Source organism: Larimichthys crocea, chromosome I (genome assembly GCF_000972845.2).
Source record: "Larimichthys crocea isolate SSNF chromosome I, L_crocea_2.0, whole genome shotgun sequence".
In the NCBI taxonomy this organism is placed as follows: Eukaryota; Metazoa; Chordata; class Actinopteri; family Sciaenidae; genus Larimichthys; species Larimichthys crocea.
This window is the reverse complement of record NC_040011.1, coordinates 40,869,709-41,158,066: the sequence shown is the minus strand read 5'-3', so window position 1 is coordinate 41,158,066 and position 288,358 is coordinate 40,869,709. Positions and strand designations below refer to the sequence as shown.

The 288,358-nt window shown below is 42.0% G+C and overlaps 5 protein-coding genes across 9 annotated transcripts in view; 4 read left to right on the top strand and 1 right to left on the bottom strand.

The window, feature by feature from the left end:
• si:ch211-26b3.4 (connector enhancer of kinase suppressor of ras 2) overlaps positions 1-19,075 on the top strand; it is a 62,054-nt gene extending 42,979 nt beyond the window's left edge. Inside the window, exons 11-25 of one of the 2 annotated variants that reach the window (XM_027281640.1) lie at positions 2,649-2,776; positions 2,903-3,114; positions 4,612-4,698; positions 5,554-5,762; positions 8,733-8,770; positions 8,883-8,925; positions 10,181-10,232; positions 10,776-10,948; positions 11,752-11,825; positions 11,939-12,010; positions 13,701-13,771; positions 13,864-13,964; positions 14,678-15,275; positions 16,175-16,476; positions 16,569-19,075. In XM_027281640.1, the coding sequence (XP_027137441.1) occupies positions 2,649-2,776; positions 2,903-3,114; positions 4,612-4,698; positions 5,554-5,762; positions 8,733-8,770; positions 8,883-8,925; positions 10,181-10,232; positions 10,776-10,948; positions 11,752-11,825; positions 11,939-12,010; positions 13,701-13,771; positions 13,864-13,964; positions 14,678-15,275; positions 16,175-16,476; positions 16,569-16,778 (2,370 nt within the window). In that variant the 3' untranslated portion in view covers positions 16,779-19,075. The remainder of the gene's footprint in view (positions 1-2,648; positions 2,777-2,902; positions 3,115-4,611; positions 4,699-5,553; positions 5,763-8,732; positions 8,771-8,882; positions 8,926-10,180; positions 10,233-10,775; positions 10,949-11,751; positions 11,826-11,938; positions 12,011-13,700; positions 13,772-13,863; positions 13,965-14,677; positions 15,276-16,174; positions 16,477-16,568) is intronic. The other variant, XM_027281645.1, reaches the window with a different exon arrangement.
• Positions 19,076-23,370: 4,295 nt separating this feature from the next.
• Positions 23,371-32,293, top strand: apool (apolipoprotein O-like). Of its 2 annotated transcripts, none has more exons than XM_019273972.2 (11): positions 23,371-23,499; positions 24,604-24,702; positions 24,782-24,907; positions 25,443-25,497; positions 25,992-26,090; positions 27,759-27,850; positions 27,955-28,083; positions 28,600-28,810; positions 28,907-29,233; positions 29,607-29,735; positions 31,589-32,293. In XM_019273972.2, the coding sequence occupies exons 1-11, from the start codon at positions 23,488-23,490 to the stop codon at positions 31,675-31,677; spliced, it is 1,368 nt and encodes a 455-aa protein (XP_019129517.2). In that variant the 5' UTR covers positions 23,371-23,487; the 3' UTR covers positions 31,678-32,293. The 2 variants fall into 2 exon arrangements, with proteins under 2 accessions (XP_019129517.2, XP_019129516.2); XM_019273971.2 differs by having other exon boundaries at positions 29,604-29,735.
• Positions 32,294-37,360: 5,067 nt separating this feature from the next.
• LOC104925175 (type-2 angiotensin II receptor) lies at positions 37,361-40,640 on the top strand. 2 transcript variants are annotated; one of them, XM_010738738.3, is made up of 2 exons: positions 37,361-37,650; positions 38,187-40,640. In XM_010738738.3, exon 2 carries the CDS (start codon positions 38,254-38,256, stop codon positions 39,511-39,513), a length of 1,260 nt encoding a protein of 419 aa, XP_010737040.3. In that variant the 5' UTR covers positions 37,361-37,650; positions 38,187-38,253; the 3' UTR covers positions 39,514-40,640. The 2 variants fall into 2 exon arrangements, with proteins under 2 accessions (XP_010737040.3, XP_010737039.3); XM_010738737.3 differs by having other exon boundaries at positions 37,361-37,654.
• Positions 40,641-42,963: 2,323 nt separating this feature from the next.
• On the top strand, positions 42,964-46,096 carry sh2d1aa (SH2 domain containing 1A duplicate a). Its single transcript, XM_010738735.3, has 3 exons — positions 42,964-43,417; positions 43,697-43,760; positions 45,428-46,096. Exons 1-3 carry the CDS (start codon positions 43,281-43,283, stop codon positions 45,695-45,697), a joined length of 471 nt encoding a protein of 156 aa, XP_010737037.1. The 5' UTR covers positions 42,964-43,280; the 3' UTR covers positions 45,698-46,096.
• A 1,158-nt stretch (positions 46,097-47,254) lies between these two features.
• On the bottom strand, positions 47,255-213,134 carry tenm1 (teneurin transmembrane protein 1). 2 transcript variants are annotated; one of them, XM_019273992.2, is made up of 38 exons: positions 212,664-213,134; positions 198,968-199,239; positions 195,015-195,344; positions 160,813-161,056; positions 154,462-154,700; positions 134,076-134,249; positions 123,458-123,660; positions 120,955-121,162; positions 116,155-116,256; positions 113,969-114,163; positions 111,613-111,813; positions 109,636-109,821; positions 109,451-109,480; positions 109,179-109,325; positions 105,262-105,496; positions 103,877-103,996; positions 103,517-103,778; positions 101,982-102,267; positions 94,900-95,043; positions 94,262-94,514; positions 93,459-93,479; positions 88,279-88,511; positions 70,189-70,343; positions 67,952-68,035; positions 67,200-67,394; positions 63,454-63,541; positions 61,674-61,870; positions 60,269-60,582; positions 59,433-59,605; positions 57,782-58,026; positions 56,863-57,156; positions 55,486-55,730; positions 54,595-54,737; positions 52,753-52,964; positions 51,683-51,984; positions 50,697-51,403; positions 49,816-49,958; positions 47,255-48,860 (listed from the first exon to the last, which is right to left on the bottom strand). In XM_019273992.2, the coding sequence occupies exons 2-38, from the start codon at positions 199,182-199,184 to the stop codon at positions 48,105-48,107; spliced, it is 8,283 nt and encodes a 2,760-aa protein (XP_019129537.1). In that variant the 5' UTR covers positions 199,185-199,239; positions 212,664-213,134; the 3' UTR covers positions 47,255-48,104. The 2 variants fall into 2 exon arrangements, with proteins under 2 accessions (XP_019129537.1, XP_019129538.1); XM_019273993.2 differs by lacking the exons at positions 195,015-195,344; positions 198,968-199,239; positions 212,664-213,134 and adding an exon at positions 187,913-188,000.
• Positions 213,135-288,358: the final 75,224 nt, after the last annotated feature.

The window sequence follows — 288,358 nt, the reverse complement described above, 5'->3', positions numbered from 1 at the left end:
GCACACGTATGGAGTCACTTCATGTGTGTCCACATCAGCGTCCACATCAGCGGTCACACGTGTGCCCCACATTGTCCTGCGACCACGCTTTCATAAATCTGTTATATGTTTTAGATACATAAATAATCGCTCTTTGAGAATGCGTGCTATTTTAGGCAACATGTATTGGCTGGTTTCTGTATTATTGATGAGTCAGCTGGATGGGGGGAGGTTATAGCTTCTTTCTATGTTCGTTTGGTCTATTTTTGTAACAGCTAATGCAGATTCGAATCTCTGCCAGCCTTTTTCAAAGTCACATGTGTGATCTATCTTTACTTTAATTTAATCTTTAATAATGTAAATTGGCTGGGCCGGTATTAACAGCTTGTGATTTTGTATTCATTAATCGAGCTTGTCTAAGATATTGGAGTACTGGATTGCATGTCGGTCGATAAGTAGCAAGAAATTTCAGTTTATTGCGGAAATCACAAGTTTATTTGTCAACTGTAAAATGTCCCACTTTGCATGTATCTCAATTATTATTCTGAGATATGTACTCTGTGTTTTTCTGTGAAAATCTAAGGCAGGGGTCTTCAACCTTTTTCAGCCCAAGTCACATTTTAAGCCTGGACTATAATAACTTTTATATTCTTTATTCACCTATTTATATATATATGTGTGTGTTTATATTTGATAAAATGCATGTTTATACATAATTATTACTGTTTACTAAATGCCAAGAGCTGTGCACAACATCTCTGCTGTTCACCCTCACACTCACCATTATTTGGGTGAAAATTGTCAATTATTAGGTAAAAAATTTTTGGCGGACCTCCTGCAGTACCTCTGCGCACCCCCTAGGTGTTGTCAACCCCTGGTTGAAGACCCCTGATCTAAGGTTTCTTTATCAAAAATGTTTGTTTATATATCAGATGTGTCATTATAAGTCCAGTACTGGGCAGGGTCAAATTCAGACTAAACAAAAAATGTAATCACAGAAGATATTTTGACATGTCACTGTAAGAAAAGCACTGGTTTAATTAATAAAATTAACGAAGGATGAATTCCATTAACTGCATCACTTTCAGGGTTCTGGATTGTACACTGCCACATTGTCATGACTTACTAGGAGACTTGAATAATAATATTATCGTTAGTACGAGCTGTGCTTTTCCTACAATGACAAGTCAAAATGTCTTAAACTTTTTTTATTCATACTGTTTTTAAAGTCAAAATATTGTTATTAGGCATGTTAAGCATGTTTGAGTGTGTTCGTGAGGTGCTGGGAGTGGAAATATTAGTCTGTGGAGGGTATGAGCTGTAGACTTTTAGGTATTTTGGAGTGGACGCAGCAGGGGTCAAATGGTTTAAGAGACTGGAATTTCTCCCACTGTGGCGGTCCCGTCTCTCTCTACTTCTAACCCTATTCTCCCCCTCCACCTCCCCTCCTTTCCATGCAGGCAGCAGTGGGCTGTAATCACTAAATTACTGTTTTCACTCTCGGCTCCAGTCACCACACTGCACAGCTCCCCCGCCTCGCTCTCCTTCTCCTTCTCCTGCACTCTTTCTCTCCGTCTCTCTCTCTCTCTCTCTCTCTCTCTTTGTCCTATTTCCTCCTTTGCTCTCCTCTCTCTCTCTCTCTTGCGTCCCTCTCCTTCCACCCCGTCTCCATTATTTATTATGAAGCCGTCTTACTGTAAGCTGCCTTCATGAGAGAGAAAGAGATGAAGATAGAGACAGGGCCTGGGGATGGAGGTAGTGAGTGTGGCGGGGAGAAGCGGGGGGTGGTGGTGGTGGTTGAAAGTTGGAATATGAAATGAATTTGCCTAATGCACTGCTGATGAAACGATGAAACACTGGGCTTCCTTAATAAGAACGCTGCCCGCCTCGCCATTGCTCGTGCTCTGTGTCTGCTTATCCATTCTGTCCACACACGCTCGCATCTCCTATCTAAAATGGAGCGTCCTCCTCAGACCTACAGTGAGACACCTCATTTTTCAAAATCTGGAAACCTCCTCCTCGAGGGAGAAATTGTCGGCACCGGCTACGTATTTGTCACCCCCAGATGTTCTGGCTGCGAACAAACATAATTCACTTGAAATTTTGGACGGAGTTTTCATGACATCAGAAGCGAGGCATCCTGTCCTCGCGGAGGACCCGATGACAAACGAATCTGCGCGTCCTTGAGAGTCAAAGCCGAGGCAGGAGGCCACGCTAGCTTTCCTCTTGTCCTCTCGTTCTCCTGTAGCACGGGCGAAGAAGGGAGAAGGGTGAGGAGGGAGGAAGAACGATGAGAGAGAGAGAGAGAGAGAGGAGAGGTTGTCATGGGAACAGACATGGAGAGCCATGTGTGAGTGAAGAAGCTTGAGACAAAATGACAGAATAGTGAAGCGAATGAACGTGGGAGAGGCTGCACAGTCAGACAGATATAATAATAATAATAAAAAGAAAGACAACACACACAACATGGCAGCTCTGTGGAAATAACTGTGATTTGGTGTTAAAATCACTGTCGGCTGCGGCACAAGGAAGAAATCACAGATGAAAGGTTCCCCGTCCCTTTTTTGTTTTCAGTTTTTGCTGATCTGATTCTCACTTTCTGCAGGTTGTGCCTCATCATCTTCCCAAGGTGCTCAAATAGACTCACTCTGTCCTTCTTTCTCCTCCAGCCGGTCCCCACCAGCCCCACCAGCACCTCCCCGACACCCGGTGGAACTTTGGGCATGTCCAAAATGGACGCTCCGAGCATGCAGGACGTCTATATCCTCTCTCCCGTCTCTGGACTCTACAGCACCAGGTCAGATGTTTGCACACACACAGATGTTTGATGATGGTGATTAGGTTGATTATTATGATCCCGTTGATGACACTGATGATGGCGCTGATGACAGCGACGATGACAACTCTGCTCTCCCCCCCTAAGGGAGGAGATGGGTCTGATGTCATGCGACGACATCAGCCGCTACAGCGTGAGCTCCCAGTCCGGCTCTAAAGGTTCAGAGGCAGTCAGCTACTACCTGGATCAGGACAGCGGTCAGTTCTTCTCCCTTTTGGAGGGAGATGGACCCCCAGGGCCCGACTACGACAGGGGTCGCAACACGGGGGTTCGCCGGCGGGATAAGACCCCCACCCATGGTGAGACGTAGAGCGCAATTCATCGCGTGTGAATGAGGGGCGTTTGTTTTGTAAAAACAGCATGATCTCTCCCACCAGTTTTCTCACCTTTTTTTCTCAGAACTCCTCCTTGTGTGTGTCATCACTCGCTTCATGCCTCTGCTTCTCTGTGTCTTTACCTCACGTGCACACGTCCCAGAAACACTGATCACATGCACAGAGGGTCAGTCCACAAACACCGTCTCCAGCTCCCTGTCTGCCCCACCACCTTGTGTCACCTTTGTCCGAGACAGCTTCTCCGACATCCTGTACCTACGTGGAAGACTCTCGAGGGGCCTATGATGTGCAAGGCGAGGGTCATGTGACAGGCAGAAGCACTGGAAGAGTACTTGGCGAGGGTCATGTGACAGGCAGAAGCACTGGAAGAGTACTTTATGATGCTGTAAATCTACTGTACATGGAGTAGCACCGGACAAAGCTGTGCTTGAAAGTTGGAAAAGAAAACATTTAATCAGATTTTAAAAACACATTTAAAGCCACGCAAATCAATATTTTTTAACAATATGTGAGCCCGATCCTGGTCCTGTGCAGATCTACTGAGCTTTTTAGCCTCTTTTAGCTCATTGTTTTGGATTTCAGCCACATCAGGCAGCTGTCTTCAACCAAAAAGCCACCGATAAACTGACTGTACACCCACTGTATGCTACCTGCCTCGCAATAAACAGCAAAGAGACAAAATTACTAAGGTTAGCTGGTAAACATAGTGAGAATTTAGCCACCAAAGAACCAGATATTTCTGTCAGGACCTGGTTGAGACTGAACCAGAACAAAGTGGAGTGAATATTAGATTTACATTGGCTGGGTCGTGACAAACATGACTTATAATGAATGGCAATCTTGCGCTGTGTGTGCTGGATGTCCAAATTGATGATTGTTTGCTAACTCGTTAACCATAACAACTTTAAAAGTGAACAAAAATAATGTGTTTTTAATTTAATCAGCCTCTGCACTGGCTAAAAAAATCATCCAAGGCATCTTCAAGAAAACTTTTATTAGAGGATACTCTCGAATTTCTCCATCATAGTTCAACTACCACAGAGTTTTTCTTTTCGACATGTTGATGGGAGGCCCGGCAGAATATTTAAAATATCTGACTAGAGAAATGTGATCATGAAGAAGGCACAGCTCGAACACACAGCAGTAATTTCAATCAATAGCATCAGAGCTCCTCAGGATGCGTTCAGGTGCAGTATTGAGTGTCGGTCACCTGTAGGAGTTTACAGTGAGTAGAAAACGACCTAAACAAGGCCCATGTGACCTTCGCCTTCATGTCATCGCTGTCCCTCAGGAGTCTCCTGTCCTTTTTTCCTCCCCTCACATGCACACACTTTGTCTCGCCTGTCCACCTCCCTCAGCTGTCTCCCACGCTGTCTCTCAGTCACCTCCTTTCCCAGCGACACCCCCCGCTCCTCCCTCACCCCCTTAGACGACTCTCTGACTGCTGATTGGTCGTTCCAGGTGACCTCAGGCCTGTTTCCATGCCTCCCGAATATAACTGGATGGCCGAGGCCAAGGAACCCAGCATGGGAAAGAGAGGGAGCCGAGGTACACACACACACACACACACACACACACAAACACACATACGCAAAAAAAACAACAACAACACAGGCCCTCACACGCTTAACATGAACCGGTTGGACTGGTGCCGTGCTTTTGCTCCATACATTTCAGCTCATCCTCTGGTTATCCATGGTGGTGTGGTTTGTGTGAGGATACATATCTGCCAGGTATGTATCTGGCAGAGCGACAAGTAAACATAAATGCAAGGAAATTGCATTTATACAGCCGCTCGTGAAATGATGGTATTTCTGTGTGACCAATTCAAAACAGTTTCACCGAGACTTGATCTGTATTCGAGCGAGGTTCCTCCACTCTACCGTCAGAAAGTCCATGAATAACATTAAAGCACAATACTACTGTCGGGGTCTGCCTTTCTCCTTCTCTTTCTCTCACTCACCTTTTTTTTTTTTTTTTTTTTTTTTCCACATTTAAGTATATGGATAATAAACAAATTAGGTGAGAAGCTTTTTCCTGTCCGGAGCTAAAGCAGACTAAAACTTTCTGTGACTGACAAGATTTAGCAGTGGATCCCTCCAAATCAGCATAATCATTGCAAACAGATTAGCTGTGTGTCCTCAGCTGTGGATCCATATCAGACACTACAGCTCTGAGGCACGTTTATCCTTTTCTCTGTTGGCTTTTTATCTGTAAGGGTCTATTCACCTTCATCTGTTTCCACTCTGGGGTTCTCCCTCGACTCTACGACGCTATCTCCCCTCCCTCCCTCTGTGGTTCTTTTTTTCCCCTCTGCCTGTCATCTTTACTGTCGAGCCTGTCCATCCTCCTCTAACTGCTCCATCCCTCTACACCCTCTTCCCTTTCCCCCGATACCCACAGATTCAGACAACTCCCTGCTGCGTTACCTTAGCGACGACAAGATCCTGGTGATCGAGGAGGAGCCCGAGGGTCTGGGTAGGGAGAGTCGGCGGGATTCCACCAGACGCTCCCGGCGCAAGAGCCGCAATCCCAGCAGCCCTAGCTTTCCCATCAGCCCCTCCATGCTGTCCTCCACCCTGCGCCTAGACCAGCCACCTGATGCTTTGCCTGTATGTACACAGACTCTTAAATAGGAGGTTTTAACCTTTCTACACATCAATAAATCATATTATTTTAATGTGTTCTCCTATCTATCTATCACCATATGTGTGTCACTCTTAAACTAATATTAGTCTCCAGGTGTAATGCTGTGCCTGCACCTGTTTGGGTGATATTTACTACAAACTGCAGATGTTTTAGGAAATCATTAAGCCTGATTATCAATAAGAAAAATATAGAATAATGCCAACCTTTTTCTTTAACTTGTTTCAACAGATCAAATTGAGCTAGTTTGAACTACTTTATATACAGTTAGGTAGTTTAGTCCATTTTTTTCCAACCTAGGCTTCTCTAGTGTATCACATGACACATCTCAGGGGTTATGAGATGATTAATGCAGCAGGAAAGAAGAATAAATATGTTTTGAGTCTGTCAGACCAAAGAAGACAGTGTTATTAACCACCCAGCTCAAATTTGAATGATTAAAAATATCGACAAGTTTTTGAAATTATGTGTCAAAATGATCAGTATCCAGGACTATCACCTGTTTTCAGCAACTGTTTTCCAACATATTCAATGTATTTTGAAAGAAATCTCACACAGACTTTACCAGCGTGAGTATGTAAAATCTTTGATCTGTAACTGTGTTTAAATCTTTCTTATTCTCGTCACTGGAGGAAGAGTTTATGTAGTTAATCATTCAGTATTTCTTTGCTTTTAATAGGCCTTTTTTTTTTACAGCAGACATTTTAACATGTGTAACTAATAACATTAACAATGACTCCGTTCTTATTCAAGTGTCCCGATCAGCTGTGACAGTGGGACAATACCTGGACTGAAACTGAGGCAGCTAAATGGAACGCAGCAGTCATTCATTTTAATATTCACACCTGTGCTTTTCCCACTGTGACATGTCAAAATGTCTTCTGTGGAAAAGACCCATTAGTGGCACTAAAATCATCTTCAAGGCTTTAATCCTGATTGTGCCACTTAGCTAACTGGAATAGAGTTACCTCGTTACCTCATGCACGCACACACACATCTTCTTTCGTCTTACAGTTTATGTGTGTGTCCTCTCAGAGGGGAGCTGTCTGTGGATGGAGGGTAGGTCATGATGTCCACAGGTTCACACACATTGTTTCTGTGTGTGTGTGTGTCAGGTGTAGGAGACAAAGAGAGAGAGTGAGGATGATCATTGTCATTGCAAGGTTGCCAGCTTCACAGATTATCAGACACACCGCTCTGTAACTTTGCCTCTTCTATCATGTACAAGCGTGCGCACACACACACACACACACACACACACACACACGCACACACACACACACACGCACACACATACACACGCATAGGCATACACAAACATCACACACACCGTCAAACAGGAGTGCATTTGTATGCATGGTAGCCATCTCACGACTCGTCCTAACTCATCCTAATATCCTCCATCTCCTCAGATACGCCTGAGTCTAAATAGGAGTTTATTCTGGACAAACACACACACACACACACACACACGCACGCGTACATGCACGCGCACAAACACGTATCCCTGTGATCAGGTGTATGACTCAGCATCAGCTAGACCAATTACAAACGCGAGTGACAGACTGTGCTTAAAACACGACACAGGCAAACACACACACACACACACACACACACACACACACACACACACACACACACACACACAGAGCACGTTAACAGCTTAGCTAACACCAGCCCTCTCTAACCCTCTCAGCGGCGTGTCTCTCATGGTGGTGACTCATAGCACATGAAGTATACTAACAAGCATACGCCGGCCTTAGCGGCCTGCTTTCCCCCATCTATCGCTCTCTTTAAATCTTTTCTATCAACACAATACACCAACATTTTTTTGGTGAAGTTTCATGTCTTTGTCCAGCACAGTACACAGTAAAGGTATCCTCTAATTATTCATAGCAGAACAAGTACATCCAGCTACTTGTGTTGCATAATGGTAATGTGCCTAATGGCTATGGATTGGGGCCTCCTGACCTTCCCCTGACTCCCTGAGCGTGTGGTGCTTGGTAGACCCTTTCATTTATCTGAAACAAGCTTTTTTGGGGGTTTTGTGTCCACACGTGGGGCAGAGTTTAGCAAAAAAGTTCAGTAAAATACATTTTGTTGGGACCATTGTAGTGGTGGTCAAGTTCATGGTAGTCCAAACAATTCAAATATTTCCATTTCTGTTCATTTGTGTGATTTGCACTCGTCAATTTTTGGTTCTTTTTGTACAGTTTTGTGTTTTAAACTCTCTACAATTGTATTTCAAGTGTAATTCTTTCCAAAAAATGGTTTAAACATAATAATATTTAGAGATAAATTCAACTAAGAGGATTATTTTTATATCTTTTTTGTTTTCTTTTAACATTTCCCATAGATATGGTGATAATATCACCATTCGGTGTGAAAATCTGATATTGTGAAAGCCCTACAAAACTATTAAACTTTACTGATTTTTTAATTTTTAGCTTTCTAGTTTGTTTTTTTTATTTTCATTTACCAAATTTGTCACTACTTTGCTACTTTGAGTATCTAAAAAAACTAAATGTATCATCATTTTTATTATCATTGCTAGTAGCTGTCACAGTCAGAGATGTACTGTGTGGCAAAAGAGTCATTTGGAGACATTACTCCTTGTGTAAAATTGTCTAAAGGGCTAATATCCAGGCCAGATTTATGTTGTATGTTACTGTAAAGAGGGTAACCAGCACTTTACTCAGTGTTACAACAATATGTCTACCAACCTACCAACCTCTTGTAAAGTGCACGTCAGCTATATAGGTTTTCAGTACATGTGGGTAACAGCAATACAGAAGAAACCACAGAACATATGATGTCTACAGCCCAGGCAAAAGCCACAGAACATGATCTGCTACACACAAAGGCGCATAGAGGAAGTGTGTATGTGTTCAGCCATGTAGGTCTTTAAAGTCTTTTTTTTCTTCTTCTGTCCTCAGCGAGGTGCGGACACACTGCGGGCAGACACAACAGACAGGTGAGTTTGTGTTTGTGTGGTCGTCTGTGGTTTGACCACATGCTTGCGATTGATGGAAGGAGTTGTAAGAGTCGTTTGTGGTTACATTCAATCCTGTCTCGTCGTCCTGCAGGTACTCTGGTTCAGGAAGCTCAGGAGCGGCCTCCATGAGGAAGGTAGGACAGGAGACAGTGCTGTGTGTCTCTCAGATGTTTCATAGAATATAATGAAATGTCTTTATTGTCATTGCACCTTAATACAACAAAATTTGCTGTGCATCTCTTAAAACAATAAATAACACTAATTCTTTATTTGCCTAATTATAAAGTAAACTCAAACCTCATTTTAACGAAGCAACAGAGCCTTTCAATTATGCCTACGTCAACAATCTCCTACCAGCCACATCCGTTGTTACATGAAGATCGATTGTGTCCAGATAACAGCTAAACATCTAGGCAGACAAGAATAGACGAGTTACCTGAGATTAAATCCATTCGGGACTGTAATAATTAAATAAAAGATAACAGTCGGATGAGGTAAGTTGCTTTCCATATTTAGGTTACTGTGACACAGGATGCTGTCTTAGTCACTAGCCCCAGACTCTCCTCCAAAGCACTATCAGTTGTAGCATAGAGTGAGTCATCTCAGCTGTCTATGAAGAAATATTTATTCAGCTTTATTGTCATGTTCAGCTGTGTTGATACCTATAGCCGACTCACATTAGCTTCTTTGAGATGAGGTAGTATTTGCTGACATAATCCAAACATGAAATCAGATCATGAAGTGAGATTATTCATGTCAATTTTGTTGCAAATGAGAAGTTATATTCATATTTAGATTCATAAATAAAAGTACCCTTGTAACAGATATTACTGAGTTACTAACTTCATGACTTGAAGTTAGTCGTGGCCACAATACTAACTAATTTTAGGCAAAAGTCATACTAATGGCTTAAAAACAGCAGAAATTACAACCGACATCAGTGGGCTGATTTCATTCCAAAGCCTTTTAATACAATATGAGTGAAAATGTAGCTATAGTAAGTCCTATAATAAGTTCCTATAGTAAGCCAAAAGCATTGAACCCTTTTGATGCAGGTCAGTGTTTTTAAATTACCAAAAGCAGTCGCCAAGGTGATGCAGTTCACGACATCCTGCCATCGCTGTGGTTTTAGTCTCAGTGGCAGACAGCTTTCGGCTCTCCATCACAGGTTTTAGGTCACTTCCTGGCTGAAGCAGTTTTAGTACAGTGATCCCTCTGCGCCCGTAATCCTCTCCACTGTGTGCCTGATAAAATAAAAAAATAAGCTAAACATGAAGAGTGAACTGCCTGCAACCCTTTCTACGTGCATCAACAACACCAACCTATAAAATTTGCCTTTTTCAGAGGTTTTTTTTTTGCTAACATGTTTTTTCTCTGTCTCCCCTCTAGTCTTTACACCATTACACCTCTCTAAGAACGAAAACCAAAAAGCGAAGTAAAGGTGCATTTTCCTCTATGTATCTGTACAGTTCTACCGGTGGATGTGTGTTAGCGCAGCTCCTCAGAAAGAGCGAACCTTTAAATGTCATAATATTTAAACGTCTGAAGTTCAGCCTGACAGACTTTCAGGTGCGCACCGTGGTGTGTGACAGTGAGAGGATGACAGGGTTGAGACAAGCTTGATAATAATTGCTTATGTATGTGAAAAGTCCAGATGCAGAGTGCTTGATGGAAACATTAGTATTGCAGACACAGGTGCAATTACACTGCAAAATAAAGAAATTTAAAAAAATTGCATTCACAGATGTCAACACCTGTCATAACTAACTGATTTACCTTAATTCATCACTGTCGCTGATGCAAAACTTCTTGTTTGAAGGAATTTTTCTTGCTAATTGCTTCCTCCAGACTTAAACAGTGTCCAGACATTTCGATTTAGCTTATTATTGCCAGACTGGAACCACTAAATACATGTCTGCTTTACTCATTAGTGTCTTTTTTTGTTTTGTTTGTGTTTTAACATCATACTTTCCACTCTCTGCAGGTTCCCTCACTAGTGCCAGTCGAAGGAGAATTTCCTGTAAGGACCTGGGCCACGGTGACTGTGAGGGCTGGCTGTGGAAGAAGAAAGATGCTAAAGGCTACTTCACCCAGAAATGGAGGAAGTACTGGTTTATCCTCAAAGAGTCCTGCCTCTACTGGTACACCAACCAAAACGTAAGGAATCACATTAAACCATCATCGTATTGTGAATGTGAGTGTTTCTTTGGGTGACAACTTTTCTCCCTGCATCATTTCATATAAATAGGGGAATTACAGAGGAACTCTGCTGATTTAGCACACTACAGTTTGTCTACTTGTCATGGAGAGTACTACTCAAGTGTAAAATCTGCTGTATAATGACGTTTGTGGCTCTGAAAGGAGCTTCAGAGTCTGAGAAATATAAACCGGAAGATGTCATCAGAGAAAATTGAACATCTCTCACAAAAGATGCAACTGAGTTGCATCATGGGAATTGTAGGATCCAGTGTTTTTGTGGGTTTGACCCATACAAAGATCAGATCAGCCCGCCCCAACTTTTATAAAACTTTTATAAATCCACTAGCTGATTAATCGACTTATGTGTCATATGCATTCTGAGCATTTTGACCTCATCCATACACAAAACTTACTGTAAAACCTCAAGATGTAAACATTCTGATTAATGAATTGACGATTAATGAAACATTTTTGCAATATTATGAAGAAAAAAACCTGTAAATAATGTTGTAAATATAAACTGTAAACTGTAAATGTGTTTATATAACTCAGTTTGTTGGCCACGATAATCATTTCTCGTCTTATCTTTTTTATGTGAAGTGGTGAGAGTTTATCCCAGCCTGCGTAAACAACATATGTTGTTTTCATACGCTTGACTACGAGTACTACTATCCCAAATAAAATTGGTATATCAGTATGTATGACATTATGTTCTCTGTTTTGATGATGTACCACCACCCTCCATCTGTCTGTGCCTGCAGGATGAGAAGGCTGAGGGCTTCATCAGCCTCCCAGAGTTCAGAATAGACCGAGCCATAGAGTGCAGACGGAAATTGTGAGTGTCCCTCACATGTCGCCCGAAATTACTAATCAAGCACATTTGCTCTCACCCACACAACGTGAGCCACAAAAACACTAATCGCTCTTCTTCTCCCTGACTGACTGCAGCGCCTTCAAAGCCTGCCATCCCAAAATCAAGAGCTTCTTCTTCGCCACAGATTGTCTTGAGGAAATGAACAGGTGAGAGAGTGGGTGCCTCCGTGAGTCTCCGAGCGCATGTTTTGTCTTAATGTGGACAATAGTCAGATGCTGCGGGGACGTCACGTGTTCTTTCATGAATATTTTAACTGAGTAAACCAAGTTTACACAAGGCAACAGCCCACACAACACCGTGCATGAATAAGGCATGAACCTGCCCTTGTGTTGTTAAATGTAGAACTGTTTGTGTGTTTGTGTGTGTGTGTATGTGTCACGTGTGTTCTTGTGTGAGTGGGAGGTAGTAGGAATATTTGCAGGAGTGCTATCTGATGAGCTCTAATTATCCACACCTCTCCTCAATAACATAGAGAGATAATTGGGGGAGTAATTAACCAGCTATATTTGACTTCCATACCGCATTAGTAGGTTCATGTGTGAAAGCGCTGCCGCACACATTTTCATGTGCATTTTGTGTAAATGTGTGTGAATAGGTGGTATCAGGAAATGCCGTTATATGTGTAAAAAATGCATCCTGGCTTCGTCGCATTTAAATCTGGAGTTTCCCAGCTTCTGAAGACAGTCATATAGTAGGTGTGTTAGACTAATGATGGAGTTAATGTTCTGGAAAACGCAAATATACTTGACCGAATCAGTGCTGCATGTCGCACCCCGATAGTTCCTGTGCCATTTGAAAATACTATCCAGGAGCAGAGAGGTTTTTTTTTGAGGGGTAAGATAGCCTCAGAACTAAATTTAGATGCAGGTTGCTCTGGTTGAAACATGGGTGAAGTTCCTAAAAAGGTTCTTGCAGTGAAAAGAGCACGAAACAGTCAGGAAGACTAATCAGAAGCCACACCAAAGACTGAATTCAAGGGAAGACAAAACAGCTGCTCAAAACTGGCGTTATTCTGATTTTAGACTAAAACTGGCAATGTCTTCACTCCACGCATCTCTCACTACTTTCTGACTCTCTCTGGCTCTCAGCCATTTGTTCCTAATGAAGATGTAAATCTTGGGAAACGTCTCTCAAATATGTAGTTTTATTTTTTTAAAGGCTTATTCGTTTCCTACAACGGTTGGGTACTGTGATTATTATTATTTTTTTTAGCAAACATGACTCAAACAGGAGGAAACAGTGCGTTTGTCGGGGACTATTTTCAGGCTCAGATTAATACACATTTGCCCTGGGGTCGACTCAGAATACACAACATGTTCATCTTCATGAGTGAACACGTCAGCTAGTTCAACAGCGCGGCTCACTGATGTGTTTTTAATAGATTTTGGACAACAGAGGAATAAGCCACAACAGCCTTTGGTTACACTTGTTAATGGATCGAGTTGCTTCCCATAGCGTGCTCTTCCGAGTATGATGAGTTTCCTGTTCGTCACGCACAGACTGGGCCTCTATTCTTAGTAGTGACCTTATTATTAGGTGTCTGCAGAGAGTCACAGGACAAGCCGGGATCTGCAATGAGACAGACAGACAGACAGAGAGAGATGGGATAAGGACAGGAAAGCGTGCATGCGGAGAAAGATTTCATTTGAGGCCCGAGGATTGTCTCTTTCTACATCCATCTCTCTAATTATCTTTTCTCTGCTCGTAAGAGGAGATTATTTAAAAGTTATTTATTCATCACCTACCATTTAATAAAGCATAACCTGTCCTTTCTTCTCCTCCATTCCTCTGATGCATTACGCCACCTCTCACCTGTCCTTTGCTTCCTTCCTGAAGGTGGATGAACCGTCTGGGGCTTGCTGCCATTGGCTACACACCAGATGACAAGGTGCCACGCCCGGATGAAGGTGAGACGGATTCACTTTGGCGAGATATGACCCGACTTGTCCATGAGTTTCTAACGTGTAACCGTTGCGTGTCTGTCTTGTCTGTTCATCAGACTACTGGAGCGAGAGTGATCAGGACGAGGTCGACGGCTCAATGACGCTCAAACAGGAGGGACCTTCATCTCTGTGTGATACTTATCACCGCACACCATCAGTAAGTACACACACACAACACTTTCTTTGCAGTGTTTCATTCTGATAGAATATTTTATTCTTAAAAGCGCCACAGTTTTCAGAGCTGCATAGACCAGAGCTCTCGGCATTAATAAAACATCAGAGTGTGAGAGAGTATCTGGTTCGGTAAGCAGCCAAGACCATCACTTCTCTGTGTTCTGCTGCCAGAACTTGTTTACAGTCAGACCTCTAGATGGCGACACTGCTCATTACATCTCTTAAAGATGATCTAACACTGAAAAACACTTTTACTCCAAGATGTTCAGACATGCACATTAAGGTCCAGAGGCCTTCGTACCATGTTTTCTGCCATCATCTGCCATCTCATTGCTTCTTTGCGCTCATCTTTTGCTCTCATTTTGCTTTCCTCTCCTTCTTTCTTCTCCTTTTGTCTCTCCGTCCTCACACGCCTTCCACACTTCTCCTTGTTTTTTGCGGCACACATTTTCCTTGTGTCTGTGCTCACATTTATCTGTCCCTCCTCACACTTCCCGTACTAACCAACCCCTCCCCCCGTTCACCTCTCAGACCCTTCAGGCTAACCTCCTTCACAGTTATGATCAGTTGCCACGCTCAGTCAGCTCCATGAGCCTCATGCGCTCCACTCCGTCCCCACGCCCGCCGTCAATGAGTGCCTCCACCTCCCCCATCCCTCCACAGATGGTCTCTTCCTCCTCCCCTCTCCCACTGCAGGTCAACTCCTCAAGCCCCTTCCCAGAGCCTAAGCACGGGCGACATTTCTCCAGTGAGTCCACGCACTCCCACTCCTCGGCCGAGGACCAGCGTGGAGACAGCATGGGCATGGGCACAGGCACAGGCAGCACCAGTACCCACTCATCAGGCTGCCGCTCCTCTCATCGTGAGCGCCGCTCCTGGCAGGACCTCATTGAGACCCCTCTGACCAGCGCAGGGCTGCACTTCTTGCAGACAGCGCCAGGGGAGAGTGATTACGGAGGCCTAATGGGGAGCATGGCTGGAGAGATGGGTCTGTACGGAGGTCTGGGCAGACAGGGCATGTCCCCAGAGAGACGCAGGCAGGCTACGCTGCCTGTACGGAGACACCACGCCGCGGAGAGGGACAGGGAGCGGGACGGGCCCTTTCCCCTGGAGCGAGGTCCATACTCGCACAGCCACACACACCGACGCTCTCATAAGCAGCGCAGCCAGAGTCTGCCCAGGAACAGGGACCCGATGCCAGGAAAGCTGTTACACACCTCAGCTCATATGGAGGAGAGGAGTGAGGATGAGGAGGATGAGGGGCAGGCTGCAGATATGCTCCAGGGTGAGGAGGGTAAGGAAATTACACACATTGTGTTTTTATACAAGGAGAGTATACACAGAACAAAATTTTTTATGAGGCGTGAGTGCAAAAAGTCTCTCTGGTCTTCAGAGGAATAGACCATAGGGACCAGAGAGACTTTTTGCAACAACTCAGTCAGAAATATTGTGCCACACATTAAAGCTCCCTTAATTAAAGACTGTATTATCTCATAAATCACAGGACTGATTATTAACATTGTTGTAATATTTAAAAGTCAGAGGTAAACATGGTGTCAGTGGGAAAAGTTGACCTGTATTCGGATCCTTTACTTTATTTAAGACTAATGCACTAAAATTAGATTGTACCAGTTAGATTTAGGAAACTTTGGGGACTTTGCTGTAATCTTTTTGTGCTTTAACCTCTTGAGGTCTCTAGAAATTGTTCAAATGAAACAATATGAGGAGGAAAAATTGATTTTCAGTCATCCGTTAAAGAGGCACAAACCAAAAAGTTTAGAAACCATTGATTGTTTGGCCAATAGGCCTCATGAGGGAACATTTCTTTGTTCTTATCCTAAACACTCGTATTGTCCATTGTGTGGTTTGATAGCTGAAATGGTTCAGAAGACACAATGCTGTTTGGAAGCATTGCTGTCATTATTAAACCAAATGATCTGCATGAATTAATCTGCTGATTTGATTATCGATTAATTGATAAACCTTTGGGTCTATAAAAAGTCGAAAATGGGGAGCCAAATTGCTTGTTTTGTTTTATACCAACAGTCCTTTTTAAGAACAATAAATCCATCATTGAGATGTTTGCAGATTATTTTTCCGTCAGTCATGCTTGATTGATTAATCAATTCTTTCACCTCTATATTAAGCACGCCACTATATATCCAAATCAAGTTCATTGTGTCATTCTAACAGTGGATCTGACTCTTACCGGTCCTCTCCTGGGTGTCTCAGACCTGCGGGAGTTGAGAGTTGACAGCAGAGAGAGGAGGGTGTCAGAGGGAAGGGAGCGGCGGGTGTCGGAGGGCCGCGAGCCGGAGCCTTTGGATGGGCTAGAGCAGCTGTACCGGGCCCTGGAGCAGGCCAACGTGACGGCCCTAGGAGACCCAAAACCCTGTAGCAGGCAGGAGCTTCGACGTTGTTTCACCCAGAGAGCCAGGGACCCTCTGCTCAACGACAGGCTGCACCGGGTCCGAGCCCTTCGCAGCACCTTGAAGGTAGCACAAACAGAAGATTCGAAGAAGAATTAGATGTGTGTGAGGATTCTGTGTGGTAACTCCCTGGTGCCTCTTTGCTCCCCTCCCCTCAGGCCAAAGAGTCCGAGCTGGCAGTAATCTGTGCTCTCCTGGAGGACCCTGGCCTGTGCTCCCAGACCTTCAGAGAGTGGAAGCAGTGGCACAGCGAGCTCTACTCAGACATCTGCCAGCTCAGTCCGGGCACCAACGGTCAGGACGACCTCTCCCCGCTGGGCGCACCTCTCATGACCCACACACACTCCTTCATTGAGACACACGTGTGAGAAAGAGAAGAGAAGCAAAGACTGAACTGATACACACACACACACACACGGAGCTTTACATTAGCTGAATCCTGACTCTGAGCACGCACACACACACACACACACACACACACACACACACACACACACACACACACACAGGAACACACATTGTAAGATGTGTAAATATCATAGAGGGAACAGTCTGAGACCTGCGTGTATGAACTTTTGATAATCCTGAGGACCCCACAGGGTGCCTATTGCATGCTTGAACAGAAAGCATTAATCTTCCTTTGTCTATGGAACTCAGCATAAACTCCACACGCTTGTCAAGCAAAATGGAAGAAAAAAAAGGAGACTTTTTAACATGTTCGTTTCTTTGTATTCTATTTTTTTGCTATTTTTTTCCTGTTGATTTTAAGGGGGCAGGGGGAGCTATGTAGCAGCAATACAGAGGAGAATCCTTTTCACCACAGCACTGTACTACTTTTGTACTGATGAACTTTGCACCCAGAGCCACCAGTTCTCCCCCTTTCTCTCTCTGTCTTGTTTTTTCTTTTTTTTTTTCTTTTCTCTCACTGCATATCTCGTTGATTTACAGGGACCTCACTTGTTTATTCCAAGCTGATCTCACGGGACAGTGTGGTGAAAGTTAAAGGGCAGTGACCTTTAATGTAAGACTGTGAAAAGGTAGCCATCAATGCTGATGTTTATCTGTTTTAAATGACGAAAAAAACAAGCGAGCACGAGCATTGAAGGGAACCATTGTGCTGGCTAGATGCACACTATTTCAAACTGTGAACTGTTAAGAACAAAACAAAAAAAACAAAAAAAATATACAATTTTATCTTCAGAAGGAGGCTCCTCTGATGCTCCACTATTCAGTTTGCATTCTCTCTCTCTTTCTCTCTCCCTCTCTTTCTTTTCCTCTCTCTCTCTCTCTGTCTCTCTGTGTTTCTGTCCATCTCCTCCTTCTCTTTTCTTAATTGTTCCTTTGTTTCCTCTCTCTCTCTCGTCCTCAAAGACTTGTGTATATGTGTATACTGCTGTGTATACTGATGTAAATGTTTGCGTTCCACTACCACTGTGATATGCTTCTAGAGGTAGCGGAGGGAAGACAGAGAGTATGTATTTGCGTGGGTGCAAAACTATTTCTTTCTTTCTTTTCTTTCTTTTTATTTTTTTTTCTTAAACAGTGAATGCAAGAGCTCGAGAGTTCTTTTCAAAGGAGTCACTCACTACAAAGAATGCACTTTCTATATCTCTATATCTCATTGGCTGCATCACAGGGTCTATGTCTCATCGGCCTCTTTACCATTGCTGTTCAAAATATCAGGTAAAAGCATTTGCCGTCTCATTTTCTAAAGATTTGTGTACAGTCTACAAATATATTTAAACATAGAAGAATATATAAATCTATTTACGTTTTGTGTCATAGATATAATGTAAAGTATGATGTATTCTATGCCAAGGTTTTGCAGTGTCCCCCTCTTCACTCTGTAGATGCAGGGTGTTTAGCAGTTAAACAACTAGGAGGCAGACAACAACAACAACAACAACAACAACAACCACCACCATCATTGACAGCTGATTGACAGTTTTTAATGGTTCACATCACGGCTGATCCTTCTCCTGGTGATGTGTTGCATGAGAAAAGGCCTGGGACTGATTTGATTGGACAGGGTAAAACTATTGTGGATCATTTGTGTTCTTTTTTTTATTTTTTTATTTTCCCTCTTATGATTGCAAGGGTAGATTAGACTTGTAGCACATGCAAACTACTGTTGTTGTACCGTTGAAGAAGAATGACTTTTTATTCATATGTTCATAAATTTGATGTATTCTTCTTCTTCTTTTTTTTTCATTAGATAGTGTTTAAAGACACACACTGTACAATAACCGAGGGAGGCATTTTTCTTTTTTCTTTTTTTTGCTGCACAGTTACTTGATCTAATGCAGATCCTCCTTTAGGAGGTTTCAATTCGATGTTTTGGTTTACACAGAAAGTCTTGACGCGTGTCCAAAGGCTTCAGCTGAGAGACGACAGTGAAGTTAAAAGCTAAAACGAAAGCTATTTTGACATTCCCTCCGAGAATATAGTTGACACTGGGCAGTCAAAGACCTCTACACTAAATGGTTTGTATAGTCTGTGAAACTCAGATGAATCATTTCATCTGCAATATCAGGCCAAGGACTCAACGGTGCCCCCCAGTGTCGAACACTCTACGAGACATGCGTAGCACCTGCTGCATCCAGCACTATCTGTACTTATTCTTCATATTTTACTGTAATTCTTTGACTGTAGGTTCAGGGTTTTATTAATTTTTTTAATCATGTCACACTGTCGTGAAAATATCAAACACACCCCAGAGATATAGCTCATGTTTTTTTGTTTTTTTTGTTTTTCAATGGTTAATTTAAGAGCACCACAAAGAAACTAAATGATGCAAGCACTTTCCCTGTGCCTCCCAACCCTCTCTTTGGCAACGATGGACTGACTTATACTGGTGATCCTACACACACACAGCTGTAGAAGAGTTACAATACAGTTTTAGTCTGCAGACCTCTCTACGTTTCTCATCTGTAATGTTGGTCTTCGTTTTTTCCAACCGCCGCTCCGCTGAGCAGGCGACATACTGTAGATTAAAGAGTGCGAGTTATGATTTGTAGGCACAGACTGTGTTATCCCTCCCAGATCTTTGTGTGTGTAGACCTGCAGAAACAGGCCGAAAAGGGAGATTCCACTGTGTGTTCTTTCAGGGGTGTACACCTCATGGTACATTGCACAGGTGTGTAAGATGTAAGTTGCACTGCGACATTAAAAAAGGAACATATTGCTCTTTTTCAAGGATAATATTAGCTTACTGTTATTCTGTACATTAAACTGACTAAAGATGATATTAAAAAAGAAAGAAAATGACATTTATTCTTCCTAAAGTAGCCTTTTTTGGTTTCATATATATGAATATATATTACAAAAAATACAGATTGTAAACTTAAGTTGTTAAACTTTGACTTCAATAAACTGAATCCTCTGCACTACGAGCTATGTTCTGTTTATGTGTACCTTTTCTTGGATTTACACAAACAGCATTTTGTTCTGCGCTTATGTTTCACATTACACAGATGACCAGATTTCAAATGAAGGGCAGGATCACTTCATAAACTAGGAGGCCATATAATATGTTATGTTCTTGCAGGAGCTAATGTCTCTGAGCAAACTGAACCCTTACCTGCCATCTTCATGAGCAAATAAGAGTGACTAATATGCATGCACTGCTATGCATCCACCCATGGCATCCATCCATTATCTATGCCCACTTATGCTGTGCAGATTTACGCAAGGAAAGAGGCTAATCGTTGCTAGAGACAGTTTTTAGGATGACTCTTAATCTCTTAGGGGTCCACAGTGCTGTTGTGACCTTTTTCTAACCCCCTACCTATACTGCACTCTGTTCAGTGTGTCTGTGTCCATCAAATCTACTGCAACTAGTGCATTGCACTATGTTGCAACAATACTTCCTTGTGGTGGTTTGTGGTAATTTGAATATATGGCCTTTCTGTTTTTGCATGTCTCCCCAGCATCTTTCCCACAGTCCAAAGACAATGCAGTTAAGAGATGTCCTGTGATGAACTACAAACTTGTCCAGGGTGTACCCTACCTCTTGCCCACTGTCCGCTGGATTAGGGCCCAGTTCCAGCAAACACAGATAAGGATACGTAGTAACAGAAAATGGATGGATGTTCTTAAAACTTTGACACATGGCCACAATAATACCAGTTCAGATTACCAAAACAAGCTTTAATCTGGAGCTTTTGGAGGCTCTTTGCATGTGTTGCCTTGCTCCTAATAAATCACTATATGTCATAAACAATTGTCTGTGGAGGTTCTCAGACATCCGGGTCATCTTTCTTCAAGAAGGGTTGAATCTGAAAGGAAGCTATGGACTAGGCTAAATACCTACCATCAGTCAGAGCTGAAGAAGCCTCTTGGATGAGAGGCATAACATCTTCATGAATCTACAACCAAGTCCAGTTGCCCCAGATTTAACCCTTCTAGAAGAAAATCACAAACAATTGCTTTACATGGGAAAGTGCAGTCATAGTTTCAGAACTTATTCAACGTTTATTTTTAATATAGATAAAAAAGCATGGTGGTTAGCAGCTTAATTGGTGACTCTAAATTGCCTGTTTGCCACTATGTGCCCTGTTATGACTTGTCCAGGGTGTACCCCACCTCTCGTCCTAAGTCAGTTGGGATAGGCTCCAGCCCCACCCTGTATTTCTGGACTATTATCATTGAAACACTGACATGTAAGCTGAATTTAAATGTTGCAGGAGGTTCAGTTGGAGCTCTTTTCAATGTCTTTGTGTACTTTATAACAACATGAGTCCTGTTTTATACATTTATCCTCTGATTGGTATGTAAACTGTTAAGTATAAAGCTAAGCAGTCGTGGTCAGAGTACAATGCTCCCACAAGACCTCTTTTTCATCGCTTTGGTCTTCTCCGGCTGACTGATTTAAATCTATATCATAACGCCTGTGTGATGCATCAAATCATTCATAAAACTAGATTACGTGTGCTGGTTCTGGTTTGCGGTCCTCGGGATGCATATGATACCAAAAATAAACATCTAATCACTTGGGGGGGGGGAAAGAAGACTAAAAAGTACCAGCTTGTCTCTTGCATGCAGGGGACCGCATATCTGGAACGAGCTCGATGAGAGTTTTAAAAATGGTGAAATCCATCTCCACCTTCAAGAAAAAGCTAAAAATTAAACTGATTAATTCTTATATAGAGAGCTGCAACCTCTGATAAAGCTACTGTTAGTATGTTTGGGGACCATGTTGTCTGTCATCTAATGTCTGTTAACGTTCTATGTAGTGTATTGTTTTGTTCTGCATGTACACAGGCTCCCTCACTAAGCTTTACCTCCAATACTTCATTGGAGGTTGCTACCTGATTCACACACAGGTATATAATGTTAAAAGATTGGTCACCAAGATTTAAGGGACAAGGTGACCATGTAAAATACAGCGATTGTAAGGAACAGATACAAGGTTTGCTTGGGACACAAGCAGTTAACAGAGGCCAGGACGGTTGATATTGGCTTGGGTGCATCAGCTGGGGAAGTTAAACGGCAGATCAGTGTTTTAGAAGAGGGAGCGAAGAACTGGAGATTGAACCACGACGTTCCACAAGGGCAAACTTGGGACAACCCTCAATAGGACTGGTGACTGATAATGTAGAAGGGACTGCTAACATTAAGGTGGTCAGTAAGACTTTTGTTACCTTTTCTTTATCAATTGATGACAATTCCAAGGACACACGACTGACAGGGGCCCCCCAAAAAATAGGTAAACACCAATATAAAATTATTAAACCAAATTTTGTCATGGGGCCCAAAATTCCTGGCGGTGCCCCTGCCAGGCCCCTGTGACCCTGATGAGGATAAGCGGTTGGATGGATAGGAGGATAAATGTGAAAAGATAACGTAAAACAACAGCTGAGATCTGGAGAACACTGTGTGAACATGCCTCTTATATGAGATCACCATAAGGACTAGTGATGTGTCGGTCACGAACGATCCGGTTCTAAGAGCCGGCTCTTTGAAGTGAACGACGGGAGCCGGCTCCTCGTTGGGAGCCGATTTAGGGAGCCGTTTTTTTTTCACTTCTGTGTCTCACTGTCTCCTCCTGACACTCTCCCTCATGCCATGCCTGTTCTCACACATCTTGACCAATCACGTTCGGCTTTCAATTAAAAAAGTGGAGGAAAAAAAACTAGCGGGGAAAAAAACTTTTTTTTCCACTTTTTTGTGTGAAAGCTGCTCGTAATTGGTCAAGATGTATAGCAGCATATACGGCAGGGGTGACAGACACACACACACACACAGTGGTCGCGGAGAACAAACACAACAGGAGGGAGACGAGAGACATTATTTATTACATTATTGCATTATTTATTGCATTATTTTGGGTGATAAATTAATTAAATAGTTAGTACGTTTTATTTATACAGTGGTCCCTCGTTTATCGCGGGGGATACGTTCTAAAAATAACCCGCAATAAACGTAATCTGCGAAGTAAGTTTTACAATTATTATACATGTTTTAAGGCTGTAAAACCCCTAACCACACACTTTAATACGCATTTTTACACGTATTTTGTACAGTACTCCCTTAGTTAATCAGGACGCAGAACACATGTGCGGTTCTCCCTTAGCCAATTTAGGATGCAGAACACAATGCGCGTTCATACTGTACAGTACGCTGTAAAATAAAGCATGCAAAATTACACTAAAAAAATCCGCATTATAGCGAGGGACGACTGTATAGCACATTTGTACACCGCATGCACTGACCAAAGTGCTTTACAATGTCAAAAATAAAATAAAATATAATAACATTTAAAAATATAAAATAATAATAACAGCAATAATCATAAAATAATAATTAATTAATAAAAACAATTAATAAAATGTGAGGAGCCGTTTGGGAGCCGAAAGAGCCGGCTCCTTATAGTATGCAGAAACAAAAGAACCGGTTCTCCAAAAAGAACCGAAATTCCCATCACTAATAAGGACCAGGCGGGCGGGCATGCTGCAGGATCCGGCTCAGTCCGGTAGGTGTCGGTAGCGCACCGCGGTTTGGACCGTTAACTTGGCAGCGACGACTGGGAGAGCCCAAAGAAGAAGAAGGAGGAGAAGAAGGAGGAGCGGTGCTGTCATGGCGGCCAAGGTGAATGCATGACATTTCTTTCTGGACACTTTTTCTGTGTGTTCGTGTGATTTTTATGAATGAACGGAGGCGGCGTAACGGCCAACGGTCAACGGCCAACGGTCAGGGAGCCGTTAATTCAAACTGTCACTGTCAGCTGTGCTAACGGGGTTAGCCTCGCCGAGCGGGTCAATGCTAACCAAACAAACAGCAGTTTGAGGCTCTGCTCTCACCTTTACCTGTCTCCTGAACACGAATAACAACACCTGTCTGTCAACCCTGCCTTCACTAACCAGTGTGCAACCATATAAACAGAATTAAAGGTTAATGTAGAGGTTAAAGAGGTTGTAACTCACCTAAAACAGTCAGTAAATGTAGTTAACATGCCTGTTTTGTAGGTTATACATGTTATTTAGGTACAAATATGTCTCTATTTGTTCGATTCTTAGCTTTATGCTGCATATTTTACATACCAAACAGAGGATAAACAAATAAAACATGACAAGACATTCAAAATAGCTCCAACTAAACCTCCCACAACATTAAAATTCATCTTACGTGTCAGTGTTTCAATGATAACAGGCTGTAAATATAATATAGGGATGCCATACAGTGGCACCGCTGCGCTTCCCATGACCATCATGGCAAACACAACTAGTAGGCTACCTATTTAAAGGTGCTGGAAAAATGGAAAAACTGGTGCTTGGAGGTGCTTGAAAAGTGCTTGAATTTGTTCATGAAAAAGATGTGGGAACCCTGAACATGACAAGACATTCAAAAGAGCGCCAACTGAACCTCCCACAACATTAAAATTAATCTTACGTGTCAGTGTTTCAATGATAACAGGCCGTAAATATAATATAGGTGCAAAATCATATAACGGTAACACTGGGTAAGCAGCAATTGTGCATAATAAGTGCTAATTCTTTGGTATTATTGTCATATTTATGCCCTTTTATGTACCGGTATATGGAAACCCAGTAGGACTTTTTACCACAATGTGGTTTTACTACATTTGCATGTGTTGTTAAGTATCTCTTTCTTCCACCACAGGTCCACATGAGTCATCTGTCTGTCACTGTTGTGCCATGACACTAAAGTTTGCCTTTTTATCGCGTGCTCTAGGTGGTGATAGTGGCCGTCCCGACGGTGCTGGGCATAGCCTCCATTCGTGTGTGTACAGAGAGCGAAGCACCCGCCGACGGGCTGGTTAAACGAGAGAAGGTACGGCGTGACAGAACTCGGGCGCCATTCACCGACCTGTCTGTTACATGTCATGATCACACTCTGCCTCTGTCCACAGCTGAACGTCTACACCCCCCTGCCCGGGCCTGCCCAGCCTCAGTTTGTTCCAGAGGAGCCCGGTGTTATTCAGAGTGGGTTAACAACAGCGAGAGAGACCATACAACCATTGTTCCAGGCTGTAAAGGTATTTAGATGATGTGTGTGTGTGTGTGAGTATAAGAACATCACACCTCTTTGGGCACATGACAAAAGTTTGAAGTGCACAGACAGACGCCACCTTCCTTCAGAATTACCTCACACTTTCATGTACTCTTTCACGCTGCAAACCCCCACACGCCAGCTAAGCGTCACATAAATGGAACATGACATAAAATACATCAACGAGGTCTTATCTTGCACCTGCAGTGTTTTCCAGCCCTGATTTCTTTGGGGTTTTTTTAGTTCTGTTCCCCTCGTTTTGCGCCTATAGTGCACAATCCCATGTGTTGCAAGCGCTCTGTGCACGTATGATGTTGCAAAGTTCCAGGAGTCAGACAGGAAATGGTGTTCATGCAGTTCAGGCCGCAGCTTTTAGGTTTGCTGCAAGGAGATATGACAGTTTGATACTGTGGAAGATGGGGAAACAAACACTTGAATCAGATGTAACTATTTCAGTGTTGTGACATAGTTGTGTTCTTCCTGTTGTTGTTGATTTCAGCTTTGTCTTGTGTTCCTGACAGGGCGCCTGTTTCTCTGTAAAAAGTGGAAGTGTTAATCTATACCATGCAGGAGAGGGTGAGTCAACAGTAGGTACCATAAGGTGTCACATACAACTAATATTCCTCCCTGAAACTCAAAACTGAAACCCCTTCTTTCCTTACAAAGCACTGAGATGGAATCATGTGGCACATCTCTGATGTTTTTGTACATAATAAACTCAGCACTGACATCCTAAAAACAAAACATCTAAGCCGTCATGGCCTTATTAAATTACTTCTCTGTGTATTGATGCTGCAATATGTAAGTTACATTATTAAAAGGCACACTCTGTGGCATCTGTAGTGGATATGTACCTCCGGAAAATATGAGAAAAGCGTCTTATGCAGCTTACTGTTCATTAGTCATACTTCTGCGCATGATAGTTCCGTTATTATTATTGCTATTTATGTCACTTTTTACTCTTAATACTGCTAGTGCAAAAAATAATGCAACAATATGAGCAGCGTGTCAGTTCAAAATTGAGAAAATAAAAGGAATATTTGTCGACTCCTTTGCTGTTTTTTTTCCAGATGTGTTTTATTACTTAAAGGACCCTCCTCCGGAGTTTCTACCCAGATTTGGTACCATCACCATGGCTGGCCTGCTTGGCATGTTCTTGGCACGGAAAGGTAAACTGATCCCCAGTGACCATGTCGCAAAAAATGTAGGCCCGCTGGCGACGATCTGTCTATTTATTAGTACATGCGGCACTATCAAAGGATACAAAAACAGATCACCATCAGTGCTGTAGTCAAGATCACGTAAACAGAGACCGAATCATGACCAAGACCAGAGTGTACAGAGGCCAGAGGACAAGGGGTGAGGCTATTTCTGTAGAGCAGCATCTTCTTCTCCAGCATTCACTTTGTTGTAGTGTGCGTGAGCGGTGGTGGGAGAGGTGACAGAAAACTAAATTCAAATTAGAAACAATTAAAGTTATTAGTCACTTTAGTTATTTTAATTAGTTAAGTTGATTTTTCTTCTTTTTTTTTACAACAAAAGATAGTGATGGTGTTAAAAAAACAAGTGACATCCCAGCAGTTGCAGTCTTGATCGATCCTGAAATAAAATCCAGATTCCTTTTTGTCCGAGACATTTTAGTCTGAGACCAACCTTCAAAATAACCAACATCGAGCACTGATCAACAGAAATGGTCGATACACAATATGTAAGCATAAAATCATCATATATTGCCACCAAAGTACTTCAGCATCTCTAAGTCGCTGAGTATGAACAGTTGTTCCAACAATTCTTTTCATTTCATAAAATAAATCCAGTTTAGCAAATGCTTCGTGTTTAACTCCATCTGAAACTTAATCTTACACAGTCAGAACCTGAACAAAGTAAAAGTAAACACGATCAAATCTTTGATACTGCGTGCTAAATAACTAATTAGATACCGAGTGTTATGGGAATTTGGAAAGAGTGACCCTTCAATAAGAGAGACTGGATTCGAAGCATCAAAGTTTCTTGTACAAGGAGGGGTATTTAACAGTGCAACACACAAAAGGGGTTACAGAGAAAAAGCCTGGACCCCAGTATATTCCTAATTTTTACAACACCGAGGTATATCCGTAATGATCAGAGAACTTGTTTTCATTCTTTGGCAACCATCTAATATTTCCCTGTGCACCATCATAGACTTGGAGATAATAGATTGTTTTGTAAATTGTCAATATGTAATATTCGAAAGAGGCTATTTCGCATTAATAAAAAAGGAATTACCGTGATTCTGCTGGAATAAAAACGGTAGCGTGCAAGCTAGCTCGGCGCCTCTATTTATTATGTATAACTGTGTGGTAATACAACGGCTACGCCTAATAAATAAACCATCACATATTTTTGTTTATGTTTGCAGCGTTCTCATATTTTGGACTTTTTCAATTCATGATGAAATTGTATAGATAATACATTCCTTGTTTATTTAGCCGAGTCTTGGAATTAAAGTCCATCACGTTGTATAACATCACAAACCTTTTCGTACAGCAGGTGCGCGTGTCATAGAGTTTCCCTCGAAGCCCGTTCATCCTAATTTTCACCGAGTCATATGAGACAGATGTCTCACCTAAGTTGTAATCACCTTTCTGCTAAACCACAAAGAAAGAAACCAAAGGAACATCGAAGTAAAGTTTCAGTTCAAGTTTCCTCGGCACTCTTTGTTTTTGTCCTCATCTCCCTGTGGGGGAGTCATTTAAATGACATTTAAACATTATTAAATAAATTAATTCCTAATACAGACACCTGTTTGCTAAGCCCAGAAAATGATTGCAAATCTTCGTTGTGAACTTTATTTTTAGGCTCTCGTTTCAAGAGGGTAGCCGTTCCTCTGGGTCTGATGAGTGCAGGAGCGTCGGTGTGCTACCCGGCCCAGGCGGTGGCTGTGTTAAAGGTTACACTACTCTTTCAAATGCTGATCTTTCTCTATACAAACCTTGTTATTTTCAGAGTTTAACACTGTTAAAAAATGTGTTTTTTTTCTTCTTTTCTCTAAAGGTGACGGGTAAGAAGGTTTATGCTGCAGGGAATTGGAGCAAGGCTGCAGTGTCTTCACTGTTCACCCCCAAGCCCCAGGAACTCGTACCGAAAGAGACTGCTGCTCCACAGTTTAACAGTCATGAAGCGGTAACTGCAGAGATTTGTTAGAATCAGTAAAAAAGTCTGTTAGCAGCTATGTGTGAATAGAAAGTTAAGCTGTTATTACTGTGTGTGTGTGACTAAAACCAAAAGAGTGGTTCACCCCAGATAGTGGCAACTGTCTTCATTTACATATTTTACTTTCTCAAAAAATCCCATTCCATTTCCTGTCCTCGCCCTTTCATGATTATTGTGTTTCTGTTACTGCGCTCTTTGCACTTCGTACACTGTCGCTTGGGGATTTTTGTGATCTAGAAATCAAAGCATATACTACTTTTAAACTCGCTGTAAGTTCATGTAAGCCTTTACATGTTTTTTTTTCCTCACCAGTCAGTGTAAAAAAAACAAAATTTAACCTATTAGTGCCAAAATGTTAAAGAAAATTGTAAAACTAGTGCTCTATTATTCATTTAAAGTTAAATGGTGCAATTCATAATAATAATTTTAAATACGAGGAAAGTCTGAACACATTTAAATCTTTATTCTTTGTCTAAATGTTGTCAGGCAGCCGCAGTGCCAAATCCAGAGCTGACAGCAGTTGAAGAGGTAATCTCCAGCCCAGTCCAGAGCTCTACAATCCCAGAGATAGAGGTAGAATCAGCAGAGTCTGTTCCTGTCTCCGATGAGCCCGCTGTCACTGTGGTACCAGAGGAGGCGTCATCAGTAACACTCGCAGACATATCCCCCGACCAGACCCCTACAGAGACCAACACAGGTATTAGATATTGATCTTTGTCTGCTGCTTTCTGTCTTTGTCTCTTTTTTTTTTTTGTTTCTACTGATGATTTTCTGTATTTCTTCTCCTGTTCAGATCCAGTGGCACATTCAGTGCCAGCAGAGGCAACGACCACCACTGAGGAAATACCTGCGCCTGTTGAAAGTGAGGAGCCCTCAGACAAAAAACAAGCAGCAGAGGATGAATCCACTGACGTCAGCACAGCTGAGTCCACGCCGAGCGTAGAACCAGAGACGGGAGAGTCAGCTCCATTGGAGGCTGCTGCATTGGAGGCTGCTCCATTGGAGGTTGCTCCATTGGAGGCTGCTCCATTGGAGGTTGCTCCAGTGGAGGCTGCTGAAGTCGAGTCTGTTCCTTCCTCTGAAGAACCACCTGCTCCAAAGGCCTCAGAGGAGCCAGCAGGTACCAGAAATATTCTGCCCTGTGATGTCAGAGAACAGAAAGTGCACAAGCATTTAATCTGCTTCCTTGGAAAACAACAGCTGGGTACAGAAGCAGATTTATTTCAATTAAAGCTGCAGCTGAAGTGTGAAAAAATGTGAAAAATGTCCCACAGTCCCACTGAAAGCTCCTAAAACTAAACTTTCTTTGTTTTTATTGATTGCATTGCTTCTTGTTAGGACTGACTGTACAGTACACCAATTTATTATAGGCTGACAGAATAAATCTTCCCAAATATTATTACTATTAATAATAGTATATTATAGTAGCTTTCAGAACACATCGATTCATACTGCTCGGCCAGTATTTAAGTGTGTTTTGACTTCCACAGCAGCATTTGAATCAGCTGATCCTGAACCTGCTCCTCAACCCGAGGTAGCTGCCCCACCACAAGTCGAAGAGACGCCAGCTCCAACGCTCACACCACCACCTCCTCAACAACCTGAAGTAAACAGCAGCAAAGGTAGAGTGAACTCCTGCTGCACTCACTGCACTGATGAGTTGGCTGTCACACGTACACTCACTGCAATTTTTCTGAATTGTCTGAATTCCACCAAAATGTGTTGATATTTGTTCTTGTGGTTTTATGGTTTTAATTATCCAGACTTCAGAGGAGCTGTGGTTTGGGTCACTTTAAGACAGTCTGAAATCCATGAAGAAATAATCAAGGACAGCAGCAGGGATAAACAAACAGCTGCAGCTTCTCTAAAAGCAACATTTCAATGAAAACTGGTGTCTTTGAGATTTAGTTTTATGAATATGGACAGCTGTACACGTGTATTAGTTATCATCAAAAACTAGCAAGTCAACAACAACAACACAAGACATACTCACTCGTCCAACAGCAAGAAGCCCAGCTCGTCTCTCTTTCAGCCTTTTATTTCATGAAGCTCTCACCGACACTTAAAAGTCAGTCCCACATTTATTCATGTGTCCGGCAGCCTCTTGCTTTTTGTCTTTATGTTCATAGAGGCTGGGCTACATAGCCCTGCTTGCCCAGCTCCAGTTCTGGCATGACACCAGCTCTGCTCCCCGTCAGCATTCCCCCATGTCCCGAGTTTGAAACCATCTTCTTCCCTCTGGTCCAAAATGCCTGTGGTACAAACACTAACACCACCCGGGTGCTCACGGTGCAGGAAACCAAGTCGTTTAAAATCTGTTATTTTCTGGTAGAAAAGTTACAGTACTGCTTTAACATTCATTGTCATTCACTGTTAGAACACTGCAACGCTCGTCTCATTTTTAACCGAACACATACCATCCTTGGCCTTTTGCAGAACTCGTCAATATATTCACAAGTCTTACAGACTGAGGAGTTTTCCCCTGTGCCGTATCCTCCTGTTAGATGGCAAAGAATAATATCCTCCAAATAAAACACGAAAGGAATCTGATGTAATGCTACCACAGTCAACATTTGGATATATGCAGTTTGAAAACGTTACAGTCCAGACAGGCTGGCTTTGACCTGACCAGGAAGATAATGTTATGATGCAATGATCCCATAATGCATAGCAGTGTTTTCTACATCGGAAAAATAATAATAGGATCTGTCTGTTTGCTCCAAATAACCTCACCTAGAAAAATACATTTCCTGTTGTACCTTACTGCAGATGTCATCAACATGTAGACTCCTGAGACCAGGAAGCAACCGAATACAGTTTTAATATTAATGCTTATAACCACATATTTATATAAATGTTTATTCTCTGTATTGTGTGTGAACTCGGTATGCTCTTCATATATAAAATACGCATTAATAATCATATAAAGTGAGAGTGAGCCATTCACATCAAGTGTAGCTTTAATGCACATGACATTGATGATTAATACATGCTTTTATTTAGTGGATATTAGATTGAGTGGTTTTATTTTGAAGGTCAGAGATCCTTCTATTCACTGCGGCTGCATGAATTCTGTCTGCACAAATGAATAAACCGAGCACAAGGTTTTATCAATGTGCTCGCGTGTATTTCCACATCTTATTCCTGTGGTGCAACTTCCTGCAAATTCAATGAAGGGTAATTAAAATTAATTGTAGTCTCAGCTGAACTAGGAACGGCCGCACCTAGAGACACACACACACACAAACACACACACACAACAAGCACAACCAGATGATTCACAGCTGAGGTAATTCTTGGAGGAGACGTGGTGCGTCTGTGTCAGACACTGTGGCTATGACCCTGGTGCTCTTTTATTTTCGGTTGGTTATTCAATACTTTTAGTGAACTCGACCGATGCATGTGTTACCAGTTTGAGTAAATGGACCAGCTAAATTCAACTAGATTTTGTTGCATTTCTCTTGCTGCCCTCCAGATGGCTCTGGTTTCAAGGCAGACCCTGCTATCATGGACTTTGGCCAGTCCAGCCCCGAGGATGAAGACCTGTACAGCACACGGAGCTGAGATCCCACAGTACCACGGCGTCGGGAGAAACCTCATTCCAACACTGCCATCTCACATCTCATCCAGATTATCAAACACTATCATGTATCATTAGGCTGTGTAAATAGGCCGTTTTGCAAGCGAGCAGAGTTAGAAAGTCTTTCATCAGTATTTCCATTCTCGCGTTTTTTGTTTTTTTTTTTCAACCCACATCATTAATTTTTCCACAGTAAAGGTCCAAAAACATTTGCATTGTATCAGCGATGCAGTGAATTCCGGTACACAGAACTGTCTGTTTGTTTAAACGGGCGGAAACCTGGTGAGAAATACACCCACAACCTTTTACAAGTGTTTTTAATTCTCAGATTGTGATTCACAGATGGCATGTGGATTGTGAAATGTTCTCTCTGTATGTGTCACTTAACAATTAACTGGCTTTCGTGCTACAGCTTTCACTCTCATGAATGCATGGTGCTTTTATTTATTTGTAATTTAGCCCATTGCGTTGATCAAAGTTCAAAATACCGCCCATGCGCTGGTACTGGTTACACGATGGACGCGTGCTGTTCATTTTGTCACATCAGAAATGATTTTGGTGTTTAAAACCAAAAATAAATCTATATTTTTCTCAAATTCATGTTGCGTCTTCAGTTGTTATTTATTGTCACAATGGGTGCTGAGCACACACAGACACATTTTGGGTCGTGAATCACATTTCAAACAAATAACTCTGCAAATAAATTCTTACACAACAAAGATTCTTTCCTAAAACTTTACTACAAGTGAAGAACGTTTTACTAAAAAGAGTAGCTCTTAAATCATCATATAATGAGAAATTTAATCTCCAATCACACCTCATTAACATAAACAAAGCCTTCTGTCCTTAGGCACACAAGACCTTTTTCTGTAACTAATGGTAACAAGAACGGTGCACACAGATCTTCAACATGTGTGTGTATAATCTTACTTCACATTAGGATCACTGTCTTTTTTTTCATTCATATGTTTGTAATTTAGGTTTGGACCAAACATCAACAGACCATCTTTGCTTATAAACAGGGAACAATGTGTGCTCTGCATCGTGAATATTACACTAAAAAGTATTTTCAGAACATCTTAGAGATTTCCTTCTGGGTTTCCTTGTCCCACACCGACCACATTTTGCCAAAACTAAACCTAAAAACTTGCAGAAATATCTCTAATGATGAGCTGTGGTACAATTTACAGAATTACACGGTGTTGCAAAGTATGTTGCAACATCTGTCTGAGGGAAGTCCAAACAGAATTGTTTTATTATTATTTTATCAGATGGATTGCCAGAAACTAGCAAGGTATCATGCTCCCCCAGAGAATGAGTCCTTCTGACTTTGGTAAAACCTTGAATTTTATTTTTAGGAAATATCTCAACAACTACCAGGCAGATGATTGCCAAAAAAGACAGAGAAGACTGCCAGAAAAACTTGTTTACAGACATTCATGGGTTGGCATTTGTTATGGAGTCAAATACCTTGACGGTTATTAGATGGATTGCCATGACATTCATGTCCCTGTCAGCATGAGTTGGTGATCTTTGACTTTTCATCTGAACACCATCAGGTTAAATTTCATCTACTTTGATTTAAACCCAAATTACCTGCAAGACTAAAGACATTCCTGTTAACCTCAGTTGTACCTTTTGTTTGATTTGTGCTAATAAGTAAATGTTGGCATGCCAAAGCACTGAATTAAGATGTTGAACCGATATTCATACCTGCTAAACATCAGCATGTCAGCATTTTGAGCGTGCATTTAGCGCAGAGAGCCAGTGTTGCCAGCTGTCCAGCTGTAGACTCCCAAATTTTTTGTTACTCATTTAACTGAAACAAGTTGATGACAATATGTTGACTCATGAAAAATTAAATGAGACTTCCTTGGTCAGTATAGTACAAGTTGTAAGACTGCTAGTAAATCTGATCCCAAGTGATACAGTGACCGTAGTTTTCCTGAAAGTACAGTACGAACGGACACATAACAAGCGTGTGTATGTATCCTGGGACTGTCATGTTTACTTTGAAGCATTTTTGGTGCCACATGTTTTTGCTTATCTCTGTGAACGCACAGTTTGTACTGAGGTACCATGCTATCTGTTAACATCTTTATAGCTTCTTTATTGCTCCTCGGAGGAACCGGAGCTGCCTGGACCTAATAAACTCTGCATGAGGTTGACCAGAGTCATGACCCTTGGGACTTGTGTGTGTGTGCGCACAGGCTTGGTCACATATGTGTATAGGAGAGATGTCAGATCAATTGTATGTCAATACTTTCTCATCCTCCTTCCTGTTATACATGGAGAAAAACACATATGGGAACCAGGCTTCCTGTGGCATCGGAGATACAATTTATGCTTCTGGTTTGTGTCGAGGGGTTAAGGGACTCGTGGGCTGTGTGTGACTGTGCTGCTTTCGAGACAAGTACTGCCAAATGTTCTGATACACACAAACACACACACACACAAAAAAATCCTGCAGAAACAACTCCGTGTCCTACAGTAATTATCCACCAGCAGAATTAATAAAAGCACATGGAACATATTGACTGAAAATAGAACAAAGCAGAGACGGCAGGAATGCTGCAATCCTTTATTCTCACATGGACATCTTGTCCCTATAAACTGAAGGCCAGTGTTGGAGGATTCAGAACCCCCCCGTCCATGCAAGATGTGGTGCTAAGTATAGCCCTGTGTCACCTCTCTCAAGGGTTCCCTACACATGTGGGGCCCCCTTTCTTTACAGTATCCCACACAAGCTGCAGCTATGATTATATTCTCTGAGAAGTAATGTTTGACTGGAGTCTGTCATGTAATCCAGATTTTCTCCTGACCAGCAGAAGGGAAGCAGAGCTAGCAGCCCTGACCTCTCACCTTTCACCCCCATGAGCCAGATTTTCCACAGGGAAACTCGCAAGGGTTATGGTTTTTGGTGCTTATCTTCCCAGGGTCCAAGCAAGTGAGGGAGACCCCCGCCCGTCAAATAAACACATTGCACATTTATCAGCAAAAAAATATAAACATTGTTATGTGAACCATTTAAGAGGGTTTGTGGATACAGTTATATGTTTACCCTCGGCACATCTCGTTCTATTTGTGTGGGTTTGGCGTGTATACATACATGATCTCGTCCACACAGTTCCCCAACTTGTGAGTGAAGATAAAATGAGATGTTTATTCTGTTCAGCAGAAAGATAATGCACACATACATTTGTGCAGACAGCAGCATTCACGGACATATAATAATTATATAAATATCTTGTTAATGAGTGCAGAGGAAAAGAAAAATAGAAGAAACTTTTGACAGTTGCGAATAAAATGAAATGTATTTTAATACAGGGAAGAAAAAAAACAGAAAAAATAATTGGCTGGGAGATTTATGTCCAGTTCGGGTTGTGATGTAAGTTGAGGTTTGATGCTCTCTGCTTCATCGCTCTCCTTATCTGCTGCCAGTACAGACACTGCCTGTAACTAAATCCCTGTGTTTGGATCATCAGAGAAACACACACACACGATCCCACACATTTTTTTAACATGTTAATCACTCAGCTACTCAATTTGTGCATCTGACAACCCCCCCCAAAAAAAGAGAGGGCAGATTTCCAGTTAACAGAATTAACACTAACTTGCTTTTACATGCCACGAAAGTGAAACATATCAACATTTGTGCACTACAAGCCGATTTAATTGATTGTCTGAAGATATGACAAAGTGAGATCGCCCCCTCTTAAATGTTGACAAAGGTCAAATAATGGCAAACAGTAGTCAGCGTGAGATTAAAAGAAGAAAAAGTATGATCGACTCAAAAGTAATCAGCTCTTTTAGTTAAGTAAAAGTGGAAATAGCTCAATGTAAGAAGGCAAAAGTCCTAAATTAAGAAGATTTAGAGTCTAAAGTCATACCAGCAGCTCTGTGAGGCTGTACTGTATCTTATCTTAGCATGTTAGTGTGCTAAATGTGCTAAATAGCAATGTCACAAAGTACAACTGAGGCTAGGAATGCTTCCAAGTATTTTGTCATAAACTGATAAAGTACTGGACAAATTAAACTTTTGACCTGATGATGGTGCTAAAATGGTGGAATAACAGATTGACACTCTAAATTGTTACTGTAAAGTTACTGCAAAGTAATCAAAAAGCACTTTTTATGAAAAGACTCATGCACTCGTCATGCAGAATTACCCTCTATGAAAACACTGTTATATTTAATGATTGAATAAGTATTCCCGATGTACACGTAGGATTTTAATCTTGTAGCTGGAGGAGGTTGCTATTGTTGGGTAATTTAATCTGCAAGGGTGCGCCATGGTTTGCGATATTTGCTTTGGAAATTTGGTGGAGTGGACTCATTATGTAGCAGAACATGGTACAGATACCTCAAAAAATGTGATTAAATACACAATACCTGGAGTAAATGTACTCACTTTCTTCTACTGGATTACAGGGGAACTAAAAGGAGGCAGAGACAGCTCTGTTTTTTTTCTGTAGTCTCCTATTTGTGTTGGCCAGCATGACACCATAAATTTCTGTTTTTAGTTGTTGCGTGTCATGACTAAGGGCCCTTGGCTCCTCTCCCCTCTCCCTGTGTGTGTGTATGTGTGTGTCTGAACAACTGTGCATACCCAGCATGCCAGTGGAAGAACATGACATTATGAAGTTTCCGTTTTAGAAAGCACAACTATCTCCCATTTTAACAGTTCTGCAACATACAGCACATTCCCCAATTTCTCCCATCCCGCAGGAAGGGAGCGGACGGAGCTCTCTTCGTTTTGCGGCCTTCAAAATCTGCTGCGTTCTTCTTGTCTCGCCTTCATCCATCATCCTCCGCGTCAGCTTTCCCACGGCTATTAGAACATGTCACATGCTGATAGATACTCAATGGAGCAGAGTGCGCGCGCACACGTCTCAACACACATGTAAACAGAGGCGAGCGCATTGCGTCGATGCGCGCATGTCAGGCCCGTGATTAAGTACATCCAGTTGCACAAGTATTGAAGCATGGATGCACACATGAGCGCGTGCACACACGGGGAGAGAGGGATGCTCACACCGTTGATCAAAGGAGCTGTGATGTAATCAGTCAGAGCTTTGTACGCATCCCTCATTAACTTTCACCAGAGGCTTTAATGAAAAACCACTGGAGGGAATCTCCGCTTTTCTCTCCTACTTTCCCTCCTCTTTTTCTCCATCTCTCCCTCTCATCTCCTCGTTCACTCCCTGCAGTATCTGCTCGTCCTCCTCCTCATTCGTCTTCAACGCTGTGACTCCCATCTTCCCCCTCTGCTCCAGTGGCAGGCTTGACTTCCGCTGAGACAGAGTAAATATTTCCCATGGCTTATCTGACCGCTGGCAGGACGAATATGACACAAAGTGCGAGGCTCTGCTAATTAACAAACAGCCTACGTTTTGTGGGTCAGAGGCCCCCGATGGGGACAGTTAGGGGCCTTGTGTCTTATTCATTATGGTCAGGTATGACACTCGGGTGTGAGTCTGCAGTCAGCGGAGACTAAGCTTTTACTTTGACACACATCTTGACTTGATTTTCTTAGTTTTGGCCTTTTCTGGTAGAGACTCTGGGAGGGAGGGAAAAAAGGAGGGATAGAATGAAAAACAAAGAGTGCAACTTTCTCTCTCTCTCTCTCTCTGCAGGCTGGCTGGTGTCCAGGTACAGTCCAGCCCCCTTGGTAATGATGAAGGTGTGACGTGTAAGCAACTTTGCTTGTTGTGCAATCGTAAAGAGGCTCTTGGGGGCTATAAGACCCCCAGCCTCATCTGGTTTCTCAGAGCCTTCAGCCTGCTTTCAACACACACACACACACACACACACACTCTCTCACACAGAGGCATGATATGGTCCGGGGTACTCAGCTGTGCAGATTTCTCTTAGAGGGGTCGAGGAGCAATTGTCAAGACATGGACTTTAGCCAAAAGAAGCTTTGAAAACCGCTTGGATTGGACGCTCAACCGGCTGTAGGTAAAACAAATTCTTTAAATAGAAATCATATTTTAAGTCCGGTTTGATGTGATCACGTCTCTGTTTTAATGTGATCTACTTTCACTAATTCAATTACAATGTAATTTTCTGTATATTACAGATCTGTCTCTTTCTGTTTGTTGTTATTAATAATGCATTCCCTCGGTGCATTAGACCATAATGGGAGCAGTTTCAGTTACTTTTAAGACTCCTGTGAAACTATTCAAATCAAGTTGACACTTTATTTTCTCATCTAAATCATGAATGTTTAAAAAACTTTATTTCAGTCATTAATACAAAATAGATGTTTCTGAGGAATCCATTAAGCAGCCGGATTATTACAACCCCTTCATATGTATTTCATTACTGCCCAACCTCACGAATGGTGTAATGTATTTTTGCTGTGATTAGTTATCAAGCACGACAGCTAATAAACAACGTTGCCAAGGAAAGATTGCCGTGTGAGAAAAATGTTTCTGTCCGTAAAAGGCAGCTGAATTGTAAATGCTCTCCTCTATTGTTTTATTTCCAGCCGACCTTGGAAAACTGAAAGGAGGGAAGTCAAAACGTGTGGCGCAAAAAATACATCCAGTACCATAATGGCGATCCCAAATGACCTCTCCTTTTTCAACTCCACCTCCTCCTCCCTCTATTCAACAACAGAAGTCTATCAGAACACCTCTCAGGCCCCCTCTGCTCCCCTCTGCACAGACTGGCCTAAGGTACCCGTGACCACAGTCATCCCCGCCATCTACAGCGTTATCTGTGTGCTGGGAACCATCGCCAACGCCCTGGCAGTGTGCGTGTTGGCTCATGCCAGTGCCTCGAGGAGAACTGTAGCAAACACTTTCATGCTGAACCTCTGTGTGTCTGACCTGCTTTTCCTGCTGTCTCTCCCACTGTGGGCCGTCTATTACTCCCGGGGCTACAACTGGCCTTTTGGCTGGGTTGCCTGCAAAATCTGCGGTTTGCTTCTCAACCTCAATCTCTACGCGTCTATCTTTTTCATCACGAGCATGAGCATGGACCGCTACCTGGCCATCGTGCGTCCGCTTCGTTCCCAGAGTGCCCGAGACCCCAAACGTGCCCGGCTTATGTGCATCCTGATATGGCTACTGGCATTTACTTGTTCGGGTCCAACCTTGTATCTGAGAGGCACTCACTACCATGAGGGGCTTGGTGTGGAAGTCTGTGGGATTTCGTATCCCAGTCATAGGTGGTATATGATCCTGACCTGGATGAAGATGGTCCTGGCCTTCCTGTTGCCTCTGCTCGTCATCTCTTGTTGCTACTGTGCTATTGGTAAACATTTGATGGCTGATACAGGGCTTGGAAGGAGGAATTTATCACGCCACCCCAGCATGCCTTCTTTTAAATCCCAGGAGAGCTGCAGTAAAACAGAGAGACCTCCGACCCCCTGTGTGAGCCCCAGCTCCAGTGCCAGCAGACCTCTGGAGGGCAGGGGGCTGGAGAGAGTGTTGTGGACGGTAGCTGCTGTGGTCATGGCCTTCTTTCTCTGCTGGTTCCCCTTCCACTGTGTGACCTTCTTGGGCGTGCTGGAGAGCGAGGGCTGGTCGGACAGCTGTTGGATAAACTGGACCATCCAAAACCTCACTCCTCTCACTCTCTGCTTGGGCTTCTCTAACTCGGCCATCAACCCCGTGCTGTACTGCTTCATCGGAAACCATTTCCGTGGCCGTCTCGGGGGCCTCTGCAAAAGCCTGTGCGCTTGTTTGAAGCCCCGTGGGGAAGATCACAGCCAGAAGAGGGGCTCCTTTAGCACCAGGCTGAGCTCTTTCTCTCGGAAACTCAGTGACCTGAAAGACCTGGCGATTGTGGAACCCTCTTGTCCTGCTTAGCCGGCTTCCAGAAAAGGGAGGCTTTTACTTTCCCTCCACTGGCTTCACACCACAGAGGGTGATACCAACATCAAGTGACTGCTGAACTCCAATAAGCATGGAGGTGTGAGAGGGAGTTGTTACTATAACTGACAGCAGAGCTCAATGCTGCACTATAAAGAGAGACAGAGAGAGAGAGAAAAAACTAAATGAAGAAAGAACGAAACTGTGGAAAAAAAGGGTTTAAAGTTTTTAAGGCTTGTTAGCCGAACTATGCAACAAAGAGATACATTATAAGTGCCATGCCTATAATGCAGCAGTCAGCTGTGCAGCAAAAAAAGCTATACAAACCCACTGTATATACCGTCTCAGTACCAGACAGTAGCTGGTGAACATAGTGGAGCATTTAGCAGCTAAAGAGCTCAGATATTTCCCCGAGGTGTTAGTGGAAACCCAAAAATAAAGCTGAAAAGAGATTTAATACTGGACGTACATTCACAGGCGTGACACAAAAATGACGATGTTACATAAATATGCAACTGTTTGCCAACTAATAAACATGTCTGGGTCAGGGGGGCTGAGATGGGAGTTACTTTGTATTTTAGTAGGACTAGTTAAGCTGCTGCTGTTTTTTTGTTTTTGTTTCTTCATCATCGTTGGGTTTAGCTGCCGCCTCGTTTATACGAGACGTTACATTTAATTGCGGAGATGTTAAATGACAAGGAAACGAGGGAGAAGCGAAGGCTAGCTGTGGCTATCTCAGCAGCTTAGCTTTAATTTAATGTGCAGTTTTCTATGAAATTCCACATTTCTACATGGCATGATTATATTTTATATGTTAAAACAAATGTCAGAAGGTCGGAGTCTGCTCTTAACTCCTCTTTTTGGTTGAATGTGTCTACTGGATTTTGTCTTTGTGGGGGGCCGAACAGGCCAAAACATGAACAAGATGCAGATATAAAGGGATAATTATTAACCAGTCATAACAATGCTACTTTTACTGTTCTCTTCTGGACCAGATATTAAATGTGTAATCATATAACTTCTACAATGTATTGTATTATTCTGAAAGTAACAGTTTAGTGGATGGAAAATTGCTGCATTTCTTTGACATAATAAGAAATAAAGTGAACAATATTTCACTAAAACTGCCAATTTCTTTGACTGATATAATCCAAAATACATTCTTTAATGAGAGATTGTTGAGTTTCACGCATGCACTGATGTCGTGAAACTGGTTTTTACAGTTTTTACTTTCCTTTTCCAAATCTTACCCTCCAACAGCTGTGACGGAGAGCTTCCCCCACCTGGGAATGAGAGTGCTGGGAGCCTGGCAGATGGACATTCAGTCTCCTCGCTTTTTTTTTTTTTTCCCACCCGTCCCAGAATGCCTCTCATGGATTCCGTACATATCAAGGCCAAATATCTTAATCTCATACTAATGTCCTTATGATGCATTCCAGTCCAGCCAGTTATGTTGGTCCAGGGAGCCTCCAGCTAATCAATGATGTATCTCTGTCTGCTATTTGTGTCCAGTATAGATCCACTGCATTCTGCATTGACCCTGGCCTGTCTGTCTGTGGGCTGAGAGCCAATGGAGTGTGGTGTAATTTAGTTTTGCGCTTGTGAAGGCTGTGGGATTATCATACACAAAAAGGTTAAGTGGACACTTTTGTGTGTTTTTACTTTTAGCTATTTTAGACTTCTAAACAAAATATGGCACCATGACGAAGAAAAAACCTTAAAAGACTTCCGGTCCTCTGCTTTTAGGCTTCTCGCAGTGGTTCAGTCGTCATCAATCTTTAATATTTTGCCACTGGATGGCGCTAAAGTGTTGCAGAAGCAGTGAATGAGATGCCACTGGCTGCCTATCCAGACACAGCCCCAAAGTCCCACCGCTCATGATCTTTCTGAGCCTAGGGGAAAGATGGCTCTGACACAGACTGATGACTCATGTAGGCTATAGTTCTGAATGTATGAAAACCAAAAAAAAAAAAAAAAAAAAACCCTCAACAGATTCTGAAAGAGAGAGAGAGAGAGCTTGCCGCTCAAAGACCACACTGAATGCTACAATCATACAGCCTTTCTGAAGGGTCTTTTTCAGGAGCGCCTGGCAGTCTGAAGGACTCTATGTGACCATGGTTTGTGAATGAAGAGCATCCAAACCAAAAGAATAATACACCCTCCAACATTGCTGATGAGTTTCAAACACCAGACGCTTTGCTATCAGCTTGGTAAAATAGAAACGGCACATCACTGCTGCAAACATTCAATATTTTAATCACCAGATTCTTCCGTTTGACATGGCAGAACCTGCCGACTGACAGGACAGATTGTAGGATGTGTTTGTTGCAGCTCCACAGTATGTTCATGCACGCGGCTTCATTAGCCGATTCCTCGCTGTTGTGCAAAGCAGGTGTGAGTGTCCCTGACACACGGTAAATGAGACAGATCAGTGAAATGTGGCTGAGAACATGTGCTACAAAGAGCAGAGGTGTGATAAGAAAATGTGAGCGGAGAAGTATGAGAAACACTTTTAAACTGCAGGTGACAAACGTTTTTTTTCCTTTGGTGTCATAACATGTGGCAGGTAGTATTGTTATAATATATAATCACTGCGTATTAGTTTCTTTATTTTTGTGTTTTATTGCAAGTTTAAGGGGGAGAGATATGAAACAAGCTAAGGCAGGTTGCAGGAAACATATTTACTCAAGTGCTGTACTGAGGTACTTTATACTTCTGCTTCACAATGTCTGTAGTTACTACTTTTCAGATTAAGATTGAACATGAAAACACATTATAAACTTAAGTTATTAAAAAGAAAACAGTAGTTTTCATCCTTTTTGGCTTATGACCCTAGTTGCTGTGTTAAACTAGAAAATAATACATTTTAGAAAAACCACCTCCAGTAAAATGCTGCTTATACAATGATGCATCAATATTAACAATATAATGTAATCACACTTTAAGATACATTTTGCTGATAATACTTCTGTGCTTTTGATCAAGTAAACAAGTTATTTTTTATTGCAGCACCGTCACTCGTAATGGAACATTTCTTATTCGTGTATTGGTGCTTTTACTTACTGTAAATAAAAGGTTTGAATACTTTTTCCACCATTGATTTTTGCACTATAACCCGCGCATCACAATTCACGGTGACTGCAGTGGAAACAGACAGTGTGAGCAAAGCTTGCCTTAATAAGAAAACAAAGCAAGGCCTCTAGATAATTGAGCTGGAAAGAGTATAAGTCATTGCATAAGCACAGTGTACGTTTTCCTGTGAAAAGTGTGATATTGCCTCTTTTTTTTTTTTACCCCTCTCATGCGCTTTCTATTGTTGTGGAAATGTTCAGTTAGAATCTTTGAAGTTATTTCCTGTCGATTTCCTGAGAGATACACAAAGCCACACTTTTGTGTGTTTGCACAATCGTGTGTGTGTGTGTGTGTGCACACATGTGTGCGCCTTATAGTGAAAGAGGAAGGCTGAGCACCAAGCCATAAAGGTGAGAGGTTAGAGAGAGCTGCTATCAGTCTTGGTGAGAAAGTGGAATATCATAAAGCTGGCTTGCTGAAGCTCAGCCTTCCTAACAAACATTTGAAAACAGCAAGAACCGAATATCAAATAAGAGGCTGGACAGCTGCCTTAACTGTGTTCCCAGTCTAGAATATACACAGTGAAGACCAAAAGGCTTGCCTACAGGAAAAAAAAAAAGTTGAAGGCGAGAAAGACAGCTAGAGCTGGCACTTGAGAACAGAACAAAAAGCAGGTCTGGAGAGGAGCAGTGATGGAAAACCTGCCAGTCTACCACGGACCCATCGGCAAAGAAGAAGGGGAGAGACGGCTTGGGCAGGACGGCCGGGATGGGTGCTACCTAGTCCGTAACAGTGACTCTGTGCCGGGTGTCTACTGCCTGTGTGTACTGTGAGTTGTTTTGTTTTTTTAAACTTCCTTTCCTTTTTCAGAGCTCGGCAATAACATCAACATATAATCCTGTCTTCTACTATGAAAGAGCTTATTGATCTCCTCATGTTTAAGGGTGAAAAAAAAGAGCAAAGGCATTAACAAACAAACTGATTAACCAAAAAAAAAAGTGGTGGCCTTGGGGTGGAAGAGTTTCACAGGAGCCATAATGGTTGCAAATACTTATTTCATTAAACTGAACATGAACCCAGGGTCAAAGTTATTTCTGTATGTTTGCAGGAGCCAGGGATTCGTCTACACTTACAGACTACACAGAGACGACGCGGGCTCATGGGCTGCAGAAGTGAGACATTTTATCTGATTTCTTTTTGCTCTTATCCTGTGCCGACTCTTGTGTGCTGCAACTCCACAGAACCAGCTGCACATCCGCCTTGCTTTGGTTGCTGTTTATTAGTTCTGGAGGTTGTTTTGATGCCAGTCTAATTCAGCAAGTTGCGAATTTAAGGCAAAACACGTTGTTGTTTTTATTTCCAGGAGTGACAGTGCTGAGAAATGGGCGCATTTCTTTTTCCTTGAGCAATAACACCCTGTAAGATAGTCCCCCCCACCACAACCCCAACCCCATCCCAAACTCAAATTTAAGACGCCACAGCATCAGCATATACTCCAGAGATGGGAAACGTAGAATTGCATTTGACAGCATTTCTGATGGGATATGTAATTGAGCACTGAGGGTTGGCAAACACCCAGAGATGTGAATGTATAGAGACATCTGAAGGCTCTGTCTCTCGCTGACAACTAAGCTAGATGCTGTTGTAACTACATTTTACCCTTGCTCATTTTTACTGACAGCATCAAGCGAACAGATAGGGGGGAGAAGACTTGAATTACACGAATTTCACTACAAGCTCAATAGCAGTTTACATTATTCATGTGCAATATCAATCACTTTAATGAAATATTCTGGGGAACAGAGGTAACACTTGTGGCCGGAGACAGAAACATCCAAAGTGCTTCGCTGTGGGAAAGTGCTTCTCTGCGTTTGATTAAATGATTTCAAAATGCATCCAAAGAACAAGATTTTCACCGTTTCTCACGTCAGTGATTGATTGCGCCGAATGAAAACAAATAATCTTTTTTTTTTCTTTTTTTTTTTAAAGGCCTTACTTGACAAAATTAAAATACTTTGAAAGGTTTATTGCGCCATAGTTTAGTGATATTGAATGTTAAACTGACAGCTGTGCGCAAAGTGGGGGAAAAAAAAAGATTAAAAATGAAAAATAATGCAAAAACTCCCCCGAGTGATTCTTGATTAAGTACGTATGGGTTTTTGCTTAAGCCAAATGAAAAGTGTCAGATAAGTAAACATAAAACCTTCGTTGTGACAGAAGAGGAATTTTAAAGCACTTATTTTATTTTGATTGAAGCTACAGATCATTTCTAAAAAATGATCTTTGTGTTATTTCAGTTTCATTCAGTCGTGAATAAAGCTGTTGAGATAATGGGACTTTTTAAGCATCTTAGATGTCGTGCATAAATCCTAAAATAAATGCCTTTTTTTTTGTTGACTAACAAAATATAAAAAAAAACCTCAGGGGAATGAATACTTCCAGAGGCAACTGCAACCAGAATTTTCCTGATTTAGCTTTCAAAGCCCTCGAGTATATTCTCCATCCTTCTCCTGCAGGTTTTTATAGCAATTATAGATTGGATTTCTTTTGCATGGTCTTATTTACTGTTGTGTCTTTTTATGTTCCTAAACACAACCTCAGTGTGGATCAGTGGACCAGATATATAAGAAATATTATTGACATGATTCCCAGCTCATCCTTTTGCTCAATGCAGTTGTATATCCGCCTCTACTTTAAGCATATCTGATGTCTTTATAAGGTGAATCTGTGGGAGCTTATTTCCAGCCGCTGCTGTCCATGTCCTCTTCATTTCCCCATGGGGTTTGATGTGGAGATGGAGAAGCTGAATTCTTCCCCTCCTTTCTTTCTTGTGTTTCAGACCACTCCTGGTGTGCAGAAACGATATTTCCGGCAAATCAAGAACTTGATAGCAGCTTTCCAGAAGCCAGAACAAGGAATTGCCATGCCTCTGCTCTACCCTGTCACCGCTCAGAGTCGGGCACAAACACACACAGAGGCTCAGAAGTCCAGTAATAGCCTGTCACCGACAAACACCAGCCCAAACCCTTACCTGCACCAGCGGCCGCCGCGCGCTGCACAGGGACAGAAAAACAGGAACAAGAAGGAGGTGCGGCAAGCTCTTGGTTAGGGGCAAACCCTAACCTCAACAGTGACCTAATTATAAACAAAAAGACTCTTTGCGTTTTCTGTCTACTGTTGCATTTTGTGTGATGTGTGACAAGTAAATGTCATTTCTTTCCCATTAACCAGCTACCTGTTTGTTTAATCCCACTCATTTAGGTTCTAGCACTGACTCAGATCTAAGCATCATTCCAGTATCTCTCTTTTCTTTTCTCTTTCTGTTCTGCACATGCGGCACAGAAAGTGCCTCATAACTTTCAGGGATGTGATGTAAAATATTCAACTGCTGAAACATTAATATCCATTACCGCATACATAAGTTGACAACAAATATTGTGCTCTGTTTTCTTAATGCAATTCGCTTGTGTGAATGGCAAAGAAAATAAATGATATTGGTTGAAATAAACTCTTTTTAAATGAGGTCACGCATACGCAGCCGCACACACCCGAGCCTCCGTCTTGACATATAATGTGGAACAAAAATTCAATTTGACATATTGAAGTACTGATTTCCATGGAGAGAATGCTGACTGCTAGAGAGGGGCGAAAAATCTGTCATTCATCTGATTGACATTACTGGCTCCTCATGAAAAAAATGAGCGAGGGAAGGAGAAAGAGAGAGAGAGAGCGAGAGAGAGAGAGCGAGCATCCATTCAACCCAGACAATTCTTCAGTGCAGCGGTCTCCTAGCAACCGGACCCTCCATCTTTTCACCGGTGAGATGAGGTTGGACAGTATCTCGCGGAGCATATGGTTTAGAAAGGAAGGTGCATCGCAGCCGATCAGCAGAGTGCTAGTCAGGAACGTATATCACCTGCTCGCAGTCAGAACATATGCATTGTGGGGCTCTGTCATCCGAAGCCCAGGAGAGAAACACAAACAATTAATGGTGGGCAGATGGCGGAGTGACGGTGGGAGGGAGGCGAGTGGGGGGATAGGCAGGCAGACGGACGGGGAGGTGGATTAGTGGTAGTTAGATTAAAAAAAAAAAAAAAAAAAAAAAAGGGGAAAAAAAAAAAAAAAAATTTTTTTTTTTTTTTTTTTTTTTTTTTTTTTTTTTTTACTTTTTTTTTTTTTTTTTTGGTGGGGAGAGCGGCTTGGAAGTGGTTCACATGTAGTCTGATTGGCATTTCCTAATGAGAGGAGACAAGCTGTAGAGAACAGCACAGCCAACTCCAGGTCCTGCCCCTTCTGCACTCACCACCCACTCACTGAGCCTCAGCTGTCACATTTCTTTTTCCCTTCCTCTGTGCTTTTTTTTTTCTTCTTCTTCTCCTCTCTCTCTCTTTCTCCTCCTCCTCCTCCTCCTCCTCCTTCTTCCTTCTTCCTTCTTACTCTTCTTCTGACAGACGCAGGTTTCTCATGCATATCTCAGTTTGGGCCATAATGATGGGTGATAATGACAGCACAGATTTGAAAGTTACAAACTCCCAGAAACAAGAACAAAGAGCTCACAACAAAATTTGTGGAGGGAAGGCGCAGACACACAGAGAGGACACGCACACAAGAGAGAGAGAGAGAAAAATAATAAGCGACGATGCCTACGAAATCCCAGGGAGCAATCTGGTAATTCACACATAATAACTTTAATCAGCATTGTAACCCAATAAAGTCAGATTTTTCAGCGAGAATATTTACTATAGCCATGTATAATTCTTTGCAAAAATGTAACTGTTTTTCTATTGATTAACAATACCGACACTTACTTATGAACAACAGAATTTTCCAGTTGAGCACTTTTTTCAGTGTGAAAGCACTGGCTATGTACATTCTTGATTTTTAGTATACACACTCATACAAACTACTGTTGGAGCACACCAGAGGTGGAAAACCAGGAGAGGCTTCCTTCTCTAAAGGGGAGTGTCAGAGTCGACAAGGCCTCTCTTACACAATATGTAAACGATAGTATATCCGAGGTAAACCATGTAGGAACTCAAATGGCAACCGGAGAGCTCTTGATTTGAGTCATGAAGAGGATTATTCACTGGCAATCCTAAAGTCTTCAATCTCTACAGTTCAGTGAGTCCAAAATGATGAACAGTGTTGAAACAGCAAATGACAGACAGTCAGTCCATCGGTCGGTCGGTTGGTCGGTCAGTCTGTAGGTCGGTCGCTCGGTCCCAGGTCAGTCAGGATACAAAAAGCAAAGCCACAGCCAAACCACACTGCTTGTGCCACTGTTAGAAATTGGAGAAACTGGACGATAATAATAAAATACCATCATTTTGTCACAATTAAAGGCATTTGGAAATCATTTTTTCCCCCAAATCTCTCTTCTTGTTCTTCTTCTGTCGTCGTCTTCTTCTTTTTTCTTTTTTTTCTCTTTTGATACAGTATAGAAACAGTAGAACAAATCAGAGCAGAGTAGAAACAGGCAGTCTTTGGTGGGGTGGGGGGCTGCTCATGTGTCTCTGTTACCTGCCCCCCACCTCGCTCAGTGTCATAAAGTGGATGTTGGAGGGGCAGTCGGACAGCTCCGGCTGCTGCTCTATAGGCAGGGAGTAGTAGCCGTCGTAACCCTGAACAAGTCCTCCGGACAGCAGCTGCTGCTTCTCCGCTTCGCTCCATGCCCGGCTCCCTGCATCCCCTAATTCCACCCGCTTCTTCTCCTTCTCCCACGCCCCCTCCACCGCCCTCTTCCTCGCCTCCTCCTTCACCCGCGCCCTCTCCTCCTCCTCGTTGCCTCCGTAGCGCACGCACAGGCACAGCGCCCCCTGCTGAAGAGTGATATCAGCGAATCGTCGAGTCCTGCCGTTCACCATGGCGCTCATCTGAGACACGCTCACGTTCACGCCGCTCTCCAGGACCCGCCCTCCGACTCCCAAGCCCAGGGCGAGGTCTTCCTCTATTGGCCGGGACTGGAGGAAGTGGTGGGTGTCGCATCCGTGCACGGTGAAGCTCAGCCCGCTCAGGTGGACGGCGCCATTTAAAATGGCAGCCACGCGGCGGCTATCCTCGCTGGCCACGCCGATGACTTCAGCACTGACACGGCCGTGGGAGATGGCAAAACGGATGCTGGGGCCGAGAAGAGACGGTCGGGAGGCGAAGGGAGGAGGTCGTGACGGTCTGTGACAAGTTGAGCCAACAGGCTCTGAGACTAGAGGTAACCTCTCCAGGGAGATGAAACTCCTCAGCTGTCTCCGCAGCTCACACTGGATCCCCAAAACCACCTGGAAGAAAAGTACAACCGGTTAAAAAAAAATATTACAAATATTACGGAACGCACTTAAAAAAATATCATCTGTGACAGCTGATTCCTTTACAGCACACATTTTGTCATAACAGGGAAAGCGCAGGTGTATCTGATAAAACATTAACGATGGATTTCTCACTGGAGACATTGTAATGTGTCACGGTAGGAAAAACACAGACGTAAATAATAAACTTCATGATGGCTGGATTTCAGCTAGCTGCTTCAGTTTCAGGCTCGTATTGTTCATGCTGGCTCGCTGTCAGTCTGTCACGGCGTACTGGGACGCTTAGCGACATTGTTAATGTTATTACTAACACCTGTGCTTTGACTACTATGAAGTCCAAATGTCTGGCGTAAGGGGGCCTACAATAGGCCGTGTTATTTTTTAATTTTCTTTGCAAAAATTCTGCCCGAATTAAGAACTGTAGGCAAATTAGTCACATTTAAGAAGCTGGAAACAATTAACTTTTATTTGATTTTTTTATTTGATAGTGACAGATGACGAGTGACAGGAAGGTAGCAGCAAGAACTGGGCTTTTGTACATGGGTTGCATGCTCTACTGGGCGAGCTGTTAATATATATATATATATATATATATATTTCAGACAAACACGATGTCATGCCCGCTGCAGTCATGACATTACTTCCAAATTTAGCTAATGCCGCCCCATACGCTCAACCGCCAAGTGTGGTTTTATATATTTGGCACATACGCAGTGTTTATTGTATATGAGTCATCATAATACGACTTGCATCTAAACACGCTACTTAGAGAGGAAAGAGAGAAATAAAAATTATATATATATAATATAATATAATAAATACTATATATTTTTGACATATTTGGCATATACAAAGTGATAATCTAACAGTTAACACAGGAACACATTATTAGAACCTGGTGAAAGCTTCATAGTGTCGGTAAGGTCACCTTGCTCGTGTCCCAGTTCTGTGTCTTGGTCTGAGTCTTCATCAGTTCGTATGTTTGTTCCAGTCTGCCTACATCGGGCTTCGGGAAGCCTGGGACAACATTATGAAGCTGGAAGCCAAATAGCTGCAGCCAGCTACCAATGTCTGCACACACACACACACACATACACACACACACACACACACACACACACACACAGACAGAAGGAGAAAGAAATTGCACAGAGGGAGAAAGTTAGAATATAACGCGTATACTGTGAAGCAAACAAAAAGTCATAAGGTCAGGAAAACAACACCTTGTACAGGAAATCACACAATATATGAGCGTAATATGTGACAGAGGTGCTTGAGCTGACACACAGATTCATTCTGAAATAAACAAATCCTGCTGCAGAAAAACGTGACGGGCCAAATGAATGTTCTATTAACCAGAAGGACATACGCCCCCCCACCGACATCCTATATTCATTCTCCTACTCTCCTATTCCATCTCTCTCCCTCGCTTGAGTTTCTATTTTGTCTCTCGGGGAAACAGTATGTTCTTGACAGACAGAGGGAACAAAACATAACAGCCTGTGTTAAAAAAAACAAGCTGATCAGAGGCATGGCTGTCCTTTCTGTTGCCGGTACATTCTGTCTGTCACATCTTTTGTCTCTGCCACGCAGCTCACCTGTGGTTAGCTGCAAGCCCTGTTCACTCACTCTTTATGGCAGATGTTTTTCGTGCGTGGGAGTGCGCGGGTGTAGGTGCTGCTGAGTGAAATATCTCTCTGTATCTGTGTGCGAGCCGTGTCTTGGCAGCTCATGTGAGTCACTCAGTCACTGATGCACTGTTGGGAGTGTTGGAGTGAATGACTGTATGTGTGAACGTATGAATCTCACCTGTAGTAAACTGCGTCACCTCCTCTACTCTCCCGACAGGGCAGTTATTCTTGAAGGCGTACAAGTTAAACGGCTTCGGCTCCTTGCTCAGCTCACCCCACAGTTCATGGTTGGGCGAAGTCCATCGACCGGCTAGTGTGTCATAATCACGCCTCCCCAGATGGACCAGCCGTGTGAGAGGATCGTACAGGCCCCCGTGGAAGCCGATGACCAGCTGGAAGTCAGGGTTGGTGTCCTGGTAGACCTCTCCATAAGGGGTGTAGAGGATCTCCTTGACCAGTCGCCCCTTGCTAGAGAAAACAGCCCTTGGGCTCCCAACGCTGTCACAGGCTACATAATACTCCTCCCCGCTACTCAGCTCCATGGCGATGAGATGGCCCTGCAGGTCGTAGTACAGCGACGTGATCAGATTGCTGCTGTGGTTGTACAAGTGGCTGACCCTGGTGGGGTTCGACAGATCAGCATAAAAGAACTGCAGCTGCTCGCCCTGGCTGCTCTTGGTGGCCACGCGGCGACCAAGCCCATCGTAACGGTACCAAACAGTGTGCTGGGTCACTCTGTTGAGGACGCGGGTCAGCAGGCCGTTGGAGTTGTAGTCAAACAAATCATTCGCTCGCTGTCGGAGGAAGCCGTCGTCATCCACGCTGTACTGTAACTCGCCGAGGTGCGTGATGCGGTCTCTCTGGTCGTAACGCAGCGGTGTCAGCCTGCAATTCAATGAGAATTTAACCACAAATGTTAACCACATGGTAGCACTAGAAGAAAAATCAGGGGTCACTAAAGTTGATAGACTGGATTTTCTGAGAATCACGGCAATTCATTGAATAGTTGTTGAGGTAATTCAGCCTAGACAAAAGTTGACCAACTGACATTGGCATCCCAATGCAGGTCAATGCTGCTTGCAAGATCCAACACATGCAACACACTTGTTTTGACAGTAATGACACATCCCCTGCTGTAAAATGTACTGCTGGTGACTGACTTACCTGGCACTGGTCCCGTGGCTGAGCAGGTTAATGTTCCCGTTGAGGTCGTAGCTATAGCGCCACTGAGGCCGCTCATTAACCGAGGCACTTTGCAGCTGGCTGTCCGCGTCGTACTCGTAAGTGTATCGCGTCACGTTGCTGTCCACGCCCACCCTGATGTCACAGGTGGTCGTGCGCCCCGCAGAGTCATACTGGATGGTCATCCAGTAGGCGATGGATTTAAGGATCTCATACTGGACCTCTACCACCTGGCCGTAAGAGTTAAATACCTTGGTGTGCTTCATCAGATGGGTGGTGATCACCTAGATGAGACGGATGAGATGGGTTAGACACGCAGCTGAACCAGTCAAGACCAAGACCAGACTTTGAGGAGTCAAGACTGAGACCAGACAACATGTAAGCTTTTCTCTGTGGGTGAAAAAACAGTTGGTCTTAACAGACAGAAATGTGATACCTCTTTTCTCCGAAGACTGAAACAAGATCGAGTGTAAATATAGTTGAATCTGAAACATGTAAATTTAAGCCGAAGATACTTTGGTCTGTTGGTGTTTTGCATTTTCTATTTTTCTATTTTAATTCTCTATTGTACACTGCTGTAACAAGATAATTTCCCCGTCGTAGGATAAATAAAGTATAATCTAATCTATTTTAAAGCAGTATTAAAATTTACACAATATCGATATCACCTCAGATGTTAGCATTGCTAATATCCAGCTAATGAGTCATGTTTTTGGACACTTTACAAATCCAAGTCAAATAATCACTCTGCTTTTAGCTTTGTTTTGGTCTCCACCAACTCCTCTGGGACATATCTGGTTCTTTAGCTGCTAAATGATTAACTCTTACCAGCTAGATAACTTTATCTGTCTGTATTTTAGTGATGTGTTGCTGTGAGAGTGAACCAAAACAGTCAAGTTATGGGCCGTAAAATCAAAACAACGAGCTTAAAAACGCTAAATCGCTTCTGGAGATGTCATAATTCTCTGTGGTTTCATCCCTATGAAGGGTTATAACTACAAAAAAACATCCTAATTCATGTGCTGTATTTTAGTCAACAGTTGTCTGCCTACCTGGTTGAGGTCATAAAAGATGACGCTGAACTTGCCAAACTGCTCGACCCGTCCTGATACATCGACGTAGCGATACAGATCGATGGGGAGAGGGGTCTCATTGATGACTGCCTGCATGCTTGTCACTCTGAAGTTGTTGTAGCTGTAGTCAAACCTGGCGTTGACCAAGCCTTCTTCGCTAAAGCGGAAGATCTGCCGACTTGTCAGTGGACCTACACAGAAAGAATCAGAAACTGATGTTTAAATTTCAGAAACAAATGAGCACGTTCATGAACTAAACAAAATGCCACACATGCATTCGCACACACAGCTCTCACAGTTGGCCACCACCCTACCCATAGGAGCCTGCCTAATTAATTCAAATCAAGGACTAATTCAACATCATTAACACAGGCACACGCGGTGCAATCAATTCAATCTTAACTATCCCCACACCTCTATGGTATTTCCAGTGGTGACCTTTAATATGGAGAGATAATGAAATCTAAAGACAATAGCCATGATGGGCCAATGTGCTTCTTAATGTCAGAACATCAACTTTAACAACACCATTCATCACCTCTGCTGCTCGCTACTACGGCTCATCCTCCATTTAGAAAAAAAGGTCTGCTAATGAAACACCATTATGGTGCTATTTGAGATGACTCTGATTGCAGTTAAAATGACTAAGTGCCTAGCTTTGGAGACTGTAGAGAGCTGGATCAGCGTTACATCTTCTATTTTTATTTTCTGTGGAATGTTGATTCTAAACCTGCGTTAATGGGAAAATGGCAGAAGCACTGAGAGTGATGTGAAGGCTTTTCTGCCGCCCTAGGGAACTCGCAGTCTGTTCGTCTCGCTTCTCTAGCTGTCACTTCCCCAAGCTGTCATCTTTCCCTCTCCTTTTCTGTTCCTGTTCTCTCACACATACCTTTCTATATCCCTGTCTCTCCTTTTTTTTTTTTTTTTTTTGGTCCCTACCCTTCCTTGTCTCCTCTCAAGGGACAATTACCACTATCTCTCCTCTCTCCAAGACTCCGTTTGTTCTGTTGAAATGAGATCAGTTAAAGGAAGGTGAGAGTCTATTCACAGTGAGGGCAAAGTGATAAACACACACACACACACACACGCATACGCGGCTGCACCTCGCAGATTAGTGACACCTGATCTTGGCGAGCCAATCACAACGCTACGTGAAGTGAACCAGCAGCAGAGATGAGAGTGCTGTCAATGACCCTGGAAAGACTGTAACTTGAGGGGATTGGTGAACTGTATTAACAATGACAGTATCCGTATGTATTTGCTGCCACAGCTAAAGGGGGCCCATTGATGGTCATTACAGAAGAATCAGAAGTGAAACAGCTTTCACATATTTTCACATGCAAGCATGCAAACCAAAGGGTGGTATATCAACATGTAGCCCACCACATTAAATTTACATACACCCAATTGTTATCTTTGATCAGTCACTCACGCAAAGGTGTCAAACAGACAGCACAGCTCAGCTCAGCTCAGAGCTCCGAGGATGGTCTTGTATTTTAGCTGTGGTAGACCACAGTCTTTTCCACTCGAGCGTGCTTAGCCTTATTCACACTTCTAGCTGTGACCGCCCCAGAGTCAGATGAAACAACACCACGGCTGACTCAAAGACAGACTACAAAGTTTAATTCCACTCAAAAAATCTGGCTGAGGACGTATGATTGTGCAGTGTCGTCACAGTACAGATGCTTTGAGTTTGCGCCCATAGGACCATTTTCTGCTCTGACAGGTCCTTTTAAATTACTTAATCATTGCATACGTAAATATTTTAAGTTTGCGGCTGTCGGCCTGTTTAGAGCCGAGCGAGTCCCCGTGTATATGTACCTGTCTGTCTGTATCGTATGGAGCTTATAAAGCCATTATGGGTGAGATGAATGGTCTTGACAGTGCCAGAGGCGTCGTCGTAAGTGAAGGTCACCAAGGTGGAGTCATAAACCACCTCCGAGAGCCGCGCTGCTGGGGTATACCTTGGAGAAAAAAAAAGAGTAAAATGAAGAAAAGAATAATTCATAGGACAGGTGACAAATAAGTTGTGTCAGAAGTGTGAACTAAAATGCATATTTCAAAAATAAATAAGTAAAAATAGTAAAACATTTGAACTAATATAAGTAAACATGCTGTACCTCATGAATAATACAAAGAGCCCTTTGGCCATAAAAGAACAAGTTGCATCATCCTTCAACATTTCATCAAAATCAGAGCGGCAGCTGTGGCAGTTATGGCCTTTCAAACCTTGAAAATGGGACAGTTTATTATACTGTAGTGTCCCCATCCAGCCAATGAGTATTAAAAATGTTAAATGCCAGAACACTGCCCGAATCAGTCCTCCAACTTTCATCAAAATCAGATCAGTGGTGTCTGACATGGTATGATGATAAAAAATTTGACCTTTAATCAGTCTCCCCCATTAGTCCAATCAGTGTAATTTGTAAGGACAGCTGTGTGTGTGGCACGTTTTGTGTCAGATAGACTTAGAGCTCTAATAGGGCTTTTAAATTTCTAGTGATAAGCCTTTAATTATAGAATCTTCATCAAGCCAATCAGTATTATGTTTTTATACGGCCGACTATAGTGCCAAGATGCATAAACGCCTCCAAGTTTCATAAAAATCAAACCCGTGGTGTCGCCAATGTCACCTCTTCCACACTGCATTGCTTCCCCTAAATTAACTGATAAAACCAACAGGCAGTAATGTTCCTGTGAACTGTGTCGTACCTGTAGATGACACCGCGTCCTGTTCCCAAGTACTGAGTCCTCAGCAGCCGCCCGTCCAGGGTGTAGTCCTGCATGAAGGAGGACTGGCTGTCAGGCGGGGTGTATATGTTCCTGTAGTAACCAATGGACAGGAGCGACTGCAGGGTGTGCTTCACCATGCTGGGCATCGTCACAGCGACCAGGCGGTCGGTTTGGTCGTATTCAAAGACGTAGCGTCGCTGGCTGTGCAGGAGGAGCATAATGGACTGCAGGGACACAGACAGGTGCACAGCAGAGTTATTATACGGTAGCTCTCTGGTTTGACGAGTTTTTTTTCTTCGTCTGTCTGGTGTATTTTTTCCTGTTTCAATGTCATTCGGCAAAAGCTGTTTACTTGCACTTCATAAACAACCTTGGTTTTAGACAGGACCGATGATTTTCCAGTTGAAGGTTGGTTAATTCTTAAAATTCAGGGGAAAAAAAACGAAAACAAAACAAACAAGAAAAGGAAACTGCTCTGCATTTGAACATGGCGGCAACAATTTGGTTTACTGTTTAATTAAGATTTTACTGTTCAGGCACTCACGTTACTCCCTAAGCTGGATCTGCAGAGTGTTTGAACTGCAGTAAGACAATGTTGTGTAAAAATACCTTTCTATTGAACTGTAAGGTACTGTATATTATGAATATATTAATAATACATGCAGGTGCATAATTAATTCCCAGGTGGTTCTTCTGTAATATAAGCTCGTTTAATTTTGTCTTAGACAAAAAGCTGACACTAAATATATTTCAGGCTGAATATCATTCTATTAAATATTACAATTAATTTCAAGGACGGAAATTATAGCTTCTGGTAGATTTCACGCTTGTCACACACTTAAAGGAACATGCTTCTTTGAATGTTTTATTCCCTTTTGCAAAAAATTACATGAACTGTAAATTATTTCTAACCATTCACGGAACCGAGAGTGTTTACTGTAAAACCCACTTACAGGAAACCACTGTTTTCTGTGAAGAGCCGATTAATTTAAAAAGTCTGCACGATAAGTGAACTTTGAAATAAAATGCAAAGCAGTCTTCGCTCTGCAAAGTGATTTTTTTTTTAAATAGTTTTAAAAAATGAATGAAAACCTATGGCTGCCTCAAAGGGATGAAAAACACATTCAAACATTGTTAGCAGTATAGTACAGTAAATGCTTGTACTGTTGCTTTCATGTCACGTAACTGAGATATGTTTCATACTTTAGTTGTTAGTTTTGGTTTCAGGTAACTGCAAGAACAGCAAAGACAAAAACAGGCAGACCTGAACCCATCAAATAAATCTCAGCACGATACAAAGAGAAACTGTCTATCACATCCCACCTGAGCAGGTTTTTATATAACCATAGCTCTTACTCTGTCTGCGTATGTGTAGCTCCAGATCTTGCCATTGACCCAGGCTCTGGACACCACCCTGTCGTTCTCGTACTCCAGGCGCTCGGACCAATCCCCACGGTAGATGGCAGACAGCAGTCCTCCACCAGAGTAGCTGATGTTTACTTCAGTGTATTTGCTACTGGGGGACCAGACCACAGGCCGGCCCAGTGAGTCATACTGAATGTGGAGGGTGAACTTCCTGTGGTCATCGTAGATCTTCCCTACTCTGGTGCTCTGATCAAAGTCTATAGACAGCAGGTTCCTGTTATGTGCCTGAAAACAGAATCAGCAAAAATATCAGCTAGAGGTAGAAAAAAAAATTAAAAATAAAACTTTTTCATTTTATTGCTTCATAATTATCATAAATCCCACACACATGCAAATATAAATGAAATGCCTTGTCTGAGACAAGCAGGGATAAATTAATTGTGACATTTAGAGAAAACTGGACCTGCGCAATAACAATAAATTGCCTCGTGAAAAAGTGAAGAAGCGACTCCTGGGGATTGCTAATTAATTAGCGCCCATCAGACAAAATGTCCTTTTCCATTTCATGAAATATTCTGTTTGCGTGGTGTACTTTATGTGCCGAAGAAAGAAAGAAAGAAAGAATAGGTTGCAGGTGACGTGTGATTTGTGGAAAGTACTAGAGCTCAGAGTCATTTTGACCTGTCAGCCCCCCTTCAGTGACGTTGTTCATTAGTCAAAACGTCACTCCACACTGTTAGGGCGTGTATCAAAGTCAGATTTCATAACATTTGTTTATCTCAGTGTACGTGGAGGATGTGGCAGAAATGATGTAATCTGACCTACTCACGTAGGCTTGGTGTGATAGTGGAGTTCGTTATCTATATTGTCTTATATAGCTTGAGTATGAGTTGATGATTTAGTATTTTACCCTGAGCCTGCGTTCATAAGTGCTGTAGTTGGTCTTGCTCTGTTCCTTCCTCTGCCTCCACTCTATCAGGCTGGGTGCGTGATCTCCAGGCAGGCTGATGTTGCAGCGGCTGGCAGTGGGACTGACGCCTCCACCGACGCCTCCGGGTAGGAGGGGCTCCGTGCTGAGGGACAGCTCCATCCCACTCGCCAGTGATACAAGGAACGAGCCATCGGCGCTAACTCTGTATGAACTCTGAGCGTGGTCTGGGGCGGTTAGGGGGTCAGATGGGAGCAGAGATGCACACAGAAGCAACGTGAAGCAGGAAGAGGTGAAAAAAGTGTGAAAAAACACTACTCACAGTCTCTGAAAAGACAATCCGTCTCTTTCTATTTGTGTTTTGTTTGAATTCATTTCTAAACTTTCCGGCGCTCTGTGTTCTGTAAATGCTCTCTGCAAAAAAATCTCTCTACTGTATGTTTATCACTGCTTTTAAATCTTGGACAGATAGTAAGAGAGGGCAATAAAGAGGAAGAGGGGCAGAGGCAGAGGGAGCTGGGGGTGTTTGCCACATCTTTTCACACATTGCAAAGGTTCTCAGAAACTGTTCTTTCACTTCTACCGTCTGAGTAAGACGTTAAACAGTTTTACACGTTTACACAACACGTTTCTGTCTCATGCCTTTACCATTTCTTTAACACAATTAAGAATTAAAATAAAAAAGCAAAAACTGTATTTTAATCATAAAATTTAATGTGGCTAATAAACTAGATAGTCTCTTCAATTCCCTCCACTACTATAAAACCTCTTTCTGTACATACGGTTATTGTCGCCTCAGAGGCAGGAAAAGACACAGTGAATTTGTGGATGGTAGAAGTAAAAAGGTGGTGGTGGTGGTGGTGGTGGTGGCGGCACTCTAAAATAGAGGGTCATTTCAACTGTTTCCTGGCAGCTATGTCATACAGTAGCATCACAAGCCTGCCTGCATGTGTGTGTGTGTGTGTGTGTGTGGAAATGTATTTATGTGTGTGTTGGAGCAGCTTTTCTCTCCCTGCAGTCCTGTCATTGTGACAACTGCTAGAAAGCAATTAAAGGGATGACATGAGAAGAAACTGCTCCCATGAGCGGCTTCTCCACTCCACACTCATTTTCTCCTCGTCTCATCTCTGCCCTCTTTTTCCATTTTTTCCTCTCTTTTCCGTGGTCGTTAAGACGTTTCACGTGTCAGTCGGATCTGCCTCTTTTTTTTTTTTTGTAAATAATTTTTTCTTCTCCTTATAGTGCCCATTAGTCTGGCTATGTAAAGAGGTCATATCAGATTCTACTTGTGAATTATTTACAGTAGGGTATGAATCTTTTTCTTAAAGCTGTAATTCTCTCGCTCACACATCGAATGCGGCCGATCAAGGAGGAGAAACACAGGTCAGTGTGTCTGACCTGACCAGAAAAACAGCCACGTTATTGCAGTTTGCCTGTCATAAATGTTTAAATATCACTATAACCTTAAGGTCTGCAGTCTCCGTGTACATTTGTGTACGTGCTCTATGCTTTCATCTCCCTCCCCACAAGATGAGTCATAAGCAGCGTTGTTTGTGGGTTTAGATTTATTGTGATGAGTTGACCTACAGTATGAGAAGGGAAAAGAACACACAACGTGCCCCCGATGCCTTACCCTGTCTGAACGTGTAGATGGTGTCGCTGGCAGACAGGTTGGTGCTCGTTACAAAGTTCTCACGGTTGGACGCCTCAACCTCCACCCGGGACCAGCGCTCCAGGTTGCCATGGAAACCGCTCACCTCACCAGTGGGGAGGGTGATGTTGGTCACACGACCCTCGTTGTTGTACCTTTAGAGAATAAACATCAAGACCACAAGCACAAACACAAGCAGATAAGTGACGCTGTTGGAAAAAAAAAAATGAACACAGCCATACACACACAAACGCACACACACGCACACACACACAAAAGCACATAGTACGCATCCACACTATCGCTCCGTTTTCACTGCTCGTACACAAACACTGGCCTAGAGTTAAGTGTCAGCTATGATTTATATGTGTAATTATCCAGCTGTGGAATTTGAGACTCAGCGGCAGTGGTGAATAATTCAGACAGATGTGTTTTTGTGTGTGTACTACTGTATACGTCTGATACTGAACATGTGTGTGATCAAAGTGTTGCAGAGACGTCCTTCAGCTAATCAGTCACTTAAGCACAGAGTAAATTGAAAAAAAGTCTCTCCGGCTCTCTCCAGTGATGCACTAGTTACCACCAGATGGCACTCACATTTCACACTGTAAAACGCTCGTCTCACATTAATACATATGCACATACTGTACATATACAGTCCCCTGTCCATACCAGCAACCAACCATGACTGAAAGAAAAAAGAGACAAGGAAAGAGAAAACAGAAAGAAAGACAAAAACAGAAAAGAGAAAAAAGACAGAAGGAAAGAAAAAAAGAAGAGAACAATAAGCAATACGAGAAAAAGAACTGTAGACTTACTCATAAACAGTGGTCCAACTGTTCTCATCACTTTTGGTTGCTAGGAGACCCGTGTTGCCATGGTAAGTGATGTGGGCGATGTCATGGCCTTGGGCTGACACCTTTCTCAGTGTTCCGCTGTTGCTAAGAGACAACCAGTATACCTGTCCACCAGGTAGTGCCAGCCAGAGAGGCACTCCGTGAGCGTCTCTCCTCACCTGGAGCCCGTGGCCGTCGCGACACGTCAGTCCGGACAGCTGGCCGTCTGTGCCGTATGAGAAGTTGTACAGGTAGTGGCCCGTGATCAGGTGTTTGGTGAACATGTGCGAGCCGTTCTGTCATGAAAAAGAAGAGAGACACAACCGTCAGGATGAGGTTGCACCGTCTAACCGAAAATCTATTAATGAGTGTAAATCTTTCTTAGTTGCACCATGACACTTTGTTTTATTTTTACTGTGTACATAGAGAATTCTGTGTTTTAGTATTACCGATAACCTGATTGATGCTACTCGCTCATTCAGTCTTATGAGCAATGAGTCGTATTGTGTTATTGTTATGATTTGTGTGGGTGATCATCATTAAAATGATCAGAGGTGTCGACCATTTTACCTCTTTCACTCTTCAGGTCATATTAGCAAGCTAGCATCAGCTGCCGCATCAAATGTGAGAACTAGGCTGTGTGGTTCAACCTCTTTTAATTTATTTAACAAATAATCCCTGTAAATTTAAATTGCACCAACTGTGTTTGTACAAACTTTGCCTAGTCATAATTTATCACCGAGTTGCGATTCATGCATTACTTAAATAGTTACACATGACTCTGGAGTAGGTGTAAATCATAAAGTGTCACAGGATCAGACATAAAACACATCTGCCGCACAGCATCATTTTTTCATTAATTGCAGCCACAGACACCTAATTTATTGATATTGATGTTCCAATATTAATCTAACTTACTTCAGTGTTCTACGATGCAGAGCGGCTCATAGAAGTCGACGATGACAATGGAACTCGTTGATTAGTCACTTGCATTAGTTATGACTTTATGTTCAAGCTTGTTAGGTTAGTTGCTGATTTAGTAGTACAGTAGTTATGAAGCCTCTAGTGTCAACTTTACACCTGAACTCATTGGAGAACATAAAGCAGGTCTATGTGCTATATAAATATTGTGGAAGTGTCAAAATAATATCAAAATGCACATATCTTTTATTCGGTTGTGTACAGTCACCACCCTCTGCCGTGCTCACAGCACAGCCCATATTAAAACCTCAAATAAAACACTGCAACAGTGTAAAATATGGGACCTTTATGTGCTGTATACGGGGACACTCATGTCTGTACAAAGATCTTATCCTTGTTCTGACCTGAACTGAAATATAGTACTCAAGTATCTTGATATTTGTTCTCTAGATAGACGTAGCTGTACCTGGCTGAAGAGATAGAGCTCCTGGTCCAGTGGGGAGCTAATCTCCACCAGTCCGGCTGGGCTGGGCTGAGGCTGGTTGGGACTGACTGCTCTTATCCGGATGTTGCCCAGATCAGCAATATACAGGGTGCCATTGGGGGCCACGGCCAGAGAGGAGGGGGCTTTGAGTCGTGCGTCGCGGGCGTAGCCTCCGTCTCCTGTTTGGAGAAAGAAGAACACATTACTTCAGTGGGAACTCTTTATCGACAAAATGGCGTTAAGTGAAGGCGCCCTCGGTTACGAACACTCTGAGAATTACAAATGACTCTTTAGAAAAAGACAAAAGTACACAAGCTTTGCAAAAATGACGATACCATGGTGCCGCTTAAGAGTTTATCAGTTTGGCACAGGACTTGGACTTGTTAGGATAACTTAGATTTCCAAAGGTGTTGGTATGACCACCTTGATAGTGACGGTTGCTATAGTAGGTGACTGAATGCGTTCAGATGTCTTTGGTATCCCAGCGGGGTAATAGTCGGGTGAAGCCCTTTAGATGCTGTCAGCAGTGGGCTCAGGGCCTCTGATGGGTCCGTGCAGACAGCAGGGTGGCGGTTTATCTCTTGACAGCATGCACTTTATGTTTGCGCGCGCGCGCGTGTGTGTGTGTGTAGGTTTTCGCGCACTCGTGTTCCCGTGTCTGTTTGTATTTGCGAGCGTGTTCCCACGTATGAGCGCATGTTCAAAGACACCGCGTGAGTGTCTACGGAGAAGGGATGGAAACGGAAAGCCTCTGAAGAGAGTAATCATCTGTTAACAGCAAGACATGATTGAAAATATGCAAAGTACAACCCAAGAAATAGGGATGGTTACAGCCCATTGGCTTGTGGCATGGGAGAGACACTTCCTTCCATTTTGAATAGAAAAGCGACTGATTTTTATGAGCAGAATTAAATGATAAAATCACATCCTCTGACACTTACAATGAAAGCATGGCCTAACTGTCAAAAGAACAGCTGCTTATTTGTTTGGTCTTCTCCCTCTTCCCTTTAATAAATTTCAGGTGCCCTTCCATGATACACCAAAAAAACCTCTCTTCTTTTGTCTGTAATTTGAATGGATTTGAAAGGTTTCCCTCAATCTGCTGCTTACTGAAATTTAGCTGGAGATTGATGAAAAAAAAAGAAGGCTCTCTTTGAATACCAATACAAAAACATCACACACATGCTGTGTATACCCATATACACACATTCAAACAATCATATCACGCTCACTTACCCTTCCACTGTGACAGCGTAGTCATTTCTTTCCTGTATATTGTCACTGTTTACATAAAGGTCATTATCATAATTTTAGATTGTTTTTCAAGGAGAGTCAAAACAGCCCGTCTTAAAGACAGTCTTAGATGTTGAAATCCCGTCTGAAATATAAATAATTTAGACGCATTCAGTCGGAGAAGAAAACAGTGGAGGAGACGGACAAGAGAGAAAATGCTCTCGTCAAGTTCTGCTAATAAAATCATTGGCCAGCAGGGACACACAGGCAGCAAGATTTAATCAATATCAAGACACACGGACTATTTCAGGAGATTAAAGTTATGTCAAAGCTTTTAAAAGTGTTTTGTTTCCTTCCTTACTTCTGAGCAAGGCCAAGTATGATTGGGTTTTTAAGTGCAGTTTCATGCTGTTTTCAGTACTGCAATCCTGTTATACATAATCCAATACACTCACACTACTTAATCCTACATTTACATACTGTGTGTGTGTGTGTGTGTGTGTGTGTGTGTGTGTGTGTGCTGACCCACCAGAGAAGCAGTCACAGTTGGGGTCTATCTTACAGTCACAGTCCGTGGGGGCTCCGGAGATAACAGATATCTCCCCGTTGGTCGACACCTGTGAATTGTTCAGAAACGTCACACACACGGCTACGAAATGTTGTGAGAGGTCGTCGTTTCGAGAAGAAGATAATGTTCAACAACAGCCTTTGTTACGCTCCTGATCTCTACCACAAAACACGACAATGATGGTGAAATGAAACAAGAGGAAAATGACAACAACGTATTTTGGATGTGTTCGCCTACTCGTACTTCCATCAAACAATCTCAGATGAAGTTTCAGATGCCTTTTTAAAATATATATATATATATTTCAGGAAAAACAAAAAGAATCATGAATCTTCGGTGTTTGGCTTATATCAATCTTTATTGCAAATTAAACTGATTGTCCTGATGTAGAGTGCAATAAACGAAGACAAAAACTGCAACACCAACAGGTTGATTTTAATGCATTACGGTGAGGTAATGGCTTCTTAACTGGTCCGAGGGGAGCATGCTATGTTGGAGAGATGATTGGGAAAGATATGCTTCATTTGAATTCTTTTTTTCTTTTTGATCAACTTTATTTTCCCTTTGGGAAAGTTGATTTGCAGCGCGTCTTAAAAAGCTCCTCGGGATTCTGACTACTGAATTATCTGGCTTATTGTCTTTCTTGTCGAGATTTAAGATCACTCTGGTGTATCACCTGTGAAGTTAATTCATTAACGTGTTGTAACGTCTTTGTTTCATCCGTATAAAAATAGCAAAGTGTGAAAACTTGACACAACTTTTTAATTAGAAAGCTTAAAAATAGTCAGATTTTGTTATAGTTAGCAGGTTATCTGTTGCTCAGTTTGTGCTAAGCTATCAGTAACTGACAGCAGCCTCATATTCAACGTACAGACATGACAGTGGTATCGCTTTTCTGATCGAACACTTCGTCAAGAAAATCAAAATATTAACCTATTCATTTAAAATGTCTTTGCTCTGGATTCATCGAGCATCTCAGAGTAGAAAATCAATCCAAATCGTCTGGAAAAAGTCACAGGCCTCGGCACACTTAGTCCTAATTACAAGTTTTTCCAACTCGTGCTCGGGAAAAATGCTCATACAGTGTGTCCTCCAGCAGACCTGCAGACTTAGTCTTAATCAGTTTGAAGGCCCCAGCAGGAGGACAGAGGCAGGACAAACATGCACTTATATTCCAAAAGTGGTGGAATATAAAAAGCTTTTGATTTAAAATAATGACCAACTCCTTCAGAGGCATTGATTTGATTTGAAAGTCTTGTGACTTCCAAAATATGCCTACTTCACAGAAAACAAGTTCTTGCAATTTGCGCTTAATTGAAAACAAACACCAGCCACAGCAGAGCTGATTTAGGGTGTAATTATTGTGATTTTAATGCACCTCAAAGCTCCAGTGTCATGCATATTCAGTAACTACCCTTCCCTCTATGCAAGATTAAAAACAAAATTCAATGCACGTTGGTTATGTGTGTAGTAGTGCTTGATGTTAGGGCCAAATGTTTTGTGTGACATACAGACGTGCTTGGACCATGAGAGGAGACCAACAGCAGTGCCAAAGCTTCGCCTAAATACTTACTGTGGCCAAGGCACGTTCACATTTATTAGGGGCTTATTATACAGAGAAAAAAAAAAAAATTAGACTCGCTGGCTAAACAGTACAAGATGCAGCTGGTGTCAGTCATTTAAGATGAAACGTAGCAGCTTTGTGTGTCATTTTTAAAATAGATTGTCAGTCTGTACCTGTGCAGAGCTAGTTTGTCTTACCACTTGATTTTCTGTATTTAATTTAGTTCTTTCTGCATCATATTGTAGCCTGCCAGATTCTTGTATGTGTTGATTGCACATCAGAACTGTTGAGGAAATCTGCAACACGTCATCATTAATTTTATTTTACAGCTTAGCAGCCGTCAAACGGTTTCATTCGTCCTCTAAAGGAGAGCTTCCACTTGTTGCCCGAGAGAGTGTGTTTAGGATCCTTCACGAATAACTCTCATCCTACTCTGATGAAGGAGGTTTGTTTTGTTCTCGTTTTGACTTTCCGTGTGAGCGATTCCAGATTCAAGGTGCCCAGAAATACCAAACATAAAACAGGGCAATAAAAATGCTGTCCTTTTTTCTGTATTTGTCACACCTATCAAACATGGCTGCCCGGTCTCCATCAAAAAGGCATTTTATGTTCCTGCCTGCCTCCACATGGACTCAGCTTGGTGCACCTGACCACAAAGGGACTATTGATCGAGTCCAGCCAGCAATATCTTTGTGGTGTTGCTGCCCAAATGCTGTGGCCCTGTGATAGCATGCTGCTAACTAATGGAGCTAGTGGACAAAAAAAAATAAGTTTTTTTTTTCTGTCTCTTTTGATTTTGAGTTTTGTATGTCCATGTGCGAGAGGCAGATTCTGAAAACCTTTCGTGCTGTGCAAGCAATCTGTGACCACAGCAACCCCAACCTGACTACAGTGGAGCGAGCGTGAGGTTAAATATGTGTCACATGACCAGATGGATTTCTCGTGTTAGTTTCAGCTACAATGTTTTTTCCTGTTTGTCAGAGCTGTTAAAAAACAAACATTATTGCAGGGGTGCCGCTTGCTGTGTGATCATTACAAAAAAAAAAAAGGCATGCAGCAGTTGGACACCTGTCCAGCTGTAGATATGGAGATTTTGAAGGCTGTAGTGAAAAATAATAAGCTGTTATGAATCAATTGCAACAACAAAACAGTCAATTACATTTGACCATAGAAACTAGGAGTATAGAGGAATATATATTCATATTTTGGATAGGTCAATCTTCTGTAACATGAATGGGGTTTTATAAACCAGGTTTGGGAATAAGGGCCACGCCTCGTACTCGTTCAATTTCCGTTCTCCACGTACTTAAGCACTCCCTCTTCCTTCCACTCCTTCTTTGATGCTGCTGTCACATCCCACCCCCCCATACCCTCTTTCTTGCTTTGTCTCCCCTTTTCTCATCTCCATTCCCACACAGGAACCAGGGGCTCTAATCCTAGAGTCGCAGAGAGACGGTTCCCCCACTCAAAGTCTTCATCCCCCCAGGTTCCTTCCAGGATTCCTCCGGTCAACCTCAGGACCACTCTGCCGATGGTCCCGCCTCATCCCTCATCCCCCTCGCCTTTCCTCCCCTCACCCCTTCCTCCCTCCCTTCATCCCTCGTCCTAACATCCCTCATCCTCCGACCCCCATCCCTTCATCCCTCGAACCCTCTAACCCTCTCTTTCCCTAAACCCTTCCACAGCATACCACCCACGCTTCCCGAACGTCACTCGTAATAAACATGTTCAAACTCCATCTGTACGGGCGTGGTCCTTGTTAGTGAATTGTAAATAAAACACAAATGAACACTTGTGAGGAAGATAAGGGGCTATTGGGCTAAATGGGATGCATATCCCACTAACAGAGTCTGACAACTGAAGCTACAGTAAATCCAGTTGGGAAACAGTTTTTTATGTGCTGTATATCATTCATTGTCAGAGTGACCTCATGTTTGTGTATAAAAATCAAAGTAGAGGCTTTGAGGTTCTCTTGTTCCAGTAAAAAAAAAAAAGTCTAAAAATGGCAACCTGGCTGGAATCATCTCGGTTGATTATAATGACATTAAATCCATCATTGGTGGCTGCCCTACAAAACCCAATCCGAGCATCTCTAGCTAAAAATAGGCTGAAAGTAACTTGGTATTTGAAGTGACAGAGTGACCTGTTGGATGCGGTTGATGCGCCTTTCATCAGTCTCGGCGATGAATAGCGTGCCCAGGTGGGACAGGGCGATGGCCTTGGCAGCCTCCAGGGTGGCGCGCACAGCTGCCCACCTCACCAGGTGGTGGTCAATACCTGGAACCTGGCAGTGGATGGGACGCCCTGCCACAATACGCACCTGTAGATTTTCTGATACCTGATAAGAAAGAAGAAGAAAATCCACCATTATGTTTAAACTATGTAAAAGAGACAGAGAGTAAACAACTGTGCTTCCAGTAATTATATGGTCAATGGCATCAGCCACTGACAGTGTATCTTTGTTTATCCAGCACATGGAACATCACCAAGCCTAACCCTGCCTCATCCAATGACTCATTAAATTTTTACAGGATACACACTCCAACAGGCAATTCATTAAATGTAGGAGAACAAGTATTTGGGTAATAAGTAAAACCTGAGTGACATTTTTTTTTAGAAAAAAAAAAAACACAAAAAAAAAAACAACTTCTGCAGAGTGGTGATAGCGTGTTATTTTTCTTAACAAGGTGCTCTTTTCCTGTCTTTTATGCTACCAGCCACACTTACTCTAAATGCACCCTAAGTGACAGCACTGGAATTTGTGAGAAATATTTTATTACTCCTTCTTCATCTGCGTACGTACGTATAGCGCCGACGCCTCTCAAGGAAACGGGTTTAGAATTCATTCACTTGCAAACGTGTGTTTTGTGTGTGTGTGTGTGTGTGTTTCTCTACCTGGAGGACAATGTTGTTGTCCAGGATGTAGAGGGAGTTGTCCAGCGGGTTGATGGCCAGGTCTGTCGGCCACTCAAGGCGTACCTGTGAAATGGCACGTGTATGTAAACACACAGTATATCTGTCTGTATTTCAAAAGAAATCAGAACATAAGAACAAGAAAGCCTTGGAGGGTATCACCCTCAGTGGAGTCAGTTACAGGTGATACAAATAATATCTCCTTAATAACATAGCTTTAGGCCTCCTGACCCTCCCTGCTCATGCAAAGGTCAGCAGCGCGGGCAGGGAGCCTTCCCTGTGTTTATTCAAGACTCACACCGGCTCGCCTCGGCACTGTTCCAAATGTCAGCCAATAACCATGATCGCCGCCTGCTCAAATAGCACACCCTGCCCGCTAGCACTGTGGGGGTCAAAGACAGACAAACCTACGCCAGCACACAACCCACCCACATCACTGTCTAGCTCACACAAACACTCAAACTGTGAACCACGGAGACGAGGCGGTGCATCTGAGGGATCAGCGAGGTGATTGATGACTCTGACGATGGATTGGTAAATAAATGGATCATGTTAAATTGCCACTGACATGTCCAATTATAGGCTCTGTCAAATGGGAGAGGAGAGGGTTCAGTGTGAAATCCCATTTTAAGAGGTAGAGAGATTCATCAAGCAGGTCTCACTCTGTCCTTAGCCAAAGAGGACACGCATCAAATCTCTCCTGCTCATGATATTGAACTTTGCAGTGATGGAAAGCGCTGGCTTTTACGAGCTAAGTTGGTCCGTACACAAAGTTGAGTCTCCCTTAAAGTAACAGGGCAACACAAATAACATTTTGTGTGCGGTTGCAGTCACCTTGCCTCACCGTCCCTTTTCAGGCGCGCAGGAGAAACAATGGTGACCGTGTAACGCGAGAAAAACACACCTGTCTAGAGGCGGTGTTTAGTTTGACCGTTCTGGGCTAATATAGAATGAGTAATGTCTAATGTAAATGTAAAAGGCTTATTCTTATTTTAGGCCTGTCATAAATCTATTAGGCCTAAATAAATCATAAGGTGCATTATATTAAATAAATCCCTCTAAATCTTAAACACTCCACCTTTTATTTGGTGTTCTCCAGGAGGAGGACATTTTGACATGACATGAGAGAAAGTGTATCTTGTGGGAATTAGTGCTAAAGTTGGCAAGCAAACCAGCTTCCACTTTTCCGGTGAAAGCTAGTTTCCATGTGGATTACAAGTGTAACAGCGCAGTGGATCCTCCCAAATATGTAATATAGTAAAGTGATAGGGTATACAGCATGTGGACCACCATAAAAACAGAAGCTTACATGCTGTTTCCACGAATATGTTCAAAATCAATTTTATCCTCTTTTGAAAAAAATGGGGAAAAAAAATATTCACAGCAGCTTCAGTATCTTTCTAATTTGTATTTCCTTATTCACAAAATGAGACTTCAAAATTGCAATTTCACTTTGAAGTGAAAATTAAAGCACTTTTGCAACAAAACACTTTGCTGTTCATTTTTGCATAAATTACTGCAGAGAGAGAGAGCTTTGGAGCTACAAAAGTTTCCAACAATACTGGTGACACATTGAGGTCACAGCGGTTTAAAAGAACAAACAAAGACGGAGGAATGAATGAGACTGGACCCGATAAGACGTGCTGCAGAGGCTGATAACTAACTAACATGGATTGTGAGGTAACATGGGCCCCTATAAGAGCGCCTCAGGGAATTCACCTGGGTTGAACATGCATATTCACACACACACATACTGTACACAGGCGCTTGCATCCCTATGTGTGGGCAGAGATCCCTCTATAGTGCCAGCAAGTCATCTATAATTCATCTTCTGCTCTAATAGGGCTGATATAAGTCAGCAGTGTGATCTGAAGGCTGGCTGATCGAATCTGTGGAGGAGCTGTCTTTGGTCTACACTACACCGTCTCCTTCACAGAGACACACTTGGACACCTTCAAGAAGACAGAATGAGTTTCTATGGAAGAAGCCAGGTAGTTTGGATTGACAGGACTATCACTGACTGTAAGAGAACAACTAACAGCCGGTGATTGACTTTCGAGTGTGACTTTTTGTTTTAATTAATCTAATTAGTCAACACAAAACACACTCAGGAGTCTTAAACAACGCTCAAATGATGAGGATGAAGCCTATTTCAGAGCAAAACGTGCCTCTAGCGTTCTCCCAGTTATTTAAACAACTCGATTGCATTATTCGCTTACCTGGCTGATGTCCATGCGTGCGTCACAGCTTAGCGGCTGCGTCGACATCAATCCGTTTGAGCCAATCACAGTGGAGAGCAAACCCCTCTCATTAATCTTCTGAATGGTGGTGCCATCGACGAAGTAGACAACACCTCTTTTATCCACTGCAATACCTGGAAGGGTGAGAAAGAGAGAGAGAGAGAGGCAGAATGAGCTTTTTGGAGATGACAGAGAAAGCGAGTGGGGGTGAGAGAACAAAAAGGGGAAGAGGAAAAAAAGACGGGAAAGAGAGTACGATACAGACCGAGAGAGAGAGAGAGAGAGAGAGGAGAGGAGATGGAGAGAAGTAAAGTGGAGAGAGGAGTGGGCTTCGGAGAGGCATCCAACTCAGTTAGACATTCAGCTCAGCAAGCGGCTGTCTTATCAAAGGCACTGCACCACAGAAATGTAATTATATTTCCATTCCAGAGCCCACTAAAGGGATTAGAACAATGCAACTGGAGGAAGAAGTTATTTGTCACATTAGATGTGAGCAGGGTGTCGCAGTGAACTTTTGACATTTGGAGATCGCAGATGGAACGTGCATCCATGAATCAAACATGTCTGCATACGCGTGCATGTGTGTGTTTTTTTTTTTTTTTTTTTTGCTGAATGAACAGCATATACTTGAACTCTCCTTGCAGTGCAGCTCTGCAGTAGACGGCGAGAGAAGGAGAGAGGTAAGTCCAGGTATTAAAAAGTCCGGGGTGAACTATGAATCATCTGTTATAGATGAGGTGCGACCTTCGTCGTCTCATCTCCATACAGAGAATGGCCCTTTGACTCAACTCCTCAGCAATAATACCGCGCAACTCAACCCTCACCTCTCATACCGTCTGCCGCCAATTCCCCTTGATTGCTTGCATTTAGCATCTGCGACAATAAGCCATATTTCAGTATTTCTACCTGCCACCTCCGATGCATGTGGCTCACTGTTTGTGCCATTTAAAAAAACATTTTGTTTATGGTTCGTCATTAAGCCATGTCAAGTTTATGTATCTATCTCTTTATCTCAAGCACGGCTCAAAGGATTTCACGGAGACAAAGCATGCTTATATTTAACTAAGCCATGATCAATCACAAAACCAAATGGTGCAATACGATATGCCACAAAGGAAACCATTAAAAGCACATTGAACACAGTGGCATGTTAAAAACGATATAAATAGTGCTCCAAATAACTATTATTTTTTAGGACCGATTTGTCTTATTTTTAGGATCAATAGATTTTTTTTTTGTTTAGTCTTAAAAGCTGCAGTGTTTTCTTTTTCAAAAGCACAAAAATTGACATATTTTCTCACCATACAAACCTAATGTGCCAGCAAAAACTTTATTAGGCTATTTAGGCATGCTTATATTGCAGACATGAAGCATCAAGAGGAGTCATGCTTATGGCCACTTCATGAATGTAAGTCCAATTTACACTCTCATTACAGCTCTCTATTTTGTCTCCGCCAACTCCTAAGGGAAATATGTGGGCCTCAGTTGCTAAATGCTCCACTCTGTTCACCAGTTAGTCGCTAACTTTGTTAGTTTGTCATTTGGTGCTGTGCAGGAAGCATAGAGCGGGTTCATCAGAGTCTGTTCACTGAAAGCAGCTGCCTGCTGCATGCGGGAACCAGGATGTGAACTCAAGAGTGAACTCAGCCTGTTAAAGCTGCAGGTCATAAAAACACTAGTCATTTAATCAGTTGTTTATGTAACCGTGTTGACTAGTGCAGCTTTAAAATAAATAAAGAAATGGGCATAAAATTAGCTCAAAGCACAAAGTTGAAACACTTTAATAAGGCAATTTCTTTCAAAACACTTTAAATATGTTGGAAAATAGTTGCTGAAAACATGTGAAAAGAGTTTGAACGATATATTGAGATGTGGAGTTAGAGGTTCCAACAGTTTTTCACCAGTTTTCAGTCCTGGACTTTGTGGGCGGGCCTTAAAGGGTGGCTCGATGACACGCTGAGGCCACCTTGAACATACCCCTGCACCCCTAACAGAGAGACAGAGATAAAGTAATCTCGCTCTGAGTGTTTCAAAGTTAGTCATGTCATTTTCTGAACTCATCCCCCCACAGTCCTGGAGCTGAGAATTAATTTTTACCTGATTTTTACACCTATTTTCATAAACTTGCCGTTATTTTTAATCATTCAAATTTCTTCTTTGGTCTGACAAACTCAGAACACATATTTATTCTTACTTTATATTTAATTGATTATCAAAATTTCTATTGATTACATTTCTGACTAACTCATTTTGGTTTTATATATATATATAAATGGCTCACTGACCCATTTAGCTGCCTTCCCACAACCCCACATACTCTCAAAAAGATCTAAAAAGTGATGCCGGCACATCATAATAAAAATGGACACCATTAGTATGCAGCACGGCTCCAACTACTCCTCCCTCATTCAGTCATCTTGTCCAATTCCCCTTGATTTTTGTTCTGGTTCTGTCAGTCTTCTTTCAAACTCTGTCATAGTGGATTACATGGAGATGCGCCTGTGCTCACTTTCTGAGCCAAGGATAGAAAACACTACTGCCCTTTTCCCCAGGCAGCACTAAGGTCTCATCCTCCTTGACGTACAAGCTTTCTTTTCGTGTGATTTCATTCAACATGTGCACACATACAACACGTGTACACACACACACACACACACACATGCAAACGCAGCACACCGCCACCGCCACGGCCACCACAACTAGATTCACAAATGTCCTCAAACCGAGCAACCCTGGGCCGACCCTGTGAGTCATAAATCGTGCAGGTGGAGTGGAGGTGGAGAGGAGGAGTGCCAGGGTCAGTGTGTTTCCTCCAGAGGCCAGAAGGTGAACTGCAGAGCTCTCCCTCCTGGCCCCTTCATCATCCCTCTGACACAGACAGATTACACCACCCACGCAGCCCCACCACCACACCAACACCTTTCCTCTCCTCCTCGAGCTTTCCCTTGCTCGCCATCCTCCGTAACTTGATCTTCTCGCGCTCTCTTTCCTTCCCCTTGTTTTTTTTCCTTGCTGCCCTTTGCTTTGTTCCTTCTGTTGCACTCCCTCTACCTTTTCCTGCGTCTTATAAGCGGTAATCAAATCATTGCCCTTTGACCCTTCAGTAATGTCTGGGCTCTGTTTTCCTCTGTTCATTTTTTTATTTATTTCTTTTGTACCTCTGCCTTTGCCTTTTCTTCCCCTTGTCACCTGGAATTATGCAGGAGGGACGTCTCAACTCACAGCGCAGTCTGAGCATACTTAGGTCTGAAACTCTGTACATAGGTGCACTCTCCCATCTTCTTCCTACTTTCCTTTCACTTTTGCATCAATTCCTCCTTCTAGCACCCTAAACCTGTCCCTGATCTTAGAGCTCATAAATCCTGCACAAGGACATGACGAGGCAGCCAGGACTCTCTCTCAATACTGATTTCTGTTCTCTCCCTCTCTGTCCCTGGATATTACGCTTCTCTTCTCCGTTGGTTCAATCGACTTCCATCCTAAATTCTCTTTATCATTTATTTATTTCTCTCTTGCCATTGTTTGTGCTTTTCTGTCAGTATGCATGCTCATGATCTGCATGTCTTATAGCCACACAATCAGCTTCTGAATAGCTGCCAATCTATCATCGACAATAAATAAAAGGGCACGGCTGACTTATTCATCCTCACATAGGCACAACAATGAAGAGCGATTGCTATTATCGCTTGGCATTGGCGAAAGGATTTACGCCAGTTTATGTGTTGTTTAAGAGTATTTCGCCGTGTTTATTGAGAAGGCGGCAGATTAGTCCACATTCGTCTTGTCGGGGGGCTGGATTTCCTGCTGTTGTGCGTAAAGCTGTATGCTGCGTTAAGGGAATTTACAGCCGCTCCGTATAGCCGATGGATACTCACAAGACATCAGAAGATTTACCGTCTCTCCCTAGGTGGACGTGGCACTCGTGATACTCCTGTTTAGAAGTTGGCATACGCGCCGGCGGAGTAATAATTGAGATAAATCTTAACTCCAGAGGGAGACGGACATTTGGCTAAAGTTGGGACTGGATTTTATCATCAAAGAGAAATGAATTAGACTGAGTTGTGTTGACCTTGGGAAGGAAGAAAAAAAAAACAGAGGAAAGGGAGAGAAGAGGATCATAAAGGGTTATGAAGCTTCTCACATTCAGCTCAGACGACAGGGACAAAATGTAGCCAAAAGAGAAAAACTCCAAAAGAGGTGTGAAAGAGGAGAGAGGTGGCGATGAGACAAAGGGACATGATGAGGAATTGCTCCAGTTAAACATTAGAGGCCAATCACTCTCAATCAAATAATCTCTTCGTTCTCCGTCCTTGTCAAAAGAATATCAGTTATAAAGGCCCCCCGTGGCATTGCAATACAATCCAATCTGATTAATGCCTTGGAGAGGGGTCTTAGAGAGCATCAGCGTTGATTACAGCTATTTGAAGAGAAGGAGCCACGAGGGATTTTTCTGAGCAGAGAGCGAAGGAGAGGTGAGGAAATTTGTAAAGTGAGAAACGAGATGAGGTGAGAGTGACTAATTATAACAAAAGTTGTGGATTATGTATCTTATTTAGCAGTAATAGTAGAAATCCCAATTGGCTTACAATAACATCAGGATGTGGTGTGTGTAAGCATGTGCGTGTGGTGCACGCTGACTGCTAACACCCCGAGCCCTCGAGAGTGCAGGAAGTCAGCCTGGTGTTGTTCAAGTTTCCCATCTACAGTACTTTCACCCTTCAAATGCTGACAGCGAAGCTGCCAAAAGAGCTGCCTCTATGGATGAAAGCTGGAGGAATTGTACGACTGTATAGAAAACAAACACATCATTGTCTGTCAGCTGGTGTAACAACCACCTATGTGCAAAATAAGCACAGATTCTGCCAAGGAAACTTATTTAAAGGATGTATTTATGGAGAAAAGCATAATGTGTGCATGTATGGAAGTTCCATTTATACTCAAAAAACTTTCATACACCCACACAACCACAGCTTATGTGTTCACAGGGGTGCGGCGCACACACTGGCACACACATACAAATTGCCAGCAGCCTGAGGAGTAAGTCATTCAGTCCGCCCTCCCATATCCCCAGGCTCAGAGGGTGTTAATGATATGGACTGACATATTATTACAGCATCTAAATGACACTAGCCGTAGCTGATTATGACCCATGGTGGTTCCGCACAAAGGAACTGTGTGTGACTGATAAGTGAATATAGACAGATGGGCAGTTTCACCTGCACAACTGGCCCCAGCGAGGGATTCTGGACGTAAATAAAGTCAACCAAATTATCTGGGGGAAACCCTGGAGGGTCCGTTAACTGCTACAGTCCAACTGTAAATGAAGCTGAAGAACATACTGCTTCAAGTCTTTAGCTGGCTGTGTGGTTTACCGTTACCTTTCATCATCCCTCCCTCGACAAACGCCACGGTGCTGTTTGTACGTGAACGTGGGAATATATGTGAATGCGTGCGTGTGCTGTAGCGTGCGTGGGCGTGTGTGCAGGCATGCGTGCGGTGAAGTAGCTAGGCCGAAAAGATAAGGCACGGCAGTTAATCACATTGTGCACATATGCAAATATAGAGCGGATAAATCAGAGCATGTGCAGATGAGGAACTCACACTCCCACACACACACACACACACACACGCACACACACACACACACAGTTGCAACTTTCGTGAAGACACTGTGGTTACCCATGTGCATGAAAAGGGGGGAATATAAACCTGTCCGCTCAATCTCAGCACTGCAAAACAGCGCAGTGATGATGTGTGTGAGAGCCTGTGTTTGAGATCAGGGGTGTGTTCTCAAACTACTCAACGAGTGTATGGTTCCACACCTGTGTGTGAAGAGATGACATTCACGAGTATGAATTGATTAAGCTCTCTCGCCCTGTATCTATTCATATCACTGGACTGCAGTACTGTAGTGCTCTGCTGTTACATTCCCCCGATCAAACACTTATCATCAATCAATACAAGATAGCACCATAAACGAGGACGGGCGTGTATTTCTGGTAGGTCTTTGGTAAGCAGAAATAATTCATGCTTCTTGTAATTAATTATTCATTAAAGCCCCACAGAACAGACAGTGGCTTAGTAATTAAGTCTGAATCAGATACTATGGCTCATCTAATTATCAACCACTATAAGTTTGTTAACATATTAACCCGCATTAATTAATTATTCATAGTTGCATTTTAATTTTTTTATTTTTTTTTTATTCAGCTGTTAGCGCCCGACTACACATGTATGGCGAGGCGAGTCATTTCCAGCGTGCAAGAAAAAAACGGGGGAGATTTTGAAATAGTTGCATGCTAATTTTTGCGAATAAACATTTTTTTGGAGAAAATATGCGACTTGGCAGTAATTGCCTTGTTTGATAGCAAAAAAAAAAAAAAAAAGGAGATCCAAAGCAATCACAGAGGCAGCAGACAAACTCAATTATAAAAGCAATTGAAATGCTTTGGACTAGAAAACCCCATGAAAGGCTGAGTCGTTTGGATCACTGTGGAGCGTCTGCAGATTATGTCGCACTGTTTAGAACATCAAACAAACACAAGGAGGTCTATCAATAGCGGCTCTTTTACCAAACATACAATCACAACAGTGAGGCGGCTCTGCGACGGCAGAAAGTAGCAATAGGATCAGTTCGGAGAAGACGAATGTTTTCACGACTGAAAAAGTGAAATCGCGCTAAAACTACTTTAGATTGCAGATCTGCATGTGCAGCTTCCGCACAAACAAAGTTTCCTACATACAAAGACATCACAGTGACTGAGCCGGAGACAACTCCAGCGCAGTTTTTATCAAAGAGAGAGAGTTGGCTCTGCAGCCATTTCAGATTTCTTCTTCCACATTTTCAAAAGAAGAAATGTGTGAGTGCTTCTTGGGAGAGGAGTCTGGCCACAGGTCTCTTGAAGAGCTGCAGGTGATAATGGTACCCAGGTGCAAACATTTACTGGCTCTGTTTTACCATCCCAATAACAGCGTCTGACCCTCTCCCCCACCACTCGCACACGGGCAGGTTCAATTGGACTGCCAAGCCGTACTGTGCCTGCCACCATCGCTCAACTTATTCATCTTTTTGTCAGCGTGTTTAAAGAATCACGGTAGAAACAACCTGCATGGACACAAGTTCACTATCTGTCCCCTCATCAGTGCCCCCTGCATCCTCCAACTGAGACAAATGTTTCCATTTGAATGTGTGTGTGTGTGTGTGTGCTGGGCATTCATCCCGAGTAAATGCAATTTATTCCTCCACAGTGGCAAAGCTCCACTCCTCCTGTCAGCTTGCCAGGCTCCCAGTGGAAGTTGACAGGCCAGCTGCCAGCAGCGGCCATCTCGACCAGTTAAAGGGACACGCGTGTCACATTTCCCATGATCACGCTGACGTTGTCAACTTGACATACCTTTAACAAGACACCCGTAACTAAGTCTATGTCCCTTCACCGAGAGAAGTGGAGTGGGCCCAGGGACCCAGAGGCTGTCAATCAAAAAACAAGCATGCACACTGACTCGCACAAACGTTGCACCTTTGATGCACAGGCTCAGCCTTTGGCCTTAAGCCTGCATCTCTTATTGACTCAGGGCTTCATTACACACACAGTGGGCTTCAGTAATCTCTCTGAAGCTACCCTACACACTCCGACTACAAACAAGGTAGCTGTCAGTCTGTATAGTGTTCTACCTAATACATTACTTGAGTAGCAGGCATTTTACAGGTAGAGGCTCGTTTTAAGTCAGCATAAATTTGCCTTTACTAAACCCAGTGAGTATATTTTCTTTGGCCCATAGCAAATCCTGGCAGTTGGCTAATCTCAGAATATCTATGAGTCCTGCTCTGACCCATGTTGATTAGCACGCACACTAGATGCTCTCTGAAGATGAATCTCTTATCTGGTCAACAATAAAGTTCCGGCCGCATTAAATCGAATGGCAAGACGCAGCGATCGCTCCCAACTTTTTGGGTTCGAAATGCCTTTTTCAGTGTAAACATATGAGCCGGTGCATTTGTCTCCTGTTTTGAGGAAAAGCTGCACTGTGTGTGTGTGTCTTGCTTATTTGATCTTATCTTAACTATATGCCACAGAACTTTGGCACTTGCTGAAACAGTAAAGCTGTTTCTCCAAATTGCTTTCTCCAGTCATGATCAAAATCTAGGAGTAGTTTCAGAGTACCTGTTACCGCTGGTACGCTTCAACCAGTTCTCCAAGTGCCATCATCAGGAAGCCAATTTGATCAATTTCGGCTGAAAACAATAAGCCGCTTTTTTGAGTTTTGTTGAAAATATCTTTGGTGTTTCACAGCCGAGACACCCTCACTTTGGAAGGAACTGTCTTATCATATTTGAACTCATCTTTACTATCCATCAATCCATCGTCATCAGGGTCACGGTGAGGCTGGAGCCTATCACAGCTGACTTAGGGCGAGAATCGTGGTACATCCCGGACGTCGCCAGGTCATCACAAGGCGCACAGAGACCGACAACCGCTCACATTCACATCCACAGCCAATTGGGAGTGTTTGGGCTGCGGGAGGAAGACGGAGTACCCAAGAGAGAACCCACAAAGAAAAAGGGAGAACATGCAAACTCCACACAGAAAGGCCCCAGCCGAGGTTCGGACCAGTAACCTTCTTGCTTGTGAGGTCACAGTGCTAACCACTGCTCCACTGTGCCACCCTAGAAAAACATCAGTGGTTAAATTACCGGTGTTATATTTCCTCTTGTGGTAGTGTGACCTTATTATAGTGCAGGAAACTTTGACATACACACATGTTCCAAAAGTTTAATTTAAATAACGTTTGACCACAAATGGCATGCCATGACATATTGTGCTCATACTTATACACTAACACCTTCACACCCACAGTCACACTCACACACACTGCTGCCTCACCCTCGGCCTGCTCTGATTCTCCTTTACCACTGTGTTATGCCAGTTACTATAACTGTTCATCATTATATTGTGCTGTATGTAATGATGATTACGACAATGTTATCAAATATTCATCACCACTATAACAAAGACTATTTCCTTTTTTTGGGATGCACATGCACACATATATCACCGCCTCTCCTTTAAATATGAGGAAGTTATGACCGCAACTCACAAAGACAACATGGCAGAAGTTCTCTGTTCTCTGCCATACTAATGATACTAATGTAAAAAACAAACAAAAAAACTCGAGCATGGCAGAAAATTACCAAACTGGAAAATTCATGATGTGATTGTAGTCTGTAGCATCCCAGTTCCAAGCCGCTTTGCAGGATTAGGTGGTTGCTCCTCACTCCGCTCACCCCCAATTACGTTGTTTAGATATGAGGACTTGTTGGGCGTGTCATCCTGGTGATAGTGTCGCCAGATCAGAAAATAATTAAAGTGTATGGGTGATTTTTGGAGACTGAACATCAGAACATTCAAAAACCTGCATATGGTAGACTTATTATACATGCCTGTATTTAAAGCATGCAACCCTGAACATCATGTTAGAGACCATGGATCAACTAGGACAGTGAAAAATATGTAATATGTAAATATGAGTGTGCAGCATGCAATATTTGCCCTAACAGACTTTCTCATGTGGAACAATGCAATCCAGTTGAATAAGCTATAGGCAATATGAAATACAAACAGGGCATCAGAATTATGTCTGCAATTGTTTCTCCAATCACGTAAGAACTACTCCTCCATGTACCTGCATGCAGTGTGCTGTGCTTGATGCTCTTTTGCTTGGCCCTCCGGATTTGCCGCTGGCAGCTATATTTCCAGCAGTTGTTTTGGGAGAAACAAATCTCCGGCAGAACTTCTTATTGTGGCTGCTCGGTGATGCATGTCTGTTGCACAAACCATTGCCGATCTCCTAATTATCATGAATGTTGCAGCGAGAAAAACGAGGCGCGGTAGAAATAGCATGACCCAATGGCGTCTCTCTCTCTCTCTCTCTCTGTCTCTCTCATGTCTCTCTCTCTAATTTGCATTATCATAGAGTATGCTGCTGTTTGCCTTGCTGTGTGATTAATTCATGTGTGTATCATTAATGCAGGAATGTCCAGGGGCAAAGACAAAAGCTCGGTCAATGTGAAATGAAACACGGGAGCAGGCTGTTAAAAATTGCGCACACATATGCGCTCGCTCACACACGGACCCAATCTTGGAGCTTAAAAACACAGTGTGACTTATCGGATGCCCTTGTTTTGAGAAGTAGTGCTCTGTTTAAACCAACAGAAACAATGATAGTTGACCCTCTGAGAGGGAAGGCAGCCACAGGGCCAGTTTAATATGCAGATGAGGTGTGGGAATGCTAGACGCTGCAGGATTTAGATGCAAAATTTCTCTCTCTGTGTCTGTCTGTCTCTCTGTCTATCCATTTCATTCACTCTCTTGTTCTCTCTCTCTCCATTTTCTATTTTGCTTTATTCATTCCATATTATTTTTTATTCTCTGCCGCGCTCACTTGCTGCTTTCGCTCTCTTCCCCCACTCTCAGCTCGGAGCTCCATCATTTTCTCTATCAATTTAATCCGCTCCCCCTCTCCCTCTCCCTCTCTCTATTTTGTGAGGCGCAACAATCACTCTGCGCTAAATGCTATGGGAGCCAGAGGTAGAATAACAATGGCATATTCATTCCGAAAGTTATAACACAGAGCAGCTGGCATAGAGGCTACACAGCCCTAGGAGATCTTCTAACTTCACTGCTGCAGCCGGAGAATACAGTTTGGGAAGTGGCAGATTCTGGAAAAAGTGTGAACGCAGGCTGCAGTGATTAGAGCTGTGCATTTAAGGGACACCACCACTCATATGACTGCTGCTGGAAGAGAAGCAGGGGATCTGTGTTTGCTGAGTTAATGGTTTGAGTGTGGGCTTGCTGACAGCATCGAATGCTTGATTCACAGTGATGAAACAAACTGGGAAACGCTCCGATGCACACTGCTACGTTTTCATCCATTTCTGTAAATGAGACCGGCGCCCAATGTGTGAAGATATTCATTTGCTTAAGCTGCTTATATGTCAACCCCCAGCCAAGACAGATACTGTACAGCATGAGGCCTGGCTGGTCCTGGTCTGAGGTTGGTGGCCAAGCAGCAATGTGCCATGTGAGGCATATTTACCCCTGGCTGTGGCTCTTTTTTTTTTTTTTTTTTAAACTCCATGGCTGTTCAACATGCTAATAACCATGACCAGTTTAAACCCTGCTGCTTCATTCGGCTCCAGCTATCTCAACTCCGATGGCGTGCCTCGCAGCTGTGGGGCTGAGTGAGCTGGGGACAAATGTGTTTGTCTGTGTGAGGAATAGAGAGACGTAGAAAAAGGAGACAGGCAGAAAGCAGAGGAGGAGAGAAAAGAAGAGAGGGGAGAGAGAGAGAGAGAGAGAGAGAGAGGGAGAGAAAGAGGGAGAGAGCGAGGCCGAAGGGGCAAGAAGGAGAAATGTGGTGGCAGCATGTCAGCTTCTGATAAGGGCATTAGTCTGCCCCCTGTGGGTCGGAGTGAGAGACTGACACACACACACACTCACACATGCATGCACACACACTTCTCTCTGTGGATATCAGCTCTGCTGTCTGGGACTAGTCAACAAATAATAGATAAGACATGCGCATGGCAAACATCAACTGCTGCACTCTCAATCACTGGAGCCGCTCTTGAAGCTGCTCTGTCCAAAGCTACGCATGAAACACAAGACAATTATTTTTAACATACACACAACTATTATTCACCGAAAGTGTAAGAAAAACAACAACAACAACAACAAAAAAAAAACCCTTCATGTTGTGAAGGAGTCCAGAGATGTGAGCCAAGGCTTTGGGGTCTTGTGGGACTGATGCCTCTTTCATGTCAGACATGGGATCCATCCTAAATAGAGCAAGGCCTTTTATTTACAGAGCTAATTGACTGCAGAGGCGCATGTGGAGCCAACTCTAAACAATGCCCCAGATCTTGTATTCATAAGTGAGTGTTTGAAGGACACGAGATAATCCCTGCAGCTTACGCTATTGAGAGACTATGAACTTGGGCAACAGCAGCCAGCTCAATGGTGCCGCAACATTGTTGGCTAAATTAAAAAAAATTATGGATTACTATTTAACAACTGTTTGCCATGTTGTAACAATATTATGTGTCACAGCAGGCCTACAAGGCAGCTGTGTCAACACCAGGGCACGAGGATGATTCATCGATGAGAGGGTGAGGAGGAGACAATATGAGAGGAGTGAGGGAGCGGAGAAAAAAAGAAGGAAGGCTCTAATTTGGAACACACCAGAGGACACAAGGCGAGATCAATGCCGGAAGAATCACAGAGCTACAGATTTTTAAAAAATAAATGGACAGATATTTCTCTCTGAAGTCTACCACTCATTACCATTGGTAAGAGGGTGCAGGGAGGAGGGATGAGTGTGGGCTGTGGCAGATGGATGACAGGGAACCATTGGGCTCCAGGCAGAAATCTCCAGAGCCTTCATAAGAGCCGGTTAGTCTGAGCACAATGACCACAGAAGAGTCTGTGAAGTGCAGCGAGTCAAAGAGTATAAAATACCTGGCCGTGCGTGAACAGGAGGAGTCTTGGGACAGAATATTCTATTACTGTATAAAGGCAGAGATACAGCATGTTCTTAGGTATAAGGAGCACGTACACCGAGGATAACAGTCTTTAGATCATCTGTCAAATTATAGCAGGAATCAGATCCAATCTTGTTTTTCTCTTATCATCTTCTTTCCCTTTTCATCATCTTTTCCCCTCTTCTATCTGTATGAACTTAGGAAGTTGGAGGTAATGATAAAAAAAAAGAAAAAAGAAAATCAAAGTTCTGCTATCAAATTTGGAGCTACTTTGTATTTTAGAGCCAGTATGAAGTATGGAGACACTTCTACGCTACATTTACTTATTGTGCTACATATTGACTGGCTGTCTGACACCGGACCGAGTTGCGCGCACAAGCCGAGTATGACTGACAGGAGACCGCGTGTAGGATTGTGGGTGCAGTCTGAATGACAGGCCTATGGCTAAATCTCCTGTGCGACCTGGGGACTAAGAGTTGGCCAGGTGTGTGGGTGTGATTGGTGTGGGCAGTAAACAGATTATTTCTTCTTTTTTGGCAGCACTTAGTTTTTGTGCAAATGCTGCCTCCTCAAGCCCAGTCTGGTCCTATTACGGTCTTCCCTGACTACAGTATATATGATAACTCATATACCAGCTACAGTATATAATGGCCTGATTCCACAGATGCTGGTTGGTGGAATAAATCAACATAACAATCTGCCATTTTGGCCTCAGCAGCATAACGATGCAACAAGCAATTAGGGACGTTTTCGGCAGTAAAATCCTTATTAATAATTATGGTTATTAGAATAATAATAATTCTATAAAAATAATAGAAAGTGTCCATACTGCTGTCTTCCTCTCACTTATAAACACATTCAAGCTCATGTTTTGCTGCTTATTAAGGACACCATGATGAAGTTGATGAATGGCAGAACATGTCGTTTCCTCCTCCTTGCTGTTTTCAATTCTACCTCTTGTTCTTTTGTCTCATTCATATTCATGGTCAGCATTGGCAGGTATGCATAAATACTGTATATTAGAATACAAAACAAAGGAAGTACTGTATATCTAGGATGAAGTTTATGCATAAAACTCCATACATATCACAAATATGTAAATAAAGAGTTCCAAGACTATCCTTTGTCAAATGTATTCATATTCATAATGTGAAAAAATATGAACATTGTGGTATGTATAGTGGCGACTTTATCAAAAACTTGAAAGTGAGTTGTATAAGTGCAAAGTTGCGTCAGTACTTTACTTAATTTAACTGGCATGAAGTTCAAATTTCAGGTTAATTAGTCATTTCCACCATGAAACCTACAGCTGGAAAATTATAAAATAATTTAAAACACTTGGTTTAAGTGTTTTTAGACTGTTGCCCATTCTCCAGACTGCTGCACTTGTATAAAGACACACTTGGGTGTCTAAATTTAAGTATTACAGACTACTGCGATAGGCAAAAAAACCTCACTAACCCCCGCTTTCCTGTGGGTGACCATGCCTTATTGATGACAGAAGTCAGAAGAGACCAGTGAGGCTTGTTTCAGCTAACAGGCAGGGCAGAGGAAAGGAAATAAAAATGTAGTACAACGACAGAGAAGACACATTGCTGGAACAACCCCTGCCGGCAAATAACTAAGGGTATAATGATTAACCAATTCAAATCGACACTCCGGGCTTACTGTCTGAAATAAATGTGCATTAATTCAAATAGCTTGAACTGGGATAATAGTCAAGAGGGAATCAGAGGCGAATCTGCAGACTTCTCTGTATTAAAAAAAAAACAGACTTTGGCTTTAGTTTAGCGCCTAAAAGTTCCATTTTCTGCTGTAAGCCATGGAAAGCCATGCTTACCCTTATTAGTCAGGCCATTATTGTCATTTTAAGATCACATCAATTCTCATCATAGGACAATTTCTGTATTTTCTTCGTGACCAGCTATTACCTGTTTTTTTTTTTTTACAACCAATTTCTGCAAAATACAGATCCTCCTGATTGAACACTGTGCCATTGTTGGTCAGTGTATGTGGTGAAGAAATATATTGGGCTGCTGCCAAACTGAAATTTTCTGCCTGTTAAAGGGAAGCTGGGTAAAGTTGGCAGGGCTGTGTGGGTGTGTACAGGCTGTGCTTGAGTGACATCTCCCTGACTCTCCCGTTAGCTTTTTTGCATCTGCTAGCTTTGGACAAATGACACCCTCATCATTCTTCATGGTTATAAAGTTTGGAGAGCTCAAGTAAATTCTCGGCTCAACTCCATCCGCCTTCAACCAGATGCCACGCTCACATCATACGGCATGGATGGCTGAAATGGGAAATATTCACATGTTTTCATGTCACCTGACAACGCAAGACGTATGATTGCAGTGTCGGTTGTGTGAGAGTGAACTGACAACATAGCATTATATTCATCAAAGTTTAATGACTTTGAGCGGCGGGCGCAATATGAGGCGTACGTGTTTGTTCCGTTTTCAGTCACTTCTGTGTTGTTATTAAGCACCAAGTCGGATATATCAAAGCTTTCAAAAGAAATTCCAGACGTAATTTGCGGCCTGGATGTTGACATCAAAGGTATTTACCAGTCGAAAAGTGGTAATTACAGTAACTCTGATATGACATGAACGCGGCATGAGCAGAGGTCTAATCAGCCTGAATAATGTGTGTGTGTGTTTGTATGTGTGTTGAAGCAAACATAGTGAGGATGGGCTATGAAAGGCCACCTTGTGCATGTATCTTCAGCAGGGAACTTTATTTTGTCCAGAAAGTGACAGGGTCACACAGCAGAGACAGTTTTTTCTTTTTTTTGGAGCTCAAGCAACTCTATTTGCAGAGAAGCTGTATTGACCCGGGGACAGATTCTGTGTGTTTCCATCGAGAATTCTGTGACATTTCTGACAAGAAATGGCTTTACTGTACAGCAGAGCTTTGTTTTCCCATGCTGAGGTCCTAAAAGCGGATTTGTGAATTTTCAATCAGCTTTTCCAGGGACCACAGCATGGTTCTTGGTGGTAATTTTTCATCCAAAGTTTTAGAAAGTGCAACATGTCCTCCTGTATGTCAAGTTTAAACACTCCCCCGGCTCCCTCTGAAAAGCACACACTTTGCAGACAGGAGGTCACTGGCTGTGCTGTTTCTGCCCTGAAGCTTGACATTAAGGTCACTGAGGTGGGACGTTATATCTGTCAAAAGTGCAACAGTTCATTTTCTCTTCTTTTTTTCGCAGGAAGTCTCATGCATTGCTGCGGTGCGGATCAAATAGTCTCATCACAGTTTGTCATTACTTTTGAGTGCATTTTTTCCCAGACCGGCACACAGAACTTTTTGGTGGATTATGCAGTGATATATCAAATCAAGGGTGGCAAGTTTTTTAAGCTTTGCACCATCCCCTCTCTCTCTCCCTGTCACGGATGGTCATCCATGTTGATTCATCCATGGCAAGTGAGATGAATTGTGCCTTTTTCATACCATCACAGAGTTCCTGGAGCAAATCTTCGGCAAGAATCTTAGTTCGTCTTGCTGCTGCAGAGAAATTTAAGAGTGGTATCTGATTTATTTTTTCTTTCCTTCTACCATCAGTCATATACGTTTTTTATTCATTCAGTGTCCGGAAAGGCCTTCTTGTGTCTGCCTAGGACGTGCTACTGTTGGTGGAGCCTCCATTGTCCGCTCTTGCTGTGTCATTGATTTTACAATTATTCTGCTGGAGGCTTGATATGACAGCTTCAGCTGGCTTCGTTTTTGTCCTTCTCACCTCTGTTGTTCGGGGATAGTTGCATGTTTGGTGTTGCAGTTATGACTCTTCACTACTGCCCCCGCTATTTCTCTGCAAATCGGGTACCTTGGTCTTCCCTCGGGCCAAAATGAACGTGAATTTCTTAGCCCACTCATCTTTAAGTGCACAGTTTTTCCCTCTCAAAAAGGGGGTCTAGGTCTGTTTGTGTTAAAGTTGTACATCCCTGGACCAGAATAAATTGCACTGCATTTTGCCTGTGTGTATGTAATAGACCTTTTATACAGTAAAACATACAATTTTGATTGTTATAGTAAGAATAGCACAGGCGCAACTAATAACATTAATGATGCCCTCATTCCATTGAAGTGTCCCAGTAAGCCATGACAGTGAGCCAGCAGGCACAATAGCAGAGTCCTGAAACTGGAACACCTGAATGTCCTGCTGCCATGATTATTAGTTTTATTGGTCACACCTGTGTTTTTCCTACTGTCACATGGCAAAATGTCTGCTGTGGAAAACAGTCTAGCAATATTTTGGTACACAAGGGTGACAATTTCCTATTTCTATTTCTCTCTCTCTATATATATAGTTTAAAGGAAAATGACATGAAATAAAGTAATTATCTTTAAAAGTGACCAACAAAGAAAAGGAGAAATCACTGCTGCCTGTTTAAATCGATTCATATTTAAAAATGCTGATGGCAGGGTTAAAGAAATAGGCACAACCATCAACACTCCATCAATCCATCGCAGGTGGTGTCAACAATACAGACTGCTGCTGCTGCTGCTGCTGGTGAGCGAGGAAGTGTGTGTGGGGGGTTTGTGGTAGAACACAGTAGGTTCCTTGAACCAATTAAGCATTATTTTAATGCTTAATTAAATATTTGAAGGCTTACAGTGCTATTTTATAAGATGTATAAGGAACAAAGCTCCCAGTGATCGTCTCTTTTGTCAAAACATAACTTCAGGAAATCAGTCATAACATTAATACTTGTCTTGGGATTACGCGTCAGAAAAATGATATCCCTTATAAACATGTTTGCATTTTAAAGAGAGAGATAGTCAGCGCTATAATTTAGTGAATAAATCTAATCACAGTGGGGTTGAACTGTAATTATCTTTTGTCTGATGAAATAGAACATTGGCTCGCTCACAGTTCACGGTTATATATCTTTTAAAATGTGGCTAGTCAGTCCATTAAACAGTATATCTCCGAACAAGGCAGGAATCGAGTCTGACTTTATTAAAAAGTAACCGCCTGTGGCAAGGTCATGACACAGGAGGAATCTGTACATACTCTGGAATCTATAGATGTATGACACACATGGACTGATGGACGTGGCAACGAGTTCTCGTAATATGAAAAAAACATCATACCATCCTCCAAAACGGATTAAATATCAAACACTAGACTTGCAGGAGAATGATGTTCAGAGCACACAAAGCACTCAAAGATAGTTTCAGGGTTATCAAAGTGACTTTTCATGAGATTATGATTGTAGTTTTTATGTCCTATGATAATCTCAGCGCTGATTCTGAACATACCACACTCTGCATGCATGTGGTGAAATACAAAATCAGGAAAAATATTAAATTATTCAAAATGCCAGTGACGTTCAGAAAACTAGTTAAGAGAACATAGCCCTCCAGCTAGGTACAGTATACCAAACATTGCCAAACACTGATCTGTGAGTACTGACCACAAATCTCTATGAATTAGCCTGGAGGACCACCGGTCCAGAGGGATAAATGTAATCCATGCTCATGGCATCAATATATAGCAAAAGAACATCTTTTAATGTATATTTTCCTACCTCGAGGGTTATTGAGCGCAGCTTCAGTGGCCTTCCTGCCCTCTCCACAGTGGCTCTGGTCAAAGGGCAGACACTGCTCTCCTGTGCCGGCCACTACCTCCAAGTTGCGAGACGGATCTTTTGGCTGCGCGAGGTTCCTCACCCGGTACACTCTGCGACTGCTGGTGTCGGACACGTAAAGAACCTCTCCCATTGGATCCATAGCCAGGTAGTACTTATGAGCAGGGCTGGTGCTAGTGAGAGAAAGTGTACAGAAAGTTTTTGGTGTGCATTTTAGAAAAAGTAAGACCAGTTGAGGCAATGATAAGATTCCTCAGTATTCATGATTAGACAACACTATTAAATTGAAGTAAATGTATTTAGAGGCAATCAGGGCATCCCAATGAATAGCATTAGTATTAGAGACTCCAGGAGTAAACTTGTAGCTGTTGCTGCTACAGCAAGATTAATGTCTTCTAATTTAAATAGTACAGATGCTCACAGCCGAAGTGGCTAAATAGTAGTAAGTGATAATCTCATTCTTGGGATTCTGTATCAGCAAGTGTGTTAGGAAAGAAATGTTAATAGGGTTGTGGATTCAAAGTGTTAAACCGGTGATTAATATGCTCTTTGTGTGTCACTGGTAACTAATAATCCAGTGCAACGAAGCTGACCCGAGCATCTCAGCGTGCCTTTTATATACCATATCCGCTCAGTGCCAGGAGGAAAAGCAGCACAATTCACCACAAAACCAACACCATCCTTCAAACAAGGAGAAGTAAACACGTTCAAGATGTATAGAATAGACTGTAGAGGTGTCAAACATATGGCTTAAGGGTCCAGTCTGGCCCACTGGATGACTTTGTGAAGTTTGCAGAATCATAATTTATTCAGATTTCTCAATAAAATGCACAATTATTTCTGATTTGTCTACTGGGTGAAGATAAAAGTAAAATATTATGTTGCTGTTTCCACAGCGACCTGTAAATTGTAATTCAATTAAAAAGCTGTTAACTGTTCTTATAGAGCAGGTGTAGACAGTACATCTTATATAATGTGCAATGTACATGTAATGACAGTAGACTGGGTGAAAGTGGAAAAACTGAGACATATTGTTGAAACTGCACTCATTGTTCTTAAGACACGTCAGACTGTTTATCGTCTTCTTTGTAAATGAACATTCTCAGAATGTAATTCCTGTAACTCTTAAAAGAAAAGCTTTGGATATGTTGTTATTTATGGATTATTATGTAATGGTGTTTACTGGTCTGGCTCACTTGTGATTAAATCTGGCTGGCTGGCCCTTGGACTTAAATGGTTGACAACTCTGCTGTATATTGTGGTAAATCTATCCACAGTAATTATGCGAACCTTTTTCCCGTCTAAAATTGAATTCCAATTACTCTAACATCGTAATTAAACACCTCATTTTTTTTTTTTTTTTTAGCTTTGCAGTGAAGCATACTAATGTCATAACGGCGGCGAAGGAATACAAACTTCCTTTAACATAATTCTCACTCAGTTTTGCTTCATTTGGTAAAGAAAGAATGAGAGCCGATGTCAGTGCCTCTTGGTTCTGGGTTTAGTGTTTACATATAACAAAATGCTCACCTTTATTATAATACAAAAACAATAGTATGGAGAGACCCACGATCGCTTACAACAGCGCCAGGAAGACATTTCCGTGTAAGCCGAGTGCTAGTCATATGTTCATCAGCATAAATGAACCCACATATCAGGCAGGGATAAGGGACCTTATGTATAAATGCATGTGCAGAGTGCATAAGGTGGTGCAGCATAATTCATGCATTCATAAATCCTACTGACAGCTGTATCCCACAATATTTTCTGTGATAGGATACTCTTGTGGCAAGAGTGTACTGGTGCATTTTGAGAATGTCGTATGCTTCTGTGTGTACGGCTGAGTCTGATTTCGTGTCTTCTTTATTATATATGCTTGCTGTTAAATATCTTTAATGCTTTAAAATCGTATGTTTCACTGCAACAGGAAAACAGGAGGGACAATGACAGGGAGTGGGGATGACGTGCAACAAAGGTCTCAGACCCATACATACAATACAACATATAATTGTTCATTGTTCTCAGTGTTATTGTCAGTTTATGAAGTAACACTGCAGAGACCACTGTGTGTTTAAGGGTAAAGCTGAAAACACACAGTGTGGAGCCGCAGTAAGAAATGATGTACTTTTCATACCGTTTTAATGAAACTATCTTTTGTCCTCAGTCTAAGCCTCAGGCTTAAGATAGTGCAGCACACTGTGAACACTGACTTCATTTACCCTTATATTGACTGTGAGCTGTATACTGTACTTTGTGTAGGAGGAGAGCTAACAGTGTGGGCATGTCGCTGCACAGAGAAGACTTGACTTGTCTTCTGTACATAGAGTCATTTCAGAAAACCTTTGCCATTGTCAGATTAATGTTTTGTGTTACTGAAACTTGAACTCGGAGATTGCAAGAAAAGAAACATTTTTTTATAATAATAATATAATATAATAATAAATTTTGAACTTTGAACATTGTAACAAACTGATTTTCCAAGCAATTACTTTATAGCGTAAAATCCAATGTCAGCCGGGGTCTGGTCAAAGGCTTCCTGCCAATTACACTTCCTGTAAATGCTTTTTTTTTTTTTTTCCTATGGAGAAAAATTCTTGCAAGGGAAATTACAGTGTCAAGAAAACATTTATAATGTCAGGCTTCTGCAAATTCTTTCTCAATAAAAGTGCATTTCCACTTTTTATAGACCTAAGACCAGGCTACTGATAGGTTGTTATGATTTTCTTGTTTGCTTTGGACACTAGTTGTAAGCTGTGAGACTGTTCAACCACCACAAGCCTTTACTCTCTAAAGGGAAACTTCTTTTTGATATTAGCCTGGACCTTCTCGCAACCCAGAAAAAAAAAAAAAAAAAAGAAACACTGCAACACAGGCAAGGTTGCTGTCAGTCATCTAGTCCATTAAGTGCATAACTGTTTACAGAGCTCTGCACTGAACTGCACATACATAATTTAAGCTTGATCCTCAGAGAATCATTCACTGAGTTTCAAAGTGTGCCACTGCTACACGCAGCATATCATAATTGTTGGCCCTCTTCAAGCTAAAACAAGCTTTGCACGCTGCATATAACTGATTACAGATTACTACACCTGTCTTCTTCTCAATTAGATGCTCACAGCTCCGAATACATCTATCCATTTATCCAGTGGAAAGGAAATGAACAACAATAACAAGCACAGCACAAACAATCTCTAGCATCCCTAGTTCCCTACACAGATAATAACAAAACAATGATCAGAGTTGATAGACACAGTGATCTAGCTGTTCCTGACTGTCTCTGTGCATCGACCGTCTGGGCCCTCTGATAATACTGTAGAGGACTTCCTCTCCTATTTGCTTTACTCCCATCTAAACTCTTGAAAGGAAAGAATAGACAATGGTTTTTACAGTGAGTACATCCCATATTGTCTCTCTTTGGAGACTACCTTGTTTTGAAGCCCTGTTGGCTGATAGGCACTTTGCTGGGAAGAATGTGGAGTGAAGAAGCTTTGAAAGCTGAATATGGATGAATAATTAATGCATTTGACTTGGGAATACAATAGTATAGAATAAAAGAGAAACACTAACATGCCGCCAACAGTAAAAAGCTGCTCTGGAGGGGAAAAAAAAGAAAAGAAGAGGAAGCAGGAACTAAAGACAAACCTCCAGGGTGAGGACAGGGTATTCTAAGTGCCTTTAGAAAAATCCAGCCTATAGGTGGTGGTTCCCACCCTTTTTATTTTCTGACGTACCCTGAAGCTCTGTGAGATTAACTAAAGTAACCCGTCACAGTCACCAGCTGTCAAGTACACATGAATAGATTTTTTTAGTACGACAGCTGAAATACTATCATACGATTAGCTGTCATTTACTCTATCTCAGCCATCTATCGTCTGCTTTTATCCTTTACTGTTTATCCAGTACTTATAGATATCAGTTTAAATCATGTACATAGATATGAAGCTAATCGTTGGTACTTCGTCTTGCGTGCCAACTGGCAAAATGCAAAATTAGATTTTCTTGTCACCAATCAAATGACTGATAACGGCCAAATGGCCAGCCACTCAATGCTTACCGTAGTTTTTTTTGGCGAGTGAAGCAAATCTAATGGCCACTTGCATCTTTTAGCAGCATTTAGCTGCTGGCTGGCCGTAATTAAGCTCCATGCCAACTAGTTTTCATGCATACTTGTTAGGAACATGCAGTGGTCAGGTGTTATGCCCTATTTTTCCAAGCTTGATTTCTATTCGATCCACATTTTTTTACTCCTGGAGCTCCTGGAGCTGCAGTCGTAGCCCCCTGGGGTACAAGTATCTCTAGTTGTGCTTAGGCTATACAGAATAAATTTATCACGGTTTGCGCATCACAGGCACATTTACATTTTAACACTTGTTCACACATATGTACACAACCATCCTTACAGTACAACCATAAACAGCCAGGTTATCCTTTTTCCACGGTTGGAAACTTTGTCATGCTAGAGATATAGAATCTTGAAAAAAATCCTGTCTCTTTCAAATTGGATAAACCCTCGCTCACAAACATCCACAAGCACACACACACACACACACACACATACACACACAGAGAGTTGGCGCGATATAACCTCTGATAGTGGTGCACACACAGACAGACACACACACATCCACACACAAACACTACAACATCTGTCTAATCTTCTGTCAAACATGGTGTATAGAGCTCACACCGCCATCAAGGCTCTGGGCCAGGGACGATGTCGAGGCCATACAGGGCCTCTGGCTTTTAGTCCTTCTCGGAAAAGTCAGTTGAGCCATCCTCCAAACAGACTTCCAGTAATCCTCTAAAACATCAAATCCTTGACATTTTGGACGGTTTCCAATTTGCAAATTTAATATCGACAAGTGAAATTTAAATGAGGATTTGATAGATCAGACTGCAACCTGAGTATACGCAGGATTTTGTGTGTGGTGCGTTTGTGGCACGAGGGAAAAAGTCAGGTCAATGCAATTATGCAATTTGCGGCGAAACAAACCGAGATAAAGTGCTGTGAGGCAGTTTGCAACATGTCTCGTCTTTCCTCTTGACACATGTTCTTTGTGTGTGTGTACGTGTGAGTTTTGTGTAGGTATATAAAGGAGGTGTTAATCACCAGTTCTCACCTGTGTCTGGTGTCCCGGTTCCTGATAAAAAAGACATAAGAGAGAGTGTTGAAAAAAAAAAAGCACAGAAGAGGAGATAAAAACAATCACTTCTGATGCTAACGAGAATCGCTCTGAATTTCACAGGCTAAAATGAGTCAATTTTCCCTCATAAAGTGAGATTAGGGTTGATTTAGACGGCTGTATTGTTTCACATTAATTATTAACCTAAACAGGAAGCTTTTTGGCATTTCCTCCCAGAGGACAGGGAAGTATCAAATACAGACACTATGAAACCTCCGTCTGAACCAGAAATATTAGTCAGAGATACAATAATAACAGAGAATGAGAGAGTAAAGTTACATAAGGAGAACACTTTACAGGACAAATGACTGTGCAATCCCATCGAGATTCCACGCTTGAGAAAATACAGAAATAGAGAATGTAGTGCCTGCAGCACGGCAGCAGATATCATTGTCATAATCCACTGAAAAAAATATCTTTGTTTCACAGCAAAGACTTTGAGCTTCTCTCACATCCTAAAGAGGTAGATTAGAGTCTGTGATGTCTGAACCTCATACGCTCCGTGCTCGCACGAAGACGGGTTTTCAGAACGTGTTCTGCTGAGATCAAACAGATCACAACCGCAGATGCCAACCCGGAGCTAATGCCATACTAACCCGCAGCAGCCGAGCTAATTTTGTTTTAATTGTGCTCAAGTCAATCCAATGCTCAAAGTCCCACTGCTTCCCACTGTGGGGGACCCCCACAAAGATCGTTCTGCTCTTATCAACATGCACACCCAATGAGGTTTTGAGTCTCACTTTAATTCCAGTATGGTTCTGGTGTATCCATCAGGATGGACCCTGCGGATGAAATTGAAATCCCCCACGAAGAGTGAGCCATCAGGGCCGCTGGCTAGTGCCACAGGGGCGAACAGCATCATGTCTCGAGCGGCGCCACTGCAGCTTGGACCGCAGGGGACGCTCCGGTAAAAACCATTTCCCATCACAGTGCTGATGACAGGAGGCTGCTGGGAGAGGAAGACGTTTTCCCCGTTTCCCTTGTGAAGGATTCCTGGGGAGGGGAGGGGATGAAATAAATACCTTAAAGGCCTTGAAAATACTTTTTCTCAACTAGCTTTTTACTGTGGATGATGGGATCCTACATGAACACCACATATTCAGCCATAGTTTATGCATTTTATGTTTTATCTGAGCTCTTACTCACAAGAAACACAGAATATTTTATGTTATCATGATAATTACTGAAGATTTTAAACTATTTTTTATGGGCTTTATGGTGATACCAGTATTTATTATGTTGGTTTGTTGGATGTAGCCACCTGGACATTTTTACTTCAAGGACCACAATAGAAATATATCTTAATTTATTGATCTATCTATTAAACTAAATACAATTACAAACACAAGCACTACACAAGCATATTGTCTGTTCTCACCGCTGCGTATGTTGAGGGCGTGGTGTTTATCCAGAGACCACCCTCCCAAGTTTGAGGGGACCAGTTCGAATCCCTGCATCAGAGCGGTCCTCCTCTCCCATTGGATAACACCAGGACACGACTCATACTCATAGCCGACAGAAACTGAAACACACAAACACATTTCGCATTGACGCTCATGAGTATGCAACAGTGTGTACAGCGTGGCACGGAGCTTGACAAGAACGCTCATTCATATTCTCTCTTCAAACTATACTGTATCGAGTGGTGAGACACATGAAAGGCCTTGTAGCGAGACCTCATCAGCGTGTGTGGTTGAGAGAGATCAGTGAGAAGTGGAGGCGTAATCAGGAGGAGATCATGAAGGAGCCCTAGAATTAGCTGCTTGGCCTCTTAGTTGTAATGATACACTCCGCAGCTTCCCGCTACAACTAACAACTATCAACAGCTTTTTTTGGCTTGGCAGGATTAAATATGTTTTGACCATAATTTACCACTTGAGACTTGGAATAGGTTTCAAGGCAGCAGGTGACAAAGCCATGGGAGTTCTCGAGAAAACATGCAAACACACAAAAATACTACGTGTGTCTCTGAAACACACATGAAAGAAACACAAGTCAATACTCGAGTACTTTATTTAAATACAATTCGAGTCCATCTGAATAATTTCAATTCATGCTATTTTCTATTTTTACTCCACTTCATCTGATGGCTAATGCACAAACATATGATTAGTACATAAGACACTCTATCATGTCGTGTTATAGATGAGACTACAGGAAAAAGGCATTAAACTTCTGCTATAATTATACAGAAATATAAAAAATACTCTACGAATAACTCTGAAATGAGCAGTTGCGTATAATGAATTCGTAAAGAAAATCTTAAGAGCTGGAACTTGTGATTTGAAGGAATTCCAAGGAGACAGTGACGACTTACACAGAAGTATTTATTGTTGCTTTGTCGAGGAGAAAGCATTACAGGTGGATGAATCACAGTTCATAGCTACCAAAGTCTGAAGGTCTCATTCAGCTGGGGAGAATTTATCCTTCCTACGCCCACTTCAGATTCACTACATGTCCAAATGAGGTTGCTCTTCACCCATCAGATTCTTTTGGGTATTGGATTAAAACAAGACTATGCTTACCTAAGCTAGCCTAAGTTACTTTCTGTGCCACTTTAGGTCACACACAGCACTTTCTAGAGAGAGACTCTGTGACCTACTAATACTTCTGTACTTTAACTTTGGTAAATCGAAGGCAGAACTTTTTTTTTTTTTAATACTGTGATATTTTTTATGTTTTTTGGCATCTTGTGAGCACCTACTGACACAGAGCAACATTAGCATTTATTTGGAGTCACATTGCTGCGTGCTTCAACTCACAACTGCTGCCAAATATGTTTCTCTTTAGCAAAAGTTCAAAAGCTGGTTGCTGACATTGTCCGACTGCCGTTTGGTGCTAGGATGTAGTGTGTGTGTGTGTGTGTGGGGGGGTGATGCATGTATTCGTATCACATCAACAGTTGCAGATCGCTCTGGTCGATTTAAAAGTTGCTTTTAAATTTAAAACCGCGAGTTAACCTACAAGTAAAAGTGAGAAGTCATTACATCTTTACCACTCTTTAAGGTACTGTAATTAAAGCCGTAAGAGTACAACACAGTTAACCTACTCACACTGTAAAATGACACACGGTTTCTGAAATAAGATAATGATATACTGTACAGTGAGGACAGCTTGACATGTCTGACACAAATGTGGGAGACGGATAGTTGTCGCTGTCAATCACTGTTGGCACTGATCTCTCTTTAACTTGCTTCATTGTTAACCAACATGGCACAGGATGGATGAAAACTCAAGGGGAGCCGGGGAGCAAAGTCAGCACAAAGACCTGTAGAGACGCCGCAGTGGGTAAGTAGTAAGTGCTCGCATTATGTACAAACTCAGAAGAGTCCCTTTTAGCACGAAGAGAGACTCTCAGCAGGCACACAGGGCCAACATAAATCTCCAATTCACTGGGTACAATCGATAAAGTGATTGGGGCGGGAAAATAATGGGTAATTTGGGACACTGGGGATTGTGAAAGAGAAAAAAAGCACCCGTATAGTGTTGGGCAAAACTTCTTAGTCTGGGAACTATCTCTAAAATTCATTCAAAAGGTTAATTCGTTTCAATCTTGTGTGTCTTAAGCGCTGATAGGCTTGTGATCTTGTGTTTTTGAAGGACAGAAAGAGGAGTGAGAGGCACTGAGTTTGAATTCATACTAAAGTAAAACAAAAACACTCGGTATTGTGTCATTTTTTGACCCTTAAAGTCACTTTGCTCCCCCCTTGAAGAACCCGTTTCATGACCTGAAAACCAATCCATCCTCATGAAAATGCATCGAAAGTTGCCATAAATACATTACCGTAGGACAGTGTCCCGTTTTAAAAAAATATTATACAATATAAAACTGACTTTATTAGAGGAACAAGGCTTTTCCAGGACAAAAGGGGCAAAGCAATCTCAAAGGGAAAGTGTCAGTGTTTTGAGAACTGCTTCACAACCGAATATTGCTACAGCTATATTACAAGAAACGACACACACACACACACGCACACACACTCTCTCAAAAACAATAGGCATGCACGCTGTAGTACCTAAATGCACACTCAATATCTCACAGGTGAAAGCTTTCATTCTCCTCTGCTGACGCCTCAGGCGATGTGTTCACCCCGGCAAACAGAGCATGATCTCCCGTTCTTGCTTTCTGTGTGTGAGCACATAGAGTGTGTGCGCGCGTGCACACATGTTGGCGCATGTATATGTGTGTGTGTGACCGTGTCATGCCAACAAAGCATTGGAAACTATTTGCAGGTGAAAGGGAGGAGGCTGTGGAGCTGAACCCCCCCAGAGTGAAACACAAGGGAAACATAATTTGACCTTTTTTAAATTCGTCTCTAATGAAAAATGATTTGAACATTTTCCGTTGCAGCGTTTGTGGATGGAATATTCCCGTTGTAGATTAAAAATATGGCAAAGCACACACATAACCGGTTTTATAATATCCTCGCATGTCTGCGAGCCTTTACCTCAGCTCCAAGTTTAGAGGAGATACTAAACATTTACAGCCATAGTAAATTAGCGGTGCGAAAAAATAATATTTCTTCACTTTAAATGTTCCAAATGTAAAATGTCAACGTGAAAGAGGGGCACAGTGTGCAGTGAGTGAGGCTGCATGTTATCTGTATATCCACAGACACATTTACACAGGTTTTCACGCTGCCTGGTGGAGTTTATTCTGTAACTCCTGTGTTTTCTTGTTTTGTTGGAACAGGATTTCGGGGGCTCTGTTTTGGTGTCGACCGAGGTCATTTCCTCGGCTTCGCCGGCTTGGCATCACGGTGACTCACTGTGCACCGCAGTGGGAGGAGAGGCGCGGTGTCGGGTGTGGCGATGCCAATCTGGTGGAACACTGCAATCTCGGTGCCAGGAATGAACGCGTCTCAGGCGCTCCGACGCCCACCTGCTCAGCGCAGGTACACAGCACTCCATCATATTTGGTCACTTTATTTGGTGGAACACACAACCGACTTCTTTGAAATGACACAAACATCTTTATTTATTTAGATGTTTTTTTAAAACTTTTTTCCCCACTTTCTCAACTCGGCTGATGTGATCACACAGAAAAGTTTCTGTTATTGCAGCTAGCGAGACAGAATAAAGACATATAATGTATACCAAAGGCCTTTTCTTTACTCTGGTGACTCTGAAAGCAGCAGGTTTCTCTTCCATCTGTAGTCTCTATAACTGGAGTGAGACACTGGTTAAATTTAGAGCAGCACCAGGCTGTTGGAAAGTAAACCTCTGTGCTGATGAGCACACCAAACTTGTCCTTTTGATTAATTATTCTATAAAGTTCCTACAGCAAATCAACAGGCGTGTTGGAGACACAGTTCCATAAAAAAAAACTTCTCTCTGCTAAAAGCTCCCTCAGGACCGTCTATTCCTGCCAGTCTTCACCCGGTGTCTCCATCCAAAACGGAAAGTAACCACGGCAACGGCTGTGCCCGTAATTTATTTTTTTTATTTTTTTATGAGTGTGGCCAAAGTGACACGTTTTTAATTATAATAGGAGTGGACGTGTGGCTGTGATGAGCAACGTGATGTGATAGAGATTGTTGGGGTTTAATTTTCTAGAGGTGCTCCCAGAAACAAAAGACTGTCACTTTTAAAATTCTAATTTAATTGTGGTTCATTATGGGGATTACATTTATGTGGCAGTATGAATATTAAATATTATTCTGTTCCAAGATTGTAAGCAATTATTTTAATTTTTTTTTTTTGCAAGTAGGACAGTGACATATAAATGAATTAAACTTAAACCACATAGTTCATTTTACTTTTATTCTATTTGGAACTATGGTTGCATTTAAATACATAATGTATGGAAATGTATTCTTTCTGATCCCAGACCAGCGTCCAAGTGCACAACAGGTGTGCCAGGTGGACCTGGCTACAAAATCTCACACAAAAGTGTGATTGGCAGCCTCCTGACACAGTGGGCAGAGCGTACTTGGCTGAGATCTGGCTGTGGTGTTGAATTCACAAAAATAGCTCCTCATGTCAACAACCAACCGAGTATGGACTTGTGGCGGTAAAAACAAGAAGCACTGACAAGCTGCTGATTCTGATTCTGACATGGACAATATCTGAAACATAACCAGCGATTGTCAATCATAAACATCATATTGTTTAACCTGCAAATTTCAGACACAACTACACAGAATGTTCTACATCTGTCATCAGTTGTTTACTCTAAACAATAATATGCATGTGCATGTAAGCGATCGCATGGATGCACACCCGCCCCCTTTGCTAAAAAATACAATCCTGCACATGCCAGGAACCAAAGCAGGGGAAGGATCAGGGGAAAACATGGATAGAGAGAAAAGAACAAGGGAGGGCAGGGGAAGACAGGAGAGAAGCAACAGGGGAGATCAGAGAGAACGGAGGAAATAACAAGCAGTGAATAGAAGAAAAGAGAGTTCAAGAGAGGACGGAAACGCAGGAAACACGGCGAGTGTGGAGTATGTTAGCTGGCGAGGGAAGAGGGTAAGAAGGACGCGGGGAGGGAGACAGCTCTGTGAAGCAGGGCAAATAAAAGGGAGGATCGTTGGAGTCGAGAAAAGGTGAAAGATCAGGAGGGAGCCGGAGTAGATGAAATGCAGCTCTAACAGATAAGGAGAGAAGACGATGGATCAGGAGGAAAGAGAAAGCCAGGGGGATGGAGAGATCCAATCTTTGCATGAGACCATACACTCGAGTGGACAAAGCTCCTGGTACGCATGCTGATATCGCAGTGCTTACGGAAAGCCTCTTCTCCGTCGCAAGCCCCACTGTTTGTCTACAACCTTCCACCAAGAGAAGTGAACACAGATAGCGGAAACATCATCTCTCAAATGACCGATAGAAAGTTCAAGGGTTTATTAAAGCCTTGACAGCATCTTTCCAAACGGCTGTCTTTCTCATAATGAGCCAAAAGTGCAATAACAGTAACAGTTATGCATCCAGTATATCATTTTTCGCACAGGTGAGAGAGGACACTGGGGAAAACGGGCCACATTCATGAAAACCGTCCGCTGACTGATTCTGTATTTTGCGCATGCACACATTTTTCTCCATAGAGCCAGTTCTGTCCAGAAGTGCTATCTTCCTGCCACTACCGATGATATCTTTACTGCCAGTTACTCCACAGTATATTTGTAGAGCCATCCATCTTTCCATTCCTTCCCCTCAATGCAAGTCTTCTCTATTGTCAGTGGTTAAGGTCTTGGAAAGGTGGAGTCTGTTCGCTGTCCACCCCTTTCACAGGATCCACTTCTCTCTGCATTTATTACATGTTTTGAATGATTAATGATATTTGAACTAAACCGAGCCCTTGAGTTGTGATAAAACTGCAGTTTTCCAACCACTAGTAGAGAACCTGAGCCTATGTATACGTACACCGGGCATTCTTCAGTCTCTCATTTCAGACTGTTCATTAACAACTGCCTGATTACCTTCTGAATGATCAATAACTGACTTCCAATCAGGCTTTGTAAGCCACGGTACTGAAACAGCCCCTCAAAGCGCTCAGATTTAATAGGGATGATGGTAAAACTTGTGTTCCAGTATTGTTGGATTTGAGCACAGCGTTTGACACATCAAAACATCCTTCTTCAAAGGGCTGAGAACTGGTAGCCCTTCTTCTTTTTATTTACTTCTGTCTGTCTGTCTGGAGGAAAGACATTTCTCTACATCTCTCAGGATTTTTATGTCTGGAAATACTACGCCAGCGAGACTAAGCTGTACAAATCAATTTTCCCATGGAAACCTGAACCCTGTCTTAAGGAACAGTGAAATATATATTTGGGGAAGTATGTTTATTCATCGTCATTGTCCAGACTTAGATGAGAAGATTAATACCACTCTCACATCTGTACATAAACGTATGCAGCTTAGCTTAGACAATGGAAAAGTCACTGGGTTACTCAACGTCAGTCAATATAGCATTGATGCAATACTGGGTTTACCTATTCAGCTACTAGTCTAAGTAGTAAACCTCTAGTCTAGTAGCTGTGAGATACATAAATGACTCCATCATATTTGCAGCAGAGCTACGACCGCCTTTAATCTCTCATGCATACCCAGACGTAGAAAAATACACACGGCTGCTTCCAGTGGTAATTATTATTATAATTGTTAAATGACAACATTACAATGAAATCGCTGCATTATTAAACTCGCAAAACTTAGAGAATTATCATTAATATTTTTATTAATCATCCCCTTTGTTCTTATTTTTCCACACGCTTGAAATGTATGAAGGATTATCGGGATGTTTACTAATGGGATTGACCGATTTACTCTTTCTGGATCTGCCTTAATTCAGGAGGGAAAGTAAAAGGAACGAGATGAGAGAACAGACGACATGGGAACTGGGGACGTTGCAATTACTGTACATCCCTCCCTGGCCACCAGCACGCCTCAGATGTTTTCTTCTTTTTTCCTCATTAAAGGTAGAAATAAGAGAATGAATGAAATATTTCATATTCTACGTACCAGTTGCATACGTGAGGCCCCAGACTTCCTGGCCATAAACATCAGTCTTGTTCCAGACAAGCCTGTGGACCAGGCCAGGCCCAGCGGGATACCAACGCTGGTACAGCCTTCCCTGGACCGATGCACGGACATGCACCTTGGACAAGCCGCCCAGTGGGGAGACGGGGGACAATGGGGAGGGAGGTGTGAGGAGGATTCGTAGCAGAGAGAGGTAGCCTGCAGCACGAGTGCTCAAATAGTTCAGCTTCACAAAAGCTCCCGGGATTGAAACTCCTTCCTGCACCGCCTAGGGAGAACACGATGGAGAAGAGAGTGAGAAATACAGGTGATGGAAAAGAGGGTGAATGTGAAATGAGACCGAGAGAATAACGTAAAAAAAGAGAGAGGTGTTTTATTATTACTTTGTACTTGTATAATGAGCTCACTTAATATGTGCTAGTGGCAGGTACAGGAAGAAATAGCCCACACAGTGAAGTGCGGTCCACCAAATATGTGTTAGCCATGTTAAAACAATTAAAAGCGTATTTATCTTTCAGTTGAATGAATGAAATGAACTCTTTCTGTGCAATGAGCCCTTTCTTTGTAAAGAATATATAGAATATATCCTTATGTTTCGCAGAGTAGCAAATAAAACGCCACGCTCGCTCGTCCTGCTGGTAGAAAGTACAGCATTTATTCATAAGCTCCATTATTTCTTTTGCCTAAAATAAAGACGCTGTTTGACTCAGTGATTACCTTAAATCAAATTATCTCCGAGATGACTATCTCTGACACATTTTCATCAAAGGTCTAAAGGCTTTGATTCCATTTATTAACACAGATGAACGCAGCTGTGTGTTAAGCCCACTCGGAGAACTATCTGTGCTCCTTCCATTTATTTGCCTGCTGCTGTTTGTCCTCAGGTGTTATTTGTCATGAGGATAAAATGTTCCTTCATTTTCTTCCCTTCTGTTCGTCCCGGTCTCATCTTATTCTGCAAGATGAGCTTGAACTTTGATGTGCAGATGATTTCTTATAGATATGAATAATGATAATATATAATAATAATAAGATATATTTACCAGTAAGGATAGCACTTTCCTTCGTAGCACATATTGGATATGAAAATTTCCAGCTAACAAGAAAAGAACTTTCTGTGTGCCGAGAATTTTATTGGAAGTGAAATGAGGTCAGGGTGAGGTTTTGGTCACAGCAAAAAAAACAAAAAAAACAAACCTAAAAATCGTTGGAGTCACATTGGAGGGTAAATATATAATCACCAGTCTGACCTACACACCTGACTTTCAGCCACCTAATTTGCTTTCGTGAGTCGGAAGTATATGGATGGAGCATAAATTTGCATTTCGCTCATTTCTTATTTGCATGATGCAAATATGAATTGAGCTAAATTTGCAAAACCCTGACAGACCGGGTTGGGTTTGTTGCTGAGCTGTTACAAATTGAGTCTAAGCTTCATTCCTACTGCCTGTCATCTGTAGACACAAGGCATCGTTACATTATTATTTTATTTTTTTAGATTTTTAGTAGTTATGCACCTGTAATTCAGGCACTGCTGGCCCCTTTTCTGCACACGCTCCTGTATATCTGGGAAGCGGGTAGGGCAGCACCAGCGGATAGGGACTCAAAACACTCCTGATGTCACATTTAGGAGGTTGAGCTTCTTCCCTGGACATGGTCACTTGATCCAGAACCAGAAAGTTGTTGTTGGGCGTCCAGATGGTGCGTGTCTGCGGCAGGAAGGGTGGGCGCTGGAACATCAGGGTCATAGACATCGCGCCCAGCGTCACCAGGTCAAAACTAGAGAGTTAAATGAGAGTAAGATGGATAAGACTGGTGCAAGAGGGGAATAGGGGAGGCGTAAATATTTTGTGGAGTTTGGTTGTGGATGTCTCTACCTTCCATCCTGCCTACTGATAGTGTAACCATACTCTGGATGCTGTGGGAAGCTGATGTTCACTCCGACCAGAGGAGAGCCATCCTGCAACGCGACGCTACCTCGGATCACGGCCGCCCGACTGGAAAAAAACAAACAAAGTGGGGAAGCAGGGGAGAGAGTGAGAAGAGAGGAACAGACGCATGAAGAAAGGGAGAGATGACAGGTTTACAGTGATGGAAAACATAATCATTGTTTGAGGAGAGAGGCATATTGTGACGCAGTAGCCAAACGACCTTGTGCATGAAGAAAAAAGCAACTGCATTTATTCTTCTCAGTACAATTCCCTTCTTTAGCACAGAGAAATCTGCCAGAGATTGCCAGGATACAAGGACCATAAATATAGCTTCACCCACAGTAAAACCTTTCAACACCCTGTCATATAAAAAACAAAACCTCCATATCATGTTTATATTATGGTGACAGTGGTACCTGCAGCAAAAAAAAAAAAAATAGAAAAGAAAAGTCTGCGTTGTTCTTTAAATAGCCCTTAAGCTATCAGTCACATCTCGACTTATTTTAAAATATTGATCTTGATCTTTGCAGGCGTGAAATACACAGCTTAAATCTGGAATAATCGCTGAACTGGTCAAATGAAGATAGATTTAGACGCACACACACAAATGCTCATTGATGGAGTCTATCTGTTACTCCAGAAGAGGGATAAATGAAAGATGGTGAGGTTTCCCCGGGTGGCTGCGTTGCCCCGTTTGTTACTCCTGTCCTGAAAGCTGCCATCGATTTCCCCTCTGAAAAAAAAAAACAGCCACGTAATTAATTTATTTGTTTATTCTACAAATGAACCGAAGGGGAGGTGAGGGGAGAAAAAAAAAGCACGTTGCCATTTTTCAGAGAGGCATCACTTCTTGTTTTTCAAAGCAAACCTTCTAGGTCATCATCACGTCGGTGAGATACATTTCCTCTACTAGATGGAAGTGAGAGGCCGCTGAAAAATTAATGGTAACACCTTCATGACTGCTGTAACTGGATGATACATTAAGCATTAATACGTAACAAACAAATACTCTGCAGGTTGAGCCTGACACGGGAGGATAATACACCGTCGTGTGGCTGTTAATCTCCAGGGACAACATAGATCACTAAGATGTGTGCACAGGCATGTATGCCTCATTCACATGCAAACACTCACGCTCTCATTAAACAAATGGGTAATGGACGATTGAATGCATTAATACCGACGTATTCACTTCACTATCTACTACGTGTGTCTTTCAACATACCACACAGTAGGACGACTCAAGGACACAGACATACACAAAGGAAATACATAAAGGCATTCGCATGCACGCTCCAACCCGGGGACGCAAAGAGTAAACAAGCAGATACCTGGTATCAAAGGGCACGTCTCCGGGGAGAGTGTGTGTAGCCGCTTTGCCGAGGAGGAAGCGTATGCGGTGGTAGAAGCTGTGAGTGTGTGTGCTGGCGGGCGAGGGGGGAGCGGTGGAGGGCAGCGGGCTCTGCTGCAACAGGGCCAAGGGGTCGGCTGAGCCGTGACACAGAGGATCTGAGCCACAACTCAGCTGCTCGCAACAGTCGGGGTCTACGCAGTCCGTCAGGCCATCTGAAAGGGGAAGGGGAGTTCAAAATGTGGAAAATAAAAAAACAGTAAAAAGCAGTAAAATAAAAAATGCGTGTTCACAGAGAGCAGTGCTTCTAAAACTTTCTCAAATCAACGACCCCTAAACTGACCCAAATTAGATGACAGATTTTGTCTCAGGTAGTCCCATCTGATGTCGTTTTTCTGTTTATTACAGGAAGTTTATGAAACCCATGACTGAAATAGTCATATATTCTGTTAATGGGTTACTTATAGACAGAATTAAAGTGAAAATTAACGATTCCCCCTTGTGCAGAAGACCCACTGGAACCAACTCAAGGACCCCTGGGCCCGCAGACCTTTGAGAACCACTGGTTTATTTAAATTTACACAGTTAATATCGGTGAGGCATTAACATCTTTATTATATTTTGTGAAGAAAGGCTTTGTGAGTAAGGTGCAGAGGAAAAAAGGTGAAGGTACTGTATGTAATGTGCTAAGAAAACACACACACACACACACACACTAAAACCTTAAAACGGCTCCGGAATAATTTCTTTCACCTTGTTGATTGGTGAGTAATTTAATCTACAACAATGAACTGCACATCATCATTATCACGGGTATCAATCAAATGAGATTCATTAGGGGACATTAGCATTCAATTATAGCATCTATTGCTATAAATTAGACCTGAATCACCGGCATTATGTGTTTGTGATCCATAGAAAGTCTGGTGCAAACAATGTGATACAAAGCCAGGCAACAGGTAATAGAGGTCCGGCTGGCATTTGTGTTTCCTATTTCAAGCCTGTTTCTGAAAAGGCACGACACAGCGCTGACATTTAAATGCATCTGACCAGAGAGCAGAGAGCTAAAGGCCAACGATATTGTATTATAACCCCCTCCTACAAAGGTAGCACAGTACAATGGTTGATTTCCATACGATTCACTACTTCAACTTGAAAGCGCATTCATTAATTGAATTTCTAATATGACATTAAAAGGACGGCTAATAATACCAGCATGGTTGTTAACAATTACTGTAGGCACAAAGAGGCATAGTATAAACGCAGATTTTTAAATATGTATAAATATGAATGTGGACTTGATTTTACTGCCTCTCATATGGAGGGGGGGGGGGGGATGATGTTTTTTGAAGAGGAAGAACAATACATGCCCTCCTCTCTCCCATCTGGACGGAATAATTGAAACTCTCTCTTCAAAGTTCCTCTTTATTCTCTGATTACTTGTGATAGCATCTTTCCATCTCTGTCTATCTTCAGAGACAAAAAGATTGCCGCGAGAGAAGGCTATGAGTGCCTACGGTATATCTGCCAATTAAGGGAGATGGCTGAATTGTGTGGTAGAAAATTATGGTATTTCAAAAGGCGTGCGGAGAGGTGGAAGGATGGAAAGATAAGAGAAGCATAAATGGTCTCCATGAGGCTTTGTTAGTGAGTCTTTTCTCCACAATAATCATCCCTAAGATGAACAGTTTGATACATACCTGCATTACAGACACTTGAGAAAGTTCATCAAAATTCATATGACAGTACAATAGCACATATTGCCATATAGTATCCATATGGTCTTTTTTTTTTTTTTTTGCATATAGAGTATATATTTTAATGCATATTTTGTTCCACTGTAATTTAGAGTGGAATATGTCGCTTCCTCCACCCACTCACCACCTCACCTCAACCTCTACTACTTATACCTACCCACAGAGAGAAAGAAAATCCGATATTGAATTAAATCAACACATATGTATTCAAGTGATGAAAAATAATGAATAGTTATATTTAAAGTCGCCCGGGCTAATATGTCCTGATTTTTTTTTAAATCCTGATTCTCCGAAATGAGGATCAAGCTACAGGATCCTACAAATCCCATAATGCAATCAATAGTACTGTCCTGTCAGACCCTTCTGAGAGTCTTTTAAAGGAGTAGTAGTGAGATATTTTTGGAAATACACTTTCTTGCAGAGAATTAGACGAATAGATTGATAGTGCTCTCATAGCTGTCTGTTCAATTTAAGTTCACAGCCAGCTGCTGGTTAGCTCAGCTTATCATCAAGACCGGAATCAGGAGGGGAAATGGCTAACCACGCTCTGTCCGAAGGTAACAAAATCCACCTCTGAAGCTCGTTGATTAAAAATCTCATTTGTTTAATCCATAAAGAAACCACAATAACAACTTGTGGTTTTTATGAGGAGGGGGTTGTATGACTAATTCTTGGCCGAGTGCAGTGAGTTCCTGGAATCTCTGTGAAGATAAGACTCCAGGAACTTCCTCCTTGCTGCTTACCGCATCGATCTTCTCATCTAATTCTCTGCAAGAAAGTATATATATATGTCGGATTATTCCATTTAACTGTACAGTCTGAGTTTGTTACATTTCAAATTTGTAGTCTCCGAGCAGAGTTATTTCCTGATGACATCACTTGACAAAGCTACAGGAGACTGTTTGTCCTGTAATCTTCACGACTAGCACGCTGGTCTTATAGGTGAATCATTTGGTATGACTCTTAAGGTAAGAAAGGGTTCAGTTTGTTAACGGTGTGACTGAATTAGCAGCTAATATACAATGTGTGAATGCACGACACGACAGGCAAAAACATAAAAACATAATAAGGACAATGAGATAATCCAATAATACAAGACAAAAGCCATCAGTGCCTACATACGCTCGTTTGCTTTATTCAGGCTCTGTTTTAAAGTCCTCAAGACATTTTTATTGCATGTCTCTGAGGTTATAATCCAGGCGAAGGGGCTTTAATTCATGTTCAAAACAGCCATCTACATGGACTTTCTGAAGTGTTGGCTCAGTCAGTCGTACAGCTTTGGTACACAATGTGCAGGGAAAAAAAAAAAAGGTTACATTGCAGCTATCAGCACCCCGCACTACCTGAAAAAAAGGACTACAAAAAAAACGATGTATGTGTTTGAGGTTTCCCGCTGCTGTGTGCCGTGATTCAAATGCCACTCATCACAAAACTTGGAACCACATAAAAAAACAAACCCCATCCCAAAAAAAACAAGAAAGCTTTTACTCCACACAAACACTACCTTGTTCGCCATGATGGATTACAACACGCTTGTCCATAATGGATATTTGATGGAGTTTCAAAGTGAACGGGCACAGTTGAGGGCGATGTAATCCTGCACTATATTCTTAAAATATGTCACGGATTGGAAAGCAGCCTTAGATGGGACTGAAATGACGAGGAAAGACTGTAATGAGCAGAAATCTTCCTTTCTTGACTCTTCACCCGAGTCTGAGCAACGCGTACCTCTCACCTGTCGCCAAGGACCTCATAAGCAAAGAAGCAGAACTCTATTCTGCATGGTTTGCTGTATTTAGACGGGGGAAATTTGCCTGAAGAGTGCCTTTTATCTTAGCAGGTGGTATGCATATTAGACATTTAGCTGTGATAAGAAAAAAAACAAAAAAAGCGCCCGCACACACACACACAGAAATACATATTCAATATAATAATGACCAGCAGGACTCTACAGGAGTCTCAGCAGGACAGGGACAGCACAGAGGGATGAAGGGGAGGAACAATGAGGCAGATTTTTTCAGCGGGAGAAACAGGAGGAGAAGCGATGGAATGGAATGGACAATCTGGCAGAAAGACAGAAATGAAAGAGGTAAGAAAAAGAAGAAGAGATAGAAAATGATAGATGATGTTAGAATGTCACCTCCGTCGTTGTCTGTTCCATCACTGCAGTCAGTTTCCATGACAACGCTGCATCCAGGCCCACTCCATCCAGTCTGGCAGACGCAGCGCCAGCCACTCTGCTCCAGGGTACAGCGCCCATGCCCACTGCACAACCCCGGGCAGCCGTCTGAAAGGTGTGCCCCCACGTGCACACGGACAAAACACACGTTTTAGTTTTTTTTGTTGTTGCTGTTTGTGAGCTTGTTGGAGGAGCACAGTATGAAATTTAAATCATAAATAAAGACAAATTACCTTTCACAACGACGTCCAAATCGTGAGTAACTGTGAGGGAGAAAGTGAGAACTGTGAGCGATCCTAAATGGAAATTATCCCGATGACAGCAACACCTTTTTTTTTGGGTTTTGTTTTGTAATCCTATTAATCATACTAATCAAAATATCACAAAGAATAATTAAACAATCCCACACACAGCTCACCAATGTTACAGTGCTCTCCCTCCCAGCCGGGCTGACAGATGCAGGTCCCGTCGTGGCACTGGCCGTGCTCTTCACAGCGGGGATGGCATGCTCTCTGGTCGCACGCGGCGCCAATCCAACCATCCTCGCACTGGCACAGGCCCTCCGAGCAAACACCGTGGCTGCCACATGGCACCGGGCACAGCTCTGCCGAAACAGGTGGGTGGGGAAGCACGTGAGAATAAAAAATAAAAAAAAGCGTTTAAGTGTGAGAGAAGAGAAAGAGAATGAGGGGGCGGTGAGTCATTGGATACAGGTGAGAGAAAAAAGCACATGTGATGGAAGAGGATAGAAGACTACAAAGTCTACTTTCTCACAATACACAATCTTACCACCTCTAATAGATGAGCTCCCTAAAGGAGGGTGAGAGTGAATGGGCTCATAATAACAGCCAAATGATTCGTATTTGCGCCGCATATTTAAACTACAGAGACTCCAATTCAGCTCGATTATTCTTTTCTGACATTTTGATCAGATTTGGTGGGTTTGTTAATACCCTCTCCTTTTCTTCATCTCTCCATCTTTGTCTCTGTCAGACTTCTCTTTTCAGTATCCCCTTTCCCTACCCCTCTCTCTCTCTCTCGCAACACCCCTTTAAAATTCTTCCCCTCCTCTTCCTTTGTCTATTTCCTCTTCTGTGCGCGCTCTCCTCGCCATCGTACCCCCCCCCCCTCTCTCTCTCCGCAGAAGCAAAGCCTCATCCATCAGTAAAGAGAGCAAAGTGCTGGAGGCACACAAAGACTACTTATCCAGCTGCGGTAAAAAAGTTATTTCAATTTAAATATACATAGCATTGGAGAGGGAGGAAAAAGTGGATTAAAGTTGGAGAGTTTTTCAGCTCTCTATTAGAATTACATTAGCTAAGCTATGCTTCAACAAGGCCAGGATGTAGAATTGCTGGGTCCTTTTGATTAAAAGCCCGGCAGGTAGAGAGAGGCCACTCATATCTCAGATATTCAGCTACGGTCTATCATTATCATGGGCTATATCACCATAATAAGGCATGCATGCACCTGAGAGCAGGAGCTAATGCCTATTGCCTGCAAATCATTGGCATGCATGGTAAAGCGGATCCTTCCCAACACTGGCGTTAGTGTGGTGGAAACAGGAGAGGAGACTCAGTACTGTAATAGCTATTTTCCTCTCTGTCAATTTGCACTGCAAGGACAAGGACAGTGTTCTCACTGCTTAGCACAGAGGACCGCGTTGTATATTTTAGACACTCCAGTACACAGTCTTTTAGATTTCTTGTTACAATGGCTAACTCACTGCCTTTTCTTCACATGCGGCTGTCTATTTCAGCTCAGTGCGAAGGTAGTTGTTGACGTAGGAAATCTTATATAACCAGATTTTAAAAAACACACTGACTAATAGGTAGTGGTGCAGGTAAAGAGGTATACAATTAACAACAGCAAGCTTTTAAATGCCGAGCTGGAATATTCCTCAGAGTAGAAGCCTCTGAAAGGCCTTGCGGCAAAGCGAGAATAGAGGTCTTTTCTTTTTCTCGCCTGCCTGTTTTCCCCCTCATTTAGCTGAAGGGAATGTGCGCGTGTGTCAGTGTGTGTGTGCATGAGGATATTTGCGTGTCTGCATGAGTATATGTGTAAAAAGTATAAAGTAAGTGCTGGTGCAAGGTGCGCTGTGGGGGCGGGGTGTTGCGATCCAGAGTGCTGCCGTCAGAGAGTCATGGGGGGAAATCTCATTTACGACCAGCATGAAGAGAAAGCAAAAAATCACACATGCAAAAATGCACACTCACACACAGACCCATTACACACAGTGGCTCCAATCCATATTTCTCTCTCATGTCTATCAAATCCCCAGAAAATAGTATCTGGCAGGACCACGCGTGCTACAAGAACACTGGCGAAGCGGCGATGTGCAGTTGCAATTTTCTGTGTTTTTTCTGCGGGTGAACAATAATCCTCAGGTTTTTACCAGTGTAGCAGTCTGGTCCTGTCCAGTTGGGCTGGCAGGCGCAGGTGTCTGACTCAGGGAGATAGGTGCCATGTCCTGAACACTGCTCCTGACAGGCTGGCAGCGGGTCATCACAGCTCACTCCTGCCCAGCCTGCCGAGCACACGCACTCTCCACGCACGCACACACCGTGGCCGCCACACTGAGGGTCTACGCAGTCCACTGTTGAGAGAGAGAGATGGAGAGAGTGAGAGGACAAATTGGAAAAAAAGCAAGAATGAGTCAGAGGTGAATGGGGGAGTGAAAGGGTGGCGGGAGAAAGGGGGAGGTGGAGAGGAGGGAGGCCGCCTGCCTCATTATAATCATCAGTTCACCGAGTATGAAAGCAGTGTTCTTTGCATCCCATCCAGGAGTTAACCACCCTAGCTACAATCCCTGTATCTGTTCCACAACATTACACTTCATAGGACACTTAGAACTGAGGCTTTGATAAGGGGTGAAATGGGTTAGTTTGTGTGTGTGTGTGTGTGTGTGCATGCGCGTGCGTGGTGTGTGTGTGTGTGTGTGTGTGCGCGGGTCATGGTGGTCTGCGCTACGCTGTGTTAGTGTGTGTAATTACAGCTCTGAGCGCCAAGCCAAAGCTCAGCACAGTTCGACTCAGCTCAGCTCCACCGCTCAAGGTCAAACACCTGATTCAGTCTCCACAGGCCTCAGATACTGTAGGTGACAGCGGGGGCGGGCTTTGGGACAGCTGTGCACATCAGGTTATGATCAAGTGTAACATCATAATTGTTTTAAATATCACAGCTTTGTTTGTTTTTCGCTAATTTACTGGGTGGTTTTACAATAGACGGCTGACGAGTGGAGGATATAAAAAAAGGCCCGCAGCTGGTTTCATCGACAGCTGGAAGTGCCTCGGTTACCTGAGCGAGCTGAATCATTGATATTTTTGTCATTTGAACCTCAGGCCATTTTTTAAACGCGGTGTAAAAATACACTTTGTAAAAATAAGTCTGAACTTTATTTTTCAGTAAAAAGTACATGAAAACATATTTGAAGTACCAAAAGTACTCAGAATGGCTCATTTTATAATAATCTATATTAATTTACTGTATTATAAACATTGCATGCATACTGTGGTCATCACTGAAGCTGCAGCTGCTAAACGTGGAGCTGATTTTAATGACTTTATATGCTGCTGGATAGCTTGTGAATTCCCCCCTCAGGATCAATTAAGTTTTATCTTTATCTATAATAATACGTCGTTATTTATTTGTGGACGTATATTTTGCGTTAATTATCCATAACTGCATAGTCATTTTTATCCATCAGCACTGACAGAAAAAGTCGTAGATGTTGTTGTTTCTCTTTTTTCCATTCGGGATTAGCATGTTTACAGTTCTTGCCACCAGGGGAAGAAGTATTATGATGTTGTTATGGAATGTTAGTGAATTAACTCCGCGCTACCTCTGTTTGCAGCCTACATTTGTTAACGTTTTGTTAAATCTGTATCTAATGAAAATTCATGCCGAATTAGCCTCTAGCCTCAGTTCCTGTTTGCGCCGAAACCCGTCGATGCACAGACAACAATCATCCCGACTGCTTTTGATACTGAAGAAAAAAAGTTTAAATTTGATGTGAAATTATTTTGAGACAAGATCTGATGTTATACATAATGTGTGTGGGTGTTTTTTATATATATATATATATATAATTTATTTTGATTTGGTGGATAAATGGGTTTTTCTGCTTTGATGAACATCTAGTGCTATCACTGAAAAAAGGTGAGTTGAGGCCAGGTAAAAAATCATTATTAATGATGCTTTCATTAATTACTGGCCGCTTGGAGGTAATTGGACAAGCAGAAAACAACTGACACTGATACTTCACTGACTTAACTTCACTAACCCCTGGGCTAAATATGTGTTTTTTTCCCCCCACTGTTTTCACTAGCGAGTCGCTGACATTGTCTGCCTGCCATTTGGTGCTGGACAGGTTGTAAACAGCTGCCTGCTGCAGCTGGAAAGTGCAGCAGCTGGGGTTGATGTGGGCAGAGTTGCTGATGTTAAAGTTTTGAGAGAGTTGGTTTTAACTCCTATTATCTAAGGTTATGGGGCGTCATATGCTGTACAGATTGTAAAGCCATTTGGGCTGTATGAACTGACATGACTGATTTTTACCTGACTTGATTAAAACACCTCGTAAAGCTGACTTCTGCGAAGGAGCCCTGTCATATTACACTTTTGATATATTGTCGATTAAAACTATTGATTAATGCAGTTTTAAATTCAATGCTTACTTTGAGCAGAGCATTTATGTGTACACATGGGGCCATTTTTGTTTTGTTCATGACTGCTGAGAGCGTGAAACATCTTACCTTGTTCACAGTTAACCCCCTTGTAGGCGGGACTGCATATGCAGATTCCCTGGATGCAGGAGCCGTGGTTGGAGCAGGTGGGGTCGATACACTGACCTTCCTCCACATTACACTCTGCCCCCTTCCAACCTGCCAGGCACACGCACCTTCCTTTCTCATACACGCCGTTACCGCTGCATAACACGGGGCATGAATCTGCAACAGGACAAACACCGATTACATCCACAGACTCAGTAGTACACACATGCAAACACACACACACACACGCAGTGCTGCAGTATATTAGCTGGGAGACCGCAGTAACCTGCCGTGAGTGGGGCTACGCTCTCTTATCTCAGCTAGTGCGCGGATTCAGCAAATCCTCAAGCAGCTCCTGTCTCTCTCTCTCTCTCACACACACACACACATATGCACGTATACACACCCATACTCAAGCTTATCCCTCACACTGTTTCAATTTACTCAAGCACCACCTGAGCCCGGCTACCACGGCAACCCAGGAATTGTAGAAAATCCCCCCCAACGTCACCTCACTCGCTCTGAACAGGCCGTGAAAACAATCGTGAAAACGGAAGATTAGGAAAGAGAGCATTAGGGGTTTATAGAATGAGGGTGGAAAGCAGAGCTATCTCCATGCAGAGATGGAGAGCTGTGTGGCTAATGTAATGACAGCCAGGTAGAATGAAGTCAGTGAGTGTCTGATGATGCACTGACAGTTACACCCTCCTCATTGCAGCCAGAGGAGGTATGGCAGCTGCAGACTTCAAATGGATTAGAGAGATGAACCAGAGGCAAATGCTTTTTCTTTTCTTTTTCTTTTTTTTTCCTCTGCGATAATTTGCCCTGTGCGTTCATGCGTGCGGGCATGTGTTATGTGTTTGTTTGATCCTTTGTTAAATCTAAGACTCTGTACCCCACAGTTATAAATTCACACTTCACTTTTTCACAAGTCTTGCCAAAACTTGCTGTCTAACTTTTCAAACGGAGGAATATTATAACGGCGGCAAATGAGCAAAGATGAGAGGGAATAAGTGATGAGCGTAAATAAATCATGGGATGTGATATCACATCAGCTGTTTCTACACAATGAGACGGATACAACTACAATAATTTTTTACGGAGGAGGAGAGAGTGAGGGAGACAAGGGAGAGAGGAAGAGGGAGAGGATACGGAGGCGGAACAAATGCCAAGTAGAAGAGCAGGAGAGACAGGTAGAGCTGCTGCAGTTAAAAGATGACGATGCTATAGATGAAATATGTTTCTTGTTGTGAACAAATCTCATGAAAAGTCTGATTTAGTTTATTCCTCTGTGTTTTGTTTTGTCTAAAAAACTTTTGAAAACATCAGTGAGACACACTGTTGCGCCAGGTGGCACGATCCGCTTCGTCATCCCAAACACGGACGCAGTTTATTTTTAAGTCAATCACCTCAACACTGTGAGCTCTCTGATAAAAAGCTGTCGTTAAAATAATATGCCCTTTGAGTCGCGTTGAAGGCTTTTAATGTGAAAACCAATGCGTAGGTAAGTTTTATTGACAGCGCCTGAAAAACAGCGGGAGCGGAAGCGACGGGAAATAGTCGGCGAATCGATGTCTGTTGAGGAAAAGAGAACGTATCAGAGTGGCTCTGATGGCGCGCTAATGGAATCGGCGCTGTGGAAATGTACATTACACTGGATTTATCAAGAGCACGGGTCAACATGGAGGAAATGATGAGTTTTCATTAACAGAAAACAGCAGCAGCAGCAAATTAAAACGAGAGCACGTTAGAAAACAGGAAAGTGGTCTTACTAAAATATGAACAAATGAAAACAGGGCAAACAAGGAATCAAAATATTTGATATTGTTTTAGTTTTAAATGCAGGTCCCACCATTATTTGACCAGTCCTGATGAATAACATGCTAATGGACCAAAGGTGTGTTAATGGCTGAAATGAATCCTTTTCCACATTCACTGTTTACTCCTTTTCCAGTAACATTCACTAAAACTTTAGTAGATTTCATCTTTTTTTCTGAAAGGATACTATACAGTCAGTATACAAGTTTTAGACTCACAGAGTGAGTAGGAAGGTCAGAAAGTATTGAGAAGCCAACAAACTCTTAGATTTTTGTTTTAATGAGGTTTGTAGCCAGCAGGCAAACTATCAAACGGTGGCAGCCTTATCCTTTATGCCAGATATCTCTTACCTTTGGCACAGTCAGGACCCAAGAATCCAGCGAAGCAGTGGCAGTGTCCAGCCACACACTCTCCGTTTCCATTACAGTCGGTGGAGCAACCATCCATGGAGTCTGCACAGCGGCACACGACATGCACCAACATCCACGCGGGCACAGATCACACATAAATAGGGAGAAAGGGGTGTGGGGAGGGGGACAAAAACACACACACACACAACTTGAAAACATTCCACATGTAACTCCATAAGCTGGCATAGCTCTCTGTTATTGAATGAGAGATTTGATAAGCAATGGATGGCTCCCCAGACTCAGGGGCTATATTAGATTAGCGTGATCCAGCTGCTATCACTCTCTGGGGGATGGCCAAGCACTCACTTACACTCAGTAGCACTAAGCACATTATACTGCATTACAGGTTGGAAACACACTGCACGCAAATTCACAAACATCAAGGCTTAATCAACAAACTGTTTACAAGGGACGCAGTTTGGAACAAGATTGAACAACCAAGTCGAATCGTGGGCACGCAAGTTTAGTGGTGAGTGGATGATACCGCGTGGCCACAGCGAGGATCAGTGCGATGCTTGTACTTTGTCTCATCTGGATTTCTGTGTTTCATCATAACCTTGTAGACTTTGCGGGTTTCATCATATTCCTCCAACGGACTTCAATTACCGTGTTCCTTTTGCTATTCTCCTCATCTCCCATTGATATGTCCATCTTGTCAGATCTCATTCTCCGGGCACTGACACCATTGCAAAGATATATAAAAAGAAGGAGAGCGCGTCTATGCTTTTAGAGCAACACAAGCCAGCTGAGCTCTGTCAGCCCTACTCGAAATGGAAGATTCTGGTACACAGAGGATGGCTGAGCCGGGGAGGTGAACTGTGCAGCCAGTTGTGTCGTGCCAGGCGAGCTCTTTCTAAGGTAGATAGAGTAATTAAAATGGGTGTCATCCTTTATTTGACCCTGCGCCGTCCTGCTTGGCTCCTCTGAACGGGCATCGACTCTAGAGTCAAATCGCTGCAGTCCCCTGGCTCGCTCTGTTCAGGGAGCATGGATGACAAATCCTTCAGTGGCATGGCTCACTCTCTCTCTCTCTCTCTCTCTCTCTCTTTCTCGCTCTCTCTCGCTCTCTCTGACACACACACACACACGCACACATTTACAAACACATGCACGCAAAGTTATTATGTGACACCCGCCTTGAGGCACGTGTGACACATGCTAATGAGACAGGCCCTGCCAGTAGCCGAGAGCACAGCGTTATCCTCCACAGCAGCGCATCACTACAGAAACCAAAGTCATTTTCACCTCCATCACCTGTCAACGTCACACTGATGGAAAGAAAGAGTGGCAATCATCTTTTCTCCCACACAGTCAGGTGGACTCACAAACCTTTTCTCCATATATGAAAAAAAAATGTATGTAAATAAATAAATAAAGAAACCTCTCGTACACAATCTCAATATTGTATCTCGCACCTGACACGTCCAATAGACAAAAAACTCGTCTGCAAGGTCACAGAGTTCCTTTTTAATCCAGAGGAGGGGAGTGATCCGTCAGAGAGCCCCATGAGGCTGTAAGCTGCACGGTTGTCACAGTGATATAAGCTCTGTATCTTTCAGGTCAATGTCCCAACTATAAAAATTTCCAGGCAATTAACAGGTAATGTATGGCGAACCGTGTCTTTATTTGTTACAGTATATATATATAATGCGTGTGCACGTGCATGTTCATGTCTATGCGTGTGTGTGTGTACGTGTGCGGGGGTGAATCAGTAAAACACCCACTTGGTTTCTTTCCACCGACTAAACCCTTTCCCAGTTAGAAATCACTCATGCCATAAGTTATTGCAGTTAAACGCTAATATAAAATAGGTGCTTCCAGCCAAGTGATCTGATTGGTCAAATAAGCATTCCAATTGTACTTTATGAGCCTGTAAAGTTTCAGCCTTGCTTTATGATCCTTGGGCTTTATGAATTTATGAAAAAATGAAATGGCTGCTCAGCTAACTAGAAGTATCCAGACACTAGCTGACCACTTTTTTCCTTTTATTGTTGTTGTTGTTTGCCATGCATTTTATTAAAAGCTCCGTAGATACGTACATGGAACTTTTTCCCTGCACTTTTGTTGGCCGTTGTGTAAGAGATATAATATTGGCGAGGACATGTGATGACAGCTGAAGTATAGCAATTATGCATAATTAATAGCCCCGCAGGAAGCACCACTCTCTGCCTGGGTGCCGGCTGAGTAGAATTAAAGAAGATGGGACTGAAGTGGAGGTGGTGAAACGGCAGAAATCATTAAGCTGAAGCTTTCGTAGGTCACATGTAAATGTCAATAACAGTGGAGGAGAGAAAAAAAGATGTTCTCTGTGTGTGTGTGTGTGTGTGTGTGTGTGTGTGTGTCGCTTCTTTTCTGTACAAAATGGGAGAAATATGTTTGAAAATTCAATTTGAATCCACATAATAGTGTCTTTTTTTAATATATATATCAGCACGTGTCCTCTCACCTTTTCATCCCCTTTTCTTTTTTTAACATCTCTGCGCGAGCCGTTTATACATTACAGTCAGATTCACTGAGGAATGACTATAGAGTATAGTGTATACACATATCAGCATATATTACAGTATATATATCAGCATTTGTGCCGACAATTTTCTGTCCTACTCAGCAGCAGCAGCAAGTTAAGATGTAACTGAATGCTGCTGCTGTGTGTGTGTGTGTGTGTGTGTGTGTGTGTGTGTGGGCGGGTGTGAGGTCTATGACGGAGACAGAACACCAGAAATGTTATTGTTCCTTCTCCTTTTTTACCTTTATCAACATGATGATTACAGTGATTATCTATGACAGTCTTTACTGTCTCGTGTAATCACGTATGTCATTAATCCTGCTTGTATGTTTAAACACTCAACACGAGTTTCGCACATGATATGCCCCCTTGTTTCTGTTTTATGTATTGCTTTCATATCTTTTATGTTCTCATATTTTCTCCCTGTCATACTCATACACCGTATTGATTCAATTTTATTTTATTTATTTATTTTCACGACAGTCTTTTTCTTATTTATGCTCTCTGTATCTTTCTTGTATCCAGTTACTACTGGCCGCGGAAAAGCTCAATTTCCCGACAGAGATCATCTCATTTCTCCCTCATCTCCCCATAAAGCTCCACTCTGGGCTTCAGCATACTGTGTCTCTTATTAGAATTTATTGTACTGTAGCTCAATGGTTTTGATTTTCTGCCTCCAAAACAATGCGGTGTACGCTTATAACCCTCGTTAGAGGTGTAAAAAGCCAGCGAAATGAACTCTGACATCAATCATTACTATTATTTTCCTCATCTCTTGTGTCTATATTTGTTTTGATTATTGACATTGAAGCTAATTCTTTGTAAACACTGCTGTTTCCGGCTTAGCGCAAAATGCGAGACTCAAAATAGGCCTGGCATATTCCAGATTTTACAGACAGCACACGAGTCAACAAATGTTTGACAGCTCTGAAATCTGAGCTCTAAAATATGTGTTTAGCTGTCACATGCTGCCAGTCATTGAATAAAGAACTCTGTCAATATGACTATGAAAGATGTCCTCAGTACAATGTTTTGGTACTATGGAGCTGTTTAATGACTGGCTTACAACTCGGGGCTGTTAAGAGGTTGGTGATGCACATATTTAGCAGTGAGAACATTCGGAGCAGGATAACTTAAAAACTAAATACAGTTGTCCCTCGCTATTCACTTTTCGCGGACTCGCTGTTTTGTGGATTTTTTTGTGTGTAATTTTGCATGCTTTTTTTTTTTTTTACAGCGTACTGTACAGTATGAACATGCATTGTGTTCGGCACCGTCAGAGGAACTGTGAAATACGCGTGAGTTACTGGTAATAATTTCTTATGTGTCAAACCTTGTAGATTGATCATTAAATTTGTTAAAAATGTTTGGCCTTGAAAACAGGTTTTGATCTTTGGTTTTATTTACTAATACAGTATTGTAATTATTTTTGTTAAATCTGCTAAAGTTTGAACTTGGAGAGTGTTTAAATAAGAGAGAAATGTGAGAAAATGTTAATGCCTGTCTGAGAAAAGTGTATAAAAGAGTGTGGTTAGGGGTTTTACGGCCTTAAAACATGTACAATAATTGTAAAACTTACTTTGCGGATTTCGTTTATTGCGGGTTATTTTTAGAACGTACGCCACTTAAAGATCAGCAGGACAAAAATCCTAAAATTTAGTCTGTTTCATGGAGTGCTTCTCATTATATCCGTTCATCACACATTGCATGATTTGTAATTGCCATTTTACCTGTCTGCGACATGTAAATTGAGCCCTGCTCCCCCATGATGTTACTATGCTACTACATTTCCCAACACTATTTTTTTGTTATTCCATCACTGTATTCTCTTAAGGAGCACTGGACAAAGTGGGAGTGAAGAAACTGCCCTGGTAATTATCCACTTGTCTATATTCAGCCACGTACTCTTGCATTATTCACATCCTTCAATTTACACTGCCATCCGTGTGTGTCATAGCAATGAGCTGCAGTTAGCAAGCCCTGTCATTACTACAGGAGTTGTCCTCCCATTTCTAACGGCTGTCTCTTGCCATGTCAAACTCACTGTTGTAACAGGAAAAGTTCCCTTCAGATGTCAATGGGTTTCAAACCACTCTTGGCCATGTTACTTTTTTTTTTTGGTCATGTCATTTTGTCATTAATGTCATGTTGAATGAGGGAAGCAAACAATGAAATACGCACATAATACATTTTTAGAAAACAGCGAAGAAAAGCTACTACGTTATTCTCCTCACCTATGGGAGTGCTGTGCAGCAGCACTTGCTCCAGGTTGCGTCCATCATTGTAGAGAGCGAGGTGCCAGGTGCCGGGGTCCATGTACTCAATGAAGCCTGTTTCTTGGAGGCCGCTCAGCAGCAGGCCTTTGGGTGCTTTGGCGGTCAAGACGGGCTCAGTCAAGGACCTGGGCAGCGCCTTCCCGTCCAACAGTTTCACAAAGTCGAACTGGACACAAGCAGACGACAACGAGATCGTCCAAATGGGATGAGCGAGACAGGAATTCACAAAAACCTGAAGTGAAGTTTTGCATGCCAGACCTTGTGCGGTGGTGCGTGACTGTTGACGGGTGAGCTCTGTGAAACTGTCGATTGAATGCTATTGGAAAACTGCCTACATACGAGAAGCTGGGGAATAGAACTATACGTGAATATCAGATGTGAATTGTGAAACAGGAATCCGAAGGAAAAAAAAAATAGGGTGAATCGTCATCCATGGCAGCTCCTCCGCCAGACGAGTCTTTTCAACAACCTGACATGCTGCTAATGGCATGGGCAGACTTTCCCACCAAGGTTTTCAAATGGAACAGACTATTATTTCATTTGTCTCACCCCTTTTTCTACGCTTCTTTCTCACCCTCTTTAACTTACGCCACCAACCTTGTCTCTCCCTCTCTCATGCTCCATCCTACAACCTCCTTGAACTAGCGAGTGCTCGCTGAGTCTTATTCTCCCCTGAGGGCTGTGTGTCACACTAGTGTCAAAAACAGCTAATTAGACCTCTTCATGCAGGCGAGAGCAGGGGCGCACTGATGTTAAAAAGCAGATGACTCAGTGCGTGTTGCATTCTGTAGCCTGTATACGTGTTTCTTGCATGGCACAATACAGTTCTACACCATGTGTAATGTATGCGTGTGTGTGTGCGTGTGTTCGTATTGTTTTAGGAGATGTGCCTGAGACATATTTTATCCACGCCTGACTAAATCAAAAAATCGCTGTTTCCTTTGTGAAAATGACATGCATCCACACTTTTGTTGTTGTTTTTTATGAAGATCTCGGTCCACATGGGAAAAAAAAGAGCAAAATCTCTTCTCCCATCTTCTTCTTTTGGTTAACAAACAACAATATTTGCATCACAGTCAACATCTGGTAGGAGTCAAAAGGAAAAAAAAGCCTGATCGCTCTGCAGAGTCTCGGCAAGTAGAAACCACTGTTTGCCGTCATCTCTATTTTAATACAGCTGAACTCACAATTTAATTGCTCTCATTTACGGATTTTCTGTTTCTGTTGTCAGAACAAGTGTAAAACAGTGATTTGCTCGTGGCTCATGAATGCCTCCTGTTAAACAGGCAGACGGCGGTTATTACGCTTGAAAACGTGTCTGACAAAAGAAGCATACGTATCGTTTATTGACACCTGTGTGCTGTGTGATTTGCTTAACCGGCATTTAAAATGAGCGCTCACAGACAGGTTAGAGGTGACAGGAAGTTCTCTTTGTCACTCCTCACTCCTACACGCCCCCGCCCTGATCCGTCTGAACAAGCATACGTCTGTGCAGTTAAAATCTGTACCTCCAGCTGTGGCGTGCCTATTTGCCATTTGCCATTCTCTCCGGTGCTTCCCACTTGTCTTCTAACTGTCCAGTACATGTAAGAACAAACCAGCTCGTCTAACTGAACATACTACACTGAATCTACTTTATTTTTAGTCTGAGAGCGTTGAGGCCGTTGTCAGCTCAGCCACGATACATGAGTTATTTGCTGGTTAAAAGCCTACAGAAAGAAAAGTGTGAGAAGCCCAGAAATAATCAAAATGTTCTAGCTCTGCTGCTAGTAGGGGGCTGCAGAGCTATTACTTAACAGTTTGAAGCAGCAACATACTGAACTTATTGCTGACTTGGAAACAGTCAGAGTCGCTGAACGTCACGGTGTTTGAACGGTGATTCATTCCCTTACTGCCGCATGTACTGAGGGGCATTTGGTTTGCGATTGCTTATCTTTAAAAAAAAAAAAAAGAACAAACTACGAGGTCGGAGACTGTGAGTGTTTGAAATGAGCAAAATGATTCGAATGAAATTGATTGATGCACAATTTCCATTTCTCTAGTTACAGATAATCCTACAGGCAATCTGGTTAGAGAAAAAAACGATTAGAAACGACCTGTAATACAGACTGAATGTGCAAGAAAACATACAGGTGTATGTACATAATAAGGAATATACGACAAAACAGTTCAATAATTCTTTGTAGGATGACATTTTCCCTACAAATACTAGTTTATGTGCTTACATAAAGTTAATTATATCCTATCGCATAATCAGGATTGAGGCACATATAATTATATAATTCCATATAGATATACTCTCTCTATATATACATATAATAATCTTTAGAGTGAATTATCATACTTTGCTCACGAAGGCAAACAGAAGGAAAAAGATGCATTCGTGTTGATGTTGCGCTGTGGTACTTCAGCAAACAAGCCCATCTGGGTAAACAGCATGCTACGACGGGAGCTCCATTACCTGAGTGTGTGTAGGCGGTATGTTCCTACGTCCATAGACCCCCAGCAATGCGTTGTGTGAGAGAGACAGGTTGAACTTGATGTAGGTCGGATGGTGCACAGTCATATGAAACCTCCAAAAAAGTCCCGGCGGGATTGCCTGACTCTGTTGGGTTCCAACGTCGACCTCGCCACGGTCGATGGCCCGGCCTCGTACCCACTTCTCTGCATGATGAAAACCACAGACAGGTGATATTGTTAAGTTGCATACAGCAGATTTGTCAGGGAAGACAGGAAGCTCTAGTCAGTATCAGAGGGAGCAATTAATAACCAACCCGGTGTCTTCAAACATCAGTCTGATCAGCCGCCGTGCTAATCAAGTTAGACTGAATAGGCATCGGGAATGACTGAACGCTAGTGAAAATCTTGCTTTTCAAGAGACCTTGCTTTGGCAATCCTTTGGATAGGCTCTGCATAAAGATGAACCGTTTTATAAAGGAAGTGTTTTGTCTAAAGAGCTGTCTACTGGGGCTTTGTCATGTGCTGTATTAGCATCTTCTAACAAGAAAGAAAAGGTGTGTGTGTGTGTGTGTGTGTTAGTATGTGTGTGAATGAAAAAGACGGAGAGGTGGAATGAGGGAAAGCGAGGAGGCCACGCACACACGGGCGCACGCATTCACAAACAGCGTCACGGCACAAAGATAGTGTCTTGACTGAGAGCATGTTTTTGTGTGTGAAGAGAATAGGTCTTTCCAACAGTCCCCTGGCCATCAGCTTCTCTCCTCTCCATAAGCCTTTATCAACCACCAGGCCGGAGTCTTTTGTGTAGGGGAGCAGGCGAGGCTCTCAGCCCTCTTTGTGTCGGCCTTTATGGAGAGATATATCTCTGCTTCTAAACTAAGATGGAGGAAATACGGTGACAGAAGGGAGCCAGCCGATCGTTACGGCCACAAAGGCAGAAGAACAGTTAGGGGCAGATTCATGGACATAGCTGCTCGTTCTCAATCCATAATGCCTGCAGCTTTACCACTCCATTATGGTGACACCATGCACACCCACAGGCCGGCCCGAATATATCACATGCACTGTCACGTAGATAGGGATGTAGTGTGAGTGCAGACCTGTGAGTAGGTCCTGTTTCTACTGATATCGTTCCTTTTTTCTAGGAATCTTAACGACATGGCTATAAAGATGGCGATGTTGGTCAGATGGTCCACCGCTTTGAGACTGAAATGTTTCAACGACTATAGGAAGGATTCAAATGGACTTTTGTTCAGACATCCACAGCGCCCAGAGGATGAATCCTCATGACCTTTGTGATCTACCTGACTTTTCATCAAGCGATAACATGAGGTTGACATTTGTGCTTTTGATTGAAATGTGAAAATGTCATATGACAGTTACTGGATGGGACTGTCATGGAATTTGGTAACGCACATTTATGTTCCCCTCCAGATATGTTGGAATATCTACAAGGGTGTTGTCATCCAGCACGATCAAGCAGGTGAAATTTTAAATTCGTTCAAATAAAAAAAGTAGTTCTGATTCAGTCCTCGAAACATTTACCTCGTGAAGTCTGCCCTGCTGTTTGCTTGACTGCTTTTTTCTATTCATCACGAACACACGTTCAAAACCTTATGTCACTGCATATATATACATAGCTTTAGAAACAACAACGGTGAACATGATAAACATTACACCTGCAAAAACACCAGCATGTTTACGTTGCCATTGGCATCAAACAACATGACTATAGACTCGTACTTAAAAGAACTAGTCTTACTCAATGTCAAACAACTACCAGAGCACCGGATTGTTTCTTTTATCTTTCATCTCCTTCATCTTCTTCTTCAATTGAAAAAGGTAAATTGATTAATTGGCTAATTGATTGAACTTGACAGAGCTGTGACAAGAGAGCTTGGAGGATAGAGGGAGAGAAAGAGAGGAAAAAAAAGCGAGTGGGGGGGGGAACATGAGATGAGGTGTACCGTGTGAAGCATAAATTGCCCCTGTACTAAAATCTCAAACCAAACAGTATAAAAGCAGCTTGGCATAACTACGGTATGCATTTATCCATTCCTGCTGAGTCTACCTCAGCAGTCTATTCCTTTTAATGCTAATCCTCACTCCTGTGCCTCGCCACAAAAAAAAAATAAAAATAAAAAATAAAGGCCAGCAGAGGGATGGATGTCCCGAGGAAAGCAGCCTTTTATTCAACAACAGATGAATAGGACATGAATAGGGCATGGCAGTTGGCAGCGCACTGGCAGGCAGACAGGCGCGCAGGCGGGCTGGCGAGCTGGCAGATGAGCAGGCAAGTCCTTCTGATGCTAATTACTGTATTGCGCATCTCCGAGAGCTGATGCAACACTGGGACAGAAAGCGGCGCGCGCTCAGGTCAGCCACGAGGATGGGTGGCGGGGAGACCAGCGTGTGTGTGTGTGTGTGGAGGGGGGAGTTGTAAAAGGGAGGAAAAACAAAAGGATGGTGGATGGAGGGGGGATGAGAGAGAAGAGACGAGAGAGGGCCATGTCCAAAGAGGTGGTGGCAGTGTCACGTTACAGCTGCTGATGCAAGAAAAGAAAAACCCTCCTTGCATCTCGCCTCCTTCTGTCTCAGCAGTAGAGAATAATAGTGCAGCTCCGGTGAAAAGAGGGGAGGATCGAGGCATTTTGGGAGTCCCACAGAAACCAGACGGATCACATGGTGACTGGGGCTCCTCGAGGCTGCTCCCCAGCTGCTCAGATTACTGCTGTCAATCACTGCGCTCCACCATGCACCATAGCCCCGTGTATATCAGCGCAAAAAAAAACCTGAGACCATTCTTTGAAAATATCTTTCAAAACAGCAAATCTCTTTTTTATTCCTACTTGGCAGGCAAAAGGAAACACAAGCTTAAACAAGCCAATATGCGAGCGGGGAGGTAAAATTCCTTCACACCTTTTCTATCTCCTGGTTTTAATAAGCGAAAAGCAGCTTGAAATTCATACTTGCTATCGGTTACTTAGAATAAAAAATAAATAAGTAAATAAATGCCATCGCATAAATCTGCCCCTTGTGCTTTTCATCATTAGTTGGCAGCAGAAGCGAATTGTAAGCAAAAAAGAGTATTAACGCTTATTTCGAAATGTTGAGCTTGTTTTAAAGGGGTGATGAAAGCGTTGCATAGCTTATTCATGTCTGTCATCAAGCACAACATGCCCCTTGATGGAGGTTGGTGGGCAGGTTTGCTTAGAATCGCCGTACTGTACAGTATAATAATGATGGCGCCTCAGCCAATTATACTGGTAGTGTGGCATGGTGTGCACATTACACAGCTAATGTCCCCATTGACTCTACTCACCCACAATATGCTAACACCTGTACACACTGCAATATTTCCTCCTAAATTGGCCCGTGAAAGGTTTCTATGTCAGAGTACATCTGGATTAGGATGTTTTAGATTTCAACTCTTAACTTCTCTCATTCATTCTTCTAAAAATGTGTGAAAGTCGGCGTGTCCATTTGTCTGTCTGTTGCGTCTCTTAGTGTTTTGTGCGTCTAGGGGGTGCACGGGCAGGCCGACAAAAGAAATGAGCCACATTAGGACTTGGGACACAAGGTCTAATTAACTTCTCTTGCCTACGGGTAATTCAGGTAAAACAATTACACCTGTAATCTATTTTCAAAGGAACTAAACTGTCTTTGCAATTAATGCTATTATCCCTCAGATTCTAATGAAGCACAGAACAGACTATAAGTGCAGCCGGGGTCTTGGTGACAGGACATGTCTGCGGGGACCGGAACTGTGTGAGTGTGTATGCGCGAGAGAGTATTAGTTGATACTGAAGCGCAGGTCTGTGTGTGGATCTCACACACATTGGTGCAGACAACATTAATAGTGTTCCAAATGCAAGAGAGATTGAGTTTGCCGCAGGATGAATAAAAATATCACAATGGGCAAGGTCTCTATAATTACTTGGATTCGATTAAGGGCCTTTTGAGCAGTTGGCTTAATAAGCTTTCAGCCAGCTCTCTCCACTGTGCAGCCTAATGAGTGTCAGTCAGAGTCAGGAGAAGATAATGCTCTTGGCCTTAGGGTCTTCCATTACACTCTCGTCCTCACCTTCTACCATCAGGCCTCAGGCTATGTCTGTGACGGGCAAGTCTGCCTGTTCACAAACTCATTCACTCTATGACACTCCAGTGCACTTACATTGTTACACATGTAATATGTGTTGTATAAATTGACACATCAAAATGCACTTGTGTTTTTTTTTTTTTCTTTAATTGCCCTCTACTAAGCTCCTACTGATCTAGTGTGGGAAGAGGCCTGGAAGGAGGAAACCAGAGCTAACCACATGTTGAGACACTGAAAGCCATATGTGTTTTTTTAAGTCCCTTAAAGGTCTGGTGCGTAGGCTGTAGTGGCATCTAGCCGTGAGGTAACAGACTGCAACCAACTAAATACCCCTCACCTCACCCTTCCTTTCATAGCATAGAGAACCTACAGTGAAACTCACAGAAAACACAAAAGGAGCCATCTAGAGGCAGCGTTCGGTTTGTCCATTCCAGGCAGACTCTGAAGATATAAACAGTAACAAGAAACACAATGATTCTTATTTTCAGCTGGTTATACGGGAATGAAAACACAATTTAAGTGTGAATTATTCCATTCCTGCCAGTAGAATCACAACAGATCCTCCCAACTGGACCTTTACCAGTCATCATACCATGATTTATGTCATCACAAATGAACGTGCAATTTAGAACCATTCCTAAAATTAGACATGAAAGATTTGTGTGTTTACTTTTTTTTTTCATTTTGCTCTTCTTGTTGGTCTTAATGATCCACAGCCGTCAGTAAAGCAAGGACACCCTGCGTTGTTCTGCCTTCTGGTTCAGAGTTATAGAAAAATGTCAATTAAATCCGGGAATAAGCAGCAATTTGAATTGTTGTTGCGTTCAAATCAAAATTAAGTGACAGTCTGAGGTTGCTTGGTCACTGTCAGCAAATTACCTTGGGTATCTTTGTTAACTTTGATTGCTACTTTCTTTGCTCTGAATGCTAAGCAGAGTTTCACGTAACAGAAATCGATGATTCATGATGTGTTTATCTTTCTTCTGACACCTGACTTCAGCCCCCGTGAGCAAGCTGTGGAATGAGAACTGAAAATCTGTACTCATGTAAAAGTACTGTTACATTAATGAACTCAACTACAAATAAAAGTACTGGTATTTTTTTTGAATGTTGATGTAGAAAATCTACTTTGAACGGAGTGCATTTCTCTGATACATGTAAAAATATGATAATTTAATAATATATACAGATAGAGCAGAAACTTTGTCTGTTAAAAGCTACTACAAATATTTCTGAACCTCTTCTGAACACGTAAAAAAGTATAAATTTAACCCAATGCATCACAAACAAACTAGGCAAACCAGTCAGAATTTTGTTACTTTCTCCTCCTACTTCTGATTAGACCTGTGCCTGCCTGCTTCAGTGTTTTTGTCAGTGGTTTTCATGGACTCACAGTGTGTTTCCTGTGTGAAAGCAACTCACGCTGTGCCGAAAAAATAAAGCTCTGCTCTAGCTGGTTAACATGGATGCTGAAAGGAAGTTGGCAGAACTTCTTGTGAGGCAATGAATGCAGATGCAGATCAAGCTGCAGGCCTAATCAGTGATGAAGTAAAGTAAAAGATTCAAATTATAGGTTTGAAAAATAACAGTGCCCACAAGTGAGTCATTGTAATACATTATTTCCAGTCCTGCCTGTGAGTGGTATATCAACATATGCTACATCATTAGATTGGGTCAATACTGATGTATCAATGTGTAAATAGCATTTTAATGCATGTCATGTAGCCTGTCAAAGGGGAGCTAATTACAATTGCTTTATAGCTTTTATAAGGCAGTTTGAAGGTTCGCTCAATAACAGGTTCAATCTATGTATTTTATATGCTCATGTGTTTTTGATGTGAAATCTTGAAATGTTAAGTAACTACTGCCAGGAGTGGCAGCGGTGGCATGAAAGGACATTATTTTGATTGTGAATTGCAGTGGAGTAACAGTATGACATCAAATGGAAAAAGAAAAAGTGCAAGTGCCTAAAAAATCTTGTTTAACCCTTTTTGGCCACACCTTTTTTTTCTTTTTTTTTAGCAGAAAGCAAGTTCTAGTCTGTCAAAAAGATAAAAGAATTGACTTTGATTTTTCTTTTGGCTTACATGTCAGACTCTAAGACATCAATCTACTGCTCTCAAATGCCAAGAGTGAACACTACAAAGCCCTTAGCTCGTCATAAAACGTGTCATCTACACTGTAAATACTGACTCCAGCTTGAAATTATATTTAATTTCTACAGCTATATTTGGACGGCATGCCTTGAATGCGGGCTGAATAACACTGACTGAAATGTTGTTGCTGTTAGGCTTTCTCGACTCGAGGCGCTCAAGCAGGGGGTTCACTAAACGATCTATACTTTCTCTGCATGTGTGTGTGTGTGTGTGTGTGTTACATCCTGAGACTGTATCCCAGCGTGAGAAAATCAATGAGACCAGTGTAACAGGGACCAGCCCATCAGCATTTGCGCACATGCACACACACACACACACTCATCCCTCCCACAGATACATCTCCTCTCCTCCCTCACATACATGCATACAGTGTGCACGCACGTTACACACTGCTCCGCCACACTCCACTCTCACTGCACGCAGTCTAGAATATTGATGTGCTCTTTAAGAGCCCTCCTCTCTGTCTGTGTCACATTCCATCCATCCGCACACCATTTCCAACCACAGCATCAGATGGAGTGAAAACAATTCAGCACTAACTCTCCTTTCATACAGCGGTTTATACAATCATTGCATAGGCTCAGATGGCCTTCCACAAGCTCCGCATTTCATCATCTCCGCATTATAATGAGGCATTATGGCGCACTACTGTCTGTCAGTTTGTATCACTTCATATCATTAATATATCTGCCTTTCCACGTCGTCTGAAATATTATTCCTGGACTTCAACGTACTTCATTAAGGGGCAGGGAATCCACTGACAGAAAACTTCTTCTCTGGGTACTTCTGCTTTCATCTGCACCAGAGGAACTTCTACGTGCATGTGCGTGCATGTGAGGCACGTCTGCATGCTTGTATGCATGCATGTCAGATACAGAAATATAGAAAAGAGAGGGGTAAGACTGAGTGTGCGCACTTCCACGCATACACATCAGCCCGAGGCTGATTATCATGGGGTGAGTGGCAATTAATGTAGCACTAATTAGAGAGGCTTTTATGTGTGGAGGACTAAGAAGGGCTCCTGGTGATCTCTGGAAACTGCAGGCGAGATAGCACAAAGAACATAAAACACAGCACGCTCGGCTTGACGAGACACTAGCCATATGCAGATGACACAACATGTCAATTAGCATCCAGTGTGCCGTGCTGCAAGTTGTCGTAGCAGAAGATCAGAATTCTGCTGATCCGGATCCTGAAGCCGACGAATCAAACAGAGAGCCTATCTTTATGAAGTCGACATAAAAACAACACTAAAAATACATGAGCAAGAATACAAGAAGATTAATACCATCCAATCATTTCACAGAGCTTGTTTCATCTCTCCCCACTGTGTCATCAGTTTATATCAAAACAAGCAGAGACTGATAACTATCCTCCAATCAGGCTCCTCAGCTATCTTGATGCTTCCCCGGTTTATGTTGTTACTTGTGTTTATAGCATGGCATCAAAACTGAAATGATCTATTCCAAAATAAAAGACAACATTTTGCAGCTCGTTTGCTGCTCTGTTTCTTTGTTGTGAAGACCAAGGAGAGTTTCATGAAAATTATATCTTAATGCCAGCAATTATTTAGCTTTTCCGCATGTATGGTGGATATCTCGAACGTCCTTTTTCGTGGGCTGTGGTCGATCAATCATTCTTCTCTCCTCCCATCGCTCTCACTCTTCTCTTTCCCTGCCGTGCCATGTTTTTTTTTTTATCATTTCCATTTCCCACAGCCCTCTCTCACCGTACTTCTGCTGTGTAATCTAGGGGATTGTGTGGTCCCTTGGTGTGAGAGGTGATGGCTACAGCAGGATGAGCGTGATAATCTGCCACACTGGATTACAGTCTAATCTCTAATCTCTCTGGCCCTCCTCTGCCCGGGGACCACCTCCACCGTGCCAATTTTATTAATCTAAGCCCCCCCCCCCTCTCTCCTCCCTGCATCAACAGCTTAGCTTTGCCCATTTTGATTTCCCGGCTTTCATCAAGCATACAAAGCAAAAGGAATTGAAACAATAGATTGTTGTGACGCAACATTCGGCAGTGATTTCCATGACCCCTGCATGTCTATCGGAGGATTTAGCTACTGATGAGAGTGTTAATCCTCAGAATGTGAGGATTCATCAAGAATAGTTGCTTTAGGGATGTCCAAATTGCAGTGGGTTGCAGTTTGCCTCACACATTCTCTGTACAAGTGCTGAACATGGGTTCCAACGGTATCCGATGTAATATCCATCAGAGTCAGTCTAAGCGTGAAGGTTGCTGTGTCCTGCCTGACTTCATGACCTGGAACACTCACAATTAATGTCCCATGTCATGGGGTTAAATTGGTGTTAGTAATTCCTCAGGCTAGTTGAGAGACGCCGGAGTCGAGAAAGGCTATTCCAGTCACGGACTGGCTAAGAGGGAACATGATTAACCAATTACCTTGCCTTTCTAATAAATGAGTAATCAGTTCAAGGCTGATCTCTGGACTGATGTCTCTCTTTCGTATTGGAACATTCATTGTGTGTTATGTATGCAAGGCAGAGTCCTAATGCAATATAAAAACTGATTGGAATTCATATCATTTATATATAGTCAGCCTCAACATGTTCCAGTCCTAAGGTTTAAATGCTTATATTTACATCTCAAGAGGATTTTCTGCTCTCACTAAAGTTCTAATAATTGTGCCTCCGTTAAATCCTGCAGAAGAAAAGTCTGGCAGTGTGCAGAAACAGAAAAAAAAAAAAAAAACAGGAGCACAATGAGATGAATATTCAAAGAAAGTTTTGGAAATTAGAATACCATCTGATCTGATCGCTTCCAAAAAACGGCTATATAAACTTTTAGTAATGCTTTTTTAAAAGTAAAATAAAATAATTTTTTCTGCTTCCTTCTGCATAAATCTCTGAAACAACTTCAGCCTCAAAACTACCAAACATTTAATCATTTTGAGGATTTTTAACCCTTTTAATGTCAGCGTGATTACTTCTCATAACAGCAGGTATTTTTTTTCACTGTGTTCTATTGATCTATTAGGAAAAGTGTGTCACTTGCACTAACACAGCCAAAATAAAAAAGTGTCCATAGTGACGCTTAACGTGGAAAAAAAGCAGAGCTTATTGTGAAAACCCTATCGAGTCTACTCGGAGCTGACGGGGAGCAGATCAAATGATGTTCGGCTTCAGATCTTTTCACATCAAACGATGATCACATCAATTCACAGGCGAGGAACATTTCAGCCACCGTTCACGGTCGCACCGAGCAGCACGTATGTACATGCGGTAACACAGAGAGTCAAATGGTATAGCGAAAAAGAAACAAGACCTGTTATAAACAAAGCAGAAGAGAACTTTTATATATTGACTGTGCGGATGCTTAAAGGAGTATGTCGCTGGTTTAGCTTTCCTCTTTTATAACACACAAAAAAAGAAAAACAGATCAAATTTGATGCAGCAGAACCAGAGGGTGCAACCTCACTGGCAGCAGTACGGTCAGCGATTTATGTGTATTGCGATTGTAACGGCTAATTCAGCCTTGAGCTGCTGGTCTCAAGTAGAGATGAGGAGTGGGCTGCAGAGGTCTAAGTGCGCTCACTTCTTTCTATCTCCGCACACCTCCGGATTTGTTTTCTGCTTTGTTTTTTTTTCTCTCCACATTTTCAAACTTGTAGTCTTCAGCCCTTACAGGCGCTGACTCAAGTGACATCACTCGAGGCAATTTTAGACTTTGTGCAACTTCTTCTGGAGCCACAAAAGGCTTCTTTACACAACTTTTTTTTTTTCCCCGCCCGCATATGCTGTAATACTCCACACATAGCCGTAAACACACTTTGATATGTAAAATAAATCAATGGAGTTCAGCTTTGAGGCTGAAAAAAGATATACAAATAAAAAGACCTCGGGTTTTTAATGAAGTAGTAACTGTCAAAATGTGATAAATCTGTTCTACTGAATTGACTCGTGTTCACAATGCGGCAGCACAAAGCAACCTTCAGTAGGAGAAGACAGGTGTTTCTGTCTATCAGATTGATCGTAACACTGGTTAAACCCTGATGTGAAGCTAGGCTTAAAAACCAGCGTTGCCAGAACCAAATGAGCCTCAAGGGATCTAGTTTTCAAGGTGAGTAGGTGAAATGAATTTGCTTTAACCATTAATCTCGCTTTATGGAACACACTGCTGGTTTAAAAAATGAACAGAATTACAAAATAAAAGCACACAAAGCACTATTAAAGTGAAATGAAGTGAAAGGTTTTAATTCGGTGCTCGTTCAGTACATTTAATGTTTAATAAATAACAGATTACTGTATTATGTTTGCTTTTTTTGTTACTGACAGGCAAATCCTGTGAATAACTAAGGGCAGAACATCTGTTTTTTATGGTGTGTGTCAGCTCACCTCTGTCACCGGCGTGTGTGTTTTCAGGGTTGAGTGTGTCCAGCAGGTGGATGGAGCTGGTAGGTCTGGTTTTGCTGCGGTCCTCCTGTTGATGGTCCGCTGAGCTCAGGCCATTCTCATACAGCTGGCTCTCGCCATGCCGCAGATGCCAGGTCAAACCTAACAGGTGGACCGCTACACACACACACACACACACACAAGCACATACGCATGCACACACAGCCGAAGGGAGAGAGGGAAAGCAGATAGAAAAGATCATTATTCAAGGCATGCAGTGGGGTGTGTCTGAGTCTTCTTTAATGCCCATCTCAGAGCTCTCGCTCAGTTTATGTGCTTATTAGCGCCCGGCGAGGCAGTGGACAATTAGCAAATACACAAAGAACAAGCGCACACGTATACGCCCTCGCACACATCCACCACATGCACATACACATAAAGTCAACGTGGCAGAGTTGGGCAATTAATGCAGATCTTCAGAACCTGAGCCCAGGGCTGGTATTAAAGCGCTAACACAGTCTTTTATGCATGACTAATGATGCTTTGAAAGCCGCTGTCGATTCACAATCCATATGGGCCTTTTAAACAACAAAGAGTATGGGAGGATTCTGGATTCCCCCTCCTACTAATAAAACTGTTTACTAGGACAACAATCCAGCATGCAGTTAAATAAAAACAACTAACACCTGCCCATTAAGGAAATTAATTTGCGTCTTGCAAGGCTGTCAATAAAGCGTTCAGTAAAGCATTGCTCTGACCAATCATCGGGTTCCATTCATGTGAAATCGTACTTCATCACTTCAGCTTTCAACTTTAAAGGAATCTAAAAAGGTAATGTCCCTTTGGTGATATGAAGAGAAAAAAAAAAAAGCAAATGAAATAAATCATTGCAGTTTTTTTTTTTCTCCTCTGACACATTCGGAACATCAAACAAAAGCAAAGACTCAAATCACAAAGTTACTGTGCGCTGGTGGCAGCCACAGGACGGCTTGCAGCATGCAGATCAAGGTAGGGAACTTCTAACGACTTCAAACATCTTCACTGTCTGTCTTGTGTCTGCTGATTGCCAACACCCAGAAAAGCACTTGACACGCGCTTGGTACGCGCTCGCACACAAAATGGCTGCTTATGAAGACAAATCCACAATTAGAAAGCATGGCCAACACATGCGCTCAGGTACATAAGTGCATAAATGTACCTATTTTCATGTATGCATGAATGCACACACACACACGCTCGCACCTACGCGCTCACCCACACTTGATCCCCATGCGATGAAGACTACCTAATTAAAACTCCAGATAGTTCAAAGCCATTTGCAGTCACTTTCTGTTGCTGAAGCACGGGGAGAGAGAAAAAAAAAAGAGAGAAAAAAAGAACTATTTTCTCGGAAAAATACAGCAAATCTATGATGAGCTCTGAGAGTTGAAGCCAATTTGGTCCCGTGCTCCACTTTGGCATCTATGGGGATCAGCAAATCACACATTCCAACATTTCAACTTCTGACTAGCCCAAGCCACTGTTGGTTTAGCTATCTACTCATGCACAATATGAGCTCCTCAAAGCAGAACACTGACGATTACTAGGGCCATGAGGGAGACGTCATGCATCATTTAGCTCAGACTAATTGAACTGTCAGCCTGTGACGAGACCAGACATGGACACGCACAGATTCTTCACATCAGTGTGGGTTCGAGTCACTCATTTTAGTTTTTTTTTATTTATTTCTTTTATTTATATTTTTCTCCTTTCACCCTGGCTTCCTTATTTTCATTTAAAAAGATGCAGTGTGGGGGGATTTTCTCATTAACACATCACTGTGAAATTACTTTTGATGGCTCATTCTGATGCTGGAGGGGGGAGAGAGAGAGAGAGAAAAAAAGAGCATGATAAACAGTAACCCAAATGATCTGCCTTGTACATTCAATTTCATGGGTTTAGTTTCCAGCAAAATCCCTTCTGGTTGTCTGCTACTGTAAGTACTCCATCTTTAAACAGACAGGTGGGAGGAAAAAAAACAAAACAAAAAACAGGCAGGTGGAGGGAAAAAAAAAACATACTCATGATAGTCAGAATCACATTTTATTTAACAATGATAGATGTAGAGACAATCCTGCAGAGGATTCCTTTAAGCTGCAGCCCATTATCAACTCTCTTATATTAGAATTAAACATGAAATATAGTGTTGCACCTACAAATGTACGTTTGTATGCATCATCGCTGTTTGTACTGCATTATATTACGCAGTGGAGTGGAACAACCTATCATAGTTTCCTAAATTAGTCTGTGAGAGTGTTCAGTGAGGGATGACAAGTTATTCCCAAACTGATACATCGAGCATTTCTACCATTCAATCTCTCATGCTTCATTCTCTCCTCACTTCCTCTCATCTGAATTGCTTTTCTTTCACTCCTTGTTCTCTGGTGCACCCCCACACCTCTGTTAGCCAAGTGTTACCCACTCCAGTAATGACTCCGCTGCGACAGTCCTCACCCGCTCTCCTATCTTCTCCTCTTCACCACTCCATCCCTCCTCAAAAACCCCTCAGACCCTACTTCTCATGCTCCTGCTCATCAGCCTCTCTGTCTCTCTCACTCTCGCCGTCTCTCTCGCTCTCTTGTTTTATAGCTGTTGACCTTTTGCTAGGACGCTTAGCATTTAGAGTCAGAGAGCACACACACACACACACACACACACACACAGACACACACACACACACACACACACAAGCGCCGGCTGAAGTGAGGAAGCATAAGGACGTGGGAACGTGATGAGAAGAGGATTGTGTGTGCGAAGTTTGTGCGCGCGCTCTTGCACTTTCGAGGACCTGGTGTGAGCACAGCAATATTAAGGCTAGGGATGACAATATTAAGACTTGTTCTTCACTTGACCAAGATAATTCTGGGTATTTCAAAATTGAGTGCTCAGGGAGCCCGTGAAGAAAGAAGGCTGCGTGTGAAGGTTCATTTATGACCTATGAATCATAGTTTGACAAAATAATTTGAACCAGAAGTCTACTTACTGTACTTAGATGTGATGTGCACTTGTAAGTATAATATCAACTCAAATATTAAAAGATATTAAAAGCAGACTATTAAAATGATGCAATAGAATAAAATGCCCAACAAAAAGCTAAAACAATAATAACAATAATAATAATAAGACTGCTAAAGAAGAAAACGTAACCAGTAAAAGCTAAAACAGGAATGATATGATCTTGACTTTTAGTGGCCTATTTGCTCAAAGCAGAACAGTTGAGTTATTTTTTTTTTTGGTTTAACCCCAAATACAATGAATTACAATAATCTAATCGAGATGATACAAAAGCATGAATGCCCTTGAAATCAGGCCGAGAGAGGAAAGACCTGATTTATGAGATGCTCTTCACTTGGTAAAAAACATGATCATGACCGACTTTTGGAACTTGATTCTGAAATGAAAGGTCACTGTCAAAAATTACACCCAGGTTTTTTTTGCCAGTGGGTTTGACATTTGTAGACGGGGAGCCAAGATGTTTTTGTAGAAGCGGGATAGACTTTGGAAGACCAAAAAAAAAAAAAAAGATTAACTTTAGCTGGTGAACGTTTGGGGACATCCAGCACTTTCTTTCTGACAGACAAGATAATAACTGCTGAAAATTGGTACATAAATTTGACATAAATTGGGACATAAATCTGCGTGTCATCCACACAACAGCGGTGCTGAATTTTGGGCTTATGTAGTGTCACCAGGGCAACAGTAGGACTGAGGATGGAGCTCTGGGGAAGGAAGACACAGGAGAGGAGGCATCGCCGACTACTACTGAAAAAGTTCAGTTTGATAAATAAGATGTTAACCAGTATGGAGTAGCATCCCTGATGCCAACCCACTTCTCAAGGCAATCCAATAGTATACATTGATCAACCGTGTCAAATACTTAGCTGAGAATTAAATTCAAACAAACTCCTGCATCGGCCAAGATCGGGTACAATGCTAGACGGGCCTCGGGGCCTTTCTGAGTTTGGTTTTTAATTTTACCTCAGTAGCTTAAATTAGTAATTACAGAAATTCTACAGATATATTGCCACAGAGACAACCTGGAGCCTTCTGGGTATTTGGAGGGCCCCTGACGGTTTGTGGTTTAAAGTTCCCCATAGCAACAACAAAGTGTTTTGAATGTGCAACTTCTCTGATTGTCGCCACTGACTGGCTTCTTTTTCCCCATAGCAATGGCAGCTGAGGATCATGTGTATTGTAGCATTTAGAGCCATCTGTTATATCAAAAATGATGCAAAAAAATATTTTTTTTTTTACTCAGAATCAAAGCCAAACATTAAAACTGGTGGTGCATATACATAAACATATATAAGCAGAATGTTATTTATCCAGGAAACTGGTGTTTATTTATGTTTTTTAAATATTTATTGGTCAGCTGATATGGAAACAGACGGGAAACTGGAGGAGGAAATGGTCCCCAGATGAAATCAGACTGGGCATGTTGCAGTTACAGGATATGGTTCGTGTCTTAACCACTCATCCACCAGTACGCTCTCTGTTTCCATGTGTAGGCACATTCGGTACATCGTTACAAGAACATTTTTGAAATGGGAATGAACGCTTGTAAAAGAATATAACTGGTATTTTCCACTCCTCGCTCCTTAACTCTGTTGCTTACAGGATTTGACACATTTTTGATCCTCTGTGTGGACACAAAAATACATACACATTCACACAGTCGCACACTTAGAAACAGCATGCAGTCAGTTATGTGAGCAGCATGTGCTCAGCATGAACCTTCACTCTCACTCTCTTTTTACCCCTGCCTGTCTATCCATCTCTCCCTCAGTGTCCATCTTTCTTTGTGGCGCTTTTGGAAAAGAAAAAAAACGCACATAACCGTCACACATTAGAGAGAGAGAGACTCACTCTCTGAGTGAGTCCAGTCATTATAACGGAAGCTGCAGCGGCACAGTGGCGACAGCGAGCAGCAGTGCAGCGAGCTAACAGGCTGAGGCCCTCGCACACATGAATCATTGATCAGTGTGACAGTGAGATGACTGCCAGAGGTAATAGGACGGCACTGCTGTGAGGGGGTTCTGTACTGTACCCTCGCTGTCGGCTACCCCGCCGAGATGCGTGTAGGCTGAAGAGAAGAATGCAGGGTGTAGGGAGAGACTGAGACAGTTCAGTAGTAAGAGAAAGAGGTGCTTGATGTGGCTTTTTCAGGTGTACTTAAACTACCACGGAGAGAAATGAGAGAACAGCGGAATCCAAGCTGGTGGAAATTTTGTGGGATAAAAATCAGCAAGGGCTGCTGAGATAACAACCGCTCCATTACGGCTGTTATACATGAACAGCTGGAATGCAAAGATGTACGGATGGCATTATCTTCATTGTGACGGTTATAAATGGCGACCCTGAGCCACTAAATTCTGTCAGCCTCTCTCCAGATAGGCATGTTTTTTTAAAGGCGGGGACTATTTGAGCCCGGTAAAGGCAGGCGATAATGCTCGCCTGCACTTGCTGCTTGCAGTTACTACTATTGTTGTTGTCAGGCATGTGTGTGTCTCCAGATTAGATAGAAATGATTGTGGGCTCCAGTGATGATTAGATTTCACACTCGTGGTGGGAGAAAGAGGAGGAGATAGAGAAAGAAAATTGTGTGTGTGCATTCCTGTTTAATGCCTGTGTTACACTACATGCAGCGATCTGGTGTTTGTAACAGTGCTGGGTTGGGCTGCAGGACACAATGGGTGAGATTGACTGTGAATATACTGTCTTATCGATAACCATTAAAGCCAAGGTAGCACTGCAGTCAGTTAAAAATGATTTATCAATACTCTCTCACACGTGGAAACACACCCGGGCCTGATTGCCAAGTTCTTTTCCCTCATACACATAGCTAAACCGCCAACTATATTCCGTCTGACAACCAAAGACTACAGCTGGCTTTCGCCTGCAGCAAACACTTTCAAGAGCATCAGTCATTCGATTTAGTGTGTAGTTTAGCATGTACAGTAAAAGCAATTTCTCATCCAAGTTCTGCATGGCTGTGTCAGCCTCTAGCTAAGCCACAACTTCTGAGGGATGGGAGAAAGAAAAGGCGGAGGGAGAAGAAAAAAAAAAGAGAAGGGGCAGACGGAGATAAAAGACACGGGGGTGAGTCAGAAAGGAGGAGGAGAGACAAATGGGGAAAACAAGTGTGAAGGAGAGTGAAGGAGAGGGACTTCAGAGCCATCTGTGTCTAAGTCAACGTTAGACTAAGAGACTGAGAGCCCAGAGGTCTTCCTGCCCTCCTGTCTTTTTCGCCTGTCGGGCCCTCGCTCCACTCTGACAGACAAGAGGTGCTAAAGTGTTTTTCTAACTCCCCTCAACCAACCCCTTGAAAGCTACTAATACCACTGCCACGACTGTTTAAGTGTGTATGTTTGCGTGTTTGAGTGTTTTGTCTGCTGACATTTACTTGTGTGCAAGTGTGTGTGTGTGTGCAAGCAGAAGCAGAGCCCCTGCTTCGTGATGTCTCTGGTATAAACACCAGGACTCGTCTTCATCAATGTGACCTTGCTAATTTTGGAATGGGAAGTCCTGTTTGGATAAAATGACGAAAAAGGAGGATAAAGGAAAGCGCGGAGGTGGTGACACACTTCTCACATCTGGAGTGATGAAATCCTGCTGTATATCCTGATGTTTATTCACCGGTGAAACTCACTGTCACAGGCAGTCTAGTTAGTCACGGCAGAGACAGTACACCAAGTCCAAACGCATCACAGCTTCCTGCGTCGCGCATTTCTATGTTGTTCTTTCATTTCTAATCACGCCTCCTCCCCCCCCTTTCCCTTTTCTGTCAGAGTCCCCCACTCTCTCTGTCTATCTCCCACTCGCTGTCTTACTGATCTGGCCCTTTTCTGAAAGCTGAGTCATGTTACAACAGACAGAATAGTGTTAAATGAGCAAGGGATCGGCGCCATGTTAGATTCCCCCCCTCCGGCAGCCACCATCAACTACCGCCCGGGAGCTAAAACACTGCAGACAAAACAGCGACTCACAACTGCCGCTCGGAGTCACGTACGGCTCAATCCCTGTGTGTTTGTGCGTGGGTGTGTGACTGCATTTTATTCGGTGTGTGTGTGTGTCATAGAGGAGATGAAAAAAAAAAGAGCGAGTGTTAGTTGCTGTGCACGTCCGCGTGCACGTGTGAGCATGTACTTGCCTGGTGAACTATTGAAGCTATTGAGGCTTGTTCCATTGCAGCCTCGCTGACCTTCTGGAGACATTTTACCAAAGGGCTCTCTCGCCATTCAGAGCTTTCTGACCACAGTCTGTCTGGCCATTTAAAGCAATTTTACCAAAGGCTTCTGGAGCTGTTAGTGCAGTTTTAGCAAAGGCCAGCGGGTTTCTTAGAGCTGCATCAGACGACCAAAATAGAGGACTGAAAACAAAGAGAAACTGGACCAATCAATACGGACCCCAATGAGGCATGAAGCAGCTGGCTGGAAGAAGCTGCACACACACACACACACTCCCAATCACAAAGTCAAGCACGCACCTTCAAGTACATGCACACACACACACACACACATCGGACTCAGACACATGTAAAGGCTCATTGTTTTTGTTTTTTGACCAATTTTTCGCCATAAAATACAAACGGTTTGTAAAGGAGCAGAACAGTTTAAATCAATTTCCACCATAAATTTCTGTTCTCGTGCAACCAAGATAGGTTGTTTTTTTAAACCACAGCACACTTTACAGTAAACAAGCTCATAAAATCCTTTTTTTTTTTAAAATAGCAAGCGAAGTCATTCTAAAATCCCTTCAAAATAAATGGTTAAAATACAAAATGCAAAATGGTACTTTTGAAAATAAAACTTGCATATTTGTGTCGCCGATTTTTAAAAGCCAAATACATAATACATCACTAGACTTTATAAACTTTTTTTTGAGCTAAAAATAAAAAATAAAAATAATGAGCTCCAAGTATACACACACATATCCTAAAACACACACAGACACATAGCGATTCAAAGGTGGAAGCCCTCTCAGTGAGCTGTAATTATGGAACAGATTACAAACATCTGTTGAGACAAAGAGAATAAAGCCAATACATGGTGCAGAACACGGCAGAATTGCTGCTCTGTGATTGAGTCACTGTGTGTGACAGCTTTTTTTGTGTCCAACTGAACTGTGCTGAGCCAGTACACTCCTAATAGAAAGGGTTCTAGTTTCCAGGCCCTACTGGAAACAAGCTGTAGCAGCCAATCTTACCCACTCAGCATTGCTGAGTAGATAATTGGTTGCCAGTTGCCCTCCTTGACAGAGCTGCACAATGAAGAGGATCGCCACTGATCCCAGACAAACAGGCGACCACCTGTTCAAAAACTTTCCGCGGGGAGAAGGTAACATTTCATTAGGGCAAGGCAGACTCAACTCTTCAACAGCTTCATCCTGACAGTCATCACCGGACTCAGCTGACCCTCTGATTTTACCTCTGTACACAATCTCTGGCCTCCTGCCCACCACCTGCTATTAGAACAGACTGCAATGCCCGCTTTACAGACTGTTCATTCCACCGAGGTTACTATACAGAGTTGATACAAGCTAATGAATGCGCCGCAGCCACAATTACAGGCCGTCAGATTCATCATCGGTGTTGTTTTTGTTTCCCCTCATACTGACTGCTGCTCTCCACCGCCCACGTTTAGCTCCAGGAACTGATGTTCAAAACTTTGCAAAGCATTTTTATCCTACACAGTTCAACCATCGCAACCGAGTGCAGTACAGTATGTGTGCAATGGCCTGCAGATTGTGCTGTCTGATTGCATACGGGGACACCGTTCAGACTGGATAAAAGTAGTAGATCTTCAGCAGAGTGAATCAGCACATTTCAGCGTTTCCAATTTAGACTCGGACTATCCTTTTATTTTGGACATGTCTCTGCTTCTTTGTCCTTTCTATCGGTTCACTGAAAAATCAGGCCAAGGAGTTTTACACCCCCTCGTCTTTCTGCTGGCACATTTTCTTAATTACTTTGCACATTAAGACTGAATCAGAAACTTACTTAAGATAAATTTAAATCTGATAATATTCAAAACACTATCCTGCCCTATTTCTGATATAACGGCTACTTTCTCACCAAGTTATTCTCTAGTTGCAGTTAATAATAACAGCACATAAGTCCTGATTTGCTATCAGTGCCTTAAGCTCAAATGGAAAAAGTAAAGCTCTCCATCACTGTGAACACCATTATTCCTGTTTGTTTGCCTTTTAACCTGTGTTGCAATTTAAGTTTAGTATGTTTTTTTACTAAAATGAGAGCACTGGTGCTGAAGATAAACAGTGTTAGTCTGCTGTGAGAAGCAGCAATGGATCAACACTGGGCCAAGACTCTAATGCCTGACAATAAGGGTTGGGAATATGACAATATACAGTATGCCGAGACATAATACATTTGTCTACAATCAAATATATTTGGCCAGACTATTTATATCAAAGAGGCTAATGCATACTGCAACACTGTGGATCAATGAGCTTGACTGCTTTATGGCAACACTAGATTTTTATGCGATTTTGTCACATGATGAAGTACTTTGATATTTCATTTGCTACAATAACAAACAAATGAATTTATTTCTTTTTTTTATCTCTAAACATCTCACCAGTTCATTTTTCAGAAAAGGTATACACAATGTATGATAATATATGTATCAAATACTGTAATATAAAATTACAGAAACTGAAATAGACCCTGCTGCTGCTACTAACAGTTCCTTCAAGCATCAATTCAGAGATATGTATGCACAAAAGCAATATATGGGACTCAGAATATGCAGGAATATTATCTCCAAACTGCTGACCAAGAACACTGGTTGAGAAAAACTGTGAATCTGTGTCACTTTTTTAAAAAGTGTTGTATATACATGGTAAAAACAATTGAATCTGATTAAGTGATGCATAGCCTTTGTTCGTTTGTCACCAAGACAATAGGCCTTTTCTTTTAACTTATTATATTTAGACATTTTCACTTGCCACAGTAGGAAAAGTACAGGCGTTACTAATAACATTAACAATGGCTCTGTTCTATTCAAGTGTCCCAGTAAGCTATGACAGAGTGCTGCACAGTGCAGAGAGCAAGCAATGAACAATACCAGGAGGTTGAAACTGAAGCAGCTAAATAATAATAATTGTATTTTACAGTCAATATCTGTTGCAAAAGTTTTCTTTTGTCAATAACACACCTATAGGATATGACTACAAGACAGCAGGATGTAGGCTTATTGTATTACTTATTTAAAAGGTCAACTACTTCGTCTAGATAGCCACACATTTTTATACCTGATGGGCCACAGTGAAACCCCTTCAGATGATCCAAAAAGTCACATGTCACCCGGCTGCTCACCTGTTGCAGCCCGCATTAAATTCAAATCTCTAATGCTCGCCTACAAAGTTGTCTCCGGTACTGCACCTACCTACTTGAACGTCCTTATACAGGCATATGCTACCTCACGACCGTTTCACTCCTCCAATGAATAACGCCCGGCTCTGCCACCTCTTCATTCAAGCCAATCCAGACTCTTCTCGTCTGTTGTTCCCCATTGGTGGAACGCACTACCAGTACCTACCAGAGCAGGGGCATAGACGGATTACCGCATGGGCAAAGTGGGCGTGTGCCCAGGGCCCCATGGGCAAAGTGGGCGTGTGCCCAGGGCCCCAGAGCCAATAGGGGCCTTCAGAGTGTTTTTTTTTTTGTACAATAAAAAAATTCATGTTTTTGAAAATGTAGTATAATAATAAAATAATTTGAATGTTTTAGAAATTATAATATTAACGAGTAATGTGTGATAACGCAATGACGTACGTACGCCAGCCTGAGCGCCAGCGCGTTTTTTAAAATGGAGAAGCGGTGCTCAGTGGTTCAGCGAAAAGAAAACATAACAAAGAAAAAGAAGCCAAGGATGCTGCTTTGGTGCAGCAAATACCATCCACCTCAAAATGTTTCACCAGGAAACCGATGCAAGATGATGGTACTCAAAACAGCGGAGCCAGGTCAGCGGCAGCCGGAGCTAAGTCCGATCACATCGCCAGCGGAGGATGAGGCGGCAGGGAATGACAGTCAACATTTCCTAATGTGTCTATGCCAGGGGTGGGCAAACTTTTTGACTTGCGGGCCACATTGGGTTCTAAAATTTGACAGAGGGGCCGGGCCAGGACCTCCTAGCACCCCACCACCACCACCACACACACACACACACATATTACTGTTATTGATGGTGCTTTGAATGTTAAACACAATCTTTCTGTATGTTATTAACGTCTTTTAAAAACACATTTCAACATCTTTGTGTGTTTTTAAACACATTTGAATATATTTAAACATATTTTTCTTTAAAAAAAGCTTCACTTTTCAACTTTACACAATTTAACTTTTCAGCTGATTTTTTAAAACATGTTCATCATCAAACGTTTGAGGCCGAGGAGCCCTAAAAGTTATCGCGCCTTATTGGCAGGACCCAAGCCTGGCCCCGTCTCTGCCAGACTAATAATGAACATGTCTTTACCATCGTGGCAGAAGAAAGAAGACTTCGAGTTTTAAGACGACGCGATGTTTGAAACAAGCGGTATTAAAGAATATGAAGCAGCAGGTAGCAGCTGGCGGTGCTACTAAGGCTAAAACAACGCAGAGTGTGGATGATTGACACCTGTCACCTGTCGACCAATCAAGAGTCAGGAAAATCAATTAGTACCGCCCACGTTCACCTTTGACCCACCAATGACGATCCAGAATGAAGTAAACCCAAAGGTGGTATATCGCAGCAAGAGGTCTCACTTCACTGTCAAAGCCTCTTTGTCTTTATGTAACAACCAGGAGCTTCGTGACTGATTCAAACTAAAGCAGAGACATTAGCAGGAGACATTAGCAGCGTTTCTTCGCTGGAATAAAACTTTTGACACGAAACAGCAAAGATCAGACATACTGTGTCATTTTGTGGGTTTTGTTGCTACTCTTTGGGGGCTAGCTCGCCGAGTTTTCATCGCACAGTGATGAGACACATATCTTTGTAAGATATATTTTTATTTTTTGGATGTGGATAAGATCGGCGGGCCGCGCTGAAAAGCCTAACGGGCCGCATGCGGCCCGCGGGCCGTAGTTTGCCCATGTCTGGTCTATGCCGTGAGACTGTATCTGACGCTTCCTGTCACAAACTGCGAGGGAGAACGGTCGTTTTCGCAAATGGCCAGGATAAAAAAAATTAACTTGTCAAAAATGACCCAGAGACGCCTGAACAGTCTGTCACTCATGGCCATAGAAGCCGAACTGGTCCGGGAGTTGGAGTTTGGTGACATTATCCAGGACTTTTCATCGAAGAAGGCCAGGAAGAAGATGATGCAGGTGAGCTGCAGGTGAGTCTGATTCATGTCTGAATGTGTTTAAGGCTGGTATGTGATTGGAGGATGAGCCAGGGGGCGGGAAGTGTGTGAAAACTGATAGTTTGAGCTGAAGTTGTTGTTGTTGGTGAAGTTGTTGTTGTTGTTGCGTTGTCGTGGTTACCGCCGACACTAACCATCAATGTTCCTGCAATAAACAGACGTTTTGCTAACTAACTCATCGTCATGGTAACCTCATCTCTTCAACACGTCCTGGCGGATGCTACAATATGTTTGTGCAGCGAAGACGAGTCTGAGTGTGTGCTGTGAATTAACGAGTGTGTATGGAGAATGAAAAGTCCCATCATTGTGTGGCCATGATACGTGCATCAGTGCTGGTGTAGATGGTTCAGGGGCCAAGTGTCACATCACAACGGACAGCGCCCGTTTTTTTGTGGTTGTGTGTTGCCCGGTGTTGTTATGTGCGTAATGTGTGTTGCCCGGTGTTGTTATGTGCGTAATGGGAACAGCGCCTTTGCGCCCGCGCTGTTTGCGTGTGTAGGCAGGGGCCCGTGGTCATGATAATCCGTCTGTGAGCAAGGGTGTTCCTCTCTAGCTTCAAAAAACTCCTGAAGACCCAGCTCTTCAGAGAGTACCTTCTCTCCTAGCACTATACGACAAATCTACACCTTAAAGAATCATCACTAGCACTAATATTATTGCACATGATTGTTCCCTTTTCTGTAAGTCGCTTTGGATAAAAGCATCTGCTAAATGACTAAATGTAAATTTAACCTTTAGGAACCGCTGCATCTGTCATGAGCTCACCATAAAAGATCCAGAACAAATGTACTATTTTCATAAACATGTATACAGTTATATCAATTCAGCCTATACACCCCCGTCAGCTCCACTCTCCTCTAGACTTTACAGCATAGCAACCTTGTCAATATATATATATAGATAACAACTCCGAGCCCTTGAGTGCTTTAATTTAAACGAGCCATAGCAACAAATCTAGCAACTTTTCGAGCAGGCATCAGCTACTTTTTTTTTTCATCAGCTGCAGCTCCAGTTCACATACTGTAACAGCTGCTAGTTATGCAAGTTGAGAGCCGGGTTCAGCCAACCAACCAGCAGTATGTCTGGATTATATCTGCATTTTGGGGAGCCGTTGTGATGAGCTGCCAATCACTGGTCACATCGCACTGGTTTGCGGAGCAGACATTTTGACTTGTCAAAACCGGGAAAACACGGGTGGATTTATTAATAGTAACAACCGCTCAGTTCCATTAGGTGTCCCAGTAACGGTGACAGCGAAGCGGCAGTAGCAGAATAGACCTCCCATAAGTGGAATGCAGCTATCATTAATACACCTGTGAGTTTCCTGCTATGATATATCAAGATGTCTGCTGTGCAAACAGTGCATTGTTTCCCTGTTCTATCCCCACACACTAAAAATTGAAGTGCTTTCTCAGCTGTGTTTGCAAATAATTAAAGCTAATTCTTGCTAATTTATCCAAACAGATTCCCACGGTCAGCAAAATGCACACAATAGAACTGTCGAGTAGCAGTGCCAGCTTAAAGAAGACTAAAATATTGCAGACTCAAATATGATAGATAGATATAACTAAACACACACAAAACTGATCATGCGGCAGGTGTGGACTGAACCATTTGCATCCTAAAAAAAGGCACCAGGACACAGATGGGGCAGACAATAGTTTTTTTTTTAAGTGGCTCTCAATTGAGTCTGTTAGGTATTAGATATTAGTTTATTCATTATATGAGTTACTTATAAACCTCAAACTGCAGAGCAAACAAAAGTAGCATAGGTCTTTTGGGGGCCACATGCAAATTATTTAAGGCAATCAACCTTTTTTTTAACGGTAGCCATTTTGACATGACATAGTTAGGGATGGGAATCGAGAACCGGTTCTTGTTGAGAACCGATTCCATGGAATCGTTTGGCAGTTTATCTAACGATTCTCTTATCAATTCCAGAAAGCGCGAATTACGTCACGTAACTTCCGCAAGAAGTTATGCACGCTCGATTCCAGCAAGCACGACTAATTACGCTATGTAACTCACGCAAGTTTCGCATGTGCAAATCATTGCAAAGTGGAGATAACAGCATCGGGAGGGAACACGAAGAACATGCAGAAACATTTGCGCACACAACATGCAATATTTTTAAATGAACTTCGGACTGGAGATGAATCTGAAGCAGCGGCAGCAGCCAGACTATGAGCACCTCTGCGGTTACTACGGAAGGTAACTCTGGTAAGTAACACACTGTCTACTGTGTTAGCGCCATGTGCTTCTTTGTAAAACATGCTATAACAGTTAACATTAAACTTATTGCTTAATTTAGAAGATGACTCTTTTGACCTCGCTGTTGGTTTTGTAAGGTTGTGACAGTTCTAACTAAACAAAGTCGATGCTGATCAAACTGTTTGTTCTCCTTTTTTTCCCCAAATGAGAATCAATAAGAGAATCCATAAAGAATCGAATTGTTAAGCAGAATCGATAATGGAATTGGAATCGTAAAAATCTTATCAATTCCCATCCCTAGACATAGTAGGGTCAACGCAGGTGTTTCCAATGATACTAATTAAGGGCTCAGGGAATTTCCTGTGAAGCAACATGCACAACAGCAGCATCTTGACTCTGTTTGGCCTGAATGGAACGGGACCTTAATCAGTCCCACCAGGATTTCGCGGACCTTTTTTGAAATAGTTGCGGCCTAAAATGCTTGATGTTGCATGAGGTTTTCAAAAAAATTGCGCTAAAAGTTGTAGTGCTTTTTACATTTTTGTTGCCATTTTGTTGCGGGAGGAAGTGAAAGTTCAACAGTCGCACCGGGGGGCGAGGGGGCCCTGGAGAGGGCGCAGCGAGCATTTAGTTCGGCCCCGGGAAGCTGCAAGGTCCGGGCGGACCTGAGCCTTTCCAAGCCGACCAAGAGCCGGTCGTGGCACACCACTGTGGAGGAAATGCACCCGTCAGACGGGGATTCGGTGCTGGGCTCTTCCCTATCACAGTTTCGTTCACATAAGTGAAGCGGAAGGCAGTTTGGCGACATCAGTGAAGTCAGTTTATCGCTGTGATTGGTTAAAATTGCAACACCGCCCTGAATTTACAGAGATTCACGGACGTTGCGTTGAAGTTGCAAATTGCAACATCGCGAATTCCTGGAGGGTCTGAAGTTAATTAGTATCACTTGTGACACCTGTGTTTACTATCACTGCCAGTAATAGTAAAAGTACGTCACTGTTTTTCTTAGTGTGTATAAGAAACAGTCTTGTTTAATAGCCTTTATAAAACATGTTAAACATAATATGATGATTTACAATCCTTCCATTGTATCAATAGCTACCGCACTGTGTTTGGTTCACATTAGCAGAGCGCTGGTGACAGCAGGCTGCAGCAAACAGAGCGGCGACCACTGTTTACACCAGAAGCTCTTCTGAGATGGGATAGCAGATGCAGCAGCTGAAAGAGCGAAAAAAGTGATTACATTTCCAATCACGTTACGTTTGTGCCGTCTGTGGTCGCACATTTTTGAATCTCACAAAAAATAAATGGACAGCAGTAGTTGGCTTATTTGATATTAATTGCTAATGTTAGCTTCAGCGTTTTTCTGTTGTTACCTTTCTGCCTGCCTGTGTGTTATTGAGCACAGAATCAGACGAGGTCTAATAGTTCTGTTTGTGTGTTTTTTGAGTTTCTGACAGGAAATGGACGGCTGAAATAAAATAAAACAAAGGATTTGTGTCTGATAATGATCATCCAGTGTGTGTGTGTGTGTGTCTGTAATGTCTACTTGGCGTAATGTGTATGGTTGGCCTAATGTGCTCCTTGGCTCCCAGTAGTAATTTTTAAACTTGTTAGTCAGCGTGGTCAACAACATAGAATAGAACAGCACTTAATTCATGATAAGCTGTAATCAGCCTGGCGCTGAGACAGACAAGGCCTGCTAGGACACTCAGAGAAGAAAGCCAGATCAAGAGGGAGCGAATTAAAGTCCGAGCCACCAACTACAGAGTTTGTGATTTGGTAAGCCGTGCTCCAATGTCTAAAATGTGCAAAATGCCTACCAGTGCCAAGGTCACATCTTTGTGTAAAAACACATTTCAACACTATTACAACGCACCTGTGCTATTTCCAGTCCCTTGTTGTCCTTTTTTGTTATTCCTATGTTCATTACAAGCTCCAGACAGGGTGGACAAAATAACAGAAACATGTCATTTGATTATTTTGTCCAACCAACGTAACAAAACCAAAAGATGTTAAATTTACAAAGGAAATGATACAGTAAATGAAGAATGAAGAATGTGAAAGCAGAAAATGTTGTGTACATTTGGGATTTTCAGGTTCCAGCTTTCAAAATGGATGTGCTGTTTTGTAAACTTAATATCTTTCTATGGGCTTTGGACTGTTTGTTGGAGCAAAAAAACAAAACAAAGTCATTTGAAGACATCACCTCAGGCTCTGGAAAAACCAAATCAAGTAAACAATCTGCAGATTTATTGATAATATAAATAATCACAGATACACTTTTTTTTTTTCGTGTGTTCAGTCGGAGGTTTGTACCGAGTATGAACCCTGTGAATAATGCCCTAGTTTTGAGGCAGATGCTTTGAATTGCCATCAAACTGTGAGATTAGATTTACTGAAAGAAATAGCGTGAAAGTAATGAACTTAAAGCCTCTAACGAGTCATTTGGTTCTTTATGGAACCACCAGGTCCCCTGAAGCAGCACATATTGCACAACAACACTATAAAGAAGCAGATCTTAGCTTAAAGTGTACACTATCTGTGTCGCTGCGTGAGCAAGTGACTGAAATGTTATTTGGAGACCTGTGATTATTTGATTGCGGGGTGCTGCTGACTTGCTCATTTCACTTGCATCAGGAGCTTCTCCCTGTTGCCATAGAGATGATTATCTTTCATAACTGACACATTACGCCCACTCCTCATATTTGATTCAACAACTGAGGATTGTAACTGTTTAAAACAGCAAGACGTTCATTAATGCAGAAAATACTCTAATTAGCTTTTTTTTTTCCTCCTGACAGCACGAAGGTAGGTTTTACAGAGGCAGAACTTAAATGAAGCTCAGAATAGAAAATGATTTACCAGTCTTGTTGTCAGCAGCAATATTGTTCAAGATTACAGATGCAATCTTAATCTGTCCTCTATCTCTCCTTCGCTATCATAATGTCTTGCTCCTCATATCTGATGGCCGTGTTGTGCTTAATAACAAGCCACGACTGCGGGAGGGAGGGGTACATTGGGAGATAAACAAATTAACAAAGCTATTCACAGCCCCTGCAACACCAGGGGGTACGGTAAGAGAGGAAAGAGGGCAGTAAAGAAAGAGAGCAGTACTGCCTTAGCTAATCACAACAGGGGGCATACACTGCAATCACTTAAGCACAGCATTATCTCCGCAATCATGCATCGTCCTATTGTTGTGCTAATTGGAAGCCTTAATTTGAGACATAATATTATTGCCTCATTATTTGCAATATTACTTTCCCCCTCCCAAATGAATGAACGCGTCACATAACCTGCACAAAGAGCTTTAAGGACTGGCAATAATTCGAGGCGAGTATTAAGAACAAGTTCCAAACTGCACAAAATCATCAATGTCAGACGTGGTTATTGAATTATTAAGAGCTACATCAAGTGTTAATCGACGTTACGCCGTCGGCCACTCTCTGCCTCCTCTTAGCATGTCAGACCACTTAGTTCAGTTTCAGGCTGGAGTGCGGACGACTGCGCGCGAGCTGTGTAAAGTTTTCCTGAGCATCATGAGAAAAGATGAAGAATCTGCCAAATGTAACAGCTGCGTTAAGACGATTCTGAGGGGGAAGCATCTCCAGCATTTTGAAATGTTGGGCTCCGAATGTTGGCAAGATTGTAAAGGAACATGTCATCTTCTTTATTTTTTGAAAAAAATGTTGCAAATGTCTTGATTCAGTCAGCAGTATCTGCAGTATCACGCTGACGGATAATACACAGATTATACGCATTATTCTATCTGTAATTAATCCATTAATCATTTGGTCTATAACATGTCAGAAAAAAAGCCTGTTACAGTTCCTTAAACCAAAGATAATGCAGTTAAATTACTTTTTTTGTCTGACAAACAGTCCAAAACATTAATTTATTTACCATACTGATAGGACAAAGAAATCCTAATAACTGAGAAGATGAAAAAATAATTATTTGGTACTTTTTGGTGCTTGAAAATTTTTGAAACATGTCCAGTATGAATATGTTAATAATATGCAAAATATGACAATTGCCCAGCTAAGTACAGTAGAGAATAGCCTGCAGGAGCTAATTATATTTGGAATAAAAGACAATTCATTATCATATTTTAAACAGAGCATATCATTTATTCTGTTTCTTATTATAATACGGTATGATAATAAGAACGAATCTTCAGTGAAGTGCTGATTTAATGAGACACAGACTCAAAATCAATAAATACAAAAGTCAACACGGCTTTTATTTGATGAAGATGAAAAAGCGCAAAACTAATGGGGGGGAACTTTTTTTTTCTCTTCCTGTCAGTGGCTGTTAATTAATTCATTAAGATTACTGAATCATTATGTAATGAGAGAACCTAATCATCTCATGGCCTGTGTCTCAACCTCTAGACAAAGACATTAAGTCCATGACCACTTTAATCTTGCTATTTGAATATCTTTGATTTACAGGCTAACATATCATCTCTGCTTACATCCCATATATCTTAGCGCAGTTGCCATGGTGATGTCAACACTGAGATCGATCATTGCCAAGCAGGAGTGGAGCATGACACCAATTAAAAGGTGATGTCGTCTCCAAGTCATCACTCACACTCCTCACTAATGCACTAATTACCGGGGCCGGGACATTAATGGAATAGCATGGTTCAGCCTGGGGATTAATCTGCATGGATTCGCCAGTGTGGGTGTGTGTGTATGTGATGTCTGTTCTGTGACGTGTGTGTGTACGTATGTGTATGTGTGTGATTAATGCAAACCCCCGCCTGCTCCGCCGTGACCTTGAGCACCACCACAGGAGGGAAATGAACCGGCTGGGTGGAGGGTTGAGATATAAACACTTGGAACAGGCGGAGATAAGACGATATGCTGAGGTGGAGGGCCAGGCCAAGGTTGAGAATGCACAGGGAATTGGTGCAATTGGATCGGATCAATGAATAAATTTGGTATTTGACTTTGACAAACTCTACTGATGAGCACGCAGGCTGTAAAACAGCTCCAGACACTTCTGACTCATGATGTTAAAAAAAAATCTAAATTAAATTACTATCAATCACAAAAATGACAATGAGGGACTCTGCAGTTATCTAGTCAAGTGGTGTAGGATCCTTTTTCACAGGTACTAGCAGCAACACAGCTCCTAATGTGATTTAATAAGACCCCACCTTAAAAGGCATTTTATTTAAATATATAAATAAAAAACATTAAGAAAAGCAAAGACAATAAGGTCGTAAGCTAAGATAAACTTTGTTTGATTAAGTTAATAAAAAACAAGGCTGAAAAAGGTAGAAAAGTAATAAGGTATGTGTGTGTGTGTGTGTGTGTGTTAGTGCTTACTGTATTTGTGTATTCATCATAGAATAATTAAGAGTTTTAGGACATCTAATTTACAATTTAGAATATCCTACACAGGGTCACGTTTGTAGTGCATTACCTGCTGTTTTTAAAGCCAACTACTTCAAAATAAGAGCGTGCAATTTTCAGCAGCTCTGCTTTGATCCCATATCGATCTTCTCTTTTGTTTTTTTTTGGTTCCTTTATTTTTACCCTTTGATGCCTGTAACATTTCGTGTGTATTAAAAACACAGTTCGTATTGATTCTTTTTTTTGAATTAATTAAGCAGTACTTGACAAGCCTCCCAATTTCCTGGCCCCTCAAGTAAACTGTTGATTCTTTAAATAAAAATCCGAACAATCCAAGGGCAATCTCCTTATCCAGCTGCGCATGCATGACAAACCTGCGTGCACAACAGTTTACTGTAACTCACCGATGACATATGTGAGCAACAGGGCCAGGGTGAGAGTAAGGAGCGACGCAGACAGGGCTGTACACTTCCAGTTGCAGCAGCGGTGAGGCTTGTTGAAGGTAAACAGTGGTCTGGTCACACTGCTGCGAGGGAGAGGCCGGGGTGGAGGGGAGTACACAGTCCCAGATGTCAGGGGGTAACCTTGCCCCGCCCCTGACAGTAGAGCCGATGAACCAGAGCCCTGCTTGAACAGGAAGTGTCTGCAGAGGAAGCAGAGAAGAGAAATTTCAGTCCAACCTGCAACCTACAATTCACTAAACTCCACCTTTCTCAGTCACCGTTTGCTACACCTGTCAATCTTTTGCACACTGCTTACTGCTTTTACGATGGTAATGGCGGTAGAGTCACCACTCGGGGTCCGAGTAATTTCTGAAACAATGGGTTTAGACATTGGTAGGCAGAAGCAAACCTCTCATTTCTAACCAGTAACCGCTGATTTAGTTGGCTGAAATGACAGCTAGCTCTTTAACTAAGGCAACGTTAGGTCCAGGGGTTGGTTAAAAACACAGTTTTGAAAGACATGCAAATGAAGAAGCTTTTTTCTTTAGGCGTTTGTCTGAACAGTATCCTTGAGTAAAAGGCTGCGGTGTGCTTTCATTCTTAACGTTACAAGCGAAAAGGCACACAGGGTGATGTGCTTGGCAAACGTAACGCTCCGAGGGGTGTTGGCTGGGCTTGCCGGAGTGTAAACAAAGCTGATAATGTTACCCTAAACTCCATGATATTACACAGTGAACGTGCTAAACGTGAACAGGGCTATTTTTATATGCAACCTGTAACTGCACAAGCTAAAACAGTTATGTAATAACACGCTCCATGGCCTTGGGAACAACACTCGATTACCACCGTGGGTAATAAGCTAATTGGAGAAACACACTAACAATTGTAGATGCCGTTAGTTGTTCAATTCATTCCTTGCACCTTTTCTTATTTGGGTTTTGGAAATGCTCATGGATGACCAGGAAAATATTGAGTGAAGTTAAATGGATATGACTTATGTAGGGGAAATAAACAAACAAGTGTTTTAATGTTTTAATACCCTTCTGACCTTTATTTATTTCCCCTATCATTGTTAATGATTGATACAAATTGTAGGCTGTGGGGGGCATGAACTTTCTTTGACCTTTTAAGTGGCGCATGCCAGAAAAAGTTTGTGAACCGCCGTCCTTGTGCACGCAATGCGGAGAAATCCAAAGCTCATACTTGCTAGGCTACGATTGGACAATTGCTACTTGGGGGAGGGGTTTAGCGGAAAAGACAATTAATTGCTCTCCTAATCCTATGAGAAGGAAGCCGTTCCGCATTGTGTGTCCCACAAACTACCCGCCACCTCTGGGACCACTGTTGTTTGTCTTTCTAAAGTAGATTATAGTATGAATTTGGAAACAATCGAAGTTACTGTCTCGGCCTATCTAGGACAGCGGTTCAATCCTTCGCCAATTAGCTTAGCACAGCACAGACATCATCTTTTCTTAGATATCTTGTACCTTATTCTGATTCTATTTATGCAAATCTGCACTCAGTGGAATTCAGTCTCACTCTGAAGTACGCCTGACTGAAACTCATTTAAAGGGCCCCCAAGGTGGGAGATTTTAGAGACCCCTCTCCTGCTATTTTTTAAATGATGCATACAGAGCTGTCTCAACATTCAGACACCACACACAGGACAGACTGTTCTACTTTTTCACTGCACGAAGATGCAATCCTCCTAAACCTTACCTGTCGAAAAAAAAAAAAAAAGCCTCCAGTACTGTACTGTTGAGTACTAAGTAATTCAGTTAAACTCTTAATATCCCATGTTTGGCTGCATTTCTATGCTTTTAATTTAAGTGGTCTCTTAAACTTGCAAGTAATGCATCATCAAAGATTAATCCAGAAAGCTGAAATCAAGGAAGAAAAGTAGTCCCTAAGCGCTACGATTCCACTTCCAATTTACATTATGTTCCACCATAAATTCTGGGGGGTGTGCAATATATGTGACATGAAAAACATTTAGTTCACTATAGCCATTTAAACAACAGAAAACACTGTTTCCACAAACTGCTACGTTATATAACCGCAGTACACTACAGATACTGCCTATGCCACAGAATGAGGAAATATGAGCTCTTGTACAGTTCAAGTCCTTCATCAAAGAAAAAGCCCAAATTTGACAAAGTGCCTCTCTCTCTCACCGTGAGCAGCCACTGTGATGCAGAGCAGCGCTGATATAAAAGAGAATGAAAAAGCCCTGGCAGCCAAGGATCAATGACTTACCTATTACTTTTTTTTTTTTACTCATCAAAGCAACTACTTAAGTTATACGGCTGTATTAGTTAAACGAAGATGAGGTTCATTTTCATTATGAAAAAGAGCGCGTTTAGATGGCAGATGATGATAGGAAACTAAGCTGAAGGGCAATTAATCGAGGTAGCATTTCATCTATATTGTGTTTGGATAATGGAGGGCGAGGGTTGGAGGGTGTCAGATGAGGAAGCAGAAATTTGCGGGCTAGGAAATTATACAATTTGGAAACGTGGATCCGGACAGGCAATTATAAGCAGCTCCAGCTTGCTTTGGCCATATTGACTTCCATCAAAATATGAACAAAGGCTGCTGGTGTTGGGAAACAAAGAATGCCTATATTGGGAAAACATCAGAGGCAAAAAAAAAAAGCAGGTATGACTCATTATTTTCTTCTCGGCACTGTGTGTATTTTCCATAACAAAAAAATATCCTGGAGCTCCTGGAATTCTCCGACAGCAATGATTGCCTGAGGTTACTGTGTGCTCTCTGAGGGTTAATACCGGCTGTGAGTGCGATATGTTGGAGCAGACATGCAGCTCGCCACTGTTATTCTCTTCCTGCAGAAAGGGGTGTGAGGTTACAGGCTGCTGGTCGGGCCATGGTCTCTGAAGGGCCCTCAGAGGACAGGCCATTAAAGTGGGGCCAGACAGCAGACTGACAGCGTCGTTGGACACCACACTGCACTCACCCCTGTTCTTCGTCCCTTTGCCCTCATGCACGGCAAAAGAACATCCATCTCCTCAAGCCCAATATTCATCCCTGAAGAATCGGTTTGACTTAAAAACAAGAGCAAAACTCTGCCAGAATACCATGACGCATGACAGAGGAACTCAGATCACAACACTTGGGCGATGCAAATTGCATTGCAAATTCAAGAAAATGCTTTTAGCATAATGATTTGCATAATTATCTCAAGGTGAGGCAAGTTTATTTATATAGGACTTTACAGGGACATTTAATGTGCTTTACATATATAGGCAAAACAAGCATTTGTGCAATATTTTAAACACAAAAAAGAAAATATATAATATGTTTGAGAAAAATAAAACAGTATCAGTGCATAAAAATATCTTTTTTTAGAAGCCAATCATAGATTTAATTAGGGGTAAGATGGATATGTTTTGCTATTGAGTTGTCTCTCTCTCTCTGTTTTATTATCCTCACTCCTTCACTTAGATACTCTCCACCTTTCATTTTGCACATGTCATGTTTCTTTCCCTTTCCCTCTTGCCTCTGTCTATAATGTGGCCCTATGGCCGTGTTCAACATGAGAGACGGACAACATCCATCCTTCACCTCACTCCCCTCCTCTCTCCATCCACCCATCCAGCGCCTGCTGAAGGCTGTGAGTCAGTTCGGGGGAGGGGGACAGGAGGCTGCACATGGAGCAACCACACACCTAAGGGTCAATGGTAGTTCAACTCTAAAAGGCCAGAGATAAACTTAGGACGAACACGCATGCACACACATAGAGAAACATAGCCAGACTCAGAGTTGCCCACACACAAGACTCGCATACACAAAAAGATGTCAAATACAGGTGAGCATTTTCACATTTTTGAGGCCAGTACACAGGTCAGGTCCACTGTGATGCTTTTATTGCTCTGCTGAAGGTGGATTAGAGCAAAAGGGATCAGATTCCACCTGAAGAAATTGCATTTGTCAACGCATGTGGAACTCTAGTCTTCTTGTGCGGTGCTTTTAAAAATGCTTCACTGTTCTTCCTGGCTCCCTGCCTTTGATCTTCTCAGACAATATCCAGGGGCGACGCCCAGGAAGCTCTGAATTCATATCAGAGGACAGATTTCCCCGGAGACAGGAAGAAAATGAGAGTTCCCGCTCTCCAGGAGGTCGAAGTCTAAGGCCCAAGGGCTGTCTCTACCTGGATACGTGCAAATGACTGTGCGTGGGTGGAGGCCTGTGCGCATGGAGTGCAGGTACACACAGATACACGGTACGTGTATAAAGGTGTATAAGACTTGATTACGGTGTGTAGGTGCACATGCACAGTGTGTGTGTGAACCCAGTGGTCTCACTTCTTAGCGATAAGATTCGAAGGAGAGAAGGCAGGGCACCAGTCAATTTATTACAGTCCAAACATTTGTTATGCCTCTTAACACACCCAGTGTGAGACCCAGTCAGATATATTGAATATCCATATCTGCATCCCTCCACTTACACAAGCTGCCCTCTCCAGAAACATAACGGATATGCCACTGAAAAGGAAATCTATGCACACTTCAAACAATCTTAATCTCTGCTGACGCAACGTCAATACTTTTCAATACAGATTCATCAAACACGCATCAAGGAAAGTGGAAGTGTACTTGACATCAAGAGATATTATACACATTTTTTTTTTTTTTGCCATTTTTATTAAGGTCTTTGCATCACTTATAATTCCATTGGCATGAGCCCCGTGTCAACTTTGTAAATACTTGATAAATCTTTAATCTCATGCCTGAGATTGATCTGATAGCAGCAACATCAGGGTAAGAGCTAAAATATGAAATCATTAGATTAGTAGTGTATCCGAGAATGTGAAGGAGCAGAGAGAAGAGCGCCGGAATATTAAATCCAACCCAAAACAGTTAAGCAGTGAGGACTTAGTCATTTTTTTTGTCTTCTCTTCCCCCCCGCCAAAGCTGGATAGAAAAGAGCCAATAATATCTGAATTATGTTATGAAGGGACACTATTCTATTGACTATGAATATGATTACATTTTATGGTTCAGAACTAATAGCGCACTATCAAATGAAACTTATTTGACTATAAACTCCCAAATGCAAAAATGTATTACTACAAAAAGGCACCATCCAATATACTGAGCCACTGCGGAAATTGTATTTTATAATCACATCTCTCTTTGGGAGAGAGTTCCTTATGTTCAGCAAATATTGTTTGACCGTTCTGAAATACGAAAAAAAAAAAAACGAGAAAAAAAAACGTGAATTTTGTTTATGGTGGATTTTCATTTAAAGCAAAAACACATATATGTAATGTAATTACAAAGCACTTCTGACAAGTCTCTTACATTAATATCCATGTCTGGCCAATGATTAATTTAAATTGTCACTGAATCTAATTTTATTCTTCCTTTCCTTTAAATGAGGTAAGATCTAATTATGGCCTAATGCATAACTTATTAAAACCTCTTCTTCTGGTGTGGCAGCCTGTCAATCTCATGCTCACTCCTAATACCAGAATTCAGCCACCGCACCGAGCTCTCATTAAACATGCAAACATATTCTTCTGCACCTTGCTGCTTCTTCTCAAGGCAGCCTCGCAAATGAGGATCTCCTAAATAATTCTCTGATCAATTATTACTTATGCTGCAAGCAAATGTCTAATTCTGTTTGATGGGATGAAATTCCAGCAGCTCGTCTCGTAGCATTTGCATTGTTTTTTTTTTCCTTTCTTCCCGGGGCACTACTATTTGGAAGTGCAATCACAACGTCTTCCTGAAAACAGGACTGCTGTTGAACACTGTGTTTCACTTTTACAGATACTGTCTGGTCCCCGTGGTGAATCAGTCTGCAGTAGGGGGTAAGAGAATGAAAAGAATCTAAAAAAAAAACAAAATAAACCTGAGAGATTGGTTTTGACTTTGATGGTGTGCAAAGTCCTGTAATAATACCTCTGAGGCCTCTGTGGTGTTCAACTTGTTCCTTTCTACACGTGAAAAACATGTCACTCTTCATCATGCTACTCGGAAAAATTGCAAAAGTGTGCCAACTCACACTTCTGATAAAAGATTTTTCTTTAATCTAATGATCCTTATTTGTAAAATAAATATATGCAATCATGTGACATTATGTTGAAGCAGGGCAATTTGCTTTGTAGATATTTTCACATGAAGGGTTTCTGTGCAAAATGACATAACCGCCAATTTGGATGGAGAGCCAATTTGGCACAAAGGCCAGCCATTTGTTCCACGTTCTTCAAATCATCTTGTTTATAAAAAAAACAAAAAAAAAACACTATTGTCTTCAGAGAGACTTTTTTCATCTGTGGCATTCCCTTACCTGGTCTCTAGGGGAATGTTGCTATTGAGCACCCAGCTGTTGTGAAGCTGTGCCTGGTCTGTGCTCGAGCCTGTGTCCGCCCCCTGGCTGCCCTGACTGGCCTGGCACCGCGTTGGCATGGTCTTCCTCTGCAGGCTGACTTGAGTGTAGGGCGCCGGGCGGGCGCAAGTGCAGGCGTGGGGAGGAGGTGGAGGCGGGGGCAGCGGGCGAAATGTGAACTGACCACCTGGACTGCTGGGCAGCTCTGCGAGGAGAGACAGAGAGAGAGAGGCAGAGGAGGAGGAGGGAGGAGGAGACAGGGGAGAAATAAACATAGGTTTATTAGGAGAGCAGTACCATAAATTACAAATAAAAGTGGCGTGTTAGTTGACAGTTTATTGTTATTACACTGATTGAGGGACATAAATCAGCTTGAGAACTGTGCCTGTCCAGTGTCTTCCCTTCCTACCTGCTTTGATACACTTCCAGCCGCCCTATAAATAGGTTCTTGGCTGGCTGCAACATTGAGCAGTCTTTAAAGAGCTAACAGCTCTGGCTTAATCTGCACCCGCCAGCCCAAACTACCCATGTGATGTTTATTATGAGATCTGTAGCTCGACGGAATGAGCTAGCCAGCTGCAACTCCCTCACACTGGTAACCTCGGGGTCTAGCTCGAGCCCTCTAAGTCCATCATTTATCATTCTCTTTGGCTACGACTCTCCCTCCATCTCTTCCTCCCTGCTGCTTTCCCTCTATTTTCAGTCTGTCTCCTAAAAGCGAGCGCGGACTAATTACAGCTTTTTCCCGAAATGAAAATGTGCATGCATATGTTTGTTTAATGTGCTAATGTGCGACTGCCGATGAAGCCATTTGGCATGCATGTCCATGTGTGCACACACCTGTGTGTATTGAGTCCGTATGTATTCATGAGTGTACGTCAAGCATCCTGGGACATTAGTTATGAGTGTTTAGGGGGACAGCTCATACCATATGGTTGCAGCACGGTTCTATGAACAAGACCAATTCCTCGTCCCAAAAGACCAACTCTGTCCAGCTGTATTGACAATGAATGTAACATTAGCCTCGAACCCGTTGTAAGGGACAAAGGAGTCCAGAATCTGGTAGACAGACAGTATTGGCCCACAACTCTATTTGCTGCCAAAATGTCAGCAATAATTTAGTATCTGGAAATGTAGCCCACCTGGGAGAATACCACAGTCGTCTGTATTCAAGTGTAAGTATTACACGGACAACACCAGAGGACAGATCGTATGATTCTTGCCCGATGAAAACTGAGATAAGTAAAGAATTAAATAATCTTGTTTCAGTTCTCTGCAGCCAGCATAAAAAACCCTGCGTGTTACTGGAATGCTGTACTTCAGCTACCATTACATCTAAAATTGAGGCAACATCTTTTCCAAATATTACCGGGGAAACAGTTATGGAACGTGTTATCGTTAACATTTCCATAATACTAAATCTGCTGCACATGCACTGAAATTTTAAGCAATGTTGAACATCATATTACTTTGAGCTTTTCACACTAAATTATTGTTGTTGGGGTTTTTTTCTGTAAGCCAATATGCAATATCACATTCAACAATGTTCACTGACATATCACAGAGCACATCAGTTTTTATGACTTTCACTTGTTGGAAGTTCACATTTACAAGATATATGTTGTAGCAGTGAATGTTGTGGCAGGACAGCAACAGTTCAGTAAATGGTCTATAAACGTTTTCATGGTAATAGAACTAAAATTACATTTTGAGCATTGTTAAAATAGCAGTTACCCTCTGCCTATGTGTGTATGTATGTGTTTGCATATTTAACATGTGTATTTCCAAAATTACCATTCAAGTTCTGTCAAAACGCTCTTTGAACACATGACGAGTTCTTCATCTTCCAAAACGCACCGCTCATTATTGATCTTCCAACGGGGCTGAATTGTCTGACTCACGTTTTCAAAGCATGTGATTTGAATATTTGTCTCCATTCTCTGACTAAATTAAATTATCTCTTCCTTACTCCCTGACAAGCCATTACTCACATATTTATTTCATGGTTTCTCTGGAACATGCAGAGGGATCTAACGGAACGCTCCCCTCCCTCCCATTGTTGTTTGTTGCCTCCGGGCCATCTGCGATGATGCACATTTCACACTCACACATGAGATTTGATATTTTTAGCATGTTTAACATGTTTCTGTTGAACAGAAGCAGCTGACACTATGTCAACTTGTAGTTTGTCAGTGTTCCTAACCAGCAGTTGTGTCATGTTTATACGATCACGCCAGTAATACACACACACGCCCAAACGTTACAATGTTAATCTCCTGGGATACCATTGCATTGTCTTACTGTATATAGAAACACAGCCCTGCTTGCTTATCAACAGACTAAATCACTGGACGACTTCAAGAGCTAATCAGACTGTGCTGAAAAATGACTCTATATGAGACCTGGTAAAATGACAGGAAATGTATTTGTGTCATCACCTGGAGGTGCTGTTTTGTCTAATGGATGTAGAAAATGGAAGTTATTTTTGTCTGAACCACCTCTGAGTATTAAAAATTACATGCTTAGGGAAAACTGATGGAACATTTTTAGAGCAGCGCTGCATCGTGTGTCATTGTAATACACCGGCAGCTTTAAAGTGGTACTTCACTTTTTAGCAGTCTATCTGATTCATCAGTAACTGGCAGTCCTCTGAGTCCAAACAGAAGTCTCTTCTCTTCCAGATTTCTTTCTGAAAGCAGATGTTTTAGCATTTCTTATATATATATATAAAACATATATTTTTATCTTCTTCTAAAAGAACCTTGCATGCACTGCATCCCTGCACTTGAGTTGGCAACTTGCACTCAGGTCGCAGCTCGAGGCACTAAATCAACTTGTGCGTGACTTTGTTGACTTCAGATTTACTCTGTTCCACTGTAATGACTTAATATGAGGGCGTTCAACACTTCAACACCAGCCATTCCTGCCAACGCAAAGTTTTGATTTCTACATTGCTGCCAAATTGGCTCACGGATCACAGTGTGTTCCTGTCAGCTACAGGTGCGTCGCCGAATCAAAACACATCAACAGTTGTACAGTAATAACAGTTCATACAAACGCTCATGTTTGCTTTAAATGCACTGGCACTGATGGAGGAGATACTCGGGGCCTTAAGTAGCTACATTATATTACACCATAGTGTCAAAATACTAATTACAGTATTACAAGTACTGATTATGCAAGTGTTATATCATGATGTACACCGAATTAGATTTTTCTTACTTATGTAAGCGACGTTTTCATGCTGCTGGTGAAACTAATTTAGACTACTTTGTGTTACACTGGGTAGTTTGAAAGTAAGGCAGCAACATCTGTGCAGATAGATGCGTATACACTTTATATGCATAAGTATGTATGTATTGTAGACACTAATTTAATAGCCGGTGTGGGTTGTTTTGCTAACTGTATTGCTTTGTATCGTGTAAGTGTTTTTTTGTTTTTTTTGCCAGAGGGTGGGTGGGTGGGTGGGTTAGGGTTAACTCTAACACTGTTTATACATATGTACTGTATATTTGTATGCATATATCAAAGCAACACACTTAGCAAAACAATCCACACAAGCCATGAAAAATGGGTGTCTAATATAACAATATGTTTAATTTAAAGAACGCAAATACGGTGTATGCACACCGATATAAACACATACATATAAGTCCTTTAGGCCATTCTCAATTCATAAGATTAAAATAGTTGCCACAAGATAATCGTTTGCTTGGTAGGTAAAACGTTTGCATGTGGGGTGTTACAATGAGGTTGTTTGCATGTCAAAGTTTGTGTTGAATGGGGATAAAAAAACAAGAGAAGTCATTTACATATTTAAAAATATTTTCTTGGTTGAAAGACATAAAATGTGCGACACTAACGATGATGACTTCAAGGGCTGCGCCGATAATTTAGTAGTGTACTCCAATAAAGTCCCAAAAGGGACTCCAAGTAGATCTCTTGACTTTTAGCCCCATGTAGGTGAAGTTAAATAAAAAATGCTGGATCCTACACACCCCATAATGTCACCCATGTCCCAGTTTGTAATGGAGACCAAAATAACTCATTATACAGCTGTTTTCATACCCATCTTTATGTGTGTATGATATATTACAAGAAATGGCATATAATATACAGTATACAATAATGTATTTGTTAAGTTTGAACCGACAAAACTGGAGTCAGACTCGTGCACGTCTCCGTCCAAACATTCGTACAATAGGAGGCAAAAAAAAGAAAATACTGTAGAAAAATGAGAAATGCTTTTCAGCCCAAATGGCTCACAAATGTTTTGAAACCAAAATAATAAATCCAAATTATTTCTGCCTCTTAACTCTCAAATGACTTCTGGTTCATTATTAATTTAGACTTTTTAGAAAACCAGAGTTATAACAGCTCTGGGTATACAAGCACCACAACTTCACCTGCTACGTTAGTGTTTGCTGCTGAGGGAAAACGGGAAAGAGTGGAAAAAAGTGAAAGAGGAGAGGGGGGAGAAAGGATAGGGATAGAGGGCCAGGGGAGAATGTAATCTTGGTGAGTAGGGTGACACAGAGGCCCGGGCTGCCAGATGGTGCTTTAGAAGGCTTAGCTAAGGCAGCTTAGGGTCTCCGCTCTCCCAAAGATCCACAAACTGACTCAATTCCTCTCTTCTCACACAAATGCTCAGATGGCAGAGAAACACTTGCTAAGTTGCTCTTCCCCCCTCTCACTCTTTCAAACTGAGTCACATCAAACACGCAAGCTGTAATGTTGTGTTAAATAGTAGATGTAACCTAAATAGGCCTGGCAATGTAGGGCAGAGGGCTGTGCAATATTTGGCGGGTTATCCAGGAGTTCAAAAAACATCAAATCAACTCTGTAGGGAGTAGATAGAGGCCAGAGGAGGGGCCATTAAAGCTTTAGATGACAGTTGTGACAGTGTCGAACATCCTCTGCCCTGGGGTTCCTCAGGGACTTAGCCCTCCAGAAAAGACACCTTTGGAAAGTCACTTATGAGATATTTTCCTGGAATCATCAGCTTTTAGTTACATAACCGAGATATGAGGAAAAGGGTATTATAGCCGCCGGAAGGGAGATCTGGGGGGATTTACTGGGACATGTAACAGGTAACAGGTATTTGGGCCAGGTATTAAAATGCATTACTGTAGGTTTGATGGGCCTAAAATACCAATGACATTAAGTTTTTATGACTGTTTAGACATTTAAAGCCGAGTCATACTCATGATATGATAGAAGAGCGTAGTAAAAAAAAAATGACTCAAGCATAAACAGACATATAGTAATGGCCGTGTGTGAAATGAGTTGTCATGATGGTACAGTTCTCTTTGGGTGTGAAGAAAAATGATTCACGGCCGCGAAATAATCTTGTTCATGAACGGCTCGTCATGCTCGTCATTAAAATGTTCTACTTGCAGTCTGGATGAGCCTGCCAGATGTTCAGCACTACCTGTACACGGCGTTTTGGTAATTGGGCAGAGAAAGTTTTAAAGACAGTGAGAAATGTTCGGAAAAATCTAAACTGACAAGTCTGATTTCTAGTGATCCTTGACTTTGAGGTAAAGCGGGTCATAAACAGGGAAAAGTTGCTTTTTCTTTTTGCTGTGAGGGTATAGTCTGATTTTTTATGTTTTATTTCAACTTTGTGTTGCATTTATTGTATGAAAAAACATCAAATGGTCACAATGACAGCTTTCGTGAGCACTGCCAGTAAACAAAAAAAGGTGTTCTTTGGCCAGAGGACAACAGTCCAGTCTCTTTCTGTGGGCTTTATTTGTTTTCATCAATCATCAGCAGCTTGTTTTTCCTCTTCACTCATTCGGTGGCTGTAATAACTGTGTTTTATCAGCTCTTCATACAAAATAACAAAATAAGGCTGTATTTATTACATCCTTTTTGTTATATTTGTGTACAAAAGAACTCGCCGTAGGGGCGGTTGATAGCGTAGTGGGTTAAGCGGCCGCCCCGTGTGTGGAGGCTACAGTCCTCGCTGTAGCTGGCTCCGGTTTGAATCCCGCATCGGACGGCCATTTACTGCGTGTCTCTGCTTCCTGTCTATGTTCAGCTGTACTATCATAAAAGGCCAAAAAAATAATCTTTAAAAAAAAAAAAAAAGAACTCGCCGTACGTAAATATATGAAAATGTTTAAGTAAGGCAGTTTTTTGTACATAAAAGGCGAGGTTCCAACATACATATTAACAAATATTAATTAATTCCCACCTCAATAACTTTTAAACATACCCTAGTGTGGAAGCTGTGAAAGCACAAAATTTAAATCTTCTTTGTTAAGAAGAGACTGAGAGTTTGGTGAGTAGCACACAATAAAAACATGAGCCAAAATAATATTAAAGACTAATATTTAACCAGGTTTCTCCTCTTCTTCCCTCTCTCTGTGTTTGCTCACGCCTCCTTCCTCCTTCTCTCTCTCCCCTCTCTACTATTATTGTGCCCAGTGCTCTAGTGCAGAGTTAATTTCACTTATTACAAGAAAGCCGTATAAAAATCCATAGAGCCTGACCTCAACAATATCAAACCTGCCTGTCTAACAGAGGAATGTGAACATTTTTTAGAGAACATTTAACACTACTGCTGGACCAAGCCCAGCAAAAACCACATCATCCACCCCACTCTAAAAATAAAAGCTTAATAATTTCCCCCAGGATAGCTTTTCATCTATCTTGCTTCTTAATTGACTTGCATTAAATTGCCGCAAAGTTTATTCCACTGCTGTGCTTCGATGAAATAAATAATTAACCCCATAAAAAGGTCAGACAACTGAAATTAGAACTCACTGCTTTTTGTTCTTCTTTTTTTTGCGGTAATGAGATGTGATCCTGCCCTAGCTGACCATCTGACTCTCAGTATTAATTTGTCTTAGTCTTAACAGAGTTCCTGACCAGAGATAACACATTATCTCATCAAATATTATAACTTCCAATATGACTCCTGATGAATCTGGTGTGAAGGATTGTAATATACGATGATAACAATAGCGAATGTGTGATAACAGGGACTAATATTGCTAATGACGATGGCGACGATGATGACGTTGATGAAGATAATCTCACTGATAACGCTGACCGTGATGAAAATAACAAAGATAATGAGGATAACATCTGTAATAACAATGATGATGAAAACAGCGGTGATGGCGGCAGAAACACTGATAATTACGTTGATGACAGTGGGCTCTGAGACAGCAATTAGAATAAAAACAGCCATCGATTCATCTGTGCAGACGCAGGGATAAACGGTGGGATCTCCATTTAACAAAGTGACACAATCATGTTGTCCAATTAAAGCAAGAAAATACAAATGAAGGAAACCGAGTGCTCTAAGAGCTTTTTCCCTCTCATATGGAACCCAGTCGATTTTCATACAGAGCCTGATAATGAGCAGCCATGCATCATCTGGCTTTTTGTACCGGAGGAGTCACTCACCGTCGGTGTGTATTGGCACACGCGCGCATGCATCTACGTAAAGGTGTATATTTACGTGCGTATTTGTTGTAATTGCTTGTTTATACCCGATCCTCAAAAAAACAACTCCGGAGCAGCTCCACAATCATGTTTAGGCTGCAGGTGATTCTGAAAGTTGTATTTCTCTAGAGAGGGCATGAAACCTCCTGAGTTTAGCTCCTCAGCTCACCATCACTCAAACACTTCACTGCAGGGGCCTGCGCTCAAATTACATTTTCAGAAGAGCACCCTGCTTCGGTCTTGCGCTATTTAAATGATCTGTTTAAAAACTTATAATTAATCAGCTGATGTTTCCAGATATGAACCAGCCAACCAAACTTTTCTGACGCTAATGAACTTTGCTTGTGGAGACCAGCCTGGATGTGGCCTAGCTGAGCTCAGCTCGTCTCTCCTGGCAGCGCAGCAGTGTCCTGATCCATCCTGACCTTGTCATTGCTGCAGGGTGCCCGGTCATTGCCACCTGCCATGGAGCTGTGCAGGTGTCTGCGTATGTGCACGTGTGTGTGTGCGCAATGGTGCATGTCCTAGAGTACGTCCGTGTGCGTGCATACATGCATGCGTAAGTATGCACATGGGTGTCTGACGAGGCTTCGGAGCATGCTCTGTAGCGACGTGATGCCATGTGAGTTATTAGCCTTGGTAGGAATCTGCCTCACCAGGAAGAGGGCGTGACAAGGTGTTTGAGACTCAGGAGGTGAAACGCCACAATGGCCATTACGGTGATTAGTGCGCACATTCATCTTTTACAAGCCTCATGATTCTTTCTCTCCCTCCCTCCCTCCCATCTCTCTTCTATATATGAATACACACTGCATCTCCCTGCATCCCAAAACAATCACAACAAGCACGCACAGAGCATGGAGGAGCTTCGCTGGCTCACACATGCATACACTCTATTTCCTCTGACTCCGACACTAAAACAGGAGAAAGTGCCCGGGCTTGACAGCAAACAAACCAACATGAAGAGATTCCTGGCAGGCTAAAGAGAGAGTAGTATCAAAGCTACAAGAATGCACCACCACCCGCAGCCCATTTCTTCACTGAGAGAGGGAGAGAGAGAGAGTATGCGCAGTGTTGTGGCAGACCTGAGCTGCTGGTAATTAGAATGGGCTCTGAGGAGAGACAGGCAGTGGAATGAATGCAAATGAATTCACTGGCTCCGGCACTGGGCTCCACAACCTCACATATCATATAGGATGCCTTACAGACATGAAGTTACTGGCACAAACAGAGCAGGGCGAAACGGTAAACACTGTGTGACATGAGTGATGCCGAGCACGTGCCAACGATGTGCGTGCACAAGACATGCATGTGTGAGTGAATCCGCATGAATCCGCGGGCCTGAAACAAATACGAACCCCACAGTGCAACGAGACACAGACACACACACACACACACATTATACTAATCCCTGCAAATGCCACAGTGTTGCTTTTGAAAAGAGAAAGGGGGTGAAAATGCTTGTTCCAAGCGAACATCCACAGCATGTCCCACAGCGGAATAAACAAACCCTTCTTAATTGGTGTCGATTTGGAATGAAGTGATGATTCATCATGCAGAACTCCCCAGTAGAGTATTGGAAACCCAATCATTTCTAATCCATATGACCTTGACAGAGGGCCAGAGTTAGACTCTAACTCCTTCACACATGCATTGTCCGACAGACAAAGTCAAGGCATTGTAACTGACTTTACAACTCGTTGGAACTGTAATCCACCAAAGTCAGATCACTTCACTGATTACTCCATCTCAGCCCAGCGGCAAATCTTTATGAAGCACTCAATTTTCCACAGCAGTCATAAATCAGGGTACTATAAGCTTTCCGTCTCGATGATGGCACACCAGAGACACTATTTCCATACCACGCTGCTCCAGTCAATAATTCCTATTCCCATTACATCTACCAGAGCTGCTCTTGACTTAGAGAAGTCCACTGGTACCACCGCAGCTCACTTCTAGATCCCCAGTGGATTGCCATGTGAAACTTTGATCAGCAACTCTGTGGCTCTTGTCAAGGAGAAGCAGGTCGTCTGTGAAGGGGTCCTGCTCTTTACTAGGTAGTGCTGCAAATGAGTCTAATTAACACATCTACCATCCTATCTTAACCAGGCATCAGGGGCCAACTAGACTCTTATTATAGAGTAGATTATGCGTGTAATGTCCCCATTGAGATTAGGGTATGGAAAGGGAAGTATTCAGAGAGAGGCGTACATATATATGCACTGTGCACAAAAGGACAGGTCTGTGTGAATATGGGAAGAAGGGGCGAATAGCAGAAAAGATGAGGGGCTGCTTGGTATTCCGACTGGAACGTATAATAGATGGTGGAGGGAGATAGAGATACAAAGAGTGCGCGGAAGAGTGAGAGGAAAGAGATGTGTCTTCAGCACCACCTGCAGACTCGACTGGCGGCCATCTTGCAGTCAATGGGGTGAATGCGGCCACCGCCCCGGGTCAGCATTAACACAGACCAATGACAAGTCGGCGCTTGCCCTCTATTGCAACAACACCTTGCCGTTCCAGTCCACTGACCGCACCTATCACACCGATCATAACGCACACACATGCATACGCTTTCGCACTTCTTTTCCGGTGCTCTACGCCTGTCTCTGTTCTTCTCTCTCCCTTAGAATCACGTACACACACACACCCACACACACACAAACACACACCCACACACACCAGGAGAAGCTTAACAAATGTGGGAACAGATGCCCCACATCAGACTGCAGTTGCCCTCTGCTCCCTGCGCGCCTCCAGAGAGACAGAGGAATACCGTTAACGAAGATAAGACACTGCAGTCTTCTGCTGTCTCAACACATGGCTACAGTGAACACACACACACACACACATTTTCTGAGTTATTTATTAATGTCCGTGTCAGTATAGAGCTGTAGAGATATCTCGAGGACCTGCTTGATACCCTCCGTATGTGCTCGCCCCTCCTCCCAATCACATCTCTCTTTCAACAAAAACAACACGTCTTTTTTTCTTCCTGCTGGGGATATGAAGCCCCTTCATCCACGGTGTGATTGCTCTCTACTTACTTATTAAACTCAATTACCATCTTTGATAGGTGAAGAGGAAAAACAAGACATTTAGTGACCTTCTTGTGCTCAGTCATTTAACTGAAGCACTCGAAAGGCTCACCACCATCTTCAAGGTTGGGGTAAGTATATCAATTTAGCTCTGACTTATTATTGGTTTGGATCAGATGCAGGATTTGATATATTAACTAATTAAATGAAAAAAAAGATTACTGACACACTAACATTGTAACCATTGGAAGTGACACACCGCATCACTTCTCTCGATTTTTTTACTTTCACTTTTGTAGATTAGTGACACACATATATATTCATATTTTATAAAACGCTATGCACATGAGATCTGAGGGATTCTGGGGTCAGTATCATATGTAGCCAAGCGGCAACCTCTTGGCTGTGAACGCAGAAGTGCCAATAATCTGCAGTTCTTTGAACGTCCACTTGAGGCTGGCTACAGAACGAGTCAGTCTCCATAAGCCTCCATGTTAAAATGTCCAACTTGGAAGCAGAAATTAACATGTTTGCAGCCTGTTACGAAAAACAGTTTTGGTCTCTATAGCAACAATTTCACCATTAAAGACGTCTGCGCTGTGGGTGCATTTATATACAAACCGTCTGTTTAAAGTTAACTTAAAGTTATGCATAATTAAGAGCGCGGCCACTTTGATTGGGTGCTGTTACGGGTGACTTGTTTAAATTTCGTTCAACCCGGGGCGGTCGGTAGCGTAGTGGGTTGAGCAGCCGCCCCGTGTGTGGAGGCTATAGTCCTTGCTGCAGCTGGCCCAGGTTCGAATCCCGCATCGGACAGCTGGTTTACTGCATGTCACTCTCCCTCTCTGCTTCCTGTCTGTCTTCAGCTGTACTACAAATAAGGCCTAAAAAATAAAACATTTCCTTCAACCCGCCTCATTTTTGGATTAACCAGGAGGTGGCGGAGACACAATGGCTCTCCAGAAACCTATGGGTGAGGAATATGGTTGGAGAGTGTAACTAGCTAGTAGTCAGTAGTCAGTTTTTTGGCCTGTAAGTATGTATATACAGATTTTTTTTAAAATCTGTATTGATTTATTATTGATGTACTTGTACTTGCATGGATGTAGCTGTATCTCTGACTGCTGTATCAATTTTCCAACATGAATTGGTTATTTTGGTAATTGGATTTTAACCGGTCAAATATTGATAGGCTACAAAACTAGACTATATTTTAATGAGTTTTACGAGTACGTGCTTCGATACACAAGGGGGCTGGTGCATGGTTTAAAAGTCTGACATTTAGGCGATACTACAGAGTGCAGTCTCTTGAGGAAAAGGCTGCACGGTCAGCCTGTGTATCAGGTTAAATAATCACACACACACAAAGAAACAAACAGGAAGTGGTAGTTCATGAGGTTGATGATTTTGGCCACAAATTAAGCGGCAGCTTTTCATCTGATCGGCAGTGGATGAGACATGTAATCACTTAGCTCTCCAGACACATGGCAGACGAGGGACCAAGGCTGAGGATATGAAGATGGATCAAGGGTTTAGAGTTGACACTTTCCGTGTTGAACTAGCTGACATCAATCTATCATCCCTTGTGGTATCTACTCTGTATCTGGCATGGCCTGGATATCCCTTAGGTTTCCTGAATTACATGATTAAATATCTGTCAGCCTATAAAATCTGAACCCTCAGTTTGACGAGATGGCAGTGACCTGCTGACCATTGATCCCGTGACTATGGTGTCATTCCGAAAATACATCAACAGACTGTTTGACACACACAAACACCTAACACTGCAAACTTGTCAAGAATATGCAGACGTGTCTCAATGTAGTATGCAAATGCAAGATGAAACCTTGCATAGCAATCTCAAAATTAGGAGGTCAATACTCTATTAAAGAGAGAGAGAGAGCCAAGTGTGCACTTAAACATAGCCAGGTAGAAGGATGTTTAGATAGCCATTAGCTAACAACACTTTATGACTATTCAGAAGCCACTTACAGGACACACACTTCGAGACATTTATAGCTATTAGCAGCCATTAACATTTGTGTATAATCATGTGGAATTATGTGTGAGGGAGTCTCATCTGCAGCAGCAGCACCAGTAAGCATAGAGAAAATTAAAATCCATGTAGAAGATAATGACAATTCTGCAGCGTTGGAGCACAGGGTGTCGTACAGGTGTGTGCACAACGCATACACATGCAAACACCTCTTTATCTTAACATACACACAACCGCATGCTGTCAGTAAGTGTTAAAACAGCTACAGAAACCAACAATCCACAGCATGGAGCGGCATAAAAAAGGCTACATATATGCATCAACCCTCTATTTTCATACCGAACGCCAACAGCGAAAATGTAACTGCCTGACGCCTCAGCCATCTCTTCATGTATCTACAGCTGTGACTAAAAGGGCCACTAACCCCTGACACAATAACATAAAAAAAAAAGAACACAACAACCAGAAAAGACTGTCAGGGACCCCTTCTAAAAGGGTCAGTGGCTCCAGGCTATAAAATCTTAAAAAGCAAAAGATAATATTCTGCCTTAGCTATGACCATGGAGACAGCGACGAATGGCGAGAGAGGGGGAGCTGAGACAGGACCCCGGCCTTAATGTAGTTTGTAATTGTAAGTGTTGGTCTTTAATAAAAGCCCAGAGTATTTGGTCAGGCTAATAGACTGGGCTCTCTAAATCCTGCCTGCCATGCATTATTCAACAGCCATTAGCTATCGCCTCATCTGGGAGGCTTTATGAGTCCCATCATCGGCTGGGACCAAGGCTAGGCACACTAGAGGTGTGTGGGGAAGGGGGAGGAGGGGTGAGGAAGGGATTTAGCTTGGGAGAGAAAGGGAGAAAGGTAGAGATGCAAATACAGGTATGGGAGGGAACAGAAGGGAGGTTAAAGAGGATTCAGAGCCGAAAGAATCAAAGAGGAAAGCTGACGAAAGGTAGTCGTGATGTGGCATAGGTGAGGGGCCTGTGATATGGAAATGGCTACAGGGAGATGAAGAAATGACTGGATGAAAGCCAGGGGTCATATGGCAGACATATGAAAACTCAGAAGATGTTGATGCAGGGAAATGAGCGAAGCGAGGAAGTGACCGATGGAAGGTGGCTGGAATGGAGCATGTATGGAAGGTGTGGGAAGTGAGCCTCGGGTCAGAGGCTGGAGAGAGCAACAGCGAATGAAAGAGAGATGCCAGGCTGAAGTGGCATTTTCTGTCGGCCGGGAACATAAATGTCAGATGCTTCCTCCCGCTCCCCTCTCAACCTTTTCTTCTTTCAATTCCTCTAACCTCGCTCTCAACCTCACCGTGCTCCTTCCACTCCACCTCCTGCTGCCTTTCTCAATCTGCCCACCTCTCCCTTGCCTCTCTGCATCTCCCCAGAGTAGTGCCAGTGGTAATTTTGCTTTCAGAGACGAGAGAAGGCCATGGAACACATGGAGATGCAGGCTGCTCAGTTACCATGGTATCCCTGGCCAACAGGAATGGCGCCAAGACCAGGACGGGTATGTGCGTCTGCATGTGCATGGGTGTGTACGGGTGTGGGAGTGAGCGTGCGCTCTTGAGTGCGTCTACGCGTCTGGGTAATGGGTGTTTAGCAGGCCTGCCAGACTTGTCCCAGCCACTGCTCTCCCAGACTACCAGGTTCTCCTGACCCTCTGCGGCAGCCCAAGGACACACTCCTGTCTCTCTAATTAAAACACAACCCTGACACACACACCACACACTCACACACCACCACACACCCTGCAGGTCTGCGGCTTAAAATAACCTTAAAAGGAACAAGCAGAGCCATCATCCCCTGCACTCAACACCTCTTCAAAATCCACTCAGTGTTTTCTCACCAGGCAGCTCCCAGGCAGCCTCTGCCTCAGTCTGCAGGAAGATTCGCAACAACAAGCAGCATCTTCAAATGCAGCACACTTTTATTAGGGGAGTCATCAAAGGAGCTGCATTTATAAATTGCATTGGCGTCCTGCAACAATAGCTCTGCTGCACCGTCACTCTGTACTTGAAAATAACTGCCTGCAGAACTATTTGCAACCATCAGGAAACCACAAAGAGGTTTCTGGAAAACTGTCAGTGTGGCTGTGGTTGGAGAAACAGACAGTTATTTCAGAAGATCAGTGTCCAATGCATAAAATATTACTGCAAATATATGAGTCCTACCATTTCAAATTGTAAGGTGTTGTTATACTATAATATAATGTACGTACGCCTTACTTTGAGGAATTGGCAGTTCAATTCTAACCACAATTAAGCCAATGTGTTTTTGCAAATGAATCAGCCTGCCTAGCCCACACATCTGAGCCTTTCTTACTTTGTTGGCAGCCAACCACATTAACATTAATGTTGTGTATTGTTGTATTGCTATGGCACGGTATGTTTTCTATTTTAAGGGACAGAGCTGGCTCTTAGCCGCGTATGCTGACGGTGTTATGCATATTCCTTGAAGTAAAGAAAATAAGATATGCAGACCTCACATGTGACATGTAGCACGGAGACAGCCCCTCTACTTCATCTCGAACAGACAATTTAGCATGTTTACTTCCCCGTTAAGCGCATGAGAGACCCCGATGGAGAAATCCCAGGGAGGCAATGGCGTCCTGTCACTGCAGGTTACCACTGCAGCATGATTTAATGGAAATGTCTGTCAGAAGGCCGAACAACAGCCTGTCAAGCAACAAGCAGAGGTAACGACACACATACACATTCACAAGCACACGTGCACAGTCAGAAAACACAATGGAGACGGACTGTCAGACCGCTCCCAACCCACCACCCCCCACCGCCCGTCCTCTCGGTCTGTCTCTCTCGTGCACACAAACGCGCACGCAGGCACACAGGGTCTAAAAGCAAAAGCACATATGTCCAAAACGGATCTGGCAAGAGCGAAGGCAGGCAGGGATGAACACAGAAACGCTCAGAGCACATTCAGAGAAATCAACGGTTGGAAGAATAAAAACAAAACAAGAAGAAAAAAATCACACACCACCAGCAGCCCCCCTACCAAGAGAGAAGATGAGTGCCAGGAATATGCTCGCTGCATCAAGCGGCACAGGTGTTATCAGAGCGCTTTGCAGGAGATCCCGCCAAACAGTACAAACTGTCATCTTTACAGAAGTAGCAGCGTTTAAATCAACCCAAACAAATGTAATGAATGGTTCACAAAGTATTTAGCAGATTAGGCGGAAAAACTGTATGCATGATGTGGGGCCCAAATCCAAAGCTCATTACACGTGGCACTGCATTAGGAGCTCACACAAACCGGTATACAGCCCTGTACCCAAGCTCAAGGTTGATTTCTATCCCCTGCTACCCTGTGAATGAGGTAGAGAGCAATCACATCAGTCAGGCATTGGGCATCTGCTATAAAACCTTTTCTTTATTGTATATTTCCACCATCATCCCAAACTGGCAGGACAGAGAGCTCTGATTAGCATCAAAGCCTTTGATTGCCCCACTCAACAATCAGTGCTGCTCTCCTGTATGATGCCTGCTGCGATGCATAAAAGTGTGTGTGTGTGTGTGTGTGTGTGCGAGACTTGTGGTAGAGAGAGGAGAAATCATCAAAAAAAAAAAAAAAACATACTAGGTGTATCAAAATTACTCCTGCGCAGACAGGTCGTATGTGCACATGCTCGAGTAAACCCACACATGCACAATAGACCTTAATGTTTCCAGATGAACCTAAATGGTTTTCTAATAACGCCGGCCTCTGAAGCTCAAACCTTTTGATGTTGCAAACTGCAGCAACATCCCCTGGTCTGGACAATTCACAATGGACATGAAAATAGGCTGCTTCTTTAAAGATACCTCTCTCTGTGGCTAAATATGATTAGCTTCAGAGGACATTGTAGCTCTCTCCACAGCTAATACATTTAGTATGGATTGTCTGAGGGGTAAGGATACAGCTAGCAGAGAGATCAATATTCTAAGTCAGAGTCTGTCTGGAGAAGAGGAACCATGCTGGGAGATGGTTAACTGTTCTAAAGCAGCAAATGCTGCCTGGAAGCACCGAATGCCAGGAATCCCATGATATTGAACACTTCTTCAAAAGGTAATGCTTAATGCTCAAGCTGGGAGATGGGTTATGTTGAGTGTCTACATCAGGCAAGGAGCTTGTTGAAGATTTGTTGTGGATATCTCTGAGGATGAGAGATTATATAAGGCAAATCTGGATGATTCCTCATAGTCTATAGTGCACCACTCAAGACCAAAGCCCCATAGGGCCTTGCCTCCACAGGGCTGATGTCAAAGTGGTGCTCTAAATAGAGAATAGGGTGTCCTTTGAGATAGAGGGGGGAAAAAGGACCCAGATTTAAGTGGCTTCATTTGCATGCGTGAATCCCTCACTTAAGCCCATTTGAATCGCACACACGAGCAGCCACAGTCGCAAACGGACATGCGCCTGCACCCTCCAATTCCACAAATTCCCGAGCACACAAACACACACACACACACACACACTTAGCACAGACACATTCTTCCCCCTTTGCCTACAGTCAGAGGACATTAGCACTGCATCTATTTCTGGAGGCCCATTAAGGCCGTAAAACATTTAAGATCCACACAGAGTGATTCCGACTGTCAGAATGACCCGTTCTTTACCCATTTCTCCTGCTCATGTAAAAAAGCTGACACGAAGCTTGTGACAGAAACATGTATTTGGTGCCGTTCTGGATTCGGCTGAGTGGGCTGGCACGCCGGGCTGGATGGGTGGGGTGGTAGGAAGTGGGGTTGAGAAGAGTAAGATGGAAGCGGAGGGGGGTGGGTGTGGGGTGGGTGCAGTCGTTCGCCCGCCAAATGGGTCCATTTTGCTGAAATGTGAAGCCTGCACTTTCCTGACACGCTATAATAAATCTATCAATTGTGTGTAGGTGTGTACGTGTGTGTGTGTGTTATGCGTGTGTGTGTGTGCACCATGCATGAAGAGGAAATTGGTGGCATCTAAACAGGAAATATCCCCTTCCCTTCCCCTCTATAGATGTGACAGTCACAGTAACAGCTAACAGCTCGGCTCACCGTAACACAGGGTGGCACATGCCTTATAATGGAAATGCATTGTTCCAGCGAGGGACAAACATACACACACAAGAGCACACATGTATGCATATACACACACACACACACACACACACTGAAGCTAATGCAGGGTGAGTAGACAATCTTGTCTGCCTCCCATTTCAAATCTATACATAAATATATCATTTGCTGTCCAGTGAGGACTAAATCCATGGAAGCAGCAATGCTAGGCTACTTTAATGTGAAATGACGGGCTTCTGGGCAGCTCTTAGAAGCCTAACAAGCCTAAATAGTCTTTATCTCAAGAGGGGGTGTGTAGAATGATAGCAGAATGTTACATATATAGTTTATTATTGGACGCAACCCTGGACGCCCCCTCAACGTGTTTCATCCATCTTCCATCTGGTCGCACATAAAGAACAAAAAAAAAAATAAGCCTTTTGCTTTGACAGATGCTTTGTCCTCCTTTGTTAAGCAATAACCTGTTGCTTCAATGCACTTATACATTTGTATGTCTGTGACCTTGGAGCCTGGAAATACTGAATTATTTCTGATAGGCGTTGGTTGAATGGTTACTTTCAGTAGATCCTGCATAAAAGAAAATGAGACTCCTACAGGGATGAAAATAAAACATGTTCCGTTTGAATTTAAAAACTTAGCGAAAGTTCATAAAGTTCATGAAGTGAATGTTGTTGGTGGATGCCTTTAATGAGGTATAAAATACAGTTGTGTGACATATATGGCGTTGACAGTTTAATGAAATCATGGATAAACAAAGGTGTTTATCATCTCAGTGTAATCATTTTTAATATTACAAATGATGGTTACAAATGTGTGTTCTGGGCTTTGTCCAATAATTAGAAGAAGTGTTACTCTGACCAGAATAACCTGTGAAAAAGGTTTCCAGTGTTACATCCACCACTGAAAGCTTAATTAATAGAAATTAATCAACTGTGGTAGGTAATAGAAATGAAAAAAAATACAAAATGTTGCTGCTGCACAACATATAGTGGAGATTTATGTCAAAACCGCAGTGCAGAAAATTTAAAATAATCCCAGGAAGTAGAAATGTAATAACTTTACATGTACGGGAACATGCAAATGCAAAGAGTTGTTGGTCTTGTCTTCACCTCCAGACATTGTGTGGTTCACTGTGTGGAGCTATCTGATACTAAGCTTGGACAATGTGTATAACCTTGAAGATTTCTAAGCTGATTGAATTCATGGAACATCAATATCAGCTGTACTATGTTCCTGACATGCTCCCACTGTTGAACACCTCAGAGTGAGTGACATCGGCGGACACTTAAACTAGAGAGGTCTCAAATTCATTTATAGGATTTATAGCTGCAGTAGGAGTTCAATAATTAAGACAATGAAGCTTTTTTATTAAGGCTCCATTTGGCTGAACTTTAGATGCCCTGTGTGTCATGTTCTCCATTCTACAGCACTTCTTTTCACTATAATATAATTAATCTCCAGACAGACAATGAAGAATAAAGCATTCTTTACCAAGCAGAGCTTTCTATTATATATGAGTTACTATATCCCCAGTATACTTTTGTTTACCCTCTATTCATTACGTATTTTCTGCTATGAACGAGGCATTATCTCCAAGGAGTTTGGCCTATGCTTTGACCAACATTGACCCACACCTTGGTTTTCTCTCATATCTTCCTAGGACTGCTTTCCACTCACAGAAAAAAACGAGTTGGAGTACAAAGCGTTTCCCTGGGGCAGTACCCTGTACATTACTCTTTTCAGTGAGTCGTTTTTTGCACCTTCAGAGGTACAATTGTGTACCCAAGTGAATGTCATGAACTTTTCGAAAAACATGACACATTAGGCAATTTTTTTTTTTTTTTTTAAATAAGTCTGTGTGATACCCTTTTTCCAATTTTCGGAATAAGCAGACAAGAACATGATCCTGCACTGACTTCCCACCAACAAAGGCTGTCAATTATGTTTAATGGTGTTCAGCCGAGCCAGAAGCACAGCAGCCAGCCGGCTCTGTGGGTGTTCAATGTGGAACCTTAACCGACTGACTATAGATTTTTTCTTTTTAGGTGACAGACTTAAAATTCTGTTTATTACGTGTGTTAAAGTTGACTGATCAGCAATAGCACATTGGGCGAAATATGATCTGTGCCCACTCTTCAAGGTAGCTGTTTGCACCCTTTACTATCAGAAAAATTATTTATGGCAGGTCAAAAGGTACGAATGGAGTCTCAAGAGGGCCCATTATGGTGCAACTGTGAAAAATGTGCTTCCTGGTAAAAACATGAACCCCTTCCTGTACGCCTCTATTTGAGTGTGTTCTGTGTTTTCGTGTATTGACTGCGAAAACGAATTTCCTCTCAGAGGATAATAAAGTATCTGTCCACTTTACTGAGGTGCAGGGTTGTACTGCCTTTGTCAATAATATTTGTGTAGATATGTTTTCTCAACACACCTACTGTGTCACTGGGGATTAGTCAATATTCCACAATGCACCTCTGACCTGTGGGCAAACCTGTCTCACTCTTTCTTTCAACTTCCAATGGATATTGATTTTCAAGCATCTCCCATTCGTAGATAGAAATGTGGCAATTGAAGAAATATGAATGGGGATTCATTCTGAGGGCAGATCAGGGGCCCTGGGTAGATGAGAAAGTAAGGAAGATTTTGTCAGATGCAGCTAACTCACCACCTAAATAAGGATTGTAGCATCCGAAAAAAAAAAAAAAAAGCCAAGAAGAGGAGTCTGTTGCCGATGTTATTGTTCTCTTGATCACAAAGTACAGTGTGTAAGTGTGAAGAGTGTTAAACCATGGATGTATGATATGTGAGGTGCTATTCTAGGGTGAAAGTGTGTGTATGTGTGTATTAGTGAGAAAAGGCTGTATCTAGGTCTTTGTGATGAATCTGTTTCAGTGGCAAGCAAGGTGCTGCGAGCAGCATGCCGTCTGTTAATTCACATTCGCCGCGGGTGGTTAGAGTCTGTAGCTGATGATACTGGGAGGTGTTGAGAAATGGAGGGACAGAGGAGAGACAGACTATGACAAATGAACAAAAGCTATGTGCAGGGATGATCCCTGATGTCAACCGTGGGCAAAACAAAGTTTAAAGTATAACTATAACTATAACTGCCATTACCTGGGATTCGCTTAACAAGTTGTACCCAGGTGAATTATTGCATTAAAAGAAAAAAGCCACAACATTGCAAAGTGCACGCTAGAATCGGCTCAATGTGCCGGGGTGTAAAACCACTCTGTGCTTGTGTATGTAAAAATTAGTCTGAGCAGTGATCTCAGCTGGATAGGTTTTGATCTCCGAGCCATCATGTCTTCATTAAAGTATTAACCGATGATTGCAGCACCACCAACCAGCCGTGTTTATTTCAGCAGCGATTATAGCCCGCGCTGCATCCGCGGAATCATAACCTTCGTCTTTGATAAACCTTCCCACACATAGCTGCCTCTTATGTCCGTACAACAGTCATGAGCATATTAATCTATAGATCTCTCTCTTTCTCTCTCTCTCCTCCTCTTCGCTCTCTGCTTCTGGCCAGAGAATTCACACATCACCCTGCATTCATTCCACTAATGTAGCATACAACTGCAGATATACATTTTGATATATTGCATGTCTCAACCACTGGCCCACCTCGCTCCCACTTTACCTACCCCTGCCTGAGATATCAGGGGAAATCCATTAAAGCTAACATGGTCCAGATGTAAATAGCTCTTGCATAAGCCCTGCCCACTCAGAATTACACCACAGAAAGAAAAAAAAAGAAGTAGCATTGCCCTGGGCTTTGAGGACAAGAAGATGTAGTTAGTCCATACAGAGAAGATTTATATTTAGTTGCTATTTAGATCACTTTGTGTTGTACAGGTAGAAGTACAACTCCAAAACTAGTTTATTGTGGTTGCCACCCTTGTTTCCTGTCGTATAAAGCAGAAAGAAAAGATACTGCTACATCAGCCACATCACATAAATCAGGCATGAAAGCATAATGGTGAGAATTTGACTGAGGGCAACTGGGGGCAAGGACAGACATATGAGATATTACACTCATTCATTCTTCCTCCCTCGGTTTCCTCTACTCCGTCTGTGAGCTGACCCATCTCTGTTGCTGACCCAAAAAGACTAGAAAGAAGAACCGCATCCACCTATTGCCAGCCGCATACCCCATTATCTCTCTCTCGCACTGCAGCTACGAGGGGGCTCGCCTCATGCTTCCCCGAGGTGATCATCTCTCAACACATCTCACACGCTAGACTCATTTCTGCTCGTTCCCAAATCGTACAGGGATCTTCCCCGCTCAGGCAGGGGCTGCAGTCTTTCCCTTTTATTCCACCACAGACAGGAAAAACAATAGATGAATGTACCTTGAATGTAACACCAGTTCCTCCGGGGGAGGGAAGGAGACCTTAAGAATTGGTGGAGCATATCCACTCGGTCTGAAAACTACAGATCTGTAGTTCCTTGAACAGATTATAATATACCCTGAGGTTCCAGATGGACAAAGGGGGGATCGGCTTACAGTGTCAGCCAGTGTTGCTCACCTTCATGCTTCATCATGCATGCCGCTTGATATTTTCACACGAAATTTAACAAATTAAATCAAACGACCGACCCCCCCTCCCCCACAAACAACAAATACTCAATAATTGTTTGTTTGTGGTTTGTTTCAAAGACGGATAAGGAATAAAGGATTTGTGCAGTTTTTTAAATGCAAGACTCCCAGCAATCACAATGATTTCTCACCACATTATATTAGTGAATTGTGTGATTGAATAGCATATCAAAATTGTGACCTATAGCCATCTCTCGCAGTCTGCCATTAAATAGTCTGGAATGACACACTGTATTATAGATTGGTTGAGTAGCTCCATACTCAGAAATCTAGTATTTTTCCAGGCATACAAAGGTAACATACTGTGCAGCTGTCAAACACACTATTCTCACACATTATTATAATAATTATAATAATAATACATGTAAGTATGCGATTTTGAATACAGGCCATGTCTTTATAAGGAGCACCCTTGAAAAGCCTGGAATGAAGTTTGTGTGTTCTGTTTTAAATAATTAGTATCATCACTAAATTAAAACTGGCTGTATAAACTGGTTGAAAGAACAAAAAAAAAACAAACATGAAAAGTAGTGATGCTTCTCTCTCTTACAAAAATGTGCAGAATGGTTCAGTCCACCCCTGCACAAGGACTTATAAACAGCCAGCTAATTGAGTCATGTGTCTGCTGATGCCGGAGCACCTGAGTCATGTGTTTCAAAGGGAATTGGTGTACCAAAAAAGAAAAGAGAGAAAAAAAAGAGAAAAGAATGAAAGAAAAGAGAGAAAAAATGGAGGAAAAACAGATTTTGACTGGCTTGGTTCGATTGAAGGCACTCAGCCAGGAGCACATTTGCATTGTATTAATTAGTATCATAGATTAATCAGCGTCGTAAGCTACAATGTCATGTAACATTATATCTATCAACATTACAGCTTAACACCATGAAATACGTGCCACTCATTCTCAGGAACACAAAAGCCACGGAGAGTGGAGGACGTGAGACAAGGTGAGCTCATGAAGCAGCCACTAAAAGTTATTACAAGCAATCATTTGACATTGAGGTGTCACATACCTGCCTGCCAGGACTGGTGCAGTACAATTTTCGGCCTGTTCAAACAAGATCATTTCTTTTCATGTTACTGTATCAGCTTACTGTGTGTGTGTGTGTTTTTTTTTTCAATGTGTTACTATTACTGGTACATTCTGGTCAGACTTAATTTTAAACCTTGAAGCCAATGTCACTCATTATTATTATTAAATGTGGTATAAACAGTTCATCTGTGACTATACTAATAACCCCGTACAGATTTGTGTGTACAGATGTTGACTTTGTAAATAAGAAATTAATAAGATGTGTAATGGGCATGGATCAGGAGAGGGGCCCACAGAGATTACTGGGGAGTTGTTTTTTCCTGGGACGCGAAGCATTAGCCGCAGTCTTCAAGTTACCATGTTAAGGAGTTAAGACTGCTCGTTTTAAAACAAGTCAGCTAGAAACATTTCGAATCCGCCCCGGTGACAGCGTTTTTTTAACCAAGTCCGGGAAGGTAACGCTAGCGTAATGAACTAGGTTCAGCAGATAAACTTCACATGCGATTACTTTCACCACCGCTGTCTGAAATCAGGGACCCATTATAAAAAATGATTACACATTTCAATCGTAAATCTGTAGCCATTATTATTATAAGCTATTATTTTCCATGCGAGGATGAAAAGATTAACTGAGGGGGGGGGGGGGGATTTTCTGCTTGTGGTTGGAGCAAAAGTGCAGCACATTAAAAGAAGGTCTATTACAATGGCTACAGTACATAAACACGGGCCCCCTCTGAGTGAAATGAAGTCATTCATTCATGATACACCTCTCAACCACTTCCACCACCTCCTCATTTACTTGAATTTGATTATGCTCTTTTATTTCCTGCCTTCCTTTTTCCTTAATGATTGCTTCCAATTTCTTTATTGCTACGTTACAAGCAATCTTGATGATTCATGTTAATCTGCTGTTTGCACTCCATTCCATGGAGTCAGCTAATGCTTAAGTTCGATATAAAGGTTTGCCTGCATGTGCTATTTCTACATCTTGCTCTACCTAGTCTCTTCAGTGTGTGTGTGTGTGTGTGTGTGTGTAGTACTGGCCACAGTGTGCACTGAATATTATCCACCTTGGCCAGACTCACTGCACCGGCTGGTGTTGATCTGATTCAGCTAGTACACACACATTGGAAAAAAACATCTGTTTGGAACAAAATATACTCGCACACAGACATGAATACAAAGTGCACGCTCGCTTGGAAAGCGCACGGACATACACAAATGCACCGTGCACATCCATTCATACAAACGGCGCACACACACGCGCGCGCACCCCGCCCACCACACACGCAACACACATAAACACTATCTGGAAATGGCATTGAGCATCTGTTTGGACAACGCTAGCACATTCAGTTTTTTTTTTATGTGAAACACTGGCAAGAGCCATTCATTGGCCATGGGAAGATTTTCTACTGCAGCAGAGTGACCGGGTGGCTGAGCAGCCGTCCAATTGTCAGCTCACCTCATCCACACACACACACACACACACATGCATGCACGTGTGCACGCGCTGTCAACCGCAGACACGGTCATGTAAATTCAATACCACCACCACCCCCCCTTCCCCTTTTGACACCACCACTCTCTTTTCCCAAGTCACCCATAAAAGGCTCATGCTTTTAGCAGCGTTCTGAAGCATTTTAAGAAGCTATTTATTTAACAGCATGATTATCTATCTGGTGTTAGGGTGATCTGTCTAGCAAAGTGATTGGGTGCGCTATTAACGCCCTCTCCTCTAGCACAGGTGGCAGCTGTTCAGAGGACATGGGGAAAAAAAATATATGAAAAAACAGACTCTTCTATTTGATTTATCTGTGATATTTTCCATATGTACACATAGCAATCCGTGCCACATTCTGACAGCATATAAATGAATCTCTATTGCAAGGAGAAAGTGGTCAATCAAACATGCTATGATGAGCACCAGTGGGCACACGGCGTACGACATCCGCTCAATGCTAAAAATAAACGCATCCTGTTTGAATGTTGTGGGCCTTGGGATAATTCCATGTATTGTAAATATGAAGGTGATGTCTTATGCCAATCTGTCATGTCTCATCTTAACAAATGTATCTCTTCAGGGAGAGCCAGTTTAGCATTTAGCATGCACATACATCACATCAATGTCACTTGACAAAAGAACCCCATTTGTATTGCTGACAGCTTCGTTGGGGCCAAGGTGTGTGAATCTGTTTGTGTGTGTGTGTGGGTGGGTGGGGGGTTTGTGTGCACGCAGAGCAAAAAAAAAAAAAAAAAGAAAAAAGAGAGAGGAGAAGAGAGACAAGTGACAGAAACACAGAGCAAAATAAACAGAAACAGAGAATGAAAGAGAGATGGAGTGAGAGAGAGAGAGAGAGAGAGAGAGTTAAGCCGCGGCCTAGAGGAGTTTTCAGTTATTTACATATGCAGATTCTGGTCACCCTAGATCCCTACCCTCATCAAGAGAAACCAATTAAAACTCTCTTCATTTAATGTTTACCTTAATTAACCGTAACAATTAATGGCTGTCCAAAGTCCTATTGTGGCTTTTTCAATTAAAAGCAGCCTGTGACTCGGTCGCAATCCAATACTATCCGTTATACAGACAACTCTCCAGTGAGTAAACGAAGTCCATCCCAGAGCAAAGTGAATGAATGAAATAGGCTCATATATCACTTGTTTTTTTTCGTTTAGGGTTACGCCTAAACTCATACCTCATTTTCAAAAGATTTTTTTTTGTGTGTGTGTTTTTTCATTTCTGACAGTTTGTGCTGCACAGCTGAACACATGCATGTCTGTGCGTTCATGGGCATTTGTGCGCGTAGGTGTCAGGCCATCCAAACCAGCAGCACTCATACTGGTCAGCAGATTGTTGGGTGAGACCCAGTGGACCATTAGCTGTCCGTAGCTGCCAGGGCTGAGAGCTGATAATGACAGGTGGTGTACACACGCTGGAGGTCTGACAGGCTCAAGGCACCGTGCCATGTAACAACAGCCTTTACTACTGGCACCATGGCTGTGATGGCAGCCTTTAACACTGGCACCAGCGCAGCTATGGCACAAGTATCCCTGGAAGTAGCACGACGACTGCGACGGAGGAACAGTTATTACTACAAGCAGTTAAACTAAAATGGCAGCGATTGTTAATGGTGAGAAGACCACTACACAGTCATTACTATCACTCAACCTCTTGGCAAATGCATTCCAATCCCTATGCAGTCTCAGATGACAATTCTGATTATGTGAATAACAATGAACCTGTAGGTTTGTTATTCAGACCAGCTTTTTTTCACAGCAGAAGCCTGCACAGCGACAGGTCCCATTCATCCACACTGAGCATGGTATTGTGCACGATATAAAGGTCCCGATTTTCTTACTTTTCCTTTCTTTTCTCTATCGTCGTTCAATTAGGCTTCCCAGCCGGCCATTTATAAACGCCTTTCTCTATGTCTGCGCCTCAGGTAAACAAAAAACAAGACGGAAATTTCCATTTTGAAACAATTTCATTTTTTTGATCGGTTTCCTGATCAGTCCAGCTGTGTTGTGGCTGCAATTGTGACCACTCCTCCAAAATAATATACCCCACTGACCCTTGACACACGCAGAACACAAAACAGCAGGCGTATGTGTGGGCATCTGAGTGCGCCCATACAGTAGAGGTACCTTTGTGTCCTCCGCCCCCTCTCAGCCTCTCTCCCCCAGTGCAGAACACTCTGATTTGCACTAATCTCTCGGTACACTCTCAGGTCTATTGTTCCCCTCCGCTGTGAGCTTATTCATGTGCCACTCACCATGCTCTCCTCTCATTTTAATACTCCAACAGCACCGGGAACAGAAAACAGTTTTAAGCCCGCTTATTCGACTGTTTATTAAAAAAAATGAGCTCGCCTCTCACCTCCTATGCTGTGTGGGTGATCGTGGATTCATGCTGGATGTGACCGCTTATTAAAATGGCAAGTAAGAGGCTGGACTCTGTGATGTTTCCATCACACAGTTTATGTATACAGACAGCCTGTAGGCAGCCAGTGGACAGCGTGAGATGAAAGCTGCTGCTGATGTTCTGATTTGATGACTGTTGCCATGGTAGCGGGATGAGGATGAAGGAGGGGTGTAAGCATACACGAAGAGAGACCGAACAGAAAATTATCCCTCTTGCACGCACACACACACACACTCACAAACACTCTTACCTAAGCGGCCCTATCAACTGGTAGTACAGTCCAGTAGGTCTTCCTTTGGATCAGTGAGCTGTAAAGGTCCATCATTAGGACAACAGGGTGGGGTCCAACATTTTGACAGCTTGTCAAGAGCAGAGGCCTGCATGACTAACTACGTGATGAGACTGCTATTAAAGAGAGGAAAACCACACGACTGCACTGTTGCTACAATAAGGCACCTGGCGGATTCATGGTAGCTCTTCAGCCTCTTCGGGATGGCTGAAAGGCGGTTCAATAAAAACGGTTTCTGGCTCCAGCGGACGTGTTTATAGCGTTTCCTCTGGCCAAGCGCAGCACCAGGGTTAAGTTGATCATCTCTCACTCTGGTAAAATAGCCAGGGGAGTCCGTGTACCACTAGATCAACTCTACAACTTAAAGACCCTAAACGTTACAGCTCAGATGATCGATATGGCACTGAGCAATGTTCTTTACGAGCTAATAGACAAATCCATTCCTGCAAAACCCCTTGGGCCTTGGGAAGGCAAGGAGGAAGTTAGAGTGCACGGCTGTTTGCCTGGTGCTACTCAGTCCTCTGCTTGCACGCATACACGAACACACCGGGGAGGTTGCAGAGGAGACACTAGGATGCAGCTTGTGTGCCTGTGTGAATGTCCATATGTGGGGCTGTATTGGCACATCTGCGGATGTCTCTATCTCTGAGGGTATTGCTGTTTCCTGACTCCGCTGAGGTTATCACAGCTGCAGAGCTGCCAAAAGGAGATTTGTGTCTTACAGCATAAGAAGGAGGAAAAACACACAAAAGCCATTTCATTCACATTGCTCAAATGCTCTTATCTGACACTCGTGAATAGGAGAGCTTACATGAAACATTTGTAATACCCCCACTGTCTAATTAAAAGTCCAGATTGCCTAATGAATGTCAGAATTGCATCATAAAGTTAAGAAATCCTGAAAATCTGATTCCCGTCTGAAACCTAATTCGGTGTAACACCTGTTGCTGTTTCACCGGGTTCCATCAGTTAATGCGAACGGTGTTCCGAACCTTGCTATAGCACGTATCAAATGATTGCTGCTTGCCAAAATTAAAGTTAGTATAAAAGCTAAGCCTCGCCAGGATTTTCTCATGATGCCTCTCTAATATCCTGTGCAATGTCTTTACTTGCCAGCAAGCCTCTCTGTCTTCCTATCTTCTCCGTGCCCTCCCTTTGTCTTTCTCTGTGCCGCATGCTTGCTCATTAAACCGTAAGGTCAGGTTTTCACTCCACACTACCCTTTGTTTCCACGCCCTTGCTAACCTTGTGCAACACTTACTTGAACACAACTTGGCCAATCTTGGCTGCAAAACTTTGGCACATCATTATAAAAATAATGGACCATGTTTATAAAGGATATGAGGGCCCTCTATGACATTGTGCAGTCCCCCAGGCCCTTGCACAACCTAGTTTATAGCCAGCATGTAACATTTATGTTTAAGGTAACATTCATGCTTGTCTTATTCCAAGGCAAGGACAACAGCTACACTGTGAAAAAATATTTTAAATGACTTTATTTGAAGGTCTAATGGCAATCTATTTTGGGGCAATATGCCTCATTTAGTGTTGGTAAGTATAGTCCTGGCAGGCATCTACACTCTTTTACAGTGCAACTTTCACACTCTCATTCACGGCAGAGAACATTCATTTTGCTTATTCTTCATTTATTGCCCAGGCACTTTAGAAGAAATGGAAATTAGTGAGGATAGATGTGAAAAAAGCCTTCTGGCCCCTTTCTCTAGCAGTTATAGTGCATTTTGAATTAGAAGTAAGAGTGCAGTTTAGTTGGAAAACAGTTTCGGATTCGTGACTGTTTTACTTTGATGTGGTATATTTTTGATTTAGGGCTCCAACTAACGATCATTTTCATTATCATAATCTGACTCACAAAGTAACACATGTACATGTATCATAATTTACCAAAGCATTTTGTCATGTATTCAAATTACTTTGTGGTCTGAACAACTGTCCAAATCACAAATGTATTCAATTCACAGAGATATGAAACAGTGAAGGGCGTCAATTTCCAGAGATTTGAGAAGCAAAAGCTTGTTAATTGTTGGCAGTTTTTTCCATCCATCTCGGACAACTCCACTGTTGAAAAATGCATGTTTTACATGTGAACAAAGGAATTAATACTTGGAAGAAAATGTGTTTTGAGTAATGACTGTGCTCAATTTTAATTCAAGAGGCACAAGCTGTCAAGTGTAAATAAATTCATGCCTGATGACAATTAACAAGGAAGGGACTTGCATTTGTGTTCAAATTACTTTTGTCTATATTGAGTGTTAGAACACACAATCTTAGGGTTTTAATATTCATTTAGCAACATCCTGCTTTGAAATATTCATATTACGAGCCTGCTTAACAGAGAATAGAGGATAATACCAAATAAAAACTTAATACTAATGCACATTTTTAGTTATTTATGTTTGATACGTCATATTTTAATGATATTTTATGTCATCTTGTCCTCTCGTGTTCTGTTTGTTTGTTTGAACCTCGGAATAATGCATAATGCTTGGTCATTGTCCAGGCTGATGAACAACAGATGTGGCCTAACATGTCTGGATCCAGGGGGGGGATTACATTCATACTAGGCTGTGTTTTTTTTTTCAATATTGCAGCTTTCATAAGGCTTGATTGCTAAATCAGGGACTCTAAATGTTTGAGGCAATTTGAAAACCCATTTTCTTCAAACCATTATCTGCCGCATATGGCGGAAATGGAATACTCAAACCTTTCTACAGTATTAATTTAGCACCGCGATCAGACAGTTACAAGGGAGTTGTCAAGTTTTAAAAAAATAATGGACGTCCCGCGGCCAATCAGAATCAAGTGCTTACTCAGGCCATGGTAATTACACAGATATTTGCATTTAAGCACGGAATGTTATCTGCCATAATGAGTGATAGAGCCTTTCATTGGACTGCTGTTTGAATTTGCCTTAGAACCTTTTTCTGCTCGGACGACCATGTATGAAAAATGCATTGATGTGAAACCAGGAGGATGTCTGCTACGAGGCAATGTGTCAATCCCAAAAAGTGGTGGAAAAAAAAAAAAAACATAAGATAAGCTAAAAAGATAGACCAACGCGAGAGAGTAAATCTGCAACTGATTAAACTAATGAAAAGTGGTCAATTAATTAGCATCTCATTGTAAGACAGTGTTGTAACCCAGATAATAAAGCTAATGTAGTTTTTAATTATTCCACACTGCAGTCATTGAGAAGATGGACACCAAATCTATTGTCTCTTTCTCTCTCCTCAGCCTTCTTGTTCCCTTTCTCACAGCACAATTCGACAATTTAATATTTTGAGAAATCCCAGGAGGCGATTAGACATCGCATTCGCATAGACACTGTAGCACAGGGAGACAGCTAACCTGGCTCGCTCTGTAGTCACAAAATATGGTTACCAACAACTTAAAGCTCACTAATATGCAAAACACATTTGTTTTTTTGTTTTTTTAAATTCTTAGACAAATAGTAATTTGATAAAGTTTGTAGTCAGAGCGAGGTTGCCAGACAACTAGCAGGCATGCTCGACAAAAGTGCTGGGCGGATGGAAATAATTAATGTGTAACTTTTCATGTCTGTGTTTGTGTACGTATTTAAATTCTCCTTTTCTCCATTGTTAAAGCTAATAAGCTAATTGCATCCTAGCTTCAGCCCCATATGTAATAAGCAGACAGGACAGTGGTACACATCACTATCCTGTTTCCTTTCGGGTGAAACAAACACTTTAACAATAGTCGTCCCATCCCTAAAGAAAGTCTTTATTTCCCCCAAAAGTAAAGGCGTCCACTACATTTACACATTTTCTTGGTCTGTTTTTACGGTTTTGGGCCTCTGAACCCTAAAAGTATCTTAATGCTATAACATAAAATGATATTTCAGACAATAGTGTGCTTTCTGCAGTTTAAGCAAAGCCCACGTCCTCAAAGCAATAGTTTTCTGAATTTAAGGTGGAAAATCTGACTGATTTGCATACAGCCCTGACCTCATACTCATCCAACACCTTTGGAATGAAAAGGGAAAGGCTGAATACGAGCCAGGCCTTATTGTCCACCATCAACAGCCGACCTCTCCACTGCTCTTTTGGGTGAATGGGAGAAAATCCCTGCAGCACAGCTTTAAAGTTTATAAAAGCTTTCTTCACATAGATTCATTTTAGAGCCTGTGGTTTTTGGAATGACATGTTTAACAAATGCATGTGATTGTCCCTCTTACTATTCACCATTTAGTATACCTGCATGTGTGTGTCAGCAGTAAACTCTAGCTGAACTACTTTTTTGTCTTTCTACTGCCAATCTCCTCTGTTCTAACGGTTCACTGTCGTCAGTTCGGGGTGTTGATGTTTTCCTCAGTTTGTCAGCAGGTCTGACTCGTGTTCAAGAATACCTACAGCCTTCCTCAAGGGAGGTGTCAAAGTCGGACATGCACCCACCACCACCACCAGCACCGTCTGTCACGCGCACATACACACACTGACGCACGCACTCACATGAAAGAGAATTAAGACAGACATCTGTGCAAGCCTGGCTTCAAACACAAGCACAATCTCTTTCTCCTTTACTCTTTCTTAATCTGTCGCGCCCTCCCCTCCCCTATTTTTCTCACACTTAAATCCGCACATATACACACACACGTAAACACACACTCAGACTAAATTGACTTGTCAGCTTCCATCAGACCAGGAACAAAAGGATTCCTGCCAGTTTGAAGCTGACATCATTAATGGGTATGGAAGAGGGGGGGGGCGAGCTCTGAAGACAAAGGGAGTGCAAGGTCGGGCCGACTTAAAATGCACTTTCATTTTGGCAGGGACGTTAGCTTTTTGATTTCAGCCCCCTTTACGGCAACATCTTTTTGCGAGTGGCTCTAACTTTCATTATCACCAGGAACAGAGGGGTGTGTGAGACTTTGTTGTGCTGATGGAGAGAAATGTGACATCCATAATGCATTTCCTATTAGAGAATGCCACGCATGGACACACCTGGCCACGTGTCAGAGGGAGATGGACAGGAAGAGGATGAGAATAAATGGGGTGCTGGTGCCGGAGAGGGGAGAAAGGAAAAAAAAAAAAAAGGTTGGCAAGTAAATTATACCAATGCAGGAAAAAAAACAGAGAGAGAGCGGGGTGACGCTTGAGCGAAAGGAAGAACATGTTCTTGAGAGAGATTGTGTCAAGGTTTGGAGAGCCATAGGACATACTGTGCAGCTTTCATGTGACATATGAAATCCGCTCATAAACCAGCTTTGCTGCTGCATTGTAGCAGTGAAGCCAAATGCTTTGAACATTTAAATCCTCTCCTCTCACTTCTCTGACTTCATACATCCTCATTTGCTTCTGTTTCCTCTGCTGAATGCCCATCTGCCTCCCTCTCTTTCGCAGCTTTCATTCTGACCCTGGATAAAGATGGAGTCCCTCATCTCAAATGGTAATAACTTTGGTCCATATGCACACAGCCATCACAAATTGATTACTGTGTAATGCTGCAAGCACTCCCACTCTCTCACCCCTCGCTCTCTCCTCTTCCATCTTGTGATTTTGCACGAGGCTGACTCCATGTCCAATCCGGCTGTCATTAAACAGCACCCCTGGGTGCATCCCAAACGTAAACAAGCGCATCTTCTACCCTTCTTTGCGTGATCCCTTTTCTCCTGTGTCTTAGCCCTCTCCTTCTCCCACCATCTTTGTCTAACGCTCACTCGAAACCAGCTTCTCCTTCACCTGTTTTACCCTCAACCACTCATTCCCTTTCATTCTCATTCTAATTATACCATTACATTACCATTTCTATTCTCTCATTAGCATTTTTTGCTTTCCCCGTCTCTTATTCTTCCTCTCTGTTATTCTCTTTTTTCCCTCTCTCTCTCTCTCTCTCTCTCTCTCTCTCTCTCTCTCTCTTTCCCTATCACCCTTCCTTTTCTCAGTCACTGAATACGTTCCACCTTTTTTGCGGCACATAAACAGACAGTGCCCTTGGGGATGGGTTTGGAGAGCTCTGTCTTTGTTTGTGTGCACCTCTAACTAACTCTCCATCTGCGGGGAGCCAAGCCAAGCCCAGCAGTGCAAGACAGATAGCTGGCATCATCCCAGACTCTTCCCTAGTTGGCCCCATATCTTCACCCCCGCCTCTCAACTTCTCTTCCCTTCCAGGCTATAGTTCTCCCACAGAGGCAGTTGTCAGCTGCCCTCGGGCAGCCAGTCAGGTACTGCCGAAGTCCGACCCCGGCAATTCCTTTTCCTCAAAGCCTTAAACCAAAACCTGCCTCAGCTTCCAATGGATATTCAATCCTTTCCAAGCCATATGCCGAGGATGTTCATCAACGGACTTTCCTCGGGCTCCATCCCCAGTCCACCCCAGGTTCACCTCCCATACAGGTTCACTTCAGAGGCTAAATAACCAATAGCACATTTTCTCTATTTGGCCACATCAAAGAGCTTCCAAAGAGAGAGGAACTTATGCATTAGCATTAGTTCAAAAACTGAGAGTTTCAATCACGTAATTGCCCAAGGCTGGAACATAAAACTTGAAACGAGTTATAATTTTACACGTTGTTTTTCTTTGCATTAGCTGGTAAAAAAAGTGTCTTCTGTTCATAATGTGTAAAGGTGTAGGGATGTGAACAAACACACAAGCAGCCCGACTTCACACGACGCACATGCACACAAGTGAATCATCAAAGATGCACCATTATCTGGGAAGCTAAAATTGTACCACCCCTGGGCGTTTTGCATATTTTGTCCTTTGTGGAGTAAAAAAGAATATTTCACTCACCATTGTCAGGCTCGGACTTCCTGTCGTGCTCAGTGTCAGTGAGAGAGAGGGCAGAGTTGGCGCGGCTCGTGAGGCAGGAGCTCTGCTCGGACTTCAGGCCGCGCATCCACATGTGCTGCAGGCCGTGATTAGGAGAAGGGTCCACCTCCGGCTCTGTGTCCACGTCCGAGCCCACGCCCAGGGAGTAACCGCGGCTGTGGACGTGAGCTGCCGGTCCAGAGCACAACGCCTCCTCCTCCTCCTCCTGATGCTGCTGCTGCTGCTGTTGCTGCTGTTGGTGGATGTGGTAGTCTGGGCTCCTCATCTGCCCGGCCTTACAGAAGTCTAAATCTAGAGGAGGAGAAGAGACATACAGATTGAGATCACACAGACAGCAGAGCTGTAAAGCCTCTAATACCAGCATGTGTTTTTATTTGCTTCAGCAACTAAGCTGACCAGGTGTTTGTTAGAGACAGACATTTACAAGTCAAACACTGAGCACCTCCCAAATTATGTCAAGAGACAGGCTGTTATTTGAGCAAGCATTTATTAAGTTTCACAGCAGAAGTCCACAGCAAAATGTCACCCTCGATTTTTCTTAACCATTTGCAGTGAAGATATATCCTGTTCAGGCTGCCTGATGTGTGTTATCGAGCTTGAGATGTATTGAACTGCTGCTCAAACAGAGCACTGATCTCATCTATATTCTCCTTGGTGGGGTGAAGAGATCAGATAAAGATCAAACCTTATTAATATTGACTCAGACTGAGGGAAAAATTGAGCCTCATATGCTTTCAGGTATTAGTACGCCCTCCAATCCGAAGCATCACCCTGTTATCTGAGAACATCAGATATACTGTGTTAGTCCTCTGGTTACACTTCAATTGAATTCAATTCAATTGAGCTCTACTTTTTTCTTTTTTCCTGCACAGGCAGTTGAGTAAATTTTCCTCTTCGCCACACGAGTTTTCTGTTTAGAATGTACAAGTGGAAGTGAGGGAACTGATGGAATAAATTGAAATCCATACAGATATTACAGTAGCCCGGAACCATATAGACTCGACTGAGAAGTCAGGAGAAAGAAAAAGACTTCCTCTCCTCACTTAGTGCAGTTAATATGTGCGGTGGGTCAGGTCCTTTGAGCACGAACCGCAGTGTTTCAATAAAAGCCACAGTCCTGTTGACCACTCCATTGACCAGCAATGTGTCCTGCTGTGCCTGTTTGATGGGGTCAAGACCAACTGTGGCTCACACACTGTTCTGTTGGAATTAAACCGGCGCAAGATTGGTCACCACGTCATACTACTGTTTAGCTCAAATTGGCTGCAAGAGGGCAATTCAGGATGAAATAGGCTATTTCCCCATAGCAACCAACATGAATTGGCCGTACGCTGAAAAGCTTGTTTTAAAAATAAAAAAAAATCATAATACAAGAAGAGATTTTAGTAGGTGATTAGAGGGGAAATCATTTTTTGAACAACCGGCCATTCCCTGTCATTACTGTCAACTGCACCGGACTGACTTCAGAAAAATGTATATATTTAATGCCACTTTCCACTAATGGTGTGTCATAAACAAAAATCAGAATAGCTGCAAAACAGCCTAGGCCATGATTTTACTGTCTGCAGCCCTGGATGTAATAACGGTATATATAATATTCCACCAACAACAAGGGCAGAGGTCGCTGAAATTGTGCGTCAAAAAGCTTATGTGATAATTTAACTGTATATTTGTTCAGGGAAATGCAACACTGGAGAACGACAACGTCATAAAGACTGTGTTATTACTGAATGTTAAGGCTCTGTACTGAAGAGGGTCCTTGGAAAGAGAATAATTAGACGATTAGGTGGATTAATAGGAGAGGTCATTATTTTTGCCCTCCTAGGTGGCCCACTCATTCCTTTTGATTCAGTTTGATTCACTTGTATTGTATACTATAAACAGTTTAATGTACAGTCACTATAATCCAGAAAAGAAAGTTGAAGGTTATCTGTAGACACTTTTTAATTACAGTTCACTCTTACCAATGAGTTTTTTCTTCTTCGGCTGCATTCAGGCTGCCCTGCTTTGTGATTGGTCGAGGTTGTTGGGGTCAGACTGAACATTTCAAAGAAGTACTTCATGTTTCTCTCTCATGTTTTTTTTTTAGTTAAAGGTAAGGTTATTTCAAGTAAAGTGAAATTACAGCTAATATTCTCCTAAAAAGACACTAAAATTGAACATTGATGAGCCAGTGCAGAACGGTGCTCTTTTAGTAAAAATATTCCACTAATCATCTACTAATTAAACAAATTGTTTTTCTGTCTTTGTGTGTGGGGATGATGGAGTAGTTGAGTATTAAAGATACATTAATTAACATAACATTTCAAATGTTTTTGTTGGATTACTAACGGCATGAGAATCAGTTTCATCATAAGGTGTTATTCACAAGAATATAAATAGCATTCACATAGTTCACATTCACCACATCTGGAGCTAAGTCTAAGCACTTATGCACACGTTATAATCTATGTCATAATTTTACTTCATGAATTTGGTGGTGAAAGGTCGACACGCGCTCAAATGGTGAGCTTGTGCGTATAAGGCTGCTACTTCCAAATAATTTAAATATTTACACTGTAGCTCACTTCTGTTTTTTTTTTTGTAAACAAAATATTAAAAATTGTCCATGAATTCATTTGAGTTAATTAACAGGCAACAAAAAAAACAAATTATTGTGGTCAGCTCTCTTATGAGCTGAAGAAACAGACGTGATGTGGGATGAAGCGCACGGAGTGGAATTTGTAATATCGGCGAGATAAACAGAGGGCAGAAGGGAAGGAAGGGACATGAAGGAAGGGGACGTGATGGTTTAAAAGATGAAGGGAAATATGAACAACATGGGAGGGGAATTAGAGGAGAAACAAATTGGCTGATCTTTGTCAGGAACAGCGTAATCCATTAAAAACGTCACTGGAGGCAATGTCCCCCCTTAACAGTTGGTTACTTAGGTAGGGTATACTATATATAACTCCTTTGCCCAAAGATGAACAGATGTGCTTCGCAGAACCGGCTGCCATTGACATTTCAAAGGCTGCTTTGGGGGGTCTTCTGCACCTTGCCATATGACACTGATGGCAGTAGATGTTGTTTGCTATGGAAACAGAACAGGCTGAGTAACTGTCGAAAAAAGGCAAGTGCTCTTTGACACCGCAATGCCGTGGAAGCCACCGAAGCTACTTGATGATGGCTAATGGGCACCATAGAGTTGCAGCATGGCGAACAATTTGACAAAATCCATAGGAGGCATTTCAAACTATGAAATCCCTGGAGTGGCCTGCTTGTCAGGAGTTGTAACTGTTAGGAATGCCTAATGTTGCTTGTTAGCATGGTGGGTAGGTCTTGCAGACTAGCAGGAGGTTGGAGTAGCGAAAAGAGTATCTATTGATCACTATGAACCCTGCACAGCGGCATGCTCCTGATGAGGTGCGGCTTCTCTCTTAACACCACGCATGACCTGCATAAAGGCCATCCATCACAGCACGTGCTGGCCCATTTCTTCTCCTGTCACCGGCAGGGAAGAAATTTTTCGGTGTGTGTGTGTGTATGTGTCAACGTACGTCTGTATGTGTGGCTATGTCCACACAGTGTCTGTATGTGTGAGTGTGTGTGTAATGAAGGGTGGTTTTCCACCCCAGGTGAGGCCAGAGAGGTTTGGGGTTGACCTAGTTTAGCTGTGGGAGAGAAATATCACCTCCGTGGAGAAGAGGTAATTGGCTGCCTCCGACTGTCCTTCTGGCTCATTGTGGACTGTAATAGGTAATTCACATAGGTCCTTTTAAAGACCCCAGTGTGTGTGTGAGTGTTTGAATGTGTGTGTGTCTTTTATATGTGTGCCAATATCCATTTGTGTGCATATACAGAATTTTCGCAACTGTGGATTTTTATTTTCAGGTAAATACGTCCAGTTAAGGCATGCCCTTAGAGTGCGGTACCTGGCTGGGGTTGGCTGTAGCTGCTCTGTCTTTCCCGGTGTGAACCCAGGGTGAGGCGCAGCTCGTGTGTGTAGTCAGGCAGGGTTTCACGTGAGGTGTAGGAGCGGTGGTGGGCGCGGCCGTCCTCGCTTTCGTCAGACGAGCTTGTGTAGGACATTTCCATTTCATGGCGCCCCTTCGACAACGGCTGGTAGGGTTTACTGTCCATCTCCTCCATGGCTTGTAGGGCTCCACTTAGTCACTCAGCACAGCCACAGCACAGAGCACAGATTCTGGAGGTGAGAAAAAGATGGAGGGGAAGTGGGAGGAAAGAAATAGGGAGGGAGGGAAGGACAGCAGGGAGGAAGAGGGATGAGCCAGCGGAGGAAAATGAAAGGAAACAGGGGATTGAACAGACAGGGTAGAGAAGAAAAACAGCACATGAAGTCTGTTATTGAACACAGTGGAACAATATTGCAGCATCTGCTCATTCCAATTACAGCAGACATTCATAAACAGTATTTGGCTTCTTTCATATTTCACACCAAAGGTTACTTCCAAATCAATACACTCAGAAGGGACCGCGATGGTGGCCATTATGTCCGGATGTGTTTGAAGAGAAATTGGCCAGAATCAAGAACAGCTCTCTGTTCTGTCAGTTGTGGTTTCTGTTTTCTCTAGCTACTGTGGGCTTTATCTCTATTTTACAGACAACCATTGACAAGTTGTGGATAAATCAACAAATTTGTAGCACCGTCCCACGTCTGTCACTCTCATTTAAACACCGTGACTCACCAGATTCTAAAGTAATGATGAAACACTATTAGACACCAGCCTTTACAGTGCCCTTCCGAATGGAGTAATGATAAATCAGCTCTATCAGCTCTATTCAGCTCAGACTCCCTTGTTCTTCCCTCAACCACATCAAAATCTACTTCTGATAACGTCCGGCACAATATGCTTGTACCGCCATAACTAATGATTGATTGGGACAACGATTAGAGCACAGAAGAAGTGATTAGAAAATACTTCATTCATATTAGTTCTCTTTCACCGTGCCCTGCCTGAGGCCTTTCCAGCCTATTTCCTGCAGATATAAAGCTTCTAAATGGAGCTTGAGAGGGTCATTGCTCATAGAGACAAAGTGCTATGGTATTGACCTCTTCAGGGAGTCCTGTAGTCCATATATCAAAGCCATTAGAGCGTGCCTGCTCAATACCTCAGAGATCTGCAGCACAGGGTGATCACCACTAGTCTGATACAAGTTTACAGCTGACCTTTCTACCACTGCAGTAATGCTTTTATTCCACCTGAAAGACTCCTTCCTCTGCCCTCGCTCTCACCCAGCCTCCTCATTCCCCACATGCATGCACACGCACGGTCCAGTTTGCGTGCACACACACAAACCACCCGCTGACCCCTGACAGCAAACAGTCAAAAAATGGGCCAAGCCGCTCGCACATTCATCCCACACACAGCCTCACCCCCTGCGGACATTATCATAGTGCGGATGATCTGTAAAACCTCCACACTCGTCTCTCCTTCTATCCACCTCTTGTGTTTTCTCTGCGGTGATCACACGAAGGACAACAATGCCTTTAAAGTACATTACATACGACCCCATTTTACATCCAAATATCTAAGCAACGCCGTGGCACACTGTAAGCTCTTTCATGACTCTTTCATACACACACACACACACACACACTTGTGGTTCCCTGCAATCACGATGCCTTTCATTTTGATTGGCAGGAGTTATTGCTGGGAATCAAAGCCCGCTATTATCTCAGCTGCCCTGTCAGAATGGGATTGACTGGTGTCACCTTCTCTCTGGTACGGCGAGGAGCGAGTATACATTACCCTGTGAGCTCTGAGCTTGCTGCAGGCACTGACTACTGTCTGTCTCTGGGCTCTCTGTCTCGTTTTATGTCTGTCACACAGTTACACGCAAGAATGAAAGCATGCAATCCTGCACACGGGCATAACCGTCTTGTTCCATCGTTGTGTGTGCACATACCCAGACCGTCTGGTGTACATTTGGCTTCGTACACTGCATATTGACATGTGCGTTGTGAAATACTGTCTGCTTCCCCTTAAAGAGCACCTCTCCTCTGGTTAATCCCTTTCCCCTCTTTCACCACCCCTCTGTCTTGTACCAATCCACCTCACGCTCTCCGTCCTCCTTCACTCTCATCTTTGCTCCTCTTCCCCTATCTTACGTGCTTTCTTCCCTCCATCTCATCCTCCGAGGGCCCCTGCATTTAGAGAAGTAAGCCTGCTAGCGGGGGTTATACTCGCTAATTCTAGCCCACAGTGGGGTGCCCATTAGGGGGTTTGATTCTTGGTTTTGATGTCAAAACCTGGAGGTTGTTTCCTAGAGCCAAGCTCACTTCAAACAAGACACACAGGCGTTTCTGTAGGACAAGTCAGCATGTGCCACCTGAGCACAACACCAGCCAGCATTTTCAATTGAGGAATCGCCTGCTTGGGGGCGTAGCGGGCGCAAAAAGCTCACTAAAGGAGCGGCCCTGAAAAGGTCTAAGGATGTTGGATTAATTAGCACCATGCTAGAGTTAATTTTTAATACAGGAATCTTCAAAAACCTTCCCTACAAGATTTGTATCATCTCACTCATTATTTTTTTATGTACTTGTAGAGCGGGAGACCTCTGAGCACTGAGGGATACCTTTAGTGAAGCTAACTAAGTGCTTAACTGATTGCAGCACTACTGCCCGTGACTAACAACTCGTCTTAACCATCTCCATCCTAGACCAAAGTATGTAAAATTCATAGACTCCAATGATTTATGCATGTCCTACCTACTGTATTAACCACAGTACAGTACTGTCTGTGTACTCAGTGGAACACTCATTTATTGATAGACCACTGTAACAAAATCCAACAAAATACAAAAAAAAAACAGGATGCAGTGGATAAATTTGAGATGCAGCTCGTGAGAGAGTTTGTTTGCACTATAAACGGATTAACAGTGAGTAGCCGTACGCGGTGACAATGTATGTATATGTTATTGTGTGATTTTATTTCTAATTTAATTCTAATCTATAATTCATCAGTGTGTAATGAACTCTTCACCGCTCGGTTTAAAATTAATACAAAGTGACAACGCTGAGTGAAACACATGCATCGCATTACCCCGTCGTCCTCCTCCTCCCCTGCTAACCCCTTTCTTTCAGTCCCTTATCACTTTCTCCTTTGCACAAACACACGGGAGTGATAATCCACGGCTACACAGCAGCAATAATATCTAATGGGACTGCTCACCCGCATGATCCCTTCCCATCCATCCATTTGCCCAAACAGTACAACCATAGAGCAGTGGGCTGCTTTTTTTTTTCTTTCTTTTTTTGTGCTAAATCTGCTTATAGAAGTGATAGAGGCTCACATACACAGTTGCTTTTAAACAGGATTTACGCTCCGAGTCATCTCCAGCGGGGCGGGGTCCCTAAGACAACAACAATGGTAACACGAGCAGCAATGGCGCCATGTATGAACGCAAAGGACCACGAGGACGAGTCAAACCCGATTTACGCTCTCCGGTCTCAAACGAATGTGCCCAAATGATGAGAAACGGGAAGAGAGGGCATGCAAAATGGAAAAAATAAAGAGAGAGAGAGAGAGAGCAGCAGGGAGAGGATTGGGGCCAGGCAGCAGCCGAGAAACATTGGTAAATAAACAAGGAGGAGAGGAAGAGCAGAGTGCTGTCCAACAATATTAGCTCGTCAGATTATTGATACAGTATAGTTGCAGGATTTCAAATACATTTTCACCATGCAGAGAAGGTCTTATTTTCATAACAGCCTAGAGACCCCCAGTGAGTAGGCAGCTACTATCTTTGTTAGCTCTGGCCTTTACACGTTTCCAAGAAGATTGTTTGCACAGAGGCGAGCTAATCCCGCTCACTAAACAGGCTTTGGCGAGCCACAGGAATGACGATGAGGAACCTTGACAAACCACATACGTCCTGTAGCATGAGATTTTTAACTCGTCGGCTGCAGCTGCTCTGAAGTTAAGTCATGACAATCCCCGCTGTTGCTTGCAGGTTTTCATTTTGTCTACCATTATGACGGCTTAATCATAAGAAGGAATCGAGGTGCAGTCTGTTGCTGCAAATGCAGATCCAGGCTACAAGTCCTACGGGAGTAAACAGTGAGCTGTCAGAAAGGGATGTCTCTCCTGGAGTGTGTGTGTGTGTGTGTGTGTGTGTGTGTGTGTGTGTGTGCGTGCGTGCGTGAAAGGATGGTTCTATCTATCTGTTCTATTCGTTAGCAACACCACAGCTCCTGAGGCATATGACAGGAACACCTCAGATGAGAGGCCCTGAAGGACCCACAGGACCCTGTTATACCTAAACCTCCCGAAACACAACAAAACAGCACACACCGCCCACCGGGAACTCTCAGCGCCTGCCGAGAGGAGCGTCGGAGAGATGAATGGATGGTGAGGATAAAGAGAGTGATGGATAGATAATGAGAGATGGAGAGATTTCACAGTGAAAATGGGGGGAACTGAAGGATAGAGAGATTGCCAAGTGAGACATGGAGTGATAGAAGGTTTTAATTAGTGGATAAGGGCTGGCTATCTGTGGGCGGCGGCGGTAGCACTCTCATCACGTAGTTGTGCTTTCATAGCTGACCAAGCCTGAAATCTCTTGCTGCTAATGCTGAGTTTACCAGCAGAACACAAACTGTAGTGTATACAAACACACACACACACACACACACACCCACAAGCAAGCCATACGTACGGCATATCTGTTAAGATTCAAAGATGAAACACACACTGACAATCAGCCACAGACGGACACACACTGAGTGGCCCTGCGCCCACACACACTTACAGCTTTTTACACCGACTGAAACAAACAACACACTTGAACATTCTCACACACCGTAGAGAATCAGCACAGTCTTCATAACCGGCCTTTTCAGCAAAGACTGTGTGAACCCTTGCAACGTTGATTCTCTGTCTTTACCATTCAGCCTCCGCCGCGCCGCCTACCTCCTTTTATTCCTCACACGGTAGCACCCAAGGTTAATGTCTGTATGCACAAATCAAGTCATATAGGAGACGCAGTCGCCCGGCGAGTCGGAGAGTGTGCCCACCGGTGAATCAAAGCATGAAGAAGAATCAAAAGGAAAAAAAAAGTGTGCATGAGCGTGTGTGCCTTCTCGCAGAAGAGCAGATCGGCGCTTGTCAGAAGCTGTCAGGAGCCGAGAAACCATTCTGGACCATTTGACTATTTATAGTGGACACGGGTCAAATCCCCCATCGGCACAGCATGCCTGAGCAGCATGGAGAGATCTATAAGGTCCAGCACTATTCATGCCCTCTCAGCGTGGCCTAGTGTGAGGGAGTCACAGAGCTTTAACTTTTCAAAGGATGTTTTTATATCTCGACTAGAGTGAAAACTTTTTCTCCCTTCTTTCAGATCTTGACTAAAAGCTATATCTTTGCTTTTATTTTCTGCACCGGTCCAAACTACAACTTTCTTTTCATGATATCCACTTGCCGCTGCTCCTTCTCTCTGATCTAAAGCCCTTTGCTGATATCCCGCAAGGCAGAGGAACAAACAAACACACACACATTAAAAAAAAAAAAATGGACGAGAATATGCAACAGCACACATGGCCCCATATGCGCATTCACATGCGCGGCACCACATTCACTTTCAGGGACACACGCAGGCGTTTGACCACAAATACACAGACACACACGGAGCAAAAGACACCACCCAAAACCACTTAATCAATATTCCTGACAAGGCAAAGCCTTATTCAACACATTTGATATTCCTCCTCTCTTGCAAGATAAATTCATGTCACTGTCCTCCTAGCAGGACTAAAAGGCTGTTCACACTAACTCGCTTTGCAAATAAAGCTTTACATCAAGACTGACAACCTCCTAAGCTCTCTGCATCAGCCACTGCTTGGTAAAAAGCCTCTTTCAATAATGCATTTGACCGCTAAAACCTCCAACAACCAAAGCAAAGCAAAAGTGGCAGCATTTCAGATGCAGAATTAATTGATGTATCAATGGCATTGATTGCAGAAATTGGATTTGGTGATTAGCGATTTAAACTGTATTTCCTGCGCATTTCCTTTATGAAGTTGTTGATTACAGGGGAAATGAGTGAGTAAAGAGCATTAGCCCTGCAGAGGAGTAGCTGAAAAGACTACTAGTAGCTGCTGAGCAGCATTGCAGATTGATTTCTGAATGCTAAGTGGGCTAATCTTCCATCTACACCGTTACAATGTGACGCTTGTCATCTGGAAAAAGCCAGGAGTACGTGAGGGATGAGGAGGATTTTTCTTTTTTTTTTTCTTTTTTTTTTTTGGAACGTTCCCACTGCAAAAATCATGAGTGCTCCCTGGAGCTCTCCTCCTGTTCCTCCTCAGATGTTCTCATCCTTCACCTCTTCTCTGATTCTCCTGGCCTCTTGCAGTCTAAGGACACAGAAGGCCTTCAGCAGCCTTGCACAGAAAAAAAAATGCTTCTCAGTAAAGAGAGGAGAGCAAGAGCACAACGGCCACACAAGACAAGGACATGGAACAAAACTGCAGTCCTGTTGGAGATCTTCTGTGAGCCGATGAGACAGAGATGTGTGGGGGCTGACTACATTCTCTCCATATGCCTATTCAGTGTATAACAAATGCAAATCAAGGTTATAGTATACTGTTGGGTTGACCATGTTCTCAGATAAATATAGGAAATTCAAACATTTTCTAAGTTGTATCGGTGGTAGAAATCTAAATGATGCTTTCAACCCTGAAAGTTTCACCTTCTGTATGCGTGAGATGCATATCAGTGAAAGGAAGAGTTGCTGTTTTCGAGGTAAACAAATTATTTAAGCTTGAAATCAATAGCACATACTGTAAAATGTATTTGCAGTTAGGAAATGGCGGGGAGTTACTTTAAGCACTTTTCTCTTCAATATTATATGCTGTGCTTTATTTTTGTATTCATCCCATACAGTATCTTGTTTTTTCCACAGCAGCCTTTTCTTTCTTAAGATTTTGTTTGGCAAAACTGCATCGGGCATGTTCCTTAACAATTTGCATTTCTCATTTTGCAGCTTGTCAGATGAATCATCGTGTCGTCTTAGCACGTTAAAGAGAACAAAATATGAATTTTCCAAACAATTCCTTTCCTAGGCACATCGGGGTCGGGATGACATGCAGTGCATGCTGTGAAATATGGGATTTCAGGATTGTTACATCTGAAAACAACAAGTATTAGGTCTGCTTTATTTGAAAAATGGCTGCACATCGCTGCAATGATTTACTCGGAGTAGATTTTTGGGGGGTATTTCTTTGCTCGAATCACTTTTCTTTGTGCAGTTTGGCTTGGCGTTTTGGCTGGCAATCAGTAGAGAATTTGTGTCTCTACAGTTAAAAGTCAATTTGGGCGGTGATACACACACACACACACTTGAAATACATCCCAGAGTTCATGGTGGATCAAGACTCATTCTGAAATTAAACCTTAACAACAAAACAACTCCCCTTCAACACACAACACATATTAAACTCCATTGTACTCTACTGTACTCTATTGTATTGTACATGGCTTCCAGCAGAGATGCATCAAGCAACGTTTTGGAGCTATTCATCTTTTCAATGAGTTAATAATTCATGATCATCTAGAAAGTAGAGCTATGAATATTACTGATGATACACATGAGGCTATTTACCAGTCAGCAGGAAACAGATGAACTCGTTTAGAGGAGAGATGTACAGTATACCATCACTGTGCTTTATGTTGCTGAATAAATCACTTCATAGGCATCCAACAAAGCTGCAGATGCAACTTATTCATATTGAGGTATTAATCATGTCTTGAGGTGAAAATGTAGGTGTATAATGTGTTGTTGATGTTTCATTGTGGCCTAATGCGTAGCAGGTGTGTGGTCAGGTTGCTTCCGGATCAATCACCTTGTTACAGTAGCTACTAAAGAAACGGTGGGAGTCTAATTACCAGTTGTCTTGATGTTGATGATGTGCAAAGTTTTTCTGAGTATATGATAGCTCTGATTTTGATACAGTCCCTCCCTGATAATTTTACTGCATTGATTTAAACTGAAGGCAAAAAAAGCAAACTGTACATCTTTGCCAGTCTTGGCGACTCCCTTTTGTCCTCTGTGTCAAAAAAAACAAAAAACAAACAAACAGATAAAATCAACACAAATATAATATGGATTTTAACTTAATTACTTTGACAGCAAAGCCAAGGCGTGCACTTTGAAGTGAAGGACAATTTATGTGGTAATAAATTGGGGAAGAAACAAAAAATTGATTTTTCTTCTTAAGTTGTCCACTGACTTGATTAATAAAAATTTCACGGTGAGAAATGTGTCCCTGAAGGTGTGCATCGGCTTTTTGTGCGTGTGTGTGTCTCTGAATGAGACTGTGTGCCAAGACAGAGTGTACCTCTGAATGTGTGTGTGTGTGTGTGTGTGTAGGTGTGTGTGCGTGTGCGTGTGCTTTGATATTCGTAAACACAGTTTTTTTGGGCTTCACGTGTGTATGTACTGTATACAGAACATGGGGTGGACAAAATAAAATGAACACCAAAAACAGCATGAATAAAACAACTGAATAAAAAGAGCCTTGATGTGGGCGTAGAATATAAACAGAGGAGATGTACGAAATAAGAAACACCTTGAAATATAATTAGAGCTGCAACAATTAGTCTATTAATCGATTAGTCAGCTGACAGAAAATTCATCTACAGCAACACTGAGAATCAATTAAAAATGTAAAAAAAAAAAAAAAGTAAAAGTATTTTTTCACAGGTTCAAGATTTCCAAATGTTATTTTCAAATATTATGTGATTTTTTTTGTTTTGTGTCTTGTAAACCGATGTCACTCTGGATTGTGAGAACTTGTGATGGACATTTTGACAATTTGTTGACATTGTAGACTAAATGATGAATCGTCTAATTGAGAAAATATTTGGTGGATGAACCCATAATGAACATAATTGCCAGTTGCAGCATTTTTCCATTATACAATCCAACACAACAACACAAGTCTTCAGTAATTATGTTTAAATCAGCATCATTATGACCACTCTACTGTCTCAGCCTCATAGCTAGGTGTGTTCGGCATGCCTCTTCTCACACACACACACACACACACACATGCACATGCACATGCACACGCACACACACACACACACACTCCTCTTGACAAATTAATCTCATATTTTAAAGAGAAGTAGAGTGGGCTTGACCAGTATGCCTCTTGTGGCTCAGATCCTTCTGTCTTCTGACTAGAATATGAAAGGAGGGGAGGGAGGGTAGAAGGTAGAAGGTAGAGGAGAGAGAAGAGAGGCTGTGACTGCGTTTTCACAATACAAATCTCAGATAACACCCCGCTTCTTATTTAACTGTATATAGTTCCTGACTCTTGCCCGTAGCCCAATGGAAGAAGACATGAGAGAATAGAGAGCTGCAGATGCCAGTTGAGACATAGCCAAAGACTTTAAAGAAGAATGCCTCAGGCATATACTGTACGTGTGTGTGTGTGTGTGTGTGTGTGTGTGTTTGTGTTTGTTCCATTGGTGACTGAAGGTGATTTTGGTTTTGATACTATTTCTGTCCCTTTCTCTGTCGCTGTTGGTCCCGCTTTTGGTTTCAACACTAAAATAAACAGTATTGTATTCGGATACTACGGGGGTAAAAAAAAATAACCTAAAGGAGACTTTGTGCATAAATTTTCCAAAAAGCTGCTGATGGAGACATATGTTTTATCCATTAAGGTCTACATAGTGAAAAAGGGTACCAAAAACAAGCAAACAGGAGACATATTGGTTGCAGATTATGTTTACAAAAATGAATCTTCTACAAACATATTATATGACTTTTATCATATCTTTGACTTCAACACGTCCCACCCAGACCCTACATGTTACATTAACATGAGGTCTACTCACTCAACACGATGCTTAACGCACATCTTCGTTTGACGATATCTTTTTTTGGCACTACTATCTTTTGATAACTGTCATATTTAAATATTGTGAACCTTTGCACATTACCAGGTGCATACTTTCTGCACAAAACTAAACAGCTCTTTTCATTTAAATATGGATTGTACACATATATTTACAAAATGCACTTATGCTTCTTGACGTGTTAGTGCTTTTGCACCACAACACCAAAACAAATCCCTCGTATATATGACAACCTACTTGGCAGTAAACCTGAAGCTGGTTACTATTTATTAAGGAACACATACGTGTTCAAAACAAGAGGCTACTGTGTCTGTAAAGGTGTTACAAACAGAAGATTATTCTTTTTATAATTTGCTGTCAGTCAGTTTGCGAGAATTGTCGCCATATGTTGGACCAAAGCTTTTCATACTCACTGCTTATTATGAGTAAAAATTTTATATTGCCAAGAATACAACCTCGCTGTGCTAAGTGCATTAATTGTAAACACAACTGTAAACACAGAGCCTGTACCGCCATATGAGATTTTTATAGGGTAATTTGGTGATATTATACTGCTTATGTACTGTATTTCACTTTTTTCTAATCGCAGCGCTGGCAATTTCCTCACTGCAGAGGCCGAGCACAGACGAATGAATAGAGGAAACCCTAATTAGCACTGTAGGATTTGTTAAACAATTCCTCTTGAGGTTGAAGCAGCAGGAAGGTAAATATTTGAAGTTGTACAATGGTTACATCTCTAAGTGTCTGCGTGCGTGTTTGTGCGTGGTCCAGCAGTCTGATTACCCCAACTGGCACGGGTTCTTTAACTTTGAAATTATCAGCAGGGTGGCGAACACTTTTATGCTTTTCCAACAATTACATCCCCACTATGATGGACATGCGGGTGGAGAGAAAGAGAGGGCGAGAGAGGGATAAAAACTCCCACTGGGCCTCATATTGCCTGCGAGCTTAAACTCTGACTGCAGCACTAAGTGTTGTACTCAATATTATAAACAACCCTGTGATGCATTCCACATTGTCCTCTCACTAATTCATGACCCCAATTTTATTAAGGAAATTTAGTTTTGCAGAAAACTTGCAGGGCATAAGGAAAGTGTCTGAGCAATTCCATGGGAGAAAGGAGCATTGCTGTGCCAAGGGCTACTGCATTCCTGGAATGAAAATTCATAAATAATGCAGGGCTGGATAACAAAAAGAACTCCCCCGCTGTCTCGCACAGCACTGCGCTATCCAAAGGCCATGCAATATCACTCAAGTCTCAAGAAAAACACAAATTATTAGACACAAGCAAAGATTTTTTTGTGTGTGTGTGTGTGTGTGTATGTGTGTGTGTGAGTGGTTTCTTGACTCAGGACAATGAGATCTGGTGACAGTAAAACGGCAGAATCCTAACAATTGGCACTCTTGGGCCTAAAATTGTCAGGAAGTTGGAGCTGAAATAATGATGGGACTCCAAGCCAAGGAGCTGATCAGCTTCTTTGGATTTCCAAAATGCCATATGCACCGACCGCTTGACAACAACAAGTCTGAAAATTAAAAAGTGAGTGTGCAACAGCTGAGAGACATAATTAGTATACCAGGCGGCCGCTGACCACTAACTGCTGCTGAGGGCAAAGCAGAGTGTGCTGGCACAAGTTGAAATGTAAAAACCTCGAACATCTGACTGCTTGATTAGTCATGTGGTTGGTTGGTTGACTGACAGAAATGCCAATGCCTTATCAGTGGCAAGTGCACAACATATAATTGGTGGAGTGACATTTCAATTCAAAGACTTGTCCTCTCATTGTGAATGAGTTGCCATAATGGCTGCGCCATTTAAAATATGCACTTAATCACTGTTCATCACCACTTCTAGTGCAGCAGCCTTTAGGGCCTAAAAAAAAAATAAAGCAGCCACATGTGGACAATAAGCTTACACACACACACACACACACACACACACTTCAGCAGACCCGAGTATGAGCGGCCCCCAGCTATGACACACAGCTCATCAACAGTACAGTGCAGTACAGTGGGAGAAACGAATGTAGGATTACAATCATCAACCACCTCGGCTCCCATACATCATCCTCTTCGTCTTCGCGTGCATGTGACTGTAAGTGTGTACGTTTTGTGTGTCTGTGGATTTGTGTGAAAAGACACAAACGCAGTGCGTGTGCGTGTGTGTGTGTGTGCGTGTGTGTATTATTATCTAACCTCCATACACAGATGCTCTCTATTAATCACAAAGAGCAAAGAGAGACTGTCTCATTTTTATCATCACTATCAATAACGTGTGAGCCGTGGAAAAATTAAACACGGTGCCCGTGTCATTGTGAGCGATGTCAGGTAGGGCAGTGACACACAATGCAACACTGACAGAACAGTCGAGTATATAGACTTTTAATTAAGGCTCCGTTTTTTAGGGGGGGTGCTTCTTTTTTCTTTTTTTTACTCTTATAACAGGATAGTAATAAAATGGGCGATGGGTGAAACAATCCAAGCCTCAATACAATTCTCTAAAAGATGTGTACAGTGGCTGGAGTGCGGTAGTGCATTAGAACCATGTACTAGACATACTGACAAATTGTAGTTTCTTATTACATTGCATTTGCACTGTGAATATATAAATATATATAGCTACAGCCCTTTTCTGCTCCACAGCTGAGTAAAGTAAACCATGCAGGAAAAGTATAGGATGTTTTTTTTGTTTTTGGGAAGAGACAATTCCTTTAGAATATTATTCATATTAATATTATTCATTTATTTGTTTTGCTTATTTCATTATTTATTTATTGGAAATATACCCTCACTGCTTTACACCCAGCAATTATTTATAATCTACTGTGAAGGAGAGGAGTGAGGAGGTCTAATTTAAATCTATCGGAGCATATCCATCCTGGTGCAATTTTCTCTGCCTTCGCAATAATTATGATTTATCAAAAAGCATTTGGCTGATGTTAATTATTTAGCCTCGCAACCTGTGTGTGAAAAAATAAATATCATGCAGTTCAATGTTTTGGTCACTGAAACTACAAGGCTCCAACCATCGGCTGCAGCATCATGCAGGAGTGTGTAAGTTCACGTATGAGGTGTAAGAAAAGAGGCATTTATCAGCCTGAATAAAGCAGGTCACGGTGTTGAAATGTGTCCTAACGTGACTGTTGGACCTGTAGTGGTGGCAACGTCTGGCCCGGGCCCGGTAGGCTGCGTTGATGCTGGAAGACAGAAGGCGCGCGTCAGAGAGATCTATACCCCCTGGATCTCTGGTGGCCCTGTTGGCATCATTAGGCTACCTTAGTGCTGATGGAGATGGAGTGGACGAGCCAGAACTGGAGCAAAACAACTCAAGGCTGTAAAATAAAGCGTTGCTACAGTTGCACACACATGAAGCAAGGCAATCCGCAGTTCTTGTACCTGGATTGTCATTAAGACTGGCTGTCAGACACACTGCTTTGTGTGCACAAAGTCTGCAGCCATACACTTCAAAGGAGGCGCACTGATTTTCATAAAAACCGCACCACACACACACACACACACACACACACACTCTCTGTCTGCCCCTCTCCTTTCCACACACACACACACACACATGGGCCATAGCAGCCGCACAGCTCATCCGAACAGCTGATTATAACCATTCCCTGTGAACTCAGTCTCAGCACACAAGCCTCGTTTAGCCAGGCAACATAGTACAGCCGATTTCACCCAATGAGCCCACTAAAAAAAAAAAAAAAAGGCCAGAACTGAACGTGTCGCTTACCTCCCCGACGTAAAGCCATTCCTTTAGTCCGATCCCATGCTATAAGAACCCTGCAAAACGCTGAAGTCTTGTGCAATCCCCCCCCTTTTTTTGGCAAGAATGAGACTTGAGACGCGGTGCTCCTGCTTTAGAGAAAAAAAAAAACTGTGGATGAGAGTCTCTGTGCTCTGCTGGTCTGGGGGTTTTCGAGGCGGCGGTGCTGATGCTGATGCTGCTCTCGCTCTCTCTCAAATGCCGATAGAGGACGACGAAACGATTTGCGCGGAGAGATGGGAAAGGGGGGATCTCCTTGCAGGGTCTGTGCGTGAGCCAGCTCCGCTGTGCTGCGTGTGACAGGGAGCCCGGCGCGGTGCGTTTAGCCGCAGTTGAACCCGAGGAGGCTGACGGGTTGATGCTGTTGCTGGTGAGGCTCGGTGCCGCTATAACAGCATCCCTGGATCATACCACCGCACCGAGGAGAAAGGGGGTGTGGCACAGACGGGCCACAGACACAAACACAGCACAGGCTCCCTCTCGTCAGGAGGTCGTCTGGATCACTAGTTTAGACTCATTCAGGTGATGCCATATGGCCGTACAGTGGTCCTGTGCCGGAATGCTGACTCATTAATAAAGCATCAGGGGTGAAAGTTTGGTATTTTCTGCTTTGGTAGCCTTTAAACAGCACATGCAAATATAATAATAATAATATTAATAATAAATATATGTATATATATATATACTTGTGAGCAACAGGCCTGAGAGCTTCTGAAGTGCAATTTCATCACAAAAAATATATATATTATAAAAGCAAGTAAGCATAATAGTATCTGCTGATTGTTGAGACTGGGATGATGAAAAGCAAAGCAAAAATGCTGCTCACAGTGTGTGTGTGTGTGTGTGTGTGTGTGTTGCTGCAGTGGGCCTCGTTTGTGATATTAACACCTGCAGATCATCTCATATGTATTTTCATTTGCTAAATTGGCCACCTAATGATTCTGACCTGTGCTCTCTGTGCGCTGTATTGTTTCTTTTTTTTTTTTTTTTTTTTTTTTTTAGGTATTTACAGCCAGTCTGTAGCCGGTACAAACAACTTGTGAATGACAGGGGTTCTAATGATGCAGTTTATTATTTCCCCAAAGCATAGCACGCGCGGGGCTACAAACAACCATTTTGACAGCTGCTTCAGTCTATCTGCTTTTCTGCCTGTCTCGCTGTATCCCCAACACAACACGGCAGTATGCATCTTTTATCGACAATAGGTTTTGGCACTTTCCATCAGTTTCATCACTAGTCCTCTCTAAATGGAGGCTGCAAGTCCAAGCAGGCTCAGTAAAGGGAAAAAGCCTTTAGGTTGATCAAACTGTTCCACTCTGACGTAGAGATTGCCAGCGTGTTTGTCATGAGGATGTGGGTTGTCAATACGTGGCTGCCAAGATTATTTCTTGGAACAATGCACAGAGGATTGCAATGGATTTTGATCGGTAGTCTGAAGACCTCCAGTCTCAGAGAGACTATAGTCGCCACGTTGCTCCCTCGCCTTTATATTTGCATACAGAGCCCTAATGGCAGGCATAATACACCTCCAGTAGCTGGGTAAACGCTCTTTTAAAAGAGCAGCTCCTCTTCTGCTCGACACATCTCGCTGAGACATCTCCTTGACAACCAGCTCAATGCAGAGATTTGAAATGTCACAGTTTTTTTTTTTTACTGTGATTCTTTTTTATCATTACCGTCTATAGAAGAAAGATAATAGATTTGGAGAGGGGATGAGAACTGGCCTTGCTGTTTACAGACACAGCCTTCAGTTATTATACCAGAAAACATAGCAAACAGAAAGCTGAAAGAAACATCTCATGAGAGTATAACATTATTGTTTGATAGTCTCGTGTAAGACAACGTGGCGCTTTCATGAAAAGGAAAGTTTGTGCGGTATAGACCCAGTCGACATCTTATTGGATAATAAGCATCATTAGAGCCACAGATGCTCTATAGTGCTAGTTAGAGTGCATTTCAGACATAATGTCAGTTGCATTATATCAGATGCCATCATATTATAATGTAAATTGCATTAAAATGATATAACCCAATTATATAGTAGCTCATCTGGCAAAAAAAACAAAAAAAATACAGTGGTAACAAATAGGAGACTGTATGAGACCATGTTTGCTGATCCAATTATTCTTGCCCTATTTGGATGACATGGAAGCACAGCTGAGCGTATAGGGAGGAATGAGGAGCACAGGGTGGATTTAGAGCTGGTACTCCATAAAAGCGGCGTGAGAGTGAAAAAGAAATCTACTGTTGCTGTTGTGAATGCTAAGATGGAATCTGTTGAGAATCACTTTGATGGGAAGCTGTCCGGATATCCTCTTCTATTTTCTCACATTGTAAGCACGTCCATTCTGTGTGACACATCTGTTCAAACCTGAATGCTCGGGATACATTACACCTCAGACAGTGTCACGAGACGAGAGAGGCGTAATGCAATCCCGCTTCTAAATGCCACTCCAAGACAAAGGAGTAATATCGGATTTTAAGCATCCCCGCACTACTTCACTTTGCAGCTGGAGGCAGTTTCCGTGAGAATTATTCAGTCTCGTACATGCAAACTGGAAAGCCAACACAGTTTTTTCTCCTCGGAACTCTGTGTTCCTCGTAGGCTGTGATCGATTGGCCAGTGATCAATCCTTCCACCATAGAACACAAGGTGAATGTTGCACGCTGTAACTAGACACTAACAATTATCCTCTCACTTCTTTGGCTGCACTTGTCTTTGCTGAATTCCTTGCCATCTTCCTCTTTATTTCCTTCTATGTCCCTTCCTTCTTCCAACCCATATTTTCTCTCGCTATCTTTTCCCATCTGCTTATCTTCTTATTTTCTATCCCCCCCCCCACTACTCTCTCTTTCTCAATCCTCCCCACTCCCTCCACCCCTCTCCAGGGTGACGTTGCCAAAAGGGGTTTTCTCTTATTCTGTAATGAGGGATCTTGGATCAATGCTGTCAACAATGCTGCACCAGCGTTATACAGTATTATTCTCTCCTCGTGGTGGATGCCTGATCTCCTGAGGTGTTAAGAGTTAACTAGGGTATTCTTCTACCGGAGGAGTGTTATGGATGTGCTCCATCACTCTCTCCCTCGGTTCTCCACCAGCGCTCAGGCTCCACCCAGTCAACCATACCGTCTCACAGGAGACAGAGCCAACCATTTATTGAAATCTTTTTTTAAATGACAAAGCTATGACCTTTCGGAAGCATGCGCTCTACGACCATAAATTCTCACAGATTTCATATTACATTTCCTCCAAGCATTCACAACCAAATTACACCTCCACAGCCTTCAACCTACGGGCAGGAATCCAGTATTTTCATCTTCAATTATTACTTTTTTTTACTTTCCGATAGTACTTTAGCACTTTTGCAGGCAGATAAGTGATTTGGAAGTTCTGAAAAAAAGTTAGGTATAATCTGTCCCCCCCCAAAAAAACATACACATTATTTGAGAGCAGTTTAAAAAACTGTCCTTTTCGGAGCCTATCATCAATTTCCCATCTGAAAAAGGAAAGGGGAGAAAAAGAAGCGAGCATGGAGAGGTATCTATTGATTAATCACTAACAGTAAGAGCCGTGATGTGCAAGTGATGTGAACCAGTTTCAGTGTGTTGACAGATGAAACAGCTATATAACCTCACCTCCGTGACACAGTCTCCTTCAAGCCTTTCTCTCATAATTAGTCACATCCCTGAAAGGGCATGACATTAATAAATTCTACATTAAATCCACATGTATAAACTGAGGGGGATTTGAAAGAAAGCAATATTTTTAACCAGCGTTGCTGTGACATTCAATAGCTAGTGAAGAGCAGGTGGAGATTGCACTACAGAGGACACGGAACGATACAGAGAGAGGACATCGCTGCACCAAAGACAGGCACCGAGCATGTGATACAGGAATTATTGATTTATAAGGCATATCTTTATCCTTACAGTATGCATGAAAGTGAAGAGAACATCAAGAGCATCACTCGATCACCTTGAACAATAGAATCAAGTCTTTGTTCTGAGCTTAAACAAAGCTCCAACACACACTCATGCACACACTCTTTGGTCCCCAAACCAAGGCCAAAAAAAAAAAGGCTTTTTACTTTGGACTCCTAAAATCTAAGGATTGTTCCCATAAGGATCAAAGTGTATGTGTATGTTTCAAGGGGCTTTTGTATTTAGGTGTGTGTAGAGCTGAGTGCTTTCCTCAGTCTGTGCAAAAAGCCCTCAGATACCGAATGCCACCCTAAAGCATGGGCACTTCTCTTCTCCTTTTATCACCGTACACTTCTTACTCTTGCTCCCCCTGCTTACCTGTGACGGGTGCGCCTTTCAAACGCACCTCATTGCATTTCAAACGCCAGTGACTCCCACTCCCGTTTCTAAGACTCCCACACACACACACACATACACGCACGCAGCTGTCAGCTGCCCAAATATTGTATATCCCCTGGCCTTCTCTCCCACCCCTTCCTGAACTAACTCCTCCACAACCTCGAGTTGTTGAGAAAATAATATTTTATGCATGCCACAGCAGCCCACACACAGATACAGCTTACGAAAGACGTACCGAACCTGCTTTCCTGCCAACGTTTGTGTGCGCTCTGTGCACGTGTCTCTCTCTCTCTATATATATATATATGTTTGCAGCTTGTTTTTATATGCTAAATTAAGATACACTTAAATACAGTTCTTATATTTTAATGCGAGAACATACAGCACATTGCTTGTTTTGCAGTGTCTTAGGGATCAATATACATTATGCAAATACTCTCTCTATAAAACTTGGTGGTGCAAAAGGCCATAAGAGTCTAGTTTTGGCATAGGCATCCCCATCTCGAGAGAATTAATCACAGCAACAGAATCGAATAGAGTCTGCCTACATACCTAAGCATTTGTCAGAGCAGGAGAGGACACAGTACAATGAATTTGCATCTGTTTGAAGTTGTATTATTAATTCATGCCAATGAGACTTTGCATGAGGGAGACTGAGAAAAATTTGAAAGGGGGGAAAAAGTCCCAGCAAGCACGAGAACTGTTTGATCTCGTTATGTCTTCTTGTTCGTCTTCTTCTTGTTCTTCTGCTTGTGGAAAATAAATTGTAGTCCAAGCGTCTTTACGTTTAGGTGCGCCATATTGACTGAACACTTCTGGAACCAACGGGATGGATAAGCGTGGGCCTTATCTTATTTAATCAGCGTACAACGCGCTAAATGACGAGCTATTATCACCGGCCACCCATCGACTGCTGCTCGGCTCCTCAAACAGCCAAAGCAAAAGGTCAAACACTGATAATGAGTAGACAGAAAGAGCCATTCCTAATTAGACATGAATGTAAAATCTGAACGGGAAATTACGGCTGGCATGCACAAGTGAGAGATACAGCACATCCATCTGGCAATCCATTGCAGCTGTACTCAATATTTACTCTTGTCTTTGTTTTTTGTGTCTCAACAGGTGCTCTTGAGTCTGTGTGTGTGTTTACATTCATATTTGAGCATTCACAAGGTGTACCTGTTGATGTGAGGTTCCACTTGCATGTGATGTCCCACATGTGTGCACGCGGTGCTCGTGCGTGCATATGCTGGCACAGCTTTTCCCCCTCAGAGTAAGGAAGGAGGTAGTGTTTGGGGGAGACAAATATACTGGTTGCACATTATCAGCAGCAACACAAACACAGGCTGGCTGTATGCCAGCGGTTAAAAGGGGTCTTTATTTGTGTATGTGTGTGACTCTATGCGTTTGAATCAAGGGAGGAGAAGCAGGAGAAGGGTATGAGCATGTATGGAGGTTTTGCCTTCAGGGAGAAGGGTAATTACACGAGAGCACGCAGAACATAAAAAAATATTAATGGTATTACTGGTCAGTGGGTTGCTGTCCTTGGGGTGTCCTGGAGACACATATCAAGCATGTTCTAGTAATATTGTTGATTTAAATCTATCTTAGAACAAATACTATGATTCAACAGCTCATTTTCTACGCGATCTCATAAAGCAGTCATTGCAGACTGAGTAAAGTAACCATCTTTCAACCAGGGGGCTTAAATTCAAGGCCCGGTGACAGCAAGCATTTACCTTGCTTAAGTGTCCTTGAGCATTTTACTTAATCCTCATCCCGCTCTAGGGGCGCTGTTGTGGCACTAACCTGTGCTCTCTGTGGAGGCAAGTGGAACATGAATTTCTCCTTCAGGAACCAGTTTCTGTCCATGGTGCTGAAAATCCAACAGTAAAACTCCAGACGTGCTGAATCCCAGCTCTGCATTACACACACTGAGCGCGAATGGTTTTCAGTATGCAGAGCATTCCCACTGATAAAGAGCTGAAATTAAGCATACTCAAAGATAACAGAATGCATACTAAATTCACTTGTATTCGAGTGCGCCGGTGACGGACACCATTATCCCACAATGCAAGGCTCAAATGAAATAGAGGAGCTGTTTGCAGCTGGAAATAATTAAAACAATTTGTGGTACTGCTCCAAGAGGATCCTAGAAAACTTTGTTTTTTTTTTAAACAGCTACTTTCTTGTTTTTTACACATTAAGTTCAGTTTACTCATCACTGGGAGTGAAAGTGAGAAAGCGTTGAATCACGGCTTCTGTGACACTGACATTAGTGTTACCTTGGGCTTGGGCTTGAGTTGTAAGGTTTTTCACAGGGTTTGAAAGATGTTCTGATTGTGATTATGGGATATGTAGGATCCAGCCTCGCTGAAGCTTGACTCTTACTAGAGGCTAAAAGTCAGGATATCTCAGTCTTTGCTGTTTCAATCTTTACAGTTTCCTTTTAAAAAATCTGTCTGTCACAAGTACCCAAACTTTATGGAAGCGAGACAGTCCATCACTGGGTGTCATTTATAAAGTATAATGTTTTAAACTCTCACTTTGATTCATGTCTGTCAGCGCGAGTCTTGTATCATTCCCTCTTAGTACAAACCACAGAACTACCTTATTTTCTTGTATACCTCAAAAACAGCACTAAAATAGTAGATACTCTGTATTATTAATATCTAGTATGGAATTTGGACAAAGTAATAAAGTACAATACACTATGTGAACATATGGTACAGTTAAAAGAACACACACAGACACCAAAGTCAAATTGTGAGGAAAAAAACATTTAAAAACACAAACAGAAAGGACCTGGCGGTGTTGGGCAACCCTTAACCTTGTCTAAAGCGTTGCAGATTTTTAAGGATTGTCAGTGATACCAGATGAGCCTTGAACTGAAATTTGTTCACAGACCTTTTTTTTTTCCAAGGGATCAAATTATTTGAGCAGATTAATAATGCATTAACCAAAAAGTCACAATCTTTTTTTTATTTATTTATTATTTTTATAAAATTCTAACTGTGCTTTGGTCTCTGGGCCAGACTCTTAATACATTCTTTTTGCACCCATTTTGTATTTGAATGTATCACAATGAGAATTCAGCTGTGACTGCCCTTGGCTGCAAATTACTTCGAGGAGGTCTGCAGAACGTGGATGGGTTAGAGAACAACAATAGTGTGACTTATCAATCTAGCTCTGAATGATCATGTCCCTGCGGCTTAGAAAGCTTTGAGATGGAGATTTTTTTTCTCTGTCTCTCTCTCTTTCTGTTTTAAATTTCTCAATATTAAACATTAAACATAACCACTTGAAAAAAAAATAGCAGGACTCTGTTCCAATGTTTTCATCCCTTCGACAAAGGAGGCTATGAGTTTGAAAAAATTGGTTTTCAGGGTCTTTTAGGCGGGTTATTTTAATTTTTTCATATGCTTTCTCCGGAGTAGATTAGTTGACCTAATAAGAGATTTCTGTAATCGTGTTTTTGTTTGTGGACAGGACCCAGTTGGAAAAAAAATGTGATATGAGGCAATTCTGTTGGAATTTGACACCAGACTCTGATGACAGTTGTGGGGTTGTTTGCTGATGTTGCAAGGCTACTGTCTATCAAATCTAATAAACCTACATCCAAACAGTCCAGAGCTCTGACTGTAAAACTTTGATTGTTGCTTATTAAATCATGAATATTTCAAGGTGTGGAGTGATACTTTTAAAGGACAGGTGCTGCTTGCTGTAATCAGTCCTCCAGTTCATACATCAATACATCTAAAAGATGTATTTTTAACAAGTTTCAGTTTAAGTGACAGAGCATGAAATCCATGAAGAAATACATCCAAAATTTGACGAACATAAGGCGTCAGCCACATCGACCTGCTCTCTTCCAAAGCTGCAGCCTTTTCTTAGTACAAAATTGCCTGTTTGTGTTACCCTGGAGAGTGTTTCTTTGTTGAGCTGCACAGGAGGGGATAGTAAGATAGATTTTGTACTATCCAGACTAACTTTGGAAAGCACTAGCTCTGTTTGATTAACTCGAGCTGTTGCAACTTCATATAATCTTCAGTTAACCTTTAGAATTTACACAGAGGGGATTTGTCTGCCCATCACGTACGCTGGTTGCACATTAAGAAGGAATCTTTTAATTAAAGAGGAATGATTTCAGCATGCAAAAGCTGTTCAAATGTTCACTGGGGCACCTGACTGTTGTTTAAAAAAAAAGAAAAAAGACTTAAAAAATTGTGAATTACCGCAATTATCACAATTTCCATAATTCCATATGAATATATTCTGTTTCACATTAGGCTAAATAGATTGTAACTTCCATTTCGCTGTGTCTTCTATAGTTTAGAAATTGAGTTTTCAGGTGTTTTAAAAAGTGTGTCATATTAAAAATAACAGGAGCAGTATTTTATTCATGGAGCGTCCTGTTCTGTGGTACAAAAAACCCTCCAGCCTCATGCCAAGTTTGATGGGAACAAGAAGTGAAGGGGCAAGACCAGCCTGCAAGTCTGAGGTATTGAGTTGCATCCACATAGTGTGTATGTGTGTGTGTGTGTATGTACGGTAACTTCAAAACACATCAATTGATAATGTTGCAGACTGGATTTGAATGAATGCGTCAATGCAACCCCACCATCAGTTTGATCTAGAAGGCACCAGTGATCACAGAACGGGTGAGAGAGTACAGTGCTGTAGATCTGTGACGAGGCATCAGTTGGCGAGGTGTGAAACACTTTTCCGTTAACACTTTCACACACAGCCTGCCAGTGTAATGAAAGCCTACAACCCTAGGCATTGATAGACATGCGCGTCCACACACACACACACACACACACACACAGACGCTGTAAAATCCTTTGTCACTTTGACTTAACCTTGTTAAATTGTTTCACATATTTTTCTGAGTGGAGACGGATTTTCTGCCTGACATGCGATAGGTGAGTTAATTAAGACAGTGACATTATTAAAGCCAAGAGCGAGTGAGGCATGTTTTTATTAATTCACGTTCTGACCTTTCCATGGGATTCGGGCTAACACCTGATATATTTGTCATTACTGTATCGTACTCCGGAAACATTCACAGCAGAAGGGGAAGAAAAAAACACAGATTCAGTTGTTAAAAAATCGTACACAAAAGCTGCACTGAGTCTTCAGTTTTGTTATTTTTTTCTGACTGTGAGACCCAAGAAGCAGTGAAAAAAAAAAAGCGAATGGAGGCAATCCACACCCTGAACAGACACACACACTCAGACATTCATTTTGCACAGTGTGTGCAAGAGGTCTGTAATAAAGCGATTGTTCGGGATTTAAAAACAGCATATTGTTTGAATATTACTTTTCAGAAAATGTCAGGACTTAAAGTAGGAGAAATATGACATTTACATAAATACAAAACAAAAAAAAGTAATTTCCAAAACCAATTTCCTACATGTGCAGCTCAGTTTGAGACGCCTGTAATATTAGGCCAATGAAATTATTCATTGATTAGAAAAAAAATAAAGCCACACCGTTACACAATACCAGGCCTCGGGCAATAAACTTATGAACCAATGAGACTCAAAGGGCAATGATGACAAACAATGCTGCTGGGATCGCACTCTCTAGTCAATCCCATGACTTTGCCTTTAGCCAAAAGTCATGAAATTACAGTTTGTTATCAGGTGTAGCAGAGCCAACATTTAGACAGCTTAGACCATGAGCAGACACATTACTATTTTTATCTAACTCTGTATTTGTTCAAATCGCCTAAATAATTCATCTTTGACCGCAGGTAATAACTTAAAATTGGTGCTTTTATTTTCGAACCTAAACCGTTGTTGGAAGCCTCAAAGCTATTATTTTTGGTTTACAATCTCCTTAATGAAGTATAAAATCTGATTATGAGCTTTTCACATAAACCTGAACCTAACCAACAACAGCACAGTTGTTCAGTATTATAGCCCACACAGCTTCACCCTGCAAATGAATTAATGAGCGCATAAAAAAAAAAAAAAAAAATGTTGATGCTTGCATACTGGTGCAGTGCACGATGCATTTAAATAACAGGCTCTTTGCACAGACAGATTTTGACATGTCACAGTAGGAAAAGCACTGGCTGAATTCCATTTAGCTGCCTGAGTTTTAGAGCATTCATGCTGGCGCACCGGGGAGGCTCCAGGGGGGTTGGTAGGATTATTCTAACTCACACGAACATAGAAAATTAATTACTGTATGAAGTAATTGTTTAGGTATTATTTAACCTCTTGGTATTTCAGAAATTAAATGATAGTGTGTTTGTCCATGCATATAGCTAAAAAATATCCAGGGAGCTTGCCATATCACACCCCCTCAGTACAAACATTGAATGGTTCAGTCCTATGAAGGTAGAAACTAGCTGACAGTCTATCTCCGTCTGTATGTAAAGCACCTGTCTGTCCAGAATGTCAAACTCAGAACTAAAATCAAGATGCCAGAAATGGAAAGACTGGCAGAAAATGGCTGAAAGGGAGAACAAATGTTTCTGTTGCCAAGTTTTTCTCCAAGGAAGTCAATTGCCCATATTGTGCCCATTTACACCTACAGCCATTTTAGCACAGTGTTAATAATATCTTGACTTAATGTTGTAGCCAGTCTCAGGCTGGCTACAGTGTAATAATATCAATCTGGTGGTTTGATTTCACTTAAATACACCATATAGATGGACACTAGCCACTTAAACCGTCTGAATCAATACACTTTGTTTATTTGGCAGACAGCTAGTCAATACTCAATAATCAATAATCAGTTCTTCCCTCATCATGCTGCTACCACCAACCCACCATCTGTCCTCCTTAGTTCTACCCATCTCTTACCTAAGGTAGAGTGAGTGTTGGTTTTAGCCACAAGAATCCACAGAGCTGATGGTGGAGAATGTGAGTCTTTAGGTTAAAAGTTGAACCCTCACTGAGTACAGATCATTCAAAGTGAATGTTATATTTCTTTTTTTATAGTATACCATATTCAAATTATATGCAGGCCTGCTCAGTTATGAAATTAGTAAAATAGTATTATGGCCACGAGAACCCAAGACAAACACATCGATGCTCTGTGCCTTACAGCCAAAACATTCAACTAAAATGTGATTACAATTCATTACTAATAATTTTCCAACCTCCATTTAAACCTTGTATGATCGTTTACAATAATTGAATCCAATCTCTGACCCGGCTCTCCCACCCAAGTTTAAAAAAAAATCATATTTTGGTTTTATGCAGTTCGTATTCCCTCTCTTTCTTTGTGTGATGTTGTATGACACTGTTATAAAAACACACTATATATTATGTACACTACTAAATCTACATGGGTGACCTATGGAGGCCCAATATTACATTCTTTTTCGCTTTTTTGGCTTCCTACTACAACAAAATGACTGCTGTGGAAAAAAAAAGTCTCCACTATTTTTACTTTGATATCATAAAAGTAACACTTGCCATAATGTAAGAACACTGCCATAAAAATAATAGCATTCACAATTGTACTGAAAGCTGCTATGCTCAATGTCTTCATAGACAATGGATCAGATGACTGTGTGTGAAAGGTGTCGTTTGTAGTGACAAACCCAAAGTAAATGATCACCGAGCCCTGCAGTTCCCCTCAGCTCTATGGAGCATTTATCTTATCAGTGTCATTTTGAGCAGCAGCAGGCAGCTGTTTTTAACACAAAAAAAAAAAATCAGATAAACCCATGGAGACGACCTTTCTCAGCATCAGACAGACAGACAGCGACAAGATGGTGAACATACTGTATATTGGAGCATTTAGCAGCTAAATTGCCGGATATTTCTCTCTGGATCTGGTGGGGACCAAACACAGAGATGAGAGGAGAGCGAATATTGGACTTACATTTGTCAGAAACACAAAGGAATGCTTTGTCACAGTGTGAGCCTCACCAAGACCCTGGTTCCCATCGATGCAACTCTTTTTCTCAAAGATGCCCATCCAGCACTCCATGGGCCCATGGCAGAGTGCCCCAAGCTTCACGGGGAGTTGCAGCACTATCTAACAGTGGTTTGAGAGGATGGTCAGGATATCTTCCTTGACAGCTTGGTGATAAGGGGCAGTGGAGATTTCTACAGGAGGGGAACGACGTAATATTGCACAGTCACAAAGACCATTAACAAAACCGAAACAGAAACTAGACATGGTCAGCTTTGCGCTAGTGAAAGCCATGCCTTTGCAAGTCAATGGGCATCATGGCATCAGACAAATAATGAGCCTCAAGCTCCATATGGATGTGTTCACATGCATTTGGATTATTATGCCCCGCTGGCAATGGAGGGATGGAAAGTTTGTTCATTGCTGGTTGCTGTTTCTGTCTTTGCAAAGCTCTTTGCAAAGTTTGGGCTGCGCATGTCCAGTAACTGACACTGCGTTAAAGACCGCTCCTGGCTCTGATTGGCTGCTTTCATTAAGGCATGGTGGATTCTTGGAAACTCCATTGGGGGGCAACACACCTTTTAATTCATTTTTTCACTGAGAAGCAAACCAGCAGGTATGGACTCATGGGCAATCTAACAGGTAGAGGAACAAGTGGCTGAAATCCTGTGAGACAGGATGTGACAGTCCTGCTTGACTCATGCCCACGCCCCCGCACTGCTGTCTACCTTTACACAGAATCACATTTTATGATCAAATCTGATGTATAGAAAATTGTTATCTACAAAGTAACTACAGCTGTCACATAAAAAAGTACAGTATTTCCCTTTAATGTTGTTGTATGAAGTAGTAAATGTAAACTCATGGACATATTTGGTTACTTTCCACCACCGCAGCTAAGTTAGTGACAGCGTCAGCCATTGCATCATCAAAACAGCAAATGAGGTCATGTTTGGAAGGGCGGCGATCATCCCTGCAGTAAAGTTCAAAGACTCTTCAGTGTCGAATCCAAGGAGTATAGACTTTTAAAGACACTTTTACCTTCAATTTGTCACCCGCCTGTATTTTCTTATCGATAGTAGCTGATTGGATGAACACCAACTAACTCCTTTATCCGCATCGCTCAAGAAAAAGCAAAGATCAGAACTGGGCGAGACATTAAAGCAAGATTAATTGGCCACCTCACAATCGCTGGCGTTTGATTCTGGACCCCAAGGGCCAAGTCTGGCTGGATGAGACAGACCGTTGATGGCCTCACTGATCCAACAGGCTTCAAGGAAGGTTGTGAAAAACTGAAAGAGGTTCTGTTGTTGTTTATTTGGAGAAGGGGGCATAACCAGTCTGTTATAACAATGGCACAACATTACACATTATCTGTGTGTGTAGCTGCATTGAAAATAGCAGGTTACGAAACACACTGAGTCACTTGGCGAGCCCACAAAAATAGCACTGTTTGACATGGCTATTTTTTTTTCTTCTTCTCTCGACATGCTGAATAAAGAATAAAGAGAATGAATTCTGTTGATTCAGGACAGCGCAATCGTGTTCTAGCTCATGTTTATTTACACGTCATTTGGTATACATGTTTATTCTTTGCTTGTTGCTTTGGGTTTGTTGGAAGGGTGTTTGCAGGTCGGACGTGCAGAGAAAGACAAATGCACACAGAACATACATACATAGGCAATCGGTTCAACATTTCTGAGTGACTACATGTTTTTGAAGACACACACACACACACACAAACAAACAAACACTCCTTTGTTCGCATGTACTGTATATATCAGATACAGTACAACAGCCGATTTAGTCTGAAAGGTCTGCCCTGATGATGTGTTGATATGTAGCAGAAAACTCATGAAACACAGAGCACCAGAGGTCCATGAACCACAGAGACGGCAACCAAAGGCATATCTGCAGGCAGCTACATCACACGCTAGTATCTGTCTGGTGCTGGTGTACATCATCGTGAGCTCTGTAACACTGGGTAGTGAAACATCCAAATACTGAGATTCCCCAGCGGAGCATCGCTTTCTCTTCAACAAAGCCAGAACATATTGCATTACAATACTGGGAATATGAAACAGTGCTGTATCTGTTGGAGGTCTGTGTTGTGCCTCAAAGATAAGTTGAATAAGTTGAGCTCCACCAAGTGTAATAGATGTGATCTTTACTTGTTTGAGCTCTGTGGTTTATCTCCGCAGCAGTGCAACCTGGAGGCAGAGGAAGGGGGGGAGAAAAAAAAAATCAGTAAACAGTGTTAATCACCAGAACAAAATAATGTGATTTGCTCATAATGAGAAAGGGCGTAGCACATCACACTTAGTGCTGTGATTACTGACATCTCACTGAGTCCCGATGTAGCAGAACTAATTCCTACATACAGATGTACATCTAAAAAAAAAACTAAAAAAAACCCAATGATTTCACTTCAGGCTAATTCATAATCAAACAATCCAATGAGCAGCGAAACATCCAAAGTCCGACTCAGCTAGGCTCCCTACGATCACAATAAAGCAGTGTCAGTATAGCCAGGAGCTGTGTTGTACATGTCTTCATCTGTAGAGAGTCGAGTTTTATTTCATTCAGAGCTGATTCAGACATTCTGCTGCACTAGAGGGATGTAAACATTAAAGTGAGAACAAAAGTTAAGAGAAGGATTACACCGAGGAGCATGATCTTTATCCCTCTAATAAAGCCAACAAATCTTGACTTACTTTGTTTCCTTTAGTAATGACATTTGCAAACGTAGCAAGTGAGGTCAAACTACGCGAGGCATTTCACATCCATGTTGGTTTTGTGCAAACGTCTCGAGGAGACGACGCTCGAAGCGAATTTGTCTATGGACAAGACATGTTGACTTTCATTAATGAACAGTTCAAACCAGAATTCATTCACATTTTAGGCACGTCTGCATCTGGAGCAGATGACAATTAGTGTAAGCTCATTGTAAGCTCAAATTCCCTGACTGTCAATATTGCGGACGACTAGGCACGTAAAGGAGTGCAAGGGTCACAACTGCTGCGTACAGACAATGAATGCATTGCAATAATCGTGTCTGCTCTCCAGGAATATTCAGGTCTAATAGAGAAGTGCTTTCGTTGCATTTCTGTGTTAGCAGCTAAAGAAACAAAAAAAAAGGGGGAATTAGGGCAGTGCGCTGTTGTCACAGTTTACAATGTAACCCAACAATTAGCAGTGCGACTTGCTCTCCCCGGTGTCCAGTCTGTTAATAGTCTTGGGCAGGTTCCAGTATTCCATTACTGAATAATTGGACAGCATAGTGGGCCATCTCTGAGCCCCTTGCTCTTGCCAAGGGAGAGGTGAAAGCCTTATTGATCCTGTGTCTGAATCTCTGATCAATCACCCCAAATCAGCCCCCAGGGATGAGGCAGGGAAAACAGGTGACAAAGGATATCTCTATGACTATGTATGTATTAATCACAACAGGACGAAAAAAGACGCGTGCAGCATTGTAAGCAGCATCTGGCTGGAGTTTTCGCACCGAATTCTCAAGTGATGGAGGGGAAAGTTACATCAAACCTCGGAGGGAGTGTGCGCAGGGACGGTTTGGTCAGGTGCTGCGCCCGCTCGGTGGAGCCACCCCTACTCTCCAGGTGACATCGGTGGCAGAGGAGGCCTGCTGTGGCTCCCTGTAATTGAGTTAAATAAATGATTACGTTTCCAGTGGCGGTTGCCACGGCCTTCAGCTTTATGCCTGGCTAGAGCCACTGCCGATTTAATTAATTTTTAATTAGGAGGGAAAATTGCAAGCCTATTCCACCGGGACCTTTAAGACATCTGTGCATTAGAGATAACATTCTTAAATACCCTGAGCCTCCCAACAGGAGCTTTGAGGGCAGCCTGCCTTGCCTTGCACAGTCCAGGGTAACTGGAGGTAGACACGGCGCTGTAAAAGTTTCTGAGTGCACGTCCGTCGCACTCGATGTGATTGGGGTTTGTTGATCGTTAGTGTGAATGTCACCAAGCTTAAAGTCTTTGACTTGAGAAGATTTGGTCCAGCCATCAGTCATACAGCTTCATGTCACTGTGACGCACAGCTTTAATTGAGTGATTGATTGAACTTTCCCTCCTCCTGTCACACACAAACACATATATATGTGCAGAGGTGGCACACCATTAATTTGCACACACACACTCACACCCAGACCCACTCTCCCCTGATGAATATGTAGCACTGTCCTATTTTGCTTCTTGCCATGTAATCCCTCACACACTTAGCCTTTGCATGCTGTGGCCCAGGCTTGATGTATGGCAGTCATGGTGTGTAAGAATGTAGCGGGCGAATGTTCAACAGCCTGTTGGAAGATGTTTTACAGCCCTGGCAAGCAGTATGTTGTCACAATGTGTTCAATATCACAACGCATCAAAATTTACTGCAGGCTTCCAGCACTTTCCATTCATTGTACTTTATCGCTATGGCGACACACATTGATCTTGGCAAATAATACTTTTTATTATTGAACATTACTCCATGCACTCCATAATCAGATTTATTTCCTGTCCAGCATGTCTGCGCCGAGGCATATGAACAGATATCAGAGTAGATATAAAGGAGAGGATTCTGCCTGATACTTGATGTGATAATATCCACGAAGAACACTTTATCTGAGAGGGAGATGGTATTTACGTTTGTTGTGCCTGAGAAAAAAACACCTGACCTTCTCTTGGTGATACGGACTGACAAGTTCTTACAGAAATGTTGGAGCTGATAGGGAAACTCAGCCTCGCATTTGATCTCACAGGGCGACACAGGGCAGGATCATTTGCTTACTCAAATTCTGGATCGTTGCGGTATAAAGGAGATAAAACGGCAGCAGTGCTGTTCAACAGCTGTAAAAATGAGGAAAATTGCAAAATCAATCCGCAATTAATGAATTTCAAAGAGCTGATTGAACCGTTATCAGAGGTAGGGATTTGTCTCTCCTCTGCACAGTAGCACTGCATCGCACTGTTACATTTTCTAACATTAACAAATGTGTTTTTGGAGGGAGCATTTTGTTGGAAGCGCTGATGGCTGTGCATGGAAGTGCCTAATTAGGCTGCTGTCCAGGAGGCTGTAGTGTGTGTGAGAAACGCCCCGTCTTTGGCATTTAATCTAAGCCTGTCACATCCACTTTGCCTCCCCCTCAGCCCCCAGAAGCACTCGGCTGAGGGGACACCTGAATGCATCGCTGTAATTTTCTCTTTGCGGGATTTGCAGTGATATGCCTTTCACATGACACCGGCTGACGGTCCTCTGGGCTGAACCCTGTTTTGCTCATGAAATAATGAATGAAGTCCCGTTGGTACGTCGGGGACTGGTATGTTTTGGCGTGTTCATGTGTGTATGGGAAATAGAAGGGAGAGAGAACTATGACAGGTAGAGAATCATTTATAATTGGACAAAGTAAACAATGACTGCGACCCAATAATTATTTTTCACAGTTTTGTTTTGCCAAGTGACAGACTTGTAAATTGAATTGTCTTCTATTGATCACAACATATCAATGAGACACAGAGTGAAGACGACACAAAACTGCAAAGACAAACACTGCGTCAAACAGGGGGGGTGTGGCTGACAGGCAGAGAAAAACAATGAGCATGATGAGACAGCAAGAGACGCTTAAGCCGTGCTTATTTATCAAATCGTTTAAATGGCGTTGTTTGTTTTTCAGTTGTAAAATGAACAGCAGAAGGGGTCATGGTTTGGTGCATGTCTTAAGGGCTGATTCACCCAAATTACAAGAAATCAACAGAAAAACAAAAGAGATATATGTGTTGCTGAGATATCTGCCATCCCCCTACAAGAATGGAGGAATTTGTGATCATCGAAGAAAATTAATTCACTTCAATTCATCTCTTTCCAGAATTACTGTGCACATTACTGTGGATAATCTGCACTCTCTGGGAACCGTTTTTTACTGTAGCTTCTTTCCATTAAAGAAATTGTCTCCATGAAAACTCTCTATGACACTGTTCAGTGTTTTATCCAGAGTGTAGGAGACACCGGTTCTGGCATCCAATTCTTCTTCATTATATTTGGATGGCAGCATTAAAATAGATATTTAATAACCACAGTAGATACCAGCAGATCAAATATTTGGGTGATAAACCCTTTAACTGGTAAGTGAACTGAGCTGAACTAAGTCAATGTTTTGTTCTCAAGCAAATGGGTTAATTAACTCAAATCATTAAAAATATGGACTGTGGGGGCGGTCGGTAGCATAGTGGGTTAAGTGGCCGCCCCGTGTGTGGAGGCTATAGTCCTCGCTGCAGCTGGCCCCGGTTCGAATCCCGCATCAGACGGCTAATTTACTGCGTGTCTATCTTCAGCTGTACTATCAATAAAGGCATAAAAATGCCAAAAAAAATATATTAAAAAAAAAGGACTGTGAAGGTTCACTGAGGACATTTTTTGACGAATGACCAAAATCCGTTGCGGTTGCGTGCTCTAGAAAAAGCTCTGAAGCGAGTTGAGTTGACTAAGCGCTAAAAATAATTTCTCACGAATGCTGTGTATCATGTAGACAGTTTTAATTGAACTGAGGTTTTACAGAGTTTTGATATTTGCTTTCTTGTTAAGCACCGAGAAGATGATTGTCTTCATTAAGTTGAAAAAAGCTTAGTTTAGCATAGCATAAAGCAAGGTGTGATTGCTAATTGCTAGCCTCACTCTGAAGTTTCTTAATTAACACTTTAACATGTATTTTGCCTGCTAACCTCAAATTACCAAAAAGTTGTTAAAGCATGCAATTCCCTGTGAAACAACAATGTTGCCTTTTCTGTTTAAAGTCTGTGTGAAGGCAATTCCATGTTTTTTTCAAAACACAATAAATATGTTGGGAAATGTTGCTGAAAACATGTGAAAAGACTTTGAACGATGCATTACTGATATGTGGAGTTAGAGGTTCAAACAGTTTTTCACCAGTTTTCAGTCCAGGATTTTGTGGGTGGTCCTAAAACGAGGTCGCGTGACATCACGCGGTGATAATAACATAAAATTCGCATAACTCTGCAACGGTGTAGAAGCCTTAACGATGGTTCTGGTGGTTCAAACATATCGAGCTAATACTGTTAATTCTTACCTAATTTTGACACCTAATTTCATGAACTTCTTGTTATTTTTGATCATTCAAATTTGGCAGGGTGGTTAATAACACTTTGTTCTTTTGTCTGACAAACTCAGAACACAAATTTATTTTGACTTTACACAGACTTTAAGGATTAACCAAATTAGAATCAACAAGTTAACAAGTGAGCTGCACAGACTCTGAAATACACATAATTAGACTTTGAATGGAGCCAGGTTGTCTGTTCCCCCTGCCTCCACTCTTTTTGCTAAGCCAAGCCAACCATTGCCCGGATATAGCTTTATATAACCAGAGGATATGAGTGGTATCAGTCTTCTAACTCTTAACAAGAATGTGTGAAGGCACATTCCCTAAATTATTCCTTTAAGATCCTTTATCCCTAAGATTTCAGCCATCAATCCAATTGAGATTAATACATTTTACTGTGTTGCCAAACCGACTTAATGTACTTTTATTATCACATGACATGAGCGGCGGTAATTAAATGCACTGTTGCCTAACTAAATTGATGTTTATCTTGCAGCTTTGCGGCACGTCCAACCTGAGGTTAACACCGTAAGCAAAACTGCAAGATGAACATCAATGTAGAAAATTGAAGAGAATACAGAAATCTGGAAATCTATGAAGCAAAATGTATTTTATGAAATAAGATACATTTTTTAAAAAGTATTTTAATGACAGAACAAAAACAGCATGTTGTGAAATAGCATTATTCTCATTGGTGGTCCTCCACACTGCCTGGTACTATTAGTTTGGGAAGAGAGTGAGACACACAGGTCTTTTCAGGATACAAAGCGTTGAGGTAATGTATGTATTTGTGTCCATGAGGATTAATAACTGTAATATGACTATAAGGAAACAAAGTTTGTTGGGTAATACCTTCTATGAAAACCCCAATAGTGCATTATGAGGGCATTTATGAATTATAATGCATTCATAATGCTTTGACTTAGACATAAAATGCTTTCTGAATCAACAGTCATAAAATATTATAAATGTTACTTATGATGTCATCTATAGTGTTCCCAGGGCTCCTGACACTCTGGGTTTGCGGCTCCAAGTAGTTCATTGTTGAATCTTATTCCCAGAATGCCACCTACTGTGTTACACGCCTCGCTCTGAGCCAATTTGTTTACATTGTTATTGTAAGTTATTTTAATATCTGTGTAAATATAGCTATCTTTATGTCCGACTAGCCTCCAGTTCACCCACCAGTCTTATCTCTAACAGTCCCAACTCGGCTAAAATTTGGATTAAAAACAAACAAGCAAATGAGTAGTTATAGTCTTGTGGAGCCCAACGGATACCAACAACAACAACAACAACAACAACAACAAAAAGCACTTTTGATTTAAACGCTTTCATGGAGTTTAATGAAAAGTTTTATAAAACAGAGTTTAATGTCAGGAAATAATGAGTCGTTCAAACCTTGACACTTTAATTATTGCTGACGTGCGTAATCATAACAAAAGGATAATTAATTTATTTGAGAAAATTGCTTTGTAAATGAAGTCTGAACTTTGCCAGTCAAGAGCTATTTCACAGTGTAAGTCAATTCAATGTGCATGTGTGCGTGCATGTGTGGGTGAAGAGATATATACAGTATATGTACACATTTTGAATAATTACCTATAATGGAGCATCGATTTCTTTAAATGAACAACAATGAAATGTTATGATGAAACAGACATTAGAAGCATCAATATGTACTTCATGTAATACTGGACTATTCTAGCATATTACTGTATGTGTCCCTACTATAGTTGTTGAGGTGTGTGTGCATGTGCATATTTAGTCATCATGTACTAAAAGCCCCTTCAGTCAACAGTCCAGTTTATAGCTAATCAAGAGCATCCGTTAATTTATAATTCATTATAAATCATCTGTGAAGTTTATGACTGTTGATGTTCAGCTGCTGAGCTATGGTGTCATTGCATTAGACTCCTAGTACATAGCAACTAAAGCCAAACCTAGCTGAGCTAATGTTACCTAAGAAGTCAGTCTTGGCTTTAACAGATTTGCCACACATACTTGAGGTGCATAAATATATATATATTTTCATTTCAGCGATGCAGATTCTCAACTTTATAGCCTACAAACTATACTGTCAATTTCCTGGTGGATATTGCAGAAAGCTTCGTGGTGCGTGCTTTGCACGTAGCTATATTCAATTAATGTTTTCAATTAATGTTCCAATGTCACAATTCTCTTCATGTGTTGAGTGAGCAACCGAGGTTGAAGTTTAGTTAGTAACATGCATTAACATGCATTAATGAGACATGTATGTTTACAGATGGTGGTGGTGATGGGGAGATAGAGATAACGAAAGAGAGACTTGCTTTCTCTAACAGCTATCAGCTATAACCAAAAATAAAGATTTCTAAAGAAAATTTTCCTCCTGTTTCCGTTCAACTCTTACTACTACTACTGCTACTGCTAAACATCTATAAGACTGGGTATTGTTGAAAAATTGTGAATACCAGTCCTGATAACTTTTAATTTTGTAAAATCTATGTAAACAAAAGTAAATTACATCACATGTTACATCATGGTACAGTTAAAATAGTTTTTATTTTGCACACTTACTTACTGGATGAGTGGACTAAAATGAAGAAACTGATTTTATTTTGTACAGTGTTGGATTTACAACAATATTCTGTGTGCCGTAAATCTTTTCATCTGATTTTACAGGGAATCCAACCTGAAAGCAAGCATTTACATCATCTATATATAAATAATAGTTTGCTTATGTAGTCCTAAGAGGTGTCAGTATTACATTGAGACCATTTAATAATCAGTTAAAAACTCCTTGTAGGGGCTTTAACAAGACAAAAAAAAAAGGTCTGATGTTATTTGTATGCAACTGGTGTTGCTACCTTCCTGACAGGAGTGCTTAAAATCTGTATTTACTGATTCCAGCCTCATCATCTGTATTCCCCTGTTCAAGTCCAGGGAGATTGCTACAAATATAAAGCAAAACACTTTTCAGTGTCAGTGCAGGTTTCCATGTGTTTCCTCAAGGGATCTCTCTGGTGTCTCTCATGTGTGCTCCACGGTCACAGACTGCATTAACACTAGCAGGTGTAACCTATAGCGAGCCCTGTTAAGCTTGTCAGCCAGCTGCCTTTATAGTGAATGCTGTCTCAGTGGCACTGGGCTTTAATAGATGATAATCACAGTAGGACGTAGGAGGGAAGGCCAACACGATTTTAATAGCTTCGGATTGATGTGTCTGTTTGTACAGCAGGACAAGAGAAAAAGAGGCAGCAAAATCAGCACCTACTCACACTGACTCTGGGGTGACCTTCTCCATAGAAACAGGGAAATGTCATCTCAATTAGGCCAATCGCATGCTCTGTTTATGTCAAGGCTGGCCAAAGGGATGCGCTAAGGAGTTTTGACAGCTGCCTGCTAAGAGCCTTAAATTGCTCCATTAGAAACAATTTGATTTGAAATCTAAAAGAATCCCGAGCTGATTCATAGTGTCTGTATTAAATACATTTATGGAATAAATGGCCTGCTGCAACATACGCCCCCTCAGCCCTTTTTATGACTGAAAGAAGGCAACCGGCCATCTGTTGGATTTATCTAAGCACCTTGTGTTTATTTTACACGATTCATGTTTTGAAAATGCAAAATGTTACAGTATTGTGTGGAATCTATATGCAGAGAGAGTGCGTGGACTTGTTAAACTTTAAAGTCAAGTAGTAGTAAGACATTTGAGGAGATCTGCTTTGTCGCTGCATTCACATGAAATAAGGCAGACATTAAACAGAAGATAGGGACAACACCTTCTGATGGCACAGGAGGGAAAATTACAGAAATACATTTAATACATATTTTGTATCTATTATATAATGCATTTAATTGATTATTACCTTCCTATCCACTTTTATTCTTGTTTGACAGCTACATAAAATCCAGTGACAGTATTCTCTGTTATCCTACGACTAAACAGCAGTCCCAGATTTACTCTTGTCCAGCAGCCTGTTGCTCGGATACTTTCTCCTTTTTCTTCTTCGTCAATGTCCTCTTCAGTCTCTTCATCTTCACCATTATGCCCGCTTGCCAAGTTCCAGCTCTGCCACAACGTTGGCACTGTTCTCCACCAGCATTCCCCCACGTCCCCCGGCCTGAAAACAACCCCCTCCCAGCGTTCCAAAGCTCCTGTGCTACCAGTGTACCAATGCTACCCAGTCCAGCTTAGAGCCAACTACCAGACAGCAGCTACAGTTGGCAGCAGCTTACTTCACTGTGCATCAGGAAAGTCTGTAAATCACAGAGAATCCAGAGCAGAGCAGCCGGAGGACATCAGAGAGAAAAAACAGAAAACATTTTCTCCATAAAATATGATCCGGTTTCAACAAAATCAGTGAAATAGTTTGTGGTGCGTAGCTTAGTGTAGCGCCATAAGGCATTACACACTTATCCTGACCTGGACGGCAAAGTAACATAGTGCAAGAACAGACGGTGGGAGCAGAGTGGGTGTGACAGAGGCACCGTTCACCATATTACAGGTCAGCGTAGCATCAAAATGAAGCTGTTATTTTAAGAAAAGTTACACCATAGAGCTTTAATGAAGTGCCATAACCTCAGTCTGTCATCACATTTATTTGTGGGAAGATTACAAATAAAGGGACTTATGGTTTAAGTTCGAATATGGTTTAAAACAAAAAAAAAAAAACACTGCAGCTGAATTAATCTTCACATGTGACACCAACCCTGCTCTGTTAAGCCCCAAAAGACACATTCATTTAAATCATTCAGGTGTCTTGTCATTGCATTTCTAATTTTGGTTTTAATCATAGAGCTGATATATCTGCATTGTTAAATCAGAAACCTCATATACCTGTTAAACCGGATCGTTAATCAACTGGTAATCATTCCAATATTCATTTTCTCCCTGGCATGAAAAGCCTCCCGGATACTTAGATAAAGCACACATGAGTGCACACATGCACACGCTGACACAGACACACGCACGCACAAACGCACACCGCACTTTTTTTTCCCCTCTCCCTCAAACACACAAACACACAGACGCACACTTGTTCAAATCAGAGCTTTGCACCCTCACATGCCTATTAAACAACAGAGAATGGTGACCTTGGTTTCACACGGAATATGAAATAAGCTGGGCCATTATTTCGTTAATGCAGAGTACGTGTAGCCCTTCAAGCACTTTAGTTTCTGCCTTAACATTTAACCATTCTTTATTGCTTGCTGACTAGGCTCAAGACAGCAAGGTCAATTACCAAGGGTTCCCCCTCAGAAGCTACTTTACCTAGCTCATCATTTTGCACAAAGTCTTCAAAAGTAACCATAATGACCCTTGTAAACGCCAGACAGTGGGATTAAAGGCGATTGCTTTTGTTTTGATACACTGCTGTTTTGCGATTTCAGTCCGAGCCGGGGAATAAAATGAGGAGGGAGAGTGCTGTAAAAGGGTTTAAGATCTTACCATATTAAAATATTCAACATGGAGCCTTGAACAGAGGGTCACTACATGAAAAATGTTATAGACCACATTATTTAAGGCTTTGGGAAAAGAATAGCCATCTCCCCCGGGCTACATTTAGAGGAGAATATGAGCTATGTCTGCAATTCGCACCGCACTTTAAGCCCGTACAGAACAGGAGATTGTAAACAGCAAATACCCATGAAATTATTTGCGCAAGGCTCGTCTTAATGACACCAGGTAACACAACACTAATCCACGTCCTCGCCCCTTTCCCCTATCCCCCCCCTAACCTCTCTCTACACAAACTCTCTCCAAATCTACCTCATAAATGTGTGCATGTGCGTGCGAAATTACACACACACACACGCACACGCACACAAGCTTGGCTCATAAATTTCAAACCTCGCACCACCTTCTGTAATCATACTGGCCATGCATGAAGTGCCCTATACCCCCTACTGACAGAACGTTAATCAAAGGTCACACATGAGAGAGAGAAAAAAAAAATGCACCACTGTAATTGTTACATGCCTAATTTAGTAGAACATTGCATAAGCTTTGGGCTGTTGTGTGCCATTGATTTATGTTATTGCGGCCCTATTGACTTTCATAACAGTATTCAGTGAGCTATTCCCCTCTAATGTTTACTACACTGGGTATGCCCATTACATCATATACAATAAATGAAATGTATTGTACCTACATGATAGGAGCTGTTGCTACTTATTGCCCAAGATAAAAATGTTTGTCTCACAGGATGCTGAATTGCCAGAGACCCCCCCATGCCACGACAGCTGTAATGTAATGCTTTAAAAGAGGAATGATATTAGAGGGATTTTTCATCTATTGTCCTCTGACAACTACATCTGGCTCCCCCCAAAGGCATTCGCTGCATGAATTTGAAAAGCAGACTCAGCTGACGTTATTTCTCCTCCTCCTCGTGGCAAGACGCCGCCGCACACTGGAAACTAATTAACTGGACATTTAGTTCTGTCGGAAAGCCCGCAACTAAATGCCCAAAGTTCAGCTTGCGCGCGCCTCAAAAAGAAATCATTCTTAAGCTGTGGTTAACAAAAATGTCATTTATGAAAGGGAAGGCTTTAATATGAGTTTCTGTTCACATTTAAATTTGTACCATTCACAGCTCGCTACAGCTTAATGGACTTTTAAGTAAAGACAGCTTTAGAAAAGAGCGACGTACAATCCTTGAATTTTCTATTTTTATTTTTTAGACTTGATCTTGAAGTGAACCAAATAAAACATGTCTGTTTTTGCTTTGACGGAAGCTTTTTATTATTTTGGTGATCTTTATTTGATGTTAACATGGTTGGAAATGAATGCAGGGCTAATGCCACTGATAAAAGATTGAGGTGAGGATGAATGATGTCCAATATTGACTAAGATGCAACTTCTGGAATAAAAATGTGGTCTTATTGATTTACTATTTAAGTTTCCCATCGAGCTTAATGCTCCCTACCTTGACACTAAAAGGGTGAGGACTTAGAAAAATAGATAGGAATCCACCCAGGCTGAGTTCTGCCTGGTGGAAGCACTATTGAGTCCAACATCTCAAACACAAATAGCTGCTTTGACACTGCTAAACATAACCCTCTCTTGTTCAACATTATATTGACAAACATCACTGGAGTCGGGCTTATTGGCTGTGGCTTCCCCTGCTGCTGTTCTGAGTGTGTTTGATGAGGCCATCGTGTTAGCTCAGCTTCTCAAGAATCATCGAGTGCCACCGCGCCTCACATGCCATGAAAACACTTCTCTGTCCTGCCCTCTGTTGTCACTCTACCGTATCTCCAGTCACTGTACCGTGCATTGAATTTGTATGACTGACAAAAAAAAAAGCTTCACGCGACTTGTGAAAGTGGGCGGACGGCAGATCAGCAAGAACTAGCCTCAGCCCCGGTAATTGGCCTCAGGCTCCGTGTGCTTTCAATCATTGTCAGTCATTTAGTTTGATGCACTTCGGAAGACTGGGGAGGACCGATGTCAGCGCTCTGAGCCGCACAGCCGCCTACCTCTGCTCTGCACAGGAAGACGAAAAACAACAAACATGCACTCTAAGTCACAGGCTCCTCTGAATATAATTACTATTCTCTGGGTAATTCCCCAAACCCTTTTTGTTCCTCAGCCTTTGCTCCCTTTAGATGTGCTCATTTGAATAGGAAGCAAAAAAAAAAAATCACGTCCCTTTAATATATGATGTGTTTTCTTCCTTGAACATTATTATGGGACCCTTATAGAATGGTTGTAGGAATAAAAACGTCACTGAACATAAAGCTCCAACATACCGTAGGGCTGCAGACACTGACTATGCTAATGAATGCTCCGTGCAGCCTCATTATGAGCCGTGGAGAGGGGTCGTTTTTCTTGGCTATTTTCCTGATGAACTATTGCTTGAGGTGGGGAAATAGGCTGAGGTCTGTGGTGTGTTTCTTCAGAGGATTGTAAAGGAACAAAAAAAAAGAGAGAAGCCATGGTTAGTTCATGTGATTTATATATACATTAAAGGTATTTGTGTTATGAGTTGGTGACAAATGAACAGCAAATGGGTTTAAGGTTAAAAATCGGTGGGCATTTTATGGACATAATTAAGGGGTAAGTTTCCCTGCCACTCCGGGGACCTTGTGTGGTTTGAACATAATTCCCATTCAGTACAGAAGGATTCTTTTTTTCCTCCAATGTGATCCACGAGGTCTACAAATTAGATGAGTGAGTGTACCATCTATAATTTATGCACAAGTTATCCATATTTTTACGTAATAAGCTCAGGATCCTGAGACAAACACTGTGCATGCCAATTAAAACACTCAGTCCCAATCTTCTTCCTTTCTCCTTTTCTTTTTTTTTTCCACAACCTCTTCTTCTCTCCTGATTATTTCTGATGCTGCAATCTCCTCGTCCTACCACTCCCCCCCCCTCCACAACCCCACCCCCCGTTCCCTGTCAGCATCACAACCTCATAATTAGCCAGCATTAATTAGATGCACTGGCATAATTGTTAATCATTGGTTACGCTGGAAACATCTTGGAGAATGAACAGAATGCCAAGTAAGGCGGTAGGAAAACAAGCGCTCGGTAGCACAGGGAGAGAGAAAGAGATACACGGAGAGAGACACTAGATTGTGTGTAGATGTGTGTAGAAGTGTGAGAGAAAATGCAATACAATGCAAACAATTCCCCAAGACCTCAGCTCTACTACCTTGCCCAAGGATACAGCACATGCAGCACTGAGCTCAGGCTGGTAGGTAATCCATTAATGACTCAGAGTCCTCTCTTATCAGCTGATATTATTATCCAGAGAACGGTTTGTGAAAATTAAAAACAAACCCTGAAACACCAGCCTGACTTCTAACGTTGGAGCATGAATTATAAACACACTTAGCGGCCGACCACGATGGATGGCATGAAATGGAAAGTTGTGGTGATAGTTTGCTTATGGAGTCCCTTCGGCTTCAGCGTTCGGCTGACACTGACTGCACCGTTGCCTGTCCATCTCCGATTACTGTCTAATCGAATTCAGCCTCATGTCTGGCTGCTCCCGCGGGTCTGCTCTGGCGGTCGACTCCTGTGATAAAACATAAAAACAAGACACCGCCATTTCATTGTGGTACGAATCAAAGGCGACATCAAAGACCTGCATCGCCTCTCTTTAGCTATCACTCTCCCTACCTGGCTCGCTTCTGTTGCTTCTGTTTATTAAACTGTTTGCATTCTATCCCTGTCCGTCTCTGCCCTCCTCTCTTTTTCGCTCCATCTCATCGTTGATGATGGCAGTGGGCTGAGCGTCAGTCGTGTCATCAGGAGTCAGGCAGCATCCTGCAGAGGTTACATGGCTCATTCTTTATTCTCCATGTCAACTGCCCGTAAATGTTTATAGCTTTGTGGTAAGACCTCGGCTATTCAAATTATCTTGTCACAATGCATCCCTGAGCAGGAATAAAGCCCTCCTTTATGGGAAACTGTAAACAGTCGCTGTGTGCTTCATGGGGAACAATACCCATTTATAAGAGTCCAGCAGAGGCCATGTCCAAAGGGGACAGTAAACTTTTCTCTCTGTGTTTTTTTCTTTCCAGTTTCTTCTCCCTGTATTTCTGCACGCCTCTGTTTTTTTTTTCTTGCCTTTCTCACCCCTCCTTTCCCAGGGCTCGGCTGAGATCAGGCCGCGTTTTAATGAGAGCTGCAGCCTCAGTCTGAGCCCTCCTCTCTATGCAGCTCCATGAGCCTCATAATCCGCCATCGATCCTTCCATGAGTTGTTGCTGTCAGCTTTCTGAAATAACAGAAAGAAAACAAAGCAGCATTGCAATTAGCCCAGGTTATAATTGGATATTATTACAGTGTCGGAGCAGGACTTGCTGGAGCATGACGCATGTCACCGTTTCCCCCTTCACAGCAAAGCCCCTCCGAGAGGTCGGGGAGTGACACGGTGCCCTTCTTGCCAACCCACATCCCGCCCTTCTTGCCAGTCCATATCCACAAGAAGAGAGCTCTCACTGCTACAGCTCGTAACACAGAGCCAAGTAAGCACTCCATTTGAATGTGACTATAATCCTAATTACATATGGACGTCCATTTGGTAAGAGCTCTCCTGCTTGCTATATATAAAAACGTATATATCTACAGAATTGGACTTTGCTCTGCAAAATGTCCGCTGACTTGTGTGAAACGCTCAAGGACAGGTAAGGGAGATAACCTTTCAGCAGGAGCAGCAGTGTTACAATATGCCTTTCAAAGCTTTTGTCCCGTCGGTCTGTCTCACCTTTGCGTAATTCACTGGACAACTTTTGATTCTTTGCTCTGTCTTCGTGGTGCTGAGGCTGTACAATGGGAAGAATTTGAATAACAAAGAGAATCGTTTAAGGACTGAACCACACACTCATTTCCTCTGGATAATAGCCACACAGCCTGATACGGTGACTATCATTTATTTATTATTCATTCTTTTGTTATACTTTATTATATTCTTAAAAGTAGGTTTTCACACTACACACAGTTGTATGTAAACAGATGTTAGTACTACTATCTGAACACTTAACAGGATATTGTTTATCATGGCAAATGACTCATTAAAAGAAGCCCCCTTTGGGACAATTTAAATGAATTGTTTCAGCAATAAATTAGATGGGCTTTTTGCTCATTTCAAAACAGAACTGACTTTTTACTTTTCTTCGCTTTATCTATTCCATTTCTGATTCCAGGAAAAATAATCTTCAGAATATTTGAATTACTGGGCAAAGGCAAAAAAAAACAAAAAAACAAATTCAAGACTTCCAGGACTCCACGCCAATGAAAATAAGTAACATTTGGTACAAAAACTCACAAGTGTTATGGAGGCTTAAATGAGTCTTCACACTCCTCCTCCCTGAAGTGTATTCAGAGAACTGAATTACACCCCTCTGGAGAGAGACAGAGGAGAGAGGAGAGAGTGGAAAGGGAAAAGAAAAAAGAAAAAAGGGAGACAGAGAGACGGGGAAAAGACAGAGACGGAGAGAAAAATAGAGAGTTTGCTTTGTCTTGCGAGGCTTGCAATTTGTAAGTACAGTTTGGCGCCGCGGAGAGCAAACATCAGGACTATCAACTTAGACCGAGCAAGGTTGGTACCCGAGCAGGAGTTACAGTACGGTGTGTTGCCATGGCAACGGCTAAACCAACTGATGATGCGAGGTATGGCCTGATTGCCATGTACACGGTCACCAAGACCTGGCTGTCAAGTTGCTTGGGGAAAAGCACTCAGAGCACTTACAGGCCTGTTCTTGTTTCCCTTGGTTTACTGTACCCTTATCCGTCCAACTGCCAAACTCGGCTTCATGAAGGACAGACGAGCGCGCGCCGGCCTTTTATGCCCCGTCTGAAGCGACCTGTGTAAATCCGTGTGGGCTGTTTGAAGCGGCTCCGATTTGTAGCATTCAAGTCTCGCATGCCTTTGATGTCAGAGAAAGCAAAAGCAAGTACGCCAGAGCTGTACCATTAAAACATTGTTTTCTACACTTTAATGTGCTGATTAGCTAGTCTGTGTGAAAACGCCTTTTCTGTTTGCCCCGTCGGTAGCTACAGAGCTGCGGACCATGAAGGTGTTTAATGAAAAAAAAGAGCAGAGCAACTGATGATCTTTGCCTCTGCCATCCCAGGGGAGGACGACGATGGGCAGTCGCCACCTGCCACTGGGAGCACTGCACTTTACTGGTGCCATGAAAAGACAGAGGCAGCTCTCCACAGGCCAATCAAACTATACCAACAGCTGGCTGGCTGCCCTCCTCAGCCTTGCTCACTCTCCATCTCTGTGTCTCTCTGCCTCAATCTGTTCGCCTCTCTGTGCATCTTTCACTCAAACACACACACGATCCCCCGTTCATAGACTCGGTCCTTGCGCGTCATCCTGCGGCACGATGGCACTACAGAGAGAGAGTCTCCATCCCCTCAATCCCTCCCTTCCCTGGCGACAAATATTTACCGCACTGCCCTGATTTATTCTGGGTTAATTAGTTGAAGTTAAATAGCTATCACAGGCATGATTCCATAAACAGACATGTGCATGTGCACACACACACACACACAATCGCCCTGACAACTGGTTGTCTCACATAAACTCAAAGCCAGCTTCTGACCTGCCCTCTAGCCCCGAAGGCATAATGTGGTTTATTATAGACATGTGAAGACTTAATTAGATGTGTATAATGCATGCTGTCCAGGGACTGCTTGCTGTACTGCTGTATAAAACCAAGCCGTGTATAAAACTTGCTGTGTTAACAGCCTGCATTAGTAAATCTCTTTGTGTGTTATGTTAGCGATGAGAGGCAGCTTGGCGGTAAAGCACTGCTTGCTCCTCATTATGACAGATATATGTTGCTTTGCTAGGAGGGGAAGAGCAGGGGGAGCGGAAGATTTCACACACACACACACACACACACACACAGCTGAGCTCTTTTAAATAATTGGCTCGCTGTAAGGTAAGGAAAACGGTACGGTGTGAAAAGTTATAAGTAATGAGCATCATCATTAAACAAATACAACCTGACACACCTTTTGGCTTCCCATTTGACAACTCCAGTAGTGACAGCTGGCGCATCTGAATACGTGTGAAAACTTCTCCCTTCAAACTCAGCTCGCAAAGAACTTCCAAGGCTACGGAGACTTTCTACATCTCATGGCAGAATCATTCAGGCTAGGCTCGGTGCCCTGCCCTGGAGAAAGCCATAAAGATTAGCAGTTAGATTGCAATCTTTACTACAAACAGTCTTTCCAAGAGTGGGAGGGTGAAAGAGCAGGCCAAAGCTGTGCCGATGAGGGAGATTAGCCCGGGCTGAAAACAAGAGGGACAAAACAAATCCAGTCAAAGGAAGAGGCCAGTCACAGGAGAAAAAAGGGGTGAGAGACGGTATAAAGATCGGTGTGGGATGCTGCTGACTCGAGGAAATATTTATGACTCGCAGTGGGCATAAAACTTGAGCGAGCGCTTTGGTGAACCAAACAGAAACAAAAAGAGCAGGGATCGATAAATCTATACAGGTTCACAGTGACGGCAGATACTCTGACTTTTGTCACATGCGTTATTGGCCTGTTGGACAGGACGGTGACCTTGGGTGACACCGCTGACCCTGCGCTCGTCTCTCTGTCTTCAGAAATGTGCAGGAACCACACATCGTTCAGGAGGACTGTGATAGAGAGCAATGACTTATAAAAGAAAAATGAACTAATCTTTTTTTAAAGGATACAGGAGGTGCTGTTTCATATGTTTTTTTATAGAATGTCATCAAATCCCATGAAAAGACTAAAACAAACAATGGTCCGTCTCTCAACACATTAAGAATCCCCCACGGTGTCCGTGACAGACCATTTGTTTCTACCAAAGAGGTATAAAAACAGGTCACAAACGTCTAGTTTCATTTTTTTTAAATCCTCGGTAATTTCCTAAAACAGCTGGGCACTGTGGTGTTTAGCACGTGTTATTAAAACATGAGTAAATAGTGCATTTCTTGGGGACTATTTTCAGCTGTGGAATAATACGCAACAAAAAAAAAATCTGCGGGGGAATATTTGCAGCACCAGGACAGCGGATGTGGTTTGACTCAGAATAAACTACAGTGCCCTCGTTCATCGTAAGGAAGCAACATGTCTTCCGCTGCAACAGTGCGGCTCGCTGGTGTGTTTTTAATAGGATTCGGAGAGCAGTGGAGGCTCAGGAGTAGACAATATCACAACAGCTGCAAAACTTGGGATGCATTTATTGTCGGCTTTGCATCATATCACCAGACTTATCCTTTAATATTCATAGATATCTTCTCATCAGTCATGTCTGTCACTATAAGATACTTTAACTTAAATAAAATTATGTTCATAATAATATTATTCTGTGTGGCTGTACTGTACAGTATGTACGGTGTGATAAACATCTCTCAGTTTATATCCATCTTAATATCATCTAATATTTATGTTTTTGCTTTGTATAGTGATTGTATAACGCCGTATGCTGTCCTCATATGTTCTTTTTGCGATCACTCCTTCTTGTCCTTCTCATCAGTGTTCCTTCTCTTCTCATTCAGTTGCTGTACAATCAGTTGTTGCGAGAAAGCCATCCTTGTGTCCTTGTAAAGTTTTAATTGAAAATGTTCACATTGTTTCTAGAAGGATCTTTTAAAATCGTTTGACATCCTTAGTATTCTGACTGACAGATTTTCTTTTGAGCGATTTAGTTTTTTCTCCTAACCAGAATTTTCTGCATATCTAAGTTTTAGACGTGCTACGTTTCTAATTGATTGATGAAAATCAATTTTAAATGCAACAAGACTCACTAATCTAAAACACACAGCACAGTCCTTGTGTTTCATATGAAACATATTTTACCTTGAGTAGGTACAAAACACATTTCTGTGGAAAATACAAACTCTACTCACTAAACAAACAAGTTAATTTAGGTAAAACCAAACAGTCGTGCAGTTCGAGCAAATACAGCTCATCTCAGTGGACTCAGTGTCTCACAACAAAAAGCTAACATTTAATTTTCCATCATTTTCTATTTTAATTTCAGACACTGAACATCTAATCCAAACATGCCCGGCTGTATGTTCCACTCTTGAATGTGTTTACAGTTTCTGTCCTCACAACAATAGTGGCTAAATGAGACAAACATGAACCCTGCGAGCGACAAACAGTCAAACTGTGATCATTACTTTCCCAGGTGTGTGTCCATGATTAAAACTAGGTGTGTGTGTGTGTGTGCCTTGTTTGTTTGAGTGTGGACTGGATGTGACTCACGGCTGGTTTGTGTGTGTGAGCATGCGAAAGCGAGAGCTGCACCCTTTCATTATCCTGTAAATACAGCCTGAGCCAGAGCCATTATTTAGTCGCGGGATAAAACAGTGAGAGCAGCTGGTGAATTTAGGGATTTACTGAACACGAGAGCGAGCTGACAGAAAGTTACTGTCAACGTTTTAATATATGATCATAAGAACACCAGTGGAAATGACTAATGCAACTGTACAGCGTTGTCAGCTATGATTTTGTGTTCTGACCAAATAAACACATGAAAATGTCATCATCTGTTTGTTATGGTAAATCCTCATTTGGAGGAAATTCTCCAAAACTTCCAATTTTACTACTGGGCTGAAAACATTGGTTGCTCATCTACAGGATGCATTATGACTTGAACCTTTGTGCCTGGCCTGTTAAGAGTCATACATGGTGCCTTGTCTCATTACCTGCCTCAGACATACCAAATGGATACCCGGTCATGAGTCACCACCTTCAGTTTTGGACCCAAAATCTGCAAATTTCAGCTGCCTTCACTTCGTAGTCCAATTGTTTTATCCCTTCTTGATGGTTCTTTCAAAATCTGACATAATAAGAGCACAAAATGTTGTTCAAACCTTTTTATTAGAATTTTTATTTTTACATCCCAACTATCAGATATATTTGGTGTATATTGATACCGGGAGCATTTTTTTAAAAAGATTTTTAAGAAGAAATCATTTTTCTTCTGCATTGCTTCACACCTCAGTTCCCAAAGAAACCCCCACATAACCCCACTGACAACTCTATATTTAAACCCCGCTCTAAAAAGATTCTCTGTGCTTTTTCTGTGGTATTTTATCTCAAACATAGCTGCTCTTCCATGTCATCTAATAAAAAGGCACAAGAACTGAACCTAGATTTTAATTTCTTATGCCGAATGCATTTATTTCACTGTGAGTTGAATATCTTTGTGCTTTGGACTTTTGTTCTGAAGAATAAAAAAAAGAGGAAACGTTATCAAATTTGGCTTATGAAGAGTTGTGGGAAGCATTTTTCAGTATTTTTTTTCAGTATTTTTAGTATTGCATTTTTAGACGAAATGATTAACTGATTAAAGGACCTATGTGTAGGATTTAGTGGCATCATCCTCTCTTTGCTCATGTGAAGGAGACACTGCAGTGGCTGTGAAACATGTGACCGGCCCTATCTACAGTACAGCCAGTGTTTAGTTTGTCAGCACTGTCACGGTACCAGAATTTTAAATTTCAATAGTAGATACAATACTAGGATTAATAAACAATAACCTAACAATACCTCCTTTAAAACCATGCTGCACACAGTGATGGGATTGCAGTGTTTCCCACACAATGGCAGTGTAACTAGGATGAGTACTTTTCCATATTTCTTTGTCACCATTTAAATTCTACAAACTACTTTTATCTGCTCACCTTGATTTCCCTTCTCGTTTCCACACACGCACACACACACACACACACACCATTGTCTCTTACTGCGCACACACCGACTTGCCCCACCTCTCTGTCTCTCTCTCTCTAACAGGAACAACAGTATTTTTATAAAGTGTCCCAGAAAACACGTCACATTTTGCATTTTTTTCACCCTCGATTCTGTTTTCACAGCAGCAGGTGTGTGTGTGTGTGTGTGTGTGTGTGTGTGTGTGTGTGTGAAAGAGTCTAGTGAGCTACTGAGGTGATCGAAACTAATGTGTTACAGAGTGACAACCAACCAATGTGTTCACTGTTGCTTTACCTGCTCTGTGCTTGTAAAATGAACAATGTGTTTGCATCCTCAACATAATACAAGATAACCTGTGTGTCCCTGTGTGATCAGTAGACCGCACGGGACGAGGAGAGCAAGTAGGAGATTGTCCACTAGTTAATCGATCGCTGCGGATGGCGTTTTTCTAATTTATCGATCTGTATTTTAGATGTTGGTACATTAGGTGCTATTCAATATGTAAATAATCCACTTTTGACAAACATAGTAGAAACACGGCGCTTCAACATCGTGGGCTTTATTGACATGGACTCATGGCATCTGTAGATATAAAAGGCTCATTGTAATTTTATTTTCAGGTGAATATACACACTAAATTAAAACAACGCCAGTATATTCCATTCCTTTCATATTCCATAAATAGAGCCCCCTAAATCTTGGACCTGTTGACCTGTATTTATATTTATATTCATTCACAGAGAATGAGAATGAGATGGTGCCCTTACTTACTCCTCATTTCCCGATTTTGTCTCTTCTACAAATTCTTTAATGAGTCTTTCAAAAGATCTTTTTTTCAACAGTGTTAAAAAGAGTTTAACAATTTGACTGAGTACTCATTCAAAGACTGTTCTTGGCCAAAGCAAAGCAAGGCATGTTAACTTTCACCTCTTCATTGGCTGGTCTAGGTGTGTTGTTCAAACAGAAGAGACCTCGTGCCTTCGTCTCATTCCCATTGGGTTAGCCATTACGCTATTGAATGCAATTGTACTTTCAGGTCAGTTTCTGTTTTGATGAATACATAAGTACTGTCTGGACTTGGCTTCTTAAATAATGTTTTTTTTTTTTTTCTTCTTACAATTCTGTTACCAGGAGACAGACCCCACACAATAGCAGTGGCATGGAGCTCTTGTTATATGCAGAAAACAAGGTCACACATAGAGACGTGCAGAGCTCTCCTTAGATATCTAGTCTAAATGAAAGAATGGTATTCAGCATATCAGTACTGAGACAACCCAAGGTTTTATAATCTTCCTGACTAGACAGTCTGAACATCATGGGCCAGGGTCAGTTAATGATGGCAATGCAGAAACACATACTATATCCAACTGTGGTAGAAAAATTGCTTCTGCATGTGAAATGTGTTCTTTTTTTCTTTTCTTTGAGAAGCGTGTCCTTGTCGTCTAGTAACTATGATACCAGTTACATTCTGATTTTATTTCGGTTTGTTTATTTTCTTTATATTCTTCTTCATCTTTTGTTCTGTTGCTATTACACCCTTTACATGTGCAGCCTGCTTAATTTGTCATTACGTGTCGGTATGTGTTTACACATGCGTGGGTAGTTAAACACCTGTGTGAAACAAATTCCAGGGTTTGGAATTAACAAGTAAACTATGTTAAAATATTAAATATTCATTTGCAATGTATGTAATAACTTGATTAAAGACTGAATGTTTTTGGGTAAACATTGATTATTGTGTTATGTGTCATATTTGTTTTCAGTATTAAAATCAAGCTGAGAGAGATGTCTTGCTGCTGCATTGTTTCTATTCTTGTAAAGATGTGTTAGATATTAGCAAACAACCAGTACCTTCAGCAATTAATCTCATTAAATATGTTTTTCATGGAGGCGAGGTTGACTTTTTGAATCCCTCATATCACTGTTTCGCACTTTAATTGGAAAAGGAAGTCATCCTCATATCTGTTTTCAGTGAACCAGACTGTCATTGTCTGTTTTGGTTTCTCTGTAGTGTCGTGATGGCTGTCTCTGAGGAGCACTGAATGAGCCGTTGATTAGATTAATAAGGCAACAGATTGAATGTGGTGATGTGTTTGGTTTACAGGTCATTCCCAGAGCCCCTCTCCCTCTGTGGTCGCTATACGGGACCAGGCAGTATAAAGCCATTTGTTGCCCGCTGAAGATCCTGATAGTTCCCCTGAGAGCTGGTGTGGTTGGCTTACAGCTCCACCAGGCAGGCGGTCATGTTGCAATGAGATTTCCCCTCGGTTTCTTTTTTCTCCTTTCTACGTGCAACGTGCATGTTACAGCATCTTATTATCTCTGCACTAAACACACGAAACCTTGTGGGAAAATCCTGAATTTACTGCTACACCTACTGAGCATTGCTGCTTTCCTTTGATATTTCACCAGAAGAATTGAAGTGCACAAACTTTTAACACGGATTTCTAATATCCTGGTGTTGATATTGCCTCGGCGTTATCGAGGTCCACCGAGGCTGTGCAAAACATTATTCTATGAGATAATGGAATAATGTCTCACAGTAGCCTCCGTTCCTCATTTCTTTTCCTGTATAATCACTGATATGACATGATATAATGTGACAAATGAAAAATATCACATTTCAACCCAACCAACGCCTCGCATTTATCATCGTTTCAGGAAATGCCCATAGGGTGAAGTCACAGTGCTTACCTGAGACTGTAGCCTATTGATCTCAGCTGGCAACGCTAACCGTGTTCTATTCATCCTGTTCTGGCTCATGCCTCGCACAAACAGAGCCGTCAATCACTGCCTCGGAGCAGCATTGGCACCACCCTTGACATTAAGCTAACAATATCATTCGTCTCTTAGGTCACTTTTGCACAGAATTACAGAGGCATCCGCCGGGGAATCCTCTTTTCATTTAGCCTCTAAAGATGCAGAATTAAATTTAAAGTTTAATTAAGTTGTAATGAAACTTGAAGTGGAAGCTGTATAACTCTCCTGAAGCTCTGGTTTTGTTCACAACAGCCAGTTAAGATTCAACCATCTGCGACCATTAAAGCACGCTGCTGTTATGTAACACATTGCAATTCTGCGTACCGTGTAAACACGTCTGCCTGGTGCTATGTAGCTGAATGCCATCGATGAATATGTATTGATGCATGCTGGGTTAAGTATCTGGCTCAAGGTCAGAGCAACAATGACACTATGTCAGGAATCCTGATCAGCGCTTCTCTCTACCGGAGCAATATCTGGAAATAATATTGACACCTTAAACAACTGATGAATTCATTGGGAGCTCAAAAAAAAATCCATCTCAAATGATTTCCCCATCAGTAAAAAACAGAATGTGGGCATTAATAATTCATCTAGATTCAGAGAGAATTGATCGGCAGAGATGGCAGCGTCTTGACGGTCGAGATTGGGGAGTTGGAGAATTGCTCCTGCGCGTACACAGTGTAGATGCTTGTGTAGCATTTTAACATATAGACCTATACATGCAGTATAAATGCACATAAGGTATGAAATACAAATATGCACAAAAAGCCAGAAACACCTCAGTTCTGAAATGTGTGGGTTACACAAAATAATAAGATTTGTACGTCTTTCTTCGAGCTTTTAAAGGCTAAACAACCACACTTAATGTCATAATAAATTGGATCATTAAATAATGTTGATGCTTTTTGAATTCTCAAATTCACTGGGTTCGGGCTTGGCGCTTACATTTCCATCCAGAATGTATTCAGCAATGCCCCATTTCTGCACTAGTTAAATGGCGCCTCACTGTCTCGGTATCCATTGGCTTTTGCTTTGAATCGAGTTTATCCAATTATCTCGCAGGTGTGACATCACTGAAGCTGAAGAAAGCCTAGGAGGCAGGGAAAGTGCTGCCGGTTGAATGAGAGATAAGCAAATGAAAAAGATGCAAATGGGGAAAAAGTTATTTTGAAAAAAAAAATGTTTGAATGTCTAAGCTAATTGGTCGCTAGAGAGAATATGCTGATGCAGTGGTTTTGCAGCCTGCTTCAAAAGCCACCCACTCTACAACTCGCACAAAAGCTCCGGGGCGAGCATGTGCACGCACAAAAAAACACACAAACACGCACACGCAAATGCATCTGCAGCTCCAGTCACACCCTAACCACGCTTACTTAATAATACTCTGTTCTGCCTGAGTTCACCATGAGACACGCGGTAGACGTCATTGTGTTCTCATCTTCCGTATCATTTCTCTTGCCGGGCCGTCTTTTGTTCGGTATGTGTTAAAAGCTGACATTAGCGCAGCGGAGTGTCCTGCTTTTGTCCTTTTCATGAAACATTTCAATCTCTCACCTGCCATTAGCCAACATGGGCTGTCTGCCTGAGTCACACTTTACAGAGAGGAGATGTAGAACTGTTCTCTCCACACCCCATTAGAGACTAGGAAAGAGCCCCAATAAGCCTGGGAGTCGGTGCAGAACATTATGCGCACTCTTACTCTCTCACACACAGGTGCAACAAACACACACACACACATAGTGTATATACACGCATCCAATGAATAGTTAGTCACTGAGCAGACGTGCTGTTCCTTCAAAAATAGACACCTTACAGTTGATAAAGATGCAATAAAATAAACCAAAACAAAACGAGCAGAGTTATAATGAGCTGCAGAGGGAGTGGAGGACACCTGTTTGTTTATACAATCTTTCACAAACGCCGTGCGGTTAATCACCGGAGGTGCTGCTGGGGTGACGATTATCTACATCACAATGAAGGGGTCGGCCCGCATTAAACACAGAGGACAGATGCCGCTCCATTTTGCTTTGGCTTTTCAGTTTTAATGCCTTCTTTCTTTTCTTTTTTTTTCCCGCCCATCGAGACACAGATGCAGATGTTCTGTATTGTGCTGCACCTGCAGTTCCAGCCCAGCTCCTGCTTGCCAGCCATCAGAAAATCAGCCAGACAGTGTGTATTCAGTATGAGCCCAGTACAAAAAAAAAAACTCTCCCATCAAAGATGGGAAAGAAAGACATCAAAAACTATTTCAATCTCGCCTCAATTTTCTTTCAATAGTTGTCTGCAAAGTACTTCGCTTTGTCAAGAATAAAGAGAATGCTATTACATATTTCTTATTTTTACTAGCTCTGTTGCCTCTGATGGCCTTTCAGCAGCTGTAGTTACCACTTTATTTGCTGCCTCCATAAAGGTGACTTATAAGCTGTTATCACAAAGCCGGAAAGAAACGTCAATACAAGATTAAAAGGTGTGAGCAGAGAAGGGACAGACTTCATTAAAGTTGATGTAGAGCTACAAACACCTATTGATATGTGTGAGACAACTGGGGTAGTTGAGAGGTTCAATTGAGTTTTGGCCCCTCATTGACACCTATTGACTCTCATTGATTTGTCAGATGTGGCAGGCTGACAGGGAAATCTTATTCAGTTCACCATTAATATCGGTGATGCTTCTAAAAAATGCCGTGAGGAATATTACTGTGTGTCACTGCTGAGACACACAAAGACCTGCTTTGTCGAGTAACGACAGCATGCTTGGTGCAACAAGTCCTTGGACCTATACACGATAAAATAACTTCTGTGCCGTCCAAAACTAACGATTTATATTTTCAGATGCAAGCTTTTGGACTTATTTTGTTCCAGGAACCAATGGCAGACTTCTGAAACTTCTTTGAGTTGAACGTGAAATAAAGAACACATAAACTTAACCCTTTATCGGGGCGAGGAACCATATGATGTATGCTAACTTCCGCAGGCTTTAAAAATGGTTTCCCCACCAAAATCACGTGACTTCTCCAGTCAATCAGCGAAGGTCAGGCTACATCACAGGTAGCATCCCCTGCTGTAGTAGCAGTATCATAAATTCCGTAAAACATATGTCCGATTGTTAATTTGGAAATAAATATTCCTTCAATTTTATATGTGTAGTTTTACAAAATTTTACCCACATGTTTTATTTTTTTACCTTAGTTGGGTGAGTGACTCTTTTTGATTTTGATTTGCAACTTAAAACTGAAACTTTTTTAAAAAGTCATAAAAAGAAAAAAAAAATCTTCTTATATCCACCAACAACACTCCTGGGTGGAAATTTTAAATTTCCAAGTATTCCAATGAGTGCCCTAAAAAGGATTAAGCCTAAAACATAATAAAAATACACAAAAAGTAAGTGACAACATCTGGAGTACATCATCATCCAACACAATTATCAGTGGTGAGAAAGTCAACATCAAGTATGTACTAAGCTTTGTCAAAGATTGGATTTTGGATGCACATTGATGCAGATTGATTTAGAAAGGTTTCAGTGAATTGCCCCAAGAATCCTAACTAAACTTTCACCACAAATATAAAAACAAAAAAAAAACTTATGTTCGATGTGATAACTCAAGCAAGCTTCAAAAGCCTGCCAACAGACTTCCATCAAATAACTGTAACACAATGGATGTCTGGAGCAGAACAAAAACTGAATTCAAACTATTAAAACAAATAAAACAGCAGCTTAGTTTGCAATATGGTTAGCTCGAATGTGAAGTTTATTTGATCTGCAGTCGCCGAAATATGTGAAACCACTATATTTTTTGTATTGTCAACACATGATATGAAAAACAACGATGAGTTTAATCACACTAACAAGTATTGTCACAGAGGTCTTATGTTTATGACAGTATATAACATGGGCACTGTAATTTATTACAGATACATCAACCCGCTACCATAAATACTTATCTGGGTAATATTAACAAAAGAAATTACAGCACCCACTTTGTTTTTGTGTATTTGTTAGTTTTTTATTTATTATTTTAGTTAAATTATGAGTTGTTTTTTCTTTTTTTTTTCTGAGGAGTGACTAGGTGTTCCACAAACAGGCTGGGGTTGTTGTAAAGTACTGACTCGATGACTAACACATTGTTGTTTTTTGGTCTTTTCGTGAGATTTTTGTTGACAGTAACAAAAATAAATGAGAATACTTATGTTTCAAGTTCACGTTTGGCAAAGTAAAAACTACTCTGATAAGGTTAGGGTAACATTTTTTTCATGATTAAAAAGAAACAATTGTTGACTTTAATTATGGAACAGGATGTGAACAGACTCAAGTGTTTAAGTACTTTGAACTCCCCCCCCAAAAAAAAAACAAAAAGAAAAACTGCCCCGACCTCCTCCTGGCAAGGTTTTGCAATTTTGAAACAATACGACTGCTGCCTCTGCTATTGAGAGAGAACAATCATTATTCAGGCGTTTGAACAAGCAATTCTGTTGTTTTTCTGGTGAGGACAGTTTTCATAAAAACAAAAAAAACAGAAGAAGAAAAAAAATTCAACGGGTCATAATATGCAACAAAAATATGTCAGAGAAAAATTGTGCTGCTGCCGCTGCTGCAGCCTCTGTGGCTGATTACTCACTTAATGCAGTTTCATACCATATCTTGCCACTCTGGTCTAGTTTGGCCCTCAGCTCCTGACAACAGAGCAAAGGCTGTAGCAGGTGAAAGAGTTCATTACAGAAGCAAGCTGGGGTTCACAACAAGCTGCCTCTTCACATGGAATAGCAGAGCTTAGCCTTCAGCTGTGACCTCTCCCATCCAACATGCAGCGATAATGCAGCCGCACAGAAACTCAAGGCAAACCAGCGCTCGCACAGATGCGCACATTTTTAGTCGAAAGCAAGTTTAAACAAGTAGCACATAACAACCTTGCCTCGCAACATACCGCCCCCAAACATACTTCTACCCACAACTCTCCGTGCCGTTCAAATATTTCATTTTTATTTATGAATATTTACAAAGGTCAAAGCTTCAGAAGTTTGAAAGTTGTTGAAAGAAATATGAAGAGCTAAGGTCAAGGTTAGGAGTGTAATGAAGGCAGAAAACAAAATCTCTGGACACATATTTTTACTCTCTGCGCATGCTGATGATTTTTGCCCTCCACCAACCCTTCAAACGGAGCGGTACATGTACTCTGTCTCTTTCGTATGGGCACGGAAAACAAATGTCTACCTGTGTAACAGGTGTAGAGCAGAAGCCAGCCCCGCTATCATACCCCAAATCTCAGGGTATGAAGAATTTAACCTAGAAACTGAATGTGCACAGATATATGGCATTCTATTAAAAATTAACCCAAATTGATACGTATCCTGATATAACCTAGAAACTGCCTCTCGGCTGCCATCTGCTCTGCACTGGGATAACTTACATCATTTATGCATTGTTTGCTATTTTGCCAATAGAATGAATTGCTTCAAATATAAACATTATTCTTTAATCTAGTAATTGGGCTCCCTCAAATTGGATTTCATTCTATATGCAGCGAGGTTGTGAAAAAGCCAGATTAAATCTTTTAACACCACCAGATGTTCTCGGTAGGTTGCATCACATGCGCGCACATTATTGATGTTTTCTTCCCATCCGACTCTAACGCCAACTTCTCTCATCTGATTCTCTAATACAGAATAATATATGTTTAAATAAAAGAAAGAAAAGGAATGACAGCATCGTTCACAAACCTTTAAGCAAACTCTGAAATTAGTTCTTCTCTGTGGGGGGGCGTGTATCACCTCCAAAAGTTTAGGGTTCACTTGCTATTTGTGATTTTTCTAGGTCTGACAGCATCTTTGGTTTGATCTTTTTTTTAAAAACACAACCACAAATCAACAAACCCTTAGGATTCTCTTTTCAAAGCCGAGGGTCAATTTGTAATTCCAAATACATCGCTTTCGGTTTTGTGTACTTTAGCTCGAAGCAAGGGTTCGCTTCGCCCTGGGACTGGCATGCTAAAAATGTTTGCATTCATGTTGACTCTTAGGATGAGCGTCTATTGAATGAAACATTTTAGCATTTCTTTCAGATTATTTGTCTTGCCACAAATAACGCAGCCTGTTTTAACTAGTTATGGTGAAAGCCTTGGGTGTCTGACTCACTCAAGCCTCCCTCCTGTCCTTGTTCTACTCGTGTGCCTCCACCAAATGGATAATGAATTTTCTGCAAAATATGAGCCAAGAAAACCAGCCAACGAATCAAAATATTCTCCAACTGCACATCCACTCTCTCCACTGATGATACAAGAACCACTTGAGCTTAAGCATCGAGAGCACAAAGATTAAGGTGGATAACTCTTATTATTACCCGCACTTGCTATTTACCAGGTAAGCAATAACCTTTAAACCTCAACGTCAAAACAGCTATAATTATTTTGCTTTAAATGTCAAGTTCAACGGCATAGATCTTATAAACATCATTTTGATTATACATCAATACGAGAAACAATTTTGCAGGCAGTGACATTTTTTGGGGGCTGTTGTAAAGAAAATACTTTCTGCTGTTTTCCTCCATAGAAATTGTTCCTGCCCAGAGGGAAATCTGTGTAAAAATTGCCATAAAAACTTTGTTTCTTGATAAGTTGTAAAAAAAAAATAATAATTTAAATAAAGCTTTTGCACAGACTATATACTGACGATATATTCAGCTGTAAAAGTACAAAATGTTGTTTTGATATCCACCAAGAAACACCGTCATGACTTGATTTTCAACACCCACAAGTGCAACTTCTATTGCCGCTACTACAACAGTACTACTTGTATTGGTGCAATAGCCTAACTGCCACTAATAACATGTATCCTGCCAGCCTATCACAGGGCTGATACATAGATACCCATTTACACTCAAAGTATAGCACAGTAACTAAGAATTAAATGTTAAATGATCTGTATTTATATAGCACCTTTCTGGTCTTTTGACCACTCAAGGTGCTTTTATACTACACGTCCCATTCACTCTTTCATACGCTGACGGCATTGGCTGTCATGCAAGGTGCCAAATGCTCATCAGTTTCAGGAGCTCATCACTGACACACATTCACACACCGGTGGCAAAGCCTTCGGGAGCAATTTGGGGTTCAGTATCTTGCCCAAGGACACCTCGACATGCAGACTGGAGGAGACTAGGACAATCCACCAATTGTGGTCTGATTAGTAGACCTGCTCTACTTCCTGAGCCACAGCCACCCTTATTTTGACACTTCTGCATATGACGATTTACATCCAAAGACAATGTAAAGTACCAACGGTTGGGGTTGTGGATGGTCAGGCATGCAGGATAACAACGTGCACATCTCATGACCCACCTGCAATTAGTATTTGGACTTTTTTTTAGGTACCAGCAACAGCTCTCTGTGTATACATAGTTGTAGCTATTCCAAATTCACATTTGTTAATGTTTTAGTTGCTTTCCTTTACCCATACTTATAATTTATAAGCCATAACTCATAACTTATTTTTACAACATTTTCTAACCATACTTTAGCTACCATTAGAAAGAGGAGCATAACCTAGAGTTTGCAGAACCGTCCAATACTGACATCCTTGTCTGGTGTTGTGGGTTAAGTTGCTTTCCTCTACCCATACTTATAATTCATAAGCCATAACTCTTATTTTTACAACATTTATTTTCTAACCATACTTTAGCTACCATTAGTAAGAGAAGCATAAACTAGAGTTTGCAGAACCGTCCAATATTGATATGCTTGTCTGGTGTCTGGTGGGTTAAGACATCCTAACTCTCTTAAAATCGTGTTGAATTTCAGCCAGATCTGGTGTCATTTGAGGTGCAATTTGAAGGAGGGGTCACAACGCCCGAGTAATTGCCTGAACGATCAACAATTCGGCTTTCGGACAATCTGTCAGAAATTTTGGCTGGCTGTCTCGCAGCGTAATATTTTCCATATGGCTGCTGTCAAAAGATCTGTTACAAAAACTGTGTTGGGTTTGTTTTTATGTTATTGGAGTAATATTTTACATGTTGTGGCTGAAAATTGTGACTGAGCTGTGATATAAAACTGACGCTGACCATACTGTCTTTATCCTTCAGCCATCTGCAGATCTGTTTTGTTTTTTTTCCATTGAAACTTTTCTTCCTACTTGCTTTCTGTCTCTTTGACAACATGTTTAAAGGATGTGATTGTCTTGTTTGAATGAACATTACTGGAGCTGTCAATGGACAAAGCCATCCAGAGGTATCATGCTTATGTTCAGTGTGAGCAGCCACGTCGTGGGCGGTCAAATGATCCATACAGTACGAGCAGAAAAGATGCAGGTTCTGGTGATGGAGTAAGGATAATTAAACATGTAATTAACGCGATGTAATCCCTATAAACATGTGCGTATGACACCGTTAACTCATTGGCTGTTGCTTCCGGAGGCTGAATAACTGATTCTGGTTCAGAGAATGCGTAAAATAAGATCCACGAAAACGTGTCTGAGCTTAAAACTGTCACATCTACTTTAGATGTGCTGAAGAAAACATGCATACAGAAAGTTTACAGTTGATGTCATGATCTTCTCAACTGCAGTATTATTCCCTGCTTCTTGAAACTTTGTTCTTGTGCTATGATAGACTTGTCGGTTGTCATTAAAGGCAGTAAAGGTAGTGGTGTGTTACATTACCATCCAGAACAGTTGTAGGTCTTGCTCAGCAGCCCATCTCTTCATTAAAAGTTAGTTAATTGACGGTGAACTGGACTCTACTTGTGAAGGAGTAATGAGCTAGAAGAGAAGGTTAGGTTCAGTGAATCAACACTGATCTCACTTGTGCTAATTACTATAAAGGGAAATCCGGAAATTCCAGTCAACTTGTGTAAAGAAGCGAGAAAAACCACCATCGTTATGTGTCTTATCTACGGGAACATTCCCAAGAATATTGCTACTATAAAAAACACAACGAGTTGAGCTTCTGAGCGTCATTTTTGTCTCTTTTTCCGTCCTCTCATCCTCCCTTCATTTGACTGGTCATGTGCATATGCGTGGCTACATGTCTGGCCACCCTGCAGTGAAAGTGTTAGCCTGTTTACGTGAACACTTTATCATCCTCTCATCTGTCAGCATCCACTCTTCTATTCTCTTTGTTTCTCCACATCTCTGCTCTCCCGTTTTTCATCTTGTATTTTCTTTTTTACATGCTGGCCGGTCGCCATGCTTCTGTTCTGCATCTCTCTCCCTCTCTATCTCTCTCTCTCTCTCTCTCTCTCTCTCGTATCTCTGCTTTATCTCCTCCATCTCTCCAGCTGTCCCTGTCGTTCCTCTCTCCCTGCCCTCCCATCTGCTGATCATGCCCTGATAACTCTGCAGAGGGAGGCTCTTCCCCCCCCCTCACACTGTCCTTCTCTCCTGATGTTCCCCACTCTATCCCCTATCTATCAAGCTTCCTCCAGTCCCACTCCAGCTAACTCCCTTACCTTTTTTCCTTTCCTTCAGCCCTCTTTCATCTATCTCCCTATTTGTCCTTCCACCTACTCATAAAACTATCCACTCAGCATTCATCTCTCCATCCAGCCAACTACTCTTCCCCTGTTCCACCCAACCAGTCCAAACCCTACAGCAGCGGGATCAAAATGTAGGGGAGATAGAGCATGAGCCAAGATAAGCTCTCCCCGCCGGTCACTGTCTATGTACCAGCTGATAGGAATCAATCTGCACCGCAGGACACTGCTCCTTTTGTTGTGTTACAGGCCTTGTTGTTTTATTTTCCTTTCACTTAAATCCTCACGATTTTTCTGAAAGACTGCCAAAAATCATTACAGTGCAAAACCTCTCTCCCTTTTTTCTTTCCTCCTCTGTGTCATTACAGCATTTGAATTGAATTTTTTTTTCTACTGTTTTTTATTCAGAGCACATCACTGGGTGCTCTGTTAAGATGCCTTGCACATGCCGGACATATCGCTCATATTTCACATACAAATTGACAGAAAGCTTGAAAAGCAGACTAGACATAAAAGAGATCTAACGCCTTGAGATCATCTTCAGTCTAGCCTTCTTGTTTCTTAAGAAGATACTGTAATTGAATGCGATCTCTCATTAAGAGTTTCTTGCTGAAACATACTACTGCCGTGACTGTTGCTCCAGATATTCGAAGAAAATATTTTACTTTGTAGATTGACAATTGAGATTAAAGGCTGAGCACTGCTGTCAAATGTACACTGCTGTAGACCAACATTGCCATCCTACGGCACTGATGCAACCCACCTGGAAGATGCCAGCAGAGTAGAAGGACGAATTGTTTGTTTTGTTGTTGTGGACTGTGTGACAGTCTGTCATTTAAATATGAACAAAACAATATGAAAACTTACCAAATGACATTCAATATTCCCTCTTTGGTCTCAATAACTTGTAACTTTCCCCTTTTCAGCAGATGAATATGAAATCTGCAGTGAAGCCCAAACATCCAAGTGCAGTAACAATATTAAAAATGCATTTTTAAGCAGAGCTGAGTGACACCTGTCACGTTATAGAAAGTCCATGTGTCAGAAGAAGATATACTTTATTAATCCCGCAATGGGGATATTCTTTTTACACTCTATTTTATGTTACATGCATTTTAACCCAGACACACACATGCAGTACAAGGGCTTATAGACATGCATTGTGGAGAGATGGTGGAGTGATGGGCAACCCCCCTGAGAAGAGCCCAGCGAGCAGCTTTGGGGGGATCTGTGCCTTGCTCAAGGGCACCTCGGCAGTGCCCAGGAGGTGAGCTGGCACCTCTTCAGCTACCAGTCCACCTTCCATATTTTGGTCCACACGGGACTTGAACCGGCCAACCTCCGGTACCCAAGCCAAGTCCCTATGGACTGAGCTACTTTTTTTTTTCAACCTTTTCATGTGACTCTGCATCTACTGTCCATAACTGGTCTCAGTCAGGCTGCTCATGTTTAACCAGCAGCAGTCTTTGGCTTGTGAGAGATAATGTTAATTCAAAAATACATAAAATGAACTAAATTACTATATATTATTGTTTTTATTCTTATCTACCACCCCTATTGAGATAAATAGAGGGAACGAGCAGTATGTATTACCTGGATACCTAAGCTCCTGTATCTGCACTATCTTTACAACAAGCACTACAATATGAATAAGACTTGGGCATATTTGTGGCTGTGTATGATTTCATATTCTTTTTTTCATAATGTGAACTACACTAAAACTGCACAGGTACTTCTTTTTTTGTAATTTGTGATTGTCAGTTGAAGGAGAAAGTTCTCTTTCCTGTCCGGCTCTCTAGACGCATCATCATCCAGTTGATCAACTTACCATCCGTTAAAAAAACATCTCTCCTATGGAGATGATGTTTGGGATCCCCACCTGCGAGAGGTCACAGTAGAGGTGGATGGGAGTGGACCACACACACCTCCTGCCACGGAGAGATTTATCAAGCCGGCTCTGCTCCCCGAAACACATGGTTAATTTAGCAGCCATTACAGGTGACATCTTGATGAATAGAGAGGGTTGTTCATGCATACACAGGCAATAGGCATAAACACACACAAATACACACGCACGCACACACACACATGCTCATAGAAAGAATAATGGTCATTTTACGGCAGTCTGCAGGAGGACAGGAGATAAAAGTTAGTGTTGGGAGAATGATGTGTCAGGACGGTTTCATTAGCTCAAAGATAGAAGACTCTGTCTGTGCCATCAGTGCTCATTCTAGGGGAAGAAATGATTCTTCTCTGCCTGGAGACGGACATGTGCACTAACACAGTGACATACTATCATGCTACTTACTACTAAGCCTAACTACTTATGCACCAGAATAATCCTGCCTCGGTAATTAGGGCTCCTGCTAATCAGGATTTAAGAAATTTGAAATGCTAAAAGGCGAATGTGCCACTGCACCTGTGCGTGCATCCCAAGAGAAAACAGTGAAATCAGCCGCGAGACAACGAGCCGCCGCTCATCGCTCGCCTCACCCATTCATCATCATTTTCATCCCTTAAAAAACTGATGCGCATTGATTTGATGGAGCTGCCCTTCACTGCTTGAGTAGGAGGTTCCACACACACCGCAAATATTTGATCACTGTCAAACATGTGTTAGCTGGGTCTGTGACAAACATACACTAAGCTGCTCGACAAAAAAAAACTGTCTATTCAAACCAACAGATGATATAGAGTTGTTCTGCCCACACATGCAGGAAGCAGTCTGCCTACGGTTGAACGGCAGCCCAGAACCAGGAGCGGATAGAGAATGTCCTTTATGAGGCAACGACTCTGCTCATGCTTCTGTCTCTTGGCAGTGAGCAGAACAGACGTACAGACAGACAATAGAGAAGCCAGTACAGAGATCAGACTCCACTGCTGCACAGCCACCAGTTTTCTCTCCAGCCTCCATCCCCGCAGGGACGGCGTAAACCTTTAATATACATTTTGAAGACATGGACAAATTAATTTTGCTCTGTTTTGTTCAATATCAAAGTGTTGTCAAGGACTATAGCTTCAGATGAACTGAAAATTATACCGTGGAAATGAAATGAGAGGCCTGAGAATATCTACCGTTGTGGCACAACTCGTAATAAAGAAAGAGTCGATACTTTGTCTGTCTGTATCATCACAGTAACAATCATATCAGATCAAACAATCATATCAGATGCAAACTTTGATTTGATCATAGTCTTTCACCACTGTGGGTATTTTTCTTATGCCGTGGAGAGGAGCAGTGTCATTACCTTCGGCACTCATCAAGATGCACCCTGAAGGTCAGACTTGATGAATTGGAGAGACAGCTCTGTTATATGGTGCAGCCATTATCCATGATACTGAAAGAGATTATTCACTCTCCTGAGAGAGGACAGGGGAGAAGAGCAAACACTGAAAAGGAAGGAAATAAAGGGACAGAAGTAGCCAAAGATTAAAGGAAGGAAAATAAAAATAGAAAGAGGGGCGGGGGGCAGAAATCGAGATCCGCATCCAGTGGGCTCAGAGAACGCCACAGTGAAGTGTCACTGTGAAATGCTGATAGCTGATCGGTGACAAAACTCCCCTACCCACTTAAAGCTGACACCTCGGTGCAACTGTTTCTCTCCACAGCAGGCAGTCAGGGATGATATCAGTGTACCTGAGAGAAGCTAGAATACTCCCAGCCCAGTTAGAGCTGACACCAGGAAACAGTCTTCCTCCTCCGCTCCCCTCTGTCTCAACTCAACATTTTTTCTCAGCGGAGATGTCCTCTGACAGAATTCTGTGCTGAAACCCTCCACAAGGCTGTTAGCTGCAGATATCCCCTCAGGCTGGAATTTAAGGAGGGAAACGCCTGCTGGTTTGAGTGAATTAAAATGAAGTTGATCCGTAACCTTATCACCGAGCAATTTGCCAATAATCTTAAAACATGGACATCCTATTTTACCCCATACTTATATTTGAAAGTGGGACAAAAAGCTCTTTGCTGAGCCAGCCAGCCTATGGGATATCCCATCCTAATAGAGGTCTTCTTGAACCCTGAGCCCATCTTCCAGTCTGTCTCTGCTTCTCTCTGCAGGCTGTGGTGATGAAGTGTTCTGTGCCTGCAGAAGTCCAGCGGTGTGCCATGCATGATAAAGAGTAAGAGATTGCGGGCAAAGTCTGGGGAATGCTGCGCAACCCAGCTGCTGGTATAAAGCTTGCAGGCCAGAAGCCATGCTGTAGGCCGGGAGGTGAATAAATGATTTGAATGGCAGTAAAACTCAAATGCAAATAGGCTTGGTCTGGTACATAAACACAAAGCCGCATGCATGAAATGACACGCACAAACAAAGCAGAGTGCTTAGATTTATCAGCAGATCCAAAAGTAATGCTAATGCATTCATTTACACACAAATGCACACACACATACACACACCTGCATGAACGCACATATAACTCTGCATATTGATGCATAAAGTCACCCCCTTGATCATCTGCAAGAGATGAATACTGACAAGAACAGGATACTGAGGGGAAAACAAGTCTGTTTTTATACTTCTATGGCATCACGTACATTCACACCTTAACCTCTAATGATTTACATTCATAGCTGAGACACGGGGGTGAAGGGATACAGAAAGACAATTTTTGGAATTCAAATGAGCGCAAAAACATATTTTGAATCTTATTTTGACAGGATCTTGGAGAAGGGTACATGTACTGTAAACACATCTGTACAGACTCCATATAGAGTGTAATGTGTGAGTGTGTGAGTGTCTGTGCGTGGCATGTCTACTTCAGTCTCAAATCTCAGAGGATTAAATTAGAGGAGGAGTGGGTCCTCAGTTGTGAACGAGGGAAGGGTAGACCACTTCATGGGTCACACCTCCAGACTCCATCAGCACTCCAAGCCTCATTGAGAAGAAGATCTCAAGGGTCTAGGGGTGGACAGGATGACCTGAGGTTGGCCTGGGGAGCCCACGCCGAGACGGGCAGACATCACTGTACAGGTCAACTGCACTTCTCAGGGGGGTAATTAAAAAGTTAGAGGTGTGATTTCTGCTGTTGCTGCAAAATACAGTACAGTATGTTGCCGGAGGCAGAAGCTGTTCAGTTTCTCTCAGTGAACACTCGCATTTTGGCCATTTGAATGATTTAATATAAACATTAAATTGAAATAGATATTCTTTATATGGTTTCATTCTTAGCCAAAGTTATTCTGACTTTGTTTTAGCCTGCTTAAAATTGAGATAGATCCAGCAGACGATATATTTAAATCTTCTCCACATGGTGCATCTTCATTGATTTTTCTTCCTGGGACTACAGTCACTTTAAGGCAGTGATACCTAAACTTTATGGCACGCAAAATGAAGCTGTGTCTTTTTAGGAGCCATCATCGCCATTTGTATACGTGTATGGATTACAGTTTGGTTGACCAGGGTAATTATTTTGATTGTGTTTTTAAATAAATGTTTGGGCCTGACATTGAATTATCCTGTTTTTACATGAAAAAAAACAGACATTAAAGGATTGTATGAAACAAAATACAACATTTTCCTCTTCTGTTAGTCATGTCAACTTTATCTTCTGACACCTTGAAAAACACTGCTTTAATTAGACCTCTGTGACATGTACATGAGAAACGTGGTTATAAATATCAATGAATGGATGATTCTAACAGTATCCGCGTTTCTGAGGGAACTGTGGCAACTTCACCCAGCTACTACCCACCTCTCCAGTGCAGTTAGTTACCTAAGTACAGTTCTGCAATACTTGTATTTTACATGAGTACCAATATGTTCATTTTCTTTTTAATATACTTCTACTCTACCACAGGTATTTGACACTGTGGTTACTAGTTATCATGCAGATAAAGTCACACATAACTAATCAAAGATGTGATGCATTATTCCACGTTAAAATACCCAACAGTATATTAAGTAGTTAAAATGAGCTCCATCTCCACCAGCTACAATATTAAAAAGGGACCTCCACTGAACTGACATATAAAGGTCAGTTTACTAGTGATGGAGAGAACTAATCAGCCTCTAAAAACTGTTATAGAAGGTCTTCTGTGGCTCCGGAGGAGCTTTGTCAAGTCTGACAAAATAACCCTGATGAAGTTGGCCTTGCAGACTACAAATTTATAATGGAAGGACGCTGGTTGGTTGGACTATAGGTAATGTAATATCCAGATCCATCCACACTACAGAACAAATTCAGACTAAAAGAGCTGCGCTGCTTTAGTTTTGGCTGTTATTTTAACCTGTCTCTTCTAAGTCACCCAACGTTATGGAGGCACAATACTAAGTGCAGTATTGTGACACACATACCAAATATTTTTTTTTACTTTTGCTACATTGTTTATATTTCACTGCTAATACTTATATATACCTGCTTTTTGCTGATGCTACTTTCACTGAGGTAAAAAAGAGTCTTAATGCTTCTTCAATAGTCAAGACTGAACCCACTTTGGTTTGGTTTGTGGCTACCTCGCGTCTACAAGTGCCGCATTTTAACTTTCATTTAACTGCTAAATAATTCAAGTTGAGGAAGCTGCTGCGAACATGACAGACAATGTTCAAAAACCTGGATGAGAAGTTTACAAGCCACAATTTTCCAGTTTCTATCAGAGTACTCCTGCATATCCAGGTACTTAAAACCAGGATAAAGACATAAGCAGGCCAATCATAACTGAGATTTTAGTGCGCATGTAAACATGCTGTTATTGTTTGTACTGTTATGTATTATTCATCTAGATGTTTGAGATTAGTGCAGTGCTGCAGGTGGATTTGCATCTTAAGAAGATGTTTCACATTTTAGTTCCAGTCTTCTTACATCATCGTGCGCTCAGTGAATTTAAGACTTACATCTGCTCTTAAAATGGACTCAGATACGATGATGTTGACAATGGTGACACGACCTTCCGTTTTCGAGAGCTCCTCCACTACTTCAAGAGCATAAGAGGAATTTTAAAGCATGGCCCTGGTATTCAAATACCCTTACCTACTGCAGACATTGCGCATCAGCTGTCTGATCCTTTGTCACAAACAGATGAGACCTGACTTCCAAACCAAATTCATATTCAGTTTTATTAAAATCCTTTGCTGCATGCTCCTCTCAAACCAACTAAACATGCAACAATTGCATACAAGGGCCACTGTAAAAACAAAACAACTAGTTAATCAAGTTTTTAGAGGGAAAATTACAGTAATTGAGAGGATCTCATAAATGAGCATTCATTTTCCGATCACGTTATTTAGGCAGATTTAATCCTTAAGAGAACATCTGCCGTAGCCTGGTGGAGAAGAGCTTTCGGCAGCTGTTGATAAACTACGAGCTGTCAGTCATGTCCTCTATGCCCCCCCCATCCTCCAGCCCCTCATTTCCCAGAGCGGCAGAGAGAAAGAGGAGAAAGAGAGAGTTAATCAAAGGAGTAGTCTTGCAATTAAGTGACAGTGAAAGTTACAGGATTGTATCTTGAATCCATTTGGTTTACTTCATGCCTGAGATGAGGGCCCTAAATAGACTCTGTTGATTCTCAGGTTCAGTGATTAGGCTGGTCATGGTGCATAAGAATACAATAGACTAGTGTTTTTACACTGCATTTTCATGGTTCAGGTGAATCTGTACGCCGTCCCAGGGAATGCGATGAGCAGTACAATGACTGTGTTGTTTTGAAAATCCATCATCTTTCATGCATACTAAGATTAAATTCAAATGTTTTGCGATGTTCATCAGCCTCAGCCTATGAATAATTCAAAGAAGCTTCATTCCAGCTAAGGAAATTTGTTCTGATGGGACCGAAGGTTATCCAGATGGATCCGGAGCATGGCCTCAGTGTATGATTACATGTTTACCTCCAATATTGATGTAATCCTCAAAGGGTATTACCCTCCAGCAGCCTACCTGTGGGTATGCATCATGGGGCTTTAAATCTGCACCCAATCTCCCTCTATCTTGCCCCTGCAGCTTTTTTCTATCAAACGGCAGCGATTCAGTACACTTTTCATGATGGGGTGCTCCTCTATTCTCCAGGTGCAGTTGGACAGCTGACCCCTTAGCCAAGGTCCTTCTTCTAACAGGTCTGAATGTTTTATTCATGGCACCTGTAGAACACAGTAAACTGCTAGACCACAACCAAAACAAAACGGCTCAGTCACCTCAGGAGAACCACTTTCCCTGTTGAAATAAGATACCTCACATCTCTGTTGTGGCGGCGCTGTGATCCTCATGCCGCGCAACAACCATGCTGTGACAACTAAATCCATTCCACTGTACGGTTGAAATATTCAAATGTTGTTGTGTTTTTTGTTTTTGTTTTTAAACCAGTTCATTTGATTAAAAATATATTCTTATTCCTTGGATGTTGTCAAGAATGGATTGTTTACATCTTTCCAAAATAGCCCTGCAGTTAGTTACTACTAAGCAAATCAATTAGAGCAGCTGCTTTAAAAAAAAAAACACACACATCTGCCAGAAATTAGATATGGAAATTTATACCATTCTCATATCTGTAACTCTTTTTCATGTATTTAAAATTGTATTATTATTATTTTGTTAACTGTTTTGTGCCACTGTATATTGAATATACAGTGGCACATATATGAATATACACATATGAATATACATAGTTTCTCTAGTTCAATGTAATCTCTCATTCAGCTTTTCTGTGATTGGTCTTGATGAAAAACGTTCCAAGGGTTTTCTGTCCAAGACAAATCGACAGCAACCGCTACAAGAAACAAGAAATTGAAACCCTTTGTGGTTTTAACACAAAAGTACAAATCCCATGACAATTAGAAATTGCAGCAGCAAAGGTCATTTATTTGCTCTTTTTTTTTTTGTAATCTCTCCTGTCTAAAGATGCTCTCAGTGATATTTAGCCCACGACGGTTTAAGGCTTATGGAAAAGATGTTCATTAAAGGCCACCAAAACAGAGAAATAGTAAAAAATTATGACATTAGATCATTTTTCAAAATGTCAACATCCATATCTAGACATGGAGTAAGCCACACAGCATACTGTTGAGTAAGACTCGGTTCCAAGGCTGGATTCTTAGTTATTAACGTTGTGACAAATGTTAATGGGATTTTAAATGAGGTTTTCTTACTTCTTGAACAGAACCCTGTGAGTTCCAGCTTCGCATCAGCTCTCTATAAGGTTATATTTGGTGGCAGTAGCTCAGTCTATTGGGACTCGGCTTGGAAAGTCCAGCACCGACCATGGTACAGAGCGTGAACTGGTTAGTTGGAGAGGTTCCCAGTTTACCTCCTGGGTACTGCCAAGGTTTAAGCAAGGCACCAATCCCCTAACTGCTCGGGGCTCTGCTATGTGGCAGGCCCATCACTCTTTCTTTTTTTTTTAAACTAACAGTCAGTTAGTTTCCCATAGCATAAAGACTGGAAACAGGGAGGACACCCAGCCAAGAAATAGTCTGGCATGTATAACACCCTGTAAAAAAAAACAACTTCTTGTTTGTTTGTTTTTCACAGTTTTTGTGCAGATTAAACAAACTAGATATTAATTAGTGAACTTTAGCTGCTGGTAGACAGATTTTGATACCCGCGGATACAGCCAGGCTAGCTGTTTTCCCTTGTTTTCAAATCTTCACAATAACTATGTAACTTACAGCTATTAAGCAACTCGAAGCAGTTCTTGTTTCTTACTTTATGGAGTATGTCAACGTTTTAGGAAATGTGGGTAATTTGTGCTTTCTTGCTTTGAGTTAAATAAGATTTATGACACTCATATGTGTGAAAATATCATTTAAAACACGCATAAATCGTCTTATTAAAACACAAGGCTGCCTACAACTGATACAGAACTCTGCAGCCCAAGTAGTACAGACAAAGGGCACATATACATGTAACCCCCATTTTAAAATCCCTGTTTAGTTTTAGAATTGATTTTAAGATTCTCATATTGGTTTTTGAATCGCTGAATGGCCTGGCACCGACCTATGTTTTCGACATGCTACAGAAGTATGTCTCGATCAGGTCCTTCAGATCCTCGGCATCTGGACTCTGAGTCGTCCCCAGGACCTCTACAAAGCCTGTCCCTGCCTGTGGATCTGAGGGACTGCATCTCTGTAGACTTTTTACTTTTACTTAAAGGGCTCGCCCCCTGTTACTTTTTGTCTCCGGTGCTTATTTACTGTACAGGTCTTATTTACGTTTAACATTTTTATTGTTTTATTGATTTTTAAAAATGTATTTCATTGTTGCAGTTTTTATCTTTGTTATTTTGGCTTTTAATTTTTATGCAACTGTTCTTACATTGTGTTTTTTACCTTATAGGTTGTAATTTACTTTTTATTTATTCCATTGTTGTAGTTTTAGGCTTTTTATTTTCGAGTTACGTCGTATTCATGAAATCATCCATGGGTTTCTGAAGAGTCGTCGTGAAGCTCACACTGTGGTGGCTCTGGCTGCTGCCGCGACAGCAGTCCTGTCCCCCCTGGCTAAACTAAAAATGGTCAAGGATGTGGCGCGTGGGTGGAGCTGAGGCGGGCAAGAATTAAGCATAGATTGACTTGTTCTCTAACTTCACGTGGCTGTTTGAAGAACTGCACATAGACACTGGATTCATTTCACAGCCGCAGAGGCTGCCGCCTGGTAAATTAAAGCTTCATCCAGCAGCTGGTTAGCTTGATTTATCATGAAGCTTGTGAACACACACTACTCTCTGCCAAGAAATAGATATATAGATTCTATAGAACATATAACCCCCCTGTAAAACCTCAACCTTATTGTTGTTTTTACTCTTTGGTTTTAGTATGGATTACACATAACAGCCAGGCTAGCTGCTTCCAGTCTTTATGTTAAGCTTGCTGTCTATAGAATACAGCCTTATATTACTGGACAAAAAATGAAAAATAGAGAAAATTATTTATCATCTCATCTAACTCTCGAGTTAGTAAAAACACATATTTCTCAAAAAAAATGTGAATCTATGACTTTAAAAGCAGTGCAGCTGTAGTTGTTACAAGAGATCGTGCCTTTTTCACTTCTCCAACTCTGATCTGTCGATGTTATCAGTGGGTTTGAGCCAGTGGCACTTTTGATCACAAAATTTATTCCCCCTCATGAAAAATGCAAGAATATCTCTCATGATCAATAACACCCGTACGACTGGATCCCAGGTGATCAGACAGAGTGCATAATACACCTTGTGTGTGACAGCCACGTATTGTAGAATGATTGAAATTGATACAACGTCGATGTTCAGTAATCACAGAGCTCCCTGTCTCTTCTCCTTGATCATTCAGAGTAAATCAGAGTCAGTCTTTGATCAGTTTCTGGCGCTGTACCGAGGGACCAACAAAAAGAGACAGGCAGTACAGAGGAGAGGACAGACAGAGCCATGTATTTACCCCTGCATTTCAATTTCACTAATGATTATTCACGTCCAGCCACTGTAAAACAGCTTGGAGGAAGCCAAGTGCTGAGCCTTTATTATAGAAGATCTGAGTGAACATTATTGCTTTTGCTGCATGAAACAAACGCTTCAAGCAATTATAATGATTATCATTATCTGCTGAGAGACACGCTCAACGCAAATTGGCTCTATGTCAGTAATTAAGAGATGCACCCCTTTTTTTTTTTGGGAGGTGGGTGAGTGAAGTTTTCATGGTGCTTTTAAAATAAAAAGCCTGAGTAACGCTGTGCAGAATTTTAATATCCAAATCATGGGGAAATAATATGACCCCTTCTCTCAAAAGGTTCGCAATTTGAACGTTATCACCTTTCACAATAGCTAATTGCATGTAAGAGAAGAAAAAAAAAAGCAAAAAGGAAATTTCGCAGCCCAATTTGAATCTTTATACTTCTTTAAAAGGCCGGCCAACACAATAAATGTGCTGTCCAAGTCAGGTCTGAGTTCTGTAATTGTACTTAACTTAGTTCTCTTTTTTTTTTCTAATTTCCTAATTCTTTCCCTGGAAATGACCCAAGATTGTGTGTGGCAGCGTGTAACAGTCTAATTTCCTCTGCATGTCGAGCCAAGACAAAGTAGCTGCATTAAGGCAATGTAGACCGTCCCCACAGCAGCAGCCTTCCAGTTACAGTAGCACCACAAGCCGGTCCAGGTGTGAGTTTATGTATACATTAAATTGCACATTAATTTTGATTTTTATCACCTTCCACTGCTCTCACTGGGGTGTTCCTGTGACAGAATGAGGTTAGGCGCAGCATAACCAAAAGGATGGCTAGAGTAAAAAGCAATGATAAGAGAGCCAAACACCAGATGCTGTCATGGAATTATTTGTTTACATCTGACACCCTCTTCTCTCTCAAACGAAAAAAACAAAACAATCCTCTCCAAACTTTTCCCTCACTTCACATGTGATGCAAACTTTTGAGAGGATTGTTTCAGAGCATTTTAGAATGTTGGCAAGCAAATGTGTGGATCCTCTACAATTTGCTTACCGGGCCAATATTGGTGTTGCGGATGCCACTCTTTTTATGCTTCAAAAGTGTACGCGTACTTAGAAAATGCAGCGAGTTCTTTGAGGGTGTTGTTTTGATTTTTTCTAGCGCTTTTATCACAATCCACACAGGCTTTTTCCGCTCCAAACTCAAAGACATGCTGTTTCTGTCTCCCATGATAAATTAGGTTTATGACTATCTATCAGCCAGCCAATATAGTATATGTGCAATTCCTGTACACATTCTTCCCCAAGGTGATGTATTCTCCCTGTTTTTATTTAGCTTTCGCACTGCTGACTCCCAAAGCAACCAACCTACTTGTCACATACAAATTCTTCCATCTATCTATCTATCTATCTATCTATCTATCTATCTATCTACCTTTATTAATTTATTAAAATAAAAAAAGTATTCAAATCATTTATAAAGCCAAAGCTTTACATGTTACAGCGAAATGATGGAAAATGAAACTCTTTTAATTACTCAGACAAATTGGAGGTCACAAGCAGCAGTGGGCGGGAAAACTATTATGTGATCCTCCACCTGAAGGTGAGTGTGCTTCATGCATTTAGAGGTGAAATGGGACTTTTGTGCGTGGTAGACAAAAAGAATTACGCACCAAACACCTCACAGTGGAGAGAGAGAGAGAGAGGGGTTGGAGAAGGTGAAAGGGGAAAAAAGAGGAGGATTGCGAGATTGATGCGAGGTTGGGAAACAGGAAAGAGAAGAGAGGAGTGGGGTGGTGGGTGGGTATGGTGCGGCTGCCACTTGGTTGCAGGCAGCTAAGGCGGGAGAGAAAGTGTGAATCCATGGGATATTAGATGTCTTGACCTGGCCAGTGGAGGGCGTGAGGATGGATTGGTCACCACGGACCAACTGAGAAAGCAAGAACAGAGAGAGATGGGGTGATGGAGGTGTGGAGAAAAAGAAGGGAGTAAGGAGAATATCAATGGCCAGACAGAGACACATATGGATTTCTCTTCCGTCTCTTAGAGCCTAACTTTACAGCAGCGCAAGAGTGGATCGAATTGGGAGGGAGAGAAAAAGTGCCTGCTGATCCTCCCCAGAGAAATCAACACTTATGCATGAAAAGCTTCTTTGACTGTTAACTTTGTTTCCCTGCTCATTGTTCAATAGGATGCACTTGTTTTTTTTTTTCCCCGTGTCCTTCTGTTTACAAGTTGACACAATAAAAGCAACATAAGGTGGTGACAAGAAATAATGAATACCACATAAATGATAAAAAGCTAGTCCATGCCTCAGAGTGAACTAATAATAAAAAATAAAAAAGGGAAATGTATGAATAAGTGTGGTTATTACAGAGTGCTGCCTTGTGACTATTTGCATAATTCCAATTATTGCACAATGACACAGTTCCTTCCTGGTGTGATTTGCGCTGACTGTTAATACCATCAGCATAAACAAAAGAACATCACATAGATCCTGAAGCCTGAGTCTGTCAATTTATGCATCAGCATCTATATATGTAAAAAAAAAACTGGAAATATGGGAAGACAGCTGGAGGTTCTGCTCTTCAGAAATTAAAGACTAGACTAGACCAGAATGGCATAAAATAGCTGAGATGACAGTCTTGCCACAAGGTCATTATGATCATGATGATGACCATGTTATTGTTTTCTTAAATGCTGTTTCAAAAGGTCAACGTCTTAAAATCTCATTTTTTAAAGCTAACATTGGCTTGAAGCCATCAACTGCTCAGAAAATAAATATATAAACGTGTATAAATCCATGACAACTGGGTAAACTCCACCATCTGCTGATGAAAATCATGAGACGTGATCTAGAGTTCCAGAGTCGAGACGTCTTCTAAGTGAGATTGTCTTTCCTTGTTTCCAAGAATTAACACTGAAAAGCTTTGGAGTTTTTCGATCATGTCTTGGTGAAGATGATGAACAGCTACAAAATGGTAGAGATACTGACCCCAGAGGCTTAACTAAAACAAATAAAACAGAATAACAAAAACAGAAGGGAACAGAGAACTATATAAAAAAAAGAACTGAATCTAAAATAATTTCACCACGAGGTCCATCTAGTAGCTGTTTTTTTTTTACGATTTTCAACATGATATGAAAATACCAGAGCAGCCATTAAGTGAACCTTGTTGGGACACTGTTTTCTCACCTGCTGTCAAAGCCAAGAATTAATTTTTTGAATTTTGAAACTAAGAACAGAACAAAATTGGACAGAATAGAGCAAAATAGAGTTGAACAAAATGGGCCATGATAGAAGAAAAACAGAACAAAAAAAAAAAGAAAGATTATAACAGAACAGAATACAATTTCACCACGAGGCTGATTTACGTGGCTGTTTCACATCATGACGAAGATCAGGTGATATGAAAGAAGAAAAAAGAACAGAATAGTTTAATGGCAAAGTTTTTTGGATGCCAACCAAAATCACCTATTTTCTCATTCACCGATGTATATATATATGCATTCAGGTGGTTTTCATTAAATGTACTATGTCTGCTGCCGTCCCAGTGGGTGCTCAAAGCACTTAAAAAATTACATTTTAATCAATACTTGACCTGGAACAACAATAATTAGGGTTTTTTCTATTACTAATACATGTAATTATGTATGAATTAGGAATGCATTATTATATTCATATGTGAATTAGAAATGCTATTTCCTTTGATTGACTACGGCAGAGAGGCATAACTGTTCAATTAGTCAGGTGACTGAATGGCAACTCGCACAGTCGAGTGTTGGTGAGTCATTTTGTGATTTGGTGAACTGGCCCTTTAGGCTTTATCTATTCAGGATATAATACAACAGAATGGAATAGAAAAGAATAGAATAGAATAAAGTGATGGCCCTTGATCCCCTACAGGGAGGTCGCCTGTGAAGAAGATAATGAGTAAATCAATAAGGCTGGTTGTAAACTCTAGGCTAAGTCATGCCTGCTCAGTTGGGGGTAAGCCTTGTCTTACCATCAGCCCTCCAGCACCAACGGAAACATAACTGCAATGTGTTACAAGTGCATGTGTTAGTGTGGGTTTTCCCGGCTTATGTCACCGTGTGAATCCAGATGCGTGCCTGTGCTTCCAAAAAGGGATATATATAAGGCACTGAGATGAGAGGAACGGGTATGTGCGAACGCTTCACCTGCCACATCCCCTGCTTAAATACATGACATCCTCTGTGACAGGGACACAAGTATAGAGAGGAGGGTTCAAACAAAGTCACAGTGCTGAACTGTGGTAGTCATGCATGAATAAGGCAACTATTCTCCACACTGTGGCTCTCGAGTGTGAAAACAATATCGAACTGTGATGCCAGCCTTAAAATAACAGTTCGACATCTTGGAAAATACACTTATTTGCTTGAAAAGAGCAATAAAACTTAGATATCGTCACAGTAAACAAGAGGCTATAGCAGCAGCCGGTTAGTTTAAATGCAGAAAACAGAGGGAAACAGCTAGCCTGTTTCAAATCTGTCTTAAAACCTAAGATTTAGAAAGCGTTAGAGGTGCTGATATTTTCTTTGGATGGGTAGCTGTTTCCCCCCTGTCTCCTGTCTTTGAGCTAAGGTCGTCAGCTGCTGGTTGTAGTTTCATGTTTAGCGGGCAGATCTGAGATTGGTATCAGTCTTGACAAGAAACCAAATAAGCATATTTCCCAAAATGTCAAACTGTTGCTCTAAATATATTTTTTGTATTTGATGGTCGTGGGTGCTCTGTGATGTACCCCCTCCCTCCCTCTCGGTCAATGTCAGCTGGGATCATCTCCAGCCCCCCGTGACCCTCCAGGGGAATAAGCAGTGATAGATAATGGACGCATGGATGGTGCTGGGTGAAAAAATATCATGTTTATTTTTATCAGAACTACCTTCCCTCAAACCTTTCTTTGTGCACATTCGATTAACGGCCTGGGTCACAGACCAATCCAGTACACCAATCCAGAAGCACATTTTTATCTGTGTGCAGTAACATTCGTCATCAAGCTTAAATCACTCCTAAGCAGCATACAGCGAGCTCCGAATCGAACACAATCATTTGCTCGGACTGTTATCAGCAAGAGGTCAGTGGGGTGGTAGCAACAGTGGAAACATGTTCTCTGCCCCCTTGTTACACTGCAAAACAAAATGCATTCATTTTGGCTGTTGGACATTTTGCACAAAAAAACTCCAAACAATTTGACATAATTGGTCATGTTCCTTATTACTCATGCCATCTGCGTGCTCAACACAGCCAGAGCAATGATTTACTGCGTTAAGCTCTTAATTGCCAGCAAACAAGAGCGCTGAGAAGATTAAAATGCATGGCACAGAAATACTTCAGGTGTTTAAGAGATTGTATATGTTGCCACAAATTGTAAAAATTCAAGATGTGCTACTAAGCATAACAATAACCTTGTCAACTGTGGGGAGCAGTGTACTGTAGCTGTAGCGTGAATGATTGCTTGTGCATTTAATATTTGTTGCTGTTTGATGATTGAGTCTGTTTGATATTTCATTCATTTGAAATCCAGTTTAGCACAAAGACTAATTCCCCAAAGGGGAACGTACTTTGTTGTATTGTTCACATGAAAAAAAAGAAATACGGCATCGTGTTTCGGTTAATGTGTCACTGTAATTTATTTTACACTTTTATATTTATATATGTACTTAAAATATGTTTTGACATATAATACTTTTAACCATTCTTGTTCATAAACTAATCCATGAAAAATGCATCGCAAACCCATGATTTCTACTTTTGACCCATCAGGCATGAAACGTGAGAGAACTGCATACGTACTTGCCATATGTTATTCCTGTTATCTGTTCACATCAAAGAGCTGTCCAGTAAGAATACTTTAAGAGTGTTAATATTTCACAGTCTCACAATTCCTGTAATGGCCCTTGTACGAGAGAAGAAGAGAGGAGAGGAGACCTTGGGTTGGTTATATATTCAGGACAGAGCCTCACTCTAATCCACATACACTCCAGCTCTGTCCCCCATGTGTGCCCTGCCCTTAAGAAGACAAACAATGGATATCCTTCACTCTCCTCCAGATCACCTCTTTCAACACATTATCCTTCATCTACTGGGCATATTGCCTCCCTTTCTTCATCTCTTCCATATACATGTTGAGCTGTGTATCTCCATGTGAAGCAGAGAGACCCAAAATAACATTTTTTTTTTTTTGCATAAACAAGATTTCATGCAACAACAAAAAAAAAACAGAGGCAGGATCACTTTCTGTTTGTGTAAGAGGGATTTTTAGTTAAGCCCAATTTAACAGTTAGTGAGTTTAAGCAAAGGTGCTCCACACTTTCTATTCTGCAGCATAAACACTCAATATATGCTAAGCCTCATTCTCTTGGTGTGCATAATGCTGCCTGGATCTCACCAAGCTGCCGTGGACCCGCACACATGGCCCCATCCTCCTTACTCCTTCTGCCAATAGCTGCCAAGGAAAATCAATATGTCAATACACATCGCAAATGTTGGGTCTTGACTTTGCAAGGTAATGTCTGCTTGTCTCTGCAATTTTGCTCTGTGCACAAAAGAAAAAAAAAACAACTGTTCCTTCACTCTCCCACGGACACTAGGTGATGAAAAACATAAACATCACAGGTATTCAGTGTTGCTTTCTGGCCTCGAATATGACAGAGACATTCACTGCACTGTCTTTGTTCATTCTTTACGTGCTCAACAGAGACTGACAAAACTTTTTTCTTTGCTGTCTTAAAAGCTTGACACTCAAGGAGCTTGTGATCGGGAATAAAAGGAAAGTGTTCGGATCTATTTGTTATGTATCCATTATCACATTCTTCACTCACTCCTTGTACAATAAAGAGCATCCGAGCTGCTTTAAAATGGGTACCACAACCCTGAGACCCCATTGTTGTATCCAGGTTTCATCTCAAGGTCCCACAGTATCTAAGCACGTTGTCGAGAGGAGTGGGAGGGAAAATGCCGAAGAGGAGAAGCAGGGCTCAGCGCTAAGAGCCCAGAGACCCCTGTCTCTCCAAGAGATCGGTCCTACTCTGAAAACTCTATCTACACTTAATCCTGTCTCACAGGGACACACACCCACGCATGCACATACAAATGTAGGCACGCAAACACACACGTGCAGCTGAATTATGCATGCGCACACAATGGGGGCATATTACACAGAATCACAGCAGCTGCGGGACCACCCTATCCTCTATGGTAGGAACTTGTTCTGATGAGTTTAGAAGACTTGCTAAATGAGGAATAATGATAGTTTTCACACTTAAGACTATTTTCTTATTATGCACTAGTTCCGACACGCATATCACAGCTTAGTTGGCTGAGGGGCTGATCGCTTGCCAAAAAGCTCATGCAGAAAGAGAGTCTTTTGCAAAACATATGAAGTCTACCCTCCCAGTAGAGTTCTTGCACAGTACAAAGTGTGTGACAGATGAGTAAAGCTGGAACATTCTGAAACATCTTCAAGAGTGAGGCTGCCCTACCTTTATATCTGAATATGCATGAGATTTCAAATTAGCAGTCTTTTTTTCTTTTCTTTTTTTGGCCTTTCGGATACCCACATGCTGCCAGCTGTCACGTACCGTGCACTTATCTGACAATAAACAGTTCACAAAAACTTTCAAGCATACTCAGTTTTCATATTTTATTTAGATGCAATTTTCTATTATCAAGCACAAGGAGCACTAGGCGAGTTTGATCTCGGGTTTTTTTTTTGAGAGAGGTTTCATGAATAAGGGCACTAGGGAGAGACCAAACAAACCTGTCAGACACCAACAGTGTCTGAAACCCATCAAGGTTGCGTTCTCTCCAGGGATTGTTCGTCGCAGCCTTTCTCTCTGTCTTGTTCTGTTTTGATCCAGGCTTAGCCCGCAACAGCATTTTGGATGATCAGTGATTTTTGCTGCAAAAGGTGACTCATGAATAATAATCTTTTCAAGTGAGAAAATGAATTCTTTGGCGCCATGTCAATACCTACGCTTGGAGTAAACACAACACTGACATGTCTCCAATTTTAGGTGAAATTGCCGTAGAGGAAACTGGCTGTTGCAGTTAAAAATGATTGCTAGATTCTGCACCAGGCGCTGGCATGGACTCCTACTGACCACAGACATGCAATTCACATAAAAAGAGTAAAAAACTCACCCCTGACAGTCACTGCATTCATCACTAGGAAGCGTATAAACACCAAAACAGCTAGGCACTTGTACCAGATAGACACTTAATTTGTCTTCTGTCTGGGCAGGTGGTATACAGTAGTTTTATCAGAGCGTGTTTGATGGAAAATGGCTGCCTGCTGTGGGAAATATGGTTTGTGAGGCTTGTTTTTTTTTTTTACTTTTATGTTGCCTATTAAGTCATAATATTATTGTGTCAAAAGTTTTATAATATGTATCGGCTAAATCCTATTGAACTGCACGTATGACAAATAACACAGAAACACATTAACCACTATGTGTGACACAGCAATAATAGGAACTACCTTTATAACCTACACATTATGTTGACCTCTGCTACACTGTGTTACACCGTGATTGTGTATACAATTGTCAGACTCAAACTTTTGCAACATATTTTAAGTCACAGTGTTTTTCTTAACGTAGAATAGAGTGTGTGCAATATATTCGAGGTACTGTGAGGTCATGATAGACAGAACGTTCTTGACTTTGCTTTAGTAAGATTGAATATTCATCGATATAACACCCACAATACAGGGACTAGGACAAAGCACCTTGCGTTGCGGCGCAGGTGAAACTCTTCACAATGAAGAAAACCTTGGGAACTTTGCAGGACTGCTTTCATGGCACTGCAGCTATAACCTTGCAGGTGTCAGGTCACATCGCAAGGTACAAGTTTTATTGAATTCACAGTATCGAGTCACATCTGTAATTCACAGTATCCGAAGCTGTAGCTTTGCGATGCACAGCCCTCTGTACAACAAGCCCCACCCTCACCGTTAAAATCTTAAAATCTCCCAGTGTGAAAACAAAAGTAAAGTTTTGCAATTTCCTCCGTGCTCCATATTTCTTTAAAAAAAAGTAATTTGACACTATTTAATCAGAGATGTGTAAAATTGGTCTTTTCACCGCTGGATTCCACTCATTGCTCTCAGGTAAGGACAAACTAATTAATCTATAATCCATGACAGGCTGTAATTTATTGAGATGTCACACACAACCATTTCCCTCCTCTCTGCCAATATACAATATCCAAAGTATCAACAAGAGAGAAGTGCCAGGTAGAAGCAATGGATACAGGAAGAGGAGAAAGCAGCAATATATTGTTGGCACCCTTTGCTTCTTATCTCTTTCACTTAGCTACTTTGGAAACTAATCATATTTGTGATTATAGCTCACTTGTTCTCTAGTGTTAACTTTCTTTTAAAGACTTTTATCATTGTGCTGTTTTATGTTTGTAGGTCGGTCGGTCCACAACTTTGAACCAGACTTAAATATCTCAAGAACTATTGGATGGATTTGTATCAGATGTTATACAGCGGTTCATGATGCTCAGAGAAACAGTTTTACTGTCATTAGTCATCCCCTGCCTTGTTCTCTAGTGCCATTAAAGGTGGGCTGACTGATTCTAATCCAATACACTTCTTCTTTTCAAAATCAGATACTCCTCATGGTCTGCTATCTCTCCATTCTCTGTGCACTGAGGAAAAAACACAGCACTGTGTAAGTGGGAAACAAACAAAGTGGCTTGATACAAGCCAGCACTTATTTATTATTCCAGCCAGGATGTGAGTTCAGAGGGTTATGCTAGTGGACTAGCCGATTATATGTTGCAACCCTCACTAGTCAGCAGAAATACTAGTCAGTTACCCAAATTATAATATTTGATGAATGTACATGTTCATTTGCTGCATCTGCAGCCCCTTCCCTGTGCTATTGCCAATGCTGGTTGTACAAAATGTCATCTTTGTCCCACTTTGGAAGTTAAGTTATAGTCCTAACATTTCAATACTGCAGTCTGCGTTGGAATTCTACCAGCTGATTTCACTCTCTACCCATCAAAGCTCCCACAACACATCTGTTTGAGACAGCACTATGCAGGGGAATGCAGCAACATTGCGGCATTTTAGTAACCCACAGCGTAGTTAACGTCAGTGACAGTACTACAGTAACTGTGTCACTGTTTGCACTGTATCATATATATATTTTTGTGGTATTAGTTTTCTCCAATGTTGCTTACCCCGCTTTTAAAAGGCTGACATTTGTGTTCACGCTATAATAAGATGGACATGGTAACTATTATACCTGTGAAACATGTTGGCATTCTCACTGTGAACATGTTAGTAATATTAGTTATTTCTTTAACCTCTAAAATATCAAAAATCACTTACAGAGCTCAAGGTGATGTCTTTAAATTATGTAATTTATCTGATCAAGGATTGAAAACTCATTCATGAAAAGTGCACAATGTTTAATGTCATTAATTTAATATATTTGGGTTTTAGACTGCTGGTTGGACAAAACAAATACTACAGGACATTTCTCACAATTTCTTGACACTTAAGAATTGAAAAAAATATTGATTGAATTGATTTAATTTTCCGATTTTTTAATGAAAATAATTGTTCGCTGTGGACCCGATTTAAAATTAAATCAAAAACAAACAAGCTAAAAAAAATCTTTGGTATTATTACCTGGTAGATAAATTATGACCAGTTATCAAAATAATTTATTTGTTTTGTATTAACCAATTAATCAACTAATTAACAAATTAAACGATTAATTGCTTCAGCAGTTAACCACATTATTGAGCCAATGACAGTTAATCACATATTATAACGGATGGTTCTCCTGCCAAATCTAGATACTTCATTCTGTCCAATTTGCATCTGTCCAATTAAGATTGGTTAATATGTCTGAAACTAAACCAGAAAAATATGGCACTGATTTAGTTTTTTTTAGTCTGTGATGTTTGGTGACTCATACAAAAACCATGAACTGAAGATGTTAAGGCACCAACTATAAACAGTGCAGATGGGAAATACATTAGATTGTGCTCATGTATATCCAATGGAAACATAAAAGAAACAATTGAGTGGCCTTCATAGCAACAGACGGTTTACAATGGCCCCAGAGGAAAATGACGCACTAGGGGAGAGAATACAAGTGTTTTGATTAGTAATACTAATTATCTTCAGACCGTTAGCAAAGAAGAGAGAGCATTAAGTTAAATGGCCTGCTCCAAATTCTCTTTCTTTCAGCAACATAAATAGCTAGACGACATATCTGATCTTCATCTCTTTCTTATTCCCTCTCTCTCTCCGACTCCAGTCCTTATTTTTCTCCTGTGAGGAGGACAAAATGAGTTGCGATCGGGTTCATTACAATGAAACCAGACAACATTGAATTGTTCTCCTATTAAACCAGTTCTTTGTCAGACGAGACATCTTCAATACACGGAAACAATATGACAACTCAGCTCTCTGTCTCTCACACACAACACACAACACACACACACAACACACAACACACACACACACACACACACACACACACAGGTCTCTACAGACCAATGAATGGATTCCAGCTCTGCTGTCACACTTAGATGATAATTATAGTATATATTGTCACAGTGGATGCATCCTGACAAAACACAAACACGCCATATGCAGATTGGCCAGTTTAACAGGCTGAGGATAAATCAACATTTAGTGTGCAGTAACGCTGGGGAAATATTTATCCTGGAGGACAAACGATGTGTGTGACAAAGCAGCCATATTGGGAGAAGTAAATAAGGCAGATTAACCGTTCTGGTGTTCTGGTGATGTTGTGTTCCCAGACATGTTCTGGTAGGACAGATGGAGGCAGTGAGACATGCAACCCTCATTGTTATCATTACAGGCTGGGCAAAGCTGCATTAGAATTAATCAAATGAAAATAAACCCAGCGTGAGAAGGGTTTGATTATTTATCCCGCAAAGACCTAAAATGAGAATTAACATTATCAGCTTAGATCGTGGAGGACGATCAGCTTCTTGCAACTTCTGGTCTTTAAAAAAAAAAAAAAAAAAATCTGGTTTGTTTTGTGTAATATTATCATGTTTTGTAATATTATCATTCAGGTCAGCGATGCCTTTTCCCTCTAGTCCCGCATCATCACTCTCCCATACAGGTGTTTTTAAAGCCCTCTGCCACTGTTCGCTTTAACTCCATGATCATACTCTGTCAACAAAATTGTCTGCGCCTCTCTCTTTTTTTCCCCCTGTCAGACAACACTGTCTGATATTGATGTCAATCCGTTGGTAAGGTCCAGCCAGTCGAATGAAAGGTCAGAAAACAGACTCTATATTCCTTTTCAGTAGCACCCACCACACAAGTCACCCACGTGTAATACTGTGTGCTGCATTATCAATCTTTATGAAAAGACACGACCCAATCTTTCATCTAACCTAATGGGAAAATGTCATCTCTTATACTTGGATGTTGCCTGTGGTTGAAGTCGTTTGTGTTTGCTGTCTCTTTAGAAATTATTAGCTGTAAATTATTCGCTGTAAAGCAAGCGTGTTCCTTAAGGGATTATCAAAAATTGAAAGAGCTGAAAATGATCCAGTAATGTTTACTTCTTAAGCGTTCATGGTACATGACTTTGATTTGCTCACATTGATTAGCTTTTTATACACTGATAAAGCGTGATAAAAACATCATGCTGTCGCTAAGTGAATATCATATATTTCCCATATGAAATACTGCGCATGCAGTCTTTCAAGCTCTAACAGCATTTACCTCCTGGCAAAGATCAGACTGAGGCACTGAGACACAGATCAGTGGAGGAGTCTCCGGGGAAAACTCACTCTTCATCTCACTCACAATAATAACAGCAAATGCATGCTTACGGACTTGAATATGTAAGAGACAACACACTATTGTTTTTCTTTCTTTCTTTTCTTTATCATCTTTCCTTTGTCCTTATATATTTACGGGGGGTTTATTTATATACGTTGTATATGTTTCTCTGCCTATTTACACTGCATAATCAACGTGAAAGGATTCAGGGACATTGCAATTACGATCATTATTACCATAAAAACAATTCTCTCTGTACATTCGCACACCAGAAGGACCCATCTAATTGAATCTATTTCCTTTTGCAGATGATGGATTCACCTTCTGTCATGGTGGATGTTGTCTGATTTCCATGCTGTAGAAATATGGTTTTATTTTCTGGCTTATCTCGGCTGACTCTTTCTCATCTGTTCTCGGTTCCCTCAACATTACTCTCTCTCTCTCTCTCTCTCTCTCTCTCTGACTATCTCACTAACATTACCACCACCAGCAGAGAAATGATGGTAATTGGCCATTTTGGGCTTGGACAGCTGCTAACATGAAAGCGAAAGTGGCTTCAGCTTGGAGTGCTGAGCTCTAACCTCTTCAACAGTTTCCCCCCTAATAACCAGGATACCTCTTTTCCTTCACATTATCTGTACTCTCTGTAAACACACACAAATAATAAATGAACGTGTGCCCAGGTAAAGTGGCTAAAACAACATAAGGAAACACAAACACACATGAACATTGTCTCTTCTGATTCCACCTTGTCTTGACTGATTGGCATAGAGAGCTGAGACAGACTTATGCCTCCAATATAGAGATTAAAAAGCCTCTTATCTTGCCTCTTAGGGCCTTTAAGCAAGGACGATGTGCTCCACTGAATAATAAATGAGAAAGTTCCACTTGACTTGTATCTTTTAATTTAAACCAAGCCATTACCTAACTTGTATCAATTAGGCATCCTCAGAATCCTATGGAACTGGCCAGCCAAAATGTGAGATCATGCCTCTTCCTTTTTCCTTTTTTTGCTTCTACTGAGCCTCTTTGCAAACGTGTAAAGCAAATGAAATCATCTCACAGTGTTACAGTGGAAAATCATGAAATTGAATAGAGTGATTCTGCTATTCTGCAGAACATCCCAAGGCTTGGTACCTTGTAACAGAGATCCAATCGATGCCTGTAGCTTTAATCACATCTAACTTTAATGCTAGCCACATCTCCGAGGTCTAATTCTTTACTTTCACACCAAATTACTTTTTAGCCCAAGGCGCATTTTTTCAAAAAATGTATCTGTGGTCATAGCTTCAGCATTATGGCCATGGCCCATTGATTGACACACGGCTAAAGGCTGAATCCCAATGGAGAAAATACCTGGTAGCACATATGGCTGGTTTCTATGGAATTTCTGCACATGTAACTACACCTTTATTACAGAGAGAGGAGCCTGAAGCTTAAGGGTACCTTTGTTATTAATAGTTGGACAAAATTCAGGTGCAGACCTGTGCAGAGCACAATCACAGTCCTTGGTAGCAGTTTCTGATTGAACCTGAATCTGAGCAGCAACCAATAATTCAATGAGAGACTGAACAAAACCTCGGAACTCTAGTGGTTAATTAAAATTTTCATTACAAATTTTGTCAATTTCATTTCATCATTTTCGATCAATTCCTCCTGTTTCACTCTATCAGCTTGATTCCCCTGAAACCCGGATTTGCGTGTGTGGTATTACTCCTGAAATAGACAATATTCTCACATGTACGCTATATCTGATTTTTAATAATAAAGGATTGTCTTATAATCCGTTATTCCACTGGCAGGGGTGTATGTGTGTCCTTTGAAAGAGCCAGAGTGCCATCATGTGGTGGAGACCCTTAACTGCAAGTTTTATTAACAAAAGTATTTACATGGGGTGTCGATTTGCTCAGTTGGTAGAGCATCCGCCTCATGCACGAAGGCTGAGCAGCGGCCCAGGGTCCAAATCCAAGCTGTGGCCCTTTGCTGCATGTCGTTCCCCATCTCTCTCTCTCCCCATATTCCTGTCACTCTTCAGCTACCTCTGCCACAAAATAAAGCTTGAAAAAGGCCCCAAAAAATCTTTTAAAAAAAAGAAAAAGAAAGTGACAGGCAGCCTTCTCTGCAGAAACCTCTCTGTGTATTTTGTAATTAAAGACATGCATCAAATATGACATGCTGGAAAAAACTGCTGTTCACACTCCAGTCACTCATAAATAAACAGTTTCACTTGGTTCCTCTAGATGTCTCTCTTTACCTTAAGTGGATTTCTGCTTTTGGAGATTTTCAAGTCAAACACCCTCTACAAGCAGTTGCATCACTTTACAACTGTGTGCATGTGTGTGTTTGGATAGTGGGGAAAAAGTGCATGTGTACAATAGCACAAGTACTTTCTAACTCCTACAAATCCAATACTGGTTTGGTTTAATGCTGTCGTAAAACAACCCATAACACACATGGACGTGTAGAAACATAAATACAACAACAACAACAAACTGTAAAGAACATATAACACACATTGTGCGTGTATGGAACTGAAGCACGATATGGGACAAAACATTAGAAGGTAAAATGACTAATGAATGATTTAGATTGCCTCTGCTAAATAACAGACTGAAAGTTGTGACATGCAGATTAAGTAGACTAAAATATTAGCTTCATTAATCTGTCTTCTTTTCATTTCTTCACATAATAAGATAATAAAGATAATAGATTATGAGTTTCTCACATCATTCGGTATGCCCGGTTTAGCCCTTACAAATTCAAAGGATTTCGGTCCAATGGAGCCATTTCTATGAATTTTTACCACATCCTGATGATAACCACCACGCTGGCATAGCTCTGATATGCTCAGGCATCTGTAAATAGTCTTGTGTTTGGCCATTTAAGCATTTATACACATGACCGGCTGCTAAATGCTGAATCATGTTCAGTAATGTTTGACAGTTTCGAAGTTTTAAAGGTCCAGTGTGACAGATTTAGAGGGATCTATTTACAGAATATAATATGCACAACTATGTTTTTATTAGTGTTTAATAACCCGAACATAAGAATCTATGTTTCTGTACCTATCTACAGATACTGCAGGTCCTGCAAGGTCTCTACAGTAGCCCAGAGTGGACAAACACTGGCTCTAGATAGGGCATTTTGCATTTTTCGTTCAACCAGCAACTACACCACTAGATGCAACAAAATCCTACACATAAGTGGTTTCAAATACATCACGTTTAATCTGACATTGTACAATGTAAAAAAAAAGACCACTGTAATAATATTAAATGCATAGTCAATTCTTTTGAGACAGGTTGTTTATAATGTCAGTATTTAAAGTGAATGAATAATTTGTCTATGCTACGTGTTCAGAATATTAAAGCACGGCGTGAACGCAGCCTCGCTCGGTCTTTTGCTCCCTCTCTCTTGTGATAACACAGAGGACTTGCAGGAAAGCAATGGGAAGAGATGTGCACACTTGCCATGCGTATCCCCCTGCCTCTAACTAGGACATAAAGGAGCTGTAGTGAGGACACAGAGGTAGAAAGAGATGGAGGGAGGGATTATATACAGTGACAATTAATAGGCCTTATAATGTGGCTATTACTCCATCCCTATTGCCCAATCTACTATTTTCACAGCCTGACCAGAACAGAGGACACTGACCAGAGACAATAATGTGGTCAGAGGTCAACATTCATCAAGGAGATAAAACAGACAACCCTAAAAGGACTTTCCCATTGATGAATCAGTAAGAGGAATTCCAGTTTACAATCAATCACATTACTAATTGTGTACTATCTTGGCTAAGATCTTAACCATTT

Excerpts from the sequence above, each read along its gene's own strand:
- LOC104925175 (XM_010738738.3), top strand. The coding sequence starts at position 38,254 with ATGGCGATCCCAAATGACCTCTCCTTTTTCAACTCCACCTCCTCCTCC.
- sh2d1aa (XM_010738735.3), top strand. The coding sequence starts at position 43,281 with ATGGAAAACCTGCCAGTCTACCACGGACCCATCGGCAAAGAAGAAGGG. Across the intron at positions 43,418-43,696 it reads GTCTACTGCCTGTGTGTACT|GAGCCAGGGATTCGTCTACA; the intron begins GTGAGTTGTTTT and ends GTATGTTTGCAG. Across the intron at positions 43,761-45,427 it reads CGGGCTCATGGGCTGCAGAA|ACCACTCCTGGTGTGCAGAA; the intron begins GTGAGACATTTT and ends CTTGTGTTTCAG.
- apool (XM_019273971.2), top strand. Across the intron at positions 24,908-25,442 it reads CATTGTTCCAGGCTGTAAAG|GGCGCCTGTTTCTCTGTAAA; the intron begins GTATTTAGATGA and ends TGTTCCTGACAG. Across the intron at positions 28,811-28,906 it reads CCCTACAGAGACCAACACAG|ATCCAGTGGCACATTCAGTG; the intron begins GTATTAGATATT and ends TCTCCTGTTCAG.
- tenm1 (XM_019273992.2), bottom strand. The coding sequence starts at position 199,184 with ATGGAGGAGATGGACAGTAAACCCTACCAGCCGTTGTCGAAGGGGCGC. Across the intron at positions 105,497-109,178 it reads TGGAACAGACAACGACGGAG|ATGGCCTGACGGACTGCGTA; the intron begins GTGACATTCTAA and ends TTCCCCTTTCAG. Across the intron at positions 60,583-61,673 it reads AGCTCTATCTCTTCAGCCAG|AACGGCTCGCACATGTTCAC; the intron begins GTACAGCTACGT and ends TTTTCATGACAG.